General features: G+C 35.6%; 31 protein-coding genes, 2 long non-coding RNA genes, 2 other non-coding genes and 9 pseudogenes across 42 annotated transcripts; 21 read left to right on the top strand and 23 right to left on the bottom strand.

The window, feature by feature from the left end:
• Positions 1-6,260: 6,260 nt before the first annotated feature.
• On the top strand, positions 6,261-6,752 carry LOC148583514 (uncharacterized). Its single transcript, XM_088511446.1, has one exon. It carries the CDS (start codon positions 6,261-6,263, stop codon positions 6,750-6,752), a length of 492 nt encoding a protein of 163 aa, XP_088367572.1.
• A 1,473-nt stretch (positions 6,753-8,225) lies between these two features.
• On the bottom strand, positions 8,226-12,064 carry LOC132161962 (histone-lysine N-methyltransferase ATXR3-like protein). The gene is made up of 5 exons (XM_059572189.2): positions 11,143-12,064; positions 10,445-10,642; positions 9,566-9,848; positions 8,917-9,079; positions 8,226-8,590 (listed from the first exon to the last, which is right to left on the bottom strand). The coding sequence occupies exons 1-5, from the start codon at positions 11,846-11,848 to the stop codon at positions 8,429-8,431; spliced, it is 1,512 nt and encodes a 503-aa protein (XP_059428172.2). The 5' UTR covers positions 11,849-12,064; the 3' UTR covers positions 8,226-8,428.
• A 2,555-nt stretch (positions 12,065-14,619) lies between these two features.
• On the top strand, positions 14,620-17,500 carry LOC132161589 (gamma-interferon-responsive lysosomal thiol protein). Its single transcript, XM_059571743.2, has 5 exons — positions 14,620-15,031; positions 15,646-15,711; positions 16,430-16,567; positions 16,888-16,980; positions 17,106-17,500. Exons 1-5 carry the CDS (start codon positions 14,768-14,770, stop codon positions 17,286-17,288), a joined length of 744 nt encoding a protein of 247 aa, XP_059427726.2. The 5' UTR covers positions 14,620-14,767; the 3' UTR covers positions 17,289-17,500.
• A 1,445-nt stretch (positions 17,501-18,945) lies between these two features.
• On the top strand, positions 18,946-20,815 carry LOC132161705 (gamma-interferon-responsive lysosomal thiol protein). Its single transcript, XM_059571881.2, has 5 exons — positions 18,946-19,298; positions 19,495-19,560; positions 19,940-20,080; positions 20,241-20,333; positions 20,456-20,815. Exons 1-5 carry the CDS (start codon positions 18,951-18,953, stop codon positions 20,546-20,548), a joined length of 741 nt encoding a protein of 246 aa, XP_059427864.2. The 5' UTR covers positions 18,946-18,950; the 3' UTR covers positions 20,549-20,815.
• A 2,198-nt stretch (positions 20,816-23,013) lies between these two features.
• On the top strand, positions 23,014-24,793 carry LOC132161839 (gamma-interferon-responsive lysosomal thiol protein). Its single transcript, XM_059572038.2, has 5 exons — positions 23,014-23,378; positions 23,511-23,576; positions 23,698-23,847; positions 23,960-24,052; positions 24,272-24,793. The coding sequence occupies exons 1-5, from the start codon at positions 23,070-23,072 to the stop codon at positions 24,437-24,439; spliced, it is 786 nt and encodes a 261-aa protein (XP_059428021.2). The 5' UTR covers positions 23,014-23,069; the 3' UTR covers positions 24,440-24,793.
• A 187-nt stretch (positions 24,794-24,980) lies between these two features.
• LOC132191979 (kinetochore protein SPC24 homolog) lies at positions 24,981-28,464 on the bottom strand. Its single transcript, XM_059607147.2, has 5 exons — positions 28,078-28,464; positions 26,707-26,848; positions 26,509-26,610; positions 25,507-25,580; positions 24,981-25,388 (listed from the first exon to the last, which is right to left on the bottom strand). Exons 1-5 carry the CDS (start codon positions 28,253-28,255, stop codon positions 25,282-25,284), a joined length of 603 nt encoding a protein of 200 aa, XP_059463130.2. The 5' UTR covers positions 28,256-28,464; the 3' UTR covers positions 24,981-25,281.
• Positions 28,465-28,555: 91 nt separating this feature from the next.
• Positions 28,556-28,637, top strand: TRNAS-CGA (transfer RNA serine (anticodon CGA)). Its single transcript has one exon. It is a non-coding gene; the product is annotated as a tRNA-Ser (tRNA).
• Positions 28,638-30,742: 2,105 nt separating this feature from the next.
• Positions 30,743-37,781, top strand: LOC132191476 (ubiquitin-activating enzyme E1 2). 2 transcript variants are annotated; one of them, XM_059606505.2, is made up of 7 exons: positions 30,746-30,955; positions 31,074-31,393; positions 31,602-31,819; positions 33,994-34,788; positions 35,036-35,904; positions 36,001-36,433; positions 37,044-37,781. In XM_059606505.2, exons 2-7 carry the CDS (start codon positions 31,087-31,089, stop codon positions 37,638-37,640), a joined length of 3,219 nt encoding a protein of 1,072 aa, XP_059462488.2. In that variant the 5' UTR covers positions 30,746-30,955; positions 31,074-31,086; the 3' UTR covers positions 37,641-37,781. The 2 variants fall into 2 exon arrangements, with proteins under 2 accessions (XP_059462486.2, XP_059462488.2); XM_059606503.2 differs by having other exon boundaries at positions 30,743-30,955; positions 35,036-36,433.
• A 1,012-nt stretch (positions 37,782-38,793) lies between these two features.
• LOC148583513 (protein NODULATION SIGNALING PATHWAY 2-like) lies at positions 38,794-40,458 on the bottom strand. Its single transcript, XM_088511445.1, has one exon. The coding sequence runs from the start codon at positions 40,456-40,458 to the stop codon at positions 38,794-38,796; it is 1,665 nt and encodes a 554-aa protein (XP_088367571.1).
• Positions 40,459-45,406: 4,948 nt separating this feature from the next.
• LOC148583512 (lectin-domain containing receptor kinase VI.3-like) lies at positions 45,407-48,209 on the top strand. Its single transcript, XM_088511455.1, has 3 exons — positions 45,407-46,030; positions 46,183-46,648; positions 47,293-48,209. The coding sequence occupies exons 1-3, from the start codon at positions 45,407-45,409 to the stop codon at positions 48,207-48,209; spliced, it is 2,007 nt and encodes a 668-aa protein (XP_088367581.1).
• Positions 48,210-49,011: 802 nt separating this feature from the next.
• Positions 49,012-50,224, top strand: LOC148583511 (ubiquitin-activating enzyme E1 1 pseudogene; annotated as a pseudogene).
• Positions 50,225-50,475: 251 nt separating this feature from the next.
• On the top strand, positions 50,476-53,272 carry LOC148583510 (ubiquitin-activating enzyme E1 1-like). The gene is made up of 3 exons (XM_088511237.1): positions 50,476-50,595; positions 50,692-51,124; positions 52,398-53,272. Exons 1-3 carry the CDS (start codon positions 50,483-50,485, stop codon positions 52,992-52,994), a joined length of 1,143 nt encoding a protein of 380 aa, XP_088367363.1. The 5' UTR covers positions 50,476-50,482; the 3' UTR covers positions 52,995-53,272.
• An 828-nt stretch (positions 53,273-54,100) lies between these two features.
• LOC148583509 (protein NODULATION SIGNALING PATHWAY 2-like) lies at positions 54,101-55,790 on the bottom strand (annotated as a pseudogene).
• A 10,821-nt stretch (positions 55,791-66,611) lies between these two features.
• Positions 66,612-69,412, top strand: LOC148583508 (lectin-domain containing receptor kinase VI.3-like). The gene is made up of 3 exons (XM_088511454.1): positions 66,612-67,235; positions 67,390-67,852; positions 68,496-69,412. The coding sequence occupies exons 1-3, from the start codon at positions 66,612-66,614 to the stop codon at positions 69,410-69,412; spliced, it is 2,004 nt and encodes a 667-aa protein (XP_088367580.1).
• A 1,272-nt stretch (positions 69,413-70,684) lies between these two features.
• Positions 70,685-73,636, top strand: LOC148583507 (ubiquitin-activating enzyme E1 1-like; annotated as a pseudogene). Its single transcript, XR_015909384.1, has 4 exons — positions 70,685-70,720; positions 70,809-71,677; positions 71,774-72,204; positions 72,803-73,636. The product of XR_015909384.1 is annotated as a ubiquitin-activating enzyme E1 1-like (transcript).
• A 965-nt stretch (positions 73,637-74,601) lies between these two features.
• Positions 74,602-76,201, bottom strand: LOC132162491 (scarecrow-like protein 23; annotated as a pseudogene).
• Positions 76,202-81,502: 5,301 nt separating this feature from the next.
• Positions 81,503-82,770, top strand: LOC148583506 (lectin-domain containing receptor kinase VI.3 pseudogene; annotated as a pseudogene).
• A 5,939-nt stretch (positions 82,771-88,709) lies between these two features.
• On the top strand, positions 88,710-89,991 carry LOC132162490 (lectin-domain containing receptor kinase VI.3 pseudogene; annotated as a pseudogene).
• Positions 89,992-93,450: 3,459 nt separating this feature from the next.
• On the top strand, positions 93,451-96,316 carry LOC132161985 (lectin-domain containing receptor kinase VI.3). The gene is made up of 3 exons (XM_059572223.1): positions 93,451-94,077; positions 94,246-94,708; positions 95,349-96,316. Exons 1-3 carry the CDS (start codon positions 93,451-93,453, stop codon positions 96,263-96,265), a joined length of 2,007 nt encoding a protein of 668 aa, XP_059428206.1. The 3' UTR covers positions 96,266-96,316.
• Positions 96,317-99,728: 3,412 nt separating this feature from the next.
• On the bottom strand, positions 99,729-102,316 carry LOC132191798 (riboflavin synthase). 3 transcript variants are annotated; one of them, XM_059606901.2, is made up of 3 exons: positions 102,067-102,316; positions 100,998-101,901; positions 99,729-100,376 (listed from the first exon to the last, which is right to left on the bottom strand). In XM_059606901.2, the coding sequence occupies exon 2, from the start codon at positions 101,835-101,837 to the stop codon at positions 101,004-101,006; it is 834 nt and encodes a 277-aa protein (XP_059462884.1). In that variant the 5' UTR covers positions 101,838-101,901; positions 102,067-102,316; the 3' UTR covers positions 99,729-100,376; positions 100,998-101,003. The 3 variants fall into 3 exon arrangements, with proteins under 3 accessions (XP_059462884.1, XP_059462883.1, XP_059462882.1); XM_059606900.2 differs by lacking the exon at positions 99,729-100,376 and having other exon boundaries at positions 100,903-101,938; XM_059606899.2 differs by lacking the exon at positions 99,729-100,376 and having other exon boundaries at positions 100,903-101,901; positions 102,067-102,315.
• A 638-nt stretch (positions 102,317-102,954) lies between these two features.
• LOC132191537 (ARM repeat superfamily protein) lies at positions 102,955-107,315 on the bottom strand. The gene is made up of 3 exons (XM_059606611.2): positions 107,033-107,315; positions 103,535-105,963; positions 102,955-103,433 (listed from the first exon to the last, which is right to left on the bottom strand). Exons 2-3 carry the CDS (start codon positions 105,952-105,954, stop codon positions 103,235-103,237), a joined length of 2,619 nt encoding a protein of 872 aa, XP_059462594.1. The 5' UTR covers positions 105,955-105,963; positions 107,033-107,315; the 3' UTR covers positions 102,955-103,234.
• Positions 107,316-108,113: 798 nt separating this feature from the next.
• On the bottom strand, positions 108,114-109,004 carry LOC132162139 (uncharacterized). The gene has a single exon (XM_059572398.2). The coding sequence runs from the start codon at positions 108,978-108,980 to the stop codon at positions 108,177-108,179; it is 804 nt and encodes a 267-aa protein (XP_059428381.2). The 5' UTR covers positions 108,981-109,004; the 3' UTR covers positions 108,114-108,176.
• A 6,248-nt stretch (positions 109,005-115,252) lies between these two features.
• On the bottom strand, positions 115,253-121,787 carry ETO1 (tetratricopeptide repeat (TPR)-containing protein). Its single transcript, XM_059606973.2, has 4 exons — positions 119,015-121,787; positions 117,511-117,802; positions 117,116-117,425; positions 115,253-116,048 (listed from the first exon to the last, which is right to left on the bottom strand). The coding sequence occupies exons 1-4, from the start codon at positions 121,024-121,026 to the stop codon at positions 115,816-115,818; spliced, it is 2,847 nt and encodes a 948-aa protein (XP_059462956.1). The 5' UTR covers positions 121,027-121,787; the 3' UTR covers positions 115,253-115,815.
• Positions 121,788-134,190: 12,403 nt separating this feature from the next.
• On the top strand, positions 134,191-135,961 carry LOC132162512 (myb-like HTH transcriptional regulator family protein). Its single transcript, XM_059572744.2, has 5 exons — positions 134,191-134,631; positions 134,732-134,808; positions 134,921-134,957; positions 135,069-135,177; positions 135,270-135,961. Exons 1-5 carry the CDS (start codon positions 134,382-134,384, stop codon positions 135,793-135,795), a joined length of 999 nt encoding a protein of 332 aa, XP_059428727.2. The 5' UTR covers positions 134,191-134,381; the 3' UTR covers positions 135,796-135,961.
• Positions 135,962-139,595: 3,634 nt separating this feature from the next.
• TRNAK-CUU (transfer RNA lysine (anticodon CUU)) lies at positions 139,596-139,668 on the bottom strand. Its single transcript has one exon. It is a non-coding gene; the product is annotated as a tRNA-Lys (tRNA).
• A 715-nt stretch (positions 139,669-140,383) lies between these two features.
• Positions 140,384-140,900, bottom strand: LOC148583505 (uncharacterized). Its single transcript, XR_015909395.1, has 2 exons — positions 140,709-140,900; positions 140,384-140,605 (listed from the first exon to the last, which is right to left on the bottom strand). It is a non-coding gene; the product is annotated as an uncharacterized LOC148583505 (long non-coding RNA).
• A 4,498-nt stretch (positions 140,901-145,398) lies between these two features.
• LOC132162489 (protein LURP-one-related 10-like) lies at positions 145,399-146,852 on the bottom strand. The gene is made up of 3 exons (XM_059572728.2): positions 146,595-146,852; positions 146,023-146,250; positions 145,399-145,618 (listed from the first exon to the last, which is right to left on the bottom strand). The coding sequence occupies exons 1-3, from the start codon at positions 146,850-146,852 to the stop codon at positions 145,436-145,438; spliced, it is 669 nt and encodes a 222-aa protein (XP_059428711.2). The 3' UTR covers positions 145,399-145,435.
• A 13,420-nt stretch (positions 146,853-160,272) lies between these two features.
• Positions 160,273-164,587, top strand: LOC132161683 (uncharacterized). Of its 3 annotated transcripts, none has more exons than XM_059571858.2 (6): positions 160,273-160,598; positions 161,527-161,682; positions 162,568-162,998; positions 163,087-163,183; positions 163,870-164,102; positions 164,185-164,587. In XM_059571858.2, exons 2-6 carry the CDS (start codon positions 161,598-161,600, stop codon positions 164,407-164,409), a joined length of 1,071 nt encoding a protein of 356 aa, XP_059427841.2. In that variant the 5' UTR covers positions 160,273-160,598; positions 161,527-161,597; the 3' UTR covers positions 164,410-164,587. The 3 variants fall into 3 exon arrangements, with proteins under 3 accessions (XP_059427841.2, XP_059427840.2, XP_059427839.2); XM_059571857.2 differs by having other exon boundaries at positions 163,867-164,102; XM_059571856.2 differs by having other exon boundaries at positions 163,660-164,102.
• Positions 164,588-169,102: 4,515 nt separating this feature from the next.
• On the top strand, positions 169,103-171,804 carry LOC132162488 (nudix hydrolase 15, mitochondrial-like). The gene is made up of 4 exons (XM_059572727.2): positions 169,103-169,375; positions 169,468-169,610; positions 169,731-169,850; positions 171,583-171,804. The coding sequence occupies exons 1-4, from the start codon at positions 169,129-169,131 to the stop codon at positions 171,802-171,804; spliced, it is 732 nt and encodes a 243-aa protein (XP_059428710.1). The 5' UTR covers positions 169,103-169,128.
• A 436-nt stretch (positions 171,805-172,240) lies between these two features.
• On the top strand, positions 172,241-176,652 carry LOC132191590 (ammonium transporter 2). Its single transcript, XM_059606679.2, has 4 exons — positions 172,241-173,056; positions 173,158-173,443; positions 173,543-173,646; positions 176,063-176,652. Exons 1-4 carry the CDS (start codon positions 172,421-172,423, stop codon positions 176,498-176,500), a joined length of 1,464 nt encoding a protein of 487 aa, XP_059462662.2. The 5' UTR covers positions 172,241-172,420; the 3' UTR covers positions 176,501-176,652.
• A 4,950-nt stretch (positions 176,653-181,602) lies between these two features.
• On the top strand, positions 181,603-183,637 carry LOC132191468 (ammonium transporter 3 member 1-like). The gene is made up of 3 exons (XM_059606494.2): positions 181,603-182,672; positions 182,770-183,055; positions 183,133-183,637. Exons 1-3 carry the CDS (start codon positions 182,037-182,039, stop codon positions 183,633-183,635), a joined length of 1,425 nt encoding a protein of 474 aa, XP_059462477.2. The 5' UTR covers positions 181,603-182,036; the 3' UTR covers positions 183,636-183,637.
• Positions 183,638-183,726: 89 nt separating this feature from the next.
• BAG4 (BCL-2-associated athanogene 4) lies at positions 183,727-186,923 on the bottom strand. Its single transcript, XM_059606495.2, has 4 exons — positions 186,596-186,923; positions 185,186-185,442; positions 184,956-185,102; positions 183,727-184,133 (listed from the first exon to the last, which is right to left on the bottom strand). Exons 1-4 carry the CDS (start codon positions 186,819-186,821, stop codon positions 183,933-183,935), a joined length of 831 nt encoding a protein of 276 aa, XP_059462478.2. The 5' UTR covers positions 186,822-186,923; the 3' UTR covers positions 183,727-183,932.
• Positions 186,924-188,396: 1,473 nt separating this feature from the next.
• On the bottom strand, positions 188,397-189,206 carry LOC132162169 (PEBP (phosphatidylethanolamine-binding protein) family protein). The gene is made up of 2 exons (XM_059572433.2): positions 188,776-189,206; positions 188,397-188,664 (listed from the first exon to the last, which is right to left on the bottom strand). The coding sequence occupies exons 1-2, from the start codon at positions 189,199-189,201 to the stop codon at positions 188,590-188,592; spliced, it is 501 nt and encodes a 166-aa protein (XP_059428416.1). The 5' UTR covers positions 189,202-189,206; the 3' UTR covers positions 188,397-188,589.
• A 5,973-nt stretch (positions 189,207-195,179) lies between these two features.
• Positions 195,180-195,686, top strand: LOC132191378 (transcription factor bHLH140-like protein). Its single transcript, XM_059606350.2, has one exon. It carries the CDS (start codon positions 195,180-195,182, stop codon positions 195,684-195,686), a length of 507 nt encoding a protein of 168 aa, XP_059462333.1.
• Positions 195,687-198,264: 2,578 nt separating this feature from the next.
• LOC132191375 (receptor-like protein 7) lies at positions 198,265-202,335 on the bottom strand. The gene is made up of 2 exons (XM_059606346.2): positions 198,879-202,335; positions 198,265-198,743 (listed from the first exon to the last, which is right to left on the bottom strand). The coding sequence occupies exons 1-2, from the start codon at positions 202,213-202,215 to the stop codon at positions 198,697-198,699; spliced, it is 3,384 nt and encodes a 1,127-aa protein (XP_059462329.2). The 5' UTR covers positions 202,216-202,335; the 3' UTR covers positions 198,265-198,696.
• A 4,230-nt stretch (positions 202,336-206,565) lies between these two features.
• On the bottom strand, positions 206,566-210,308 carry LOC132191377 (receptor-like protein 6). The gene has a single exon (XM_088511453.1). The coding sequence runs from the start codon at positions 210,191-210,193 to the stop codon at positions 206,777-206,779; it is 3,417 nt and encodes a 1,138-aa protein (XP_088367579.1). The 5' UTR covers positions 210,194-210,308; the 3' UTR covers positions 206,566-206,776.
• Positions 210,309-216,436: 6,128 nt separating this feature from the next.
• On the bottom strand, positions 216,437-220,498 carry LOC132162486 (receptor like protein 24-like). Its single transcript, XM_088511444.1, has 3 exons — positions 219,450-220,498; positions 217,389-219,386; positions 216,437-216,569 (listed from the first exon to the last, which is right to left on the bottom strand). The coding sequence occupies exons 1-3, from the start codon at positions 220,484-220,486 to the stop codon at positions 216,437-216,439; spliced, it is 3,168 nt and encodes a 1,055-aa protein (XP_088367570.1). The 5' UTR covers positions 220,487-220,498.
• A 2,697-nt stretch (positions 220,499-223,195) lies between these two features.
• Positions 223,196-225,536, bottom strand: LOC148583504 (receptor like protein 27-like; annotated as a pseudogene).
• Positions 225,537-230,644: 5,108 nt separating this feature from the next.
• Positions 230,645-234,151, bottom strand: LOC148583503 (receptor-like protein 7; annotated as a pseudogene). The gene is made up of 2 exons (XR_015909345.1): positions 230,900-234,151; positions 230,645-230,745 (listed from the first exon to the last, which is right to left on the bottom strand). The product of XR_015909345.1 is annotated as a receptor-like protein 7 (transcript).
• A 4,185-nt stretch (positions 234,152-238,336) lies between these two features.
• On the bottom strand, positions 238,337-241,006 carry LOC132162485 (receptor like protein 27-like; annotated as a pseudogene).
• Positions 241,007-243,317: 2,311 nt separating this feature from the next.
• On the bottom strand, positions 243,318-246,651 carry LOC132162482 (receptor-like protein 7). Its single transcript, XM_059572720.2, has one exon. It carries the CDS (start codon positions 246,649-246,651, stop codon positions 243,478-243,480), a length of 3,174 nt encoding a protein of 1,057 aa, XP_059428703.2. The 3' UTR covers positions 243,318-243,477.
• Positions 246,652-250,484: 3,833 nt separating this feature from the next.
• Positions 250,485-251,032, bottom strand: LOC132191379 (uncharacterized). The gene is made up of 2 exons (XR_009441270.2): positions 250,864-251,032; positions 250,485-250,713 (listed from the first exon to the last, which is right to left on the bottom strand). It is a non-coding gene; the product is annotated as an uncharacterized LOC132191379 (long non-coding RNA).
• A 654-nt stretch (positions 251,033-251,686) lies between these two features.
• On the top strand, positions 251,687-256,692 carry APTX (APRATAXIN-like protein). The gene is made up of 5 exons (XM_059606347.2): positions 251,687-251,973; positions 252,485-253,443; positions 254,098-254,770; positions 254,856-255,026; positions 256,149-256,692. The coding sequence occupies exons 1-5, from the start codon at positions 251,818-251,820 to the stop codon at positions 256,488-256,490; spliced, it is 2,301 nt and encodes a 766-aa protein (XP_059462330.2). The 5' UTR covers positions 251,687-251,817; the 3' UTR covers positions 256,491-256,692.
• Positions 256,693-258,982: 2,290 nt separating this feature from the next.
• LOC132191374 (Thiamine pyrophosphate dependent pyruvate decarboxylase family protein) lies at positions 258,983-262,140 on the bottom strand. Its single transcript, XM_059606344.2, has 6 exons — positions 261,279-262,140; positions 261,025-261,188; positions 260,271-260,921; positions 259,905-260,022; positions 259,446-259,634; positions 258,983-259,342 (listed from the first exon to the last, which is right to left on the bottom strand). Exons 1-6 carry the CDS (start codon positions 261,804-261,806, stop codon positions 259,172-259,174), a joined length of 1,821 nt encoding a protein of 606 aa, XP_059462327.1. The 5' UTR covers positions 261,807-262,140; the 3' UTR covers positions 258,983-259,171.
• Between the last annotated feature and the right edge of the window lie 1,058 nt (positions 262,141-263,198).

Genomic DNA, 263,198 nt, shown 5'->3' with positions numbered 1-263,198 from the left:
TTTTGAGGAGCCGCTCCTCGGGCATCACTTGTCTCGCCCTTCTTGATGTTGCGTTTGCGTCGTGTTTTAAAAAAATTACATACTAGAGTAGGCGACTTGTCCCTGAACCGAGTGCTACGTCTGAGGGTAATTAACACCTTTGCCATGCGATGTTGCAACGATTCAATGGTTGATTCTTCATTTGGCTCATTCTCAATATCAGACTCCCCTAGAGTAGGCGCTCCCTGAGCGCAAGCCGAGTGCTGTGTCTGGCGGTAATTGACACCTCCTCCATGGATGTTGCAACGGCTCAATGGCTGATTCTTCATTTGGCTCATTCTCAATTTCAGACTCCCCTCGAGCATGAGGCTCCCTAAGCGCGAACCGAGTGCTGTGTCTGAAGGGAATTGATAGTTCTTCCATGGGATGCTGCTCTGATTGTTCGCCAATAGTAGTGTCATCTATTTCTAACTCACATTCTCGAACCTCGGTCGTTACCACGGGAACATTGGCTGATTGTTCGCCATTGACGACAACTTTTTCAAAAACTGTGAGAACATTTAGAAGATCTTGGTCTCACAGAATTTGAGGAATAATAATAATAATAGCATTTGGATATTATCTACGTTGTAATCAACCGAAATGCCAACCCGGATGCTGTTGTTGTTGGGATGTAATTCGTTGCATGCTGCAACACATTTGTAGTGACAAAGTGAAACGATGGTGGTGCCATTTTTGGCGATCAAACAATCAATTTATTGGTTAAAGTATGTATCTAATTAGTTATCTGAATGATTTTTTATTTTTCCTGTCATTTGTTATTTGATTTTTTGTTTTTTGTTTTAGGACATGTTAAACTCCATGGCACTGTACTTGCAGTTCAATAAAGGAACAAAAGTAATTGACGATGAACTAATTTCCTCTCTCAACAATATTATTCAAAAAAGTTAATTTCAAGGTGAAGGCAATTCATCAACCGAGGTTGACTTAGCTAAAAATATGCTCCAAACTTTTGTGAAGGTATGTATCTAACTATCCAATTTTTCTTTGTTTTATTTTATTTGTGTCATGCATATCATCTTAGATAACGTTCTAAATACCTATTGACTATCTTTATTTTACCATCGATCTGTAGGTGATAAGCGGTACTCATTGATAAATTGCTTCCTTCAAGCTGTTTCTAACGATGATACTGGGTCGGAGGAGCCCAATCCCTGTCGGGTGTTTCTCACGCTAATAATAATAATAATAATAACAATAATAATAATAATAATAATAATAATAATAATTAATTATTATTATTATTATTATTATTATTATTATTATTAACTTTGCATACTTATTACACTCCTAATTCAATTAAATAAATCATATTTTATATTATCACATTTGAAATCTCAATGAGAGCTCATCTTCAACAAGTTTGAGATCTCAATAAGAGCTTATTTCCAATAATATGAGGAAATCAAGCTATGCTTTTTGTATACAGTAACTAGGATGACATTGTCCACATAACTATCAATCTGGTCTTAGATTCTATTCTAAAATAGCTGTAGACTTCTACTATCAATATGGTCTTACATTCTACTCTAAAATAGCTGTAGACTTCTACTATCAATCTAGATTGCCAGGATTGCCGTAATAGGTGATAATACTATATTTGTGACTTCTACTATCAATCTGGTCTTAGATTCTACTCTAAAATAGCTATAGACTTCTAGTATCAATTTGGATTGCCAGGATTGCCGTAATAGGTGATAGTACCATATTTGTGACAATTGTCGTTCTTCAAATGAGACCTATTTCGTCTCTTTTTCCAATAGCCAAGGGTGGATATGTATTTCGTGAAGAAATAGAGTATGTCGCATAGCCTTTTAATTTGGAATTGACTTAAAATCTCTTGGATATTGCAATCAAGTATTTGGAGATTATCTACATTGTAATCAACCGGAATGCCCACCTGGATGCTGTTGCTGTTGGGGATGCAATTCGTTGCATGCTGCAATGCATTTGCAGTGACAAAGTGAAAGCCGATGGCGGTGCCATTTTTGGCGATCAAACAATCAATTTATTGGTTAAAGTATGTATCTAATTAGGTATCTGAATGATTTTTTTTTTTTTTTTTTTTTAGTATTTTATTTTTGCTGTCATTTGTTATTTGATTTTTTGTTTTTTGTTTTAGGACATGTTGAACTCCATGGCACTGTACTTGGAGTTCAATAAAGGAACAGAAGTAATTGACGATGAACTAATTTCCTCTCTCAACAATATTATTCAAAAAAGTTTATTTCAAGGTGAAGGCAATTCGTCAACCAAGGTTGACTTTTCTAAAAATATGCTCCAAACTTTTGTGAAGGTATGTATCTAACTGTCCAATTTTTCTTTGTTTTATTTTATTTGTGTCATGCATATCATCTTAGATAACGTTATAAATACTTATTGACTATCTTTATTTTACCATCGATCTGTGGGTGATAAGCGGTGCTCATTGATAAATTGGTTCCTTCAAGCTGTTTCTAACGATAATACTGGGTTGGAGGAGCCCAACCCCTAGCGGGTGTTTCTCACGCTAATAATAAGAAATATTATTATTATTATTATTAACTTTGCATACTTATTACGCTCCCAATTCAATTAAATAAATCATATTTTATATTATTACATTTGAAATCTCAATAGAGCTCATCTTCAACAAGTTCGAGATCTCAATAAGATCTTATTTCCAATAATATGAGGAAATCAAGCTATGCTTTTTGTATACAGTAACTATGATGACATTGTCCACATAACTATTAATCTGGTCTTAGATTCTACTCTAAAATAGCTGTAGACTTCTACTATCAATCTGGTCTTAGATTCTACTCTAAAATAACTGTAGACTTTTACTATCAATCTGAATTGCTAGGATTGCCGTAATAGGTGATAGTGCCATATTTGTGACTTCTACTATCAATCTGGTCTTAGATTCTACTCTAAAATAGCTGTAGACTTCTATTATCAATCTGGATTGCCAGGATTGTCGTAATAGGTGATAGTACCATATTTGTGGCCATTGTCGTTCTTCAAATGAGACCTATTTCGTCTCTTTTTCCAATAGCTAAAGGTGGATATGTATTTCGTGAAGAAATAGAGTCTTGCATAGCTTTTTAATTTGGAATTGACTCAAAATCTCTTGGATATTGCAATCAAGTATTTGGAGATTATCTACATTGTAATCAACCGGAATGCCAACCTGGATGCTGTTGCTGTTGGGATGCAATTCGTTGCATGCTGCAACGCATTCGTAGTGACAAAGTGAAAGCCAATGGCGGTGTCATTTTTGGCGATCAAACAATCAATTTAATGGTTAAAATATGTATCTAATTAGGTATCTGAATGATTTTATTTTTTTTTAGTATTTTATTTTTGCTATAATTTGTTATTTGATTTTTTGTTTTTGGGAAAATTACAGTTTACTCCCTCAAAGTTGACAGCGTTTTTCAATTCTTGCAATCCACCCCCCAAAGTTCCAAGTTTTTGCAATTTGACAAATTTTATCCAAAACTTCTCATATTGCCCATAATTTTTATTTTTTTATTTTTTATAAAAAAATTTTAAAAAAAATTCGGGGTGGCCGTAGCCAACCCTTTGGTCATCTGGTCATTTTTGCACCAGCAAATTTTTTTTTTGTTTTCATAAAAAATAAAAAAATAAAAAAATAAAAATCATGAGCAATATGGGAATTTTGGGATGATATTGGTTGAATTGAAAAAAAATTGGAACTTTGTGGGGGTGGATTGCAAAAATTTAAACTTTGATGTTCGAATTGAAAAACGTTGTCAACTTTGGAGGGGTAAACTGTAATTTTCTTTTTTGTTTTTGTTTTAGGACATGTTGAACTCCATGGCACTGTACTTGGAGTTCAATAAAGGAACATATGTAATTGACGATGAACTAATTTCCTCTCTCAACAATATTATTCAAAAAAGTTTATTTCAAGGTGAAGGCAATTCGTCAACCGAGGTTGACTTATCTAAAAATATGCTCCAAACTTTTGTGAAGGTATGTATCTAACTGTCCAATTTTTCTTTGTTTTATTTTATTGGGGAAAATGCAGTTTACCCCCCTGAAGTTTCAGGAGTTTTTCAATTTTAACCCCAAAGTTCAAAAATTAGCAATTTACCCCCCTGAAGTTTCAAAAATTGGCAATTTAAACCCTCCGTTTAATTTTTCCGTCTAAATGGACGGAAATCTGTGAAATTACATCAGTACCCTCAGGCTTTTTTAAAAAGATTTCCGTCCAATTTAACGGAAAAATTAAACGGAAGGTTTAAATTGCCAATTTTTGAAACTTCAGGGGAGTAGATTGCCAATTTTTGAACTTTGGGGTTAAAATTGAAAAACTCCTAAAACTTCAGGGGGGGTAAACTGCATTTTCCCCTATTTTATTTGTGTCGTGCATATCATCTTAGATAACGTTCTAAATACTTATTGACTATCTTTATTTTACCATCGATCTGTAGGTGATAAGCGGTGCTCATTGATAAATTGGTTCCTTCAAGCTTGAACAATTCTTGCAAAAAGGAACTAGTGAAGATGGCATCTATGTAATTCACAATTGAAACTGGCATGCCATGTAGCTTGAAAAAATAACGCATAAATTGATCAGCAACCACAATTGCTGTAAAGGTATGCAAAATGGGAATAAAGTGAGCATACTTACTGAGATGTCCACTACCACCATGACTGCATTGTTACCTTGAGATAAAGGTAGCCCTTCAACAAAGTCCATGGAAATCTTGGCCCAAACTCGAGTAGGAATAGGTAGTGGCTGGAGAAGGCCCGCAGGAAGTAAAGTCTCATGCTTATTCCTTTGACAAGACTCACAATGCTTGATGTAGTGCTTAATGTCAGCCCTCATTCTAGGCCAGTAAAAATCATGCTTGGCTCGTTGTAGGGTCTTTTGGTACGTGACCCGCAGTAGGGCTTTTTCATGAACCAAATGTAGTATACGAGTCTTTAGGGCTAGTAAGGGCCGTACATACAACCTACTCTTAGAAAGGAGTAACCCACTCTGAAGACTAAACTTGGGATTAGAGTTAAGACCATTCTCCAAATCCAGGATGAGTTGCTGTAAACTAGAATCTTGTAAATAGCCATCCTTGATGTCCTATACCCAAGTTGGGTTAGGAAATGTAAGGAGTAGCAGTGTACCCTCTGGAATAGATTCAGCCCCAGCCCCTTCTTCCATTTTTCTGGGAGCATCAGCTACTACATTGTCCCACCCCACCTTGTACTCAATTGTAAAATCATAGCCCAACAATTTAGTAATCCATTTCTTCTGAGGAGTACCAATTTTCTGCTCCAGCAAGAATTTCAAACTCTGATGATCAGTTTTGACCTTAAAAGTTTGCCCTAGTAAATAGGGTCTCCACTTTGTAACAGCTGAAACTAAGACCAATAGCTCTTTTTCATAAGTGGAGTAATTAAGAACTTTCCCCTTCAAAGCTTTACTGTAGAAGGCCACAAGCCTAGAGTCCTGCATCAAGACAGTTCCTATTCCTACCCTTGAAGCTTCACATTCAATGGTGAAAACTTTGGAAAAATCCGGTAGAATCAAAACCGGAGGAGTAGTCACTGCTTCCTTGAACTGATTAAATGCAGCAGTAGCCTCATCACTCTACACAACAATCTTTCTTCAACAAAGTAGTCAATGGGGCTGCAATTTGACCATAGGCTCGAACAAATTTCCTATAGTACCATGTATGCCCTAGAAAACCCCTTAGAGACTTGAGGGACTTAGGAATTGGCCAAGATAACATTCCTTCAATCTTGGCTGGATCAACCCTGACACCTTCTGCTGAAATCACATGACCGAGAAATTCAATCTCTCTACAGCCAAATTTACACTTTACAGCCTCAGCAAATAACTGTTGGACTTTTAAAGTCTCCAAAACCAACCTCAAATGCATCAAATGATCCTTCTCATCCTTGTTGTACACTAGGATGTCATCAAAGAACACCAAAACGAACTTTCTTAGATAAGGCCGAAATACATGATTCATAAGACCCTGAAAAGGAGCATTAGTTAACCCTAAGGGCGTAACTAAGAACTCGTAATGGCCCTCATAAGTTCGAAAGGCTGTTTTAGGTATATACTCAAGTCTGACCCTAATCTGGTGATAACCAGATCTGAGATCCAGTTTAGAAAAAATCTGAGCACCGTGGAGTTCATCCAACAATTCATCCACAACTGGGGTGCCGAACCCTCCACTGGGGTTGACCGACATCCTATCAGGTGGATGGCTCCAACAGTGGGCTGGGTGAAGGCAAACTGGGACGCGGGTCTTGACAGCTCACAAGGTCGCACTGGTTTTGGGGCAGTTGTTCGTGATTCCAATGGAGTTCTGGTTGCAGCAAGATGTTCCTTTCATTCTGGGCTGCTTGATCCTTCGGCAGCGGAACTAACAGCGGCACTACTGGCAGTTAAATTTTGTAAAGATTTGGGCTTCACACGAGTTCAGTTCGAGGGGGATGCAAAAGTGGTAATTGATGCCATTAACTCTGGGGGTCCCGATCGCAGCAGGCTGGGTCATGTGATAGAGGATATACGGGTTGAAGCTAGAGCTTTCTCTTCCTGGCAGTTCACATTCGTGAAAAGGGGGGGAAATAGCGCAGCACATGTCTTGTCAAAAAATGCAGCTCAATTTGCTTTGGATCATTTATGGTGTACTGAATTACCTGATTGTATCAGGGATCTCGTTTTGTTAGAGCAGTTTGCTCTGGCCATTTGATGATTCAATAAAAGGTCCACTACTATTTTCAAAAAAAAAAAAAAAAAAAAACAATTCATCCACAACCAGAATAGGAAACTTGTCCTTAGCAGTAGCCTTATTTAAAGCACAATAGTCCATGCACATGCGCCAACTATCATTTGCCTTTTGTACCAATAAAACAGGGGAAGAGAATGGAGATTGACTACGTCTGATTGCTCCTGACTCCAACAAGTCTTGAACAATCTTCCCAATTTCCCCGTTTTGGTAATGAGGGTACCGGTATGGCCTAACACATATCGGTTGAGTATCCTTCTTTAAGACTATCTGATGGTCATGAGATCTCACTGGCGGCAAACCTTTTGGTTCGTCAAACACTGCACTAAACTCTTTTAACAATGCAGCAAAAACTGTATTCACTTCCAGTTTGGGAGAAGAATTGGTAGAGGGCATCAATTGTAATACTAATCCTTTTTGCTTATCATTAGGCAATCTAGAAAAAAGTATTACTATCTTCCAAAGAAGATTCAGTAGGATTTAGGCCCTTCCAAATAACTCTTAGAGATAAAAGAGAACTCCATAGTTAACTTAGCAAAATCCCAAACTATAAGGCCAAGGCAACTCAACCAATAAATTCCCAAAATCATATCACAACCTCCTCATGGTAAAATATAAAAATCAGCAATGATAGTAGTACCTTGCAACTTCACGGATAGAGTTGTGCAGTAACCCTCTGCATGCTCCATTTGGCCATTACCACTTTGATAGCTAATCTCACATCTTTTTGAATCCTCAACTGGATTTTGGAGGTGACAGTAGGGTCTAAGAAATTGTATACTTGATCTCTTTTGTTGAAACTCCGATAGACTTCAATTGTTGTTGGTGAACGGTTGTAATTTACCTAATTAAATTTTCTTTTAAAAAAAAAAAAAATTGAAAAAAAGAGGTGGCGAGCCATCTCTAGCCATTTTGGGGATGGCCGAATCACCCCCAAAGCTGCTAGGGTGGCTTGGCCACCCTCGTTTGGCCTGGGGTGGTTTTGCCCCAAGGGCCAACCTTAAAATTGTTTTGGCGGCTGGCCCTTAGGGGTGGTTTTTGCCGCCACCAATTTGCAAGATTGGGGTGACCGAACCAAGGAAATGAAGAGTTGCGCAACCGACTTATTAGAACAACTTAAAATGTGAAACCTACCTACCTAAAACAAGTGAGCCCGTAACTCACCTTTATTACGATAGCCAAATTTCTATATTATTTGATTAGCTTTTAAAAGATCACATTTTGGGGGATGAAACTAAGAAGTTTTTTTTTTTTTTCTGTTTTCAGACAAAATATACTAAATATATCTCCAGGGAATAAAACATCAGAAAACTGTGTCATGTTCTTACTGTTAAAATCACATTTCAGAAATCAAAATTTTAAAATATATGTATTTTCAAACAAGACCAAGATTTTTCAAACATTTTACATCTGATTTTGCCATCCTCCCATCCCATGTGAACAAAAGAATAGCCTTGAATTTGAATCAGAACAATCCGAGTGCCCTACATGAAGTACATCGAACACTTCCATTTTGAATATACAAACGTTTCAGTTTTACAGCAGAAAGATCATGCATAAGTTGCAACATGAAAGGAAGGGAAGGTAGAACTATGAAATCTCCTGATGCTATTTTGAACTCGACCTTACAAACATTTCTTCTACTCAGCTCTCTTCCTTGCCTCCCTCCTTGCTTTCCTTCTTGCTTGCCTTGCAGTAACATCAGCCTCGACTTTCTCCATTATGGAATTAAAACCCGGAATTGTCTTCTCCAATTTGCTGTAAACTCGGGTGGTAAGGTAGCTGAAAAGATTAAACAACCTCTGCAAGAAAAGAACCCATAGAAGGTTATATAGATTATACAGGCACATGCTTTAATTAGCTCCATATCTTTTAGATAGAGCACTCTAAAGGAGAGGATTCAGGCAAATTCAAAACAGTTTAGCAACAATATGCAAATCTCGAGCAATCTAAAACAACCAATCAAAAACCATAAGTAGGAAGCAACTCTCACCCTTGACTACAATCAATTTAATTAATGACCAAGAACTTTATTTTAAGCTTTGCTATTTTAAAGTTTAACATAACCATAGAGCTCAGGCAGGCTAAAAGAACTAATCAAAAACCTGAAGTAGGAAACAAGTCTCACCTTGACGTCCGTATTCCAATGATTGATGTACGGAGGACCCGTTGTGAATGTACCAAGAGGTTCACGATACCACTCTCCACGATATGTTATCTGATCCATTGCTTGTTCTACGCTTAAAACCTCCCATGGCCTTAATCCAGGGATGATTTTGGCCAATTGGTATCTGCCAGATATACGCAAACAAAACATCAATTTGATGACTAGCTCTAGACATGCAATACTATTTCAAATGAACACCCGAGATAAGGAGGAACAAAATTAACAGCTAGACATGCAATACTATTTCAAATGAACACACGTGATAAGGAGGAACAAAATTAACAGAACACTGATCCTCCGCAATTGAAGGCATCCTTATGATCAAACAACTTATTTCCAATTCTTTTTACTATTTTTTCCTCCAAATAATTGGCTAATTATGACTTACATAAATCCCTAATTAAGAAAAGCAATAACCCCTATGTCTCCAACCTACCTCTCTTTCCTTTAAGTGAAAATAAGAAAATCCTATTCTAGCGGACGGAACGCGAGACATGCAATATAACCTCTTTTTTAGTTGCTTCCTCTGCGGATGGATATACTATCACTCTTACACCAGTTGGATGTAGAAGAGACAAGAAAATGTGAAATATCAACTGCATAGACATACCTAAGTTCTTTCGGTATGTATTTGTTTGGCATGTGGTCCTCACCCAAAAGTGAGGTCAGTTCAGAACCACTAGCCCAAAGGAATAGGGCATGACTAGGAATCTTAACCCCTGGCCAAACACCGCCATTAGCTTCGAGTACTGCTAGATCACGTCTTTTACTCTCTATAGCCTCTTCTTGGAGCTGCTTATAGGTTTTCTTCTCATGTCCCTTGAGAGGAACCCAAGGAGGAATACCTTTTTGTAGTTTGTGTAGAAAAGCTGTTGCAGCAGCACCGAGTCTAACTGAAGATCACCAAATAGTAAGCTAACAATCCATATGCAACAGTATAAAGCTGTAAATTACACATAATCAATGGAAGCATCTTTCAGGGTTGGCCATTCCAAATAACTTTTCATGGCCTATTTCGGTGTCACAACTAAAGAAGTCATAGGTAGTTAAATGTTCTATGTAATTTCACATGATTAGCCTTTTTCTCAACCTCCAAAATTTCTCCATTCAACCTCACAGGAAAAAGAAGGGGGTATATGAATTTTTCTTCTCATTATGACTCAACATTTACTAATCTCATCATGACATCTCCTAAGATAAATCGTAAAGTAACTCGAAGAAATCTGATGGATCTATTAATCGTGGTAGTTTAACCAAAAATAGTTGCTCTCTACAAATCACTTTCTTCCTTCCATGACCATTTGCTATTTCTGGAGATATAGTCTAAGCAAAGGAACAACTGGTCAAGATCATTGCCATTATCAAACATGGGCGCCATCTTTTCTTAATAAATTAGCAAACCATAAGATCATTTCCAGTATCACGTGGGCAGGAAACGACCCATTTCAAAGAGATAAATGAAAAAGAAAAAGTTGGAAGCTTAACAAACCTTCCCAAGTGGCAATTGCAGGTTCCAGGCCATAAACCATGTGTATTGGTGCCCATTCATCCATGTCGTCACCCCAAATGAAAGTGTCCTTATCAATAATCCCACCACCCCAAGCTGTTTTAAGCTGTATTAGCTCAGAAGGTCCCCTAGTTCGACCCATTCGATCCTTGTAGTACCATCCACCACTTCTCATGATAACTTCACCAACAACAACATAAATGAACAAAACATACAAAACAGGAAACCACCCAGAAACCAAAATCGTATGATAACAACATTCTAAGCAAAACTATCACATTTATGCACCAGATCGCCAATGTACATTTATATCATTATGATATAATAGCTTAGGGCCCATTTGGTGTAGCGGTTAATGAAAATGTGATTTTGAAAAAAGCAATTAAACTTTGGTAAGATCGGGTTTGACTTTTACACGTGAATTTATTCATGTTTTCAATCCATCATTCTTATAAAATCATTCCAGTTTTCGACTGATTTTGAAAAGCAATTTTAACCTGCCAATTTTTTATTTTATTTTTTATAAATAATGTAAATTCATTCATAGACCCTAATACAAAGAAAGTAGTACACAGGAATCCACGAAATACGAGACCAATTATGTTTTTTATTTATTTATGGATGAATACAAGACCAATTATGTTATGTTATATCAAATTATCAATAATATACGAACTTACAATCATAGTACCGCTCCTCGAGGCGTTTGTAGCCAATAGCCTGAGCAACATCGATGGGCCGGCCGGGAGGGTAGGGCCTCTGACGAAAACCCCAAAGCCCGAAGAAGAATTGCTTCGTAAAGTCCCAAAACTTGTCGTCTGACTCCTCCTTCGTCTTGATCGCCTTCCTCGGCATAGGCCTGCCGTCCAACCCCGGCACGTGCGGCAGCGCCTGCCACAGCTTCTTGTCCTCCTTGCGGTACGGCGTGTCGTTCTCCTTCAGCTCCAGCTCATTGATCTTATCGGCGATCTCCTCGGCCCGGGCCAGAAACTGCACCACCGGGCTGGCCTGGAACCGGGTCCAGAAGTCCTCGTTCTCTCTAATCTCCTCCGGGGTCGGGTTCTCCTTCTTCTCGACTAACGGGTCCTCGTTCAGGATCTTCTCCACCTCTGGGGTGTGTCGGTAATCGGGGAGGTTCTCGCATTCCCAGAAAAACTGGTCCAGCATTTGGCGGTACGGGCCGGGTTCGTCTGGGTTTGGGTCACCGGGTTTTTTGGGTTTGGGTTTTGCGTTTCTCCGGAAGGGGTTCGAGAGGCTTATTGCGGCGAAACTTGTGTGGGTTTTGGGCGAGAAAGAGTCGTGGAATGAGAGGAGGTTGATTGGTGCGATGGGGTTTGTGGGTTTGTTGAACCAGTGGTCGAAGGGGTTGAAGTTTATTGATGCCATTTGAGAGAGAGAGAGAGAGAGAGAGAGAGAGCTAGGGTTTTAGGAGATGTACAGAGAACCTAGGAAAATGAAGGAAGAGAGCTAGGGTTTTAGGAGATGCACAGAGAGCCTAGGAAAATGAAGGAGGGTTTAGAACTGAGAGACAGAAGGTTTAGAGAAATGGAGGAAGATAGATAGCGCCTAGCGGGTACTGAGCTTACTTGGTGAAGCACTGAAGCAGATGGATAGAGGATATGAGCGAAGACCGAAGATAGAGCTATTGGGCTTTATAGACCACAACCAATGCCTATTGGGCTAAGTCGAGAGGCTTTTCAAAACAATTATATTCCAACTTTTAGAAGGAAAATAAAAAATAAAAAGGGTAAAGTCCACATACCCGGATACCCCTCTCAAACTACCACCCAATTGACAATGTCCCCCCAAACTTTCAATTGTGACAATGTCCCCCCCAAACTACTAAAACATTGTCAATGTCCCCCCCAAGACTAGCCATAGGACAAAAATGCCCCTATAAATTTCTCAATAAGACAAAAATACCCCTGTAAAGTCAAAAAAAAAAATTGATTTTTTAAAAACGAAAAATTTTAATTGAAAGATAATATTTAAAAAAAAAAACAATTTTTTTTAAACAAAATTTTTTAATTTTTTTTTTAAACGGAAATTTTTATTCTTAAAAAAGACTAATTTTTTTATTTAGTTTTAAAAAACAAAAAATTTCATTTTATTAAACGAAAATTTTATTTTTTTAAACGTAAATTTTTATTTAAATAAAATTATAAAACAAAAATTTTTTTTTAAAAGAAAACGAAAATTTTCAATTTTTATAAAAAAAAAAAATCGAAATTTTTTTAATTTTTTTCTTATAAAATTGATTTTTTTAAAAAAAAAAAAAAAAAAAATTGGCCATCGTTTGGATTTTTTTTTCTTTTCTTTTTTGTTAGTTTTAGGTTTTTTCTAGAAGTTTTAGTTTTTTTTTTTTCTTTTCTTTTTTTAATTTTACTAAGGGTAATTTCGTCATTGGGGGGAACATTGACAATTTTTGGTAGTTTGAGGGGGACATTGTCACAATTGAAAGTTTGGGGGGGACATTGTCAATTGAGTGGTAGTTTGAGGGGGTTAAGTGGACTTTCCCCAAATAAAAACAATAAAAACAATAAAAAGAAGGAGAAAAAGATAATTTATAGATTTTGGTGAAAAAAAAAAATTATTACTTTGGCAACACTCGATCCCATATTAAAAAAAAGATGATTTATAGATTTTGATAAAAAAAAAATAATAATTACTTTTATAACGCTCCGAACCCACATTAAAAAAAAAAGAGTAATACATGTAAAGTAGGTGATTAATATAGATGAGCATATATTATGAATTGGTTTAAATTAGTAAATAAATTGAATTACACGAAACAACATCAAACGTGGCAACATTGTCTGCAAAATTTAATCTAATTTACTCTATTTTGGATGGTCCGTTGATTTTAAGAGTAATATTATTTAATGAAATGATATATAATTGATATGATTTGATTATGTGTTAATAAAAATCAGTCATTTAGATTAGTATTTGTAAAAAAAAAATTATTAATTTTTATTATCATGTCATTCCAATTATATGACACTTGTATAACAATCTATTAAATAAATTTATTCTTATTTTAAATAAATAACCGAAATTGATGCAACAAAGCATTTTTCTTCTTTTTTTTTTTCTTTTTTTTTAAATGGCTATTGTGGTGGTGGGGTGGCATTTCACACATCAAATCCCCCGTAATTTTAAAATAAATTATAGATTCTAAAGTTACAGAATTTATGATTGCTGGGACAGTTTCCGGTACGGTGGACTCAAAGGGAATCTAAGCCAATCCTTTCTTTCTCTGATGCTACCTGTCAAACCTACAAAAACTAGAGTACATGTTAAGAGGACGCATCGGGTGTGGTAGGTGGTTCCTCCTTCGATGCTTAAGTCAATATTTATAGGGACTCAGTATAGAGCTTAAAGTTGTGCCCCTGCATACCTCTGAAGTGAGGTCTTTTATAGTTGATTATACGAAGGTGGCTATGATGATCGGGCGGAAGATCCAGGATTTGAGCATAACGGCCGGTAGAGTTAATATTTGTGTCTCCTGTCATTATGATCGGTAAGAGGTCGTTATCTATATTGATCGGATTCCGAGAATGGCGCGTAACTGTCAAGAGTCTTTTATGAATAGATTGTAACCGTTCCAATGATCCTGCCATGTGTGAGCTATCCATACAGCCGAATCGTATCCTGATTATGACGGATGCACCTGGATATTAGGTGAGGGAGATTCGTTGCGACAGAGTAATTGATCCTTGGTCGACTGAAATTTTAACCCAAAATGCTTCTTTTTCACATATATGGATTTTTTTTTTTTTTTCAGAAAAATAAAAGACAGTTTTTAGTTAAAACCCTTCTACAATATAAAAATAAAAAAATCAAATTAAAATATACCAAATTCTTATCAATAACATTATATATATTTATAAGATTTTTCCGAGCCGTTCCATATAAAGAATGGCCTCAACTCCGTAATTTTAAAATCTACCGTTTTTTTTTTTTTTTTTTTTTTTGAGAATAAATCTAAAGTTAAAGTTGAAACCGTGGGAGATCGTTATCCTGACGTCAAATAGTTTGGTGCATCATTAACAGAGTGGAAAAGTCACTGAAAAAGCCAATAAATAAATAAAGGGTATTAAAGTCAATCAGAGAACAAAAGGTTTCATAAAGATAAAAGGAATAGATGTGACGGTCGGTCACTTGCCCACGTTAAAAGCTGCTCATAATTTTTACTAACTGCATCAAAACGCCACTCTACTCGCTCCACATTCAGTCGTTTTCGTTTACAAAGGGAGAGCACTCGAGCAGAGCGTCTCCGACGTACGTTGTCTGTGGACACAAATGGCTGCTTCTCGCCAACTATTCACCACTCTTGTTCTCGCAACTGTTTTGCTTTCCTTCACTACTCGCCCGGCAGCTTCTTCTCCTACCTCCGACAGCGTCACGGTGTCGCTCTACTACGAAACTCTCTGTCCCTATTGTGCCAATTTCATAGTCAACTATCTCCTCAAGATCTTTCAGAACGGGCTCATCTCCGTCGTCAATCTCAGGATGGTCCCCTGGGGCAACGCCTGGATCCAATCCAACGGCACCTTCGTTTGCCAGGTCACATCTTAGTCTTAATCTTCCTCATCATCATTATCTTGTCATGGGTTTGTTTTAGTTATAATTAATTCACTGGTAAAAAAAAAAAAAAAAAAAACAGTAGTGGGAAGTGAAATTTTAAGGTAAAACAAAATAACTATTGAATAATAATAATAATAATATAGTTTAATTTTATAAAAGAATTTTTTTATATATTCATTTTTTTTTTTTATTAATAATCATGCCATCACTAAAATAAAATCATTTTTTTTTTTCATTAATGATAACGTTAATGTGATTTTGGTACATGTGTAATGAGTGCACCACGAGCCCAATCAGAATGGCCTTAAATGTGTCGGGCCCGTTCGTGCCAGTATGGTGGTAGAATGATTTAACGGTTTGTTCTTCTGTACTGACGGATTAAATTTATAGGAGTTTTTTCATATGTGATAACCGAATTATTAGTAATTTAGACAATAAGTTATTAAAATAATTTGAATCCATAATTAGATGCCGATTTAATGATTTATGAAAAGAACAAGATGTTCGTATGTATATGTATGCACTTAAATTATATTTATTGTAACCAAAAAAAAGATTTAATTCAGTTAATTTTCATTTTTACCATATTGCAGCATGGATCAGATGAATGCTTGCTGAACACCATTGAAGCCTGCACCATTACTGTCTATCCTGATGTGGTAAGCCCTCCAATGCCTATTAAAAAAAAAAAAAAAATCAATTTTTAATACTTAAATAGGTTGAAGATATTCCTTTCTTAAAATTTACATTTGTTCTTAAAAATACATATAAAATTTACATGCCGGATCGGTTGAAGTACATGTGAATACATATAAAAACCACATGCTCTAAGCTAGATTTATCCTTAAAAAGAGAATCACATCTTCAATATTTAAATATGGTCATGAAAAATCACTAACCTTATACAGGTGCTAAGTTCTTTGTTTGCAAATCAAAGAAATGGAGTTGGAGTTGTCTTTTGTTTTATGTTCTCAAAACAAAAAATAGTAATAATAAACAACCCATAACATAAAACACTTAAAACTGATTTCATCTTTATCTTTTTCAAAAAAAAAAATCCTCAAAACACATTAACAAACATACTCATAGATTGCATTGGAAGAACATGTATAAAACATGTTACTCACCTAAATACATTTTTACTAAAGTTTACTTTTAAATTGGATAAAAGGAAATTTTTCTAACCCATTTTATTAAGCTGACATGTATAAAACATGTTGGAATTAAAAAAATAAAAAAAAATAAAAAAAAGTGAAAATTACATATTTTTAAGATAGATTTTTAGTTTAATAGACTTAATTAAAATAAATTTATTCTGACCCAATTTGACACAAAACTTTGCCTATATGTTTTGGTATTAATTTGAGTATAATGCAGGTTCGACATTTTAGATTTATCTACTGTGTTGAGCGTTTGGCGTTGAATGACAAGCATAGTGAATGGATCAATTGCTTTGAGAAGACAGGATTGGGTACCGTCCCCATCAATTGCTACAATAGTGGCTACGGCAACAAGGTTAGTTTCACTTGCAAATAGCATATTTGGTCCAAGGACAAAAATTTACAACCGTTGTTCGAATTGTTAGTAATTTGGATGGTAAATGTAAGAAGGTTTATATGAAGCTCACTTGTTCGAGCAAGTCTTCAGCAACTTGTTCTCTTACTTGAGCAAATGGACCCCATAAGAATATTCGTACATTTATTGTCCGGATTATTACATATAGCAAATTGTTGAGGATCCGAATTCTTGGTCCAATGTTGTGCGCCCTTCTTCATGATTTCTTGTGTTTTTTCATATGTTTCACACATATTCATATTCTGATATTGATATCACAGATTGAACAAAAATATGCTAGGGAAACTGCTCAGCTTAATCCACGCCATAGATTTGTACCATGGGTTGTTGTGAATAATCAAGCCCTCCAAGAGGTTGGTCTGTCGACAAAGTTTTGCTTTATATATATTTTGGACACATACCAATTTAATAAACTAAATTTCTTCAACCCAATTTCTTCCTCGTTACACTTTGCTTAACAATATTTTTCTTGGTGTAGGACTATGGAAATTTTATGACCTATATTTGCAAGGCTTACAAAGGCAAGTCTAAACCTGAGGCCTGCAAATCACTATCACCCAAGAGTGAGTCGACTGAGAAAGCAAATTTTGTCCATCCAGTCTGCTATGCAGATGAAGCACGAAATTTGACATCATTAACAGCAGCAGATAAGATCCCATGAAGATGGAGCTTTCAGTAGGGCTTTTCAAATGAATCCTATTTATAGGTCGGTTTGGTTGGTTTTCGGCCCTGATAATCATGCCCAGCCCACATGATTTGTACCCACTAAATTAATACCAAATAATTGATTCACAAAAATATCGAACTTGAGGGTATTTACTCGCCCACGTGCAATAATTGATTCAATAAGTACTTAATTACGGCTGCCATTAATACTAATGAATGAAAAATATTAGGTCAAATTTAAATTTTTTTTTTTTTTTTCGCATAACCAAATTTCCAAATTACATATAAATTTGTTCAAAAAATAAAAAGTATAAATCCATTAGAATTTGCTTTCTAACATTGATAAAAGTGCTCCAAAATTCACATTTTACACCCCCGGTATTTCTTCTGTTATGTGGCTCGATCTCCAGCCGATTTCTTAATAAATACTGTGGAACATATTTTTTCCTTGGTAAGTAGTCTTTCACCATTTTAGAATGATGAAAAAACTTTCTAGGTTGTCAATTGTCATTCTCTGAAAAGGAACTATGACCAGGCTGTGAGTAGTTTGACAGAATCTTAGACTAATGATATCAAGCTTCATTCTCTTCCATGAACCTTACATATATAACAAGGTTAAAATGGGCTTGAGATTTGATATAAAGTTATATAGGTTATTTTAATTTTATTTCTTTAATTAATTAATTGAGTCAAATCCATCACTTTCAATACATTAATTTTGTGTTGAATTTACGTCAAATTATCATAAAGCCTGTGCATATGATCATGTTCGGCGGAGAATGGTTCAATTTAGTTCAATCATTACGAGGGAATTGAAGAGGCTATGGAGGGTGGAGGTTGTGGCATTGATGAGGCCATGTAGAGCTTATCATCACTCATCTTAATTTTAGTATAAGATATGTCAAGTTTCATAAGAAATTGAAATAAACCTTTTTTTATATACAAGAAAAAGTTTCAACTGGTTCTACTAAAAGCTTGTTTGGAATTGCGTTTAAGAAATAGAATTTTTAAGTTAAAAAGAGCTTTTGGGCAAAAACTTTATTTTTAAACTTTTGCAAAAGTGTTTTTTAGCTATTTTTATATTTTTTGAACCCTTAAAAGCGCTTTCAATTTTTTTTACCAAACGAGTACTTTTTTTCAAATGAACTTTTTGAATGTTAAAAACACTTTTAAGCCACTCAAACGCAATTCTAAACCGGCCATAAATTACAACATTAATAGATTTTATCTAACATTTACTTTATGTACGGGGCCTGTAAGCCACTTCTGTCTGCTAGTGCTAGGAATTGAAGTCTGCACCAAAACCTGTAAATCTTTTCATTTTTTCGAAAACATTTGATCTTTTATCAGTCTAGCTATGGAGGATGCATGCTTCCTCACCCCAAACAGTCGTAGAAAGTCTACTCATGTTGGGCTCATTGAAGGAGTTCACATGACTCGTACGAAGATTTTGGACTATTACTTTCATGGTTCACGTGCTGTATTGAATAGACAGAAGATAATAATTTCTTTTCTGATGAGTTTTTTTTTTTTTTTTTTTCGCTTGATTTTAATTTGGTTCTTAGTATTTTATTTATTTATTTATTTTTTTATTGACATGAGGTCATTGATGTCACATTACACATTCAAAAGCACAGATTCCTCAAACCATATATACATGTGTCCTGTTTCTCTACATGGTCTCAAACAAATGGCTTCTCCTAGGCTACTTTTCACATGTTCAACAGTTTTCTTCTTCTTCTTCTTCTTGTCCTTTTTCCAATCCCCTTCTACTGCCTTTTCTTCCTATCCAAACGATGATAATCGCCACAAGATCTCAGCTGTTGGTTTTCAGAAGGTTAATCTGTCTCTCTACTATGACACTCTCTGCCCATCCTGCGCCACTTTCATTGTGAAAAATCTCGCAGGAGTCTTCGACAAAGATCTCATCACTATCACCAATCTCAGGCTGGTTCCCTGGGGCAACTCTTTTGTCAATAAATCTAACAATGCCATTGTTTGTCAGGTCAGATTTTCATCCCCATTTGTTTGTTTGTTTTTTTTTTTCTTTCAATATTTTGTATGAGCAATTTTATTAAGCAGAGGCTGCAGAGCCACCTCTGTCAATCAAAAATTTTCCCAGTTTTCATGCATTAAGGCTTGTTCTATTTTCAACATGATTGTTGCTTGTTTGAATTGAATCTTTTCACACAATTTTGCAGCATGGTTCTGATGAATGCGTACTAAATACTTTGCAAGCCTGCGCCATTGACGTTTTGCGTGATGTGGTAAGCTTTCATCCATCCAGAGAGCCTAAAGCAATGTCTCTCAAAGAATTTTCCTCCTTCCACAGTTGCCTGAATGCTTTCTGTTGTATTTCTGCTCTTTTGTGTACTTTTCTTTCTCTTTTGTGTCTTTGTTTCTTCATACGATAGGATAGTTGTCATATTATGGAACCATATCATATATTCTAACACTATGAATGCACAAGATGAATTATATGATTTTCTTCATTACTGATGAACATATTTACTGGGAAATTTTAATGTTCATATGGAGTATAGGTAGAACAGTTCTCTTTAGAATGAAGCAGACTTAAAAGATGGTAGATTTGGTTTTGAGATCACAGTTTTTTTTTTTTTTTTTTTTGATTAATTACTATTGCAGAACAAGCATTATGCTTTGATCTACTGCTTTGAGTTTCTTGTCATTGAGGGAAGGCACAACGATTGGCAAAGTTGTTTCGACTCTCTGGGGTTGCCTAAGAAACCCGTTTTGGATTGCTATGTCAGTGGAAATGGAACAAAGGTTAACTTCATCTTTTCAAATTCTGATTTTCTCCTTGGGAAATTGATGATATGGTATTCTTATAATTCAATATTGAATTAATTAATATTCACTAGGGCATGAGATATACTGCTTTCCCAACCCATTGAATTGTGATGTCTAAAAGGAAATTGACATGCAGCTTATACAAAAATATGCTGATGAAGCTGCCCATCTCAACCCACCTCATAAATCTGTGCCATGGGTGGTTGTGAATAATCAACCCCTCCAAGAGGTTAGCCCCTAATTAACCTTTCAACGGACTCCGCTCGGGTCCGGGAACTCAACTCGTTGGGATTGGAGCACGTGCTTCATAACCTCTCTCTCATGGATATGTATTGGCTGTGTCTTATGCAGGACTATCAAAATTTTGTAGCCTATGTCTGCAAGGCATACAAAGGGAATGGTGCACCAGAGGCCTGCAAATCAGTTGGACCAAAGATCAACTAGATAATTAGAAGGCATAGGAATCCATTAAACTCTCCATATATGTGAAAACAAGAAGGCTAGATGCCCTCAAGCAGAAGAATATCCAAGGCAACTGAAAACCTCATGGTTGCACCTTGTGGTGGAAGCTTCAGAAGGATTTACAATATGTTTCAGTAACATACATTAGCTTGAATATAGGAAGTAGCTCTGTTTCAGTAACATGTGGTAGAGCAGAAGTCCTAAAGCTTATGTGACTCAGCAACTATGAAGTAGAATTTCCTTATGTGACTGAGATGAGCCATGGCTAATGATAAACCAATTAACTCAAACACTAAAACCTGCTTGAAATGGAGGCATGTAAGGGACAAGATTAAGGTGGTAAATTAAAATGACTCTATCATTAACAAGGGTTCCACACAACTATTGCTTCCATAAGCTTGCCATAAAATACATCTAAATTTCGTATTAACAATCAAGCCTCCGATTGCCTTTCACCACCGATGGACTTAAAAACCAGTATTTATGTTAAATCACTAATTATTTCAAGAGATTAAGATGATAGAACCTTTAATAAGTAAAGATCAAATCGTGGAATATTTAATCAAAATAGGAAGTAAATTACAGAGACATGAGATTCATTAAATTACCAATTATCTTAAACACTTAAATTAATAAAAAAAAAATGATGAATTTAATCAGTTAATTAATATTCCAACAATTTAGATTTAAGGTTCACGCCTGACCTTAAAATGTTTGACCTACAACCTAAATACAAGTGATCAATATCAAAGGTAGCACCTAGAGAAACAAGAAATCTATCTCACTTTAATTGAAATGACAAGCAAAGCAAGTGTCAAGTTTAATTTATAGCTCTGAGTCACTCACCACCACAAAATACTTTTCTTGTTCATATTGGACATCCATTTTTAGAACTACCTGCCCAATAAGTCAATCAAGTTGAGGAATAGACAATGATCCGTGAGAAATTGGGCTTCTTTTAGGGGCCCATCATACTTAGAGATAGTGGGTGAAATAATTAAGCAGTAAAATTTAATAAACAAATTTAATTATTTAGTAACTGATGTTGTAGTTTACATGATTGTGATGTGGAATATCAGTTAAGTTTGTAATTAACTTGTAGTAGATACTGTAATACTCTTAGTAGCATATTTCACCATTATAGTAAATTAAATATTCCATGTATTATGTAAAAAAATTTTGATTTTTTTTTTTTATCTAATTTAAAATAAATAGTGATTTACCATTTATCTTATATAAATATTCTTTTCAATCGATGGATGGAAGAAAGAAATGTTAGAACACTTCATGGAGGAGTTTGTTCTATAGCATTTACTCATGATCACGTGACCATATATTATATACTACCTATACGAAATTAATTATCTACCTATTCAAAGCTGCACCCACATTAATACATTATTATGGAGCCACCCACCATAAAACTCACAAATTACCAATTAAAGCAATAATTTGGGAGCATCACTCACAACATTGATTAGGTCAACAAGTTAGGAGAAAGCGGTAGTCACTTTCACGATCCATCATCCATAAGCCTTTATTATGGTTGAAGAATATTAATTATATGATTTAATTTAAATTTTTTAAGAGTTTAACATTTTGAAGCAAGTGGTGTTTTAATATGGTGTTAAAGTATAAGTTTTGAATTTAAACTCTATTTTTGTAATTTACTTATTATTTTAATTAAATATTTTACCTATTAAGTCTCATGTAAAAAAGAGCACTACGATGATTCAACAATGGTTAAACCTCTACAGTGAAATCACATGTAAGAAAGAGTATTGAAATATTAATTAGGGTTAAATACAAAAGTGGTCCATGTGCTTTTGGCGTGTTTATCAAATCAGTCTTTGGGTTTTCAAAAGTGGTAAAATTAGTCATTAAGCTTTTTGCCAATGTAAAATAAATCATTTTGTTTACTTCCATTAGTGGGCCGTTTGACATGTATAGGAAAAAAAAAAAAAAAGCCAATTGGTCCAATCACGTTGCACCACGTGTACCATTTTCACATAATCATCACATGACAATCTGTTAAATCAATTCTCCATCTGATCCCTGGCTCTGCTTTAGCCCTATCACATCACAAGAAATAAAATCACACCTAACGCCAGTGTTATGACAATATGTTATTCCATCATCAAATCGAGGGGTTTCTTATATGCCTAACCTAACACCGTTGTCCTTACATCTCCATTCTTCATTTATAATCAAGAATTGCCCAGAAAAAACAATATGTTAACAAAAGTAGACAGAATAATTCCTTTTACACTATCAGAAAATACAAAGAATAATTTTATCACTCTTCAAAACTCAAAGTCTGATTTTGATACAACCAAAAGGATAGGGACCCATTTTGTATTTAACCCAATTAATTAAATGATTCAATTAGTACAAATAGTGTTTTAACGTGAAAGAGTAAAACATCAGGGAGCTATATATATGTGTGTGTGCCCATGTTAATTACATGAGAGCTAGATAGGTTGAATGTGCTTGGCTCTCCAAAATGGCTCTTCTTAAATCCTTCTCCTTCATTGTCCTAGCTTCTCTGCTGTTCATGCTCATGTCTCCATCCTGTTCTTCTGCAGAACACCATGGCATCAAGGTCCCATCTCCTCTCAAATCCCAGAAAGCAAACTCATCTCCAGTCACTCTGTCTTTGTATTATGAAACTCTGTGTCCATATTGCCAGGCGTTCATAAAAAATAACCTGCTGAAACTGTTTGTGGAGGATCTCATCGACATTGTCAACCTCCGGTTTGTTCCATGGGGCAATGCTCGTGTCCTAGAACCCAACAAGACAATCATTTGCCAGGTCACATTTTGATGCTCTTCCATGATCATTTTCTTCAATTATATCCTTTAGATTGATGCAGAAAGGAATGTGTTATATATAATCCTTTTGTGTTTCATCTATTTGATTGTTTTTGGTGTTAACTTTTTGCAGCATGGGCCAGATGAATGCTACCTGAACAGCATAGAAGCCTGCGCCATTAACATCTGGCCAGATGTGGTAAAGCCTGCTCTCTTCCTCAATGTTCAGGAATACATCTCACAATCTTTGGCTGCAGAAATATTTATCAAAGTAATTTAGAGTTCTCATATGTTAACTATAATGAGTATCTCTGATGCAGAAGCAACATTTCAAGTTCATTGAGTGTGTTGAGCGTCAAGCCTCTGAACAAAAGCAGCTGGGGGAAAAAACATGGAATTCTTGTTGTCAAAAGCTGGGGTTGAATCCAAAGCCTGTTTCAGAATGCTACAATAGCGGCCATGGGAGAGAAGTAAAGTTTCATCGGGTCATCGCATTATGTTTTTGTCCATTATATTTGCATGTTCAATCAAATTCATTAGTGTGAAACCTCTAATCTTTTTGTATAATGAATCGACATGCAGCTTATTCTTCGTTACGCTGATGAAACGTATCATCTTAATCCAACTCATAAGTATGTACCATGGGTGGTGGTTAATAACGTACCACTTTATGACGTTCGTACCTTCTCTCTCTCCTTTGAAATTGGGATTTCTTGTTATTAAGTAAAAATTTAGAGAGTGGGGGTAGTGGGGGTTGTGGGCATCACCTGTCCAGGACAGGTGGCTCCCACATTTTAGGTTGCTCGGAATAGGTAGATCCTGCAACCCTCTCGCCTAATAACAGGAATCCTCATCCCCCTCGTTCACTCACCAATTCTTGAATTCGGGCTGCAGGAATATGAAAACTTTGTGTCCTATGTGTGCAAGGCGTACAAAGGCCATCTCAAATTAAAGGCTTGTAAATCACTTCCAAACAAGATCAACTTAGCTGGGAAGGCAAATTCAATCCAACCAACACACTGTAATGCAACTGAAGCAAAGAAAATGCCCCGTCGCCGCTAGCTTCATGCCAGCGCCATTATGAACATGGAACTTCCAGCCTAATTCAGATATATATGCCCTTCACGGGTGGTCTGCTACTATGATAATAATAAGTTACCAACTGATTTATATGGTGCTTAGATTGATGACAGTAAGCTCCTAGGAACTACGTTGTTTGAATATCACTGTTTATATATCACGGATGATATACTTCTGGTTTAAGTAACTGGAACCAATATATTATGGATTATGTGGAAATTGAAATCAGATGTCTCCTTCCTAATGAGTGGGAAAAATTTATAAATCATGTCAACTGCAATAGCAAAAGCTGAAGTGCAAGAATTCAGGTCGAGTGCAATTAGCTAAAAATATTGCCTAAGCATTTCATGGGTTTTGAATAGATATTCTCGTGACTCATCTAATCACAATATAAAAGTGGCTGACGGTTATCATGGGATTGTAGTGGTGGTGACTAGGCAGTTGTAGAGATTAGAATTGACAACTTTAAAACTAAGTAGGTGATAATAAAGATCCAACTACTGCTAATAGTGTATTGTCTGTGTAATCTTAATGCTAATTTCAAATCTTATTTACAATGTTAATTAGAATATTACATTCTCCATAAAACGCTTATGTTTCTTGAATATAACAAAAGTGAAAAGAAACTAAAATACCTTCTGCAGGCACCAGCAAAACCCCCACAACTAAACATCAGAAAACATTCCTCTACAGTAACTTATCACAAACACAAACTAAAGGTTACACCTTGAATAAGCGAAAAAGCGAAAACCCTAGAATACCAGACAGGTAATTAGCAAACCATATTACACATGCCATCTGAAAGGAAAAATGTCCAATACCTATCACGAACTTATCATTTTCCAAATGCCATTACAAACATCAAGAGAATCTACCTTCCTTGGGTCAAATTCGAACTTCTCAATTACTTTTTTATCCCTATCCACAATATCTGCAATTCATAAGGATTAAGGAGAGCAGAGTTGTAATGATATTAGGTGACTGTGAATCTGAATATAGCCACGTAAAAGAAAGAATATCAAATATGCGAAAACGCAACAGAAGGATACGGCCTGAAATTCTGGAATTGTCATCCAAGTTTGGAATAATATTTGTGACAGAAGCGTACAATGAAAGCATCCTCCTGCAAGATAACACAGAAATGTATCTTGTTGATATTTATGGAACTTAACTCGGTCTCTTCTTCTCAGAGAGAGGGAGATCATCTAACACTGCAACAAAAGATTCACAAAAGTATATCCACGGGGCAAGATCTTCTAAGAACAATAATATGGTAAGTGTAGCGAAAGACCTCAGTATTCCTCGAAGGAATGCCTGGAAACTTCTAAAGCACACTAGAGCCACCATATACTAAGCAATACCAGGCCAGCTGTTTTCCTGTATTGCCTAACACCAGGGAACATCTAGGCTGTGCTTCGCGTGAGTTACATTGAGAAACATTTTGTGAATCTAAAACATCTCCTAGTGGGATAACTTCTGCCTGTCAAACCCAGCATAAGGAAAAGGTATTGAAAAGATGTTCAAATGACAAATCAACTTTGGATTAAGTAATAGCCTTCTCCATACCAACACAATTGTTCTTCTGCTTGCACTAAACATTCATGCACCAAAATGTTTACTAGAAATAAAAAAAGTTATCACACATAAAAATAAAACCATTACTAACAGGAAGCATCATGAATGAAACACATTAAATACTTGTATTAAATTAATCAGGCTTGGCAAGCTTATTTAGTTAAATTAATCTCTTTGACTTGTTATATAAGACTAATTTACACAAAAATATGTCATATAGAGATTCAGAAAGCTGTAGCCATAACGGCCCACAAAACCTGACACTGATAAAAGAACATAACTGCTTTTTCAAGACATGAATGTAACGCAATAAATAAATAACACAATAAATAAACAACTAAATAACAAGTGCTCAATAACTAATCATCTCAGTTTGTTGTTTTGCCAGATTATCACCAGTTACTTTACAATTGAGGAAGGATATATGCACATATGAAATCTCATGACGATATTAAATGTGAGAAACATATACTTACTGTTCCCTAAGCTCATCCTGCTCAAGTTTCTTCAGAGTCTGCCTTCTTTCTTGAACGGAAATCATTTGTACTTCTAGATCATTAATCTCGTTGCTGATAATTGTGTTGTATAAACAAGAGAGACTCAAATAATCAACACCATTAACATAAAACCAATGATCTGAAAAAGCTCATGTTCAAAGTTGACCAAATACTTATCTAAGCTCATCCATAAGCAAGTGTTCTTTCTTGATTTCCTCTTCCAATTCTTGCTGAAGAAGATCAATTTTTGCATCTGCAGCAGCCTCAGATTTTGCCTCCTCTGTTTTCTTCTTGCATACATCTATGTTTGTGTGATAATCTGCTTCATATAAGAACATGTCAAGTGCATGATATAGCCACAAGATGGTTTGTTCAAAATTGCGTAAAGCAATTGAGATCCTTCCTTCCTGTTGGGTAAAGCATGGGGTCAAAGATATAACTTCTCAACAACCCAGTATCAAGTTAAAATAACCTAACCCAATTTGAACCCCTCATTACTGTTTCCAATATGCAACAGAAATAGAAATCCATGTCTCTGGTGTCAATTTAGTATGGAAATCTTGATCACTAGTATCAAGACTCAACTAAGATACTCAAAACAACATCCCCATTCCTAATGATAAAAAATCGTTACAATCTTTCCAGGTTATGATGATAATTTTTTGTGAAAAAAAAATTATAGAATGGAGTGGAGGGTGGGGTTGTGGTTGTGGGTTCAAGATCCACTGGGTGTATGAGAATTATGATAAAAGGATATAATACTGCATCTTCGCTATAATTTATTCCTTGATGTCTTGATGATGCATATATTTATGAGAAAGTGTTTAACAAGGGCTGTGAGCTTCAAAGACAATCTATAACCCCTAATATAAGAAAAACAGGAAAACAAAATTTCCTAATCTTAAGATGGAGCACTAACTTAATTCTTACTTTAACATTAACCAAGTGAGCTAGTATCCAAAAAGCTTAAGCCGATAGAAGATAATAAATTTAATTATTTAATTAATATTCTAACCATCCCCTCACATGAGTCTGAGTTCAAACTTAGGAACTCTATTATGATACTATGTTAAATTACTGATTATCCCAAAGTTTAAGCTAGTGGGAAATAGTGAATTTAACATTTAATTCATATTCTATTAACAAAATATACACACATGCTTTCCCATGGATATCATTCAGTTTGTTTGCTCCTCTTATTCTCAGCAAATGGGGGATTCCCCATCCACTTTATCTTTCCATTCTTTTTCCCCATTCCAATCTTGGGGCGTGCTCCATGATTCTATTCCCAGGGCGTATATTCCCCCCTTCCCCCTCCCCTCATTCGAGGCTCACACTTCACCTTCTACAGCAATTGGGAGTTCATCAATAGTTCTACACACTGTTGTAATGCATAGTATTACTCGTAGTATTCAACCAAAAAACCCCGATTTCATTCTTCAAAATTTACCACCGAAAGGCACACAGTCTAAACATCAATTAACAAGTAAGCAGCACACTCTCTACTCTTAACACCACAAAAGAATTTCAGAAAGCGAGTAAATGGACCTTGAAGCGAGGTCTGGAGCTCGCTGACATCAGAGTCGCAGGAAGATCGGAGGGCTTTGGAGTGTTCGAGACACTGAGTGATGTTGTTGATGTCTCTCTTGTCCTTCAGGACCCGCACGAGGTCGTCGCTGTACGAGATCAGCCGCTCCACGTCGATGGTTTTAGAGGAATCGACCATTTTCTTGGACTGCTCTGCACCGGATTCGGTCTCTCAGGTTGTCTAGGGTTTCAGAATTTCTCTTTCAACTTAGAATTAGACTCTAGGGTTTGTTGAAAGAATGCCTTTGGCTTCGAATTTTGGGGCAGAAAAATCTTTTTCGTGATAGCGGGAAAACCAAGAGGGGATGAGAGGGAAGGAATTGAGCGATGGGGAAATTTGAATCTGAAAGGAATTAATTGCTAAAATTATGGTTAAAACACAGCCATTTTGTTGATAAATTAGGTTATTAATATGTTTTGTTTAGAGTTTATTGTAAGCGTCGATATGTCCGAGTGGTTAAGGAGACAGACTCGAAATCTGTTGGGCTATGCCTGCGCAGGTTCGAATCCTGCTGTCGACGTAATTTACCTTTCTTTTTCCGAAATGGAAATAACATGCACAAATTTTTAAAAGGTACTTTTTTTTTTTTTTTTTTCTAATTAAATACTCAACGAGTTAATTCATTAATTTATTTATAAAGCCTTTTTTTTTTCTTTTTTTTTTTTTTTAAGTATTATTTAGAAAGTTAATTGTTGATGAATGATGTAATTGGAATATTTGACTGCAAAAACTCAGGATTCAAAATCCCCCAATGATTTCCTTTATTAATCGTAAGCCTATCACTAACAATGTTATGCATTTTAACTATATAAAAAAAATGATTTTCTACCTCTATCTACTATGTTTTCAATACAATTTTAACAAATTTTCTACTCTATTTTTTATTTTTTAAAATACGATTTCTCAGTTTTGTTTTTCTTAAACCACCAATGGGTAATAAGAAAAAACAATATACATAATATAAAACATACATATAAACTCGAGATTGAATTATTTAATATTCAAGTTAATTTATTTAATTAACTAAAATGTTAATAATAGTTAATTAACTAATGAATAATAATGATTTATGAAAAGATAAACAATAATGATATATACTTTATATAAGAAATAAATAAGTTAATTGAACAACTCGTGAACAAGTTATAATTCGTTCGAAAAATAAATTGACCAAACTTGAATAGAATATCTAGCTTGATGATAAGCTTGAACTCAACTTGCCTTTAAAATAAAATAAGATGAGTTAAACTTGAACATTTAATACTAAGGTCGAATGCAACCCTAATTTGAGCCAATGACCACCTAGTGGCTAGTGGAGGTGGGGTGGTTTGTGCTGCAGAGGTGGTTGTGAGGTGGGTTCCTCACAACCCACTAGAATGGAGAGAAGGAGAGACTTGGTTGGAGAGAAGATAATTCTTGGATTTAACCCAAAACAACTAACATTCATCCAACACTAATTGAAAATGAGTAATACAAGAATTAACACTAATTTATCGTGTAATGTGACGTGTAGTAACTTCTTATGCTAGTCACAAAAGATAAATGTTAGAAAATGATACTAGGGGCCGACTGGAGCCTTAGGCGGTCACCCAAGGCCTCTAATTTATAAGGCTCCTAACTAATAAATATTAATGAAGATCGATTCTATAAAAAAGTATTTAAGGCCTTTAATTATAGTCAACATTATTTAATCAAGCCACAAATTACAGTAAATAAGTAATTAAGAAATGCAATAATATCGTTTGACTTTCTTAAATCACCAACATTCAATTATTGAATAAGTTTTTTAAAAAATTGATAGCATTAAATAAGAAAATCAAATAATATATTAATATTAAAGTAATTCTTAAATAAAATTCTCACAGCTAGTCAACAATAAATTATGATTCAAAGTCTCAACTGCTAGCTGAATTTTCATTGATTACTTCTTATATATAGTAGATCAAGCTATTTCTTCAATTCATAGTAGGTTTGAACAATTTCTAATACATGAAAATATTTTTTATTTAATTTTAAGAAATAAAAAAAAAGTCTTAATCTCAAAGGTTTTCTAAAACATAATATCTATTATGATATTGAATTTTATTGACAACACCCGTAATAATTGATTCAGACTACTGACCTATGTTTCATGAGGTGTGATCATCAATAGATTGAGATACTTTTTGGAAACGGAAAATGAGATGTTAGAAAAACTTGAATATAAAAACTTAATAAGTAATTTTGCATATTAAAAAGTGAGAATAAAGATTTTTAAATAAAAATATAATATTATTTAAATTTTTTTAAAAAATGCATCACTTAAACTTTTAATCTTAAGCCTTAAAATGTATCGAGTCGGCCCTAAACAACACCATTATCTTATAATTATCTCACACTACTAACATAACATGGTTTAATAATCATTGAATTTATTTTTTTAACCATGGGCTACTAGACCTTGCCACATTAACAAGTGAAATAGTTATATGCCAGTGTGGTGTAATTTTTAGCATTACACAAACAAAATAAAATAAGATAAAAGTATTTAAAACACGTTAAGTTAAAACAAAGTAATTTTACTCTGCTCGATATTACCTCCATCCACGACAGGATTCCGGCAATTCAAGCACCCAAACAAGCCTTGGTGAACATCATCATCATCACTTAGCCGATCCGAATCCCCACTTTTTCACGCCCCACGCAAACTCTCCCTGGAGTATATATCACTCACTCTCTTATTCACAAGAGAAATGAAACCGACCTGACCACCGTCATCTCAGCTCAGCGCCGTGAAACCCTAACAAAAAGAGAAAATCCCCTCAGGATCGACTCCTTTGCTTCTTCACAGTCCCCTCGGTATCTCTTCCTTTTCTCGCCGTTATATTTGTAGTCGTTTTTTATTTTCTTGTCTCATTAAATTCGTAGTTGCCTGTTGACTGTTGTTATAACGGAAAATGAAATCTCGTCTCAACAGCTCACCTACCTATATGCTTCCTAGAAAGAGAGCGCTCGGAGGCGAGGTTCCAGTAAACGAAGAAAAACAAGAAGAAGAATCGTCGTCCAAGCGGCACTGCTCGGCTGCGAACGACAACGACAACAACAACAACAAAAACGGCAACGACACAATCGAAGACGGAAACGACAACATCATGGCTTTGGGAAACGGGAACTCCCCGGACATCGACGAGGATCTCCACAGCCGCCAGCTCGCGGTGTACGGCCGCGAGACTATGCGGCGGCTCTTCGCCTCCAACGTTCTTGTCTCCGGCATGCAGGGTCTCGGTGCCGAGATCGGTACGTAAATACCAAAATATGTGTGTTTTTAAGGTTCAAGGGTCTTGTACTTTCGTTTTTGTTGGAGTTTCACGTGTGATGGAGTCCCACATCGATTATGAGTAAAACCAGTGATCGGGTAATATAACAGTGTGTTAATCTTAGGCTATTCTGCAATGACACACAAATCACCATGAGGGTTGGGGTTTATATGCCATTTTTCTTGCAGCGAAGAACCTTATTCTTGCTGGCGTGAAGTCGGTGACATTGCATGACGAAGGTGTTGTGGAGCTGTGGGATTTATCGGGGAACTTCGTTTTCTCGGAGGATGATGTGGGAAAGAATCGGGCCCTTGCTTCTGTACAGAAATTGCAGGAATTGAATAACTCTGTGGTCATTTCCACTTTGACGACCGAATTGACTAAGGAACAGCTTTCGGATTTTCAGGTAATGTTTTTGCGTTGTTTGAGATTGTTGATTTAGTTGATTTCACATGAACACAATGCTTAACTTCCATTGTTATTTGTTTGGTAATATGAAGTGATGGGATAAAGAAAATTAAGTTTAAGATGATTTGAGGGGGAAAAAAATCGAATGTAGCATTTGGTTAATCATGCAAAGAGAAATAAGGCTACAAAATAAGCTAAAATCACAGAAGATGAAGTTGTTGGTTTAATTTTGTTCGTCTTTGGGTTGCTAGCAATAAAAACTCAAGTTATTTTTTTCCTGCATACTTGGTTGTGCTCTTCTGATCTTTCTAATGGGATTTAATTACTTATCAAAAAACAATGAAGTTATTTTTTACAAAATTATATGCGCATGTGGATGGTGGATGGTACAAAGAGAGATCAGCTAACATTGGAGGAATTAAACGATTTCATACGTTTCCATCTTTCGTCGTTCACCTATTGTTTGAAACAGAGGCCAACATAAAGCGTCTTGAAAAGAAGGTCAATGAATTCAATGAGGAGTAGAAAGAAAAAACAAAAAAAGAAGAGTTGGTGAGTTAAAAAATGCTGCACAAACTTGCCCAAAATAACTTCTGTAGAAGGACTGTTTCAAGATCTTGCATGGGAGGAGAGAGTATAAACATTGGATGTGACTGCATAAACTGCCAAGTCTTTTTAATGGGTGCAGTCTTTGCTTCATTTACTGTTGAAGATCTCAGCCAACCCAAGATTGCAACTTGCAACTTGCAACCATAACCAAACTTTCTGATTTGTCCAATTTGTCCCAATACTTCATTGTTTCTTCTTTTCTACCAACGTTTGAATGAGATCTTCCAGAGCCCTGTTTTGCTAGAGAAGAGGATGAGTTTGTCATAATGTGGCTTGGGTAAGTTGGGCGGAATGTTTATCCAAGTTGGCAAATATTTTCTTGATGATGTGTTAGAACTTCTTGCCTCCTCTTTAAGTCTTTTTGTATTTGCCCATATTGCAAATCATACACAATAAGATAATGAGCTGATACAAAAATGGAAGAGTATTGTGTGATACAAACTTTTACCCAATCTCCTAATATTTTTGTAGATCTCTCTTTCCAAATTATGTGTTTGTGCGTGTGTGTGATTGCAAACTTTTTCAAAAAATTTATTGCTAGCAATTGAAGTTTGAGTGGGACTAAAAGGAAACAGTCATAACCTTTACTTTGTATATGGTGTGATTTCTCTTAGGTATCATCAGTGGCTTATGGCTATTATTATGCTTTAAAACAATACTTGTTCTTGCATCAAACAATTTCCCTATTTTCTGCTGTTTTCTTTTCCACTTAAAAGCATTGTTTTTAGCATGGGAACAGCGGTCAGGTGGATAAGTGAGGTTAATTGGTTGCTTGAGTGGATTGTTACTTTCGATGGACCCAAATGGATGTTACTATTAAAACCCATTCATATCTAGTTAAAGTGGGACACCGGTTTTACAAAAACAGTTAATTTAATCAGGTTGAAGACTTAAGAGGGGCTCCATCTAGTCTGAGATGCAAACAGCAAGGGTGGGGGAGCTTGAACCAATTACACAAACTTTATCTGTATGAAGTTGTTACCACTAAGCTGCAAGTGGTAATGAGTCCAGGCATGAGTAAATGGTATTTAAAATTTTTCAATGATTAAACGCTGTAGAATAAAATATTTATATATATATGGACCAGTGGCCCAACCATTGACCTGATGGTAGAACTGGTCAACTAGTGCTTTGGTCCTTCTCTGGGGCAATATCTAGTCTGGTTTTACCATGTTTCTCAGAGTCAATTAAATTAAAAAATAGTTGACAACAGCTAAATAGGGGAAAGTTTGGATATATGAAGTAGAGTTGCAGCTCTTTTTTAAAAGGATACTATCAGCCAGAAGGTGCTTTTAGCTTGCAAAAAATTCTGCCCGTTATCTGTGGCATATGAAATTCTTCTTTCATCAGCTCAACCGCTACTTGTAGTAGTTGTGTTTGTTTATGAGTTTTTGAGATGAATTTTTTCTTTGTTCTTGAACTACTCGATGGACATAGTACTTATATGTCCTTTTTAGGAACTTGGTTTCCGCAAAAACATAATTGGAATCTTGAAAAAGATGAATTTGCTTTATTTGGATTACGCTTTTGATTAATTTCTGTGTTTGTTTTCTGTGCTTACAGGTTGTAGTTTTTACTGACATTAGCTTGGAAAAAGCAATTGAATTTGACAATTACTGCCATAATCATCAGCCTCCAATCTCCTTTGTAAAATCTGAAGTACGGGGTCTTTTCGGTAGTGTGTTCTGTGACTTTGGCCCTAAGTTTACAGTTTTTGATGTTGATGGTAAGGATCCACATACAGGCATAATTGCGTCTATTAGCAATGACAACCCTGCTCTTGTAGCCTGCGTTGATGATGAGAGGCTTGAGTTTCAGGATGGGGATCTGGTTGTGTTCTCAGAAGTTAATGGAATGACAGAGCTGAATGATGGAAAGGCAAGGAAGGTTAAGAATGCAAGACCTTACTCATTCAATATTGAGGAGGATACCACAGAGTATGCTGCATATGTGAAAGGTGGTATAGTTACACAGGTGAAGCAACCAAAGGTATTGAACTTTAAGCCATTGCGAGAAGCACTAAGGGACCCTGGTGATTTCCTTCTTAGTGACTTTTCCAAGTTTGATCGTCCACCCCTCCTACACCTGGCATTTCAGGCTCTTGATAAATTTAAATTAGAGTTCGGACGCTTCCCAGTTGCTGGATCCGAGGATGATGCTCAGAAAATAATTTCTTTGGTCATTAGCATCAATGATACCTTATCGGATGGGAGGCTTGAGGTGATTGACCAAAACCTTCTTCGTCATTTTGCATCTGGTGCTAGGGCTGTGCTGAATCCAATGGCTGCCATGTTTGGTGGTATTGTTGGGCAGGAAGTTGTGAAGGCTTGCTCTGGGAAGTTTCATCCTCTTTTCCAGGTTAGTTACATAAGTTGGGTATTGGTTCTGAACGGATCTGGAAACTTGATACATTGATAATTGGGTCTAGCTGAAGCTTTGCTTTGTCCAGACTATGGATTGGGGCTGCTCACCTGATTGAGTAAACTCCAGTTTTTGTCTGCTGTTTTGAGTTTAGCATTGAATTGCATATCAGTTGTAACTCTTAATGTTGTTGAAGTTCTGAATGTTTATATGTTAACCCAATATTTTATGTTTTTTTGCACAGTTTTTCTACTTTGAATCAGTTGAGTCCCTTCCCACAGAACCCTTGCATCCTAGCGATCTGAAACCGTTAAGCAGTCGTTATGATGCACAGATTTCTGTGTTTGGCTCCAAGCTTCAGAAGAACCTGGAGGATGCAAAAGTATTTATTGTAGGATCTGGTGCACTGGGGTGTGAATTTTTGAAGAATTTAGCTTTGATGGGGGTTTCTTGTGGTAAACAAGGGAAGTTAACAATCACAGATGATGATGTAATTGAGAAAAGTAACCTTACCAGGCAGTTTCTCTTCCGGGACTGGAATATTGGGCAGGCTAAGTCAACAGTCGCTGCTTCCGCTGCTGGTTTGATAAACCCTCGTCTCAACATCGAAGCACTGCAGAACCGTGCAAGGCCTGAGACAGAGAATGTATTTGATGATGAATTCTGGGAGAATCTGAGTGTTGTTATCAATGCTCTTGACAATGTGAATGCTAGACTTTACATCGATCAAAGATGCTTATATTTCCAGAAGCCACTTTTGGAATCAGGAACGCTAGGTGCCTGTTGCAACACTCAGATGGTCATTCCTCACCTAACTGAAAATTATGGTGCCTCAAGAGACCCACCTGAAAAGCAAGCACCCATGTGCACGGTTCACTCATTCCCTCACAATATAGACCACTGCTTGACATGGGCTCGATCTGAGTTTGAGGGTTTGCTTGAGAAAACACCAGCTGAAGTAAATTCTTATCTAGCCAACCCGAATGAGTACACATCTGCAATGAAGAATGCCGGTGATGCTCAGGCCAGGGACAACTTGGAACGTATTCTTGAATGCCTTGACAAGGAGAGATGTGAAACATTCCAAGACAGCATAAGCTGGGCTCGTCTGAAGTACTGTTTTTACTTATCAATTGCATTTATTAAGTTCACATTATATAGCATTTGTCTTTTACTTCAGCTTCTGATTGCATGTGTTGATGAAACCAGGTTTGAAGACTACTTTGCTAACCGTGTGAAGCAGTTAACATACACTTTTCCTGAGGATGCCACAACCAGCAATGGAACACCATTCTGGTCTGCTCCCAAGCGTTTCCCTCGCCCACTGCAGTTTTCAGTTGATGATCCCAGTCACCTTTGTTTTATTATGGCAGCATCCATACTACGTGCAGAGACATTTGGCATCCCAATTCCTGATTGGGTGAAGTCTCCTAGAAAGTTGGCTGATGCTGTTAACAAAGTAATGGTCCCTGATTTCCAGCCCAAGAAAGGTGTCAAGATTGTGACCGATGAGAAAGCTAGCAGCCTTTCCACTTCATCAATTGATGATGCTGCTGTTATCAATGAGTTCATCGTGAAGTTAGAACAAAGCCGGAATCAGATGTCGCCAGGTTTCAGGATGAACCCAATACAGTTTGAGAAGGTTAGCATTCCCCTTCTTTCTCTCCTCTCCCCTCCCCTCTTCTCTTTCCCCCTCCCCACTACGAAGAGAATGCAGATTTGTAGTAAATATTTTTGGACTTAATTTTGACGTGTTTCAGTTCTTAGGCTCGACTTAATTGATTTTTATTGTTGACATTTTTTTCTGGAATCTCAGTTTTATGGCTAAGCTTATTTAAAATCTTCCCAAACTTGGCTCGTGTTCTCAAGAAGTGTACCTATGAGTGGCCTAAGAGAAGTATTGCACCCTAGTGCTTGGTGTGCATGATGATAGGGAACCTTTTGCAAAACTATTTCTAAAGTCTCCAGAGGAAGTAAATGGACTTTCTTATATAATATATAACATTGTGAGTAAATGGGCTGCTGTAGTTAGCCTTGTTCATCCCACATTATCGAGCTACTGAAAATATAGTACTTTATTGTTGTTCATTTATAACTCACTCCATAATTTAGCATTTGAACAATGTTATTTCTGTTCATGCGTCTGTTGAAAGCTCAAAACACAGAATTCTGTTTGTTGTTCAGATAGATTTTTTAGGTTAGAATCATACACTTAGTTTTTAATGCACTTCATATATTTTCTTGATGTCCAGGATGATGACACAAACTATCATATGGACCTAATAGCTGGACTTGCAAACATGAGGGCAAGGAACTATGGAATCCCTGAAGTTGACAAACTTAAGGCCAAGTTCATTGCAGGGAGGATCATCCCTGCAATTGCAACCTCCACTGCTATGGCGACAGGTCTTGTCTGCTTGGAGCTGTACAAGATTCTGGGTGGAGGGCACAAATTAGAGGACTACAGAAACACCTTTGCCAACCTAGCACTGCCTCTGTTCTCAATAGCCGAGCCTGTTCCTCCTAAGGTGATCGAGCACAAAGATATGAGCTGGACAGTGTGGGACAGATGGATTTTGAAGGGCAATCCAACTTTGAGAGAGCTTCTTCAATGGCTGAAAGACAAGGGCTTGAATGCGTACAGCATCTCTTATGGGAGTTGCCTACTTTTTAACAGCATGTTCCCAAAGCATAGAGAACGCATGGATAAGAAGTTAGTGGATCTGGTTAGGGAAGTGGCCAAGGCAGTGCTGCCTCCATATCGACGGCACTTTGATGTCGTAGTGGCTTGTGAGGATGACGACGACAACGATGTCGATATCCCGCAGATTTCCGTTTACTTCAGGTAGGCATTTCTTATGCGGTTGGCCCAAAAAAACAGAAAAGAAAAGAAATTTCAGTCTTAGGATGACACCCTAAATCAGAACTTCAGTGATATGTATGGATGTTACCGAGTTATATGTGAAATATCAATATCGGTACTTTGCTTCTTTCAGGTTGAGCCACGATTGTTGTCATTCATTCTTTCCTCCTATCATTGTTCTACGAAAAAGTTTGAAGTCCGAGCCTACAATGAAAATAATGAGATAATTCTGCAGGTGTTGTGTGCCAATTAGGGAATAAGCTCGTGTATTTTTTCTTGCTCATCTCATTTTTTTCTTTTAGTGCAGATTCCTAATTTTCTGCTTCATCTTGGTCTCGACTCATTTTCCATTTTGGTACCAAACCTCTCAACAACTACCTTTTCCAAATTCAAATTACATATCAAAGCACTTGGGACAGTCCTTTCAGCCCATTTTATGGATTTTTTTTGGCTGGAAAAGACATCAATAATAAAGCGAGTAATGTTAGTCTTTACATTTACATATTACACCCATCTCACTTCGGTTGACATGATATGTTTTAATGACATGATATGTTTTAATGCCTGACATAAAAATTTACTTAGAACACGCAATGTCAAGAGTATCATTATCGGTATAACAAAAATCCACCGAACCGCAACATTAACCATTGTTTTTAGGTGGTATGGTCTTTTTCAAACAAGCAATAAAAAGAATTATAATTGTGTATGTGTTGCACCAGCTATTAAGAACAAATTTTTTTTCCAAACTAAATTGAAAGATTATTTATTTATTTATTTGTTTATTTTTAAAAAAATCTATTAAATTGATTTTTATTCTTAAAACATGTGATGTGATTCTTAAGTGTATTTTTCTTGAGAAAACACATTCAAACATGATGGTATGTTTACTTCCCAAAGTTCCTGAATTGCATTTTTGTTATGAGGCCATCGGAATCATGAGAAATTCACGCTTGAAAAATAAAAATTGGACCTATATTACAGTGATTTAACCTTCTAATATTTTTTAGACAATTACATAGGACAATTTTTTGAAAAACCATAAACAGTGATAAACAACTGCTATTGTAAACCTCGAAATGTGGTATATTATTTGTCATTTTAATCAATATTTTCTTTGCTATATTGGCTGAAACAATCTATACAATTAACAAATAAAAAAGTACATCTCTGGATAAAAGACTGTCTACCCTTTTAGATTTGATATTTTGATTTATCCAGACTGAAACTCTCACTATTGAAGTTCCTTTCCACTCCAAGACCATCTCATTTCCAATCTGTCCTTGGATCTTTGCTGCATATGAATTTCCCCCTTCTCTTACCATTTCTTCTGCTTCTGTTAGTATCCCTTTGCTCAGTCTCCTACCCTCCAACCCCTGAAGATGGCAGCCTTCTCTCATCTCCTCCCACTTTTGTAACCAAGCAAGAGGGGAGATGTAAGGTGCCACAAAGAGACACTCCATGGCTACTCTTGCTTCTGCAAGATGCTGTGGGAAATTCACTTCCAATGATTCTAACAAGGCTTGGTAATGCACCAAATGCCCATCAAAGAATGACCCAAAACCTGAGCAATTTTTCAGCTTTTCACAAGCATCTCCATCACCAAAGGTTATAATTCCCCTGTTACCAGCTATCAATTCCTTAGCTACCCTTAGAAACTCCATAACAACCCTTCTGCTTCTCCCCCTCCCCATGTGTGGAAGCCCCACCATGGAGTTGAAAACCAACCATTTTGATCTCCTTCCACCCCTTTTCTTCATTTTCTTCATCTCGCTCACCAAATCCTCAACTCCCATCTCCTCCACCGTAAGCTTTAGGCCGGAAGATCTCGCCTGATCCTTGAGCCGCCTTTTGGTCGCCTCAAACCTCCAGGGTGAAGGAACATAATCAGAATCCTCCTTTTCCCATTTCATTGATGTCAACTTTAATGTTTTGTGCTGGCTTGAAATGGCCTCAATCATTGTGGGCCACTGAACCCCTTCTCCCATGTCAAAGTCTACTATGTTTATCGTCTCTGCATCGTCCGGCATAGGTTCGAGAATCACGGAGTTTGCTGCAAAGTGAGCAAACCTTCCTTCTGGGAAGGTTTGGTAGAATGCCATGAATGCAGCCTCAAAGTTCTTGCAGGACTCTTGTTTCAGATAGTCCCCTTGATTCCCAATTTCCTGGGATAAGTAGAAGGCAACACGCTCCAAGGTTTCGCCAACCGGGCTAACTTTCTCGCCGACAGATCTCAAAATAACCTCTGCAAGCTCTCTCTGTTCCATCTCCAAGGCTTCTCCATAAGCCTTAAGTAGATGATGAACTCTCAATAGGTTATCGATTTCCATGTCTTCTCCTGGAAAGATTAATGATTGCTGAATAGATGCTTCGCCTATTGATGACTCAATTGACGGGCTATGCCTCAAAAAGTCCCCCCCTTCAGTTGACACTTGTTGCTGACGGAAACTTCCCTCACTCTCCCCCAAAACACCATAGCTAAAACCTTCAATCCCAGTATCCCAAATGGGGAAATCTAACCCCTCCATTTCCAACCCCATCGGGACATCTTTCATGGCTAACATGAATTGCTGCTGGGAATCATCAAAGGGTAGATAAGGGAAAAGGTCACCAGGAAACATGGTTGAAGAACAGGGGATTGGACAGAGTTCAGAGGAGTCCTCTGTTGTGGTAAATAATGAAGATAAATCATAGTCATCCACCGGGGAATACTCCATGTTTATGCCATTGTCTGCAAGCTGTTCAAAAGTAGAATCTATGACACTGTAGAGTGGCCAGGAAGTCTGGGGAAACTCAAGCTGCATGTTCTTTTAATGGTTTCTGCAGGGTATAAGGAGAGTTTGTGATGGAGTTTACTTTTCTCATTTTCTGGGAAGCCAAGTATTTATATAATCGGTGGAGAATGTACAGATTAACATATAATAATTAAACAAAAAGATTATAAGCAAATCACAATCACCCACTTTTTCTTCAGAGTTTCATTCCAACAAGGTTCCCATCTGAGTCTTCTTCCTTTTTTTGGCAGCTTCTTGGAGGTTGCATGTAATCAAGAGTTCTATGCGTATCTAATTGAATACTCTCTTTCATGTCTTTTCAATGTAATTACCTTTCAACTCCTAAGAAAATTAGAAATATAACCTTATGTGAAAAGAACATGCCAAATGGACATGCATTGACAGTGACCCCTTAATTAAGCTAATACATCATTTTAAAACACCTTAATTAATCGAGATAGACCTCGAGTTAGACGGCTTTGTGGTCAGCATTATATTATTCTTTTCATTAGAAAAGGACAGGCAGAAGCAGTTTGATTGGCTTGCATGAAAACATTTTATTGGTGAAATCATGTAATCACCATTTAGATCGGGGGTTTACGCTACTCTTTACAACCATCGGCTGACGTTGCGTGTTTCAAGTGACTTTCTTTTTTATTTTTGTAAGCGACTAACATGGGAGGCCACTTAAAATACGCCACATCACTCAATATGAAATTGGTTTTCAAAAGTCTCCAAAATTATACCCTCTTCGATCGGGATAAAGTTTTCTTTCAAATTGTTGAGAAATAATCTCATATGTTCTGTGAACAAGACCTTGAGCATGTTTATAAGGAATAAGCAACTCTCTCCTATAGAATTGGTTTTATGAGGTGAGTTAAGCCCACAAATTTCTTCATGGTATCAGAGCCTACTACAAAACAAATGAGATCCACACTACTTATCCCGTGACAAGGATAAAAAAAAATAGTGGCCTACACGTGAGGAAAAATAATCTCACATATCCTGTGGACAAGACCTTGAGCATGTTTATGAGGAATGGACAACTATCTCTTATAAAATTGGTTTTATGAGATAAGTTAGGCTCACAAATTTTTTCACAAATTGGGCTGACTGAATTTCCTCTAACCCAATCACGTGCTAGTTTAATAACTGAATCCAAGGAATTTTCTTTAACTCAATTTAGAGGGAGAAAAGACAAATGGTTACTTGCCCTTGAGGGTTACCTATAAGAAGATTAGTAGCTGACAAAGTTTAAGCTATTGGAAGCATTTGGGGAGGGGGTCATTAGCAAATAATCATTTGATTATAGAGTCTGAAAGCATAGTTTGAACGCAACTTCATGCAAAAACTTTGTCTTTTCATTGTCAAATAATCATGATTGCAGTATTAAATATTGCTAATTGGATAAGGATTACCGTAATCGAATCTTGAGATTTTGCACGCAAGGTATATTTGGTCAAAAATTCTCCCACCTGCAAAACGGCTTCCTATAATGGACCAATAGCAATGGGACATTTATACATATTAATTACTTTTTGACAAATCTGTGGCCATTAGATCTTTAACTACATATATTATAATATTAATTAAATTCACATTTTTCAACCCATTTGAACATTAATTGAACCAAAGTTTTAGCAATTTTAGGGTCCGAACCCGTAAATCTCCTTACCAAAAAATAAAGGATAAAAAAGGAAATTTAGTCCTAGGTTTTCTTGCAATTTCAATTTAATTTTTAGATTTTTAATTTTGACAATGTTTTCGGGTTTTCCTTTAATTTCAAATAGATTCTTTCGCCAACTTATCATCCAATTAATTAACAATATATCATGTCATACCAATCAATTAATATAACGTAACTCTTGTTTGACATGTCATGTGCCACCTGACAGATTTACTTTAAATTACAAATATACCCTAAACAAAGATTTATTTATTTATTTATTATTTATTTTTTAGAGAAAATTTATAATTTAAAGTAATTATGCCACGTAGCATGTATAATTGGCATATGACATGTCAAACGAGAGCCACGTCGCATTAGGTAGTAGCATAAATGGACAATAAATTAACATAATTATGACCTATTTGAAATAGAGAAAAACCTAAAGATCTAATTGTTGAAATTGAAAACCTAGAATTAAATTGAAATGACATGAAAACCTAAAGACTACATTTGATATATAAAAGGGTACTCATGAATCATGCATGATGTCAAAGTTTGTGTCTGAATTCTGATCATGACATGCATGCATGATGCATGGTAATGAAACATTCATGAAACTAGAGGATATTTTCTGGGAGCAGATCGACATTGAAATTAAGATAGTTGAGACATGAACGTCTCTACCTGCTAATATTTTTGTGGCTTCTAAAATTGTCGCCTATGATACGATATTCGTGACTCATCAGTTTGCCATGAACATGATCATGGATTTTCCTACGTACGTATACTTTCTAGGCCACAAAATGGGATCTGCATTATTATATATATATATATATAACGTAGCTCTCTTTAATCTTTATGATTATCTGCATAAGTTTTTCGACTCCACGTAGGAAAGATTATGCAGACAAATCTATCACTCTATCAGGATGTTGAGAAATATATATATATATATATAACGTAGCTCTCTTTAATCTTTATGATTATCTGCATAAGTTTTTCGACTCCACGTAGGAAAGATTATGCAGACAAATCTATCACTCTATCAGGATGTTGAGAAAGATATAAGCCTTAGGTGTGTTGGCTTTTTGTACCCGGCACCATTATGTTCAAATAATATTGGTGTTTGAGATACCTTAATATTGTCCATATATATATATATATGCACATGCTTAATATTGTCCTAAAAGTTAGCGGTAATTACATTTGTATTGTCACTCTAAAATGATTAGTTAAATTATAATTGGATGGCGTAGTGAAAGATTTCAACACCCATGTTGATAATAAATGAAAACTAAATTGCTATTGAATTGACAAAAGTTTTATTTTTAAGTTTTTGTCAAAAGTACGTTTTGGTCATTTTTTTTTTTTAAAAAAAAAAAAGTGAAAAAAACACACTTCTGAAAATTTTTACCAAACAAACTTTTGTTTGGCACAACTTTTTAAGTATTAAAAGCTCTATGGACAAAGTTTTCCTCCAAACTGGGTTGAAGGAATTTCTTCCAACCTAATTTATAAAAATGACATGTGTCCCATTTTTTTAATAACTTGTGAGATGCACATGAGTTTTAAAAATTATTTATTTCAACTTTGTCCCAATTATTAAAAAAATATGTACATTTCACATGTTCAAATGACACATATCATTTGTATAAATTGAGTTTGAGAAAATTCCTTCAACTTAATTTGGAGAAAAACTCTGTCCAAGCTCTACTATATACAACATTTTTACTATATATATTTAGCCGTGATCTCCACTTTTGTTTCAAAGAAAAGGCCAGCAAAGAATATTAGTTTGGCTGTCAAGGTATCATTTCCATAATTTTCTAACCAAGTTTTCATTTACATTAGGTCGGAGAAATTTTCTCCCAATTTTAGTATATAAAATTGACATTTATTTTAAAAGTACGTGATTTTTACATGCATTTTTAATAGAGCATGAAATTTTTTATAAGTAGTTTTAAAAATGCGTGTGACGGTTTAATAAACTGAATTGAAAGAAATTTTTTCGACCGATCGAGTGTAATCAACCCAAAACACAATTCACTTAAAATTACTCTCACTTTTTATGTTATATCAAAACATGTCTTTTTAACAAAAATCACTCTCTAAAAAACATTAACAAACAGATGTTTTTGTTAGATTTGGATTGAAAATTGAGTCAATGAAAATGTAAAACACACAAAAACTTTATGAAAATTGTCAACCCCACTGCTTTATTCGAAGGGATATGATCTTCATATCTTCCGTCGCATTTACTAAATTGACTTGTCTGCGATTGGGGCACTCATTCAAAAAATGATCAAATTGGTTGCTACAGAAACACTTTTCTTGTTTTGGCAGTGCATATAGATTGTTGTTGACGGACTAAGGTATTCTGTACTCTAATACCATACGAAATCACCATTTATCCTAAAAAGCTTAAACTAATACCAAAATAAACTAATTTATGTAATTAATATTTTCAAAATTATTGCTGGTCAACTATAAGCAGCTTTGGTGCTAGAGTCAAACAGGTTCTGGCAGTGCAATTTGCAAAGTAGTAGAAGTATGAATAATATTATTGCAAGTCGATCCTTTATTATTTAGCCAGCAACAAATCCCTATTAGTGAGAAAAGCAGCGGTCGTACGTATATACACAAGTACTCCTTTTCCAAAACCGGCCGGCCAGAAAAAGAAGAAGATTCTTGGCACACAATGTGGAGGAAACTCTCTCATCATCCCCATCAACGCGATCGATTGGTCAATCATGCACCGTGTCTAGAACACTCAGAAAAATCAAACCCTCTTTCTCGACCACGGCATTAATGTAATAATGAGACAATACACGCACCAAACACGCACCAATTGCTTCTCTCCCATATATATATATATATATATATATATATATATATATATATGTGTGTGTGTGTGTGTGTGTGTGGACGAGCTGTAATGAGTGTGACATGTAAAATAGACATCATTGTGCATGCATGTCACCGGTGTTCATCTTCAACTCCTAAGGGCCAACCATCCGTCTTTTCGATTGACTTTTACTTTTCCAAGTCTCCCCATCTCTTGGAACTTGTTCTTATATATATATATATATATATGTGTGTGTGTGTGTGGACGAGCTGTAATGAGTGTGACATGTAAAATAAACATCATTGTGCATGCATGTCACCGGTGTTCATCTTCAACTCCTAAGGGCCAACCATCCGTCTTCTCGATCGATTTTTACTTTTCCAAGTCTCCCATCTCTCGGAACTTGTTCTTATAAGTTGTGAGATTACTTCTTTTGCTTTTCCTCTTAGAATTATTCGATCCCCATGGCTGCTGCAGTAGCAATATTTTCTTTTGCTTTCCTTCTCCTGTTTCCTCTTGTTGCTCAATCTCAACAAGTTGAATTCAACTATACCGGATTCAACGGCAGTGAAACAACTATTACCACAGAGGAAGCCACAATTATCAAGTCCAGTGGTGCGCTTAGGCTCACCAATTCATCACACAATGTTGTAGGCCATGCATTCTATCACAAAAAAATTCAAATGATTGATCAAAATTTTTCTTTCAACACGTCATTTGTTTTTGCTATAGTCCCCCCAAGCTCCGGCAAAGGTGGCTATGGCCTTGCTTTCATCTTATCTCCCTCCACCAAATTTCCTGGGGCTCAGCCTGGGCATTACCTTGGGATTTTCAACGAGACCAACGATGGTAATGCTTCAAATCATATATTTGCAGTTGAATTTGATACGGTTAAAGGGTTCAAAGAGCCTTCAGACAGTGAAGGAAACCATGTGGGAGTCAACATCAATGGCATGACTTCATATTTTACTAGACCAGCTTTTTACTTTGTCGGCGGTGGTGATTCAAACACGGATGAAATGCAGTTGGAGAGCGGTGATCGAATCCAAGCCTGGATAGAATATGATGGCTTTCAAAAAGTTGTGAAGGTAACGTTAAATCGCTACTTATCCCAAAATGTAAGATATTAAATTAAAATTAGAATGTGTTTGAACTCAGAACTTCTACTTTTATATCATGTTAAATTTTCTTGCACCAATAAAAATGGATGAATTTAATCATTTAATTTATATTCTAGCAGGTAACCATATCTCCTGCATTGAAACCAAAACCAACCAGACCCCTCATTTCCTTTCCCATCGATCTAACCCCATTTCTTAAGGAGATGATGTATGTTGGTTTCTCCGCAGCAACGGGAGAGAAATCAAGCTCTCATTACATTTTAGGATGGAGCTTTTCACAGAAAGGAGAAGCTCCGCCTCTAGATATCTCTCTGCTTCCCCTACCACCTCCAAGGGAGAAAAGTTCATCCTCTTTCAAGCCATTTACAGCAGTCATTGCCTCTTTATCTGTTTTCACCTTCATTTTATTGGGAGTACTTCTCTTCTCTCTTACCCTTTATAGAAAGTTGGCCCATCATGAGAGTCTTGAGGAGTGGGAGTTGGATTGTCCTCATAGGTTCAGATACAGGGATCTTTATGCAGCTACCAAGGGTTTCAAACAGACTGAGGTGATTGGAGTTGGAGGCTTTGGTGCAGTCTACAAAGGTACCTTTTGTTCAAATAAATAAAAATTGTTAAATTTAATCATTTAGGTTCCTTTTGTTTCATCATAAAATGTTTTATGGAAATCGTTTTTCCAATTTTCCCGTGTTTGTCATGACTAAAAACATTTTCGGTTTATCGATCATAAAAAAAACCTTATTTAAATGATTTCTCTTTTTTAAAATTATAAATAATTTTTCGAGTTTGAGCTTTTCCTTCTTGCACACACTTTTTCTCATAGTTCAATCTCCGCTTTCATCGGAGTTCGTTAGAATTTGCCACTGACCACTGGAATTTGCCATCGACCGCCAATCGCCACCATCGGAGGTTGCTAGAATCCACCGGAGTTGCCATCAGTTTTCCACCCTTCGCTTATTTTCCATATATACAAGGCAAATGCCAAAAAACATTTTCAAGAAAATTTTGAAAATTAATTTTGTTGAAAAATATTTTTTAAAGGAAAACCTTTTAGGTCGAAACAATCAAAATTTTAATCAATACCTTCACACTTTTTCTCATATATGAGTCTAACAATTATGATATTTAACTGAAATTATAGTAGATTGACGGAAACAATATTTTAATTCAAGCTTTTACTTCTATATTAAATTACAGTTAATTTAATAATTTAATTTATATTTTTACAGGTATTTTACTCACTACCACCGGAAGTGAAGTTGCTGTGAAGAAGATAATGCGTAGCTCAACGCAAGGAACCAGAGAATTTGCAGCAGAGATTGAAAGCTTGGGAAGGTTAAGACACAAGAACCTGGTGAATCTCCAAGGATGGTGCAAGCACAAAAAGGACCTCCTTATAGTGTATGATTATGTTCCAAACGGCAGCCTTGATTCTCTTATTTTCAAGCCCAAAAACAACCGCGTGATGCCTTGGAACACAAGATTCAACATCCTTAAAGGCGTCGCATGTGGATTACTCTATCTGCACGAAGAATGGGAGCAAGTTGTGATCCACCGAGACGTGAAGTCCAGCAATGTTTTGATAGATGCTGAGATGAATGCACGGCTGGGCGATTTCGGCCTTGCCAGGCTATATGATCACGAGAAACCATCGCACACCACCAATGTTGTCGGCACAATTGGGTACCTTGCACCTGAATTGGCTCGCACCGGCAAGGTTTCGACAAGCTCCGACGTCTTTGCATATGGGATGTTGCTACTTGAAGTGGCTGCCGGGAGAAGACCGATTGACTCGAGCAGTTTCGTTCTCATCGACCATGTAATGGAGTGTCATCAGATGGGTCGGGTCAGGGAAGCGGTTGACCCGAAGTTGAACTCCGTTTACGTGATTGACGAGGTGGAGCTGGTTTTGGAACTGGGTCTTCTCTGTTCTCATCACCGGCCAGAAGCCCGACCGACGATGAGACAAGTGACGCGGTATCTCAGTCGGGATGACCCGCTTCCTACCATTGATGATTGGGGCTCCGTTGACTCTCAAAGCTTCAGCGAAATGAACTCGAGAATGTTGTTAGAAGCAGTTTCTTCTAATACCATCAAGTCTGCCAGTGGCAGGTTCTCCACCACTTCCATAAACACCGGCAGATAGTAGCTAAGAGCTAGCCATATTTTTTTGAGTTACAGTTAAATTACAATTTATTCCAACGACTTAAACTTGTAAAAAATATACATTTAATCATTTAATTATTATTTTAACACTTAATTCAAAAAGTATTTGTTTTTTAGCTTACAAGAAAATGTAACCATAAGATAATATATATATTGTTCATGCATGTATCTATAGTGAGCCATTTGACTGTAATCGGGGAATTTGAAGGCAGAAGAAAAATGGATGAAAAAGACATGAAAATAACTCAACAACCCACTCATCATCAGTCGATATGGATGCATTAGAATTAAAAAAGAATTCAGTACTGCACAGTTGAAGGTGACCTCCAATCTACTGATCTCATGCCCTCAACCTACACTAGAATTTCCCCCACCAAGTGTGGAATACGTTTTGTCTCGCAATTTCCCATGTGTTTCTAAACAAAATCGCAGAAAATGCGTTATTTGAAAATGCGTTTAAAAACAATAGCGATTTGAAAAATGAAAAAGGTCTATCCACAATTTTAAAGTCAAATTGTAATTTTATCAAACGATTAACTACATTTTTTTTTATTAATTATGGTTTGAAATTGTTATTTTTTCAAACACACGTTTTGCAACCGTCACTACGAGAAAAAAAAAATAAAAAAATCCCCTTGGTAGCATAAGCATACGCTGACAAATAGGTGTCAAGAACTGATTTTTCTCGGTGTAAGGACGAACACCGAGAAAGCTTGAAGACCATTTTGGGCGTTGTTTTAAGGGCATTCCTTATAGGTTGAGAAATTTGAAGACAATTTTCGATGTATGCCGAGAAATTTGAATTTAAATATAGCAGCGTTTTCAAGAAAAATGCCGTTAATTGTATTAATAATTAAAAAATTTGGTTATACTGGAATATAACCTGCTAATAAACCCAAATCACTTATACGTCAATTTCACAAGTGAACTCCCCAATAAAGCAATCATGACCAATACATAAAAACAAGACCCAAAACCACATTAATCATATCGAAGCACAAAACTTGAAAGTGGAAAAGACTCTCCCTGTAGCCTTTTTCCTTATTTAATTAGAAAAAAAATAAAAATAAAGCACAAAACTTGAAAGAGCACAATCAACATTTCAACTTAAGATAAATCAATTGCAATGAAGAATAAAAGACCAAATAGGCTCCAAACAAATGCTCAATAATGATAAAAATAAGAGTAACGTTATAAGAAAGACTATAGTCTTTCTTTCTTTGAGTCTTCCCGAATAAACAAACAAATGTGGAAAGAAGAATGCTTATTTCTTAAAAAAAAGAAAAATAGATGAATAGTTATTTCTTGAGGAATTGAATGGTTTTTTTATTTTTTTTATAGAAAAAAAAAAAAAAACCATTTAAAAAAAAAAAAACCAAAACCTTCTATGAATGACCAGCCATGCTGGCAGAACCATAAGGGGGTGATTTGCATATCAATTGTAACTCTTAATGTTGTTGAAGTTCTGAATGTTTATATGTTAACCCAATATTTTATGTTTTTTTGCACAGTTTCAGTTGAGTCCCTTCCCACAGAACCCTTGCATCCTAGCGATCTGAAACCGTTAAGCAGTCGTTATGATGCACAGATTTCTGTGTTTGGCTCCAAGCTTCGGATGAACCTGGAGGATGCAAAAGTATTTATTGTAGGATCTGGTGCACTGGGGTGTGAATTTTTGAAGAATTTAGCTTTGATGGGGGTTTCTTGTGGTAAACAAGGGAAGTTAACAATCACAGATGATGATGTAATTGAGAAAAGTAACCTTACCAGGCAGTTTCTCTTCCGGACTGGAATATTGGGCAGGCTAAGTCAACAGTCGCTGCTTCCGCTGCTGGTTTGATAAACCCTTGTCTCAACATTGAAGCACTGCAGAACCGTGAAAGGCCTGAGACACAGAATGTATTTGATGATGAATTCTGGGAGAATCTGAGTGTTGTTATCAATGCTCTTGACAATGTGAATGCTAGACTTTACATCGATCAAAGATGCTTATAATTCCAGAAGCCACTTTTGGAATCAGGAACGCTAGGTGCCTGTTGCAACACTCAGATGGTCATTCCTCACCTAACTGAAAATTATGGTGCCTCAAGAGACCCACCTGAAAAGCAAGCACCCGTGTGCACGGTTCACTCATTCCCTCACAATATAGACCACTGCTTGACATGGGCTCGATCTGAGTTTGAGGGTTTGCTTGAGAAAACACCAGCTGAAGTAAACTCTTATCTAGCCAACCCGAATGAGTACACATCTGCAATGAAGAATCCCGGTGATGCTCAGGCCAGGGACAACTTGGAACGTATTCTTGAATGCCTTGACAAGGAGAGATGTGAAACATTCCAAGACAGCATAAGCTGGGCTCGTCTGAAGTACTGTTTTTACTTATCGATTGCATTTATTAAGTTCACATTATATAGCATTTGTCTTTTACTTCAGCTTCTGATGGCATGTGTTGATGAAACCAGGTTTGAAGACTACTTTGCTAACCGTGTGAAGCAGTTAACATACACTTTTCCTGAGGATGCCACAACCAGCAATGGAACACCATTCTGGTCTGCTCCCAAGCGTTTCCCTCGCCCACTGCAGTTTTCAGTTGATGATCCCAGTCACCTTTGTTTTATTATGGCTGCATCCATACTACGTGCAGAGACATTTGGCATCGCAATTCCTGATTGGGTGAAGTCTCCTAGAAAGTTGGCTGATGCTGTTAACAAAGTGATGGTCCCTGATTTCCAGCCCAAGAAAGGTGTCAAGATTGTGACGGATGAGAAAGCTAGCAGCCTTTCCACTTCATCAATTGATGATGCTGCTGTTATCAATGAGTTCATCGTGAAGTTAGAACAGAGCCGGAATCAGATGTCGCCAGGTTTCAGGATGAACCCAATACAGTTTGAGAAGGTTAGCATTCCCCTTCTTTCTCTCCTCCCCCTTCCCCCTCTTCTCTTTCCCCCTCCCCACTACGAGGAGAATGCTGATTTGTAGTAAATATTTTTGGACTTAATTTCACGTGTTTCAGTTCTTAGGCTCGACTTAATTGATTTTTATTGTTGAGATTTTTTTCTGGAATCTCAGTTTTATGGCTAAGCTTATTTAAAATCTTCCCAAACTTGGCTCGTGTTCTCAAGAAGTGTACCTATGAGTGGCCTAAGAGAAGTATCGCACCCTAGTGCTTGGTGCGCATGATGAGAGGGAACCTTTTGCAAAACTATTTCTAAAGTCTCCAGAGGAAGTAAATGGACTTTCTTATATATGTTGGGAAAATTGATAATTAATTGGCAACCAATTTCCCACCAGCCCTTTATGCGAAAGACAAGTTTGAAAAGAAAACGCACGAGAACACACATCAATCACACACATACACAAAGAGTTTACGTGGTTCGGCAATATGCCTATGTCCACGGGGCGTGATCCGGTCTCCTTCTTTACTATTGAGAAATATTGAGTATAATAGTACAAGCCTGAACCGCTCAAGTTTAATATCCCAAACCCAAGCCCTTAACCCCTTGTACACCTCACTCAATTGTCCATCTCAAATACCCAGTAAAGAAAAGTCACAAAGTGTTTTCACCAATTTGGATTTTCCGGATCCCCACTTAACCAAGGATTGCATGTCCTTTTATAGTGGCTAATCACGAAAAATAGGAGAACAATTTTAATCCAATTGCTACTGGGAAAACGAAACCATCATGAATACAAAGTATTTTTCATGATGAAGATAAGCATTGCAACCCACATGTTTATCCACACACGTTTTCTCCAAAAAATTAAATTCCAAGTTGTTCTTGGACTCTTTTTAAAACTAACCTTATCCTCTTATAGATAAATATGATTTGAGCCCACCAACTTGAATATTGATATTTTTCAGCAATTATCTTCACACTTGTTGACAATTTGAGCCATTATCAACAATATAATATATAACATTGTGAGTAAATGGGCTGCTGTAGTTAGCCTTGTTCATCCCACATTATCGAGCTACTAAAAATATAGTACTCTATTGTTGTTCATTTATAACTCACTCCATAATTTGGCATTTGAACAATGTTATTTCTGTTCATGTGTCTGTTGAAAGCTCAAAACACAGAATTTTGTTTGTAGCTCAGATAGATTTTTTAGGTTAGAATCATGCACTTAGTTTTTAATGCACTTCATATATTTTCTTGATGTCCAGGATGATGACACAAAGTATCATATGGACCTAATAGCTGGACTTGCAAACACGAGGGCAAGGAATTATGGAATCCCTGAAGTTGACAAACTGAAGGCCAAGTTCATTGCAGGGAGGATTATCCCTGCAATTGCAACCTCCACTGCTATGGCGACAGGTCATGTCTGCTTGGAGCTATACAAGATTTTGGGTGGAGGGCACAAATTAGAGGACTACAGAAACACCTTTGCCAACCTAGCACTCCCTCTGTTCTCAATAGCCGAGCCTGTTCCTCCTAAGGTGATGGAGCACAAAGACATGAGCTGGACAGTGTGGGACAGATGGATTTTGAAGGGCAATCCAACCTTGAGAGAGCTTCTTCAATGGCTGAAAGACAAGGACTTGAATGCGTACAGCATCTCTTATGGGAGTTGCCTACTTCTTAACAGCATGTTCCCAAAGCATAGAGAACGCATGGATAAGAAGTTAGTGGATCTGGTTAGGGAAGTGGCTAAGGCAGTACTGCCTCCATATCGGCGGCACTTTGATGTCGTAGTGGCTTGTGAGGATGACGATGACAACGACGTCGATATCCCGCAGATTTCCGTTTACTTCAGGTAGGTATTTCTTACGCGGTTGGCCCAAAAAACAGAAAAGAAAAGAAATTTAAGTCTTAGGATGACACCCTAAATCAGAACTTCAGTGATATGTATGGATGGTACCGAGTTATAAGTGATTGTGAAATATCAATATCGGTACTTTGCTTCTTTGAGGTTGAGCCACGATTGTTGTCATTCATTCTTTCCTCCTGTCATTTATCTACGAAAAAGTTTGAAGTCCGAGCCTATAATGAAAATAATGGGATGAGTCTGCAGGTGTTGTGTGCCAATTAGGGAATGAGCTCGTGTATTTTTTCTTGCTCATCACATTTTTTTTTTTCTTAGTGCAGATTCCTAATTTTCTGCTTCATCTTGGTCTCGACTCATTTTCCATTTTGGTACCAAACCTTTCAACAACTACCTTTTCCAAATTCTAATTACATATCAAAGCACTCAGGACAGTCCTTTCAGCCCATTTTATGGATTTTTTTGTTTTTTGCTAGAAAAGACATCAATAATAAAGCGAGTAATGTTACTCTTTACATGTACTTATTACACCCATCTCACTTTGGTTGACATAGTGTGTTTTAATGGCCGACATAAAAAATTACTTAGAACAGGCAATGCCAAGAGTATCATTATGGGTATAACAAAACTCTACCGGAGCTGCAACGTTAACCATTTTTTTTGGTGGTATGGTCTTTTTCAAACAAGCAATAAAAAGAATTATAATTGTGTATGTGTTGCACCAGCTATTAAGAACAATTTTTTTTTCCAAACTAAATTGAAAGATTATTTATTTATTTATTTGTTTATTTTTTAAAATATCTATTAAATTAATTTTTATTCTTAAAACATGTGATGTGATTCTTAAGTGTATTTTTCTTGAGAAAACACATTCAAACATGATGGTATGTTTACTTCCCAAAGTTCCTGAACTGCATTTTTGTTATGAGACCATCGGAATCATGAGATATTCACGCTTGAAAAATAAAAATTGGACCTATATTACAGTGATTTAACCTTCTAATATTTTTTAGACAATTACGTAGGACAATTTGAAAAAGCATAAACAATGATAAACAACTGCTATTGTAAACCTCGAAATGTGGTATATTATTTGTCATTTTAATCAATATTTTCTTTGCTGTATTGGCTGAAACAATCTATACAATTAACAAATAAAAAGTACATCTCTGGATATAAGGACTGTCTACCCTTTTCGATTTGATTTATCCAGACTGAAACTCTCACTATTGAAGTTCCTATCCATTCCAAGACCATCTCATTTCCAATCTGTCCTTGGATCCTTGCTGCATATGAATTTCCCCCTTCTCTTACCGTTTCTTCTGCTTCTGTTAGTATCCCTTTGCTCAGTCTCCTACCCTCCAACCCCTGAAGATGGCAGCCTTCTCTCATCTCCTCCCACTTTTGGAACCAGGCAAGAGAGGAGATGTAAGGTGCCACAAAGAGACACTCCATGGCTACTCTTGCCTCTGCAAGATGCTGTGGGAAATTCACTTCCAATGATTCTAACAAGGCTTGGTAATGCACCAAATGCCCATCAAAGAATGACCCAAAACTTGAGCAATTTTTCAGCTTTTCACAAGCATCTCCATCACCGAAGGATATAATTCCCCTGTTACCAGCTATCATTTCCTTAGCTACTCTTAGAAACTCCATAACAAGCCTTCTGCTTCTCCCCCTTCCCATGTGTGGAAGCCCCACCATGGAGTTGAAAACCAACCATTCTGATCTCCTTCCACCCCTTTTCTTCATTTTCTTCATCTCACTCACCAAATTCTCAATTCCCATCTCCTCCACCGTCAGCTTTAGGCCGGAAGATCTCGCCTGATCCTCGAGCCGCCTTTTTGTCGCCTCAAACCTCCAGGGTGAAGGAACATAATCAGAATCCTCCTCTTCCCATTTCATTGACGTCAACTTTAATGTTTTGTGCTGGCTTGAAATGGCCTCAATCATTGTAGGCCACTGAACCCCTTCTCCCATGTCAAAGTCTACTATGTGTATCGTCTCTGCATCATCCGGCATAGCTTCGAGAATCGCCGAGTTTGCTGCAAAGTGAGCAAACCTTCCTTCTGGGAAGGTTTGGTAGAATGCCATGAATGCAGCCTCAAAGTTCTTGCAGGACTCTTGTTTCATCCTCTTGATTCCCAATTTCCTGGGATAAGTAGAAGGCAACACGCTCCAAGCTTTCACCTACAGGGCTAACTTTCTCGCCGACCGATCTCAAAATAACCTCTGCAAGCTCTCTCTGTTCCATCTCCAAGGCTTCTCCATAAGCCTTAAGTAGATGATGAACTCTCAATAGGTTATCGATTTCCATGTCTTCTCCTGGAAAGATTAATGATTGTTGAATAGATGCTTCGTCTATTGATGACTCAATTGACGGGCTACGACTCAAAAAGTCTCTCCCTTCAGTTGACACTTGTTGCTGAGGGAAACTTCCATCACTCTCCCCCAAAACACCATAGCTAAAACCTTCAATCCCAGTATCCCAAATGGGGAAATCTAACCCCTCCATTTCCAACCCCATCGGGACATCTTTCATGGCTAACATGAATTGCTGCTGGGAATCATCGAAGGGTAGCTAATGGAAAAAGTCACCAGGAAACATGGTTGAAGAACAGGGGTTTGGACAGAGTTCAGAGGAGTCCTCTGTTGTGGTAAATAATGAAGATAAATCATAGTCATCCACCGGGGAATACTCCATGTTTAGGCCATGGTCTGCAAGCTGTTCAAAAGTTGAATCTATGACACTGTAGAATGGCCAGGAAGTCTGGGGAAACTCAAGCTGCATCTTCTTTTAATGGTTTCTGCAGGGTGGGTATAAGGAGAGTTTGTGATGGAGTTTACTTTTCTCATTTTCTGGGAAGCCAAGTATTTATATAATCGGTGGAGAATGAACAGACAGATTAACATATAATATTTAAACAAAAAGATTATAAGCAAATCACAATCACCCACTTTTTCTGCAGAGTTTCATTCCAACAAGGTTCCCATCTGAGTCTTCTTCCTTTCTTTGGCAGCTTCTTGGAGGTTGCATGTAATCAAGAGTTTTATGCATATCTTTTCAGATATATGCACGCATGTTAAACAAACTTATTCTTTTCTCATTCTGTTTTTCTGTTGTTGGTTAGTTAAGTTAGTTTGTTTAGATAAGTTCTGATTTCATGTATATAAACTGATTCTCTTCATTGTAACAGTTTAAGATCAAATATTACAGAATACAAGTTTCTGATTTTCTCTCTATTCTTTCTTCCCTTCTCCTCATTTGATCTTCATTACTCTGTTTCTCCATTGATGCAACAAAGCTTTGCTTTGCTTGACATGGTATCAAAGCCCTTCACTTTGTGAAGTTTATTCCTATTCCTTCAATGGCACAATCTCTCAATCCTTCAATGGCACAATCTCTCAATCCTTCATCTTCCGCTTCTATAAACACTGGTTTCAATAATCAGTTCATCGATCCTTCGAGCCCTCTGTTTCTTAGCAATGGAGAAAATCCAGCACTTAATCTGGTTGGCAGTGCACTTTCAGAGGATAACTACAACACATGGAGTCGATCCATGCTTGTTTCCCTGAGTGCGAAGAACAAGTTATGTTTTGTTGATGGTTCAATGCCAAAACCAGCTGTTGGTGACAGTCTTCTTCCAGCATGGACCCGATGCAATGACATGGTGGTCTCTTGGATTCTGCATTCAGTTTCGAAGGACATTGCTTCCACCATAATCTACATCAAGTCTGCTCAGGATATGTGGGATGAGCTCAAGGCAAGCTATTCCCAAAGAAATGGTCCTCGGATTTTCCAACTACAGAAGGCCATTGCAGCCATTACTCAAGACAATTCCTCTGTAAGTCATTACTATACTCGGCTTAAAATTCTATGGGAGGAACTTAATAACTATAGACCCATGTCTGCATGCAACTGCTGCAATTGTGGTAGAGTTCAATCAATTCTTGAAATTCATAGTCAAGAAAAAGTCTATCAGTTTTTAATGGGGCTGAATGACTCGTTTGCTGCTGTTAGAGCTCAAATCCTTTTAACTGACCCTTTGTCTTCTTTACATAAAGTTTTTTCTCTTATAATTCAAGAGGAAAAACAAAGAGAAATCACAATCACTTCTCTAAGCCATGAATCCTCTGCCCTAATGACCAATTCCAACCCTACTCCTATTTCTTCTCCTACTGTCAATCATGAGCCTATTGCTTTTATGACAAAATCTACCTCAGGGAATAGGTTTGTCAAACAAAACACTTATAGGAAAGATAAACCTATTTGCTCTCATTGTGGATTTGTTGGCCATACTGTGGAGAAATGCTATAAATTGCATGGTTATACTCCTGGTTTCAAATCTACCCGAGGCAAACCAATTCAGCATTCAGCAAACCAGGTGCAGGATTCTGGTTTACATGCTCAACAAATGTTTTCTCCTCATCTGTCTATGATCTCTGAGCAATACAAGAACATCATGGATATGATGAAACAGTATTCATTGTCATCACCACAGTCCCCTGCACAGCCCCCTGCACACTTTGCTCATTCTGCTGTTGGTGCATCAGGTTATCACTCATCTCTTAATCCAAGATATTCTGTGTTTTCTGCAACTTTTGTTAATATGGTTCCATCTTCAAAACAACATAAACACTCTTGGATAATAGATACTGGTGCAACCGACCATATGGTTAGTTCTCCATCCTTTTTCACTTCCATTACTGCTGTAGTTTCAACTTGTGTAAATTTACCTAATGGTTCCATAGCAGCTGTCACACACATTGGTACTGTTAAACTCTCAGAAAATCTTACATTGACTGAAGTTTTGTGTGTTCCCTCTTTTGCCTTCAATCTCATTTCAGCTAGCAAACTTATTAAACATCTAAGATGTTGTCTCATCTTCTTTGCTGGATATTGTTTTATACAGAGTTTGCACCATTGGAGAGTGATTGGGGTGGGTAAGGAAGAAGCTGGATTGTTCTACTTGCTGCAAGACATCAAGGTTCCAGCATCAGTTTCTCTTCCTCCTTTTGAGCAGCATGTTTCTTTCACTTCCATCAAAAAGCCATCACTTGATGTTTGGCATTATAGATTAGGTCATCCTTCTCTTGCTAGAATAAAGCTTTTAGATAAGCATGTTTCTGAAATATCTTGTAATTCAGAGAGTGTTTGCCCAATCTGTCCAATGGCAAAACAACACAAACTCTCTTTTCCTGTTAGTACTTCAATTTCCAAGTTTCCATTTGATCTAGTTCATTGTGACATCTGGGGGCCTTTGGCTACTAAATCAATAAATGGATCAGTTTATTTTCTTACTATTGTAGATGATTTCAGTCGATTCACTTGGGTGCATTTGATGCAACATAAGTCTCAAACCAAGTCTTTTATCCAAGCATTCTTTAATTTTGTTCAAACTCAATTCAAATCAAAGGTCAAGTGTCTAAGGTCTGATAATGGACTTGAATTCCAAATGAATGATTTTTTTTCTGCTCAAGGCACTATCCATCAGCTTAGTTGTGTTGAGACCCCACAACAAAATGCTATAGTTGAAAGGAAACATCAACACTTGTTAAATGTTGCAAGGTCCATTCGGTTTCAGTCACATCTTCCTTTGAAATTCTGGGGAGATTGTATTCTTACTGCAGCTCACCTTATAAACCGAATTCCCACACCTTTACTTTCCAATAAATCTCCACATGAGTTACTCTATTCTGTTGTGCCTTCCTATTCTCATCTTAAGGTCTTTGGTTGTGCCTTTACTCTGATTTTCTCTCTATTCTTTCTTCCCTTCTCCTCATTTGATCTTCATTACTCTGTTTCTCCATTGATGCAACAAAGCTTTGCTTTGCTTGACATATCTAATTGAATACTCTCTTTCATGTCTTTTCAATGTAATTACCTTTCAACTCCTAAGAAAATTAGAAATATAACCTTATATGAAAAGAACATGCCAAATGGACATGCATTGACAGTGACCCTTAATTAAGCTAATACATCATTTTAAAACACCTTAATTAATCGAGATAGACCTAGAGTTAGACGGCTTTGTGGTCAGCATTAGCTTGCATGAAAACATTTTATTGGTGAAATCATGTAATCCCCATTTAGGTTGGGGGTTTACACTACTCTTTACACCCATCGGTTGACGTTGCGTGTTTCAAGTGACTTTCCTTTTGATTTTTGTAAGCGACTAACATGGGAGGCAACTTAGAATACGCCACGTCACTCGATACGAAATTGGTTTTCAAAAGTCTTATTTCCTACGTATTAAAGGTCAAACCTGTCTCCAAGATTATACCCTCGTCGATCGGGATAAAGTTTTCTTTCAAATTGTTGAAAAATAATCTCACATGTTCTGTGGACTAGACCTTGAGCATGTTTATAAATAATGAGCAACCTTTTCCTATAGAACCGGTTTCATGAGGTGAGTTAAGCCCACGAATTTCTTCATGATATCAGAGCCTGTCACAAGACAAATGAGATCCATACTACTTACCCTGTGATAAGGACCAAGAAAAATAGTGGCCTACATGTGAGGAAAAATAATCCCACATGTCCTGTGGACAAGATCTTGAGTATGTTTATGAGGAATGGACAACCATCTCTTATAAAATTGGTTTTATGAGATAAGTTAGGCTCACAAATTTTTTCACAAATTGGGCTGACTGAATTTCCTCTAACCCAATCACGTGCTAGTTTAATAACTGAATCCAAGGAATTTTCTTTAACTCAATTTAGAGGGAGAAAAGACAAATGGTTACTTGCCCTTGAGGATTACCTATAAGAAGATTAGTAGCTGACAAAGTTTAAGCTATTGGAAGCATTTGGGGAGGGGGTCATTAGCAAATAATCATTTGATTATAGAGTCTGAAAGCATAGTTTGACGCAACTTCATGCAAAAACTTTGTCTTTTCATTGTCAAATAATCATGATTGCAGTATTAAATATTGCTAATTGGATAAGGATTACCGTAATCGAATCTTGAGATTTTGCACGCAAGGTATATTTGGTCAAAAATTCTCCCACCTGCAAAACGGCTTCCTATAATGGACCAATAGCAATGGGACATTTATACATATTAATTACTTTTTGACAAATCTGTGGCCATTAGATCTTTAACTACATATATTATAATATTAATTAAATTCACATTTTTCAACCCATTTGAACATTAATTGAACCAAAGTTATAGCAATTTTAAATGATAAAAAAAAAAAAAAAAAAAGGAGGAAATTTAGTCCTAGGTTTTCTTTCAATTTCAATTTAATTCTTAGATTTTCAATTTTGATAGTTAAGTTCTCGGGTTTTCCTTTAATTTCAAATAGGTTCTTTCACCAACTTATCATCCAATTAATTCACAATCTATGATCATGTCATACTAATCAATTAATATAACGTAACTCTTGTTTGACATGTCTTGTGCTACCTAATAAATTTACTTTAAATTACAAATATACCCTCAATAAAGATTTTTTTTTTTTTTTTTTTTTTTAGAGAAAATTTATAATTTAAAGTAATTATGCCACGTAGCATGCATAATTGGCACATGACATGTCAAACGAGAGCCACATTGCATTACGTAGTAGCATAAATGGACAGTAAATTAACATAATTATGACCTATTTGAAATAGAGAAAAACCTAAAGATCTAATTAATTGTTGAAATTGAAAACCTAGAATTAAATTGAAACGACATGAAAACCTAAAGAGTACTGCATTCGATATATAAAAGGGTACTCATGAATCGTGCATGATGTCAAAATTTGTGTCTGAATTCTGATCATGACATGCATGCGTGATGCATGGTAATGAAACATTCATGAAACTAGAGGATATTTTCTGGGAGCGGATCGACATGGAAATTAAGATAGTTGAGGCATGAACGTCTCTACCTGCTAATATTTTTGTGGCTTCTAAAATTGTCGCCTATGATACGATATTCGTGACTCATCAGTTTGCCATGAACATGGTCATGGATTTTCCTACTTTCTTGGCCACAAAATGGGGTCTGCATTATATATATATATAAACGTTGCTCTCTTTAATCTTTATGATTATCTGCATAAGTTTTTCGACTCCACGTAGGAAAGATTTTGCAGACAAATCTATCACTCTATCAGGATGTTGAGAAAGATATAAGCCTTAGGTGTGTTGGCTTTTTGTACCCGGCACCATTATGTTCAAATAATATTGGTGTTTGAGATACCTTAATATTGTCCATACATGCACATGTTTAATATTGTCCTAAAGAAAGCTAGCGGTAATTACATTTACATTATCACTCTAAAATGATTAGTTAAATTATAATTGGATGGCGTAGTGAAAGATTTCAACACCCATGTTGATAATAAATGAAAACTGAATTGTTATTGAATTCAAAAGCAAGAAACTAATAGTAGCACTAAAACGGACCAAATCGCGTAAAGATGAAAAATCATGAAAATTAAGGAAACTCTAATTGTCAAAAAGTGAACCAAACCAAATCAAGAAATAACTCAAAAGGGTGGATTGAGTTGATTTGTTGCCGAAATTAGAAGATCACTCAAATTATTCTACATCGGATGGATCCGCTAGAGCCAACTTTGAGCAGATTTCTAGCAGAGCATTCTGTCTGAACTTGACCAAAGTAAACTTCTAGCGGAGTGACCTCCACTCTCATTTTGTCCTACATCATTAGAGCTTCTTAAAATTATTTATAAAGTACAGTCTCACACTCACACCTAATAATAAATTAATGAAATACTCAGCATGCCTTATAAACGTCTTTATAATCCACCATTTCAACGTGAACAATTCATCTTTTCGATCTAAAAACTAACTTTTTAGAGCGCCACACCATACATGTTATAATTGTTTCAATTGTGAAACAAAGGGAGCTAGGCAGAAGCATGATGGATTTGATATTAACGTATGATTGATCTTTATATTTGTCCTTTGTATTGTCAGGTAGTCCTTCGATTGGTGCCTGGAATATATATAGATTTCAAGAAAAAGATGCTTTCTTTATTCTCTTGTCCATAAAATGTGTCAATGAATCAAACAAATTTAACTTTCAGGAAACCGTGGCTTAAGGGGTAAACAGTTGCCACGTACTTCCCATCCAATAGGGTTAGGAAATATCTTGAATCAACTTGTATTAGGTTGCGTCAAGCTTTCAACCAATCAACTTTTTCCCTTGTCCTCTTCTTCCTCCTTGTAGGTTTCTTTTGAAGGGCCTAAAGACTTGTTTGAGATTGCGTTTGAGAAGTTTAAAAGTGCTTTTAACAGTCAAAAAATCTGTTTGAAGAAGAAAATACTTGTTTGGTAAAAAAATTAATTGACAAAAGTTTTATTTTTAAGTTTTTGTCAAAAATACATTTTGGTCTTTTTTTTTTTTTTTTAAAAAAAAAAACACTTCTAAAAATTTTTACCAAACAAATTTTTGTTTGGCACAACTTTTTAAGTATTGAAAGTTCTACGGATAAAGTTTTCCTCCAAACTGGGTTGAAGGAATTTTTTCCAACCTAATTTATAAAAATGACATGTGTCTTATTTTTTAATAACTTGTAAGATGCACATGAGTTTTAAAAATTATTTATTTCAACTTTGTCCCAACTATTAAAAAAAACATGTGCATTTCACATGTTCAAATGACACATATCATTTATATAGACTGAGTTGGAGAAAATTCCTTCAACCCAATTTGGAGAAAAACTCTGTCCAAGCTCTACTATATACAACATTTTTACTATATATATTTAGCTGTGATCTCTACTTTTGCTTCAAAGAAAAGGCCAGCAAAGAATATTAGTTTGGCTGTCAAGGTATCATTTCCATAATTTTCTAGTTTTCATTTAAATTAGGTCAAAGAAATTTTCTCTCAATTTTAGTATATAAAATTGACATTTATTTTAAAAATGCGTGATTTTTACATGCATTTTTAATAGAGCGTAAGATATTTTATAAGTAGTTTTAAAAATGCATGTGACGGTTTAATAAACTGAATTGAAAGAAATTTTTTCGACCGACAGAGTATAAACAACCCAAAACACAAATTACTTAAAATTACTCTCACTTTTTATGTTATATCAAAACATGTCTTTTTAACAAAAACCACTCTCTAAAAAACATTAACAAACGATGTTTATGTTGGATCTGAATTGAAAATTGAGACAATGAAAATGTAAAACACACAAAAACTTTATGAAAATGAAGATAAAAAAATAATTTAGAGAATCCGAAGATATGGTTCAATTGATTATAGGCAATAATTTGAACTTACTAGATGGGCCCTATGTTTGGGCCTTCTATAATACCCTACACGCTCAAGTTCTTAAGCCCAGTCCTAGTTGACTGTGTCGCGTCGCTGGGACAAAAGTCATAAATGGATGGAGCATCTTAAAATTCGATGATAATGCTAGTTAAATTATTATTTATTTTAAATATATATATTTTTAAAAAAATATGGATTCAAACTCTCCTCATTTTATTTGGTGACGTTTATCACATAAAATATTTAATTAAAACGGACTTAATTATAGAGTCAAAATGCAAACTCCCATATTATATTAAATTATCACTTATATTAAAAACTTAAATTAATAAAACATTTAAATTAATAATCTAAAGCTCTATCATTCTGTCACAAGTTCTTTTTTGGGGATTGGTTTTTCTTTTAAGTCAAGTTTCTCATCTTTTTTCTATGTATATAAAGTATTCTAACTTTATCCATACTATTAAAAAAACATGTGCATCTAACGTGTTATTAAAAAGATGAACACATGTCACTTTTATAGACTAGGTTGAAGGAAATTTATCCACCAGAATTTGAAGGAAAACGTTGTCATATATTTATTATTTAATTCTTTGTCAATTCTTTTTGCTAGATTTTTCTTCTTTTTATTTTTTATTTTTATTTTTTTTAAAATTTTGTATTTTGGTCAAGTGGCTAATGCATTGTAAGGATATGAATCTTCCACGTCATTCCTTCGTGGTGCTAAAATGCTGCACATATATATAGATTTATCATTGTCAATGTGTTATTTAATTTAATTTATATATTAAGAGATAATACCCTACTGAGAAATCTAATATATATTGTTGATTGGGAATATAGAGGGGGGGGGGGGGAGGGGGGGGGGGGGGGGGGGGGTATAGGCATGAAAAAGAAAGGAGAAGTAATGACAATGCAAGGGATATTTTATCCTCTTCTTTTAGTGTATAGAAGACAAACTAGAGGAAACGAAAAGCAACTTATTTGATTTGTTATTTTCCACGGTGTTTGACAATTTTAATGGTGCATTTAATTGGGGTGAATCTTGAAATTACAATTTCAATAATAATAATAATAATAATAATAATAATAATAATTTTTTGGAACTTTCCGTATGCCTCCATATCATTTTCTCTCCTTACTATTAGTCTCTCTCACAAAGGTTTCTTCTCTATCCATTCTCCATTTTTTCAATCTTTTCTTTAAACCCTTCCGATGTTAGAAAATATATTTTATTTCATAATAATTGACATGATAATTCCAAGTAAATGTCGGATTTTGTTTTTAATAAGGGATTAATTAGTCTAAGAGTTGGTTGAGACTACCATATTAACATAAAATGGTTTATTTATCAATCCTTTTAGTTTTAATAATGACCATTGTTAAATTATCACTTATCCTAAAATTAAAAATTTAACATAAAATATTTAATTAAAATATAAAGTAAAAGAGGCACCTATATGTATATATAAAGGACGAAGATGTGAGTCTTCAATCCTAGATTCCAACAAACTATGAAAAAGGGCTTGTAAAAGAGATGAAAATTCGAAATTTAATTATTCTTCAAAAGTTTGTTTTCTTAGTACATCCATTGTAATCTTTTACAATGGATAAACCGGAAGTCTATTAAGTCAATAAAATATTGTAAAGATGGAATCGAAGAATACCTATTGATTGAAAACTAAACAAATATGTTTAAAACAAAAAAAACAAAAACAAATATAGAAAGTCTTATGACTCTTATTGCTCCAAAAAGGTAATAAAATAATATTCCTAAGATGGGGCATCAATGAAAGATAGAAAATTGCAGAATAATTTAGAAACTAATAATGCTAAATAATATTAAGAATGAAGTTTAACAAATGTAAAATATTTTTCATTAAAAAATGTTTTGAAGGAAATTATTATTATTATTATTATTTTTTCATTCAATTATATTAAACTTTAAATTACGATAATGTCCTAATGAAGTCTTGACAGTGGCCCAACAGAGTCTCGATGGCATCTTGTTCGGGTTCTGAATAGGTCTTGACCGGGTCTCAACAACGGCTCGGTGGTGTCTTGACCAGGTCACAGTGGGTAGTCTTGGCGAGGTCCTGACCAAGTATCAACGGTGGCCCAACCGCATCCCAGTGAGTCCCGACAGGTCTCGATTGGGTTCCGTTGTGTTCCAACTGTGTTCCGACGAATCCCAGTTGGATTTCGTTGTCAACCCCACTGCTTTATTCGAAGGGATATGATCTTCATATCTTCCGTCGCATTTACTAAATTGACTTGTCTGTGATTGGGGCACTCATTCGAACAATGATCAAATTGGTTGCAACAGAAACACTTTTCCTGTTTTGGCAGTGCATATAGATTGTTATTGACGGACTGAGGTATTCTGTACTCTAATACCATACGAAATCACTATTTATCCTAAAAAGCCTAAACTAATACCAAAATAAACTAATTTATGTAATTAATATTTTCAAAATTATTGCTGGTCAACTATAAGCAGCTTTGGTGCTAGAGTCAAACAGGTTCTGGCAGTGCAATTTGCAAAGTAGTAGAATTTTGAATAATATTATTGCAAGTCGACCCTTTATTATTTAGCCAGCAACAAATCCCTATCGGTGAGAAAAGTAGCGGTCGTACGTGTATACACAAGTACTCCTTTTCCACAACCGGCCGGCCAGACGAAGAAGAAGATTCTTGGCACACAATGTGGAGGAAACTCTCTCATCATCCCCATCAACGCGATCGATTGGTCAATCATGCACCGTGTCTAGAACACTGAGAAAAATCAAGCCCTTCTCGATCACTGCATTAATGTAATAATGAGACAATACACGCACCAATTGCTTCTCATATGTGTGTGTGTGTGTGTGTGGCCAACCCAACCATCCGTCTTTTCGATCGACTTTTACTTTTCCAAGTCTCCCCATCTCTTGGAACTTGTTCTTATATATATATATATATATATATGTGTGTGTGTGTGTGTGTGGGTGGGCGAGCTATAATGAGTGTGACATGTAAAATGGACATCATTTTGCATGTATGTCACCGGTGTTCATCTTCAACTCCTAAGGGCCAACCATCCGTCTTTTCGATCGACTTTTACTTTTCCAAGTCTCCCCATCTCTTGGAACTTGTTCTTATATATATATATATGTGTGTGTGTGTGTGTGTGGACGAGCTGTAATGAGTGCGACATGTAAAATAGACATCATTGTGCATGCATGTCACCGGTGTTCATCTTCAACTCCTAAGGGCCAACCATCCGTCTTTTCAATCGACTTTTACTTTTCCAAGTCTCCCCATCTCTTGGAACTTGTTCTTATAAGTTGTGAGATTACTTCTTTTGCTTTTCCTCTTACAATCATTCGATCCCTATGGCTGCTGCAGTAGCAATATTTTCTTTTGCTTTCCTTCTCCTGTTTCCTCTTGTTGCTCAATCTCAACAAGTTGAATTCATCTATACCGGATTCAACGGCAGTGAAACAAATATTACCACAGAGGAAGCCACATTTATCAAGCCCAGTGGTGCGCTTAGGCTCACGAATTCATCACACAGTGTTGCAGGCCATGCATTCTATCACAAAAAAATTCAAATGAATGATCAAAATTTTTCTTTCAACACATCATTTGTTTTTGCTATAGTCCCCCCAAGCTCCGGCAAAGGTGGCTATGGCCTTGCTTTCATCTTATCTCCCTCCACCAAATTTCCTGGAGCTCAACCTGGGCATTACCTTGGGATTTTCAACGAGACCAACGATGGTGATGCTTCAAATCATATATTTGCAGTTGAATTTGATACGGTTAAAGGGTTCAAAGAGCCTTCAGACAGTGAAGGAAACCATGTGGGAGTCAACATCAATGGCATGACTTCAAATTTTACTAGACCAGCTTTTTACTTTGTCGACGGCGGTGAATCAAACACGGATGAAATTTTGCTGGAGAGCAGTGATCGAATCCAAGCCTGGATAGAATATGATGGCTTACAAAAAGTTGTGAAGGTAACGTTAAATTGCCACTTATCCCAAAACGTAAAATATTAAATTAAAATTAGAATATGTTTAAACTCAGAATTTCTACTTTTATATCATGTTAAATTTTCTTGCACCAATAGAAATGAATGAAAATTTAATCATTTAATTTATATTCTAACAGGTAACCATATCTCCTGCATTGAAACCAAAACCAACCAGACCCCTCATTTCCTTTCCCATCAATCTAACCCCATTTCTTAAGGAGATGATGTATGTTGGTTTCTCTGCAGCAACAGGAGAGAAATCAAGCTCTCATTACATTTTAGGATGGAGCTTTTCACAGAAAGGAGAAGCTCCGCCTCTAGATATCTCTCTGCTTCCCCTACCACCTCCAAGGGAGAAAAGTCCATCCTCTTTCAAGCCATTTACAATAGTCATTGCCTCTTTATCTGTTTTCACCTTCATTTTATTGGGACTTCTCTTCTCTCTTACCCTTTATAGAAAGTTGGCCCATCGTGAGAATCTTGAGGAGTGGGAGTTGGATTGCCCTCACAGGTTCATATACAGGGATCTTTATGCAGCTACCAAGGGTTTCAAACAGACTGAGGTGATTGGAGTTGGAGGCTTTGGTGCAGTCTACAAAGGTACCTTTTGTTTAAATAAATAAAAATTGTTAAATTTAATCATTTAAGTTCCTTTTGTTTCATCATAAAATGTTTTATGGAAATCGTTTTTCCAATTTTCCCGTGTTTGTCATGACTGAAAACATTTTCGGTTTATCGATCATAAAAAAAACCTTATTTAAATGATTTCTCTTTTTTAAAACTATAAATAATTTTTCGAGTTTGAGCTTTTTCTTCTTGCACACACTTTTTCTCATAGTTCAATCTCCGCTTTCATTGGAGTTCGTTAGAATTTGCCACTGACCACTGGAATTCGCCATCGACCGCGAATCGCCACCATCGGAGGTTGCTAGAATCCACCGGAGTTGCCATCAGTTTTCCACCCTTCGCTTATTTTCCGTATATACAAGGCAAATGCCGAAAAACATTTTCAAGAAAATTTTGAAAATTATTTTGTTGAAAAATATTTTTTAAAGGAAAACCTTTTACATCGAAACAATCAAAATTTTAATCAATACCTTCACACTTTTTCTCATATATGAGTCTAACAATTATGATATTTAACTGAAATTATAATAGATTGACGGAAACAGTATTTTAATTCAAGCTTTTACTTCTATATTAAATTACAGTTAATTTAATAATTTAATTTATATTTTTACAGGTATTTTACTCACTACCACCGGAAGTGAAGTTGCTGTGAAGAAGATAATGCGTAGCTCAACGCAAGGAACCAGAGAATTTGCAGCAGAGATTGAAAGCTTGGGAAGGTTAAGACACAAGAACCTGGTGAATCTCCAAGGATGGTGCAAGCACAAAAACGACCTCCTTATAGTGTATGATTATGTTCCAAACGGCAGCCTTGATTCTCTTATTTTCAAGCCCAAAAACAACCGCGTGATGCCTTGGAACACAAGATTCAACATCCTTAAAGGCGTCGCATGCGGATTACTCTATCTGCACGAAGAATGGGAGCAAGTTGTGATCCACCGAGACGTGAAGTCCAGCAATGTTTTGATAGATGCTGAGATGAATGCACGGCTAGGCGATTTCGGCCTTGCCAGGCTATATGATCACGAGAAACCATCGCACACCACCAATGTCGTCGGCACAATTGGGTACCTTGCGCCGGAATTGGCTCGCACCGGCAAGGCTTCGACAAGCTCCGATGTCTTTGCATATGGGATGTTGCTACTTGAAGTGGCTGCCGGGAGAAGACCGATTGACTCGAGCAGTTTCGTTCTCATCGACCATGTAATGGAGTGTCATCAGATGGGTCGGGTCGGGGAAGCGGTTGACCCGAAGTTGAACTCCGTTTATGTGATTGACGAGGTGGAGCTGGTTTTGGAACTGGGTCTTCTCTGTTCTCATTACCGGCCAGAAGCCCGACCGACGATGAGACAAGTGACGCGGTATCTCAGTCGGGATGACCCGCTTCCTACCATTGATGATTGGGGCTCCGTTGACTCTCAAAGCTTCAGCGAAATAAACTCGAGAATGTTGTTAGAAGCAGTTTCTTCTAATACCATCAAGTCTGCCAGTGGCAGCTTCTCCACCACTTCCATAAACACCGGCAGATAGTAGCTAAGAGCTAGCCATATTTTTTTGAGTTACAGTTAAATTACAATTTATTCCAACGACTTAAACTTGTAAAAAATATACATTTAATCATTTAATTATTATTTTAACACTTAATTCAAAAAGTATTTGTTTTTTAGCTTACAAGAAAATGTAACCATAAGATAATATATATATTGTTCATGCATGTATCTATAGTGAGCCATTTGACTGTAATCGGGGAATTTGAAGGCAGAAGAAAAATGGATGAAAAAGACATGAAAATAACTCAACAACCCACTCATCATCAGTCGATATGGATGCATTAGAATTAAAAAAGAATTCAGTACTGCACAGTTGAAGGTGACCTCCAATCTACTGATCTCATGCCCTCAACCGACACTAGAATTTCCCCCACTAAGTGTGGAATACGTTTAGTCTCGCAATCCACAATTTTAAAGTCGAATTGTAATTTTATCAAACGATTAACTACATTTTTTTTATTAATTATGGTTTGAAATTGTTATTTTTTCAAACACACGTTTTGCAACCGTCACTACGAAAAAAAAAAAAATCCCCTTGGTAGCATATAGCATACGCTGACAAATAGGTGTCAAGAACTGATTTTTCACGGTGTAAGGACGAACACCGAGAAAGCTTGAAGACCATTTTGGGCGTTGTTTTAAGGGCATTCCTTATAGGCTGAGAAATTTGAAGACAATTTTCGATGTATGCCGAGAAATTTGAATTTAAATATAGCAGCGTTTTCAAGAAAAATGCCGTTAATTGTATTAATAATTACAAAATTTGGTTATACTGGAATATAACCTGCTAATAAACCCAAATCACTTATACATCAATTTCACAAGTGAACTCCCCAATAAAGCAATCATGACCAATACATAAAAACAAGACCCAAAACCACATTAATCATATCGAAGCACAAAACTTGAAAGTGGAAAAGACTCTCCCCGTAGACTTTTCCCTTATTTAATTAGAAAAAAAATAAAAATAAAAAATAAAAATAAAGCACAAAACTTGAAAGAGTAAGCACAATCAACATTTCAACTTAAGATAAATCAATTGCAATGAAGAATAAAAGACCAAATAGGCTCCAAACAAATGCTCAATAATGATAAAAATAAGAGTCTTCCCGAATAAACAAACAAATGTGGAAAGAAGAATACTTATTTCTTAAAAAAAAGAAAAATAGATGAATAGTTATTTCTTGAGGAATTGAATGGTTTTTTTTATTTTTTTTATAGAAAAAAAACAAAAAAAAAAACAAAACCTTCTATGAATGACCAGCCATCCTGGCAGAACCATAAGGGGGTGATTTGCATATCAATTGTAACTCTTAATGTTGTTGAAGTTCTGAATGTTTATATGTTAACCCAATATTTTATGTTTTTTGGCACAGTTTTTCTACTTTGAATCAGTTGAGTCCCTTCCCACAGAACCCTTGCATCCTAGCGATCTGAAACCGTTAAGCAGTCGTTATGATGCACAGATTTCTGTGTTTGGCTCCAAGCTTCAGATGAACCTGGAGGATGCAAAAGTATTTATTGTAGGATTTGGTGCACTGGGGTGTGAATTTTTGAAGAATTTAGCTTTGATGGGGGTTTCTTGTGGTAAACAAGGGAAGTTAACAATCACAGATGATGATGTAATTGAGAAAAGTAACCTTACCAGGCAGTTTCTCTTCCGGGAATGGAATATTGGGCAGGCTAAGTCAACAGTCGCTGCTTCCGCTGCTGGTTTGATAAACCCTTGTCTCAACATTGAAGCACTGCAGAACCGTGAAAGGCCTGAGACACAGAATGTATTTGATGATGAATTCTGGGAGAATCTGAGTGTTGTTATCAATGCTCTTGACAATGTGACTGCTAGACTTTACATCGATCAAAGATGCTTATAATTTCAGAAGCCACTTTTGGAATCAGGAACGCTAGGTGCCTGTTGCAACACTCAGATGGTCATTCCTCACCTAACTGAAAATTATGGTGCCTCAAGAGACCCACCTGAAAAGCAAGCACCCGTGTGCACGGTTCACTCATTCCCTCACAATATAGACCACTGCTTGACATGGGCTCGATCTGAGTTTGAGGGTTTGCTTGAGAAAACACCAGCTGAAGTAAACTCTTATCTAGCCAACCCGAATGAGTACACATCTGCAATGAAGAATCCCGGTGATGCTCAGGCCAGGGACAACTTGGAACGTATTCTTGAATGCCTTGACAAGGAGAGATGTGAAACATTCCAAGACAGCATAAGCTGGGCTCGTCTGAAGTACTGTTTTTACTTATCGATTGCATTTATTAAGTTCACATTATATAGCATTTGTATTTTACTTCAGCTTCTGATGGCATGTGTTGATGAAACCAGGTTTGAAGACTACTTTGCTAACCGTGTGAAGCAGTGTTAACATACACTTTTCCTGAGGATGCCACAACCAGCAATGGAACACCATTCTGGTCTGCTCCCAAGCGTTTCCCTCGCCCACTGCGGTTTTCAGTTGATGATCCCAGTCACCTTTGTTTTATTATGGCAGCATACTACGTGCAGAGACATTTGGCATCGCAATTCCTGATTGGGTGAAGTCTCCTAGAAAGTTGGCTGATGCTGTTAACAAAGTGATGGTCCCTGATTTCCAGCCCAAGAAAGGTGTCAAGATTGTGACCGATGAGAAAGCTAGCAGCCTTTCCACTTCATCAATTGATGATGCTGCTGTTATTAATGAGTTCATCGTGAAGTTAGAACAGAGCCGGAATCAGATGTCGCCAGGTTTCAGGATGAACCCAATACAGTTTGAGAAGGTTAGCATTCCCCTTCTTTCTCTCCTCCCCCCTCCCCCTCTTCTCTTTCCCCCTCCCCACTACGAGGAGAATGCAGATTTGTAGTAAATATTTTTGGACTTAATTTCACGTGTTTCAGTTCTTAGGCTCGACTTAATTGATTTTTATTGATGAGATTTTTTTCTGGAATCTCAGTTTTATGGCTAAGCTTATTTAAAATCTTCCCAAACTTGGCTCGTGTTCTCAAGAAGTGTACCTATGAGTGGCCTAAGAGAAGTATTGCACCCTAGTGCTTGGTGCGCATGATGATAGGGAACCTTTTGCAAAACTATTTCTAAAGTCTCCAGAGGAAGTAAATGGACTTTCTTATATAGTGAGTAAATGGGCTGCTGTAGTTAGCCATGTTCATCCCACATTATCGAGCTACTGAAAATATAGTACTCTATTGTTGTTCATTTATAACTCACTCCATAATTTAGCATTTGAACAATGTTATTTCTGTTCATGTGTCTGTTGAAAGCTCAAAACACAGAATTTTGTTTGTAGGTCAGATAGATTTTTTAGGTTAGAATCATGCACTTAGTTTTTAATGCACTTCATATATTTTCTTGATGTCCAGGATGATGACACAAACTATCATATGGACCTAATAGCTGGACTTGCAAACATGAGGGCAAGGAACTATGGAATCCCTGAAGTTGACAAACTGAAGGCCAAGTTCATTGCAGGGAGGATCATCCCTGCAATTGCAACCTCCACTGCTATGGCGACAGGTCATGTCTGCTTGGAGCTATACAAAATTCTGGGTGGAGGGCACAAATTAGAGGACTACAGAAACACCTTTGCCAACCTAGCACTCCCTCTGTTCTCAATAGCCGAGCCTGTTCCTCCTAAGGTGATGGAGCACAAAGACATGAGCTGGACAGTGTGGGACAGATGGATTTTGAAGGGCAATCCAACTTTGAGAGAGCTTCTTCAATGGCTGAAAGACAAGGGCTTGAATGCGTACATCATCTCTTATGGGAGTTGCCTACTTTTTAACAGCATGTTCCCAAAGCATAGAGAACGCATGGATAAGAAGTTAGTGGATCTGGTTAGGGAAGTGGCCAAGGCAGTACTGCCTCCATATCGGCGGCACTTTGATGTCGTAGTGGCTTGTGAGGATGACGATGACAACGACGTCGATATCCCGCAGATTTCCGTTTACTTCAGGTAGGCATTTCTTACGCGGTTGGCCCAAAAAAACAGAAAAGAAAAGAAATTTAAGTCTTAGGATGACACCCTAAATCAGAACTTCAGTGATATGTATGGATGGTACCGAGTTATAAGTGATTGTGAAATATCAATATCGGTACTTTGCTTCTTTGAGGTTGAGCCACGATTGTTGTCATTCATTCTTTCCTCCTGTCATTGATCTACGAAAAAGTTTGAAGTCCGAGCCTATAATGAAAATAATGGGATGAGTCTGCAGGTGTTGTGTGCCAATTAGGGAATGAGCTCGTGTATTTTTCTTGCTCATCACATTTTTTTTTTGTTTTAGTGCAGATTCCTAATTTTCTGCTTCATCTTGGTCTCGACTCATTTTCCATTTTGGTACCAAACCTTTCAACAACTACCTTTTCCAAATTCTAATTACATATCAAAGCACTCAGGACAGTCCTTTCAGCCCATTTTATGGATTTTTTTGTTTTTTTGCTAAAAAAGACATCAATAATAAAGCGAGTAATGTTACTCTTTACATTTACTTATTACACCCATCTTACTTCAGTTGAAGTAGCGTGTTTTAATGGCCGACATAAAAAATTACTTAGAACAAGCAATGCCAAGAGTATCATTATATGTATAACAAAACTCCACCGGAGCTGCAACGTTAACCATTTTTTTTGGTGGTATGATCTTTTTTCGAACAAGCAATAAAAAGAATTATAATTGTGTATGTGTTGCACCAGCTATTAAGAACAAATTTTTTTTTCAAACTAAATTGAAAGATTATTTATTTATTTCTTTGTTTATTTTAAAAAAAATCTATTAAATTGATTTTTATTCTTAAAACATGTGATGTGATTCTTAAGTGTATTTTTCTTGAGAAAACACATTCAAACATGATGGTATGTTTACTTCCCAAAGTTCCTGAGCTGCATTTTTGTTATGAGGCCATCGGAATCATGAGATATTCACGCTTGAAAAATAAAAATTGGACCTATATTACAGTGATTTAACCTTCTAATATTTTTTAGATAATTACGTAGGGCAATTTGAAAAAGCATAAACAATGATAAACAACTGCTATTGTAAACCTCGAAATGTGGTATATTATTTGTCATTTTAATCAATATTTTCTTTGCTGTATTGGCTGAAACAATCTATACAATTAACAAATAAAAAAGTACATCTCTGGATAAAAGACTGTCTACCCTTTTAGATTTGATTTATCCAGACTGAAACTCTCACTATTGAAGTTCCTTTCCACTCCAAGACCATCTCATTTCCAATCTGTCCTTGGATCCTTGCTGCATATGAATTTCCCGCTTCTCTTACCATTTCTTCTGCTTCTTTTAGTATCTCTTTGCTCAGTCTCCTACCCTCCAACCCCTGAAGATGGCAGCCTTCTCTCATCTCCTCCCACTTTTGGAACCAAGCAAGAGCGGAGATGTAAGGTGCCACAAAGAGACACTCCATGGCTACTCTTGCCTCTGCAAGATGCTGTGGGAAATTCACTTCCAATGATTCTAACAAGGCTTGGTAATGCACCAAATGCCCATCAAAGAATGACCCAAAACTTGAGCAATTTTTCAGCTTTTCACAAGCATCTCCATCACCGAAGGATATAAGTCCCCTGTTACCAGCTATCATTTCCTTAGCTACTCTTAGAAACTCCATAACAAGCCTTCTGCTTCTCCCCCTTCCCATGTGTGGAAGCCCCACCATGGAGTTGAAAACCAACCATTCTGATCTCCTTCCATCCCTTTTCTTCATTTTCTTCATCTCACTCACCAAATTCTCAATTCCCATCTCCTCCACCGTCAGCTTTAGGCCGGAAGATCTCGCCTGATCCTCGAGCCGCCTTTTTGTCGCCTCAAACCTCCAGGGTGAAGGAACATAATCAGAATCCTCCTCTTCCCATTTCATTGACGTCAACTTTAATGTTTTGTGCTGGCTTTGAAATGGCCTCAATTGTAGGCCACTGAACCCCTTCTCCCATGTCAAAGTCTACTATGTGTATCGTCTCTGCATCATCCGGCATAGCTTCGAGAATCGCCGAGTTTGCTGCAAAGTGAGCAAACCTTCCTTCTGGGAAGGTTTGGTAGAATGCCATGAATGCAGCCTCAAAGTTCTTGCAGGACTCTTGTTTCAGATAGTCCTCTTGATTCCCAATTTCCTGGGATAAGTAGAAGGCAACACGCTCCAAGCTTTCACCTACCGGGCTAACTTTCTCGCCGACCGATCTCAAAATAACCTCTGCAAGCTCTCTCTGTTCCATCTCCAAGGCTTCTCCATAAGCCTTAAGTAGATGATGAACTCTCAATAGGTTATCGATTTCCATGTCTTCTCCTGGAAAGATTAATGATTGTTGAATAGATGCTTCGTCTATTGATGATTCAATTGACGGGCTACGACTCAAAAAGTCTCTCCCTTCAGTTGACACTTGTTGCTGAGGGAAACTTCCATCACTCTCCCCCAAAACACCATAGCTAAAACCTTCAATCCCAGTTTCCCAAATGGGGAAATCTAACCCCTCCATTTCCAACCGCATCGGGACATCTTTCATGGCTAACATGAATTGCTGCTGGGAATCATCGAAGGGTAGATAATGGAAAAAGTCACCAGGAAACATGGTTGAAGAACAGGGGTTTGGACAGAGTTCAGAGGAGTCCTCTGTTGTGGTAAATAATGAAGATAAATCATAGTCATCCACCGGGGAATACTCCATGTTTAGGCCATGGTCTGCAAGCTGTTCAAAAGTTGAATCTATGACACTGTAGAATGGCCAGGAAGTCTGGGGAAACTCAAGCTGCATCTTCTTTTAATGGTTTCTGCAGGGTGGGTATAAGGAGAGTTTGTGATGGAGTTTACTTTTCTCATTTTCTGGGAAGCCAAGTATTTATATAATCGGTGGAGAATGAACAGACAGATTAACATATAATATTTAAACAAAAAGATTATAAGCAAATCACAATCACCCACTTTTTCTGCAGAGTTTCATTCCAACAAGGTTCCCATCTGAGTCTTCTTCCTTTCTTTGGCAGCTTCTTGGAGGTTGCATGTAATCAAGAGTTTTATGCATATCTAATTGAATACTCTCTTTCATGTCTTTTCAATGTAATTACCTTTCAACTCCTAAGAAAATTAGAAATATAACCTTATATGAAAAGAACATGCCAAATGGACATGCATTGACAGTGACCCCTTAATTAAGCTAATACATCATTTTAAAACACCTTAATTAATCGAGATAGACCTAGAGTTAGACGGCTTTGTGGTCAGCATTAGCTTGCATGAAAACATTTTTTTGGTGAAATCATGTAATCACCATTTAGGTTGGGGGTTTACACTACTCTTTACACCCATCGGTTGACGTTGCATGTTTCAAGTGACTTTCCTTTTGATTTTTGTAAGCGACTAACATGGGAGGCAACTTAAAATATGCCACGTCACTTGATACGAAATTGGTTTTCAAAAGTCTTATTTGCTGCGTATTAAAGGTCAAACCTGTCTCCAAGACTATACCCTCTTCGATCGGGATAAAGTTTTGTTTGAAATTGTTGAAAAATAATCTCACATGTTCTGTGGACAAGACCTTGGACATGTTTATAAATAATGAGCAACCCTCTCTTATAGAACCGGTTTTATGAGGTGAGTTAGGCCCACGAATTTCTTCATGGTATCAGAGCTTAGCACAAGACAAATGAGACCCATACTACTTACCCCGTGATAAGGACCAAGAAAAATAGTGGCCTACACATGAGGAAAAATAATCTCACATGTCCTGTGGACAAGACCTTGAGTATGTTTATGAGGAATGGGCAACCATTTCTTATAAAATTGGTTTTATGAGATAAGTTAGGCTCACAAATTTTTTCACAAATTGGACTGACTGAATTTCCTCTAACCCAATCACGTGCTAGTTTAATAAACTGAATCCAAGAAATTTTCTTTAACTCAGTTTAGAGGGAGAAAAGACAAATGGTTACTTGCCCTTGAGGGTTACCTATAAGAAGATTAGTAGCTGACAAAGTTTAAGCTATTGGAAGCATTTGGGGACGGGGTCATTAGCAAATAATCATTTGATTATAGAGTCTGAAAGCATAGTTTGACGCAACTTCATGCAAAAACTTTGTCTTTTCATTGTCAAATAATCATGATTGCAGTATTAAATATTGCTAATTGGATAAGGATTACCGTAATCGAATCTTGAGATTTTGCACGCAAGGTATATTTGGTCAAAAATTCTCCCACCTGCAAAACGGCTTCCTATAATGGACCAATAGCAATGGGACATTTATACATATTAATTACTTTTTGACAAATCTGCGGCCATTAGATCTTTAACTACATATATTATAATATTAATTAAATTCACATTTTTCAACCCATTTGAACATTAATTGAACCAAAGTTTTAGCAATTTTAAAGGATAAAAAAAAATAATAATAAAAAAGAAAAAAAAAAAAGAAAAAAAAAAAAGAAGGAGGAAATTAATTTAGTCCTAGGTTTTCTTTCAATTTCAATTTAATTCTTAGATTTTCAATTTTGATAGTTAAGTTCTCGGGTTTTCCTTTAATTTCAAATAGGTTCTTTCACCAACTTATCATCCAATTAATTAACAATATATGATCATGTCATACTAATCAATTAATGTAATGTGACTCTTGTTTGACATGTCTTGTGCCACCTAACAAAATTACTTTAAATTACAAATATACCCTAAATAAAGATTTATTATTATTATTATTATTGATTTAGAGAAAATTTATAATTTAAAGTAATTATGTCACGTTGCATGCATAATTGGCACATGACATGTCAAACGAGAGCCACACTGCATTACGTAGTAGCATAAATGGACAGTAAATTAACATAATTATGACCTATTTGAAACAGGGAAAAACCTAAAGATCTAATTGTTGAAATTGAAAACCCAGAATTAAATTGAAATGACATAAAAGCCTAAAGAGTACTGCATTCGATATATAAAAGGGTACTCATGAATCGTGCATGATGTCAAAGTTTGTGTCTGAATTCTGATCATGACATGCATGCGTGATGCATGGTAATGAAACATTCATGAAACTAGAGGATATTTTCTGGGAGCAGATCGACATGGAAATTAAGATAGTTGAGACATGAACGTCTCTACCTGCTAATATTTTTGTGGCTTCTAAAATTGTCGCCTATGATACGATATTCGTGACTCATCAGTTTGCCATGAACATGGTCATGGATTTTCCTACTTTCTTGGCCACAAAATGGGGTCTGCATTATATATATATATAAACGTTGCTCTCTTTAATCTTTATGATTATCTGCATAAGTTTTTCGACTCCACGTAGGAAAGATAATGCAGACAAATCTATCACTCTATCAGGATTTTGAGAAAGATATAAGCCTTAGGTGTGTTGGCTTTTTGTACCCGGCACCATTATGTTCAAATAATATTGGTGTTTGAGATACCTTAATATTGTCCATATATGCACATGTTTAATATTGTCCTAAAGAAAGCTAGCGGTAATTACATTTACATTATCACTCTAAAATGATTAGTTAAATTATAATTGGATGGCATAGTGAAAGAGTTCAACACCCATGTTGATAATAAATGAAAATTGAATTGCTATTGAATTCAAAAGCAAGAAACTAATAGTAGCACTAAAACGGACCAAATCGCGTAAAGATGAAAAATCATGAAAATTGAGGAAACTCTAATTGTCAAAAAGTGAACCAAACCAAATCAAGAAATAACTCAAAAGGGTGGATTGAGTTGATTTGTTGCCGAAATTAGAAGATCACTCAAATTATTCTACATCGGATGGATCCGCTAGAGCCAACTTTGAGCAGATTTCTAGCAGAGCATTTTGTCTGAACTTGACCCAAGTAGACTTCTAGCGGAGTGACCTCCACTCTCATTTTGTCCTACATCATTAGAGCTTCTTAAAATCATTTATAAAGTACAGTCTCACACTCTCACCTATAAATTAATGAAATACTCAGCACGCCTTATAAACGTCTTTATAATCCACCATTTCAACATGAACAATTCATCTTTTCGATCTAAAAACTAACTTTTTAGAGCGCCACACCATACATGTTATAATTGTTTCAATTGTGAAACAAAGGGAGCTAGGCAGAAGCATGATGGATTTGAAATTAACGTATGATTGATCTTTATATTTGTCCTTTGCATTGTCAGGTAGTCTTTCGATTGATGCCTGGAATATATATAGATTTCAAGAAAAAGATGCTTTCTTTAATCTCTTGTCCATAAAATGTGTCAATGAATCAAACAAATTTAACTTTCGGAAAACCGTGGCTTAAGGGGTCAACAGCTGCCACGTACTTCCCATCCAATAGGGTTAGGAAATATCTTGAATCAACTTGATAAATTACCGGAAGTCTATAAAGTCAATAAAATATTGTAAAGATGGAATCGAAGAATACCAATTGATTGAAAACTAAACAAATATGTTTAAAAACAAAAACAAAATCATAAACAATTATAGAAAGCCTTATTGCTCCAAAAAGGTAATAAAATAATATTCCTAAGATGGGGCATCAATAAAAGATAGAAAATTGCAGAATAATTTAGAAACTAATAATGCTAAATAATATTAAGACTGAAGTTTCATTTGTTTCAATGTAAAATATTTTTCATTAAAAAACGTTTTGAAGGAAATTATTATTATTATTATTTTATTCAATCATATTAAACTTTAAATTACGATAATGTACTAATGAAGTCTAGACGGTGGCCCAACAGAGTCTCGATGGCATCCTGTTCGGGTTCTGAATAGGTCTTGACCGAGTCTCAACAACGGCTCGTTGGTGTCTTGACCAGGTCACAGTGGGTAGTCCCGGCGAGGTCCTGACCAAGTATTAGTGGTGGCCCAACCGCGTCCCAGTGAGTCCCAGCAGGTCTCGATTGGGTTCCGTTGCATCCCGACCGTGTTCTGACGAATCCCAATTGGATTTCATTGTCAACCCCACTGCTTTATTCGAAGGGATATGATCTTCATATCTTCCGTCGCATTTACTAAATTGACTTGTCTGCGATTGGGGCACTCATTCAAACAATGATCAAATTGGTTGCAACAGAAACACTTTTCCTATTTTGGCAGTGCATATAGATTGTTGTTGACGAATTGAGGTATTCTATACTCTAATACCATACGAAATCACCATTTATCCTAAAAAGCTTAAACTAATACCAAAATAAACTAATTTATGTAATTAATATTTTCAAAATTATTGCTGGTCAACTATAAGCAGCTTTGGTGCCAGAGTCAAAACAGGTTCTGGCAGTGCAATTTGCAAAGTAGTAGAAGTTTGAATAATATTATTGCAAGTCCACCCTTTATTATTTAGCCAGCAACAACTCCCTATAGGTGAGAAAAGCAGCGGTCGTACGTGTATACACAAGTACTCCTTTTTCACAACCGGCCGGCCAGAAGAAGAAGAAGATTCTTGGCACACAATGTAGAGGAAACTCTCTCATCATCCCCATCAACGCGATCGATTGGTCAATCATGCACCGTGTCTAGAACACTGAGAAAAATCAAACCCTTCTCGACCACGGCATTAATGTAATAATGAGACAATACACGCACCAATTGCTTCTCTCCCATATATATATATATATATATATATATATATATATATATATATATATATGTGTGTGTGTGTGTGGGCGAGCTGTAATGAGTGTGACATGTAAAATGGACATCATTTTGCATGTATGTCACCGGTGTTCATCTTCAACTCCTAAGGGCCAAGCATCCGTCTTTTCGATCGACTTTTATTTTTCCAAGTCTCCCCATCTCTTGGAACTTGTTCTTATATATATATATATATATATATATATATATGTATATATATATATATATATATGTGTGTGTGTGTGTGGACGAGCTGTAATGAGTGTGACATGTAAAATAGACATCATTGTGAATGCATGTCACCGGTGTTCATCTTCAACTCCTAAGGGCCAACCATCCGTCTTTTCGATCGACTTTTACTTTTCCAAGTCTCCCCATCTCTTGGAACTTGTTCTTATAAGTTGTGAGATTACTTCTTTTGCTTTTCCTCTTACAATCATTCGATCCCCATGGCTGCTGCAGTAGCAATATTTTCTTTTGCTTTCCTTCTCCTGTTTCCTCTTGTTGCTCAATCTCAACAAGTTGAATTCATCTATACCGGATTCAACGGCAGTGAAACAAATATTACCACAGAGGAAGCCACAATTATCAAGCCCAGTGGTGCGCTTAGGCTCACGAATTCATCACACAATGTTGTAGGCCATGCATTCTATCACAAAAAAATTCAAATGATTGATCAAAATTTTTCTTTCAACACATCATTTGTTTTTGCTATAGTCCCCCCAAGCTCCGGCAAAGGTGGCTATGGCCTTGCTTTCATCTTATCTCCCTCCACCAAATTTCCTGGGGCTCAGCCTGGGCATTACCTTGGGATTTTCAACGAGACCAACGATGGTGATGCTTCAAATCATATATTTGCAGTTGAATTTGATACGGTTAAAGGGTTCAAAGAGCCTTCAGACAGTGAAGGAAACCATGTGGGAGTCAACATCAATGGCATGACTTCAAATTTTACTAGACCAGCTTTTTACTTTGTCGACGGCGGTGAATCAAACACGGATGAAATTTTGCTGGAGAGCGGTGATCGAATCCAAGCCTGGATAGAATATGATGGCTTACAAAAAGTTGTGAAGGTAACGTTAAATTGCCACTTATCCTAAAACGTAAAATATTAAATTAAAATTAGAATATGTTTAAACTCAGAATTTCTACTTTTATATCATGTTAAATTTTCTTGCACCAATAGAAATGAATGAATTTAATCATTTAATTTATATTCTAACAGGTAACCATATCTCCTGCGTTGAAACCAAAACCAACCAAACCTCTCATTTCCTTCAACATCGATCTAACCCCAGTTCTTAAGGAGATGATGTATGTTGGTTTCTCTGCAGCAACAGGAGAGAAATCAAGCTCTCATTACATTTTAGGATGGAGCTTTTCACAGAAAGGAGAAGCTCCGCCTCTAAATATCTCTTTGCTTCCCCTACCACCTCCAAGGGAGTAAAGTCCATCCTCTTTCAAGCCATTTACGGCAGTCATTGCCTCTTTATCTGTTTTCACCTTCATTTTATTGGGACTTCTCTTCTCTCTTACCCTTTATAGAAAGTTGGCCCATCGTGAGAGTCTTGAGGAGTGGGAGTTGGATTGTCCTCACAGGTTCAGATACAGGGATCTTTATGCAGCTACCAAGGGTTTCAAATAGACTGAGGTGATTGGAGTTGGAGGCTTTGGTGCAGTCAGCATGAACAATTCGTCTTTTCGATCTAAAACCTAACTTTTTAGAGCACCATACCATACATGTTATAATTGTTTCAATTGTGAAACAAAGGGAGCTAGACAGAAGCATGATGTGTTTGATATTAACGTATGATTGATCTTTATATTTGTCCTTTGTATTGTCAGGTAGTCTTTCAATTGATGCCTAGAATATATATAGATTTCAAGAAAAAGATGCTTTCTTTAATCTCTTGTCCATAAAAGGAGTCAATGAATCAAACAAATTTAACTTTCGGAAAACCGTGGCTTAAGGGGTCAATAGCTGCCACGTACTTCCCATCCAATAGGGTTAGAAAATATCTTGAATCAACTTGTATTAGGTAGGGGTGTCAATGCGAGGGGTTAAAAACCGTCGGCTAACCGCTAACCGCTATAATCGTTAACCGCTAACCGCTAACCGCTTAGCCGCTTAAGTGTATTAACCGCTAACCGCCTAACCGTTATAACCGTCTAGCGGTTATTTGGTTTACTAACCATAACCACTAACCTCTAACCGCCTTTTTATATAATATATTTTTATAATTATAATTATAAAAATATTTATACATATAACATAATCACTTAATCATTAAATCATAATTTTTTTTTTAAAAAAAATAATTAAATCACAATTTGAGTATTAATATATTATCACTATAATTTATATGATTATATCATATAATCACTTGATCATTAAATCACAATTTTTTTTTTTAAAAAAAAATAATTAAATCACAATTTGAGTATTAATATATTATTACTATAATTTACATGATTAAATCACATGATCAATTGATTATTAAATCATTTGATTATATAATAACAAATTATACATATATAATATGACATAACTCATAAGTATACCAATTCATTCTAATACAACAATTAAATATCTAGAGACTTATTTTCAATGTATGTTATAAACTTATAAGTCTATATATGTTATAAGTCTATATAAGTCTACATATGCATATGAATAATATAAATGTATAATATCAATACTTAATCATATGATTCAATGACAATTCAAATATTTTATTCAAGACTTCAAGTGAATCGTATTATTAATGTACAATGATAATATGATTCGTATAATATCAAATTAAGTAATTGACATTGAATTAAACAATGATCAATGTGTTACTTGTAAACACTATTTAAGTATTAATGTATTATCATTACATGTTGTGATAGTTGTCTGAATTCTAAACTTTTTTTTATATGTTATGTTGATTTTTTTTTTTAAAAAAAGTTAACCGGTTATGATTTAATATTTTAGGAAATTTTTTTAAAGTACAAGTAAATGTAAATTTTGGGTTAAATATTTTTTATTTTCAATTTGGGCTCTTTTTATAGCAATTGGGCCTAAGAAGACACTAAAAAAAAAAAAAAAAAAAAAAGAGCCCGAAAACATCCAAAAAGGCCTGAAAAGCCCTAAAGAAAGCCCAAAAAGCCCAAAAACAGCCCAATTTTGTAAAAGCGGTTAGCGGACGGTTATCTATTTCACTAACCACTAACTGGCGGTTAACCACTAACTGTTAACCACTAGGCGGTTAGTAGTTGCGGTTAGTAAAATCTACTAACCGCTAAGGCGGTTACAGTTAGCGGTTACTGCCAATAACCGCTAACCGTAACCGCTTGCGTCAAGCTTTCAACCAATCAACCATTTCCCTTGTCCTCTTCTTCCTCCTTATTGGTTTCTTTTGAGGTTCCTAAGGCCTGTTTATGATTGCGTTTGAGGGGTCTAAAAATGCTTTTAACATGCAAAAAGTCCGTTTGAAGAAAAAAAAAAATACTTGTTTGCTAAAAAAAATTAATTGACAAAAGTTTTATTTTTAAGTTTTTGTCAAAAATACATTTTGGTTATTTTTAGAATAAAAAAGTTTTTTTTTTAAAAAAAAAAACACTTTTGTAAATTTTTACCAAACAAACTTTTGCTTGGCGCAACTTTTTAAGTATTAAAAGTTCTATGGACAAAGTTTTCTTCTAAACTGGGTTGAAGGAATTTCTTCAAACCTAGTCTATAAAAATGACACGTGTCCCATTTTTTAATAACTTATGAGATGCACATGAGTTTTAAAAATTATTTATTTCAATATTATCCCAACTATTAAAAAAATATGTGTACTCACATGTTCAAATGACACATGTCATTTGTATAGACTGGGTTGGAGGAAATTCCTTCAACCCAATTTGGAAGAAAACTTTGTCCAAGCTCTACTATGTACAACATTTTTACTATATATATATTTAGCCGTGATCTCTACTTTTGTTTCAAAGAAAAGGCCAGCGAAGAATATTAGTTTAGCTGTGAAGTTATCATTTCCATAATTTTCTGACCAAGTTTTCATTTAAATTAGATCGGAGAAATTTCCTCTCTATTTTAGTCTATAAAATTGACATTTATTTTAAAAGTACATAATTTTTACATGCATTTTTAATAGAGCATGAGATTTTTTATAAGTAGTTTTAAAAATGCGTGTGACGGTTTAATAAATTGAATTGAAAGAAATTTTTTCGACTGATCGAGTGTAATCAACCCAAAACACAATTCACTTAAAATTACTCTCACTTTTTATGTTATATCAAAACATGTCTTTTTAACAAAAATCACTCTCTAAAAAACATTAACAAACGGATGTTTTTGTTAGATCTGGATTGAAAATTGAGTCAATGAAAATGTAAAACACACAAAAACTTTATGAAAATGAAGATAAAAAAATAATTTAGAGAATCCGAAGATATGGTTGAATTGATTATAGGCAATAATTTGAACTTACTAGATGGGCCCTATGTTTGGGCCTTCTATAATACCCTTCACGCTCAAGTTCTTAAGCCCAGTCCTAGTTGACTGTGTCGCATCGCTGGGACAAAAGTCATAAATGGATGGAGCATCTTAAAATTCGATGATAATGCTAGTTAAATTATTATTTATTTTAAATATATATATATATTTTTTAAAAAATATGGATTCAAACTCTCCTCATTTTATTTGGTGACGTTTATCACATAAAATATTTAATTAAAACGGACTTAATTATAGAGTCAAAATGCAAACTCCCATATTATATTAAATTATCACTTATATTAAAAACTTAAATTAATAAAACATTTAAATTAATAATCTAAAGCTCTATCATTCTGTCACAAATTCTTTTTTGGGGGATTGGGTTTTTCTTTTAAGTTAAGTTTCTCATCTTTTTTCTATGTATATAAAGTATTCTAACTTTATCCATACTATTAAAAAAATATGTGCATCTAACGTGTTATTAAAAAGATGAACACATGTCATTTTTATAGACTAGGTTGAAGGAAATTTCTCCACCAGAATTTGAAGGAAAACGTTGTCATATATTTATTATTTAATTCTTTGTCAATTCTTTTTGCTAGATTTTTCTTCTTTTTATTTTTAATTATTTTTAATTTTGTATTTTGGTCAAGTGGCTAATAATGCATTGTAAGGATATGAATCTTCCACGTCATTCCTTCGTGGTGCTAAAATGCTGCACATATATATAGATTTATCATTGTCAATGTGTTATTTAATTTAATTTATATATTAAGAGATAATACCCTAATGAGAAATCTAATATATATTGTTGATTGGGAATATCATGAAAAAGAAAGGAGAAGAAATGACAATGCAAGGGATATTTTATCCTCTTCTTTTAGTGTATAGAAGACAAACTAGAGGAAACGAAAAGCAACTTATTTGATTTGTTATTTTCCACGGTGTTTGACAATTTTAATGGTGCATTTAATTGGGGTGAATCTTGAAATTACAATTTCAATGATAATAATAATAATAATAATAATTTTTTGGAACTTTCCGTATGCCTCCATATCATTTTCTCTCCTTACTATTAGTCTCTCTCACAAAGGTTTCTTCTCTATCCATTCTCCATTTTTTCAATCTTTTCTTTAAACCCTTCCGATGTTAGAAATTATATTTTATTTCATAATAATTGACATGATAATTCCAAGTAAATGTCGGATTTTGTTTTTAATAAGGGATTAATTAGTCTAAGAGTTGGTTGAGACTACCATATTAACATAAAATGGTTTATTTATCAATCCTTTTAGTTTTAATAATGACCATTGTTAAATTATCACTTATCCTAAAATTAAAAATTTAACATAAAATATTTAATTAAAATATAAAGTAAAAGAGGCACCTATATGTATATATAAAGGACGAAGATGTGAGTCTTCAATCCTAGATTCCAACAAACTATGAAAAAGGGCTTGTAAAAGAGATGAAAATTCGAAATTTAATTATTCTTCAAAAGTTTGTTTTCTTAGTACATCCATTGTAATCTTTTACAATGGATAAACCGGAAGTCTATTAAGTCAATAAAATATTGTAAAGATGGAATCGAAGAATACCTATTGATTGAAAACTAAACAAATATGTTTAAAACAAAAAAAACAAAAACAAATATAGAAAGTCTTATGACTCTTATTGCTCCAAAAAGGTAATAAAATAATATTCCTAAGATGGGGCATCAATGAAAGATAGAAAATTGCAGAATAATTTAGAAACTAATAATGCTAAATAATATTAAGAATGAAGTTTAACAAATGTAAAATATTTTTCATTAAAAAATGTTTTGAAGGAAATTATTATTATTATTATTTTTTCATTCAATTATATTAAACTTTAAATTACGATAATGTCCTAATGAAGTCTCGACAGTGGCCCAACAGAGTCTCGACGGCATCTTGTTCGGGTTCTGAATAGGTCTTGACCGGGTCTCAACAACGGCTCGGTGGTGTCTTGACCAGGTCACAGTGGGTAGTCCTGGCGAGGTCCTGACCAAGTATCAGCGGTGGCCCAACCGCATCCCAATGAGTCCCGACAGGTCTCGACTGGGTTCCGTTGTGTCCCAACTGTGTTCCGACGAATCCCAGTTGGATTTCGTTGTCAACCCCACTGCTTTATTCGAAGGGATATGATCTTCATATCTTCCGTCGCATTTACTAAATTGACCTGTCTCTGATTGGAGCACTCATTCGAACAATGATCAAATTGGTTGCAACAGAAACACTTTTCCTGTTTTGGCAGTGCATATAGATTGTTATTGACAGACTGAGGTATTCTGTACTCTAATACCATACGAAATCACTATTTATCCTAAAAAGCCTAAACTAATACCAAAATAAACTAATTTATGTAATTAATATTTTCAAAATTATTGCTGGTCAACTATAAGCAGCTTTGGTGCTAGAGTCAAACAGGTTCTGGCAGTGCAATTTGCAAAGCAGTAGAATTTTGAATAATATTATTGCAAGTCGACCCTTTATTATTTAGCCAGCAACAAATCCCTATCGGTGAGAAAAGTAGCGGTCGTACGTGTATACACAAGTACTCCTTTTCCACAACCGGCCGGCCAGACGAAGAAGAAGATTCTTGGCACACAATGTGGAGGAAACTCTCTCATCATCCCCATCAACGCGATCGATTGGTCAATCATGCACCGTGTCTAGAACACTGAGAAAAATCAAGCCCTTCTCGATCACTGCATTAATGTAATAATGAGACAATACACGCACCAATTGCTTCTCTCCCATATATATATATATATATATATATATATGTGTGTGTGTGTGTGGACGAGCTGTAATGAGTGTGACATGTAAAATAGACATCATTGTACATGCATGTCACCGGTGTTCATCTTCAACTCCTAAGGGCCAACCATCCGTCTTTTCGATCGACTTTTACATTTCCAAGTCTCCCCATCTCTTGGAACTTGTTCTTATATGTGTGTGTGTGACATGTAAAATAGACATCATTGTGCATGCATGTCACCGGTGTTCATCTTCAGCTCCTAAGGGCCAACCATCCGTCTTTTCGATCGACTATTACTTTTCTAAGTCTCCCCATCTCTTGTAACTTGTTCTTATAAGTTGTGAGATTACTTCTTTTGCTTTTCCTCTTACAATCATTCGATCCCCATGGCTGCTGCAGTAGTAATATTTTCTTTTGCTTTCCTTCTCCTGTTTCCTCTTGTTGCTCAATCTCAACAAGTTGAATTCATCTATACCGGATTCAACGGCAGTGAAACAAATATTACCACAGAGGAAGCCACAATTATCAAGCCCAGTGGTGCGCTTAGGCTCACCAATTCATCACACAATGTTGCAGGCCATGCATTCTATCACAAAAAAATTCAAATGATTGATCAAAATTCTTCTTTCAACACATCATTTGTTTTTGCTATAGTCCCCCCAAGCTCCGGCAAAGGTGGCTATGGCCTTGCTTTCATCTTATCTCCCTCCACCAAATTTCCTGGAGCTCAGCCTGGGCATTACCTTGGGATTTTCAACGAGGCCAACGATGGTGATGCTTCAAATCATATATTTGCAGTAGAATTTGATACGGTTAAAGGGTTCAAAGAGCCTTCAGACAGTGAAGGAAACCATGTGGGAGTCAACATCAATGGCATGACTTCAAAATTTACTAGACCAGCTTTTTACTTTGTTAACGGCAGCGAATCAAACACGGACGAAATTTTGTTGGAGAGCGGTGATCGAATCCAAGCCTAGATAGAATATGATGGCTTACAAAAAGTTGTGAAAGTAACATTAAATTGTCACTTATCTCAAAATGTAAAATATTAAATTAAAATTAGAATATGTTTAAACTCAAAATTTCTACTTTTATATCATGTTAAATTTTCTTGCACCAATAGAAATAGATGAATTTAATCATTTAATTTACATTTTAACAAGTAACCATATCTCCTGCGTTGAAACCAAAACCAACCAGACCCCTCATTTCCTTCGGCATCGATCTAACCCCAGTTCTTAAAGAGATGATGTATGTTGGTTTCTCTACAGCAACAGGAGACAAATCAAGCTCTCATTACATTTTAGGATGGAGCTTTTCACAGAAAGGAGAAGTTCCGCCTCTAAATATCTCTTTGCTTCCCCTACTACCTCCAAGGGAGTAAAGTCCATCCTCTTTCAAGCCATTTACGGCAGTCATTGCCTCTTTATCATTGCCTCTTTATCTGTTTTCACCTTCATTTTATTGGGACTTCTCTTCTCTCTTACCCTTTATAGAAAGTTGGCCCATCGTGAGAGTCTTGAGGAGTGGGAGTTGGATTGTCCTCACAGGTTCAGATACAGGGATCTTTATGCAGCTACCAAGGGTTTCAAATAGACTAAGGTGATTGGAGTTGGAGGCTTTGTTGCAGTCACCGTGAACAATTCGTCTTTTCGATCTAAAACCTAACTTTTTAGAGCGCCACACCATACATGTTATAATTGTTTCAATTGTGAAACGAAGGGAGCTAGGCAGAAGCATGATATATTTGATATTAACGTATGATTGATCTTTATATTTGTCCTTTGTATTGTCAGGTAGTCTTTCGATTGATGCCTGTAATATATATAGATTTCAAGAAAAATATGCTTTCTTTAATCTCTTGTCCATAAAATGAGTCAATGAATCAAACAAATTTAACTTTCGGAAAACCGTGGCTTAAGGGGTCAATAGCTGCCACGTACTTCCCATCCAATAGGGTTAGGAAATATCTTGAATCAACTTGTATTAGGTTGCGTCAAGCTTTCAACCAATCAACTTTTTCCCTTGTCCTCTTCTTCTTCCTTATTGGTTTCTTTTGAGGTTCCTAAGGCCTCTTTAGGATTGCATTTGAGGGGCTTAAAAGTATTTTTAACATTCAAAAAGTTTGTTTGAAGAAAAAAAAATACTTGTTTGCTAAAAAATATTAATTGACAAAAGTTTTATTTTTAAGTTTTTGTCAAAAATATGTTTTGGTCATTTTTAGAATAAAAAAGTAAAAAAAAAAAAAACACTTTTGAAAACTTTTACCAAACAAACTTTTGTTTGGCACAACTTTTTAAGTATTAAATGTTCTATGGACAAAGTTTTCCTCCAAACTGAAGGAATTTCTTCCAACCTAGTCTATAAAAATGACATATATCCCATTTTTTAATAATTTGTGAAATGCATATGAGTTTTAAAAATTATTTATTTCAACTTTGTCTCTACTATTAAAAAAATATGTGCATCTCACATGTTCAAATGATACATGTCATATGTATAGACTGAGTTAGAAGAAATTCCTTCAAGCTCTACTATATACAACATTTTTACTATATATATTTAGCCGTGATCTCTACTTTTGTTTCAAAGAAAAGGCTAGCGAAGAATATTAGTTTGGCTGTCAAGGTATCATTTCCATAATTTTCTGACCAAGTTCTCATTTAAATTAGGATGGAGAAATTTCCTCCCAATTTAAGCCTATAAAATTAACATTTATTTTAAAAGTACGTGATTCTTACATGCATTTTTAATAGAGCATGAGATTTTTTATAAGTAGTTTTAAAAATGCATGTGACGGTTTAATAAACCAAATTGAAAGAAATTTTTTCGACCGAAAGAGTGTAAACAACCCAAAACACAAATTATTTAAAATTACTCTCACTTTTTATGTTATATCAAAAAGTGTTTTTTTAACAAAAAACAAAAAAAAACAAAAACAAAAATCACTCTCTAAAAAACATTAACAAACGGATGTTTTTGTTAGATCTGGATTGAAAATTGAGACAATGAAAATGTAAAACACACAAAAACTTTATGAAAATGAAGAGAAAAATAATTTAGAGAATCCGAAGATATGGTTGAATTGAATATAGGCAATAATTTGAACTTACTAGATGGGCCCTATGTTTGGGCCTTCTATAATACCCTTGTCTACGTACACACTCAAGTTCTTAAGCCCAATCCTAGTTGACCGTGTCGCTGGGATAAAAGTCAGAAATGGATGGAGCATCTTAAAATTCAATGATAATGCTAGTGAAATTATTATATATATATATATATATATATATATATATACATATATATAAATATGGATTCAAACTCTCCTCATTTATTTGGTGAGGTTTATCATATGAAATATTTAATTAAAACAGATTTAATTATAGAGTCAAAATTCAAACTCCCATATTATATTAAATTATCACTTATATTAAAAACTTAAATGAATAAAACATTTAAATTAATAACCTAAAGCTCTATCATTCTGTCACAAAATTCTTTTTTGGGGGCGTGGGTTTTTCTTTAAGTCAAGTTTCTCATCTTTTCTCTATGTATATATATTTATTATTTAATTCTTTGTCAATTCTTTTTGCCAGATTTTTTTTTTTTTTTAATTTTGTATTTTGGTCAAGTGGCTAATAATGCATTGTAAGGATAGGAATCTTCCACGTCATTCCTTCGTGGTGCTGAAATGCTGCACATATATATAGATTTATCATTGTCAATGTGTTATTTAATTTAATTTATATATTAAGAGATAATACCCTACTGAGAAATCTAATATATATTGTTGATTGGGAATATAGAGAAGGAAGGGGGGGGGGGGGGGGGGGGGGGGGAAGGAGGAGGAGAATATAGGCATGAAAAAGAAAGGAGAAGAAATGACAATGCAAGGGATATTTTCTCCTCTTCTTTAGTGTATAGAAGGCAAAATAGAGGAAACGATCGATCGAGAAGCAACTTATTTGATTTGTTATTTTCCACGGCGTTTGAAAAGTTTAATGGTGCATTTAATTGGGGTTAATCTTGAAATTGCAATAATAACAAGAATAATAACAATAACAATAATAATAATAATTTTTTGGGACTTTCCGTCTCCCTGCATATCATTTTCTCTCCTTGCTATTAGTCTCTCTCACAAAGGTTTCTTCTCTATCCATTCTCCATTTTCTCTTTTCTTTAAACCCTTCCAATGTTAGAAATTATATTTTATTTCATAATAATTGACGTGATAATTCCAAGTAAAGGTCGGATTTTGTTTTTAATAAGGGATTGGTCTAAGAGTTGGCTAAGACTACCACGTTAACATAAAATTGTGTATTTATCAATCCTTTTAGTTTTAATAATGAGTATTGTTAAATTATTACTTATCCCAAAATTAAAATTTTCACATAAAATATTTAATTAAAATATAAAGTAAAAGAGGCAGCTATATGTATATATAAAGGAAGAAGATGTGAGTCTTCAATCCTAGATTCCAACAAACTATGAAAAAAGCCTGTAAAAGAGATGAAAATTCGAAATTTAAAATATTTTCACAATTATTGTTGGTCAACTATAAGCAGCTTTGGTGGTAGAGTCAAACAGGTTCTGGCAGTGCAATTTGCAAAGTAGTAGAAGTTTAAATAATATTATTGCAAGTCCACCCTTTATTATTTAGCCAGCAACAAATCCCTATTGGTGGGAAAAGCAGCGGTCGTACGTGTATACACAAGCCCTTTTCCACAACCGGCCAGAAGAAAGAAGAAGATTCTTGGCACACGGTGTGGAGGAAACTCTCTCATCATCCCCATCAACGCGATCGATTGGTCAATCATGCACCGTGTCGAGAACACTCAGAAAAATCAAACCCTTCTCGACCACGGCGTTAATGTAATAATGAGACAATACACGCACGACTTGCTTCTTGTGTGTGTGTATGGACGAGCTGTACGTAATGAGTGTGACATGTAAAATGGACATCACTGTGCCTGCATGTCACCGGTATTCATCTTCAATTCCTAAGGGCCAACCATCCGTCTTTTCGATCGACTTTTACTTTTCCAAGTCTCCCCATCTCTCGGAACTTGTTCTTATAAGTTGTGAGATTACTTCTTTTGCTTTTCCTCTTACAATCATTCGATCCCCATGGCTGCTGCAGTAGCAATATTTTCTTTTGCTTTCGTTCTTCTGTTTCCTCTCGTTGCTCAATCTCAACAAGTTGAATTCATCTATACTGGATTCAACGGAAGTGAAACAAATATTATTACCACAGAGGGAGCCACAATTATCAAGCCCAGTGGTGCGCTTAGGCTCACCAATTTATCGCACAATGTTGCAGGCCATGCATTCTATCACAAACCAATTCAAATGATTGACACAAATTATTCTTTCAACACATCATTTGTTTTTGCTATAGTCCCCCCAAGCTCCGGCGAAGGTGGCTATGGCCTTGCTTTCATCTTATCTCCCTCCACCAAATTTCCTGGAGCTCAGCCTGGGCATTACCTTGGGATTTTCAACGAGGCCAACAATGGTAATGCTTCAAATCATATATTTGCAGTTGAATTTGATACGGTTAAAGGGTTCAAAGAGCCTTCAGACAGTGAAGGAAACCATGTGGGAGTCAACATCAATGGCATGACTTCAAAATATACTAGACCAGCTTCTTACTTTGTCGGCAGCGACGAATCAAACGCGGATGAAATGCAGTTGGAGAGCGTTGATCGAATCCAAGCCTGGATAGAATATGATGGCTTACAAAAAGTTGTGAAGGTAATGTTAAATCGCCACTTATCTCAAAATGTAAAATATTAAATTAAAATGAAATAATGATAAAAGACATTAATGTTCGAACTCATAACTTCTACTTTTATATCATGATAAATTTTCTTGCACCGATAGAAATTGATGAATTTAATCATTTAATTTATATTCTAACAGGTAACCATATCTCCTGCATCGAAACCAAAACCAACCATACCCCTCATTTCCAAAAACATCAATCTAACCCCAGTTCTTGAGGAGATGATGTATGTTGGTTTCTCCGCAGCAACAGGAAATAAATCAAGCTCTCATTACATTTTAGGATGGAGCTTTTCACAGAAAGGAGAAGCTCCGCCTCTAAATATCTCTCTGCTTCCCCTACCACTTCCAAGGGAGAAAAATCCATCCTCTTTCAAGCCATTTACGGCAGTCATTGCTTCTTTATCTGTTTTCACCTTCATTTTATTGGGACTTCTCTTCTTTCTTACTCTTTATAGAAAGTTGGCCCATCATGAGAGTCTTGAGGAGTGGGAGTTGGATTGTCCTCACAGGTTCAGATACAGGGATCTTTATGCAGCTACCAAGGGCTTCAAACAGAGTGAGGTGATTGGAGTTGGAGGCTTTGGTGCAGTCTACAAAGGTACCTTTTGTTTAAATAAATAAAAATTGTTAAATTTAATCATTTAGGTTCCTTTTGTTTCATCATAAAATGTTTTCTGGAAATCGTTTTTCCAATTTTCCCGTGTTTGTCACGACTGAAAACATTTTCGGTTTATCGATCATAAAAAAACCTTATTTAAATGATTTCTCTTTTTTAAAACTACAAATAATTTTTCGAGTTTGAGCTTTTCCTTCTTGCACACTCTCTCTCACAGTTCAATCTCCGCTTTTATTGGAGTTCGCTAGAATCTGCCACTGACCACTGGAATTCGCCATCGGCTGCCAATCACCACCACCGAAGGTTGCCAGAATCCACTGGAGTCGCCATCTGTTTTCCACCTTCACTTATTTTCCGTATATACAAGCCAAATGGCCAAAAACATTTTTAGGAAAATTTTGAAAATTAATTTTGTTGAAAAATATTTTTTAAAGAAAACCAAAAACGTTGAAAAAAATCAAAATTTTAATCAATATTTTAATACTTTCCCTCCTATATGAGTCTAACAATTAGAATATATGACTAAAATTATAGTAAATTGACGAAACCAATATTTGAATTTAAGCTTTTACTTCTATGTTAAATTACATGTAATTTAATAATTTAATTTATATTCTTACAGGTATTTTACTCACCACCACAGGAAGTGAACTTGCTGTGAAGAAGATAATGCGTAGCTCAACACAAGGAACCAGAGAATTTGCAGCAGAGATTGAAAGCTTGGGAAGGTTAAGACACAAGAACCTGGTGAATCTCCAAGGATGGTGCAAGCACAAAAACGACCTCCTTATAGTGTATGATTATGTTCCAAACGGCAGCCTTGATTCTCTTATTTTCAAGCCCAAAAACAACCGCGTGTTGCCTTGGGACACAAGATTCAATATCCTTAAAGGCGTCGCATGCGGATTACTCTATCTGCACGAAGAATGGGAGCAAGTTGTGATCCACCGAGACGTGAAGTCCAGCAATGTTTTGATAGATGCTGAGATGAATGCACGGCTGGGCGATTTCGGCCTTGCCAGGCTATATGATCACGAGAAGCCATCGCACACCACCAATGTCGTCGGCACAATTGGGTACATTGCGCCGGAATTGGCTCGCACCGGCAAGGTTTCGACAAGCTCCGACGTCTTTGCATATGGGATGTTGCTACTTGAAGTTGCTGCCGGAAGAAGACCGATTGACTCGAGCAGTTTCGTTCTCATCGACCATGTAATGGAGTGTCATCAGATGGGTACAGTCAGGGAAGCGGTTGACCCGAAGTTGAACTCCATTTACGTGATTGACGAGGTGGAGTTGGTTTTGGAACTGGGTCTTCTCTGTTCTCATCACCGGCCAGAAGCCCGGCCGACGATGAGACAAGTGACACGGTATCTCAGTCGGGATGACCCGCTTCCTGCCATTAATGATTGGGGCTCCGTTGACTCTCAAAGCTTCAGCGAAATGAACTCGAGAATGTTGTTAGAAGCAGTTTCTTCTAATACCATCACGTCGGCCAGTGGCAACTTCTCCACCACTTCCATAGACACCGGCAGATAATAGCTAAGAGCTAGCCAAATTTTTTTTGAGTTACAGATAAATTACATTTTATTCCTACGACTAAAAGTTGTAAAAACTATATATTTAATCATTTAATTAATATTTTAACATTTAGTTCAAAAATTATTTGTTTTTTAGGTCACAAGAAAATGTAACCATAAGATGATATATATATACACATGTCGTAAAGTTCTGCATGTATCTATAGTGAGCCATTTGACTGTAATGGGGGAATTTGAAGGCAGAAGAAAACTGGATGAAAAAGATATGAAATTACTCAACAGCCCACTCATCATCAGTCGATATGGATGCATTAGAATTAAAAATAAATAAATAAAGAATTCAGTACTGTACAGTTGAAGGTGACCTCCAATCTACTGATCTCATGCCCTCAACCGACACTAGAATTTGCCCCACCAAGTGTGGAATACGTTACGTCTTGCAATTTCCGATGTGTTTCTAAACAAAGTCGCGGAAAATACACTATTGAAAAATGCGTTTAAAAACAATAGTAATTTGAAAAATAAAAAAGGTTTATGCACAATTTTAAAGTTGAATCATAATTTTATCAAACGATTAACTACATTTTTTTTTTAATTATTAATTATGGTTTGAAATTGTTATTTTTTCAAACACATAATTCCCTTGATAGCATATAGCATACGCTGACAAATAGGTGTTAGGAATTGATTTTTCTCGGCGTAAGGACGAACACCGAGAAAGCTTCAAGACCATTTTGGGCGTTGTTTTAAGGGCATTCCTTATAGGCCGAGAAATTTGAATTTAAATATAGCGGCGTTTTCAAGAAAAATGCCGTTAATTGTATTAAGGGTAAAGTCCACATATCCCCCTCAAACTACCACCCAATTGACAATGTCCCCCCCAAACTTTCAATTGTGACAATGTCCCCTCCAAACTACCAAAATATTGTCAATGTCCCCCCCAAGACTAGCAATAAGACAAAAATACCCCTATAGATTTCTCAATAAGACAAAAATACTCATATAAATTCAAAAAAAAAAAAATGATTTAAAAAAAAAAACGAAAAATTTTAATTTAAAAATAATATTTTTTAGAAAAAAAAATATTTTAAACAAAAAATTTTAATATTTTTTTTTAAAAAAAAAGGGAAATTTTTATTTTTTTTTTAAAAAAAAAACTATTTTTTATTTAGTTTTTTTAAAAAAAATTCATTTTATTAAACGAAAATTTTATTATTTTTTTAAACATAAATTTTTATTTAAATAAAATTATAAAACAAAAATAAAAATAAAAATAAAAAAAAAAATGAAAATTTTCAATTTTTATAAAAAAAAAAATCGAAATTTTTTAAAAAAATTTCTTATAAAATTGATTTTTTTTTTTTAAAAAAAAAAATCCAACGTTTGGATTTTTTTTTTTTTTTTTGTTAGTTTTAGGTTTTTTCTAGAAGTTTTAGTTTTTTTTTTTTGTAATTTTACTAAGGGTAATTTCGTCATTGTGGGGAACATTGACAACTTTTGGTAGTTTAGGGGGGGACATTGTCACAATTGAAAGTTTGGGGGGGACATTGTCAATTGAGTGGTAGTTTGAGGGGGTTATGTGGACTTTCCCCTTGTATTAATAATTAAAAATTTGGTTATACTGGAATATAACCTGTTAATAAACCCAAATCACTTATACATCAATTTCACAAGTGAACTCCCCAAAAAAGCAATCCTAACCAACACATAAAACAAGACCCAAAACCACATTAATCATATCGAAGCACAAAACTTGAAAGAGTAAGCACAATCAACATTTTAACTTAAGATAAATCAATTGCAATGAAGAATAAATGACCAAATAGGCTCCAAACAAATGCTCAATAATGATAAAAATAAGAGTAATGTTATAAGAAAGACTAGCGTCTTTCTTTCTTTGAGTCTTCCCAAATAAACAAACAAATGTGGAAAGAAGAATACTTATTTCTTAAAAAAAAAAAATACAAAACCTTCTATGAATGACCAGCCATGCTGGCAGAACCTTAAGGGGGTGATTTTGCAATTTTTCCAATTTTTTTTGTTAGCATTTCACTACTTGTTAGCATTGCATATACGTACGTAGAAAAAACATTTTATTAACTAACACCCTTCTTTCCCACCACATTTCCTCAACTTTTTTCCTGGATCTCCTCCCTCTCTCTCTCTAACAAAATTAAATCTCCCCCAAAAGAAAAACCCATTGAAGGGAAAAAGTTTTGTCATGCAACGAACTGTGGGAAGGAGAAGATTGACGGCTCCACAGCCGCGTCTCCGAAGAAACCATCGCAAAAGATGGCTTCTTTGGGTCGTTTTCTCTTCTCCTCCTTTCTTCTAACATGCTTGGCCTCCTCTTCCACCATCGTTTCAAGTAATTTTTTTTTTCTTTTTTTCTTTTTTGAAGTTCCAAAGAATTTTTTGGCATATTGTTTATGAATTCCTGAATAACATTAATTGGCCATTATTTTATTTTATTTTCTCTTATTTACTGTTGCAGATGAAATATTGCTGCCCTATTACAGTAAGAAAATTTCATTGCATGGAATTTAAATCCTTTACTCATTGAACGAGATATATATATATATATATATATTTTTCTATTAAATGTATCACATTGAAGGTTAATATGTGAAATTTGTAATGGTCATACTCATCATTCCCTTATTCATCTTCTGTGAATCCGTATTTTTTTTTTTTTTTTGCAAATTTATTATTGAATTTGTCCATCTACGGTATGAAGATGTATGAGAGATGAACAAGAGCATGATTTCTATCATTTTTCCATAATGACATTGGTAATATCGTAGAATAATTAATTTAGATGTGTAATTTTTTTAAAAAAATTCATTTCTCTTTGTTTTTCCTCTTATATGGTTTTAGGCTACTTTTGCTTAATTTTACATAAAACGTTTTCTAATTTAATCATTTCTACTTGAAAATACTTGGGAAACTTCACTTAGAACCCTCATGCATTTTGAGAAGACTCCTCCAAATTTCAAAAACTCTCAATTTCACTCTCACAAACTTTCAATTTGATACAATCTACTACCTCCATCAATTTTTGACGTTAAACCCCAAACAAATTACCCTTCAATTTTTTTAATTTTAATTTGAAATTATATATATATATATATATATATATATATATATATATATATATAAAGTCAGGGTATAAAGGTCATTTTATCACTTTTAACGTTCAAAAACTAACGGAGTGGGTAGATTGCATTAAATTGAAAGTTCAGGAAATAAAATTGAGAAGTTTCGAAATTTGGGGAGTCTTTTCAAATCGTGTAATAGTTCAAGGGGTCCTTAGTGAAGTTTTCCCAAAAATATTTTTTTTGGGAAAACTTGACAATTTTCAGGTGTTTGGCTATCATCTTGGTGTTTGGTTCACATTGTAAATAAGATTGTACGAAAAATAAAAGAAAAGAAAAATCTGAATTTCATATTTCATATTTCATTATGTGCAGCATGCAGTGTAGACTTTGAGTCAAAGAACTATACAATCCTCACAAGCCGGTGCAAAGGACCCAGATTCCCACCACTAGCTTGTTGTAATGCTTTGAAGGACTTTGCTTGCACTTATGCAGATGCTATTAATGACATGACAGCTGATTGCGCCGCAATCATGTTCAGCTACATGAATCTCTATGGGGGTTACCCGCCAGGCCTGCTTGCCAACATGTGTAGCGAAGGAAAGCCTGGTCTTAATTGTACCAATGTAAAGGAGGAAGCCGATGAGAAGACTCAGCCGAGTAACAGGGTGAATATAGCTGCTACACAATCCACTTTGCTAATGATCTCTGCTACTCTCCTAATCTTATTATTTCATTGGTTATGAAGGGTGGATAACCACTCTACTTAAATATAGTTCCTTCCAATCTGGCTTTCCCATAGAGTTTTCTCCGCCCCGCCCGGGTAGGTGGAAGCTATAGGAGTTCTCTCACACTCGCATACCCGGATTGCAAGCAATCTGGGCAGGCAAGCAAGTACACCGGATCTCAATCCTTTAGTGTCGCATGAGAGTACTTTTTCAAATAAAAAATAACTGTTCTTCGCAAATTTTCCAATCCGAGTTGTCTTCTTGATGAGTTGAAGAATGCAGAACGCTAAAACATTTACAATGATGTTAGTTTGGAAATTGAAGTGATATGGAAATCATGTACTCTTAAGATCTTTGATTTATAAGCGATAGCTAAAGGACAATTCAGCATAACGAAGCTTAATATCAAAACCTACATAAGACATCTTTGATCATAATTACTAATAATCGTATATTCAACTCTCCCATCTAGGGCCATTTACTTCTCTCATTCTGGAGAGTATGGCTTTGCTATACCACAAGACCAGCTTCAAGGGTTGATCATGCCTAGAAGTTCCAGAAAGGAACGTCTGTGACAGCATGGCCTCGTTTTATGACGCTTTTTGCTCAAATACTTTTTAACAAAAAACCAAAAAGCACCATCTAGAAAGTTTTATCAAACAATCCCTACATTACACATGATCATGCTAGGCGAGTCGAAAATAAACCTCTTTCCCTACAAGACAGCCAAAGCATCTTCCCAGGAATATCTCTAAAAGTAAGAATAGCAAACATCTACAAATCTCAGAATCAACCAAAATGAAACAAACAGCTCTCAAAATTCAGTCTTTCTTATTCAAGCAATAACAAAATACATTGCAGGAGCAAACAGTGATACATTAACAGAAACAGAACCACAGTAAAGTACCTTTTGTCATGAAGATTTAATAGAGTCAACAAACCCACTACTAAGCAGCCTCTCCACATACTTCCCCAATATATCCACCTCCAAGTTCACCTTCTGCCCAACTTTCTTTGAAGGAATCACCACATTCTGCTGAGTATAAGCCACCAACATGAAATTAAAGCACTCCTCCTCATCAAACACATCCACCACCGTCAAACTAGTCCCATCCACCGCTATAAACCCTTTTGGCACTATATACCTCAACAAATCTTTCCCTGCCTTTACCTTAACCCACAAGGAATCCCCCTCAGGCTCCTTGGCCACTATCTCCCCCGTCCCATCCACATGTCCCTGCACGAAATGCCCACCCATTCGGCTCGTGGGCTGCACCGCCCGCTCCAAGTTCACCACCGAGCCCGGTTCGAGCTCTACCAACGATGTCTTTCGCAGCGTTTCGGGTGACAAACCGACCGTGAATTCAGACAATTGGGTATCGAATTCTGTCACCGTAAGGCACGTACCGTTGACGGCAATGCTATCGCCGAGGTTTACGCCTTCAAGAACGGTCTTTGCGCCGATTCTCATGTCAAATCCGCCGTGTTCGGCGATACCCAGCTGCTTGATTTCGCCCATTTCTTCGACAATGCCGGTGAAGAGGCAGCAGATATGGGACTTGAAGTGGGTTTTGTTATTGGGTTTCTGGATTGGGAGGAAGAGGGTGAGAGTGGAGGGTCTGAAAATGGGGTTGAATTTGAGGTGGGAATTGGTTGAGACAGTCGGGGGAGTGAAAATTAGGGTCTTGGGAAGAGAAGGTTTGCGGGTTTTTGAGAAAAAGCCGAGAGAGAAAGAAGAAACTGCCATTTTTAAAAAATTTATGTTCGGTTCTTGGGAAACTTCCTCCTCTTGTGCTGTATATCGCCCACACCTACATTTCCATCACAAAGTTCACGTCCGCATCATTCCTTGAAATTTCGAAGATAGAAAAGGGATAAAAGAAAATCTCAGATTATAAAGCTAAACTTAGATCTGTCCGATAGATAAGAAGACTCTACGTCCTTGGGGGTTTCTATTATGGGTTTTGAGATCTCACCAGGCCTATCCTCGACGGCGAAGACAACGCTAGAGACCAACTCCTTTTGCTTCTCTCTCAGGCCGTCATCGACAGCAAGGCAAACGACGACGCTTAGACCCCTACGGTGAAGTAGCCTCTGGGAAGCTCCGAATGCCAACCTCGCTCTGCTGCAGGTAGAGAAGTTGGGTGCTCCGAGAACCAACAAATTTACCGTGCGAATGTCCCGTTCGTCTTGTCAGGTGATAATTTTGCAGACCTGCAGACCTTATATTTGATGAAATCGACGGCTCGTATTAAAACAGCACAAGCGTGATATGCCCGCGCGTGGGTTTGGTGGTTTGATTAGTGCTTGAATTTTAGGTTTTATAAGCTTGAAAATTGATTTGGTAAGAACCATATGGCATAGTGAGAAAAGTTGATAATTAGTTAGTAACAGTTTGGAAGTGTTTTATTACAATTAAAAATTGAGAAAAATTATCAGTTTTTTTTTTAAAATAAAATAAATCCAAAATTGGCGTACTACAATGTAAGAGTTCTGTGATTTGATTTGAAAATGTGTTAAAGAGGTAAAAGTCACATCTAATAATTTGCTTGGTTAACCAATTTTAAGAAGAGTTTTCAATATTTGAAAAAATAAAAAGTTATAGAGCATTTTACCAAACACTACACAAGTATTTGATTCTCAAATTCACCAAATTACATTATCAATTCCTCATGGTCCATAAAAGACCGAGGGATTAGATTAAAATGTTATAAAAGTGGGGTGTTGAAATGAATCCATTAGTTTAGCATTAAGTAGGGCAAAAATTCAAACAACGATGCGGGCTTGGGTTATTTTTTGAAACTTGTTTGAGAAGCCCACACTCGAACTGAATTCTCAAAACCAAACCCCAAAAGAAAAACAAGTTAAGCGGGACGAACATTCACCATTGAATGGGTTTTTTGGAAAACCCGAAATAAAACAAAAAAACAAATATCGTGGGCGTTTCTGAAAATCCAAAAACTCACCCCCAGTACACAAGGAACATGGATGAACTCAATTTTTTCAAGTTCACGACACCCTTAGGCCTTAGCTTTACTTAAGACTAGTAAAAATGAGGCTTGTTTAAAAGGACAAAGATTAAAAAAGAAAAAGAAAAAGACCAGACATCACTGTTGTTGTACTCACAAACTAGCTAGCTTCATCTCATGAAACCATGACACGTCCAATCATCCCCTGGGTCCAAGTTGCAGTTTCCTTGATCGATTCATCATCAGATTGCAGGCACTCGCCCAAAAATTCGATATAGAATGCACGGTCTCTAAACAGGAGCTTTGTGTTCGGGCCAAGTGCATCTGCAAGATCACCCATCACAGCAACTGCAGCTTTTGTCACAGACTCATCCCTGCAAAGTATGGAAGCCAACCCATCAGACGCAAAGAAACCAAAAGATAAGAGAGCAACAAATAGAAGGGAAAGGAAAGAAAAAGAAAAGAAAGCAAATACCTCTGCCTGTCCAAGAAAACCACTTCTATAAACTGCAGGAGATGTGAAGCATATGGCAGCATCACCTCAGGCTTTGAATCCTTAAAACCCTGGAGAATACCGGAATAAGCTTCAAAGATGCTACGCCTGAGCTGGTTGCCGTACTCCATCAATTCTTCATCGTTGGCATCAAGCTGTGCGCAGACCGCTGCAGCTTGCTGCATTGCTTGCACTACATAGAGGACATACCTCTCGAAATGCTCTCCTATTGCAAGAGCAATGTCCCCAAAGCAAGAAAATATGTGAGGCTTGACAGACCGGTGGAGTTCATTACTGCCAAGATCATTGAGAAGGTGTTTCATGATCCCATCACAGAATTGTAAGACCTTGTCATCCAAGGCACGGGAAATGTCACCAACCACCCCAACTGTGATGGAACAAACCTGGTATTCCTCAAAATTCTGCAACCCCATCTCCAAATAGCGGTAGAATTCACCCATATAGTTCTCAAACTTTGGTCCACAGGCATAAGCCAGCGAACCAATAGCAAGCATTGCTTCCTCATGCACCGTAGAGCTACGACAAGCAAACACTCTAAGGAACAATGCCATAATTTGATCTGAAGCTCGGAGTATTATGGGCCTCGTTTCGTCCGTACTGCTTAGTTTCTGGATAATAACCTGAATAACACCACATAGAGAAGCTTGCAAGTCACCTTGTTTTTCCCTATCATCTGAAGATACAATCTGAAGCTCTAGTGTCTGCCCTAATTTATTCATAATGACAGGGAGCAGCTGTTCTATAATGGGAGACGTATCCACAATATAGGAACACCTGACCACCTCATTCAAGGTTTCATATGCGGAAGACCTTAGCTTAGAGTCACCACCATCTGTACGATCGGCAGTCCTAATAAGTTGAGTGATGATGTCTGTGAGGAAAGGCGTGAGGACAGAGGAGGCCTGTCCTGCTTCAAAATATCCCTGGCAAAGGTAATAGATTGCCCCACAGATCTTCTCTGCAACATTTGGAGTGTCGTTTATGCTTTCCAACAATACTCCTAAAATCTGTTGAATGTTCTCAGAAGATATCACAGAAATTCCACCAGCTGGACTGTGCAATAACTCGAAAATACGACTAAGAGTCCAAGCAGTTGTGTCCCTGACATGGTTGTTTTCATCCTTCATTGCCTTAAGCAGAAAGTCCAGACCTGCATGGACCAAGGGAGAGAGCTTATCAATGCTCGGGCCTTCAAGGATTGAGCCAAATGCATATGTAGCTGCCTCACGACAACGCCACTCTGGCTTCAATATGTTAGCTTCGACAAAAGGCATCACAAGGGGCACAATAGCATCCCCAACAGTTCTGGAAACAAGACCAAGACAGGTCCCACCAGCCATGGACAAATTCCAAATGCTGTCATCCTGGTCCTGGTCTTCTTCCTGCTTCAGCAGAGTTTCTAGCAGCATAGGAACCAGAGATGACAAAGCCTTCTCAATGAAACGGGAATGGGGAGGCTCAGAGTCCCCACTCTCAGTACTCTCATACTCCTGAAGCTCTATCTCTTCATCACAGATTGAGCTCCAGAACTCAATTGCTTGGAGGGAAACAGCCTCTTCATCTCCTTTTACTGCATTGGACGTAAGCTCAAAGAGAGCTTGCATGTAAGGCTCAAGCTTCTCATAGTACGTTGATGCTATCGAAACAAGACACTCAAAAGCAGCTTGTCGGATCTCTACCTCCTTGGAAATGGCTGTCTCACAGACCATTTTCATAATGTAATTCCGCTCCATCTCATTTTCAAAGTTGGTTTGGGCAAAATCCAAAGCATTATATAAAGCCCTTGCTGCTGCAAGACGAACTTCAGAACTGTGTTCAGCAAGGTTCATGCCTTGCACTACAGCAGTGAGAACAGCATTTACTTCATCTTGCACAAGATCCTCATGAGAGATCTCCTCGCACACATATCCAAGAGTTTCCAGGGTAGCTTGCTTCAGACCGGCAGGTTTATCTTGCTGAGTCATATTGTTAAGCAAACATCCAATTAGCTCAGGCCACTGCTTCTTTGGAATCTCAATAGAAGCAATTTTGGCAATCACTTGTGCAGAAGTATGCCTTGCCTCTGTTGCAACCGATCCAAGAGTCCTTAAGAGCAAATCTTTGATTTGAGATTTAATGGAAATGTCAATTGCCATCCACTGTTGAACAAGATGCTCCTTTCTAGCAGCATCTTTAGCATCTAATGAGTTCTTAAGCACAATACCAGCAAGCCTACGGGATTCAATTGGTTTCTCATTGTGTGCAAGCTCAACTGACAAGGAGAGAAGAAATGAAGGAAGGTTTTGCTCTTGAAATCGTGTGAGATTGGTCTCCGCTTCAGTACGGACATTTGCATCAGGCGACTGAGCAGACAATAGGAACTGGGTGATCTCCATAGCCATTCTTCCACACTACAATCGAAAAAACCATGAAATTATTATTATTTTTTTAAAAAAAAAAAAAGGTAACTAGGAAACTGTTAACCTTTATGAATCAACGGTACACCAAATTATAATTAGACAAGGCCATCGGAAACTTAATAAACAAGAGAATCGTTAGCTAATGCAATATATGAATAACAACACTAAATGCTTAATATATGTTTCATACTGATATTGAACCATGTATAACAACATAGCATGCCCAAATTTTATTTCATTATCTAAATGTTAGGGTTTATATCTATAATTATACCACCAAGTCACATACAGGAATTTGATCCAACACCTCATCTGCTAAAGAACGACAATAAAACGCAGCATGAAAACATGACTAGCTTATCAAAGTCAGCAATTGTAGAAGCAAACTGCAATTCCCACCAAAATTTAGCACAAATCATTACTCCAAAAAGAAATGTATGCCCTTTGACATGCAGAAAGGTTTAGTGTGACAGGCAGTAAATTTTCAAAAATGCTCAGAAAAGAAATGAAATAAAATTTGAATCTCTTTTAATTCATGTTGTTTCACCCTTAATATGATTTAAACTCGTGATCAATCCAAACAGTCTTATTGAATTCAACCAAGCAGATATCTTTAATTTTCTTTTTTTCATATACCTTTAGAGAATTTAAAAGCTCATTTTCTCAACTTGAGTGTCCCTGCCATAATCTAAGTGACCATACAAACAATTTCTTATACTGCGATATACCGGTATGTCAGGGATAGTCAACTTGTTCACTTTCAATTACTAGATTTCCAACTGGTCCAAAATGAGGAAAGAAGAAAAAAACGAATAAGCCGAGAAAAACAAACACAGAAGCTTAAACCCCGAAAAACTCTAATATACCACACGATCCGTAAGAGATGCACATATCCAATTGAAAAAATACAAAGCCAGATCCCATATTCAACCCACAAGAGTACAGTATCAGCAAAAACGAAAACCCTAAAACGCCCAAAAAAGAAGAAGCAAAAACAGGCCAGAAAGCAATAGATCCACTAGCAGCACAGGAATCAGAAAGTCTAGAAAGAGAGAAGTACCTCGAATCAAAAGGCAATCGACCAGCGAAAGAAGACGAAGGCGAAGCTAGGGTTTCCCTCTCTCTCGAACTCGAACTCAAAGAGTCGTCGCTTTCTCTGTCTCTGAACTTTTTCCTCGTCGCCGATGCCAAGGTCGAGAGAGAGAGGAAATGAGACTGCACAGAGTGGATTGGGCTCTGAATCGGCGAGTTGGGTGATTTATATATAAAATGCTCTGTGCATTTCGAATGCTTAGTAGAAGCGGGAGAGAGAGGGAGAGACACTAAAATTTGTGTGCAAAACGAACGGGCAGGACCTGTGGCTGCCCGATCCTGCCCGGGATCACTGCCCTCGAAAAACCCTAGTTGGATTTTTTGAAATCTCGCACACGCGAGCGTGCGAAGTAGACCGTTTGGGTTTATTGGGCCTCAGCCCAATAACGAACATATTTTACCGTACACAAATTTCTTGTGTTGTGTAGCATTGGACGACTTATTACGTCAATTATTAAATAATTAAATTTATTAGTTAAGCTTTGTTCTTTAATTTTTTCACTAATAAAATATTATAACAGAAGATTATTAAAAAAAAAAAAAAAAATTGTAGTAGAGGTTGTACTATCCAAACATTTTCCTTAATTTGCCTCAAATTACTACAATGATATAATGCAATGTTATGTTTTGTTACCATTTACCAACATTTAGATGGCTTGTACTGTTTTGATTGTAGCATCTATCATAGAATTTTGACTATGAGACATTTTTTTTATTTTACAACATGTTCATAACTAGGATTGGAATTGGTTGCAATTGTCTGTTCAGATTGCAGTCTACTCAATCTCTGCATGAAAGAGGCTCGCGATGAAATCCTCTCTCATTTACCTACTTGATTGCAGTGTAATCAGAGCAGATAATTACAGGGAATTCTGGTCTACATAGCCAAACATGGAAAAATATGATACTAGGAACACTTGATTATAAGTGAAACAGCAATTTAAGTCTGATTTAAAACATTTGTGGGATGTTCTGTAACATAAATTGCAGCATCATCAATCAACGGTCAAAACATCCACAATGGTTATGAGCAATATCAGACTATATTTGGAGTACTGGTATTTGCTTAAAGAAGTTCAAGCTAGAAAAAGGAAAGGCAAAAAAAGTCTTCATTAGTCTCTAGTATCTTTATCTACATTATTGCTAAAGACATTAGCGGATGAACAATAATGTTTCTTTTGTTTTGCCCTCCACTGAGGCTGCACATTTAGAGAGTCTTGCCGGATGGGGCTCTTTATGCCACAAAGCTTGTGCTTGATGCGCCAGGGGAAGAGAATTTCCAGGCCACAACCTTTTGGTGAAGCAGAGGATTCAGGGTAGTTGCAGGGCTTAGGAAATTTCTTGTTGAAGCTCTTGGAGAAAGTTAAAGCAGATGATTCAGCCAATGCAGTGGCATCAGGAAGAAAACGCTTGATTATGAAATTTGGTGACTCATTGCCTCTAGACTCTGCAAGCTTCAACTTTAAGCCATTGAACTCCTCAACTTTCTCTGCTTTTGTCACAATGTCTATTGCCTCTGACAAGGAGAACACGTCCATGGCATCCGAGAAAGCGGCGTCGTCGTCATCAACATCAACATCAACATCAACATCACCATCACCATCACAACCATCATCATCATGATCACTAATAACTGCTTGATGATCATCATGATTGTTTGTTGCATCTATGGATGGATGCCAACGACATGGCGGGAGCCTTGGACGAGGTGTATCATCCCCATCATGGATGTCACCTCTCTCTGATTCCTTGGGCTTGCCTGGAGCTTGCTCCCATGAAAATGGAATGCTATGATCACTTGCAGCCTGCTGCAACACACCTTGTGAATTCACTTCTTCGCCCGAGTAGCCACCAATACGCCTAGTCGACAAGAGCGGTGCATTAAAGTTGAGCTTTCTGGGATATCTCGACTTCATAGCTACTTCATTTACTTCTTTTTCTTCTTCTTCCATATACGCTATTTCTATTTGCTGTTAAATGGAGATGATCACGTAAAGAAGTGGAAAAGGAGTTGATCAACTTTAGGTGAGTGATAAGGGTGGAAATGTTAGGGGCAGTTGGGTGAAATGATAACATAAACAGCTGGATATATGGGTTTCTCGTGAGACAGATTTTTTGCTTTAAAATGGTCACAGGTGAGGTGAAAAGACACTTCTCTATGGGATTGAGGAAAGCTCAACGATGGTGGAGTTATATATCTCACCATGCATTTAGAAAACAAGTGGTGCACCGAACTCACTGCTTTTTTGGATTTTCCCCTTTGACTCGCATTAAGATAAGGAAATCTAAGATGACCTTGAATGATGCAGTTTTAAAAGGCTAGGTATGACTATTGTGATTGATTGCAAGGTCAGCTGTCAATTTTTGATACAACTCATAACTTGACACTAAATTAACATGTTATAGTTGAGTGATTTTACTCATTTAATGAAATAGGTCAAATTATGGTTAATTACTTAATTTATACCTCGACACAACTTGAACTTGGCATGCAACATTTAGGACAAGGAATTTAGATACGCCCCACGAACCTAACATGAAATTATCGGTTTATGGTTGAGGGATCTAATACGATTAATCAAATTGATTGAGTTAAAATTAACCTATATAGCCTATATAATCTTATACTCATATCTTAACAAGATCCATTGTTTGGCTTTGCTGCTTGCATTTTTCTCTATGACTTTAATTCCTTTCCAGAATTATCGACCTACTACTGTCTTTTAAGTGACTAATCATTTACGCGAGATACATGTGGCACATTTGTTTAGAGGATCAAGCATATTCTTTTTTATTTTATTTGTTTTTCTTTTTTTCTAAGCAGGATCAAGCATATTCGATAATGTGTTTTCTATCTCCTCGACAGAATGCAGTAGGCTTGCTAGTTTGCTAGATGCATTCTTGCATTTCTTGGATTCCCTTGCCTAAACCAAGCTTCAAATTAATCATTATATATATAAGCTGAGTTTTGGCTTAGAGAGTGCATAGAATTGCGACACGTGGCGTTTTAGATGTTAGCCTTTTAGTGAGACAATTAAAGCATAGGGGTTTTATTTGTAATGCATTGAATTGTCTAAATGAAGAAAACTAAAGGTTTTCAAATTCTCACTTTCTCTCTCTTTATCTAATTTTCTTTTCATCTTCTCTTACTTTATGTTTATATTTCAATGTGAGACAATTAAAACATATAGGTTTTATTTGTAATATATTTAATTGTCTTAACGAAGAAAACAAAAGGTTCACAAATTCTCTCTTTCCCTCTCTTTATTTATTATTATTATTTTTTTAACATGTCTGCACAAGAGGGGGGATGAGGATTTGAACTAGTGACCTTCACTTCATTAAGTGTGATCCTAGCCAATTGAGCTACCTCATGGGGATTTTATTTTTCTTTTTATCATCTCTTGCTTTCTCTTTATATTATTTGGAATGCATTTAATTGATATCTTAATGATATCTTAATGAAGAAAACAAAAGGTTTTCTTTATTTAATTTTCTTTTTATCTTCTCTTCTTTTATATTTGTATCTTAATGTAAGACAATTAAATGTATGAGTTTTATTGTAATATATTTAACTGTCTTAATAAAAAAAACAAAAGATTTACAAATTCTCTCTCTCTCTCTCTCTCTCTCTCTCTCTCTTTCTTTATTTTTTCTTTTATCTTCTCTTGATTTCTCTTTATATGTCAATGTGAGACAATTAAAATGTAGGAGTTTTATTTGAAATGCATTTAATTGATATCTTAATGAATAAAATAAAAGGTTCTCAAATTTTCTCTTTCTCTCTTTTTATTTTTCTCTTACTTTCTATTTATATCTCATTGTTCCTTTGTAAATTTAACACTTAATTCAGGAAAAAGATGAGAGAGAGAGGGAGAGAGAGAGTTTCCAATAGTTGTTTCTCAATGAAAAATTATAATATAGTTCTTTTCTTTCTTTCTTTTTTTTTTTTTTTTTTTTGCAAGACATTTATTTTCCATCATATTAGCATTGTCATTTTATATGTTTATTTTCGGTTCTTATGTTCTTCCATTTTTGTTTTTGTCCCCTATATATTTTTTTCTACTTTTTTATTTATTTATTTTTTCTACTTTTACTTTCTATTTATATCAACCAAATCCAGAAAAAGACGAGAGAGAGAGAGAGAGAGAGAGAGAGAGAATTTCTATTCTTTTTTTCTCAATGAAAAATTATACTATAGTTTTTTTTCTTTGTTTTTTTTGTTTCGTTTTGCTAGAATAGTTATTTTCAATTATATTAATTTTTTCATTTTTTCATTTTTTTTTATCTTTATTTCCGGTGCTTATGTTCTTCCATTTTTTTTTTTTTTTTACCCTTATTTTTCTTTCTAATTTATATATTATTTTTTATTCAAATGATTAATTTTCTTTTGTAAATTTTACATTGAATTCAGGAAATATTAATAGTAAGAGAGTTTCTTTTTATAGAAACTCAATTTTTCCAATATATTTCACTCTCAATTTTCCAATCGTAGAATTTTATTTTATTTTATCTTTTTGTCTTTGTTTTCCTATATGTCTTAAAATTAGTTTCTTTTACTTTTATATATGTGAAGGATGGTTGAAAAAAAAATTTATTTTTCATTATATTAGCATTGTCATTATATATATATATCTTTATTTTCGTGCTTCTGTCGTTCTTCCATTTTTGTTTTTGTCCATTATATATATTTTTTTCTTTTTTTTTTTAATTTTTTCTTCTTTTACTTTCTATTTATATCAATCAATTTCGGAAAAAGATAAGAGAGAGAGAAAGAGAATTTCTATTCGTTGTTTCTCAATGAAAAATTATACTACCATTATTTTCTTTCTTTATATTTTTTTTTTCCTATATCAGTTCTTTTCAATTTTTCAATCGTTATTTCTCAATGAAAAATTATACGACAATTTTTTTTTTCCCTAGAATAGTTATTTTCAATTATATTAATATTTTCATTTTTTTCGTTTTTTTATCTTTATTTCCGGTGCTTATGTTCTTCCATTTTTTTTTTGGCTCTTTTTTTTTTCTTTCTAATTTATATATTATTTTTTATTCAAATGATTACTTTTTTTTTGTAAATTTTACATTGAATTCATGAAATAATAGTGAGAAAGTTTCTTTTCGTAGAAACTCAATTTTCCGATCGTAGATATTTTTTGTCTTTGTTTTCCCATGTCTTAAAATTAGTTTCATTTAATTTTATATAAGTGAAGGATGGTTGAAAAAAAAAAAAAAAAATCTATTTGACAAAACCTTTTCTAATATTTGTGGATTTCATTGCAACTGAGAAAAATATAGAAAAATGAGTTCTTTTTTTATTATATTAGTATTTTTAATTTGTTCATATATATATATATATATATTGTCCTTAATTTCTATTCTAATTTATATATTATTTTTCATTCAAAGTTTATTAATTTTATTTAATACAAGTTACAAATTTTGTTTTGTAAATTTAATTGACTTTTGTTGTTCATTTTTGTTTTTGGGTGTTCCAATATTCCTGCCTCTGTTTGTTATCTCTTTCTTTTTTAAAAGAAAAATTAAACTACCAACATTCTTTTGTTTACACAATTAGTAAATATAATTGTAATCGTATATCAACATGCTCATTTATTTTAAAACACTTCTTTATTTTTTTTCAGTGGTATCATTATTGGAATATAATGATTAATCAATCATTTTCTATAATTGATCAATCTAGGTTTTTATTTTGAATTTTTTTTCCTTTATATTTCATCTTAAACTACATATATGAGAACAAATATTTAACACGTTTCAATTTATAAGAACTAAAATTTATGAATTTTTAAATTTATTGGATATGTGGGTTTATGCTATTAAGTAAAACTATGGTTTAAAATGATCTTATGAACATTTGTCATTTTTGGTAGCTAATTTTTTAATTAAGAGTAGAAAATAAAATTTGTTGTTGATAATCTTTTAAAGACTTTTTGACTTAATTACATATATTAAAAAAAAATTAAAAAAAAAATTAAAAAAAACCCCAACGCGTAGCACGGGCTCTAAGCTAGTATATATATAATAGGAAAATTTTAGACAGGAGAGGCTAACATCATGTGGCGTTCTATTTAATTGTCAAATTAGTATATTAAATGAAATTGTGCGTTTGAGTTTTTTTGAGTTTTAAGTAAAAGAGGCTAATATCACGACATGTGGCATTCCATTTATCTGACAAGTAATAATTATTAAAAAAAAAACTGTGCTTTACATTTTTAAAATCATGTTTTTTTTCGAACAGCTCTCTTTCTCAATTTCAACTGCTATCAAATATTGTTATTATCACTTTATCCCCACATTATCTAATATCTAATCTAATATCTAATGTAATCTATATGATGGAGGAGTTCTCAAAATAAAATACTTGAGATGAAAGTGAAACATTGTTAGTTTAATTAACCGTCTTCTTAGTTTTATTTTATACGGGTGTAAACATTGGAAACTTCAAATCACCGTCCAATTAAACTATGTGATCACAAACGTTCAAGTTTTCTATCCTGCCACATTCTTCGAACACCCCAAATACCAAATAAGAATCCATCGTCTCTCTATTCCTCTCTTCATCCCCACTATTTATCAATCTCCATATAACTTACCACCTTCTACAGCAAGTAAGATTAGTGACTGCAACCAAAAGCATGGCTACGGAAGAAAAAGCTCTTGAGTCTTGATGATTACACCAAGGATGGGACAGTAGATTTGAGAAGGAATCTGGTCCATAGATCCAAGCGCAGTGGATGGACTTCTTGCTTCTTTATTGTTAGTAATCTAATTTTTATCTGCCTCCTCCTCCGTATAATCTGCCTCCTTCTCTGTCCATTCAGCCTTAAGGATTTGGTTACCCACAACCTACTTGATTCGTGTATCCCTTTTAGTATCATACACGTGTTGGGCTCCTCGAAACTTAGAAGCCAATTAATTTGCTCCATTAATTATATTGTTATAGTAACTGTCCTTAATAATGTTCTATAATCACTATGTAAATGTTTCAATGAAAATTTTTATTTAGTTTCGTTTTTCTTCTTCTTTTTTTTTTTTTTTTTTAAAGCATTCATTTCATACTGTTGTGAGTGTAGTATTTTTTTTTAATAGATTTTGTTGGTTATGTAATTATACTCTTTACTATTGCATTCTTTGATCATACTCTTTAGTTAATTACACAACAAAATTGTACATAGTATCATGTAGTTAAGCAAATTCAGCAAATGCACTCCTACGTTAATGTGAATAACATATTTTAGGGCTTTTCCTGTGTTCATTTTTTTTAAAAAAATTATTTATTTATTTTAAGTCTTAAAAAAAAACACCTCATTTACCTAAAAAAATTATATAGACTATTTCAAAACAATGTCACTAAAACTATAGCTATAATCCTTATTAATCATGTTTGTAAAGATTGAATATAGGTAATTACTTACCATTATCTAAAGTGCTTTTTACTATTTGTTCTTTGTTTTTTTTTTTTGGGATTACAACGTTATTTTTATATTCACTTGAATTAATGTTTTAAAATATTAAATACATGTGATTTCTTTTGCTTCAGTGAGAATTCAATTAATTGCAACACGCGTAGATATATTTTTATAATTTGAAAGACATGTATTTAGTTGAAATATGATGTTAACAATATATTATGCTAATATTTCACTTTTTGCTTAACATAATATTATATGTTCTATTTGAATTGAATATAGAAATTTGTTGTTAAATTTTTTCGGTCTTTAGAGCAACACAAAACTATCATCACTTTAATCTTTTACACTCTTTTGATATTTTTTTCCCATAATAATAATAATAATAATTATTATTATTATTATTATTATTGTGTCACAGTCTCTTTTTAATACGAGTTTGTTATATTTTTCATATGTAATACAACTTGAGCATTTGTGTTGTTGTAAAGGGTGTCTCAATGCTTTTCTTTTTCTTTAAAGCTTTACAGAACGCCTTTTTTTTTTTTCTTCCTGCTTCCTACTTGAAACTTTTTTTTTTCTTCCTGTCATTTATACATCCACTAATTATTATTTTTTTTTTTCCTTCCTGTTATTTTTAAAAACAATTCGTGGGTTTCAAGCTCGTTTTATTGAAAAGAAAAGACAAGTAGAAAGGGAATAAACTTGAATGTAAAAAGTAATGAATCAAAAAAAATATAGAGCTGGGTCAGAATTTGCTCCCATTAAAGAGAAGTTTTTAAGAAAACAAATCATTTCCTGTTTGCCACAAGGGAAAACTGTGAAGTTCATACAACAATTAAGAGAACAATCAGACAAGCTTAATTAATGCGCTGTGAATTGCTCAACAAAAAACAATGAATGTATGCCTCTAAACTGGGCAAACTTACATCACAAGCTGCCATTTCATATACATATTTCTTTCCACCGTGGCTAATTTTACTACCATCTCAACCAAAATTAGTATAGTTGACAGCAGCAGTGGCAGTCTGCATTACAGGTATCACCAATTGATAATCCATAACCCAGTTGACATATTTACATAGTATCTTGCTCTACATTCCCTTCTTTTCAAAACAAAAATCTCCTTTTACTCCTGAATTCCTTCTCTATCAAGGGCCATACCAAATCCGATATTCGAGTGTTTCTAGAGACTAATCCAAAAAATCCATCTTGAGCTGACAGCGGTGGCCTTGAATTAGACAAGAGTCGATGGCAACACATGATTGCACCCATAAATAAAATGAAGAAAAGAAACAGAATCAGGGACTTCTGATCTTCACTTTTGTTGTTCATTAACCCGCTCCCTTGCTTTGTTATAGAGCTCAAGAGTATCAGCATGGCTGGGATCGAGACATAGGGCTGCTTCACAGTCTCGAACGGTAGAGACATAGTCCCCCATTGATTCGTGAAATGCTGCTCGAAGATGTAGCAGCTGCAGGTCCGGCTTGAAAGCTATGGCCCTTGTAAGCTCTGCTATGGCCTCAGTTTCTTTGTGGTCATCCATTAAAACTGGTTGGGCATAATTCCCATGTTAGCAGTTCACAAAATGTTCCACACATTCACACACTTATATTTATATAAATATGAAGTTCATAACCAATGAAAATAGGATAAATTCCACGACAATATCAAATATGGGGGGAAGGGTGGGGATACTGAACCATCAACTTCTTTCATTATTAATTTTTTATTAATTTTTTTATTTTTGGTAAGTACTTTCTTTCATTATTGATGTAACTATGAGCTCATAACCAACGGCAATATAAAAAAAAAATCCACCGGGATACCAAAGTATAGGGGAAAGGGAAGCAGGAGTCTGAACTATCTACTTCCTTCTGTCAACTATAAGATCGGTCACTTTTGTCATGAACTACAATCACAGTGTTATCTTTCCTCTTATTTTTATGTCTCGCCAATATTCTGTACTGTCCCGACCCTGATGATCGTAAAAGTCACATATACAAGCCATGGAGATCAAAGATGAGGCCAGTAAATTGGGTAACAGTAGAAACGTGTGCTGCTTAAGTTTTTTAGTTGTGATCTATACAAGCATCTATACATAAAAGTGTTGGCAGGGACGATGATACAACAGGCAGAAACAATAAGGTCTGAGCAGAGAGAAATAGTTTTGATACAATAAATTAGTATAACAAAGAAAAGAAGAAGGCCTCCTAATCTTCCTACATCTGGATGTCCTGGTCATAAGAGCAATAGATCATCCTTTTGACCATAAGACAATCTTTTCCTCCTAAAAAAGGAGAGACTCTGCAATTAAGAAAACTTCTTCCTATTATTCCTTGAATCTGGCAAACTGGGTACCAAGGTCTTTCTTTGAGAAACATGCTCAAGTTGTTTTTTGGAGTAAATACATGCCCTATTGACTAGAAAACTTCAGAGATTTTCTACGACCAAAGACAGATAGCTTGAACAAGAAGCTAGTTGATCCCATTGACTCGAGTTGAAACGCTAAATTTGTAGATCTAAGCATGGGGCTGAACAAAAGTAACACTTGACAAATGACTTCCAAATGTAAACAAAGTATACTGACAAACTAGAAACATCATTATGAAACTTACCCGCGGCCCTATATCTGTAAGGGTATGTCCTCAGGGGATCTAATTGTGTTGCCATGCTAAGATCACTCTTTGCCATGTCACGGTCACAGTATTCTGAACGTTTCTCATAAGCTGATGCATTGTTTTGGGCCTTCTCTATAAGCTTTGTCATCTCATCATATGCATTTTTACGTAGATTTTTAAGATGATATACACGTGCCAGACCCTGATGTGCTCGTGTATGCTTGATGTTAAGTGCATTCATGTAGCAGTCAGCAGCACAATCCAGCTTATCACAGTCCACATAGACACTCCCAAGATTATTTAGTGCCTGCAAAATAGCAACCACGCGATGTTAATACATGAATTTGGCGCATTAAACAACATATTAGAATTATTCTAAAGATGAAACTTACTTGTCCTTTCCGAAGGCCATCTGAAGGGCATCTAAGAGCTTCCTCCAGAAGCTGGATGACGTACGCTGAAGACTCAGGCTCGAGACTAGAGTCTGCTAAAGCATATGCTTTAAGAAAGAAAGCTTCAAATGATCTCTGTATGGAAATGGACTCCTCAGCCCTAGCTAATGCTTCTTCACGGTGGCCAGTGTCATACAATATCCATCCTTCATAGACAAGCCTTTCATGCTCAGAAGTAGAGTGATTTCTAGCCAACCTGAGGCTACGCATAGCAGCCTTTTGACAATTTAACCTAAAATGTTCAAAAACATAAAAACAACTGTGAAATCAGACGAATAAAACAACTAAGAGCCACCAAAAAGTAAAATAACTGTAATAGGTGGATAATCTTCTTATTTATGACCTGACACTTGAAGCATGTTGCAAAATTAGCATTTTATCACATTGAGAATCTAATAGATACCGCAACTTATGATAACAAATAATGTTAATGTTGACCAACATTAAATAGTAACTAACACTATCTTGTGCATCCAGAGTAATACTAAATGCTCTAATATGCCAATAAAGTGGAACAAATTTCCATCAATTACTAGAGCTTATCAAGGTTACTTCTGTTGCAAACCATTCACCAACTGATCAAAGACAGAATTGTTTGTTCGGAAATTGTCGCATGTTGGGTTCTAAACCCCTTGCAGAGAAGAAAGTCAGTTGGGTAGTTGAAGTGTCACTTAATTTTTAATTGAATTAAGGACAAACATAGATTTACATGTTATTAAATAATCACACACTGACTATGTTAAGCCGAGAGATCTAAGCAGCAATACAATCTCATCACCTCTCTCTCTAAAGTCAGTTATCGACTCAAAGACAAATGGAGATTTTCACGTTATTAAATAATCAAACAGAGACTATGTTAAATCAAAAGCTCTAAGCAGTGATCATAATTTCATCACCTACCTCTTTCGTGTTTTTGAAAGTCAGTGTGTGTAAGCAAAAGAGAGAAGTTTGATACCAAGAAAATTATTTTCCTCTGGTAAGTATCACAAGTCTGATGGCTAGTTCAATTCAATGGAGTATGCAAGCAATTATCAAGCTGTCCAGGCTAGTTTACTTCAATGAAGATGCATACTACACCACCTTAACAGTAATAACTACTGTAGCATAAAGGTAATTGACTCAACTTCTATGAACTAGGATTACAAGACCCCGTAAGAGTCACAATCAATAACCATTGGGGGACAGTTCACCGTTTAAATAAAGACAGAAACCAACATATCTAGGCGTGGCAAGATTGCAGTGTCAGCTGCTAGAGTTCCACAGCAAATGGATAGAGTTAATAGAGCAGAAAGTTAACGATTGAACACAAACATTATAAAATCAGTTAACTACTCATAGTTCTAGAAATAAGTTAATCGGATAGATATATCCAGTATTAAAACAAAGCTATTAAGCAAAGCGGTATAAAAGTGATGAAACATAGCTAGCACTTTTTCATGCTTACCGGAGTAGAAGAAGAGACTGCCGAAAGCGTAGGAGACTCTTTCCGGGGTCATTTGCCAACATATGGTGTACAACAGCTAGAGAGCCGATATCATCAACAGAGGACCATCGATCATAGAGTTGCATCCAGCATTCAGCCTGACACCACTGTTGAACATGAGGGCGGACGAGCTCTACTAAGTGGTCACCATGCATTTTCCCATGAAACATCATATAATTTGGGTCCAATGTCAAAAGTGCCCGGACATCTCTTAGACCTCCTTCATAATCTTCTAGAGCAATGGAAAACCAGGCGCGCAGTTCAAGGCAGTCAGGTGAGACCTTGAATCCAATGATTTTATTGATCTCTGAGATTGCTGCTCCAATCTTGCTCTCCTCCAATAGGGAAACAGCCCGATACTTGTATGGAAAAGAGAGAGTTGGATCCAACTCAGTTGCAGTGTTCAAATCAGCCATCCTCTCCTTCCCCACACAATACATAGATCGCTCCTGATACATCCAGCCAGCTGGTGTATAATCTGAAATGAGCGAGTTCATCTGCTTGTATGCTGAATACTTGTGCCCACGCTTATACTTGGTCCTTGCAGCACCCGCTAACGAATAAAAATGACCCACCTCAGCTGCTGCCTCAAACCAACGTTGTGCATCTTTAAATTCTTTCCTCTCAAGCATCACAACACCCAACTGGTGAAATGCAAGTTGTTTCTCCCAAACTTCAATTGCACTCTCCTGCAACCTCTCCAGAAGCATCACCGTAATGTTTGATTTCATGTCTTCCTCCATGGCAATCTGGCTCAAGAAATAATACAAAACAAAAGAAGCATGCCCAACCATATCCAATCTTTCCCTAGCCTCTGAACTACAAAAAAATCTCATAACATTGGGATTGTGAATCGAACTTGGGAGCTCTCTCAAGAACACCTGCAAACTAGCAGCCACTAGAAGATATGCAGTCTCCTCCAAACCGTACTCAACTAGTGACAATGCGTCCTCCATGTCACAAACCAGAGATGCTAAATGAGCATCACAAGCAGACTTCATCTCCTCGCAACAAAACTTGTTTGCCAAAGAGAGTAGCTCCAAGACAATATGCAAGTCAAAAGAACCTATTCTTTTCGTCCTACTAAATACCTCCACAGCTCTCATCCCCTCTGCAGAAATCCCATTCTGTGAAAAATTTATCTTCTCCCTTCGTGACTCTGTAAAGCCACCATACAACATTGCTCTAAATGGTCTCGATAGAGAGGCAATGTCGTATCTTGTACACCTAATTTCAAGACCCCCAATGCAAAATGACATATCACCATCTTCCTCCGAAGTTGAACATTTCTCATCCCCCATCAAAATGTCATCATCAACTTCCTCCCTATGGGTCCGGGAACACGCACAAGGATCATATACCGATTCCGGATCGTACCCGGATACCAAACTTGCCTTTGGACATTCAAGATTCCGTCCACAACAATCCATTGCTGAATATCCAACAAGCTCATCCTCTCTCCTCTCGAACCGCAGCCACGCAGCAAGCACAACCTTCATGTGCACATCAACGGCGTGCTGTCTAGCCGACCTAAGGCTCCGCCTGAACAATTTTGGATCGGATAGACCCCGGAACACCGCGCATTGTTCTAGATACACCTTAAATTTCTCGAACTGAGAACAACTCTCAATCCTACGATACACATCGGCTAAGGTTCCAACGAAATCAACGGATTTGAGGCACGGTTCAATCTGGGGCTCAAGGAGATCGGTCACGGGGAGTCCATACGGTAGAAGATTCTCAGGTGCAATCTTAACGGTCGCGTTAGGGGTTGCTTGGAAAGTCCGATTCGATTTGGATCGAATCGAATTGGCCCGGAAATCTTGAAGATGGTGTAGAAGCTTGTCTCCTACACCACCACCACCACCGGTACCGGTGGTGGGTCCGGATGGGTTAAGGGCATAGACCTGCGTGCCTTTACACCCGTCCATGATCTTCAAACTACGCATTGTGGTGAATATATTGTGCTGCATCTCTTTTTTGTCGTACTATATTACAAATTTAACTCTCCGAATTCAATAAAAAAACTCTCCCAAATGAGCCAAAACCCAAAAAAGATGTTATTACATATAGCTTCAGACAAGCAAAAAGATGTAAAATTTAGGACAAATGAGAGAATGGGTAGTGAGGAAATTGAATAAAATTTAGGACAAATGAGAAAACGGGTAGTGAAGAAATTGAATGAATTTACCTTATTACGCCCAGCAAACACCACCGTTTGGGGAATGGGAAAAGGATAGACTGTAAAACAAAGGAAAAAAGAAAAGAAAAAAGAAAGAAAAAAAAAAAAGACGATGGTGAAGCAGGCCAATGAAGGATATTTGAAATTGGTGAATTTTCTGAGATTTTTCCTTTCCCTTTTCCCGAGAAAATTGGAAAGTGGACGAAGTTTCTTTCGGGAAAGAATAATCACGTTGGTCGCCAACCAGACGTTGAGGTGGAGGTGGCCGTTTCAACGGCCACTCTCTCTCTCTTTCTCTCTTTCTCTCTCTGTGTCTGGTGTATATCTGTGTTTCTCTGTCACACACACACACGATACACCCTCCCTCTGTCTCTCTCTCTCTCTCTCTCCAATTTTGATGTTTTGTTTTCTTAAGTGTCTCTCTCTCCTTTCATCGTTGTACGTGTTTTTGGCGTGTTTTTCTATCTGTGGTAAAAGGTTAGAGAGCCTCGGAGGATGTCTCTCTTCTTGTGTATTGTGTGCGCGCGTGTGAGAATCCATAGGAGAGGAGAGCCGCTAAAGTCGCCCTGTCTCTCACGCCATGTCCTCCAATCTTAGAAGCCCCATTATTTCTTTTTCTAATTATCAATCCCGCATCTCCCGGACCTGTCAGAGACGATGAGTGCCTTCCCTTCCCAGCTGCCCACCAAGCGCGTGGAATGGACAGCCAACAACATTAGGTGGCTCATGCCTCATTTTTATCATATACGGTTTTAGAAACTCTGGACGCCCTCACAATGGCTAATGATTATCATATCCAGATTTATTCCTAACCTTTTGGGTAAGAATGTTGATGTTTATCTTATACAAATTAAGATTTTTTATTTTTATTTTTATTTTTTATTGATTTGTAGTAAATCGTTAAGAGTTCATAACATCAATATTTATTATGTTCAAAGGGCAAAAAAAAAATTCCAATTAGGTCAGAAAAATTCATTTAACCCAGTTTATAAAATTACCAAATATGCTTAAAGAATGTGATTCTCATAATCTTATTAAAAATAGAAATGAGAATCGTATGTTTTAAGAAAAAATGTTAATTTAATAAACTATCATTTAACTTAGTTTGAAGGAAAATTTTCTCAATTTTTAAGATATAATAAGTACGGAGATGACAATCATTTGGTTAATAAAAATGGGAAAAATGCTTTATAGGTCCATGAAGTAGGACTTTTTATTAAATTACTTCCTAAGGTTTAAATTTTTTATTGTTACTTTCTAAAGTTTTAATTTTTATCAAATAGATCATTTTACCTACCTTTTATTAAATTTATAACTGTGTTTCGTCATACCCAATCAAAATATATATATATATATATATATATATATATATATATATATATATATATCTCTCTTTTAAAAAATAAAAATCATAGGTCGGTTGGTTGCCTAGGTCGTCCCCTCCTCTCGGGCACCCCAAGTGTTTGAGTGACTAGTGCAACCACCACCCCAAATAGGGTGGCACTTTTGGTGTTTTTATTTTTTTTATTTACATTTAAATTTATAATTATTTTATTAAAGGGAGCGCTATTAAAAACTTAACAAAAGGCAGACATGTTTGGGATTTTTAAAGCTTTTTTTTAACAAAAATAATAAATATTGATGCAACAAAATATTATCAATTTAATATGAAATATTAAAAAAATCATATAAAATAAAATATCTTAAGAATTTTAGAAAATCATGATCTTTCTTCCACATTATTTATAAAATCTAAGCTAAAACCTTGTGACAAATTTTAATGCTCTAATCAACGCTTCTTTTTTTTGTCAAGTATTTATGTTTTATGGCTGTCTATTTTATAAAACTAGCAATTATTAGTTTTATGTTGCACATTCGATCATATTTCTTGTAGATTTCATCATAAATCTATTTAGACGAAAGTAAATAAAAGGCTTGTCTTGTTCTGAGGGGTAATAATGTAATATGAGAATGTTACTCATAGCGCGTAACAATATTTACTGACACCAGAGACTATCTGGTGCTGTACTTGTATATGTACAAGTATGCATATATATGTATGGTAGATTTTGACAGATGGTATGAGTAGTCGGTTATGTGGGCCATACTCGTCAGTTTCATCTACGGTCCAACAAGCTTCAAGATTCCATCACCCGTGAAAGCCATATTTGGGCCAGAATTACAGGCTCAATTTGGCAATACCTACTTGGGGTACGTAAAGATTCCCATTTTTCTTTTCTTTTTATTTTTTTTTTATTTTATTTTTATTTTTTATGTTCTTGTTTCTTTCTTTACCCCATTTTAGAATCCCTCAATAAACTTCATGTAATGGGGTGTGGCCTACTTCTTTAATGGTCAATGCACCATGTTATAATGGGAGAATAGTTTCGATATTTGAGTCAGTGTGAATCGAATAAAATAATTTTGAAAAAAGCAAGGGTCGTGTAAAGAAATGAGACAAAAGTTTTTTTTTTTTTTTAATCTAATGTTTACCACTTTTTATAACATATTTTGTTGTTACTGTTGGTCACATATTACGCATTCATTGAAAATTTTTCTTATTGTAAATATTTCCTACATCCCACGGCCTCTATCATGCAATTCCGTCATGCCAAAAAATTATAGGAATTGTTATTGACATGGCAAAAGGATGAGATCTAGTGTGGTATCATACAACTATTCTTGAGTTAGCTAGTTGATTGACTGAGCATCGAAAGTCTAGAAACCCAACACACCATATCTTTTAGATCTACACCTTAGTTTATACCTTTGGTGTTTGGCCAATAATTCTTAAGATTGTTTTCCGTTCACTTCTTGAAAAATCTACTTGTGATGTTAGATAATAATAGCAAGGATAAAGTCCAACTTGAAAGAAATTTTTTCTATTCAATCTATTAAGTTAACATATATCTTCAAAGCATATAGTTCTCACATGAATTTTTAATAGGATCAACATTACATATGATTTTCACATGTATTTTAAAAATACTAATTCTATAGGCATTCACATTTCACTCTCTCTTCTCTACTCATTGACCTGGCACCTCTACATTAAACAAAACAAAAAATTGTCCCCAATCTCATAGTCAATGCCACCACAAACCACCACACAAGAGTGGTGAGGACCACTCAATCTGGTGGTTGAGACCAACCGATCACTCCCCTATAAGTATAAGTTTGGTTGGGGAAATTTTTTGGGATGAAGTGGCAGTGTCACGTCACACTACCATGTCTGAGTATAGCAAGTAGGAAAAAAAATGAGTGTCTCCAACATTTTCCTTTAAAAAAAAAAAAAAATGAATATGAGAAATACGTGCTCTAAGAATATATATAAATTTAATACACCAAATTATTTTTAAAATTATTTCAAACCCAACAAGTTCCTATGCGAGTAGGTTTTGTTGCAAATATAGAATTTGAATTTTATGGTCTTGGTTTGAACGTATGAACAATTATGACTAGTTCCCTCATAGGATATGGCCTAACTTGGTCAGGCAAAGACCTTACAATTCCAGCCGTTGATATGGACTGAAGGGGTGCTTGATTGATAACTCTCATAGACTTTTTGACTTTTAGGTAAGAGATAAATAAAATAATGGAATATTAAAAACATAATTTGTTCCCATCATGATCTCTCATATCATGCCCACCTTACGTATTGACATTTGACAACAATGGGTGCTAGCTGAATCTTACCAATTATTTTATTCATTATAAATCTTTTTTTTTTTAGGCATGAGAATGAATATATCTTGCACTAGATGCTGTCTCTCTATATCATTATTCTTATTTGGCATAAAGTGTCAACTCTTAAAATGTCCATCAATTTTGTTGTCTTGTCTTACATTCAATTATATCAAATAAAGGTCACGCTGTGTACAACAAACAATGATTATAATTAAAAGTAGCCAAGATAATTAAATGGAAATACTGTTCGTGTGGTGCCAGTTGGTCCATTCCAAATGTGGCCCTCAAGGGAAAATTACTAGAATAATCATATGCTAATTTGGCGGTGTCAAATTTTAGAGCCAAGTGGAACACGTTATGTCTATTATAATAGAGATATGTTAAAATTTAATAAAATTTTCATATTTTACCCATCGAAATCCTTGATGGCAAAGTGTTATTTGTGATCAACTTGGGCCATGTGTCTTTTTACATCAACTTAGACCATGTTCATTTTACCACTCAGGATTTTGATGGGCAAAATATGAGAGTTTTATTAGATTCTAGCATTTCTTATTATAATAAATGCACAACTTTAGCCTAACTTTTCTCTTATTATTTTTTTTTTTTTAAACAAAATAAAAAATAAATTTTTTTTGAAGCAATATCATCAAATGTGACCATTTTTTTTATTTGGTATTTTTTTTTTTATATAAAAAAAATTGTATTTTTCTTCATAAAAATAGTCATTTAAAAAAATGGTCATTATTATGAAGAAAAAGACCATTCAAAAAAAATACCAAATAAAAAAATGACCACATAGGATGTTATTGCTTAAGAATTTTTTTTTAAAAATTTTTAATTTTGTTTTAAAAAAAAATGACCACATAAAGAAAAAGTTGGGCCAAAAAGTAGTGCCTTTATCATTTCTCTTATAATAATACATTAAATTACCTTTTATTTCAAATGTTTAAATCCATAAAAAAAAAAGTGTAATTTTGTTTGTTAATACTTTATTTTTTTGGTTAAATGTTATTAAATAAAGCTTATAATTCTAATCATTTAGTTATATTCTATAAAACTTAGAAAGAAAATGCTGCCATTGACATAAATTATCGTCTTGAACGTTGAATTTCAAGGTGTATGAAAAAAATAATAATAATAATTCAATGCATGCCAATAAAATTATATAGTATTAAGACATTTTGGTAGACTTGTACACAAGACATGGAAATACTTTGTGTTTTTTACTATAATAATTGTAACGAGATAAAAGTATAGTTTATAGTATTATTTATTATTATTATTTTTTTAATACTTAAAAGAGATAAACATTAGACCTTTCTTGAAAGAGTTGTTACCTAAAAAATAAGGTGGGGGTGGTTAGGACCATAAAATTCAAAAGATCCAATGGCCATGATCACCCTAAGAGAAATTAAATAATTTTTTTAAAATATGTTATAATGCAATAACAAGACTATATTTTGTCCATAAAAATTTTAGGTGGCAATATGCTATAGGCCAATCAGTGAGTAGGACCACAACAACTACGAATAGGACCTATAACCTAGTGATACCTTGGACTTATAGGTCAAAAATAATATTTGTATTACACTAAAGTATTTTTCAATTTTTTTTTTTTTTTTTTTTTATAATTAGTTCCACATCATTGTATTGCCACATCAGCTTAAGGTATGGGAAGCATCACTCTCCCTGTAACCTGCAAGGCTGCAACCCGTGGGCAGTCCATATCATAATGGAGGTGTAGTTGAGGTGCCAGCTGTCAAAAAAGCAATAAACTTTTTTCCAAAAGAATAGCATCCTCAATAAACAAATAAAATATATATATATATATATATATAGAAAATGAGAGGCATTATCCAATTCAGACATTATGCTTTGATGTAACGTTATTCTCAATAATTTAATCACAATGGGCCTCACTTCTTCCTTGTGAACCGGACAGCCAGCACTAGGCTCTTCGCGAGCCACGTCGACAGCCACATTCTTTTTGCACATGGATCCCATTTCTGATGTGGAAACAGGACAAATGCTTCTATGATCTCACTACTTTTTAGGGATTATGGACATTACTTCCCGTCTGCCTGCTTTTATGGACCTTAACACTTCCAACCCATTCAAGTGAGGCCCAAATCTACACCCCTGATTATATTACTTAAAAATGCCAACCCATCAAGTTGGGCTTCAGATTGGCTAGAACCAATGTGGCCCATGATTTTACTGCTGTGAGCCTGTGATGTCCAACTCTTAAACATGGGCCTTCTCCATCCCACTAATCTTTAGAGAGCTAGTTAATTTGGATTGAGAGATCAGAGATGGGTACCTAATACAAACGAGTCAAGCCGAGTTGAGTTTGGGCATTCCGGGACTGGCTTGTTTAAGGGATCTTTAAAACCTTTGTCCGAACTTGGCCCGTCATACACAACAGGTTCGATTTTTTTTTTCTTTTCTTTTTTATTATTTTTTAAGAAAATGATGAGAACCATCCTAGTTGTCAAAGAGGTATCTGGACACTTCAACAGCCACTCTTCATTCTTTTCTTACTTGCGGCCACAATTTAGGTCATACTTAGCTACAAATTTCGACATGAATACCCATTATGAATCCCACCATATCTTTATCATTTTTGACTTTGGCTCGACTCTAATGAAAAAATTACTAAAAAAATTTTATGCAAAAATAAACTGTCAAAATTACAAGATTAAAGGGTAATTCTAGATATTTTTCACTTGAGACAATCTTGACCATTTATTTTTTAGCAAAAAAACTTCTAATGATGTTTTCAATGCAGGAGACAATTTCAATTAGGGGATGATGCACTCATGCACACATTAGGTTAGGGCTTAGGGGTACCCTCCTATCTCTGAACCCCTTTCTCTCTCCCTCTCCCTCTCTCTCTCTCTCTCTCTCACAGATAAGCAGTGCTTTCCTCGAATGGCACGCTTGTGTGGAAAAGTGGACTCCTCTGAGGCTCTAACAACTAGCAAATTGATGGGGTGTCCTTTTTTATTTATTTAGTTATTTGTTAATTAATAAATAGGAGAGGGTAGGATAAATTTAGCATTAAAAAATGGTGAGACTAGGATATCTACCCGTCTAAATCATAAGAAAGAAAAAAGAAAAAAAAAAAGAAAAGAAAAGAAAAAAAAGAACAAGTATTATCTAATTAAAAGAGGTTGAGGACATTTGACTTACGAGAAAGCTATGGTGCAATGACCATGGAATTATAATTATATTTTAGATAGATTAATAATATATAACAAACTACGATGTTGTAGGGGTATGGGGAAGGAATCCTACAATAGAAAAAAACAATAAAAACAAAATTAGTAACACTAACATAAAGCAGCCAATATTGATTAAATCGTTCTATATATGAATTTGACTCCAGACCCCATAATTTTCCAATTCTATATATTTTGGGTGACAATAAGAGATGTGTCAGATTAAGGTGTTGGAGCCAACTTTATGTCAAACCATGCCTAATTCCCGAACCAAAATGATTGGCCCGATTGGGTACTACGTATAGTCTATACAACTTTTATTGCAATTTTCTTATAAATTCATGTGTTAGAGGTGAAAATTTGAACAATAAAGTTTGACAAAACAGTTTACATGAGTACTACGTAGACTGTCATCTCAATTTATGAGAGAATTATAATAAAAATTGTACTACTTCTAATAGCACTCATTCACGAAACCCTATTTAATTTGAAATCTCATTAATTTCCTCCTTTGGGTCAACAATTTTGATTTGTAATCTTAGCTATAGTATCGATAAAACAGTGCTATCAAGAACGTACATGTTATTCACGAGATTAATTAGCTGCCCACTGAATAATTATTAGCTTTTAAATATAGATATATTTGCCCTGGACTGTTTAAGATAGTAACTAGGAAAATATTTGGGGTACTATCTACACTCCAAAACCTTTACAAAAATTAAGTACTAGGCAATCCACATGACTCTGGTGAAAATATTATGTAACAAAATTTGATAAATTAATTAATTTAATTATCTAGTGCATGATGTGATAAATATAAAGTGGATAATTATGTTAATTTATAAGAAATTTGTCGTAAAAACTATAATAAAGATTGATATGAGCGTAAACAGAATATATATCAATGAAATTAACAAATGTTTAGCAAATGATAGTAACGATAATAATTATAATAATAGTTGGAAGAATTTGTAAAGAATTTTGGAATTTAAATGAAAGGAGATAGGAATAATAGGTAAGATGTAACATTATAAGCTGGGACCCGATAGATGCATATTGTATCAAAATAAGACAACTTTCACCTTTGACGTGAATTAAATATTTAATGATTTACTAATAATTAATATTACCCTGCCAACCATGCATACGTCTTGAAGTGAACACTCTGCTTGAATATAAGAATATTATATATAAGCGAAGAAATTCGGCATGACCCCCCATGCATTTGCTGACACAATAAGCATAAGATATGTATGAATGCACTATATTTAATTAATTTATACGAATGCAAACGCCGGTAGGTATATTGTTTTGTTCTTTTTTTTTTTTTTTAAAAAAAAAAATTAATTGATTTGGATGCGAAGAAAATAAATCATTACAAGAGCAGTAGATATATATTCTGCTTCTCATTTATATGCATATGAGGTGTACGTGATGAATCATGCACGTTACATTTAAAAAAAAAAAAAAAAAAAAAAAAAAAAAAAAAAAAAAAAACCTCCGAGACCCAACTAGAAAGCGATTAACGGAAGAATTTCTGACTCGTTCACTCTGGATTTTACCCGAAACGTAATTTCCGGAACATGAATGAGGGAAAAGGGAACAAATTAATTAACAGGTTCTTTGCTTCTCAACTCACTAATTTGTTGGCCGTTTCCAATTTTTAAATGCGTTGGACACATGATTCAGTGCTCATGAGTGAAAACGCATGGACTTTCACGAAAGGATGTCTGTCTACAATATTATTCTAAGCTTCCGGCCGTTTCCTTTGTTTATAAAATTTGCATGGCATATTGTCGATCCTTTGTACTAATATAGTATATATATATATAGCGTAGATGGGAATACATTTAATTAATTTATCTACCAAATTAATTAAGAAGCATTGGAGCTTGGAGGCATATGGAGCAGTGGCCGTGAAGCTTCTTCGAGATCATTATGGTGCATGCCATGCATGCATGACATGACATGTTATGGCAATGGCATGATGTTAATAATATTAGAAAGCACGACTCTCTGGGGAATAGTTAATGGTAAATATGAGAGGAAGTTGTATAAGACGACAGACATCCTCATTCTCAAATAATGCGTAAGATCCGCATTAATAGGTTCACGTATTCTCATGCAGCTTAAAATAATGGGATAAAAATATATAAATGTAAAGAAAAAGGGAGCAGAAGTACTGTTGGGCGTTGACCTCACAGGTTAGGTGTTGGAGTGAATCTTTTCAGACCATCCTCTGTTTTTAATGGGGCAAATTTTTGTATCTTTCCTGAGCTCTCCACGCCATCCATTTGGTGTTGCTCTAGCCTCTATCAATTTCTTTATTCATCAACAAAAGTTCTCTCCAGTCTCCAGAAACTTGTGTTTGGAAGCTAGCCTAGTGTAGGCAGAATTAAAAGGAAGAAACTGTAATAAACTTATGGGAAAACTCAAAGTTAGTGTAGTTTAGGTTTTCTTGTTATTATTTTAATTTAATCCTGGAAATTGTAATATATATAGTTGTGGAGTTGTGGTGCTTCCATTTTTGAGAAATGAGATGGACATGGAAGCACAGCATGCAACTATAGGCAGCTCTCAAGAACTTCGTGATCATAAAAAGGAAAAGACATCCTCTACATTATCATGATGACATCAATCACGGTTTGTTGAGACCAGGCCAATACACGTGGGAGGAAGGAAAAAAAGTTTCTCTTCCAAAAGTTGCAGCTTAAAAGTATGACTCGATGGTCGTATATTACTTTCAAAGCTGGTGAATCTGCAGGTTGATTATGCACGAGGGAAGGGGACTTTTTCGTGGAACAGGATGCTCTCCATTGAATGATATATTTCATTGCATGTTTCGATTAGATTTTATAGCATGTAACTGTGTATATAGTATTATGTACATACGTATAATATATTATTTAAAAATTTTAAATGACGTGACAACATATACATTAATGTTAAATACTATAAAATATAATCTAAATCTTGAAATAGTTCATATTCTCTATTGCACTTGAAATGAAAATGATGATGTTTCAAACTTTGTAGCGGCATCGTGGGACGCTTGACACCCATGACCTTGGCTCAATCGGTGGAACCAAGATGTCGCCAACAAGTTTGTTACTAAGGATACAATAACATTTATCATAAATCTCTTACAAACTGCTAGTTGATCATTAAACAAGAAAATTAACTTGATAATTTTTTTATTATTTTTTTTTTTTGGCACTCAAGTAGTGCCAATCCACGACATTGATCATGTACATGAATTTGTAAGAAATTATAGTACCCAAATATTTTTCCGAGTAAGCTCCCACATTAGGTCAAATTTCTTTAATTATCATTTTTTTTTCTTCCAAATTTACATCCAAATGATGAGAAGATTTTCGAAATTCTCCATATTGAAACCCCTGAATGGCTTGTTTCTACTTTGGGTAATACATGAGTCTGCGGGTGCCACATCCTTTAGTTTTTGCTAATCAACAGCAGTGAGAATAATGAAAGTTAACTGAGGATTGTGATCAACGCGCTATATACTCACCTAAGTATATATATTCTTCTTTATCAAAAATTAACATAAGCAAGTTTGTTTGATTGCGAGTTTCGAATTCGCTCTTATACCATAATATGAGAAATGACTGATTTAATTATTTAAATAATATTATAATAATTTTTTTGTGACGATTATCTTTTCCCCGTTTAATTTAGTAAATAACATTAATCTGCTATTGTTGACTAAAAACCCATGGTTGATGAGGCAATTTTCTTCTTCTCCTTTTTATTTTTTTTTATTGTCTTTCACCCCCCCCCCCCCCCCCTATATATAACAAAGAATTCCCAACTTCAATACTGCAATTTTTTTTTTTCCTATTCAAAGTGGGGGGAAGGAGATGGGGAATTATATGAACACAAACAAAAACGACAGAAAAATTCTAATAACAATCGGGAATGAGTCAAATAAATGACTTGGCCCATCAAGTGAACCGAAATGGTCAAAAAAGGCTGTAATAAACGACAAAATTTCATCAATGGAACAACACCCGTAGCCGACTCGACCTTTAGTGGTCAGAAAAGGACAACAAAGCCGACCATCAGTAGTCAGAAAGGAGAGGAAGATCTCTGTCAAAAATACAAAACCGACACGACCTCTTCAATACTGCAACTTGGTTATAAGTAAAGATGAAACCAGAGGGTGGCCCTTTGATTTTGAAATTTTTGGATAGATTGAGAGGGAACTTAGTATTATTCAACAATAGTCAATCCCTTATATATGATTGTTAATGTTTTTAGTCGTTTTTTTAATTTTTTTTTTTTAATGAAAAAGTGTTTGTTAATATTTTAAAAAATATATAAATAAAGGAGGACAAAGTTTTATCATACGAAAACGTACACATTCCCAGCCAACTATAAATTTCGAGTGTTTTATTTTTTCCTTTTTATGAAAAACAAAAAAAGCAAAAAAAAGTTTGGCAATTAGCCTAGAAAGGTGACAAGGGGTGAAGAAGCCCCAGCTCACAAAAATCCTCGAGGAGGAACAAACCCCGTGATTCCCGACGAAAGGCAAATCTCATTCTTATTTTTAAAGTTTGGGTCTGAATCAGAAACAACAGAGCATCACACAACCACACATGCCTCGATCAACCACCAACCAGCCAGATATTGAGTCCTACTACACTACTTCCGTCTTTCAACAGACCTACAAATTAACTCTTAGTTAATATTCTAACACTCTTCTTTATGTGTTAGATCAAATTTTGTCATATACTAAGAGATGCTTAACACGTGCATAAAATATTTAATTGAAATATGAGAATCTAACACATGAATGATGAATTAGACAAGATTTTAATTTATAATTTTTACTGTGATATTATGTTAAGCCTTTGAAATAAGTACTGATGATCATAGGTATACGTATTTTGGAAGTCCCAACTTATTTTAGAATCCTCCAAAAAGGGGAGTCTTCTAAGAAGACAGATTTGGGAGCTTCTCATTTAATTGAAAAGTATTAATCATTGAGTAAAAGTAAAGATAAAAGCCTTCAAATTTTTTTAATGTTTACAATTCTTTCTAAAAGTATTTTGCTCCAAAAGTTGTGTTAAGCAAGCTAAGGATTGCTTTTCTTCCATGGAGTCTATTAAATTAAGATGTGTCTAAAATACATGTGATTCTTATATACATTTTTAAAAATGCATATAAAAATTAAAAACACATGTATGTAATATATAGCTTTGCTTATTGGATTTCATTGATCTAGATAATATTTTAAAATGAGATTCTTGAAAATTGTTTATATATACATGCAAGATATAATATTTGAGTTGTCTTGTCATGTATATAGCCCACAATTTTCACACACACACACACACACACACACACACACACATATATATATATATATATATATATATATATTGGTGTAAACAATATCCTTTATTTTGAATCACTTACCTATGCAACATTCCATTGTGTGTTTAATTATCTCGATTATATTGATGGAATTAAATTGGTTGGGTAAATAGCAAATAAAACAAGACAAGGGTACTGTTAAAAGACTAGTTTCACCAAGTTAATGAAGATATTGTAATTAATCTTAATCCTTAATGAGGAAAGTAAAACGTACTTAATTGTCTGATAAATACTCTTTCATTTATTTAACTATGACTTGGCAAATAGTACAAGGTGGGGATTGGTTCCCACCAATCCACCCCTATTATTGTTTTTCCTGGTCAAGGAGTTTGGTCTACAAGAGAGATGCCTTCTACTCTTGTTGGCACGTAAAAGATTTGGACTCACACGAGCCAAACTATATATATATCTTCCATCATTATGACATCCATGCATACGCACACATACATACATACATGAATGTACATCTCATATATGCATGTGTATGTATCATCTATGAGCATTCACACAATGTGTAAATAGAGAGAGAGAGAGAGAGAGAGAGAGAGAGTTGTAGGGTCAAGATATAGGGTTTGCATTCCCATCTGGGTAGATAGAAGTGTAGCTAAGTTTGTATTGAGAAGAAAGATAAGTAAATTATTTCTTGCTAAGATCTATCAAGTCCCAGCATGGGGGAGGAGAAAAGAAGAGAGAAGGTAGATGACAAAGTTCATCTCTTAGCAAGCTACCAAAGGGCCCTAATCCCTAATTATTCCTTCATGTGTTAGCTTTGTCTCATCTGCCACAAATCCTCTACTTGGAGAAATCAAGCAAAAGGAAGAAGAAGAAACTAGAAAGAATGATGGAGGAATGCTCAAAGATAAGCCTCTCAAGCCAAAATGATAATCAGGAGGGGAGCGAGAGCGGGGAGAATGATGATGAAAGCAAGGCTAAAAATGGAGGGAGCTCAAGCAACAGCACGGTGGAAGAGAGCGAGAAGAAGTCATCGGTGCGTCCTTATGTTAGATCCAAGATGCCTAGGCTCCGGTGGACTCCTGATCTTCATCTTCGTTTTGTTCATTCTGTTGAAAAACTTGGTGGACATGATAGTGAGTTCAATTAATTTCTACCCAAGAAATTATCTAAATTGTATGGAGATTAATTTGAAGCCTTAATTTGCATCATATGTTGTTAATTGTTTCGGTGCAGGAGCCACACCAAAGATGGTTCTTCAGCTGATGAACATCAAAGGACTAAGTATTGCACATGTCAAGAGCCATTTACAGGTATATATATATATATATATCATATCTACCCATAATTTATGAACATGGGATGCCATAATTCTCTCTTTCTAATATAATTTTCCATGTATTTTCACTTGGGTATTTTCACTAGATGTACAGAAGCAAGAAGGTTGATGATCCAGGCCAAGGTACACCAAATTAAATTTCCATTTTTTTTTTCCTGAATTTCAGCACATAAAAAAAGGTAGGGTTTCTTTATCAGTTCATGATGCAAAAAAAAATCGTTCTTCACATGACAGTATTAGCCGATCATAGGCATCTTGTGGAAAGTGGAGATCGCAATATTTATAACCTCAGCCAACTTCCCATGCTTCAAGGGTATAACCCCACCCACAATTCCAATTTCCGGTACGAGAGTTTGTTCAAGAAAAAGTTTTTTGTTTTTCTACCTTAATTAATTTTGATCTCTTTAATGAATTTGATTTTATAACTTTTCCTAGATATAGATTTGGAGATGCTTCTTGGACTAGTGCTTATGAAAACTTGTTGGGTTGTCCTGCCGGCCGTAGCTCAACCTCCGGTGGTGGATTTTATGGCACGGTGGGTGAGAAGTTCTTTGGTAGCAACTTTAGCAATAGGGTTAATTGCAATTTCCGTACCACTTTCGGTGATCAACAATCATCAGCTTGGAGAAACACCCATGAAGTGAAACATGAATCTTTGCAAACTCAACCCAGATTGAGTACTCCTACGACTGATCATCATCTGCAACCTCAAGTACAAGATTTCAACAAAACAAGTAATATTCTACCAGAGTGGAAGACGTTCAAAAGGAAGGCCTTGGATTGCGAGCAGCTGGATTTGGATCTCTCTCTTAGGCTAACTTCAAGGAATCATGAAGTTGATAGTAATCTCTCCCTGTCATTGTACTCACAATCATCCTCGAGTCTTACCAGTTTGAAGGAAGGCCCCGTCGATGCTAAGAAGCAAGAAAAAAGGACAAGTACTCTGGATCTGACTATATGAATGAGACAATTCTAAGTGAGATCTTGAGGTACTTGTCCCAAATAATGCTGCATTTTATGATTGTCTTGTAAGTTGTACCACCATACAAATTAGTAGCCGCCACTTTTTTTATTTTTTTGTTAATTACTTGTTTCTTAGCTCAATGATCAATCTGCCCTGAACAGTATATATCAACAGATGTCCCTTACATCCATCTCATGATGCTTCGTTTTTCCTACATGGGTAAAAGGTTAAGCATCTGGTTTTTCTTGGTGAGCATCAAATGATGCTCCGTGTTGCTACATGGGTGAAAGGTTGAATATCTGGTTCCTGTCAGCAAGCAGGCGTCAGGTATAAGAACCTAGCTAGCTAGTTGTTTGGTCTTGTTGAAGCAGATTTAGTTTGGATGGCCGGACTAGCAGCTGGCTGTTTGAAGCAGATTTTTGGACGGCCAGACTTGTGATGGGTCACCAGGACAGCCAGACTTGTGACGGGTCACCAGCAAAACAAAGAAAAAAACTACCAAAGTGACACGGCCGGAAGGGGCGGGGCTGATAGAAAACCTCCCATAGTACTTGAGTCAGTAGGGTATTTTATGAGAGAAAACTTAACAAAAAGTTTAAGATGGTCTAGAGAGTGTTTTTCTTCTTTTTTGCAGGTGATCTTCCGCTAGTTTGACCGTCTAAAAATATGCTTCAACTGTCCTTCACTAAATTGACCGTCCAAAAATCTGCTTCGACGGTTCTCAACTTGGCCAGCAGGTGTAGCAAAGTGCAAATTGGGGATAGAGCAATGGGTCTTAACGAGGCTAAAAAACAATGTACGTAAAGTTTGCTTATTTGAGATCCATACTTACATTATGTTCTTGAAGAAAGATTAGCGACAAAGCTATTAATAATGATCACTACCTCAAAATCCTGTTATTATTCTTAATAAATATTGTTCCCTTTGTAAACATGTTTAAACCTGTTCAATGGTGGACGAAAATTGTTTAGAGATGAATCAGTTTCGCAAGACCTATCTGATATATAAGGCTTAATCAAGCCACTGATATGGAGCTTTGCTTGTAATTTTCCACAATAAATATGGTGAGCTAGGCTTGGACTAGTTTATGATCATATACATAGCAATTTGAATACATTGAATGCTTCGAATCATTTTGAAGTGCGGAAGAAGAGTAATGTTATTTTTCACACCTATTTTACACTGATTGACGTAGTGTGTTTTGAGTGGTCTTCCATGTCAACCACTTAAAAAAAACAAAAGAAAGAATATTAAAATATACTACTTCAACTGGTGTAAAATAAGTGTAATAAATAAATGCAAAAAATAATATTACTTTCTATTGATATTCAACTATCATAGTGATAGTACAGGATTCACGGTAGTACCACTCTGCAATGAAAAACTTCATATGCACGGTTCTAGTTATTTCTAAAGTCGGTGTGCAAAGTTATGTTATGACTATAGAGAAATACTATACGAACTACCACTACTTTTACATTTCTAAGTGGTTACTCTCTAAGGTAGAAGTCGTCATGTCAACTTTCCACTACAAAAACTCTTAATTACATCTGCTCATTCTCTCTCTACAGTTGCCACCTTAAGAAGTAAGCGCTCATAAGTGTAAAAGTTAGAGTTCCTATAGCATTTTTCTATGGCAATAACATATTCATAGCAAAGAAATTTAATTTCTTTTATATGGTTTGTTAATGAACCTATCGGCTCTAGAAGAGGATGGATTACATGAATTTCATAAATCTCTCAATTTGTGGGAAGGCTGGATTTGATCATAGCCTTCTTATATTACAATAAGATATCTAGCTTAACTGCCATAGTATCAAAATTGGAATATGATTGAAGTAATATATCTTTTACTATAACTTCTGTCAAATTAACGTGACTGTCAACATGGCATTGTCACATCAATCATAATTAAATTTAATTGTTTAATGATTAATTGACGTGGTAAGTGTTATGTAGTGATAGTTCACGTCATTCTGTCTCGTTAACCACAATCAAATTAAATTGTTCAGTGGTTGACATAATAAGTGTCACATGAACTATCACGTTAATTAGTTTGTAAGAGACTTATAGTAAAAATTATAATAATCCTAACCGCACTCATAAATATTTGGTAAATTAATAACCTCTGAAGCTGAATTTTTGATTCAACATTCTTTCTTTCAACGAAAAAAGAATTTGATTGTTGTTGAGATAAGTTGCTTGGACAAGAGTAGTCACTTTGACTTAATATTTCAATGGAAAGAAGAGGCAGGCGTCAATAACAGCTGCTGCTTTATTTGACCAAGTCCTCCCTTCATATAGTTTACTTCTTAGATATTGCAAATAGCATCATTCCCTGGAATCTAGCTGATGAAGATATATAATCTCATTTCATTATTATTTTTTATATATATAAATTATTCGCTCAGAGACATTATAAAACACTTTGTCAGAGAGATTAACAAATTGCATTAGAGTTCCTTAATTAAACCAAACAAGCACATTAATTATCTTTTAATTTTCACATAAGTCATGCAAATTTTTTAAAAAGTCACAAGTACTTAATATAACCCAAGACGGAAGTGAACAAATTTCTCGCCTGGGATATCAAAAAGTAAACATACAAGAGAGAGAGAGAGAGAGAGAGGAGAGACCTTTTATTAGGTCTCACGGGCCTCTCTTGGGTCTTCTGATTATGGGCCTCATATTGGGCTTTCCGGGCCTTGGTAGCCATTCGACTGGGTTTTCGGTCTGGTTTATATTGAATTAATCTGGTATCTATCAACTATGTCATCTACTAAACAACTAAATTTATTAGTTAAATTTTGAGAAATGCTATAATGCAATAAAATAATCATTTTTGGCACATAAAAGTGTTAGGTGGCAGAGATCATAGGCTCCATCTATAGTTGTTGTAGCCCCCACCCACTGATAAGCCTATGACCTCTTGCCACCTAGTATTTTTATGGGTCAAATTGCACTATAGCATATCTCTTAAATTTTATTGCTTAATTTTTTCGCACATGTGGACAACATGGCACTCATGTCGATTACCACATGAGTTTGAAAAAAATTGTAGGAAAAAGTTTACATACCCTCCTCAAGCTACCACCCAATTGACAACACTTTTTAAACTTTTAATTGCTATAATGTCCCCTTCAAATTGCCAAAAATTGTCAATCTCCCCTTAATAACAAAAATACCCTTAATACATTTTTTTTAAAAAAATGAAAGAAAAGGAAGAGGATATATATATATATATATATATATATATATAATATTAGTTTTTTTTGAATTTATAAAAGTATTTTTGTTTTATTGACAAAAATTAACGATCCACAATTTTTCGTAATTTGAAGAGAATATTATCAATTGTGTGATGATAATTTAAATGAAGTATGTGAAGTTTTTTCAAAATTATATTACCCGGACCATTGTTTACATATGATGTGACATAATTTTGGCGCATCCAATGATCATATCTAGCTAGCCTACAATTCTTCTAGTGACGGATCAAATCATGGAATATAAACTAAAATCCGACCTTTGATGTGATATAATTTTGGCACAACCAATGATCACGTGTAGCCCACACATCTTCTAGTGAACGGATCAAATCATGATATATAAATTAACTAAAATTCGATTATGCAATTTTTGGATAATAAAGGAAACACTCTGAAAATCTGAAGGCCTTAATAATAAGTCATCCACGTCGTAAGTAAATGCTCGTTATTACATCCGTTTATTGAGACGAAAATGTCTGTTTTGTAGCGTGTTTATATATATAGGACACCAATAAAAAAAAAAAAAAACGCCCACCGTGGGGCTCGAACCCACGACCACAAGGTTAAGAGCCTTGCGCTCTACCAACTGAGCTAGACGGGCTTATGTTTGATTGTTCACTTATTCTATTATAGTACAAATAAATCAATCATTAAGAGTGATTTTGCAGATACAAGCTAAAGAAAAGAAAACTGTGCTTGATTTTGGACATCCACAATGGCAAGTCTTTGACAACGGTGAGTTGTTGATCAGAATCCATCTAAAGGTCGCTTGATGAGACAATAAGCGGTTGATCCCCAACAAGAAGTCATCATTCAATTCGAATAAATATCTAACTAGTCTCGCAACAGGATAAATTGTTAGGAGGATTAGAGTTTTTCTTGTGCCCTTCTAAATGTGCTATAATTTTTTAAATCACCATTAAATTTGAAAAAATTATTATTAAATTTGAATTTATTTGTAATTTTTTAAAGACACGTCACATTTGATAGAATGGGATGAGTTGATGATAATAGATCCACTGTTAATCATCCTCAATTATTGCGTAAATGTTTTAAAACGCTGGTTAAATCGTACATTTTAAAATCACTAAATCAAACCGGCTCTGAACCAATTTAAATTAAGTGTCTATTACTCTTTTACCAAAACCCTCTCGAACTATTTTTATGAATGTGAAATCTACCGGATCACATTTACAATTTTTTGTAAGAGAAATTATTCTTTTTTTTTTAAAAAAAAAAAAAAATGGTGAGCACCAGATGAATGATTGATCACATAATCAGTATACTACTTTCTCGCATCTCATAAGGAATCAATATATATGATTGACATGATGGGAATAATATATATATAGCAGCAACCTCAAATATATATTACACAGGGCCTAAGCAATGAAACGGCAAGACTAGTAGTGATCAACCATACGCAATTGCTATAAATCAGACGGCTGTGGCTAAGTTCTCCAACAGGCAACAGCCCTCAGATGGATGTTGCAACTCATGGATATGCCGATCGATCAAGGTCTGAGTGATCTAGCTTGCTGGGGAGGTCATGATGATGAGAGCGCTTTATATACAGAAACACGACAAGAAAGACGATGAACGCTGTGAAAAACAGTAGTAGAATGATCATCATTATCTCACCGTGGAGAAAGAATTTGGGGTCACCGGAGAAGAGAAGCTCCTCCTTTTGATAATAGCTAGGCGCCATGAATGGTGATGATTGAGCTCTGCCCGCCATAGAAATGGTGGAGGAGGAGTACTGGATCGAGCCTGCGTATTTGCTTTGCTGGATGTGGGGGTGGTTTTGTTAGGCTTGCGACGACACGTGCTTGAATCGGCCATGTACGAGAACGCGCAGTTGTCGGGGAATATGTCAAGTGAGTAGGACAATGAGCTAGGGACCTTTTGTGTCTTTATGCATGATCAATAAAAGATTGAAAAGGATATCCCATCCGTCATTTGTTATATATTTATTTATTTTTATTTTTTTAGAAAAGTGTTTTTGTGAAAATAGTTTTAAATATTTTGTAAATATTTTATGTTTTTAATTGTTTATTTAATGCTTTTTTTTAAAAAAAAAATAAATAAAACGAAAGGAAAAAGAAAATAAAGTGTTTTGAAATGAGGAACAGCCCTCTAGCCATGGGGATAAGCATCCAATGTATTTGGTATGGGCATTTAGTTTTATCCCCTTTCCCTTGCCGCAAGACCATACTATGTATAATGAAGTGTTGAGGTTTTTAATATGCAGTATTATACGACAAAATTTGGATTATTCATTTAAAACCTAGTGTTTTTTATTTTTTGGGTGTTCTCCACGTCCTTATATATTATTTTCTAAAATCATATACCTTGCCACATGCATTAAAGGTTAAAATTAAATTAAACCAGACAGACCACTAGCACTTCAATTTGAAGCTTCTTTAAAATTCATTATAAAGCATAGTTTTACTTAGTAACTAGGTAATGTGGGACTTAGCACTCATGACTATCTTTATAAACTACTCACTCTATGTGAGTTTCTTCTCATCTTTTCAATATAGAACTGGGGTGTTACACACGGAGTCTGAAGCTCAACCGGTTTAGGTAATACAAAAAGCAGCAACACAACAATAGAACATAAAAGAAATATTTTTTTAAGCCTTTATAAATTAATGTCATAGTTCACATGATAATTCTATGAGTATCGTTACTTATTCTAAAAGTTTAAATTGATAGAAGAAAAAAAATGGGAAAAGTCCACACACTCCATTAAACTACCACCAAATTTATAATATCTCCCAAAACTTGCAATTCGGTACCCTCAAACTACTACCCAATTGACAATGTACTCCCAGTGATAAAAATACCATTAATAAAAAAAATCTAAAAAAAAAAAAACTAAAGTAACTTTAATTAAAAAATAAATAAAAAATCATTGGCCATGGCCTATGGGGTGGTTCGGCTACCTACATGAATCAATCACCAGGTTTGCTACAACATTTTTGAGATACTTGAGAGTGAAGAACTTCATCAGAAAACGTTTGGAACCGATGAGATACGTCGGCAGTTCCTGAGATGGAGGTGCCAGTTGATGGAGAAGGGCATTTGAAAGCTTGATTTGAAGTTCGGTGATGCCTCTTCCTTTATCCAAACCAATGATCTGAACAAGTCCCCTTAATTTTTTGTTGCAGTTACCATGTTTAGAAACACCATTTTTCTTGGGTTCTATTTGGTTTTCTTCTGGAACCTAGCAAACATTAAGCTTGAAGCAAATCCCTGTTAAGCTTGAAGAGGATGAACAATTTGCTGGTTTTTTCGTTTTTCATTTTTAATTATTATTATTATTATTATTATTTCAGTTTATTTTTTATTTTTTATTTTTTTATTTTTTTTGAATTTAAATAGATATTTTTGTCTTATTAGAAAAATTTTAGGGTTATTATTTTATTTTTGCTGGTCTTGGAGGACACATTGTCAATTGAACAATAATTTAGAAGTTACATTGTCAGTTAAGTAATAATTTGAGGAAAGTACATGAACATTATCAATTGAATAATCATTTAATTTATATTCTAACATTTTTCATTATGTGTGGATTCAATATATATATATAATTTATATTCTAACATTTTTCATTATGTGGATTCAATATATATATATATATATATATATATATATATATATAAATATAATTTAGCTTGCTAGATTCTAGTACCCATTCCAATTAGTCTACAATTGTTTCGAAAAATGTTTTTAGCAAGGAGTTGTATTATATCGTCATCCCTTGCCTGACCGAAAAAGAACGTAATATTGTATTTCTTTTGGGCTTTAAGTAATTAAAAGCAAGGACTGCATGTTCAGTTAGGCCTACATCCAATTTCATAGAGGACTGGGCTGTTTTTGATACTGAGCCCAGAAAGGATAAAAATTGCAATATTATTATTACCCGAATCATTTTCCTTTCTTCAAAGCGAAATTGTATTAGAGAAATGATATATTTTTCGATTTTATTTTTATTTTTATTTTTATTTTTTTTTAAGTTGGTTTTCAAATAATATGTCACAATTTCATGAGATTTATTATTTTGGAAAAGGGAAATGATGAGTTTTTTCTAGCATTTTCCTGTTGTCCTCCTAATTGTGATGTGACTTTTAAAATTATTGTTAAATTTGAGATCATCATTATTGACTTTTAATCTATTGGTGATTTTAAAAGTCACGTCACAATTGAAAGAACACCAGGAGAACACTAGAAGAATACCTAGCTAGTGTTCTCCTAGTGTCCTCCAACTGTAATATGACTTTTAAAATTATGATTAAATTTGAGATTATCATTATTAACTTTTAATCTATTGGTGATTTTAAAAATCACAATACCATTGGGAGGACACTAGAAGAACACTAAAATAACACTTAACACTTCCCTTTAAAAAATGTGTCACCAACTCTTAAGGCAATGACACATCATTTGAGAACCAATTTTTTTTTTAAAAAAAAATAAAAATAAAAATTTAGAAGTATAGCATTCTTCGTTTTATTGTAAAGTATAGTTGCTCATGGCTGGCTGTGAGTTAGGGTGTGATTCCGAATTCAGGATTGAAAGAATATAGAGGAATGTTGACATGTTGAACGGATAGAAGAGAAAAGGCAATTGTACAATTGCCTTATCCATCTTATCCATGTTGACATGTATTGCGATTGACCAAACATCTTATCCATTAATTCATTAGGAAAAAAAAAAAAAAAATCTTATCCATTAGCTTAAACTCTAACATATTCTTTAAGTCTTATAGTATGTCCTTATGGACCATGGTTATGGAATAAGGATGCTTATATATCAATTTTTTTTTTTTTTTAATTGATTAGGGATGCTTATAATCAATAGATTTCGCCTTTAGTACTTTTTGGGTAGATCTATTCATAATTAACACCAAGTTATTGCAGTCTTCCACATTATATATGCCATATATAATTGACAATTTGAAATGGAGAGCATCCTCGTATCCTAGGATATATGAGGAATGCTATGCTTAAAAACAAATTTTACAAAAAAAAAAATTTCAACATGGCGTGGCACAATATGATTGAAAATGAGATATATTTAACTTTTGAGAAACCCAATCATATTGTGCCACATCATGTTGTACGTAAAAGTTTTTTGTAAATTTTATTTGTAAGCTAAGCATTTTTCAAGATATATAGGGCGGCAAAAAGAAAAAAAATTCTTGTAACCCCATAGTTGCATTATAAAATCCTTCAGAAAGAATTATTATTTAGGAAAAATTACATTTTACCCCCCCCCCTCCAAAGTTTCAATTTTGGCAATCCATCTCCCAAAGTTTCAAATTTTTGCAATTCGACCAATACTATCCCAAAATTCCCATATTGCCCCTATTTTTTATTTTTTTATTTTTTATAAAAAAAAATAAAAAATTGAAGGTGCAAAAATGGCCAGATGGTCATTTTTTAAATTTTTTTTATAAAAAATAAAAAAATAAAAAATTATGGGCAATATGAGAAGTTTTTGATACAATTGGTAAAATTGCAAAAATTTGAAACTTTTGGAGGGTGGATTGTCAACATTGAAACTTTAGAGGTCGAATTGTAAATCACCCCAAACTTTGAGAGGGTAAAATATAATTTTACCCTATTATTTACAACTAATCCTTTATTATTGATCCCTACCCTTTGTTCTTTATATATATATAGATCAGGCAGTAGCTTTGACGCCAATTGATGCATGACAAGATAGAACAACAAAAAATAAATTAAGAAAAGATCACAGAAATACTTCAAGTAGCTAAAGAAATCTCATGTCAAAATAGCCTAGAGCTTTCATAAAATACTTCATTCATTTCCATACAAGTACTACAAGTGTTTCGATGATAATGATAAACATAAAGGATTACAAGAAAATGATAAAGATAACATTGAAGGATATTAATTGATGAAATCTCCATGCATGTTTGTAATTATCAGCTACAGTCATTTGATAACATAATACTGCAGATCATACTTTTTTTTTTTTTTCCTAATCAAACAAGGGAAAGATAATTACATGGGATCAAACAACATAGAAAGGGTAGGTACCCCAACACCAAAGCCCAAATGAAAAATACAGCAAAGATACAGAGAAAGATACAGGAATAGTCCAAAAGGACCAAGCAATAGGTAATGGTTTTATCCATGGTCCCAGAGAAACCATAAACAAGCCAAGCCTTTTCTTAGGCTGCACAAAGAAGTACTAAAATGCATAAAAACTCAGTGAAGAGGCTTATGCTTTAAAGTCAACATACTTATCTTGCAAGAAACAAATTAATCTGAATACTGAATACGTGAACGTAGGTAGACATAATAGAGATAACGACAACGACATTAAAAACAGACTCAAGTCAGGAAATATATTGTCGTATTTTTAACTGCATCACTCAAGCTGGATCCGATGCTCTTAACCCCGTCAAGAATCACTATAAGCGCGACTATGAAGGCATAATCAATGTTAGGATCAATCATCACGTTGAAGTTGTCTTTTCCGGTCAAAACACTTTTGATAGTTGTCTTCTTGTACATCTGCAATTTTCACATTAACGAACATCATTAGTCTAAGGGTTTCCCTATTTAAGACAGCTAATTAATAAATTAATCACCTTATTATCGCATATTTCAATTAATAATTTAATATTCTACCTTATTTTCCTTTCTTCAATTATTAATTATTAATAATTTAATTATTATCATATCTAGTTATTTCAAGTGAAATAGAGCCATTTCATGGTTAGAATTTAATATCATTATATCTAATGGTATAAATTTATACCATTGAATAATGTTACATTATTTCAATTTTTTGAATAACACGTGACATGATCTATACTATTAGATACAACAACGTGAAGAACTTGTTTGAAATTGTGTTATAAAATAAAGCTTTTATATCCAAAAATAGCTTTCAAAAAAAAAAAAAAAAGCCATACCTTGGCAATTTTTGAGGAAGATTCTCCTTCATAAACTACACAAGATCTTTCAGTCCAACTTCCTTCAACCCTAAAGTCACAAACATCTTCCTTTTTGTTATTGGCCAAGAACACCTGCAACTTGGCCTCTAGTTGGAGCATTGAAGAGCGCCTAACGCTAAAAATGAGATCACTTTCCTCCGCGCTTTCACCCTTGAAAACTTGCCATCTATCATGGGCACTCATAATCTACACAAACCAAACAATGGGCACTCATTGAAGAGCGCATTTGCATGACCGGACGTGGAAACATATATACAACAACATTATGTTTGTAATTAACTTATAATCTTGTTAAAAAAAAAAAAAACTAATAATCTTGTTAAATCGCTATTTATATTAAAAAGTTTACTTAACCAAAAAGAAAATGAATAGTTAAAGTTGAGAACGTTATTTAATAAACTGTAGATAAGTGCGTGCTGATCAGGATAATCGGATAACAAATTCAATTATTTAATTAATATTATTGATTATCTAGTTTTATGTTGATAGAATTGATGTATACTTATTTCTGCCAACAAAATGATCCAAACCTTCTGTCGAAGAGTGAGAATGGGATTTCCGGCAGCATCAAGCACAACTCGACGATCATGCATGGTAAGAAATTTTCCTCGGACTTTGAAAATGACGTTGCCTTGGACGTCTATGACATCAAAGTCGCCCGTGGTCATGAACTTTCTAACAATTGCAAGATCTACCGGGTAACCAACACAATACTGAGAGCCGATGATCGGAACAGGAAAGGCAAATTGTTTGCTACTTGGGGCTGGAACAAAAGTGGAAAGAGCCATAATTACGAGGGATAAGAGGATTAAATCAAAGAAAAAGGAGAGAATTGAAGAAAGAGGTGTACACGAGGAGTGATCTATCATCTAAATTTATAACAAGTAGCTAGTTGTAATAAAAGTTGTGTATTATCCCAAACAATATCCGTTGTTTTGAAAAGAAAAGAAAAGAAAAAAAAAAAAAAAAAGTTAAAGTAGTTTTATCTTGAAAAGATTATTAAGAAAGATGCAGATTCCTTATGTGATCACATGCTTAAATTCCAACTTGCACAAGATTCCAAGTCAATATTCTCGTGGGTATAAAGTAACATTCTCGTATTCATAATGTTCTTATGAATATGCTTCGGTGATAGGAAGAAGGCAATTTATCCACGTATTTTCAAGATAAATGAGGAATAGGTCTTGCCCATAAATCAAGTCAAAGTTATTCAATATTGCGATGATTGATTTTTTTTTTTTTGGTTAAAATATCATCGATCTCAAAATCTTAAACAAGTAAAAAATTAATTAATTTAATCTTTTAATTAATATTTTTATAATCCCTTACGTGAAGACTCAAACTTTCTTTTAATAAATGAGACATAACATGTAGAATATTTAATTAACATGTAAGGTGAATTATGAAAAACATGGTCTAAACTTAGGATTTCTGCTCTGATACCATGTTAAGGGTACGTTTGGGATTTTGATTTCGCAAAATAATTTGCGTTTTTAAAACATATCACAAAATGTAAAATGTTTGGCATTGCAATTTAAAAAACACTTAATTTAAAATAGGAAGAAAAAAAATCTGTCATTTCTAAAAGCAAGCTAAGAGGTACTTATTTGAAAAAGTGTGAATTTAAATCAAAATCACGATTTCAAATAACAAATATTTGATAAAAAAAAAAAACCTTTTAACATGTTTTACCAAATGCCTTTGTGATTTCAAAAGCTCAATTTTTAAAATTGCAATTATTGAAACCGCAATCCCAAACGTACCCTAAATCACCCGTTATTTCTAAACATTTAATTATTTAATTAATAATCTAAACATTTTAGTAAGAACACCAAATTAATATGATATTGTATGGGGCGAGGCTTAGGTATAGTCCATCCAAACTACCGCAATCTGGATAGGTATAGTCCTTCCATCCAAACTAATTTGAATGGAAGGCTGAGATCTTTTCATACAATAATTTTTTTTTTTAAAAGAAATAATTTAAAATTCATTAATTATTAAAAAAAATCAATAATTAAAACAATAAAAATATTTAAAAACTAAAACTATTAATAAAATATAAAAGAAAAAGAAACCCCTTAGCAAACATGGGGTGGCCAGACCACCCCATTTTGTCCAAGGGGGTGGCTCCATGGCCGGTCTGGGGGTGGACGAACCCCCCATGGTCAAGGGGGTCGTCCGACCACCCCCAAATGGCCAAAAAGCACAAAGAAAAAGAAAAAAAAAAAAGAGCTGGGCCTGGGGTGGTTTTGGCCACCCCCAAAACCCTCTTTTTTTTTTAAAAAAAAAAAAGAAGTATTTTTTATTCTTTTGGCCTTTTGGGGGCGGCCGAACCACCCCCTTGGCCATGGGGGTGGCCGAAACCACCTCTAGACCCTTGGGAGTGGTCTAGCCACCCCCAAAGCCTTTTTTTTTTTTTAAAAAAAAAGCTTTTTGTCCTTTTGGGGGTTGCCGGACCACCCCCTTGGCCATGGGGGTGGCCGAGCCACCTCCATATCGGTGGTATGGGGGTGGTTTCGGCCACCCCCAAAACCCTTTTTTTTTTTAAGCTTTTTTTTTTTTTTTTGGATTTTTGGCCTTTTGGTGGTCATGGGGTGGTTCGTCCACCCCAGATTAGCCATCGGGGTAGCTCCAGCAACCCCCTAGCTTGGCCAAAAATGGGGTGGTCCGGCTACCCATGTTGGCCAAGGCGGACCACCCCATTTTGGCCTAGGGGTGGCTTTTTTTAAGCCACCCCTTTCATTTATTATTTTCTTTTTCTTTTATTTTTTGAATAATTTTAGTTTTTTAATAATTTTATTTTTTTTAATTATTGATTTTGTTTTAAGAATTAATAAATTTTATATTATTTCTTAGAAAAAATTAATTTTTTATTGTCTGAGAAGATCTCAGCCTTCCATCCAAATTGGACGAACCGTACCTAAGCCTCGCCCTATCTTATGATGAACACATAAAGTCATAATACGAGAAATGTTTAACTAAATTGATGATGTAATATAATCAATAGATTTCACCTTCAATAATTTTTGAATAGATCTATTCATAATTATGCCTCTAACCTCAATTTATTGCAGTCTTCCATACTATATGCCATATATAACTAACAATTTGGAATGGAGAGTATCCTATTAATTCTAGTATTAAATTAAGGTCACATTCTATTTTTATCGGGGTAATTAATTTCAGTGACTCCACCGGGGTAATGAAGTAGCAAATGTTAATGTCATTAAAGTGAGTTTTCTTCGGTAGCAGCTAGGACCTATGAGTAGGAGGCTAAAACTGTAGGACAGAAAAACCTAACGTCCACAATTGATTGTTCATGGAATAGCGGCTCCACGCTACATGTGCATGGAGCCCAAACTAAAACGCTCTCAGCCTCTCACAACCCAAACTAAAGTTCTTTTTTTTTTTTTTTTTGGGGGACCGTCCTCTAACTTTTTCATCCTTAATTACTTCAATTTTTTTTAAAATCCTTTAGAAATTGATGTCACTTGATATTTGTTATGCTGTTTCTTTAAAATTGCATCTTTAATCCCTCTCTACCATCCAAACAAACACTACGCCTCCTGAGCCAGATCAAATCGATCAGTGTTGTTTAAAAATGCATCTTTATTTTATTTTTTGTTTTAGAAAAGTGTTCTCATGAAAATAATTTCGAATATTTTGCAAGTATTTTATGTTTTTAGTTGTTTATTTATTTATTTTTTAAAAAACAAAAACGAAAGGAAAAAGAAAGGGAAAATGCAAAATTAGTCCTTATGGTATCAAAAAGAACTCAAAGTTCTCTGAGGTATACCACAAAAATAATTTAGTCTCTGCAGTCAAATTTCGTCCGCTAATTTAATAAATTCCGTTAGTGTGGCATTGACCAAAATAGGACAAGTATTACAATTTTATTGGCTCTAACGTTTTACCCTATCAGAATTTGTTAAGTCGATGAACATAATTTGATTGTAAGGACTAAATTATTATTTTTGGCATATCTTAAAGACCTTTGAATTCATTTTGATACCATATGAAGTTAATTACAAATCAGATAAATTACAATGACTAATTTTATATTTTTTTCCAAAAAGAAAATAAAGTGTTCTGAAATGAGAAACAGCGCCCTCTAGCGATGGGGATAAGCATCCAAATTATCCAATGCATGTATTTGTTTTGGGTATTTAGTTTATCCGGTCATTTCCCTTTCCAAAAGACCATACTACGCAAATCAAATACTTTATCCTGATTTTGATATAATGAAGTGTTGAGGTTTTTAATATGCAATATTTACGACAAAATTTGGATTGTTCATTTAAAACTAACGATCCATATTAATGTTATGAGAAATCCTACATACCTGTCTTATTCTGATCTCATGTGGATATTGTTTTTTTTTAAAAAATAAAACAGTACCTCATAATTTTTTTTTTTTTTTTAAAAAAAAAATAATATACACGTAAGATCAAGAAAACACTAAAAAAACACCAAACGAAGTGTCATTTCTCTAATGTTATTGTACCATTTGCAATATCCTAGATATCTCACGTAATCTCAATCCATATATAATACACTTCAATAATCATTATGACCTGTTGAGGTTATATATATCCTTTTATTAGTTAAGGTCCCAAGGATTCTCTCCAAAATAAATCTTTTTTTTAGTTTAATATTTCTCTATTTTATTTTGTTATATTTATTGATATTTCTGATATCAAGTGATCATTTAAAATTTTATTTTTTTAAAATAAAGTAATAACATATTCACATGTTTACACTAAATATGAGCCACAGAAGCCTCAAAATCAGAGTTGTTTGGTGAGACAATGGTTAAGAAAGATCAGCCATGCACCGACGCCCGAAATCAAATCTGTGTTGTGCAGAGAAAGCCTACAACTAGAAAACAGTGAAGAACGGACCCGATTCACTTTCGAGAGCCACTATTGAAACCCTAGTGTGGGGACCTCAGAGTTTGTGACGTCCTAGCTTGGGGACCTCAGAATTGTGACGTTATATATATATATATATTGCAAACGAAATAAAAAGGGCTCATGGAGGTAAGATTAAGAGTTTGAGAAGGCTAATTTGGTAGATTTTTTTTTTTACTTAGCCTCTTAGGCGACTGATTTGTGTGTCCTCACTCCGATCCCCAGTCTCTATTGGCTGTGGAAAAGAAATTCTAAAAATGTTTTTCAAAAACATATACAAAAATTTAATAGTTGTTGTTCCTCGACTCTTGGTTTGACTGCTTTTCTATTTGCAACTTGAGAATCTATGATTTGGGTCAGGATGATCAAACTCAAATCGCGAGACTTAACCATTCCACGAAGGCTAATGTGAGGAAATAAAGCATAGCATAAATAATAACAAGACCCAACTTAAAAAGGGAACCTAGATATCTTGACTAGTCGTGTTAGCATATATAATGGTTGTGTGGAGAATTATGTCGAGATTGTGGCACATAGAATGACCACTCCATGATATCATATCTCAACTGCACCGTGATTTCAAGCGAAGAATTTGGCTATGACCATAACCTGTTAGCAAGTGTAGAATATGTCATGAAATCTGACTACAACCATAATTTGCCAGTAAGCGAAGCACGACATTTGGCTAAGGTTGCACCCCTTCAATTTCTTTTTATATTTTATATTTACTTATTTTAGGGGACACATGTTATAATATAATTAGTGTTGATGTGACATTCTGATTGTTTTCATCTTAAAATTTTGGATGGAAGTTGATTATATGAACCTATTCGTTAATTTTGCTTGCCGTGTGAAATTTTTGATAACTTTTTGTACCCAAAAGCTAGAGCTTTTTCGAACTCAATAAAAATAATTTAGTGAATGATTTTTCATTTCTTTTTTTTTCATTGGCTGTTGTAAAATCATATGCCTTGTAGCATGCAATATTAAAGGTTAAAATTACATTACGGTCACGTTCTATTTTTATCGAGTGTAATTAATTTTAGTGGCTCCACCACAAATAATGGAGTAGCAAATGTAAATGTCATTAAAGTGAGTTCCTTCGACGCCAACTAAGGCTTAGGGATTCCCAAAAAATAGCTCAATCGGCTGTGAACCACGCTTAATAAAGCGAAAGTCACTAGTTTGAATCCTCTATTTCCTTTCCCTTGTGTGGACACGTCAAAAAAAATAAATAAAAATAAAATAAAAATCTAGGGCCTAAGGGATATAAGTAAGAGATTAGGACCGAGGACCGAAGAAGTTCATGCCCACAATTGATTTTTCATGGAGTAGTGGCTCCACGTTGCATCTCAAACTAAAGTTTTTCTTTTTCGACCCATCTTCTAGGGGAGGCTTAAAGTTTTATTTAAGCCTCTATAAATTGATGTCACAGTTCACATGATAATTCAATGAGCATATATTATCACTTATACTAAAAGTTTAAGTTGATAGAAAAAAAAAATATATATATATATATATATATATATATATATATATATAATTTAATTTAATTTATATTCTAATACTTTACCTCACATGTTGATTAGCTTGCTAGATTCCAGGACCCATTCCAACTAGTCTACAATTGTTTCGAAAAGAAATTTAGCAAGGAGTTGTATTATCGTCATCCCTAACCTAACCGAAAAAGAACATATGATTGTATTTCTTTTGGGCTTTAAGTAATTAAAAGCTGGGACTGCATGTTCAGCTGGGACTTTTCACCTAACCAGAAAGGTGTCCAGCAAGTTCAATTTCATAGTGGGCTGGGCTTTTTTTGATACTGAGCCCATAAAGGATAAAAATTGCAATATTATCCGAATAATTTTCCTTTCTTCAAAGCGTAATTGTATTATATATTTATATATCAATTGAAGCATATAATCTATAGTTGTCCAAAGATGCCTCGGAATTTCAAATATAATCTTTAAAGAGAAGAAAGCCGTGATATTAAAAAATGAGGTGGATGCAGGGGTAGAGAAAGTAGTGGTAGCAGGGCTAATTTCAATATATATATAAGCAAATGAAAAAAAGGTTACAAAGAGGGTGAATTTCATCATCTATTAGAAATAAGTAGGTACGTTCCTTATGCGATGGCATGCATGCATTCCAACTTGCACAGGATTCCAAGTCATTTTTGTGGGTCTAAAGACTAAAGTAACATTCTCGTATTATTAATGTTCTTAAGAATATGCTTCAGTGATGGCAAGAAGACAATTATCCACATATTTTCAAGAGAAATGAGGAGAAGTTCTTGCTAGTGGACCATAAATCAAGTCAAAGTTATTGAATATATATTGCGACTATTTTTTTTTTTTTTTTTTAATTTAAACTGATAGAAAAAAAATTAATTTAATAATTTAATTAATATTTGTACACTCCTTTACATAAAGGTTCAAACTCTACCTATATAAATGAGACATAACATGTATAATATTTAATTGAAATGTGAGGTGAATTATAAAAAACATGGTTCAAATTTAGGATATCTGTTCTGATATTATGTTAAATTATTCATTATATCTAAAAATGTAATTATTTAATTGATACACATGCGAGAGAGACAGAGGTAGACTTGAGGAGCATCAGGGCATTCAAGGCATGTAGGAACCTGGCGTTGAGATCTTTGCAGTAGGTCATGCGAGAGCGTGATACCACTAGGGGCAGTTAGACCGATGAGGTAGCTAATTCGCCTCTTCTCCTTATGAATTTTTTTTTTTTTTTTTTCAAAGTGATTTAAAAAAAAAAAAAAAAAATTGTATTAAAATATGATTTTTTTTTTTAAAAAAAAAAAAATTAAACGAAAATTTTTAATTTTTTTAAAATGGAAATTTTTATTTTAAAAAATTATAAACAAAAATTAAAAATGAAAATTTATATAGGAAAAATAGAAATGTTTTTTTAATTTTTTTTGTATAAGTTTAGTTTTAGGTTTCTTGTATAAGTTTTAGCTAAATTTTTTGTTTTTATTTTACTAAGGGTAGTTTTGTCGTTAGGGGAACATTGATAATGTTTTGGTAGTTCTGGATGACATTTTCACAATTAAAAATTTGAGAGGACATTGTCAAGAGTGAAGTTTAAAGGGGTATGTAGACTTTTCCTTTTCTTTTTTTTTCTTGGTCTTTCGCCAAACTATAAAACCTAAAAACCCTAATCTAAATCAATATTTGTTTAAGACTCAAATATAAAGATGAGCTCTTATTAAGATCTTGATAGTGATGAGATCTCGATATAGATCTCAAATACAAATCATAAATCAGACCGCATAACTAAGTTACATACCAAAAACTAAAATTCCCAATGACTTCAAGCAACAAAAAAAAACTTGTTTCACCTATATTTTTAAACTTTGAGTAAAAAAAAAAAAAAAAGCTTTGAGTCGGGTTTGAAATGGAAAAAATAAAGTATTCAAAATAGGTTGGATAAAGCCTGAATACATTTGAGAACTAAAAACTCGACCAAACATGTTTTTTAAAAATAATAAAAAATAGTTGAAAATAAACATACACCCAAAGAAGCCCTAATTGTAACCTCCCCTCTTTCCCGCTACCTTCCCTATTACACCAAAGTTGCTACACCAAAAAGCTGTTGTTATGACGGATGAGTTAGTAAATGGTGTTATATTTGGTCCTTCGGATGAAATCATAATCGGATCTTATATACAAAAGAAAATTCGAAATTAAAGATTCTAACCTGCTAAAGCCAATTTTTTTTTATAATATTAATACCATTCAATTACTTGATTTCTACGTCGAAGAGATCTTGCATCAATACCCGATTAAAAGGTTGTGCGACAGGTTATGCTTCTTCACTAAAGATATAACATCACTTCTCAATAATTGGAGACAAAAACAACATCGTTCTCATCTAAAGAATGATGAAGGCCACAAATATGGTGTCGTTACCTCTTACGACACCATATTTGCAGACAATCCTTGGAAGATATTTGAAGCAACTCGGAGACGGGGTCGACCGGCAACAGCTTTTGTTTTTCCTGGAAGTTGGTAACCATATATGATTCTTCAACCATAAATGTGTTTAGGTTAAAATTATCATTATTTTTTTTTCCAAAATAATCACCACCACTTTCTCCCTTTCCCTCTAGCCAGAACAAAAAATCTCGCCATCGTCACTATCGGGACACCGAAGAATTGACGAATACATGAAAAGTAACCCAAAACTTCTTCTTACAGAGTCAATTTCACTCATGCTCCTGATGTAGAACACCTTTGATTTAGTTTGCATTTAGGATCCTGCTATCCCGATTCATTTATATCGGATATGAAGTACTTAACTCAAAACTGAAACTTCTACATTTTTTATTTATTTATGGAGTTTCTTAGTAATTAATGCTTAAAGGTCCCTATATTTCAGATTTCTTATCATCAATCCTTCATTGTAAAGTCGTTCAAGTACAGTTCATTTCTTGCATGTATTTGTCAATTATCCGGTGGCCTAATAGTGACGACGGTGAGATTTTTCGTTCTGGCGAGAGGGAAAGAGAGAGAGAGAGTGACTGTGATTATTTTGGAAAAAAATTAAACCAATCTATTGAGAATCGGTTTTCCAAAATAAACCCGTGGTGGGGATACTTTAGTTTAGTTTAGTTTTTTTTTTTTTTTTTTTTTTTTTTTTTTTTTTTTTTTTTTTTTTTTAAATAATTTACACCTAAGACTAGAAGGACACACACTAGAAGAGCACCTAACATTTGCCGAATATTATTATGTGTGTTCCACTGAGTCGGCTTCTTCTTCCGCCACAGACCACACAAGGTGGCCTTTCCACCATAGGAGTTGGGGCTGGAGAAGCACACGTTAGCCATAGGAGGTGAGTCAACTTCTTCTTCCACCACAACAGGAGGTGAGTCGGCCTCTTCCCCAGCAAAACAGGAGGTGGGCCAGATTCTTCTTCCACAACGGGAGGTGGCCCTTCCACCACAAGAGGTGGGTCCAAAGAAGCACGTTAGCCACAGGAGGTGGGTTGGCTTCCTCTTCCATCACAGGAGGTGGGTTCCACCACAGAGTTTCTTCTTCCAGGAGTGCGTGTGCTATTGGTGCTAGTAACAGGTTGTATATAAACACATTTGTGGTTGAAGAATCATATATGGTTACCAACCTACAGGAAAAATCAAAAGTTGTTGCAGGTCAACCCTGTCTCCGAGTTGCTTCAAATATCTTCCAAGGATCGTCTGCAAATATGGAGTCGTAAGAGGTAACAATACCATATTTGCGGCCTTCACCATTCTTCAGATGAGAACGATGTTGTCTCTGTCTCCAATTGTTGAGAACAGGGGTTATATCTTTCGTCGAAAAGTATACCCTGCGCACATCCTTTTAATGGGGTACTGATGCAAAATTTCTTCGACGTAAAAAATTGACTTCTGCAGGTGAGAATATTTGATTTTTAACTTTTTTTTTGTGGAGATAAAATTCAATTAGGATTTCATCTGGAGGGCCAAACATAAGACCATTTACTGGTTGATCGGCCATAAGGAGAGTTTTCTGATGTTTGGTGTAGCAGCTTTGATGAACAGGGGGAAGGAGATGATTTGGGCGGCAAAGAGGGGGAAGTAGAACAGTAGGGCTTCAATGGGTTTCAACTATTTTTTACTTTTTTGGCTACGGTGAAATCGTTAAATGTGAGTGGGAGAACGGCGTCATTCGTCACTCGTATGACATCATACTCAATCGAAACGGTTGATCTTGATTAAGTAGATGAGGAGAGGCTGAGCTCAGCTTGTTCTCAGTGGCCCAACCTTTTAATCAGGTATTGATGCAAGATCTCTTCGACGTGGAAATTAAGTAATTGAATGGTATCGATATTGTAAAAAAAAAAAAAATTGGCTTCGGCAGGTGAGAGTATTTGACTTCGAATTTTCTTTTGTAAATAAAATATGATTAGGATTTCATCCGAAAGGCCAAATATAGCACCATTTACTAGCTCATCCGCCATAAATATAACACCATTTGACAGCTTTTTGGTGTAGCAGCTTTGGTGTAACAGGGAAGGGAGCGGCAAAGAGGGGGAAGAGACAATTAGGGCTTCTGTGGGTGTTTGTTTATTTTCAACTATTTTTTATTATTTTTAAATAACATGTTTGGGTCGAGTTTTTTATTCTATTTTGACTACCATATTTTTTCCAATTCAAACCCGACTCAAAGCTTTTGTTTTTGTTTTTTTTTACTAAGGGTAGTTTCGTCGTTAGGAGAACCTTGATAATGTTTTGGTAATTTTGGGGGACATTTTCACAATTAAAAGTTTGGGAGGATATTATCAATTGAGTGGTAGTTTAAAGGGGTATGTGGATTTTCCTTTCCCTTTTTTTTTTCCTTGGTCTTTCGCTAAACTATAAAACCTAAAAAGCCTAATCTAAATCAATATTTGTTTAAGACTCAAATATAAAGATGAGCTCTTATTAAGATCTTGATAGTGATGAGGTCTTGATAGAGATCTCAAACACAAATCATAAATCAGACCACATAACTAAATCACATACCAAAAACTAAAATTCCCAATGACTTCAAGCAATAAAAAAAACTTGTTTCACCTATTTTTTAAAACTTTGAGTAAAAAAAAAAAACTTTGAGTCGGGTTTGAATTGGAAAAAATTTGGTATTCAAAATAGGTTGGCTAAAGCCTGAATACATTCGAGAATAAAAAACTCGACTAAACATGTTTTTTAAAAATAATAAAAAATAGTTGAAAATAAACAGACACCCAAACAAACCCTAATTGTCTCCTCCCCTCTTTCCCGTTAGCTTCCCTGTTACTCCAAAGCTGCTACACCAAAAAGTTGTCGTTATGGTGGATGAGCCAGTAAATGGTGTTATATTTGGCCCTTTGGATGAAATCATAATCGGATTTTATCTACGGAAGAAAATTCGAAATCAAATACTCTCACCTAATAAAGCCAATTTTTTTTTACAATACCATTTAATTACTTGATTTCTGCGTTGAAGAGATCTTGCATCAATACCCGATTAAAAGGTTGTGCGACAAGCTATACTTCTTCCCTAAAGATATAACATCACTTCTCAATAATTGGAGACAGAGACAGCATCGTTCTCATATGAAGAATGATGAAGGTTGCAAATATAGTGTCATTACCTCTTACAACACCATATTCACAGACAATCCTCGGAAGATATTTGAAGCAACTCAGAGAGGGGTTGACTTGCAACAGCTTTTGATTTTTCCTAGAGGTTGGTAACCATATATGATTCTTCAACCACAAATGTGTTGATTTTTCAAACAATATTGTTTCTTGTACATAAGCATTCGCATGCATGACGTGCTTTGAAACATATATATAACAACATTATGTTTTGTAATTAACTAATAATCTTGGTAAATCGCTACTTATATTAAAAAAGTTTACTTAACCAAAAAGGAAATGAGTTAAAGTTGAGAATGTTATTTAATAAACTATATATAGATGAGTGCTCAGAATAATCGGATAACAAATTTAATTATTTAATTAATATGATGTACGTAAAATGTGATGTTTATGCCGGCAAAATGATCCAAACCTTATGTCGAAGAGTGAGAATGGGATTTCCGGCAGCATCAAGCAGGACTCGACGATCATGCATGGTTAGAAATTTTCCTCTCGGGCTTTGAAAATGATGTTGCCTTGGACGTCTATGACATCAAAGTCGCCGGTGGTCATGAATTTTCTGACAATTGCAAGATCTACCGGGGTTACACAATACTGAGAGCCGATGATCGAAACAGGGAAGGCAAATTGTTTGCCACTTGGGGCTGGAACAAAAGTGAAAAGAGCCATGGTTACGAGGGATAAGAGGAGAGAATTGAAGAAAGAGGCGTACTCGAGGAGTGATCTATCATCTAAATTTATAACAAGTTGTTGTAATAAAAGTTGTGTATTCCAAACAATATCAGTTGTTTGGAAAAAAATTAAAAAGAAAAAAGAAGAAGTTAAAAGTAGTTTTATCTTGAAAAGATTATTAAGAAAGATGCAGGTTCCATATGCGATATCATGCTTAAATTCCAACTTGCACAGGATTCCATGGATTCCAAGTCACTCTCGTGGGTATAAAGTAACATTCTCGTATTCATAATGCATGTTCTTATGAATATGCTTTGGTGATGCGAAGAAGGCAATTTATCCACATATTTTAAAGAGATCGTATCATTTATCTAATGTTATTGTACTGTGCAATATCCTCTCGATCTCAATCCATACAATAAACTTCAATAATCAGAACGGTTGAGGTTATATATATATATATATTGCAAAGGAAATAAAAAGTAAAACTTGGAAGGGCTCGTAGAGGTAAGATTAAATATTTGAGAAGGCTAATTTGGTAGATTTACTTTTACCCAGCGTCTCCATTCCCCAGTCTCTATAGGCGGTGGAAAAAGAAATTCTAAAAATGTTTTTCAAAAACATACATAAATTTATGAATAGTTCTTGTTCCTCGACTCTTGGTATCGATATTGGGAGGCTTAAAGTTTTTCTTAAGCCTTTATAAATTGATGTCATATTCTACATGATAATTCAATGAGTATATATTATCACTTATTTTAAAAGTTTAAGTTGATAGAAAAAAAAAAAATTAATCATTTAATTTATATTCTAATACTTTACCTCACATGTAGATTAGCTTGCTAGATTCAGTACCCAACTAGTCTACAATTATTTCGAAAAAAAAATAAATAAATAAAATTAGCAAGGAGTTGTATTATCGTTCATCACTTCCCTGACCAACAAAGAACATATTATTGTATTTCTTTTGGGCTTTAAGTAATTAAAAGCTGGGACTGCACGTTCAGCTGGACCTTTTTTCACCTAACCAGAAAGGTAGTCCAATTTCATAGTGGGCTGGGCTGTTTTTGATACTGAGCCCATAAAGGATAAAAATTGCAATATTATCCGAATAATTTCCCTTTCTTCAAACCGTAATTGTATTATATATCAATTGAAGCGTATAAATTATGATAATCTTCTTCAAATTAGGTTTAAAGAATTTTTTTTAACTTAGTTTATAAAAATGACATATGTCATTTAAATATGTAAGATGCATATATTTTTTTATAGTTGGAATAAAGTTGAAATAAATAATTAAATTAAATATAAATCTTAAATTTTAAAATTGAAAAATTAGAGACAAAATGACACGAAAACTTATTAACGACTAAATTTGCTTTTTTGCTATATTATATTTTTATCATTAAAAATAAAATCTCTAAGAATCGAAGAGAAAAAAAAAAAAACCCCGCCCAGCCTCTCAATCAAAATATTTCCCTCTCTGTCCCTCTCTCTCACTTTCACTTTCACCTTCGCCTTCCACTCTTCCCTCGCCGTGAAGACCGAAGCCCACGACCGTTGTCTAGCGTTTCTCTAGGCGCACTCGTCACCGGCGCCACCTCAATTTGATTTTTGTCTGGTTTGTAGTTTTGGTGATTGGGTGGGATTTGGTGCTTCTAGATCTAAGTTTGGTTGACACTGCGTTGCTGCTCTGCACATCAAGCTCCGAACTACTGTGGGAACAAGACAAAAACACCTGGGCGTGGGGCACCGTCTGCAAAGTCTAGGGCTTTTCATCCGAATCATTTCAGGTTTTCTTTTTATCCAATTCTTTCCTTTGCTTTTCATCTAAAATCTCCCTCTCTTTGTAGGGGTTAGTCTTATGCAACCTCTGCTAGAACCAGATAACATATTCCGACGTTGTTAACGTTGATAACTTTTTCCCCTATGAATGTTTGGTACTATAATTTTACTCTGTATTGGTATTGGTGATGTCTTTTCATTTCTGGGTTCAGGGTAGTTACTGGTTTTGGTTAGTCATATTGTTTGTTTAGTGAATAACAGTTGGGTTATGAGTGTCCAGTTTAAAGAAATCCTGGGATTCTGTTTCTTTGCTGGGAAAATGCAGGAAAGGAATTTGAATGAAGTTTTGACTGTTTAGCTATCACTTGTCAGCATGTGGGGCTTGAGAAAACAAAAGCTCCGCTAAAATGATCATAATAAGACAATTTTGTTGAATTTTGCATTTCCCTTTTCTTTTCCATGTTTTTCTCTGCAACCAGACAAAAGGGTATAGTTATGTCGGTGCTGGTCCGTATTTATGCATCTATGGTATTGAAATGATTGGTTTTCGTAAATGGGTAGCCATAAGTAAGTTAATGGGATATTTGGTAAATGCGTAGCCATAAGTAGTTTTGTTGTCTTCATGGGATATTCGTGGACAATTTCCTATGTATGTTAATTTGAGATGAATTCTAGTTATATTCGCATGGGGCATTTTATTTGTGTAATTCTGGACATAAAGAGAGTAAAATTCAGACAAATTGGAAGAAATGTTATATTGTTGAATTGGTTGTGGGTTTTTTGAAGATGTATATTCAGTAAGGTTTTGAAAAAGAAGATTCCAGAGATTCGCTGATCAAATTCTAGTATTTTGGCCATGTCTTTTTTGATGCGCATGCTAGGAACATTTGTTGTTGTCAAAACGATATTGATGTATAATACTATTTTGCTACACAGGCCATTGAAGCGGCGGGTCTGTATGATCATCAAGGTAAGTGCAACCTTGATGTGAAATTTGCAAGATACTCATGGAGATCAAAGTCAATAGATTATTACAGCCTACAGGGTTTGCAAAAGACCACAATCCAACAGATTTGGCAGCATTTGAAAGAGGTATGTTTTATTGAATAATAATACTTGGCTTTTGGGAGTATTTTACATTCTTAAGATGGAGATTTCTCTCTGACTTCTTCTTTTATATTTTTATAAAATTTGTTTTGGAGGTTTTGCGTGGAAGTGAAGGGGTTATGTCGGGAATGTACTCTAATAGAATAGCTATCTGTTTCATTTTAACCTAATCCAAAATAGAGAGGGAAATTTGCTTGCTCTTTTTCATAATTGCTTACTCTTGGATTTCTTATATATGTTTATTTATTAATGGTAGCTGTGTTTTTAGCACCTTAAGCAATAAAACGAAAAATGCTTTATTAAGTAATGGTTGTGTAGGCTAGGATTAAAAAACGTTTATGATAACAGTGTTTCACTTATTAGAAAGAAAGTTTTCATTGAAGAGCTTTAGCTACAAAAATAACAATAATAATTGAAATACATAAACCTTCCAACAACAATGATCGTCACATTTCTTCATCACAAGTTCCTATGCCTCGCTGTGTGGTTGCTATAAGTGCTTGACGAGGTTCAATTTGAGTTGAGAATGAGTTTTCCTATGAACTCACTAAATTTAGTTCATTGAGACTTTTTATTTTTTTTTATTTTTTTTTATTTTTAATTATTGTTGATTTTGTAGGCATGAAAGGCTTTCTTCCTAGGGATGCTTATAAGTTTGAATAGACTTGTCCATTTAGGTTTTTGGTGAGAACCATAATCTAAATTTACAATATATGCTAGGGCAGCTATATATATGGCCGGATTTTTCTAGCGCTGAATTTTATGGAGTAATTTTTGTTTAATTTTATTTTAGTTACTTATCATGTTATTTTTGTTTGATGATATCCATGAACTTGTCTTATTCTCGGTTAATTATTGTTATTTTTTTAGGTATCTACACTTTTCTGCCGTCAAATGCTTGTCTTCTCCGAGATTATGTATACCCATTGGTTCGTCGTGAACCAAATTTATTTCCTCATCCATTTGTTCACCTATTACATGATCGAAGCGAACTGCCCCTCGATATAAATGAGATAAGAAGTAGATTTCCAAGGTTGGACAAGCAGTACTACTTTGTGATGTTAGAAGGGCCTACAGTTGGTAGAGAGAATGCAATTGAGATCAGAGGAAGTAAAACGTTTTGGAGTCAAGTAGGTGATGAAGTCCATGTCGATGAATGGGGATATTCATATGGGGATGCTACTTTGTATGATTACATACATGGAGAAAGTGCCATCAGTTGGAATATGGCTGTATATCAGGTAGATCCACAGGGAGTGCTGAAATGTGGTCCGGTTGAATTGGGATTGCATCAAGTTGAGGTACAAATTGTTTGAGTTAATTATTAATAAATAAGATAATTGTTCTTTATGGGTATATTTGTTTTTAAATTTAATTTTTTATATATAGTTGCGGTGGAAAGCTATCAAGATTTTTCCAAAATATTCAAATATAGATTTCCGTCCGGACACCCTACCAACTCCAGTACCACGGTTAGTAATGTCAGGTAATAAGGCACCACTGCATTGTTGGCCCGGGAGTGATTGATTTAGTTCATAGCAGCAACTGTATAATTTTTGCAAAAATTGTGGTTGGAAGTTAATTAATCATAGTTTTAAATTTGTAGTTTATGCTAGTGTTCCGTATATAAAGTTCAAACTTTTCTCTTAAGGATTTATTTTCCCGTGGTAGTTTTTGTTAGATTTTAGAAACAAAGATGTTTGGTTTGCACCTGCATTTTGTTTAGTTGCTATTCGTTGAGATTTTTTTTTTCCCCACGGTTAATTATTGTTGATTTTGTAGGCATGAAAGGCTTTGTGCATAGAGATGCTGTCCACATGGTCTGGTTTTTTTTTTTCTATGGCTGAATTTTATGGAGTAATTTTGTTTAGTTTTATCTTGGTCGCTTTTCATTTAATTTTTTTCCTAGTAGCCATGAACTTGTCCTCCTTTCAATTAATTATTGTTAATTTTTCTTTTTAGGTATGTATGTTTTTTTGCCTTCAGATATTAACCTTCTTCGAGATTTTGTATACCCCTTGGTTCGTCATGAACCAAATTTATTTCCTCATCCATTTGTTCACCAATTACACGATCGAAGCGAATTGCCAGTTGATATATATGAGATGAAAAGGAGATTCCAAATTTGGGACTCAAGTTTCATTGATAAGTACTACTTTGTGATGCTAGAAGGGCCTCCAACTGGTGAAGAGAATGCCATAGAGATTGGAGGAACTAAAGTGTTTTGGAAAAAAATAGGTGAAAAAAGGACTATCTATGAAGGTGGATTTGCATATGGTGATGCTACAAAGTATACATACATACGCGGAGAAAGGGACATCGGTTGGTATATGATTATATATCACGTAAATCTTTTACAAGTGCGAGTATGTGGCCCAGTGCTATTGGGATTGAATCAAATTGAGGTATAAAATTTGTTGAGTTAATTAATTAAGATCACTATCATTATAAGCATATTTGTAATTACGTTTGATTCTTTTTATATAGTCTCGTTGGACAGCTATTAAGATTTATCCAAAATGTGGATCTATGCTGGTTTACGATCCTATTCCTGGGCCCCTCCCTGTACTGGTACCACCAGCACCACTAAGTGATGAGTCACCACCACCACCACCACTGTCACCACCAGCATCAATAGGTAGTAAGCTCAACTGTCGCCACCCACTAGCATTATCAGGCAATAAGCGCAATCGGTTCCGTCAACCAGCATAATCAGTCAATAAGGCACCACTATCATTGTCGCCATCACTATCACCAGCAAAGGATAGACACAACTATATGAGGCATCATGGTTAAGATTGCATTTCTTGCTATTAAAAGAATTTACTTTTAGTAACTCCTTGTTCATTAAGGTTTTATGAGTTTTTATGTGTTATTAAGAATCCTTGTTTATTAAGGATTATGAGTCTTTATTTAATTTTATTAGAATTTTTTACTAATCTTAACAATTAAGATATGGAATTTTCTTCTATTTCTAAGATTAGTTCTTCACGCTACGTTATACTCTTCTCTTTGCCTTCCCTAGACTCTTTCTTGGAGCTTCCTTGTACGGATTGTGCTGCTTTCTTCTTGGGGGTTTTTACTTGCTCGTCCGTGGCTTCTCTTAATACTCGAACAATTTCATCAGCTTTATCCATGAACTCCTGGAGCTAGCAAGGTTGGCATTCTTCGTGCCAGCTCCGATGTTAGTTGTCCTTCGGGGAGTAGATCGAGCGCTTCTTCCTCCATTCTCTCCTTGCTGAACCTCTCGATGTAGTCCTGAGGGACTCAAACTCTTCCTATTTCAAAGACATCAGCATTGTGTTCCAATTTGTAGCCTTGCACCAACCATCTATTGGACCATGGACTAAATGGCCACTGCCGAAAAGGACTATAAGTTGCTGGCTATCTATCTCTCTCTCTCTTTTTTTTTTTTTTTTTTTTTTTTTTTTTTTTTTTTTAATATGAATGCGTAATTCAATAAGCACGTACACAAAGAATAAACTCTCCAGCAAAATAGCTAGCTTAGTGTATTCCCAATAATACTTATTTCTATTTCTAAGAAAGTATTTAAGTTTATTCTAGTGTACCAATCATGTTATCTACTCTCAAAGTCTAAAAGATGGAAGTTTGACATATTAATACTTAGGGTGGGGTGTTACATTCCTCTCCAATGTAGTTTGTGGTACCTAACTATGTGAATTGAGATTCTAAGTTATACGACAATAAGCAAGCATGTAAGCTCTTCCAAATCCAAGAATCTATTATTTTTTCCAACCTCTAATTCAAAACATTTTATTAGTTTTGTGAATTTTTATTTTCTTTTATTTAGCTAAAAAAAAAAAAAAAAAAAAACTAGGTGAGATCATCATTTTCTATCAAGGCATCCAGATTTAATGTAGAATATTGGGAATTTCAAAAATTGATGTTTATTCGTCATATATTTTTTTGAAGTGTTTATTCGACATTTGAAGAGGGTAATAATTTATTGCAGCTGCTAGACAATATTCTCAAGCATGCCACAAAATTGGAGAAGATACGACATCGTTTGTCCACCTTCTTGGCATTCATATGTCACGAAGACAATTAATCATAGGGCGGCTTCATCGGTTAGAATTTTGTTTCCTTAAGTAAGAATTTCAATATTTATAATAGTTATTAATTATTGTACGTGGAAATTCTTACTTTGGGAAGAGCATTAAAACTTGAGTTGTGTTTGTTAATGTGTTTTTGGGTTTTAAAAAATCACAATACTTTTTTACAGATTTCTCGTGTTTGATAAGTATGCCATACAATTTGATGATGTGGAACTCGTAGCACACATGCAAGAAAAAGCCTATTGTGGATTGGTCTTATAAAAAATGCTTTATTCTTTTTAACAGATGGAAGTTACTATGACGGTGGTGATGCATTCTCTTTGTGTTAGAAGTAGATATTTAATTTAGGTGAAACTACTTATGGCTACCCATTTACCAAATATCCCATTAACTTACTTATGGCTACCCATTTACCAAATCCAATAATTTCAATACCATAGATGCATAAACACGGACCAGCACCGACAAAACAATACCTTTTTGTTTGTTTGCTGAGAAAAAAAAATGGAAAAGAAAAAGGAAATGCAAAATTCAACAAAATTGTCTTATTATATTCATTTTAGCGGAGGTTTTTTGTTTTCTCAAGTCCCACATGCTGACAAGTGATAATAAACATTCAAAATTTCATCTCAATTCCTTTCCTGCATTTTCCCAGCAAAGAAACAGAATGCCAAGATTTCTTTGAACTGAACACTCATACCCCAACTGTAATTCTCTAAACAAACAATATTACGAATCAAAATCAGTAACTACCCTGAACCCAGAAATGAAAAGACATAACCAATACAGAGTAAAATTGGATAAAAAGAAAACCTCAAATGATTCGGATGAAAAGCCCTAGATTCTGCAGACGGGGCCCCCGGACCAGGTGTTTTGGTCTTGTTCCCACCGGTAGCACGGAGCTTGATGTGCACAGCAGCAATGCAGTGTCAGCCAAACTTAGATCTAGAAGCACCAGCCAAACGAAGGTGAAAGTGAGAGAGAGGGAGAGGAGGTTTTGAAAGACTCGAATTGATTCAGCGGCGTGAGCGGGATTTTTTTGAAATTTTGGCGGGAATGTTAAATTTTCTCGATTGATTTCCTTTTTTTTTTTTTTTTTTTTTGTATATATTAGACTTGGCTTCTATGCTGTAGTGCAAATTTGCTTAGGGGAATTGATATTAGTCTCCTGTTTGGAGTGCGCTGTTTGTTTTTGAGTTAAAAACTGTTAGAGAATATTAGGAGATACGATTTTATTATAATCGATTGTAATCTCTTATCATCAGATTTGATGATAATCAAATCTAATTGATTTAATTGTAATTAGATTTAATGATAATCAAATTATTTTGGTTTGATTACTAAATATATCTACCTCAATTCTCCTATATATAAATAGGAGTATCTTGTATTTTAAAATATATTGGCTTTTGTTTGTTTAGGGCAGCAGTTTTCTTTCTTTCTTTTTTTTCTTCCCTCTTCCCCAAAACTTTTCCCTCCTCCACCCACCACTAACCCGTGCCGGCAACCTCCAATCTAGCGCCGGCTGCGACCATCCAGTAATGAATTGTTATTCCCCTCATTAGTACCAACAGAATGTCAAATTCAACCAATATTTTTCAACGCCAAACATATATAATGGTTAAATAATAGTTGATTGATTTATAAGATGAGATGGGTTAAATATGAAAAAATTATTGACCCATAACATTTATCTTTTATTTATATATCTATGTGGTCTTTTCTTTATTTATATGTATCTTCCTTTATTTGTATGGTCTTTTCTTTTATTTATATGATAAGGTGTGTATACTCCCACCTTATCTTTACCAAATTTTACAGCATTGTATATGGATCTTCCTTGTTCATTATTTTTGTTTTATGTCACATTATAAATTCACCTAAAGAGTACTAGTGATAACGTGGTTCCAGCATGTTTTTGTTTAATGGCTTAAGCTGAGGATGAGATGCTGGATCAACTGAATGCTCAACTAAGAGTTGCATTTTTTTTTAGACGGGAAACCTCGACAAGGCATGGCTCTTCGGACCCATCCTTGCAGAGTAACCCTTAAAATCTGGGTTCTCTAGGATCAAGTGGCAACCTCTACACCATAAGGCCATGCATTTCCTTAATTATGTTGCAATGTTTAAATTTTATTTCCTTTATATTATTCTGAATCAATAATTATTTGATGCCTGTTTAAATCTCATGTGATTCTTTATTTTTGTTGAGCATAAACATTTTATTGAAATGTTATGGTATATATGGGATAGTTTGTGATTGAAGTTTTATGATGCCATTATAAAGTAGTACTGAATATTAAAATGAAGGAATGGTTATGAAAAAATAGAAAGTAGTTTTATCTTGGAAAGATATATATATATGCCTTGCATGGAACTTTTCTTTTTATGTGAGGCAAAGGAATCAAATCCGAGGTGCATGGGTAGAGAAAGTAGTGGGTAGCACCGCGAAGCAGGGCTAATTTCATCCTCTGTTAAGAAAGAAGCAGGTTCCTTATGCGATCATGGCATGCTTGCTTTCCAACTTGCACAGGATTAATTCCAAGTCATTCTCGTGGGTCTAAAGTAACATTATCGTATTAATGTTCTAATGAATATGTTCAGTGGTGATCGGGAGAAGTCAGTTAGCCACAAATTTTCAAGATAAATTAGGAAACGGTCTTGCTAGTGGATCACGACTCAAGTCAAAGTTATTCAATATTTTTTTGTTTGTTAAAATATCATTTAATAGAAAAAAAATAAATAAATTTAATCATTTAATTAATATTTTTATCCTCACTTACGTGAATGCTCAAATTCTCCCTTAATAAATGAGATATAATATATGAGAAACGAGGTTCAAACTTAAGATCTTTGCTCTGATACAATTTTAATAAGAACGCCAAATTAATTATATGAAATCTTATGAACACAGAAAGTTAATCAAGGTGATGAGAAATGTTTTACTAAATTGATGATGTAATATAATCAATAAATTTCACCTATAATATTTTTTGGGTAGATATAGTCATAATTATGCCTCTAAACCCAAGTTATTAGAGTCTTCCGTATTATATATCATATATAATGGACAATTTGAAATGGAGAGCATCCTATTAATTCTAGCATTATTCAATGTCTAGGGATACAAATGTTATATACGAGGCAAAAAGAAAAAAAGATTCTTGTAACCCCATAGTGGCACAATAAAATCCGTCAGAAAGATTCCCATAGAATTATATTTTACAACTACTAGTTATCCTTTATTGATCCCTACACTTGTGCTCTATATATATGTGTGTTATAGAACATGTGACTAGCTTGCCAAGATTTGCATCATTAGATTTGCCTCTAAGAAGAGGTTTAGGGAAGCCAAATGTTCCAAAGACTTGGCAAGCAACTTGAATTATCTAGAGGGCATGAAGAAGTAGAGAAGGATTCTTGTGGTGTTGGCTCAGATTTTGAAGCTGTCGAGTCTGTGGCGGTCAAAAATGATGATCAGTCTTCTTGTGTCAATTGGAGGGAGGGAAGAGCAGCGGTTCTGATATGCATCTTTGAAGGCCAAGAAGGTGAATTGCGAGTTATTCTCACAAAGAGATCCATGAAAATGTCATCTCACCCAGGTATTGATGATCATCTACGGTGCATGTTGGCTGCAGTTTGAGTGAAGATTAATGATGTTGTTGTCTTGTTGATGATGTGTTTGTTTAAACAGGGGATGTAGCATTGCCTGGTGGGAAAGTGGAGGAAGGAGATGCAGATGACTCTGCTGCTGCTTTGAGAGAAGCCATGGAAGAGATTGGGTTGGAGCCCAATCTGGTTCAAGTTGTTGCCACTTTAGAGCCTTTTATTTCCCAGGTGTTGTGATCGATAAATTGCCATTAATCTTTCTAGCTTCTATGCCTTGTTTTGTGTATTTCTCAAGTTCAAAACTGGCTGATTCTTTCTTTGTTTCTGCAATATGGCTTCATGATGCAGCACTTACTCAAGGTTGTCCCTGTGGTAGGCCTACTTGCTCGGAAAGGAGATTTCAGGCCTTCACTTAATACTGACGAAGTTGATGCTATTTTTGATGTTCCTTTGGAGATGTTTCTCAAGGTTTTTGCTCCTAATTAACCCCAGAAATTCTTAAACTCACTTCCTACTGGCAGTGGCGGACGCAGGATTTTTCCTAGGGGGCATTTTTTTAATGAATAAAATAATTAAAATAATTAAAAAATAATTAAATATAAAAAATAATTTTTTGGTCTTCCTTTTGTGCATTGCTGTATTTTTTTTAATGAATACAAAAATAAAGTTAAACAAAAATATAACAAACCGAATAAGTGAATAATTCAACAAAATTTTTAATTATGTTTTAAAACATATAAATAGAACTTACAATTTGTTTTGTCACTACTAGTGCTAATTTAATTGTCCTATTTGTAGATATGCTCTTCGAATTTGGTCTCTATCACTAGGATGATAATCACACTTTTTTTTTTTTTTAGCAAGGATCTCCGGACAGATTTACTAAATCTACTTCAACACGAAGTCGTTTAGAATTTGATTGGAGGTCAATAGAATCATTATTTTTCTCTATAATATCAGACAAATACAATTATATATTTATACAATTAAAATATGAAACAAAAAACTATATAAATTCATAAATAATTAAATATTAAAACAATTAGCAAAAATAGGCTTAATAGCAATATAATTATATAAATATTAAGACAATTCATTTAAAAGAACAATTATTTTTACAAGGCTGGCAAGCACGCGTGTTTTATTTTTACAAAGTCTTTTATTTTGTTTTTAATTTACACAGCCGCTGTTCCCCACTTTGGGCTTGGCTTCTTATTTTTTTTATTTTTAACTTACACGGCTGCTGTTCCCCATTGGCCATTAGTACATTCTTTAATTTTTTTTATTGTTTTGTTTATATTTGTTGCAGGCTTGCAGCACGCTTGTCTCCCATTTAGGCATATTTTCAAAGTTTTTTTTTTGTTTTTTTTTTTTTTTATCTATTTGCCTTGCTTGTCCAGCCTGTCCCCACTCCCCAGTCAATATTCCCAAAAAAGAAAACGCACCGTTTAGAGTACTATTCATCGTCTTCCTCCTTCCATTCATCTGAAACACTAAGTTTCTAATTTTTTCAAATTTCATTTTACTAAGGGGCATAATATATGGCTGAAGCATGAGGGAGAGGGCATAATCATGGCTGAAGGGCATATTTATTCCTGAGAGAGGGCATAATCATGGCTGAGGGGCATAAAAAAAAAAATTTATACCCCCCTTGGATCCGCCCCTGCCTATTGGGCCATTGTTAATCGTTGGATCATATAAACGGTGATAGATTTCCTATGCATGGGAGATGTTTGTTCATCATAAATAGACACAACCCTCTCAACGATTATATCCATTTAACGGATACTTTTGCCAAGAGACACCATTTCATCTATAACAATGATGGTGAGTGATCGCACCATAACCTTACTTGGTGATAGGTTTTCCAAGAGAGGTTATAGTATTTGAGGGAGCATATGATTATGGTGTATTATGGTGTGATCGATCACCCGGCCATCATATTCCTTCAATAATTGTGTCACATAAGTCCAAAAATATTAAAGCGGTAGTTTCAACTAATTCTTGAGTTTTTTTAACAATAATTTATTTAAGAGTTTGTTGGGACTGTCACGTCGGCATTAAATGATAAAAATATAGTTTCTAACATTACTCTATTGCAAAAATAGATTGATAAATCGATATATTATGCTCTATATATATCTTTTGTAGTAAGTTGAACTGTGATTTATTTATGATGCTATACTCTTAAATTCTGTAGGAAGATAATTATAGATGTGAAGAGAGGGAGTGGATGGGTCAGAAGTACATTATTCATCTTTTTGATTTCGAATGTGAGAAAGGTGTCTTCGTCATATGGGGTTTAACGGCAGGCATTCTGATTCGTGCAGCATCTGTTATCTACCGGTGTTCTCCATGCTTCAAGGGGGATCTTCCTGACTTTCAACAGCTACAAAGATCCTTGCTTAATATTCTAGCATAACGTGCACGTGCAAATGTTGCACCAATTCATCAAATCGTGTGATATATACCTTGTACCTTAAAAAGGGACATAGTGAAAACTCTTGCTACTTCCCAAATACGTACATTGATAATATATAGATCACTCCATTTATATATATAGAAGTTGAATTAATTAATGTTGAAATTTGTGACCTTTCAACAACTCTTTGTTGAATTAATGGAAGGCGTGGGACGATATACTTTTTTTACCTAAAATATCAGAGACCATTATCTTGTGCGCAGTCAAAAAGCATTAGCCCCATGGGCCATGGATAACACGCCCGGCCGTACCTTTACGGCTTGACCCGTATACCGACCCAAGTGTGGAACAATAATCCAAAATGTTCAACGCGTCTCAAGTCCGATTTATTCACAGATTATTCTCATGAATCATGATATGTATTGTATAGGCCTCTTTTTTCTGCCATGTTTTTCGCTGTAGCCGCAATCTGCCGAAAATCATTGAATTTTCACACGAAGCTTCCAAGAATTAATTCTGAGGTCGCCGAAAAAAGACGATGACTTTAAAGGTATATATTGGGCGAAGAGGGTAGAGATCCGGGACTCAGAAGAACCGCCGAGAGGAGAGGAGCCTCATGGCAACGACGATGGCCTACGGAGCAGTCAGCCCAGTCGCGCCAGCGTGGCTAAACAAAGGCGACAACGCGTGGCAGATGACGGCGTCGACTCTCGTCGGCATCCAGAGCATGCCGGGGCTTGTGATCCTCTACGCCAGCATCGTCAAAAAGAAATGGGCCGTCAACTCGGCCTTCATGGCCCTCTACGCCTTCGCCGCGGTGCTCATCTGCTGGGTTCTCCTCTGCTACCGGATGGCCTTCGGCGACGAACTCCTCCCCTTCTGGGGCAAGGGCGCGCCGGCTCTCGGCCAAAAGTTCCTCACCCACCGAGCCAAAGTCCCCGAGAGTAATCACACTACTGAGAACGGTGGCTACGAGGTTATTGAGCCTTTTTATCCCATGGCTACGCTCGTCTACTTCCAATTCACTTTCGCCGCCATTACCATGATTTTACTAGCTGGCTCTGTTCTCGGGCGCATGAACATCAAGGCCTGGATGGCTTTCGTCCCTCTTTGGCTTGTCTTCTCCTACACTGTCGGCGCCTTCAGTCTCTGGGGCGGCGGCTTTCTGTACCACTGGGGTGTCATCGATTACTCCGGCGGCTACGTCATCCACCTTTCTTCAGGAATCGCCGGTTTCACTGCCGCTTATTGGGTACTGTATTTCACAGCCCTTTCACGAAATTAACCAAATTTCAAAAACATTTTTCTCGTAATGCATTAAACTGGGCTTGCTTGCAATATGTTTGTTTATAGGTTGGGCCGAGGCTAAAGAGTGATAGGGAGAGGTTTCCTCCGAACAACGTCTTACTCATGCTCGCCGGCGCCGGGCTCCTGTGGATGGGCTGGTCGGGTTTCAATGGCGGGGCGCCATACGCCGCCAATATTGACGCTTCAATAGCAGTACTAAACACGAACATATGTGCGGCGACGAGTCTTCTCGTCTGGACGTCTCTTGACGTCGTTTTCTTCGGGAAGCCTTCAGTGATAGGAGCCGTTCAGGGGATGATGACCGGACTTGTTTGCATCACTCCGGGAGCAGGTAACGCGCGCACGTGTGTGAGATCTTTGATCAGTACGGCATCGTTTTGGTTGTATGCATTTATATATAATATATATATTGTGGGCGGTGGTTTTGCAGGGTTGGTGCAGTCGTGGGCGGCCATAGTGATGGGAATGCTTTCTGGAAGCATTCCATGGGTGTCCATGATGGTCCTTCACAAAAAGTCTAGTCTTCTGCAAAAGGTCAGGTTTTGTGACATTGCTTTTATCTTTGCTTTTCTCCATCTCTGTCATTATAGGAGTAGGTGTTAGAGGAGAGTTGACATAATTGCATACTAGCTTGTTCCCACCACTTTTGGCATTTACTAATTTAGGGTTCCACCATTCCTATGTGAATGCGTATAAGATTATATGTGAATTAATTTTAAATCAGTTTTTTTAATTAAATTGATAAACTCCTCAACTTTAACACACTATTTCAACTTTAACACACTATTTTATGTTGGGCTTGTCGTTGAGCAGGCTATATTAAAAAATTGCTAGCCCTTTATATTATGTTTTGAATTTAGGTTATGTTGAAGCATGGATATTATAAAAGTACTATATATGTCAATTATAATTCGGTCTTTTAATTTTAATTCATTAATTTTGTGTTGAGTTTGTGGGTTACGCTAAAAATTACCAACTCTACTCTAGCCACATAGATAGGCATGATTCGAATGAGAATTTTTCATTCAATTAATGGTTTCTAGAACCATATATATAGTTATAATGCCCTAAGTTACCCGAAATGATTTTGAAATATGAGAAACTCAACCAAAGGCCTTCTAGGTTTACAAGCTATGACTACTAATTAAGAAAGGATATCTATGAAAACATGGCGAGGAATGATAAAGACACAACTTTTTGACATAATTATGGCCCAATTTTTCTCTTATGTGATTATTTGAAAAAAAAAAATTAAAAATTAAAAAAAATTCTGAAGTAATAACATCTTATGTGATCCTTTTTTTTATTTGGTAAAAAAATGGTATTTTTCTTCATTTTTTTTTTTAAAAAAAAATACTAAATAAAAAAAAGGACCACATAGAATGTTATTACTTCAGAAAGTTTTTTAATTTTTAATTTTGTTTTTTTAAAAAATGTTCACATAAGATAAAAGTTTGGTCAAAGTTGTGTCAAAAAGTTGTGTTTCTATCATTTCTTAAACATGACGACCAAAATCCATGTATTAAAACTGAAGAAACGTTTTCCTCTTTAGAAAAATTAACACATGATGGTGAAGTAATATCCGTGGGCTCATAGAACATTCCTTGAAACTGATTTTTTCAATGGTAGAAAAATCATCCAAGCACTCGTGCCTTGACTCTCCGGGTACCCTCTCACGTGGGGTATGCGATGGGCGATTTAATTTGCCAACCACTTTTAGGCCACCCTGAAACATCATAATATTTATTATTGACATATATATAAACCTGCTCCATTTACTAATATGAGGAAAAATTTGTGAATAAACTGAGTAGACACTATGAGAATATCTAAAAATTTAAACGTTGACAACCTATTTATCACGTGGCAATATATACGCTGTTAAATCTGTCAAATCTAAACCATAAAATAGCTTGTTTCTCTTGACTTTTCTTGAAAATTGAAATGAAGAAGATCATGATCCGAGATAGAACGCATGCATCAAAAATTCTAGTATACGTACTTGGCCTTTTGAATTTGAGTAATGCAATAATGCAATATATTATATTTTTATCTTACAATACTAACGTGGTAGTCTTAACTAGTTTTTAATTTTTTTAAAATTGCCATTAGCATTATAAGATAATTATAAAATAAAAATGTAATTCTTAGTTTTACTTCAAATTTTCAAAAATTATATTCTTTCTCTTTTATAATTTGGAAAGTTCTTCGTTGAAAGGCCAGCTCCAAATAAACCCTAGCGCTGGCTTTTCAAACTTGGACTTTTCAAGTTTCATAGTCTTCGCGGCGTGTCATATACTTTTCTCCCTATTTTCACTCTTTTCCACTGAAATACTAATAACATTCCAAATATCCACAACAGTCAGCATTGTAATTATTGCAACAATCTTTTTCAGCAAGAAAATAATTGATAACCACATCTACTTTCTATCCTCTTATCCTATGAACCACTTCGATTAGGAAATGAAAACGACCCTAATGGTATCATGGCATGCTTCAACCTTCAAGTGCTTGTTTAACAAAACTTTTCTTTTTGGGAAATGACCTTAAATATCTTTTTCCTTTGACAAACAATGGCAGGAAATGCCTTTAAATTAAAAGAAAAATGTTAATCAGAGGCCCCATAAGTCAAAAAGTAGCACCCAATGTTAATCCTTTCAAATTGGTGGTGGCCGAGTGTAAATATCATGTTGTAATCTTTAGTAAATTTAACAGTACATTGTGAGGGAGTACATTTGAAATTCATTATTTAAAATAAATTTTGGACCGTACTGGTAGATCACATGTGAGTCCTCTCATATTTACTGTTTAAATTATAAGAAATTCCAAGAGATTGGGATCCAAATATCAAGATATCGGTCCAACCCTTCTACATTATTGCATCAAATGGTTAGAGTTTTGTTTTGGATGTCACTAATATTGCTCTTCTATTATAATTGTATGATTATAGGTGGACGACACCTTAGGTGCGTTTCACACGCACGCAGTGGCGGGCCTGTTAGGCGGGCTCCTCACCGGACTTTTCGCAGAGCCGGAGCTTTGTGATTTGATACTCCCAGTGCCCAACACGAGGGGTGCATTCTATGGTGGAAATGGAGGGAAGCAATTATTGAAACAACTGGTTGCGGCAGCGTTTGTGGCAGGTTGGAACTTGGTGTCGACGACAATAATACTTCTAGGTATAAGGTTGTTTATTCCGTTAAGGATGCCAGACGAGCAGCTGGCGATCGGAGACGATGCTGTGCATGGAGAGGAGGCTTATGCTCTTTGGGGCGATGGGGAAAAGTATGACCCAACAAAGCATGGTTGGAATACATCATTGTACTCGCAGGACATAGCACCATCGCCATACATTAATGGTGCAAGAGGTGTGACCATCAACTTGTAGACATCAGTTTTTTTGTGTAATACGGTGAGTTAATGTGATTAATTTGTATAATATTACAAGTTATACAATGGTTTTGTATAATATTTCATATACACCGTCGTACTGTAATCTTTATACAAATCTTTTAATGGATATATATGTTGTAATAACAATTGCAAAGGAATGTGACTATGAATGCTCAAGCGCCAACTTTTATTTGAAAAAATTGCTAAATTGATCCATGTGACTTGAGGTAATTGTGACAAATAAATAACCCTTTAGAAATTCAAAAGGGCCTAGCCATTAATTTCTGAATTTGACCGTTGGACGTGGAATTAATAGATACTGCTATGTCAGTCTACTGAGATGTACTGCTATGGACCCTTTTTTGAGTCTCTTTTAATGTGTTGATTACAATTCTACAACCATATATACTGTCTTTGCTTTGCCTTCTGGATTGTTACTACCAATCACTCTCTTGCTATATTAATGGAAGCAAACGACATGGACTCCATCAAAGTCATACAAAACTCTGAACATTCAAAGGTCATCTGAACAAACTTCCGAGCAAGAAATAAAAAGCAAAATAACAAAAGGCATCAACATTGTCCCCCACCGACAGAAACGGATCCTCTCAATTTCAAGTGAAATTGAGAGGGTATAGTGACAATTATACCTTTCTAAATACACTAAATAGAACCTCTCCCCACCGACAAGTTATCAATTCTCATTTGAAAAACATCATGATAAATACACAAGGGTTAATTATGGCCACAAAAGGGCAGACTCAGCCGCCAAGACTGCAAAGTTTTTTTTTTTTTTTTTTGGTAACAACAAAGATTTTCTTTGAGTGCCTTATGCATTTACAACTTTTATCATGAGTTACAATTACTAACATTACCCGCACCTTTTTTTTTTTTTTTTATGAAAAAATATAAAAAAAGCTCTACAAACGAACAGTCATTTGCGATAAAGCTCCACAATGTTCAAAAGGTATTAAAGTAGTCCATTAAACTACTAAAGTGTATCAAAAAGACCACATATTTTATTATATTCCTATAATACCCATATTCTTTTAAAAACTAAATAAAATAAAAATTAAACTAAATTATTTTTTAAACAAAAAAAAAAACCAAAGGGGGGAATAAAATTTTTTTTGTTTTGAATAAATAAAATATTAGTCACTGTAATTGGCTTAAATTATAAATCGCTTATACAGTATAAAAAAATATAGATAAATACAAAATCAAACTATGTGGTTGGCTCAATTGGCAATCACTCCTTTCATTTTTATTTTTATTTTTCATTTTATATATATATTTTTTATTTAAAAATTTTAATTTTATTACTTTATTATTTTTTTAAGTTTTTAAAAGAATAGGGGTAGAGTGATGATAAAGACAACGCCGGGCATGGCACGTCCAGCTAATTTAATATTTTAAAATAATAAAATATTATATTATATTATATTATTTTAATTATATAAAAATAAAAATAAAAATTACGCCAGGCGTGCATGAACATTCATGCACGCCTGGCGACTGGCGTTCTCTAGATCATCACTCATAGGGGTATTATAGGAATATAATAAAATATGTGGCATTTTTTACACACTTTGATAGTTTGATGGGCTACTTTAGTATCTTTTAAACTATTAGTTTGGAAGACTCTTTTATATTTTTTCTATTTTTTTTTTTAGAGGATCGAGCTGTGGAATGAATTGGTATAATAGATAATGTTACTTTTTTAGCCTTTATTTTGATTTTCAATAATTTTTTTTTTCTTTTGTGTCGGGTTGTTGTTGTAATAGTTTCACTCATCTAAAAAAAAAATGTTTAAGGCCCATAAATTATAACATTGCAACTGTCTAAAAATAAAGTTTTATTATTATTATTATTATTATTATTATAATAAGTAACACGAGTCATATAATTAGTGCGCGCTGATGTTTAGTCTTTTAAAATTATATAAAATAATTTGTCAAATTCTCAAATTACAAAGACAATTTATTGTTTATCACTTAATTCTTTGCTTTTCTTGTCAATAGATCGTCTAAAAGACTAAAACTCTTGCTGATTGGCTGATTGCCATTACCTTGCTTTTTTAACTTTAACCCTTTTTTTCTTTTCTTTTTTTTCTTTTTTTTAACATAATTGCGTGAGCATGAGGCACCTAATACACCACTATCCACGAAACTTACAAAAGGGTTACGGGCCACAAGGGGGGTGGATGCAGCCACCGTCTAAGGCCCACAAACTACAATATCATAGTCTTACAGCTGTCACCAAAACTACAAGACAATAGGCTTATTGCGGTCACCAAAACAACAACATTATAGGCTTATAGCGGTCACCAAAATTTATATTTTTAAGGACAGCGTTTTTTTTAAATTGGGTTGAATGAACTTTATTTAATTCTGTTTATAAAAATGATATGTGTCATTTTTTTAATAACATGTGAGATGCACATAAATTTTTAATAGTAGGGACAAAATTGAAATAAATAATATTAAAAACTCATGTGCATCTCACATGTTATTAAAAAAAATGATAAATGTCATTTTCATAGACTGAGTTAAAGAAAGTTCATCCAACCCAATTTAGAGGAAAACTCGGTCTTTTTTTAAGGAGGAAACTAAAATTTTAAATTTGACTAAAAAAATACTTTTTAAAAGGTAAAAAGTTAATTTTAGAAAAAAGTGTATAAATTTTTTCAAAAATTTTTATGGGATTGAGCATTCTCGCCCCGCTCTCTAAAATTACTTCATATTTTTTAGAGAAAAAAAAAAATCACATTTTCTTACTTTATCTAACCACCTTTTTAAAGCACCTAAATCCAGCTTTCCAACCTAAAGATTTACGTTTACAACATCTATATATATATATATATATATATATATATATATATTTGTATTTTCTTAATAGAGCCGGGGCTAGAGCTGGAATGTAGTTTTTTTTGTGGGTTTGGGGAGAGCAGGCGTGAGAAAGAATGAAAGAGATAAAAGAGAAGAATAATGTTAATCATATCCCATGTACCTTTCTTTTTTATTAAAAAAAAATTCTAACCTCAAAAATTCAAATGTGGATAGATAGAAGGTTAATGGCTTATATTAGACCACACAATGTGTACACTCGAGCATGGTGGAGCAATATGTACTATCAATAATAATTAATTCTTGTCCACTAATTCTAAGGGTTTTCCATGTGGCCACGACCCACCCACGAGGTCGTTGCCTGTAGCTTAAAGTTATGTTTGCTAACAGTTTTGTTTTCTTTGTTTTATTTTTTTTTAAAAGTCAAATATATTAATATATAATTAAAAATACAAAATGTCAATATATCACATCAAAATACCTATTTAAATAAATAAATAAACACTCGTACAACAGATTAACAAACATATAGAAATTAGGTTGCTGTCCACTTCGATAATTAAAATTAATTTAGAATTTTCTAATCATAGATTACGGTAGTCCGTACTCTTCGCCTAAGTCCTTTGAACCGAAGTATTGGCAGATAAATATAATATATTCAAAGCATTAATTATAGGAATCACATGAATCTCGCTTCTTCTTTTTTATTCTCATTTTGGTTTTATTTTAACATAAAATCCAAATCCAGAAGATGAAGCTTTTCAATCATTAACTCAAGCTTATTATTGAACCCACAAGGGAGTTGAGTTATGGCAGAACGAAAAAAATATGGTGTTTCACAATAAAGGGATAGATGAAACTGACTGTTAATCTATTAAGACCATATTCAACGATAAGAGTTATTTTAGCTACTTAAAAACTCATCCCTTTTATTTTATTTACTCATTTTTCAATATAAAGTTGAGCAGTTGGCAAGCTATTCTCTTTAAATAATATTTTTTTAATAAAGAGAAACAAGAAAGAAAATAATAAAAAAATCCTACAAGCTGCTACAGTAGACTTTCATATTTGAAAGTTCAATGTAGTAAATTGTTGAAAAAATTTCATTTTAAAGGTCAACTAAATGATGAAAACAACACATAAACTAAATTTAGCTTAAAACACCTGTTTGAAGGCCATGTTGGAATGCCATATATATAGATCACATCTATTTTGATTAAGAAGACTTTTGTAAGGTCATACTGAACGGTGGGTACTTGCAAAATAAGAAGAAAATTATCGAAATGACAACACCCTTGCGAATTGAAACGACTTTGATGCTTAAGTAAATAATAAATTCTTAAGAATAAAATTCAATAGATAGTTTTTAAAGTTGAAGAGGTCATACCTTTCTTTTGGAGTTTGTGACCCTTCTTATATAAGATTTTGTTTTGAAATGAGTACTGCATCATTTACCACGTAGTGTTTGAAGAGCATGTGGTTCTTAAGCTTTTCAGCCCTTTTTTTAGTGGAACCCGAAATTGATTATCTTTTAACAATACCTTCAATGTACCTCCATATTCAGCTAGATCTATTTATTTATGAATTCTTAAATTTGTAATAGAGATACTCATAAAATGCTGGAGAAAGATGAATATTTACCAGGATTTTCTCTAGTTCTTTTAAACCGGAGATGAACGGATTCCTTATAACATGAGCCATTTTACCCTCATAATATTATAAGGCTCCCTAGTTCGATGAATATTGGATTCACTATCAGAGGTCTACATTATTTAATAGTCCAACCATCTTAATTTCATCATGAAAAAAAAAAAAAAAAAAAAGAGATGTCAGTGGGTGGCATGTTTTTATCACCTCTTGTAGTCAAAATTCAAATGACAGCAATCACTTGCATATAATATAAGAGACAAGTGGGTTAAAGAGCCGAGAAAACAGACCCTTATTAATGGAGACGTAGAGATGGTCCAGATGGAAAATGGAGGTAAAGAAAGAAAACAAAAGCGTCACATCAGACCATTCCGAGCCTTCCGATAAAGAATCCAATTTTAGAGTAGGAAAGACACAAGGATCCAATTGTTTCACGCGCAAAATTTCCACGTTCACACTCCAGGAAAGACACAAGGATCCAAAGACTTGGACCATGTTGATGTTGTTAAAGAAGCCTTGGGTCGAGAAGCCCACCGTCATTTATGGCTCCTGTCGTTTTGAATTCGTGGCTTCGGATCTTGACTTTAGCCCGAGAATCTCGTGGAATCTTCCGTCGCTTGCGGGATAAGATTCGGTGCAATGGACCTTATGATGCTCCATCGATATTCATGGATCAACATTTACTTCAGACTCCGATCTAGATTACAGTCTGTCCGACTGTAATTATAAGAGAAACTAACTCAACTGTTTCAACGAATCTCGTATTTTTCAAACACTAATTTTAGACAGGTAAAAGTCTAATTAAAAACAAAAAACATCTCACAACAACAGTGGTCCTATGGCTTAAAACAACATGCCAAAGGGAGCTTTTATTTGACCATCATACTCCAGATTCTTACATGAATCACCCAACCACGTTTCCGAAGGCATATGTATTTGTTGACTATATAACTGGGTGTGCTGCGATTTCTAGCCTTTTGTGAAGGTTGTTGGGGTTAGTCAAGAGCTGAAAGCTTGAAGCTTGAAACCCAACCAACAATGGCAAATGCTTCAGTTGTTCCGTCGGGATACCAGCAAGGCACTGCCGCCTCGCCGGAGTGGCTGAACAAGGGTGACAACGCATGGCAGATGATATCCGCCACGCTAGTGGGCATGCAGGGCATGCCCGGGCTAGTGATCCTTTATGCAGGCCTTGTCAAGAAGAAATGGGCGCTCAACTCAGCTTTCATGGCACTATTTGCCTTTGCAGCCGTCATGCCTTGCTGGGTGCTGTGGGCTTACAAGATGTCGTTTGGCCATAAGCTTCTTCCGTTTTGGGGGAAAGCTGGCCTTGCCGTTTCCCAGGACTTCTTGATCCCACAAGCCGTCCTCCCCTCCACAAGCTACAAAAATATAACTGCCGCTAAACTTTTGTACCCCACAGCCACCATGGTCTTCTTCCAGTATGCCTTTGCAGCTGTGACTGTTATACTACTTGCTGGCTCGGTTCTTGCTCGGATGAGCATCAAAGCATGGATGGTCTTTGTACCGCTATGGATCACTTTCTCCTACAGCGTCGGAGCATTCAGCGTATGGGGCGGCGGCTTCCTCTTCCAATGGGGTGTCATGGATTATTCCGGTGGTTATGTTGTGCATTTAGCTTCCGGCGCAGCCGGATTCACAGCAGCTTATTGGGTAAGTAGTGGTTGAATTTCCCTGCATTTCCTGTATAAAATATTGATGATGATTTAAGCAATCTCCAAATATTTGACTTTCCTGGTCTTCCCTGTAGGTTGGACCAAGATTGAGGGAAGACCGAGAAGAATTCCCACCTAACAATCTCTTGCTAGCAATAGCTGGGGCTGGAATTCTTTGGATGGGGTGGAGTGGTTTTAATGGCGGAGATCCTTTCACCGCCAATGTGGATTCCTCCATGGCTGTTCTCAACACCCACATCTGTGCATCCACTAGTCTCCTGGTATGGACATGCTGGGATGTCATCTTCTTCAAGAAGCCCTCTGTGATTGGGGCCATCCAGGGAATGATAACAGGGTTGGTCTGTATTACTCCTGGTGCAGGTGAGAACATCTCATAACACTCTCTGAATATCTCATTCAGTTCCTCCTCATTCCTCAACATTTTTCCGTGTCTACAGGTCTCGTTCAGGGCTGGGCTGCACTGGTAATGGGCATAGTTTCCGGGACCATCCCCTGGTACACCATGATGGTTTTGGGGAAGAAGCTGTGGTTTCTGCAGGCGGTTGACGACACCCTTGGTGTCTTCCATACTCATGCTGTCGCCGGAACTTTGGGTGGAGCTCTAACAGGACTCTTCGCTCACCCTGACCTCTGTAACCTGTTCCTGGTGATCCCAAATTTAAAAGGGGCTTTCTATGGCGGTCGAGGTGGAGTCCAATTTTGGAAGCAGTTGGTGGGAGCATGTTTTATAATAGGTTGGAATGTAGTCGCTACATCCATCATTCTGTGTCTTATTAAACTTGTACTACCCCTTCGGATGACTGAGCCAGAGCTCAAGATTGGGGACGATGCAGCTCACGGAGAAGAAGCCTATGCACTTATTGGCCAAGGACAAAGGGAAATATATATACAAAACGGTGGAAATAATGACTTCGTCCAGCGCGAAGAACACAGAGTCTGATGTTGAATGAAAGGAAATGTACAAACATCAATTGGCAATCACATAAACCACAGAAGAGACTGAAAATTGTTGGCTAACGCACACAAAAGAATTGAATATGAAGCTTTGGTGGAGAAATTCCTATTGTTCTTCTAAAAATTTTAGTTACTTTTACACGCACGAGTTCTTAATACAATGACAAAGGTGAACTTCAATGAAGCACAAAAAAGAAAATTTATCTTCTGCATGCTTTAAATTTTATGTTCCATAACTCGTTCTATGAACTATTGCAACAATGCCAACAAAGCAAATTCTATACTAATCAAACTGTTCCCAGTCCTGAGTTACATTTGCCGAAGATGACGAGGGTGGGGCACTCAAGCTTCCCACTCCAGAGTCGAAGGTCTCCCATTTGGTTGTTACAGAGACAGCATTGCTACTGTTGCTGTTGCTATTTGGATTAGCGTTTCTCCCCTTCAGGTTGTCCAATTTCTCCACGAAATTCTGGACACGGCGTACCTGTGCAAGGAAGTTATAAGATGATGCAGCAGCCTTCAGATAATTAAGTCCAAGTATATTAATGCAACTTCATTTTTTCATAATAACAAACAAGGGAAAAATGCTCCTTTTGATAACAGAAGGGTATATCGTGGTGAACGGAAAAATCTATTTGATAATGGTTCTAACCTTAGAGATTAAATTGATAAAATTTAAACCATAGAGAGTAATTTGACAAAAAGTGATACCACGTGGACCTCTGGAGCATTTTTCCCTAACTTGAAACCTAGCCACTACCGTTTTAGATCCCAGTCCACCAGTTGCAGGAAACAAACTTTGTAAGCACAAACTGGTAGATGTGCAGACATAGAGGAAATATACGTACTCTTTGGTTTACAGGAACAAACTCCACTCAAAGAAAGAAAATGTTTTTCCCCATTTATTCCTCCAGGACATAATTGAACCATAAGAGGCGGAGCCTCTTTCTGAAGCTAATAACGTTATCATCAACTAATCTATCAGAAAATACGTAAGTAATACAACCATGTGCACTAACCATACCAGAACTTGAAGACAGGTAGCCACAAATATAGCAGCATCTAAATCTCTTGCAGGATTGTTATGATGCAAAAGTGCAAAGAAGTACAGCATCACACATATAAATATGCACAGAATTTAGCTCAGTTTATATACAGCATACGAGGATCACATAGTGCATAGTTTTTATCTTGAGTTGCAATAAAATTGAGAAATAGTATCATCCACAATAATTTCTATATCCATGAGTAAAAGGTAACATTTCCACACCAGAGAGCAGATAAAATGACGGCATAGAACACTAACCTCAGCCTTTCTTTGCAGTTTCGCTTCTCCTTCAGCCTCAATGCTATCCAGCTTCAGTAACTGCTTCATGAGCAACTCCGTTGAAACTAGAAATTCCTTCTCTGCGACCTTGGTCCCACCATCCACAGCCACTTCCAGGGCAGCCACCTACAAAAATAAAATAACCAAATTGAGTCTCCATAGGATGAAGCCTTCACTGATAAGTTGTTTCATAGTAGATATAAATTTACCCTTTCTGCGAGCTTATCAACCTCTGCTCTAACTCCTGCAACTGCTTCAAATGCTTTTGTCATCTCATTGTTTTTTCTTATCTCCTCAAGCTTTCTCTCTTTGCTCACAGGATTCTCCAAAAGCAAAATCTTCGACCTATCCTTCACACCTACCATGTGCAGATGCTCCTCATCCTCTTTTTCTTTTCCCCTGAACAAGAGTCTCTGGTCTTTAGGCTCCAAACCAGTTTTTTGCGCAAGAGCATTCTTTATATCCCCTGTCATTAATGAACCACTTAAAGCAAACATATATAATCTACAATCTATTCTGATTGAAGTTGAATAGATTGTAGTTCACACCGGTGGCCTAGAAGGTTCAAGTAATGGCTCTACACAAATATACACTAGTGTACTAGCAGAAAACATCTGCACCAAGCAAACAATGGCATGATATAAGAGAAAACCATAATTAAATTTAATAAAAATACAGATTAGCAATCAAAATTTAGGACAACCAAAACGTTTTTCACAGGTCAAAAGCTCTCCCTGAAAACAATACATGGGGATGGGTCAAAGCGTACATCAAACCAATTAATTTGTGGATAATTAACAGAGACATGAATTTTTCACAGAAGTTGGATATTACATACAATTGTTAGTACATCAACCAAAAAAACCCTCATATGTTCCACCATTGAGCGAAAAACATAAGAGAGAGTACAATAATACCATTTAAACTGACCATATGAAAGCAGAGAATTCATTATGCAAAAACGTTTTCTATAAGTAATCAAAATTGATTAAAAGGCAAGAGAGAACAATGAAGTATACAATAGAAACACTTGAACAGAAAAAGAAAAAAATCAATAAAATCAAGAAAGCTAGATATGTGAAGACGCATATAGGCAGCTGCCCAATGGTAAAGAGTTTTGAAGAAGAAGGCCTGTAGCTCTACCACTGTCCTCTCGCAATCTTCAAAACTTCGATTAATTCTTTCTCTCCATTTACACCAAATTAAGGAGGGTGGCATCATCTTCCATTCGAGAAAATTAGAATTCCCTCTGGCATCCCAAGAATCACTAACAAGAAATGCAATTTCTCGTCCTTCTTAGCTTCACAAGTTTCCACAAATTAACAATGCATGTTAATAATAGTACAAAAGCTTTCTTCTTATTTTAATCAATACACAGTCCCTAATTCTTAAACGACACTAAAATTGACCGTACATAACACTATTTTGATCAAAATACAGTTCTTCAAAAACCAGAACTACAACAATGACCAATTTCAACAGTTCCAATTCCCGTAGGATCACAGAATTTATAAAAACACATTGGGAAGCATACGAGGAACATCAAAAACACCTAAATCTCACAACAAACCCACACAAACCGAGTTGAAGCCCATAACCAAAAGTAGTAGAAGATTTACCAAAAGTAGATTGGGCCGGGACATGGAGCTCGTGGCGGTCCGAACCATGGGAGACGGTGATCTTGATAGTGGGCCCGCGAGACCCAGCTCCGCCTTCGTCATCGTCGGCTAGGACGTCGTCACGCTTCTGGACCAGCATGCCGCCTGGCCTCACCTCGCACGCGATCTCGTCGTTCATGTGGTCAGGCGACGACACCGCCGCGTGCTGATCAGAGTCGTTCTTCATCGCACTGGAAAATAGCTCGAGGCCTCTGTATCGATTGAGGACTGTGCTTGACTGGTGAAAAAACAATGGGATCGTGTATTGGCACAGGGGATAGAGCGAAACCCGTTTTATAAGGAACGGTTTGACCGCTCCGACCCGCCATGTCCCGGACCAGTGACTAACGTGGTCCGCTCTCACCCATAAATTATCATTCCCACTAGAATCTTCTAAATTTTAAAGTTAAATGATTAAAACTTTTATCACATTAATATTTATTATATTTAAAATAAAAATAAAATATCGTAAATACTGAAGTTCCCAAACAATAATCATTGCACTCAAAATCTTGCTATGGGAATTATATAAAAATAATAATAATAACAATAATAATAAAATAAAAAATTCTTGCTATGGTAAATACTGAAGTACCATTTGTTTATATATAATTAGCGTTAAATCAGTAGTTAAACTGATTAAAAAAAAACTTTTTGAATATCGTTGAATTTAGAACCTAATTAAAGACTCGACACATACTTAATTTAGATATTCATTAATTAAAATGAAAGCATAATCAGGAAAACAAAATTCAAATTTATAATTTTTTATTTAACATTATGTTAAATTACGTTTATTTTAAAATTTGAAGTTAATAAAAACTAAATTTCATTCTTCAATTAATGATTATTTAAAACATTTTTTTAATAGATAATTACACCAATGAATCAAATCCGTGATTAAAGTCCAGTCACTTGCAACGGGCCTACCATCCTCTCTATTTAGTTTAAAATGAAAGATGAAAGATAATATTGTCTTGATCAATGAATCACAAACTCGATCGGAAACGGATTCTCGAGTATATATATCCATTTACAAGCTAATTAATCAAGATTTTCAGGGTGTCAAAATCCCATTAATTAATTTAAACATGCATATTGAAATAAATTAACATAAAACAACAGTAGTATCTATATGTTTAATCATCATTTTTGTTTTTCTAAGCAATACGGGACATTAATTACAAGGGTGGGTGGGTCATTTCCATTTCCGGAAATTAATTGGAAAAACTTCCAAAAATGCTATGAGAAGCTATGGAGTTCTTCAAAACAGTCCCAACTTTTAAACAATTGAAGCTGTTAAATTTCTCCAACAATGGACACAAAGTTCTAATCCCCGAAATAATAATCCTAACTTTATTAATGACCAAAATTTTGACGAGAGATTTTTTTTTTTCTAAGCAAGCAAGGGAAAGGGGTTACTTAAAACAAACACAAAAAGAGAGAGATTTTTTTTTTTCTAAGCAAGCAAGGGAAAGGGGTTACTTAAAACAAACACAAAAAGAGAGGGCATGCCAACAACAGAGCCCAAATGGTAAATAATCACGACTGCAAATGAAACTAGAAGACTGCGAATGAAACCAGAAGAACCATAAGCAAGTCAAGCCTACTGCAGGGCCACTCGGAGCAGTACAGAAAATCTGCTCATAAACAAAGAAAAATACAGCAAAACTAGTCGCCCGCCTCGTTGCCATTTTATTTCAACATTTATATGCATTTGCACTCGTTTTTGATTTATGTCTAATAATGTTTAATTTGCTCAGAACACATCAAATATTTAAATTATATTGAGGGATACATTACAAAACTAAGGTTAAAACACTCTGCTATAATATTTATGTTAAATAAGCTATAAATCAACACTTAAATTCAAGAAATTAACACTGAAAACGGAATTAACGATAAAGACGTGAAGAGTACATAAGTCAAAAGATATTGCATCCAAGTGATATATATTAGAAAATGGCCATCAAGACCGCTTCTCCCAGCACATGCCCTTCAATTGCCTCCAACAGCTTCTCCTTGGTCACCTACAACGTTAATTACCAAACATTAAATCAACAAAAAATCACAACATTTTGAATATGAATTAATATTTCAGATTTACTCAAATTAATATATATGGATTAATGTCGACGTACCTTGTTACCAAGGTGCATCTCATCGTCCAATGCATAGAGTTTGAACTCGAAGCGATGGCCATGGGAGGGCAACTTGGGCCCACGCCACCCTGGGACTTTCCAGTCAGTGTGCCCTTCTTTAATCCCAGCATATTCACCACCCAATTCCTCTTCCTTCCCGGAGAACCCCTCAGGCAGCCTCTTCAACGTCGGAGGAATGTTCACGACCACCCAGATGGTCCACGGCACGATTGGGCCACTAGGGTCCGGTGCATCGATATCCTGAACCACAAGGGCCAAGGTCTTCGTCCCGTCGGGCACGTTGTACCATTCCAGCGGCGGTGACAGGTTCTTCAGTGCACCCTGGCCTTCCCACGTGTACTTCCTAGGCAACCTTCCTTCGTGGTTTATTGCAGGTGATACCAGCCTGAACTCATCGCTTGCCATCTTCTTCCGATCGATCGATCGATCTTGCTGAAATTCGCTGACCGGTTTTTTAAGGTCTAAAACGGGCGTTTTTGGGTGACACTTGGCGCGACAAGTTTCGTGTTGGCGAGAGAAGGAGCAAGGAGCATGGGATGGCGACACGTAGTGTGCAACGTGGAGGTACCAGGCAGCATAGGGTAGTTGATGGTGATAATAGTAATTCTAAATGGGACAGAAATTTCCTCCTCCATACAAAATATCATCAAACTCATTTAAAATAATAACAAATATTTATAAACATTTAAAATATTAATTTAAGTTAGTAAACTGTTATTAATGAGCTTAAGAATTTAATGTGTATTTTAAATGTTTATAGATATTTAACACTATTTTAAATGAGTTTGAAGATATTTATAAAAAAGTTGAACAAAAGATTAGCAAAAGATAAGGAAAAATACTAGGCTTATAAATAAATTTTACAAACAAAAAAAAAAAAAATTACAACATGATGTGGCACAATACGATTGAGTTTCTCAAAAGTTGAATTTATCTTATTTCTAATCATGTTGTGCCATATCATGTTATAAAAATATGTTTGTAAAATCTTGTTTATAAATTTAGCATTCCTCAATTTTCTTAGAGTCTGCATCTTGCTCTTATTGGTTTTATTATTGTTTACAATAAAAACAGTGGAATATTGTGAGAAAATAGAAATATTGTTTATTACAATCAAACAAGAAGCATAGCCGACCTAATATGGAAAACATATATTCTAACGTGTACCAAACAGGCTAACATTTTTAATAAGATGGACAAGATTTGGGCGAGAATAATTAATTAACTCTTAACACAGAATCAAGCATTTGTAAATCTTGCATGTCCATTTGCACTTAGGTTAGGTTTAGTTTTGCAATTTTTATGTGATTTTTAAAAACGTAACTAAGCGTTTGACAAAATTCCAGTTTTAACCTTTAAAATCACACTTTATAGTCTTTAAAATTCCAAAAAATCCACCTAATTAATTACTATTTGAAAATGCAAAAAAAAATTGTATTTTTAAAACGCAATATTTTTAAAACACAAACTCAAACAATTTATTTTATGTAATTTAGTTTAAAATTGCATTTTTTGCTATGAAATCACAATACCAAACACATCTACAACACTAATTTCTTATCGAACTTGATAAAGAATTGAGCTTTTACGTTGAATTTATTTATTTATAAATTGTATTCATCTAACTCAGGGGTTGCATCGTTATTTTATGTGAACATATATATATAGTAAGCCCAACTTGTACTTGTAAACACAGAAGTTAAGAAAAACAATGTCATCCTCACAAAAGCTTTAACATATAAAAAAAAAAAGGTGATTGTAGAGATTCCAGAGACGACGTGACATTTTGGAATCGTCAAGAGGCTACACATAGTCGATAATTACCCACGAATTCAAAGTTACTTACCGGTAATTTTCACATTTAGCTGGTTTAAGGAGTTTCTGTTTGTAACTATATTGTATAGGGTGTTTTTTTTTTTTGGAAAAAAATGTTTTGATGCGATATAAAGATGAAGTTATATTTGTGTTCTAATTATTTGTTAATATTTTTGTTTAAAAAAAACAAAATAAAATAAAAATTTAACAAAGGAGAATTTAATTTGTAACCAAAATGACATGATCCCATTGGTAATGAAGTTTAATACATAGTAAATGATCTCATTAATCATACAACCTTAACGTGCATTCCTATCTGATGGGATTGCTTGATTGGTCACAGTGATTTTCACAGCAATTTGATTTAACACAAGTACAAGCAACTTCGTTATCTACAAACCAATTTCAGCTACCACCATTCACGTGTGTACTCTGAAGTCTGAAATACTTTCTATTTCATTTTTCATTTATTTATTATTTTTTTAAATTTTTATTTTTTATATTGAGCAAGTAAATTTATAATTAAATTTGTGTGAGATTTATATGAACCTACCGATTCAACGAAAAAATAATTAAAATAATGATGTATAACATACTTCTAATTAAGATACAGCTTAACGTCTCTCTTATGTTTCTTAATTAGTATAGTATGACCTAATCGGCGCAAGTCAAACTAAATATTAAATATTTAAATGGTTAAGTTTGATTTGTTTAATTTTTTTAAATAGTAGTCAACTTCTTAGTGAACTAAATTCAAATTATGTTTATTAATTTTTTGAACTAATTCGAATTTGTTTAAGAATTATTTAATTAACTTATTTATTACATAGGTATACAATAAATATCTGTTTCTTTTTTCTTTTCTTTTTTTTAAAGAAGAAAAGTGCTAATTATAAATTAATTATTGTTGAGATTAAATTAATTAAATATAATTTTAAACGGTCAAAATTTTTTTCTAAACTAGTTTGAATGAAATATCCTCAAATCCATTTAAAATAGTGGTAAGTATCTATAAACATTTAAAACATACATTAAATTTAGTCTAAGTTAATAAACTGTTATTAATGATGTTAATAATTTAATGTGAGTTTTAAATATTTATAGACACTTGATACTATTTTAAATGAGTTGGAGAATGTTTCCTTAAAACTGGTTTAAATGAAATTTATGTCCATTTTAAACAATATAACTAGAGAATGTTCAACAAGTTTATTATTATTATTATTATTTGTTTATTAAAGAACATCCATTCAATAAAAAAGATTACAATGAAAACTAAAAACAGAAGACAAATATAAGTTAATCCTGAAAAATTCAATCAAAAAAGATTACGAGCACCTCAATAAACTAGAAGGAGATTAGAAAAGTGGAAGGCACTAGTAAATGCAGGCTGGCTGCAGCCGTTATGCTTTATGATGAATAAAATCATATAGAGTAAAAAACTCCCTAAAAACTTAAATCTTGACAATTTTTAAAAAAAACCAAAGCAACCGTGAAGATTAATTAAGCAGAAAAAAAAACAATGAAAAAAAAGTTTTCTTTGCAAACACAAAAGTTCGAATTATTTTTAAAAATTCAATCCAAACATACCACTAACCAGTAACAACTCAATGAATCGCAAAGAAACCAAACATGTGGCAGTTGTCGAAGTTGGATTTATACAAATTCGATCATTCAATAAACTACCCTAAAAATTTGTTCAATCTCTATCAGTTGAGTAAATGGATCAATCCCAATCCACCTAATTCGAACTAAAGTCCACGTCTACTAAATGAGGAGAGAGAGAGAGAGAGAGGGATTCTGGGTGGAGAAAGTTTGGGAAGAGCTGGGGCGCTACACTGATGTTTCGTTAACGTTTCTGTTACTCAAAGAGAAGCCTGCAAAAACAGTCACCCCTGTGTTCACTAGGAAAAAAGAGTCGAAGATATCACTCGAAGTTGTCTTGTGTCTCCTGGAAAACTAATGATCATACCTTGTTATAGCCATGTTTGATGTTTCCAAAACACCACACCACACCACACCGGGCCCCTCCTGAATTCTTCAATGAAATGGCTAATCCAAAAGGATTACCTACTCCTGTCCCCGCCCCATAGACCTGTCGCGGTTTTTATCTTCTTTTGATATTGTTTTGTTTACTGGTCTTGTCAAAAACCCTAATAAAAACTCTGCAATTTATATGTTTAATAAAATATTCCGTCATTTCCATTATCAAAGCTACCTGTGACTGATGTACATGTGTACATGTGTGGGTGTTTGTGATTTTTTTTTTTAAAATATATATAGTTTTTTTTTTTTGGGACAGAGACTGATGTGGGTTGATGAAACTAGATTTGAGAAGACAGGTAAAAAGCAGGCAATTTTGATGAGGTGAACAAGTAAAAATAATTAGGGTTCTACCCACCCCCAACGTGAAAACCGGAGACACATGTGCTCTTGCTCTTGCTTGTCTCTGTGTCTTTTCTCTCTCTCTCTCTCTCTCTCTCTCTGTCTCAGTTACTACTGTTTCCAGCTTTACTCTTTCTTCCCAGGAAATTTCTATTTCATCGTAATGTTGCTGAATAAAGAATAAAATCTGCTCAGTATGACAAAATCTCTTCTGGAAATAGAGAAGTTTGCATCAGAATGAACTATTTACATCTTCGTGCTGTCCTTGTTTGCCCCAATCAAGTAGCTAGGCCTAGGAGAAAGGACTTTCATTTGCCAAACAAGTATTTAGCCTTTAGGTATATTCTGTCATTGCTAAAACTGTTCAAACGGTAATTAATTAATCTTTTTTCATCACCTTAAACTTTCTGAATAACTTAAAGTATAATATGGCATGAGAGACTTTAAAACGATTAAATATTTGAAGTGTTTGTCAAGCTTTCTATCTACTTGAAGAGTATTTGTGTTTTGATTTACTCTTCGTTGTAAATTAATTAAGTGATCGTAGAAACCTAAAGCAACAATCTATGATAACAAAAAAAAATATTTTTCCATTGATTCGTAATGCACCTTGACTTCATAATTAAATATGATCATTCATAAATACAGGAAGGAAAATATAAATAATTTGAACATTGCAAGTACTAAATCTAAAACTAAAACTAAAACTAAAGACTAAAATAACAAATTTGAATTTATTGACGTACAGATTCCTTTCATGTAAATAAATTCTCCTTTTAAAAAATAATTATATATAATACCATGTATCGTACAACTCTATACTTACTGAATAACAACGTTGGAAACCGTTTTCTTAATCTGATGGCCGTCCGTGTGAGCCAAGTACGATCGATATCCTACCATTCATCTTGATGCTATATCGTAATCTCAAGTTTGAATCACAACGTATCAACGCTTATTTAAGCATGTAATGAACTTTACCTAAAGGCTAAAGCGTCTCTTGCGTGCATTAATATGCTAAAAAGCCATCTCTTTAATATATATCCTTGACCACATTAGCATTTGTGATACCCTTTTAGGATTGGAAATGGCTTTTAATTAACTGTATATATCTAAATCACCAATTACGTAAAAGTTTGAGCTAATAGAAAAGAAAGAAAGTTTGTGATATATATCCTTGACCACATGATCAGAACCGTCCGTACGGTGTTAAATATTTTAAGAAAGAGTTCGTATAATGAGTAATCCTTAGAGTTATGAAGAACACTTTATACTATTGAGCTTGGTGAATTTGTCCGAGTTGGTACTGAAGCTCAAGGCTTCTTTAAAGAGTAGTGGGGTTTTTCAGCGATACTTTGTAGTGGATCTAGCTTGAATCTAGCGATGGTGGAAGCAACTTTGCTCCCAAATTCCCCTTGAAAAGAAGAGCTGACGAGACACTAAGCTCTTTTCTTTTCCTCTTAAAGAGAGGTAACGAGATGAAACATCAACAGTGTTTCTCTTTCACCAAACAGTGCGTAACCTTAGGTTAAAAAGCTTGATATCGTACAACTTCAAAAGCCCCGCAACGACTTACTTGGTCCTTGGATTTAGGCACACACCTGCGACAATGACACATCCACTTCGATTTCAGAGGTAGAAGGACCCCCCCCCCTCCCTCCCTTCTCCCTTCTCCTCTCTTCTTTCACTTCATGCCCCACCTCAATTACAAAAATCTCTCCCCCTCTCCCCCCCTCTCTCTCTCTCTCTCTCTCCCTTTTGCCGACTAGTCAGACCATTCACATTCATCTAGTTTGTAGTAAATTCTTAATTTATATTAATAAAAAATAATCTTCATAAAAATAATAAAAATAAATGGGATGTGAATGTTGTATCAATGTGGGGTCCTGGCTAGCTAGATTGATAAGGAATTAATTATGTAGAAGAATATCCAGGCTAAAGTTAAGCAAACAAGGCAAAGCGAAAACCTTTGCGTATGCTAAAGAGACCTGCCGGGGGGTAGGGCCCCTACGGTAGACACCCGTATCCTGCGCCAAAGATTGGCTGACTCACATGACGACATCTTATCAATTCATTCAAAAATTATAATTTTCGTATCAACAACGTTCGTTCCACATTGCCTTCCCTATAAATATGTTCCCATAAAACCACCGCCCATAGTAGTAACTTGAAAGGTTTTGCTAATGGACTACTTTTCCACTACCACGACTAACAACCCTAGCGCTAGCTCATCAGCTGGGTTTTCTTCGGCGCCAAACGGCAGCAAAGAGAAGAAGAAGAGTGGGAAGAGAAGCAAAGGAGTGAAGCTTTCGACCGACCCACAAAGCGTGGCGGCGAGGGAAAGGCGACACCGGATCAGTGACCGGTTCAAGATCTTGCAGAGCTTGGTTCCCGGCGGGAGTAAGATGGACACGGTGTCCATGTTGGAAGAGGCCATCCACTACGTTAAGTTTCTCAAGACTCAGATTTGGCTTCATCAAACCATGATCAACGTTGTGGATGATCAGGACCCTTCATCTTCCTTTCTTGCTGCTGCTGCTGCTGATCCTGCTAATTCTTTTCCTCTTCCTCCCCAACAGCCCTTTTATGCTGATAACTGTTTAGTGGACACGTCACCGCCGGTTCCATTGCCGAATTCTTGCTTCCAATCTGAAGAAACCGTGTCTTTTGACCCTTTTGTCAAATACTAGCTTTCTGTAACTGTGTTTGATTGTGTCGGTGTTTAGTGTTCTCTCTCTCTCTCTCTCTCTCTCTCTCTCTCTATATATATATATATATAAATATATGCTGTTGCAGAAAAATGATAGTGTTCGATCTTAAGAGTATGTGTGATAATGGAATATCGTGATGGCTAATTTCGGTGTACGTAGCTAGCTTCTAATTTATGCATGGAAGATTGAAGATATTTGAGCTTTCAAATATAAGAGCAAGCTAGGTTGACAACTATCTCCCTTTTCCTGCAATATTTAAAACTCTTCTTCCCCCTCGCATGAACAAAACCCTGCGAACATTTATAGTCGGTCGGTATACAAGTACTGCTCCAGCCAAGACATCGTTTTGGTGGGCGAGATGGCCTGAAGACATTTTAGTTTGTTGTGCTTGATTGACTAAGATGTCGTTGGACGACACCGTTCTGGTCCCGTAGCTCAGTTGGTTCTAGCGTTGGTCTTATGAGCCGAATTAAGGTCGCGAGTTCCGGGACCAGTTTCTATAAATTTTCATCTCTTTTCTGTATCATAAAGCAATTGTTTTATTATTCACCTAGAAAAGCTTAATTTTAATGCCACTATTTACGCATATTTATCATAGAGATATGCTCCTTTGCATTCTCTGCACCATCTACTCACCATCTATGCGTCTTAAATTTTTTTTTTTTTTTGAAAAGTCAAGGATGCACTCACATGAGATGTTGAGTAGATGGTCTTGGGAATGAAGAGAAGCATTTCTGTTTGTCATATTCATGTTATATTAGTTAATATAATATATTTTAAATGGTAAGTATTATTATTTTTTAAAATAATTGGTATTTTAACTTATTTAAAAGAGAAATGTTAAGGGTCAATAGTTTCTTATATCTGGTCAATATTTTCATATAAATTTTATAAATTAATCATTAAATTTGTGAAGCTTACCATTAATTTTTATGTAAGTCTACAAATTAAATAATTAATTTGTAAGATGAGATAAGCCAAATATAAAAAAAATATTCACTCTTAAACATTTCTTTATTTAAAATGTCTCAGATTAGCTAGTATAGTAATAAATGGACTTGAAAAGTATCATAATTAAATAAATAAATAAAAAGCCCTTGCCAAGTTAATAGCCTGCAAAATTTGGTTGTGATGCTATAACTGTTATAACATTTATTAGGTCAATCACAAGATAATTAAATTCGTTAACTAATTTTTTTTACAATTAAAATACTGTAATATAGATTTGTAAAAAAATTATAATAATAATAACGTTAATAATACCTTTAGCATTGTCAGTTCAAAATTTGTGTAAAAGTCCATCGCAAGTGGCTAAGCTGTTAACTCGAGAGATTCACTATATATTTCTACCCATCTTTTCTGGTGGGGTAGTGGGTGTTGGTCATGCGAGTCTCAATGTCAGTTTTATCTTTTTGACCGTTAAAAAGAAAGTAAAAACAATCTATCACAGTCGGAATAATTGGGCCACATGGCTTTTTTTACCACCACTTGGAAGGTCATCGATGTTTGTTGATGTGAAAGAATTTCACCCCCCCCCCCCCTATCTACGTCGCTAAAGCCCATTTCATTGCCTCCCAAAGGCCCAATATCGGTGTTGCATTTGCTCAGTCAAATGTGGAAAATAAATTCCCACTCTTTTATATATATATATATATATATATTATTAAAAATGCATGAAAAAATCACTTATTATAAAAGATAAATGTCAGTTTAATAAATTGGATTCGAAGAATTTTTTACAACTCAATTTGAAAAAACTTTATCCCTCTTTAAATCATACTCGAACAAAATATTTAAATTAATAAAAAACCTAATATTCTAACAAATCTAATGACTTAACCACCATTTGGATATCATCATGCTTGTGTATCCTAACTGCTAAGCCTAAGATAAGTTGCTTGTTTCCATTGTGCTGCTTCTCATTGCCTAGTTGCTTGAAAAGCATACTTGGTGTATGATTCTTCATAAGTTTGTTTTTATTTTTTTAAAACAAACAATGTTTTATTTGTACTTTGGTGTTCATTTTGATAGTTGCTTTTATTATTTGTGTTTAGAGTAACCCAAAAACAAAAAAACAAAAAAAATTGTTACCACCCACCATTTTGCTGGTCTAAGTGGGTATAACTATCAGCATTCAACCATTGTATTTGTCCATATCATTAGTATAAATAAATTGAGACTGCTACCTCGGTGGTGGCGGTAGTAAGAGATTGGTAGTAACAGTGTGGTGGTGGGATTGGGATCCTCTCCCGTCCATTTGGACTGGAGGGGATCTGATCCTTGTTAATGCAGGGGCATAATTGTTCAAAAAAAATTTTGGGAACAATTATGCCCAAGCAATAACAAGGACTGGATCACCCCGGTTCAAACGGGCTGAAAATGATCCAAATGCGCGACGGTGAAGGCCGTTGGTGGAAACAAAGAAGGTTTAAAATTTTGAATGATGTGGCAAAATCTGGACCATTCATTTTAGAGCTATGCACAAGATGCGATCTCAATTCGGTAATTTACCTTTTAGACTCGATCTTCTCAATCAAGTTAACGACAGACATTTTGCTTAAAGCGACGGATTGCTTTCGGCATATTATCAACGGCAGACCGTTCAGCTAGCAACCTCGATTCAACGAAAAGCAGTTCTCGTAGAACAGGGAAGGGAGAGACTCCAAGTCCAAGTTATTGAGGACTTTCATCAGAGTCACGTATGAGCAAAAGCATTTTCTCTGTTTATTGGAAAATCAGTTCTTGTGTGTGCTCAGGCATTGATGCTGTAAATTCTTGATTTCTCTTTAGAAATTCCTTGTTCAGGTATATGCATGTTTTCATCAAGAAGTATGACCAGTAGCTCACCTGTTTGATGAAATTCCTGAATGAGTAATGGCACTGCTCTGCCACGCTCTCTTTCCCCATAATGCCAGAACAGATACACCCAAGTCCGATGTTAGGCAAAAACGAGATTATTTCTAAACCAAAAGGCTACTCAATTACATGTTCAGCTTATGTTCTCATCCCGCCTCTCTTGGGTTGATGATCCTGTACCTATATATAACAAGAAGGAGTCCAAAATATAATGAAATATAAGAGGGAAGAAAGCTTTACTTTGTAGATGTAACTATGAAGAAGATAAGGATGTGGAGGAAGAAGAAGAAATGCGGGGTGAGTTATAGCATGTACAATGGGGGTCGTGGATGGCCCTCTTCCTACTAATGTCCAGTTTGGAACAAAAAACACAGTACCGCCCTCGAAATTCTTCATCTTCCATTTCATCTTCATCATCATCATAGTCTTCTGTGTTCTCATCTTCAACATCTTCCTCTGCCTCAGTCCTATTGTTGCAGCCTGTGTAAGACAATCCCATCATGGGAAGAACCACCAACAGAATTTTATCAGTGCTTTCATCGTACCATCTTCTCCCCTTCTCCCAAAACATCAGGGAGGCAACAACCGCAGCTGCTCCTCCGCCAAAACCAAGTCCAGTCACTATGAACTGCCAATCAAATCCAATCAGCATAGTTGAAGCACTGTCTCGAGATTTTGGTGCTGCTGCTGGTGGTGAAGTTGGTTCTGCATATGTGCATTTTGCTTTCAAAGGGAAGCCACATAATCCACTATTTCCTGCATATGAAGCTTCAGAAAAAGTAGCAAATTGTTTGATCAGTGGAATTTGCCCCACCAATTGATTGAACGAAAGGTTTAAGACAGAAAGAAAAATCAGATCATCTGCGAGTTGCACTGGAATCTTCCCTGTAATCTTGTTGCTTGACAAGTCTAATGACTCTAGGCTAGTCAAGTTTCCCAAAGATGGTGGAATTTGGCCCGTAAGAGCATTGTGTGACAAGTTGAGTACATATAGCGATCTAAGTCCCCCAAATACTCCGGGTATTGGCCCCTCAAGATTGTTGCAGGATACGTCAATTGAGGTGAAGAGAGTTAGGATCTTCACCAACTCCAAGTTTAGACCTTTGAGGGTGACTGTTATTGTATCTTGATAGTAAAATGGATTGAATTGCAAGACTTCAAATTGGAGGTGCTTGAGCTCTGATTTGGCCTCGTTTTCATCATTCATCATTGCTGTCCAGGTAGAAATTTTTGGAAGTGTACCGTTAAAATTGTTTGAAGCTATGTCTAGAATTTGAAGCATTGGCCAGGTAGCATTAGACTCTGAACAACCAATGCGCCCGACAAACTTGTTAGATCGCAAAACAAGGACGCGCAACATGGATGTGTTCTTCAAGTAACATGGGAAGATATCCTCAATGAGATTGTTCCCAATATCCATGACCTCCAACTTTCTGCAATTTGCCAGTGACTTTGGTAACTGTCCTTCTATTTTGTTTCCTTTGAGATTCAAAGTTTGTAAACTACAATTGCCTGGAAAGGAATCAGGAATTGGGCCATTGAGTTCGTTTCTCCTTAGATTCAGTACCCCAAGAGTCCCACTCATTTCAATCAAGCATTGGGGTATTTTTCCACTTAAGGGATTATTAGACAGATCTAGAACTTGAAGATATGCTGCATTGCATATTGAATCAGGGATACTCCCATGGAACTTGTTGCTAGAAAGAGAGAAGAAATAAGCATAAGTAAGGGAGTGACCAATATTAGCTGGTAATTTAGAGCTGAAATTATTCCTCGAGAAATCCAAGTAAGTCGCAAACCGTGGTAGAGCTGGGAGTCGTCCCAGGAGCCTGTTTGAGCGAAGGTCCAGGACATTCAACAAAGAAAGATTGGAGAGAGGTCCGTCCAGAGTCACCAGTCGGTTAAAAGAGAGATTTAAGTACATAAGATTACGAAGTTCCCCGAGCCAGTTTGGTATATCTCTGTCAATCTCGTTATCCGAAAGGTCTAGATAGGATAATCTGTATTGGTTTCTCAAGAAATCAGGAAACTTTTTCAACTTGCTAGAAGCCAATTTTAATGTGGTAAAATTGGGAAAGGAGGACAAAGATGAATTAGTTCCATTATATTCTATCAGTAACCTGTTGTACGAAAGATCAAGATTTGAAAGATTTCTCAACTGCTGAATCACAGTAAGCTGCAAGGAGCCATTGAATTTGTTTGAAGAAAGTAAGAGGATCTTAAGACCTTGGAGTTCAAAGACAGGCATGGGTATTGGCCCCTCCAAGTTGTTGCTACTCAAATCAAGGGTGTCCAGTAGGTGAGAAGAAATGTTGGATTGGTTGAGTTGACCAGAAAATTGGTTGTTGGAAAGTTGTAATTTTTGCATTAATGGATGGGAAAACAGAGAAGCTGGAATACTCCCATTCAGTGAATTGAAACGCAGGTCAAGGCTTACCAGATACCGAAGCTCTTCCCAGCGAGTGGAAGTAATCTGACCACTTAGATCATTATGAGCAAGGTTTATTTGGGTCAGTTTCTTGGCCGTGCTGAATGATGGAATTGGTCCGATGAAATTGTTGAATGACATGTCCAAATAGAGCAATTGGGTAAGCTTTGCCAATGAATGTGGCACTGATCCGCTGAACTTGCAGTTTGAAAGATCTATTCTAGACAACTTTGTAAGGTTACCGATAGAATCTGATAATGTCCCTGAAAAGTTTGTATTGCTAAGAACCAGAGAGCGAAGAGATCCATTCTGAGGAAAATCTGGCAAGGGACCATGAAGTAATCGATTATTAGACAAGTCAAGAATCTCTAGTGTTGGTACCTGGAAGATCTTTGTTGGAAATGTGCCTCTCAACCCAGAAGAAGTGAGACGCAACGACGTCAAATTTGTGAAATTTGCGAAGAACTCTGGAACTGGAGTAGACAAATTGTTATTATCCAGACGAATAATCGAGAGGGACTGAAGCCTCAGTAAGGTGGAATCAATTGGGCCTGAAAGATAACAATTTGATAAACTCAACAGTCTCAGATTTGGCAGTGAAGATGATAAGGCCTGGCACCACTGATTCCCTTGTGCTGATATGTTTACACCATCAAGAATAAGTTCTACAAGCTCCGTAAGGTTCTGAACCAGCACATTGAGACTTGAATTCTCAAGTTTCAGAGTAGTAGTGTCGGGGAAGTAAACGGCAGATAAATCAAGAGAAACCAACCTTGTCAAGCGCGAAATTTCAATTGGTATCTGCCCTGCAAAGCCAGCATTTGATAGGTTTAAATAACTCAAATTCGTCATCTTCTCAAACTCCGATGGAATTTGAGAACCGTTGAAGTTGTTGTGAGCCAAACTCAGGTTCTGGAGATTCTGAAGATTGAAGAGGCTGCTTAAGTTGTCACGTCCACCGGAGATGGCTTCGTTCGTCAGATCGAGACCAATAACACTTCCCTCCGAGCAGTTTACACCTTCCCAAGAACAGCAATCGGCACTTTGATTCCACCGAACAAGTTTTTTGGACATGGCAGTGTTGAATGTAAGGTTGTTCTTCAATTGGAGCAACAAGGACCTCTGACTGTCCAAACATTGGCCAGCCACCACAAAGATACAAAAGCTGAGGAAAATTGAGCAAATGGGTATCAGGAAAACCCATGAAGTGAACGGAATTCTCATTGGAAGCTGTAACGAGAGACACCCATACAAGAAAGAATTGAAGAATCGATGAAATCAATTGTGGTTTCAAGAGGGTAAAGTCTCGTGAACTTGACCCTTTTTTCTGCGGCTCTGAGCCGTGGCCGACCAAAAACCACTCGGTTTTGGCACGGGACAGCAACCGAAAGTGTAAAATGGGGAGACAGAGGAAGAAGAAGAAAAAGACAGAGCAAAGCCAATCCAGGAGCGGAGAGAGGGATTGAATGAGAATGGAATGGTCAACGGAGCAGCGCCGTTGAAGTGTCCGTTTGTTGAACTGTCGTGGAGCAGACGCGTTTGCTTCAGTTTTTTATTTATTCGAATGACGACTTTTGAGACTTTTCATCTGGAACCCCTCACAGCGCCGGCTGAATGAGGCAAATTAGGCAATGCCCCTAAAGTCCTAACAAAAAAAAAAAAAAAAAAGTTTAAATCTATTGTGAAAATAATGAAATTTTGACATTGTTTTGGGTACCTTTTTAAACCAAATTATGTCATTTTGGTGAAATCTAGGATCTCAATGAAGCAAATGTCTAAAGCAAATATTTTCTTCCTTAGGGCGTTTAAGGAGTTAGTGAGAAAGTCCTTTTAATCTCCCTCTCTAACCCTTCACTCTTTAGATTCTCTCTTTCACTCAATGTCTCTAAAGAATAGCAACGGGTGTGGCGGAGAGACCCACAATCCAGTTGTCAAACATCCCTCGAACTGCAACAGTCCCCCTTTTTCACAAAAATGGGGCTGTAATTATCTCTCTTGATTATGCTGCCATTACCATGTATTTGCCGTCCATGATTGTTGCCTCAGCCATCTACGATGTGTGATACTGCACACTAAACAAAAGTCATGGTTGGGTCAAAACTCTTTAGAAGAAGACTGGTTATTCCAAACGAGAACTCACTTCTTGAGTTCAAATTCTTGTACAATTAGCTAAGATGACTGCACATAGAATGCCCAAAATTTTTTTTAGAGAAATACTCAGATTTTGCATGGGAAGTAGTTGCTGTAATATCTTAAGAAGAGTAGCTTGTTTTTGTTTATCAAAAATCTTGTTCGTTCCTTTTTTGAGGACTTTACCATGTACAAATTTTGTTCAATGTTGCTATTTGATGCATATTGGTTACATAGTGATGTTTTTCTTTTGTCAGATCTTGTCTCCAAGATATATGCAATATCTATTACTAGTTGTTTTGCAAAGACTCTAATAATCTTGCATTATTTTGTTCTTTTTCCTTGAAAAATATTTCATGAACAACACATATCCATGCCACTACATCTAAGCAACAACCTGCTTTGCTCTTAATCCTCTGTTCAACTTTGTTTTACTCAATTGAAACAGAGACCATCTGGCACGTCCTCATCGATTTCTTCATGTTCTAGTCCTGCGGTTTCCTCATGCTTCACTTTGATTAGTTGATCCAGATATTTCGGATTGTGTATCCTTGCCCTGAGGACTATATCAGGAAATTGCTATCTTCGTTTAGAAATAATATTGAATCAATTATGATGATATGGTAGTGAAAATCAATCACTAGATCAATGAGGGCTTATAACAAGAAAAAACTAATGACGATTTTTATTTTCACATCACCATAATTGTATATGAGAGTCTACTTAATATCACTTGCTCATGACCCATAATAAGTTGCTGCTAGCTTGCCTTAGGGCCCATGTTGTTTATGTGAGGAAGTTGGGTTGTTGCGGTTTGAGGGATGTCTGACACTCAAACTGTGAGTCACTCTGCCACACACCAATTGTTATTATTAAGATAGAAAGAGAGAGAGAAGATCTAAAAGAGTGAAAAGTTCACAGAGAGAGAGATTAAATAGGCGTTCCCACTTCCCCCTTAAACGGTGTAAGAAAGAAAATGTTTGATTCATACATTTGGTTCATGAGTTCCTTAAATTTCACAAAAACGATATAGTTTGGTTTAAAAGAACACCCAAAACAATCTCAACCCTCCATTATTTTTTACGGCAGATGTGCGGTAGTTTTAAACCACCACAAGCCATATCCTTTAATTAAGTCCTCAATTATGGTAAAAATAATACTATGACAAAAAAGTTAGTCATTGCTCTTTAATTAAGGCCCAATTACAGTAATGAGTGGATGTTACTAGTTTGAATTCTCATCCCCTCTATTGTACCGACATGTAAAAAAAAAAAGAGCCCAATTACGGTAAACATAATACAAATAATTAAATTCCAAGATATTAAGACTTCAAATGAAAAAAGAAAAGGAAAAGGAAAGTCACATTAATTGCACTCCTAAAGCAGTTACTAAACTCATAATTTCACTTGAACTTAAAACCAACATATTGGCTAAGTTCATTCATTAAACTAATTTTCAGAATAAAGTAAATTTCGTTTTTGCAACTTAAATTCTACATAAAAAAGAATTATATATAGCTCAACACAAAATATGACATTTGATGAAATTAAATGTCTCTTAACAAAAATATAGTCATATATTTACAAGTTATTTTGAAGACGCTTACAAAAAAAATTAATGACGTGGCAATATCTGGACTATTCATTTTAGAGCTATGCACAAGATGCAAACTAGCATTTCTTAAAGCTCAATTTCTTTCGACCTAAAATGGTTTCCGTTGGAAAATATTTTCAGGGAAGTCATTTTTCCTGAAAATATTTTATACCAAAAACATTTTTACAGGGTTTAGCGTGCGCACGGAATTTTTTTTTTTTTTTTTTTATAAATATTTTTTCATTAAATCATATTAAACTCTAAATTACAAAAATGTCCCGATAAAGTCTTAGAGGTATCCGAACCGAGTCTCGCAAGGACCCAACTGGACCCGTCCAGACCTCGCCTAGATCCTAGCAGCACCCCGTCAGGATTAGATTGAGACCCTAACAGGACCCGCCCAAGATCCGATAGAGACATTTTCGTAATTTAGTGTTTAATATGATTTTGCGTGCACACCAAACTCCAGAAAATGTTTTACAAGAAAATGTTTTTTCAGGAAAATGTTTTTTGCTGAAAACATTTTCCGACATCGGGGACTTGCCTGATTTTCCATGCCAAATACCGGAAAATGTTTTCCGCTGAAAATATTTTATGCCGAAAATATTTTAGGGGAAAATATTTTCCAACGAGTCCCGGGCGGGTCCTAGGCAAGTCCTAGGCAAGTCCCTGGCGGGTCTCGGTCAAGTCTCAAGCAAGTACCGACAGACTCCGGGTAACCCTGGGCAGGTTCAGGCGGGTCCCGGGCAAGTCCCGTTGGGGTCCAAAGCAAGTCTCGGGCGGGTGCCAAGCAAGTCCCAGGCGAGTCCCGATCAACTCTCGGGTGGGTCCCGGTGGGGTCTGGTTGGGTCTCAGTCAAGTCTCGGGAGAGTCCCAGTCAAGTCTAGAGCGGGTCCTAGGTAGGTCCGAGAGAGTCCCGTTCAGGTCCAGTCGGGTCTCGGGCAGGTCCCGAAGGGGGTATCGAACAGGTCCTGGGCGAGTTCTGATCAAGTCCTAGGCAGGTCTCGATGGAGTCTCGGGCGGGTCCCGCTCAAGTCCCGACGGAGTCCTAGGCGGTTCTTGGCAAGATCAGTCGATTTAAAAATGAGATGCTCAAACTCGAAAAATAGTTTACGGTTTTGAAAACCGTAAACCATTTTTCGAAAATTATAGAAGAATTTTCGGTCAAAAATAAAATGTTTTCCATTGACAACTATTTTACGTCGAAATAAACACCATAAAATGCATTCCCTTTCATTTGATGCATTCCTTTTATTTTTTGTTTATCTTCTCTGATGAGAATGTTTTAAGGCTTATTGTTGGGTTGCCCAGCTCATTGATTTTTTCTCCTTCCCCTGTTTCCTCGTATTTGCTCAGAAAAGAAAAAGAAAAAAAGAAGAAGAAGAAAAAATTTTGGAAACCATTTTACGTTCTGGAAATCATTTTCTAAAACTAAGACTCAATCTTCCCAATCGAGTTAACGACAGGCATTTTGTTTAAAGCGATGGTTGCTTTCGGCATATTATCAACGGCAAACCGTTCATCTAGATAAACCGCGATTCAACGAAAAGCAGTTCTCGTAGAGTAGGAAAGGAAGAGACTCTAAGTCCAATTAATTAAGGACTTCATCAGAGTCATGTATGAGCAAAAGCATTGTCTCCGTATATTGCAAAATCAGTTCTTGTGTGTGCCCAGGCATTGATGCTGTAAATGCTTGATTTCTCTTTATAAATTCCTTGTTTAGGTATGTGCATGTTTTCATCAAAAAGTATGACCAGTCGCTCACCTGTTTGATGAAATTCCTGAATGAGTAATGGCACAGCTCTGCCACGCTCTCCTGAATGAGTAATGGCACAGCTCTGCCACGCTCTCTTTCCACATGATACCAGAACAGACACACCCAATTCAGATGTTAGGCAAAAAGGAGATTATTTCTAAACCAAAAGGCTACTCAATTACAAGTTCAGCATATGTTCTCATCCCGCCTCTCTTGGGTTGATGATCCTGTACCTATATACAACAAGAAGGAGTCCAAAATATAATGAAATATAAGAGGGAAGAAAGCTTTACTTTGTCGATGTAACTATGAAGAAGATGAGGATGTAGAGGAAGAAGAAGAAATGGGGGGTGAGTTATAGCATGTACAATGGGGGTCGTGGATGGCCCTCTTCCTACTAATGTCCAGTTTGGAACAAAAAACACAGTACCGCCCTCGAAATTCTTCATCTTCCGTTTCATCTTCATCATCATCATCGTAGTCCTCTGTGTTCTCATCTTCAGCATCTTCCTCTGCCTCAGCCCTATTGTTGCAGCCTGTGTAAGACAATCCCATCATGGGAAGAACCACGAGCAGAATTTTATCAATGCTTTCATCGTACCATCTTCTCCCTTTCTCCCAAAACATCAGGAGAGCAACAACCACAGCCGCTCCTACGCCAAAACCAAGTCCAGTCACTATGAACTGCCAATCAAATCCAATCAGCATAGTTGAAGCAGTGTCTAGAGATTTTGGTGCTGGTGCTGGTGGAGAAGTTGGCTCTGCATGTGTGCATTTTGCTTTCAAAGGGAAGCCACATAATCCACTATTTCCTGCATAGGAAGCTTCAGAAAATGTAGAAAATTGCTTTATTACTGGAATTTGCCCCACCAATTGATTGAACGAAAGGTCTAGAACAGAAAGGAAAATCAGACCAGCTGCAAGTTCGACTGGGATTTCCCCTGTAAGCTTGTTCTTTGACAAGTCTAATGACTCCAATCTAGTCAAGTTTCCCAAAGATGGTGGAATTTGGCCTGTAAGAGTATTGTGCGACAAGTTGAGCATATGGAGTGATCTAAGTCCCCCAAATTCTTCTGGTATTGGCCCCTCAATGTTGTTGCAGGAAACGTCAATCGTGGTGAAGAGAGTTAGAATCTTCACCAACTCCACATCTAGACCTTTGATAGTAACTGTTATGGTATCTTGATAGTAAAATTGATTCAAACTCAAGAATTCATATTGGAGGTATTGGAGGTGATTGAGCTCTGATTGGGCCTCATTTTCATCATCCATCATTGCCATCCAGTTAGAAATTTTTGAAAGTTTACCAGTAAAATTGTTTGAAGCTACGTCTACAATTTGAAGCATTGGCCACGTGGCATTAGATTCTGAACAACTAACAGACCCACCAAAGTTGTTAGATCGCAAAACAAGGACACGCAACATGAACACGTTCTTCAAGTAACATGGGAAGGTATCCTCGATGCGATTGTTCCCAATGTTCAAGACCTCCAACTTTGTACAACTGGCAAGAGACTTCGGTAAACTTCCACCTATTAGGTTTCCACTGAAATCTAAAGTTTGTAAGCTACAATTGCCTTGAAACGAATTAGGAATTGAGCCAGTGAGATTGTTTCTCCTTAGATTCAGCACCCCAAGAGTTCCACTCATCTCAATCAAGCATTGGGGTATTTTTCCACTGAAGAGATTATTAGACAGATCTAGTACTTGAAGATATGCAGCATTGCATATTGATTCAGGGATACTCCCACTGAACTTGTTGCTAGAAAGAGAGAAGAAATAAGCCAAATTAAGGGAGCCACCAATACTAGCTGGTATTGCAGAGCTGAAATTATTCCTCGAGAAATCCAAGTACGTGGCAGACTGTGGTAGAACTGGGAGTTGTCCCTGGAGCTGGTTTGAACTAAGGTCCAGGACATTCAAAAAAGAAAGACTGGAGAAAGGTCGTTCCAGAGTTACCAGTCGGTTAAAAGAGATATTTATGTACGTAAGATTACGAAGTTCTCCGAGCCAGTTTGGTATATTTCCGTCAATCTGGTTGTATGAAAGGTCTAGATAGGTTAATTTGGATTGGTTTTTCAAGAAATCAGGAAACTTTTTCAACTTGCTAGAAGCCAATTTTAATGTGGTAATATTGGGAAAGGAGGACAAAGATGAATTAATTCCATCATTTCCATTATATTCAACCAATAAACTGTTGTACGAAAGATCAAGACTGGAAAGATTTCTCAACCGCTGAATCACATTAAGCTGCAAGGAGCCATTGAAGTTGTTTGAAGAAAGTGAGAGGAGCTTAAGACCTTGGAGTTCAAATACAGGCGTGGGTATTGGCCCATCCAAGTTGTTGCTACTCAAATCAAGGGTGTCCAGGAGGTAAGAAGAAATGTTGGAAAGATTGAGTTGACCAGAAAACTGGTTGTTGGAAAGTTGTAATTTTTGCAATTTTGGAAGGGAAAACAGAGAAACTGGAATACTTCCATTCAGTGAATTGTAATGCAGCTCAAGGCTTACCAGATACCGAAGCTCTTCCCAGTGAGTGGAATTAATCTGACCAATTAGATCATTATGAGAAAGGTTAATTTGGATCAGTTTCCTGGCCATGCTGAATGATGGAATTGGTCCCGTGAAACTGTTGGATGACATGTCCAAATAAAGCAATTGGGTAAGCTTTGCCAATGAGTGTGGCAGTGATCCGCTGAAATTGCAGTTTGAAAGATCTATTCTGGACAACTTTATAAGATTACTGATAGAATCTGATAATGTCCCTGAAAAATTTGTATTGCTAAGAACCAGAGTGCGAAGAGACCCATTCTGAGGAAAATCAGGCAAACGACCATGAAGTAGTACGTTATTAGACAAGTCAAGAATCTCTAGTGTTTGTACCTGGAAGATCTTTCCTGGAAATGTGCCAGTCAACCCAGAAAAACTGAGACGCAAGGACGTCAATTGTCTAAAATTTGCAAAGAAATCTGGAACTGGAGTAGACAACTTGTTATTATCCAGACGAATAATCGAGAGGTTCTGAAGCTTCAGTAAGCTGGAATTAATGGGGCCCGAAAGATAACAATTTGACAAACTCAATACTCTCAGATTTTGCAGTGAAGATGATAAGGCCTGGCACCACTCATTCCCTCTTGCTGATATGTTTACCCCATCAAGATGAAGTTCTATAAGCTCAGGAAGGTTCTGAACCAACATCTTTAAGTTTGGATTCTCAAGTTTCAGAGGAATAGTTTCGGGGAAGTAAACGGCTGATAAATCAAGAGAAACCAACCTTGTCAAGCGAGAAATCTCAATTGGTATCTGCCCTGCAAAGCCAGCATTTGATAGGTTTAAATAACTCAAATTCGTCAGCTTCTGAAGCTCCGATGGAATTGTACCATTGAATCTGTTGTAAGCCAAACTCAGGTTTTGGAGATTCTGAAGATTGAAGAGGCTGCTTAAGTTGTCACGTCCACCGGAGATGGCTTCGTTGGTCAGATCGAGACCAATAACACTTTCCTCCGAGCAGTTTACACCTTCCCAAGAACAGCAATCCGCACTTTGATTCCACCGAGCAAGTTTTTTGGACATGGCAGTGTTGAATGTAAGGTTGTTCTTCAATTGGAGCAACAAGGACCTCTGACTGTCCAAACATTGGCCAGCCACCACAAAGATACAGAAGCTGAGGAAAATTGAGCAAATGGGTATCAAGAAAACCCGTGAAGTGAACGGAATTCTCATTGGAAGCTGTAACGAGAGACACCCATACAAGAAAGAAGTGAAGAATCGATGAAATCAATTGTGGGTTCAAGAGGGTAAAGTCTCGTGAACTTGACCCTTTTATCTGCGGCTCTGAGCCGTGGCCGACCAAAAACCACTCGGTTTTGGCACGGGACAGAAACCGAAAGTGTAAAATGGGGAGACAGAAGAGAAGAAGAAGAAGAAAAAGACACAGCAGAGCCAAGCCGGGAGCAGATAGAGGGATTGAATGAGAATGGAATGGTCAACGGAGAAGCGCCATTGAAGCATATCGCGTGTCCGTTTGTTGAACTGTGTTTTTTATTTTTTCAATCAATGATGAAGACTTTTGAGACTTTTCTTCTGGAACCCGTCTCTGTCTTAGAAAAACCAAGCACCAATGCCATGGCTGTCAGAAAATAGGGGGTGTGTTTGGCCAAAAATTAAAAAAAAGAAAAAAAAAAAGAAAAAAGGAGTAGGTAAAAATTGTAACAAATTTGATTAATGTGAAAATATATATATATATATATATATATATATATATATATATTTTTTATATGAAAAAGTGAAAATATATATATATTTTATATGAATTTTTTTATTTAAATAATAATAAAAAGTGATTGATGTGATGCAAAAAGTAAAAATATTAGAATTAATTTTGAGATAAATTTTTGACGTCTTTGGGTCGGGTCCATTCCAATCCTTTGGCAAACATACCCAGGGTGATTAGTGAAATTTAGACGATCATTTCTCAATGTTTATAATGTGTTTCAGGATACTTGTGTTTTTGAGAAAAAAGGGTTTTTGACATGATATAAAGGATAATAAAAATTATTTTTGCGTTTTAAGAAATTTTTTTTTTTATGTTTTTGATTGTATGTTAATGTTTTTATTTTAAATACAAAACAAAGATTTTAACAAAAATATATTTACAAGTTATTTTGAAGACTAATACGAAAATAAATAGCAAAGAACTCACTCAATTAAAGAGCTCTAAATCTCTAAAATTAAAGAGTTATAATAAAAGTATAATTGAGAATTGAGATTCCTACTCTTACAATGTTTGTTAATGATTGCATGACTAGTTTGTTAAAGTTTTTTGTTTAAATAAAAATATTAATAAATAACCTTAAATATAAAATATTTATAAAATACAAAGCATTCAAAATTACTCTTACGATTATGTCATATTATTATATTGTTTTTCATAAAAAATAAAAAAAATAAAAAAATCTAAAAAGTATTAACAATTTTTTTTTTTTTTTTTTTTATAACAATATATTTACAAGTCACTTTTGAAGACTAATACAGAAATAAATAGCAACGAACTCAAATAAAAGAACTACAAAAGTATAGAGACCAAAGAGGGCTCTATTATTATTATTATTTTTTATTTTTTGTGGACAGAAGAGGGCTTTATATTGTTTGATCCTTCATATAAAAGTATAGAAATACGCACTACATGGCAAAAAATTTTTTTTTAAAAAAAAACACTATTCAATTATCACTTTCAAAAAATCTTGCATATAAGAAGAGTAAAATCAACGCTAAAAATGTATGACTATCAAATATCCCAAAAAATCAATCAAGGTTCTCTCTATAAAAATAAATTATTTGATTTAATTATTGGACCGAGCGAAAATCAACATCAAACAAAGACCATATAACACACTTTTGAAGACCATACAGAGCTCCATTATTTGATCTTACAAGTCTTAATTTCTTCCCTTTTTTTTTCTTTCTTTTTTCCTAGGTTTACTCACTCACGGCCATAGTTTTAGAATCAATGATTTGAAATTACCAGCAAAGTTCACATTCTCACATACATTTTTCACACTTTTAAAAGGTGACTTTTTGTATTTGAGATAAATAGATTTTAATTTAATAATAATTTTAAAAAATTACCTAAAATACTATAAAAATAAGTGTAAAAATATAAAAGTGTGGTATTATTTATAGTTCCCTCAAAACAAATCCATATTACCAGGTCAATGATTTTGGCCTTATTGATTAGACAAGTGTTGCGTGCGAGCTGTGGGGCATTTTTGGGGAAAATGATCCTTTTCATTTTAAATTTTTTTAATTTCTTTTATTTAGTTTATTTTAAAAAGTAATGTTGTTCAAAAATTTTAATGATAGTACACAACCCTTCAAAATGGAACAAGATAGAAAATATCAAGTTCATAGTTGAGATTTCTTTTTAGAAATCTTAGAGCTTCAAATAGGACACCCTATCCCACTACAAATTTTTTTTTTTTTTTTAAAAAAAAGTTCAGACTTAAAAAAAATAAGAGGTGGCTGGCCACCCCATCTTGGCCCTAGGGGACCAACCCATTTTAGCTGGGGGTGACTTGAGAGCCACCCCAATGGCCGGCCAAGGGTGGCTTCGGCCACCCCTTAATTTTTTATAACTTTTTATAATTTTGTTTTATAATTTTTTAATATATATATAAATTATTTTTTTTTTATTTTTTTATTAATGGGACGGATGTCCTATTAATGGCCTCGGGATCTCTTTAAATATATTCTGACCATTAACTAGATATTCTCCAGTCCAAAATGGACTAGAGATAATCCTGTTTCCTTCAAAATATACTAAATAAAAGAAATTGAAGAAATTTGAAATGAAGAGGATATTTTCCATTTTTTGTTTGTTTTAGCATTTACTATTTATCGCCTGATTTTCTTTTGTTCTGTTCGATTGGCGGCCCATTTGTCCTCAGCAGCTCAGTGGAAAATTTCCTTGAAGCTTCGTGATTGGAATGCTAAACTTATTTCACATGCTTCGTCTATAAACTCTTATAAAATATGTTCCCCTTTTTTTTTTATACTCTTTCTTGCTTAAAAGTCCTTGAGAAACTTTTTGGGTCTCAAGAAGAGTCATTTGCTCTTAAATTGGCATCTTATGAGAGCAATTTGGTTTAATTATGATAGTATAGTTTACTGCATGTCGGTAGTCCAGTTAAAAAAATTCGTAAGAATAAGAAACAGACAAAACTAACTCATCAGTCAACAAACGCAACCCGACTCGAAGGGTAAATGAACCTCGTTGGACGACTTGACGTATACCGAGGTCCAAGTCGGCCATTAGTAAATGGTATCACCAAATTCTAAGCTTACAATTTGGGTCTTACATATTCTTTGTCACCCTATCAAAGGGTGATTGATTTGTTGCTTAATAATGGTCTTCTGGATTAGAGGTTTAAGATTTTTTTTTTTTTTTTGAAAAATCATTTAGGTCATAGGTTTATGCCCTATTTAAATTTAGTTGTTGAGAATTTAATTTTGACCCATAACATATTAAACGAAAAGCCATATGATATTACTGTATTGGTTTGTTAATACACTGTTAATTAATTGGATGATAAGTAAATGAAGAGAATTATTCAAAATTAGAAGAAACCTCTTACTTAATTATCAAAATTAAAAACCCAAAAAACTAAATTAAAATCACAAGAAAATTTAGTGACTAAATTTATTTATTTATTTATTTTGTTATTCTAATACCCACATAATATTATATTTGGATCTTGGGCAATAAAGCTGTCATGGACAAAACCAATATGGATGATTACCAATTCTTTAACATTAATTTGGTAATCTGGTTTGCTTTTGTTAGCCTCAGTATGGAAGAGTTGAATGTCCAATCAATTTATTGGTCTTTTAATTCTAGAAATCATTGCTCTATGAATATGACAGAGTTAAAAAGCTATTAAATTAGTTATTGTTAAAAATAATTAATTAATGATTAATTGATACTGCTATATAGCAGCGTAGGATAACAACGTAATAAAAATGTGATTTACAACATTATTCTTTTGGTTATATTCAGACAAAATAAAAATAAAAAGGGTTAAATTCACTTTATTTATGAAGTTTCAGGGGTTTTTAAATTCAAACTCCGATATTTAAAAATTGGCAATATACCTTTCTAATGTTTTAAAAATTTTTAATTCAGACTCTCTGTTACTAATTTTCGTCTAATTGGATGGAAATCATTCAATGTGCGTCTGACGTGGGATTTTGATGCCCTCTATTCTAATTTTGCTCTCATTAAAACTTATAAAATTACGTAATTACCCTCAATTTAAAAGTTTGGAAGGTCAAGTGTCACTTTTTAAACATTAGAGATTAAAATGTAAATGAATGGATAATTCAGAAGAAAAAATGTATTTTTTCCTTTATTTATGAATTATTTTTGACAATTTTCAAAAAAATGCACCACAATACAAATTGAAATCAAACAAATCAGCCGTCGCACCCACCGCCGCCCCCCTTTAATTATTAGAAAGTGATCTCAGAAATTAATATGCCTAAAATGGCCCCACTCGTCGTTCTAGGCCCACTAATAAACAATTTGTTCCTGTTTCCGTCCGTTTTAGGTGGGCAATATAGCCGTTGCTCATTTCCTAGAGTTCAGAGAAATTGAAGCGATAGATGCTGTGGACCTACCTCAGCTGCAGCTCATGTCATCTCAACCATTCGATCAATGGCACTCCAAGCAGGGCCATCGCCACCGTTAGAGATAGCAATAATTATCTCCTAATTTTTCTAAAGACTAATTCTAAATATTTATCTAAAGAGTAATTTAAAATATTTATCTCCAATTTTACTCTCATATTACTGGGTTAATTAATAGTACCCATTAACTATTGAACTTTTTTTAAAAAAATTTAATTTTTAATTTTAAATAAAGGCTAATTCAGATTAATAAATACTGAGACATCAGGTCAATTGTGTGAATGTTGTATAAAAGATAAGTATGCAACATTATTCTTGTCTAAATCATAGAAACCGTAAGTGAGAGTGTCAATTTATGTTCGCGTGTCGGATTTAGATCGTATCGAATTATGTTTATAAAATTATATACCTTAATCATAACCTGGTTTATTAAATTAAACATGTCAAATCCCTTAGCCCTAATTCTCTAATTTTGTATTGAGTTTGTATCGAGTTCATGGATTATGTCAAAAATTGCTTATCATTATGTTATATGTCAGGTTGTGATCGTGTCGAAGTATGAATATAAGACTATATAGGTCAATTATAACCATAACATTTTAATTTTGTATAAAGTTCGTATCAGATTTAAAAGTCGTATTAAAAATTATCAACCTTACCAATAAGCCAATATTTTTGAATTTATTTCTGAATTCTGTGACCATTCACTAAAAAGAACTTTTATAGGATATTATTTTAAAGCATGGTCTAGTTAGGGTCCGGTTTTAGTATATTGATATTGGAACACGTTCCCTTAAAAAAAAAAAAAAAAAATGTGTCCTAATCTTAAAGGATTTTTTATTTTTCTTTTTGACAATTTTCACAAAAAAAAAAAAAATGCACAACATACAATAATGGAATCAAACAAATCGGCCGTCGCTCGATCATAGTGGCCCCACTCCTTCAATTATTAGAAAGTGATCTCAGAAATTAATCTGCCTAAAATGGCCGCACTCGTCCCCTAAACATGTTCTAGACCACTAATAAACAATTTGTTCCTGTCTCCGTCCGTTTTAGGTGGGCGATATAGCCGTCGCTCATTTCCTACAGTTGAGAGAAATTGAAGCGATAGATGACGTGGACCTACCTCAGCTGCAGCTTTGTCAACTATATCATGTTATCTCAACCATTCGATTAATAGCACTCCAAGCAGGGCCATCGCCACCGTTAGAGATAGCAATAATTTTCTTTTTCACAAAAGTTTTATTGTCAATATGTCCATAGGCATTGATAAGAAAAGCCTTGGCAACAAGGATTATTGATCTCCATATTAATAGGGTGGTAATTTGTGATTGTGTGGGTTGTCTTAAAGTATGAGTATAAGATTATACAAGCTTTAATTCGATTCATTTAATTAAATGAGTCAAACTCTTTAACTCTAACTGTTTAATTTTGTATTGGGTTTGTGTTGAATTCGTAAGTCATGTAAAAAATTGCAGTCATTATGTCATGTGTTGGGTTCGTGTCGTGTCGATACATGAGTATAAAACTATTTAAATTAATTTTAGTTCAACCCATTTAATTAAAAATGTCAAGTTCTCCAATTATAACCCTTTAATTTCGTATTAAATTTATGTTAAGCTCGTGAATCGTGACAAAAATTGCCAACCTTACATGAGAGTCATTTTTTCATCATTCCCTATGTAACGTCATGTCATCGATGAATAATTCAATAATAATCTAAAAGTCACGTTAATTTTAGAAAAGCACAACCAATAAACACGGAGTGGACGTTTATCACTGCTAGTCATCAACACTTCCAAAAGCATTGACGAGAAAATCTTCGTCTAAAACCAAGGGTATGGAGACGAGATAGGCATGGTCCAACAACATTGTTTGAAACTTCAAAAGAACAAAAAGTATTTCAATAATGCAACTTACAACAATACAACTTACAACAATACAAACATCATATCCTAAGACAACATTTTACATGGATATTTATTATTATTATTATTTTTAATTTAAATTTTGCTTTATATTGAAACCGAAAAAATCAGAGTTAAGCCTAGTTTTATTACCCCCTCGTAACAATTACTAATGCCTCCAACCTTGTTTCTGTGCTTGTCTTCTATGGAAAATTTTTCCCCAAGATATAGCTAAGAGATGATCCTGAAAAACAAAAATATATATATCATCAATATGTTTGTAATGTCATGGTTATGCCTAATAAATTTAGGTAAGTGTAATGTGTTTTTTTATTTGAAAAAGTGTTTTGACGTGACATAAAGATAAATATAATTTTTAAAAGTATATTCACATTTGAAAATGTATTTTCTATAGAATACACCTGATTATTATTATTTTTTTTAAAAAAAACTCAAATAGATTTAGAGTCATCTTAATTTAAAAAGAAAAAGAAAAAGGGCAAAAAAAAAAAGAGAGAAGTGGCTGTAAGGCCTCCCCAACTAGGACAAGGTGGTAGTGCAATCACCCCTCCTAGGTGACTACATGGGCACCCTATGTGTTTTTCTTTTTTAATTTTTATTAAGAAAATAATAAGATAGCTTCTATCCCTCAAAAATTAAGGGTATGCTTTGTTAAAATATTTCTACAACAAAGTAACATTACAATTTTAAAAGTGTTTTGTATTTTAAGTTTGTTAATTTATTTGTTTTGAGTGGGTGAATTCAAGAACGTAATATAAATAAAGATAGCAATAAAAAAAAATAAAAAAAATAAAAAAAAACTCCACCTCTTCCAGAACACAAGGGGCACAACAACAAACCCTAAGCCAAAAACAAATCCTAGTCCAACACTTAGATAGTTCTGATCAATCACAATTCCAGAATCCGAATGAATTTCTTCAGTTGTTGGAGGTGGCAATCTTGGCTCTGCATATGTGCATATTTCTTTCAAAGGGAAGTCACATAATCCTTTATTCCCTTCATAGGAATTTTCTTGAAATGTAGCGAATTGCTTTATAAATGGAATATGCCCCACCAATTGATTGAATGAAAGGTTGAGAACTGCCAGAAAAATAAGACCATCCGCAAGTTGTACAGGGATCTCACCAGTAATCTCATTGCTTGATAGATCTAATGACTCAAGATTACTCAATTTTCCCAAAGATTGTGGAATTCCGCCAACAAAAGCATTATGAGACAAATTGAGAATATATAACAATGTGAGTTCGCCTATTTCTTCATATATAGGCCCATCAAAATTGTTGCATGAAAAGTCAAGGGAAGTGACGATAGTCAAGATCTTCACCAGCGGCATCGTTAGACCTTTGCTGGAAATAGTTACCGCATTTTGGTAATAAAATTCATTGAATCCCAGGAAATCAAATTGAAGGTAATTGGGCTTTGACTGGGGCTTATCTTCTCCAACCGTCAATGCTCTCCAGGCATTGAAGAAATTTTTGGGTAGCTTACCACTAAAATTGTTTGAAGCTAGGTCTAGAATTTGAAGCATTGACCAGTTGACATCATGCCCTAGACAACTAATGGACCCGTACAATTTATTAGATCGTAAAACAAGGACACGCAACATGAATATGTTCTTCAAGTAACACGGGAAGGTATCGTCAAAGTGATTGTTCCCAATGCTTAAGATCTCCAACTTTGTGCAATTGGCCAGAGACTTTGGTAGTACTCCTTTCAGTAGGTTTCCACTAAGATCTAGGGTTTGTAAACCGCAGTTGTGAGGAAATGTATCAAAAATGATGCCAATGAAGTTGTTTCTCCCTAGATTCAGCACCCCTAAAGTCCTACTCATCTCAATCAGGCATTGGAGAATTGTGCCACTCAAGGAATTATTAGACAAATCTAGAACTTGAAGATATGAAGCATTGCATATTGATTCTGGGACATTCCCATGGAAGTTATTGCTTGAAAGAGAGAAGAAATGAGTGAAATTCAGGGAATTGCCAATACTAGTTGGAATAGCAAAGCTCAAATCATTCCTTGAGAAATCCAAATAAGTGGCAAATGGTGGCAGAACTGGGAGTTGACCTTGGAGTTGGTTAGAGTGAAGGTCTAGGACACTCAAAGAAGAAAGATTGAGCAAAGGTCCTTCCAACCTCACAAGGCTATTATGAGAGAGATTTAAGTGAACAAGCTTACGATTTTTCCAAATCCAATCGGGTATCTCTCCCATAATTTGGTTGTCTGAAAGGTCTAGATGTCTTAATTTGGATTGGTTTTTCAAGAAACCAGGAAATGTTTTCAACTTGGTAGAACTCAATTTTAATGTGGTGATTTGGGGAAAGGAGGATAACAAAGACTTAGTTCCATTATATTCAATCGACAAGCTATTTTGTGAAAGATCAAGATTTGAAAGATCTTTTAGCCGCTGAATCACACTAAACTGTAAGGAGCCATTAAACTTGTTTGAAGAAAGTGAGAGGAACTTAATACCTCGGAGTTCAAAGACAGACATAGGTATTGGACCTTCCAAGTGGTTGCTACTCAAATCAAGGGTGCCTAGCACATGAGAAGAAATGTTGGGAAATTCATCGAGTTTACCAGAAAATTGGTTATTAGAAAGTTGTAATTTATGCAATGATGGAAGAGAAAAGAGAGACACTGGAATATTCCCTTCTAACAAATTGTAACGTAAGTCAAGATCCACCAGATTCAAAAGCTCTTCCCAGCGGGTGGAAGTTATTTGACCAGTTAAATTGTTATAAGAAAGGTTTATTTGGGTCAGATTTTTGGCCATGCTGAAGACAGGAATTGGTCCATTGAAACTATTGTATGACATGTCCAAATAAACCAATTGTGTGAGGCTTGCCATTGAGTATGGGACTGACCCATCAAAATTGCAGAAGGAAAGATCCATCTTTGACAACATTTTGAGATTACCAGTAGAATCTGGCAGTTTCCCCGCAAATCTTGTATTGCTAAGCACCAGGGTCCGAAGAGATCCATTATGAGGAAAATCTGGCAAAGAACCATTAAGTAATTGATTATAAGACAAGTCAAGAATCTCTAGTGTTGGTACCTGGAAGATCTTTCTTGGAAATGTGCCAATCAACCCACAAAAACTGAGACGCAATGACATCAATTTTGTGAAATTTGCGAAGAACTCTGGAATTGGAGTAAACAAATTGTTATTATCCAAACAAATAATTGAGAGGGACTGAAGCTTCAATAAGGTGGAATCAATAGGGCCTGAAAGGTAACTATTTGACAAACTCAACACTCTCAAATTTAGCAGTGAAGATGATAAGGCCCGACACCACTCATTCCCCTGTGCTGATATTTTTACCCCATCAAGAAGAAGCTCTATAAGCTTAGAAAGGTTCTGAACGAGCGTATTTAAATTTGGATTCTCAAGTTTCAGTGGAGTTTTGAAAAAGTAACTGGTAGATAAATCAAGAGAAACCAAACTCCTCAAGTGGGAAATTGCAATTGGAATTTGTCCTGCAAAGCCAGCATTTGATAGGTTCAAAAACCTCAAATTCATGAGCTTGTCAAACTCTGATGGAATTTGAGACTTGTTGAAGTTGTTGTAACCCAAGCTCAAGTTTTGGAGATGCTGTAGACTGAAGAGACTGCTTGAATTCTCGAGCCCACCTGAGATGGATTCATTGGTCAGGTCGAGACCAATAACACGTCCCTCCTCGCAGGTTACGCCTTCCCAAGAACAACAATCGGCGCTTTGGTTCCAATGCACCAGTTTCGCGGACAAAGCACTGTCGAATATGAGGTTGTTCTTCAACTGGAGCAACAAAGACTGCTGATTGCCAAAACATTGGCCAGACACCACAATGGTACAGAAGCTGAGGAAAAGTGGGCATATGGTCATCAAGAAAAAGGACGACATTCTCACTGGAGGCTGTAACATGAGGTGACAATATGATAAAAAACTGAAGAGGTGACGGAATTTATAGTGTGGAATGGGAGATAGAGAAAGATATGAAGAAGAAGAAGAAGATCAGAGAGGGATATAAAGAGAATGGGATGGCTAGCATTAAGTTGAAGGAAACACACGCCTGTTTGTTAGGAAAATCAAACCAAATGCCATGACTTCGCCAGCTTTGAATGTTGATTCCATGGATTGAGATTCACGGTGAGGAATCATATATTTACCCCTTGGAATATATTATATATGGAGTTTTTCTTTTTAATGACGGGGAATCTTCTAAGGTAATGTCGTTTCGTAAGACTCCAACTTTACTGGTGGGTGTGACTCTAAAAATTGTTTGAACTCAAGAAAATTCGAGCATTGTTTTATGTTATCTTACTATGCTTAATTTCTTTTCATTTTCGAGTATTTGGTGAGGATTACTTAACAATTCTGGTCTTCTTTTTTGAATGATTGGTCTTACTTTATAAACTTAGATCACGTTAGCTTGGAAGCAGCCAACCCCACCATAGAAAAACTGTGGAACCAGCCAATAGGCCAATGCACGAATAAATTTGAGGCTCTGAGTCTCCTGACCAAGCTATTCAAAAAGTCATTAATTTGATATGCATAGGGTCGTCACTAGTGTTTATTTATCACCTAATTATTTTTTTGTCTGATTATAGATATAAAGTAAGCTTAAAATACTATTTGGTTGTTGAAGTATATATATAGGAAACGGGTGAATTAAGCTTAAAATACTATTTGGTTGTTGAAGTATATATATAGGAAAAGGGTGAATTTAATAATATTTCAAGGGGTTGGTTGAATGAAGCCAAACTTCTTTAACTTTCACAAAGTCATACATACATATTAGCTGCATGTGGGCAAGTGTGAACAAAAATAATTTGAGGGAAAAATAAAAAATAAAAAATTTGAGGGGGAGGATATATATTTGAGATGCCTTCTAGAATTACTCCTTCTACAATCGCTTATTCAAAGTTTGCTTGTTATTATATTTTGTTTTGTTGCCTTTTGTCTAACCCCTATATTTGTACCATGACTTAAAATTTTATCTATTTCATTAATGCTACTTCTACTAATAATACTAAGGGAAAAAAAAAATGTATATTAATCTGGTCTTGTTATTTGAATTTATAAAAAGTTAATTCATGAGATTTCAAAATGAGAATTTAACTCCATTTGGCATGCCATTGTAACAAAATGATATCTCTTGACAAATTTAGGGCATTTTTGGGATATAACTGCAATGAAACTGCAATTTTACTTTCAAATAAAAAAAAAAAAAAATTATTATTATTATTATTATTAGCTTAAAGCTCATCAAACTTTATAGGCCCTTGGGGTGGTTGGCCACCCTCTCTAACCAATCTAGGGGCTGGTTCGAAGTTCGAACACCCTAAACCCAACCGTTGGGGTTGACTAAAGCATCCTCAAGGAAGATAAGATTGGTCGACCACCTCCAGAATAGGTAAAATGGGTGGCCAAACCATCTCAAAAATCCTTATGGATGGTCAACCACCCTAAGAATTGGCCAGAGGGGATGACCCACTACCTCCAAAAGCCTATAAGGTGGTTTGGCAATCGCTAAATTTGATTTTTTTTTTTTTTTTAATTATTTGAAGGTAAAATTGTTATTCATAAAGGTTCTATTGAAAAAATTTACTCAAATTTGTGTGATGGAACATTTTGTTATAGAGGCATATTACAAGGTTTTATAAGCTCTGTTTGAAATCACATACATGGACTAATGAGCAATTCGCCCTAATAGTAATAGTAATAATAATAAGGATAATAATAGTAATTAAAATTCTCCAAAATAGTGATTCTATCACCATCTGAGACCTTAATTTCCCTACTAAATATAGTCTGTCTTTACCCTAAGGCCAGCATCACAATTCCATTTTGGTGGACTTTCAAATGCGGGTAAATTTTGGTTAGCTATTCTTTCTGGACCGTGGCTTAGGCCGAATTGACGTGAAAAAAGGCCTTTCTTTATGGAATCTCTCGACCATTTCCTTGCCTTCAGTCTTCCCTGTATTCACAGTTTCACACCACGCAAACGAAATTCTCATTCACTCTAGTACAACAACGTTAAACCTTAAATCTTTTCATTTCACAACCATTTAATGGTTCAGATTAAATTTTACAGCATCTAACGATGTACATAGCGTTATATTTTTTAAAAATTTTAAATGACGTGACAATTTAGGCAACATATACACAAGGCCGACTCGATACATTTTGAGGCTTGTCACGAGTTTAAGTGAGACCGTTTTCTTATATTTAAATAATATATATTTTAATCTTTTTTTCTTTTTTTTTGCATGGAATTATTCTCTGTTCTAATTTTATGAACACGTTAACTTTCAAAAAATTTGACCATAGTTTTATGCTCCAAAATCAGGTCTCCCTCTCTACCCCAACAACCATATTGAAAAGGAATTATTGGCAAACAATTATAGAAGAATGAGAAAAGAAAAGAAGAAGAAGAAAAAAAAAAAAAAAAAGAGTGAATGGGAAATAAGTCACACGCAAATCTAATATCACAAAAGTATTTTAATAATACAACTTGGTAGTTACAAACAACATACCTAAAAGACAACACTCGCATCCAATTGCAAGGACAAACTTTTTATTTTTTCCTTTTATTGAAACAAAAAGAAACAAAAGCTAAGCTTAGGTGCATTACTTTTCATAAATTATCATTAATGCCCCCACCCCTGATTTCAGTGCATTCATCCTCCATCTCTTCAAAAATATAAGAAGCCAATTACAATTCCAAAACCAAAAATAAGTCCAGTTCAACTCTCATAAAGTCCCAATCATTCACAATCTCCGAATTTGAATGACTTCTTTCAAATGTTGGAGGTGACGCTGGCTCTGCATATGGGCATTCTGTTTGCAAAGGGAAGCCACACAATCCTTTATTTCCAGCAAATGAAGCTTCAGAAAATGTAGTAAATTGCTTAATCTGTGGAATTCGCCCTACCAATTGATTGAAAGAAAGGTCTAAGAAAGAAAGAAAAGTAAGACCATCTGCAAGTTGCATTGGAATCTCCCCTGTAAGATTGTTCCTGGACAAGTCTAATGACTCTAGTAGAGTCAAGTTTGCTAGAGATGGTGGAATTTGGCCTGTAAAAGCATTATGCGACAAGTTGAGAACATATAATGATTTAAGTCCTCCAAATTCTTCTGGTATTGGCCCCTCAAGATTGTTGCTGGAAAAGTCAATCACAGTGAAAACATTTCGAATCTTCACCAACTCCATAGTAAAATTGAAGGTAATTGTTATGGAATCTTGATAGTAATATTGTCTCAGGACTTCAAATTGGAGGTGCGTATGCTCTGATTGGGCCTCAATTTCATCATCCATCATTGCCTTCCAGCCATAAATTTTTGGAAGCTTACCGGTAAAATTATTTGAAGCTATATCTACAATTTGAAGCATCGGCCAAGTGACATTAGGCTCTGAACAACCAACAGGCCCGGTAAAGTTGTTAGATCGCAAAACAAGGATGCGCAACATGGATGTGTTCTTCAAGTAACATGGAAAGGCATCCTCGATGAGATTGTTCCCGATGTTCAAGACCTCCAACTTTGTGCAATTGGCTAAAGACTTCGGTAACAGTCCTCTAATTAGGTTTTCACTGAAATCCAAAGTTCGTAAACTACAATTGCCTTCAAAGGAATTAGGAATTGAACCAATGAGCTTGTTTCTCCTTAGATTTAGCACCAGAAGAGTCCGATACATCTCACTCAAGCACTGGGGTATTTTTCCATTGAAGAGATTATAAGACAAATCTAGAACTTGAAGATATGTTGCATTGCATATTGATTCAGGGATACTCCCATGGACCTTATTGCTAGAAAGAGAGAAGAAATAAGCAGAAGTAAGGGAGTCAATAGTACTAACTGGTATTACAGAGCTGAAATTATTGCTCGAGAAATCCACGTACGTGACAAATGGTGGTAGATTTGGGAGTTGTCCTTGGAGTTGGTTTGAACTAAGGTCCAGAACACTCAAAGAAGAAAGATTAGAGAGTGGTCCATCCAGAGTCACCAGGTGATTAAAAGAGAGATTTAAGCCAATAAGATTACGATGTTTCAAGAGCCAGTTTGGTATATCTCCTTCAATCTGGTTGTCTGAAAGGTCTAGATAAGTTAGTTTGGATTGGTTTCTCAAGAAATCAGGAATTTTTTTCAACTTGCTAGAAGCCAATATTAATGTGGCAATTTGGGGAAAGGAGGAGAATGACGAATTAGTTCCATTATATTCAATCAATAACCTATTGTATGAAAGATCAAGATGCAAAAGATTGCTCAACTGTTGAATCACATTAAGCTGCAAGGATCCATTGAAGTTGTTTGAAGAAAGTGAGAGGATCTTAAGCCGTTGGAGTTCAAAGACAGACATGGGTATTGGCCCTTCCAAGTTGTTGCTACTCAAATCAAGGGTGTCCAGGAGGTGAGAAGAAACATTGAGAATTTCATTGAGTTGACCAGAAAATTGGTTGTTGGAAAGTTGTAATGTTTGCAATAATGGAAGGGAAAACAAGGAAATTGGAATACTCCCATTCAGTGAGTTGTAATGCAGGTCAAGAGTAACCAACCTTGTCAAGCGTGAAATCGCCATTGGTATCTGCCCATCAAAGCCCGCATTTGATAGGTTTAAATAATTCAAATTTGCCAGCTTGTCAAACTCTAATGGAATTTGAGAGCCGTTGAAGTTGTTGAAAGCCAAATTCAAGCTCTGGAGTCCACCCGAGATGGATTCGTTGGTCAGATCGAGACCAATAACACGTCCTTCCGCGCAGTTTACACCTTCCCACAAACAGCAATCTGCACTTTGATTCCAGTAGACCAGTTTTGTGGACAAATCACTGCTGAATACGAGGTTGTTCTTCATTTGCAATAATAAGGATTGCTGATTGCCAAGACATTGTCCAGACGCCACAAAGATACAGAAGGTGAGCTGAAGTGAACAAAGAAGCATCAAGAAATGCCATGAAAAGAGTGGATTTCTCATTGGAGGCTGTAATGAGAGACACCCACACAATAAAGAAATGAAAAGTTGATGAAATTAATGGTGGGTTCAGAAGGGTGAGGACCAAAAACCACTGGTGGATAAGAAGTATAAAAGGATTTGCTTCAATAAATGTAGAGGAAGATAGAGAGAATAGCAATCAGGAAAAGTCTAAGGAGTAGCAAAATCTGTGGGCAGTCCACGAAGCTCAATCAATATTGTCCCAATCCGCTTTGCTTTGAAAATCTCCCAGACTCTCTTTCTAGCACCAGAAAAATTGAACCTCCTCAGAAATTTCTTTCAGACAAATTTCATGGTCAAACATGGTGGCTCAAAAAGCTCGTAGGATGCCCCCTAAGGCTTGACCGTTGGGCTTACGGTTTGCATGGCTTTTCAACCATCAGTACATGTGTATCACTTGCTGTGTTATTGCCTGCTTGACTTCAAAAGTCTTTGAAAAACCTCTACAGGTAAGGAGAAAAATTGGAGAATCCCCTCAACATTGCTCCAATGAATCCGATCAGCACCCACGCGCCACCAAGCAGGCTTGATGCAAAGTTCTCTCTAAAACTGTGGCCATTTCGTGTAATTTGAAATCTCAATCCAAATAAAGCATTGATAGGGCTGGCATCTTGGACCATGGACCTCATTAAGAGCATACAAGTCTTGTTTCTATCATTATTAGAATTGTTCCTTATTTGAAGACGGAAAAGACAATGATTTTTATTAACCTGTACGAGTGATGAAGGAAATTAAGGCAGAACAAGCAAAACAATATCATTTCGTGTAAGTTAACGATATTTTAATGTCTAAGTAGTCTCATTTTTATATTCAAAATCTCAATAATCCATTCCTTTTTTTTTTCTTCTTTTTTTTTTTAATATTTTAAATGAATTTAATATCTTTATATACATAATTATTATATATAAAAATAAAAAAAAATAAAAAAAACATACATGTTGCTTCATTTCTAGCACCATCTCTCTCATCCCTGTTATCTCTCTTTGGAACGCTTGAATAACAGAATAGGCAAAATAATTTTTTTTCTTCTTGTGTAAACAATTCAATTCACACTAGAAGTAGTTTTTTACCCTCCGGCCCCCTCTCTACACGCCATGGCTTCAGCTTCCAACCACCAAAATCCCACAAACCTCGGAAAACCACATTCACTCTCAAGAGCCAAGACCCACTACTAGTAGTTGGCTGAAGCAATATTGGAATGGCCATGAAGAAATATTCCATTTGGACATTTGAAATGTTTATTCGACTTGTTTATGTGGGCTCGTTTGTTTTGTGTAAAGGACAGGAAGACATGACTTCAGTAGCTCGGATGAAGAAACTAGAGCAAGAAAACCCATTAACCCTCTCTTCCTCTCTCTCTCTCTCTCTTTCTCTCTCTCTACACACCAGCACCTTATGGCGCTACTGGAACTCTTGAAGACTATCACTCTCAGTGATAATTTTCTTCTTGAAATCCATAATGTGCTTTAAAGGGAGTCCGCCACAATGGAGGCCATGTACGTGTTTTCTTAAGAGAGCTCGGTTTTATAATTGGTTTGTTTGGGTTTCAGACTCCTCATATAGGAAAGTAGCTAAAAATATAGCCACTTGATGGTCGAGAGCTTTTCTCACTAAAGAAAGAGAGATCACAAAATCACAATTGTAGAAGATATTTGTTAGTTAGCGGAATAATTGGACATGCTCAAGCCTAAACCTATAGCTCTTGGCAATAATGACATCAAGATCATACATAAATTAATATCAGCTTGGGCAAGTGTGTGGAAGCAGAAATAATTTAAGGGGAGGATCCTTGGAATGCTATCTAGCCTCTCTGATTCATATTTTGTTTTGTTGCCTTTTGTCTAACCCCTATCTTGTTATGTACTAAAGACATGCGAAGTATAGATCAACGCCGGCATTCTCAACCGAGACTTAGGTTAAGCTCCATCTTGTAACCTTGTGGGGTTAGGACTAAAGCATTAAAAATTAAGCATCCAAACTCCAAAGATTTTTTTTAAAAAAAATAAAAAAATAAAAATAAAAATTGAATAAGGAAATGGAGTACTGGAAATGATCCTTATCACTTTTGATCTAAAAGGAAGAGAGAGTGAGGAAAATTCAAAGTCCAAAAATTGATGCACTGCTACTATTGATAATTACAGTGGAAGCTATCCTTAATTTGGATTCTTATTTGCCTTTGTCAATAAGTGAGAAAGAGTTTAACTTATAATTTTTTTTTGAAAGAAATACATTCCAATTTCATTAAAAATAATCACGAGCATAAAATTCTTACATTACAGGAATATAAAGCCCTGAAAATGCAAATTATAGCCGAAGCTATTAGGATACAACATCACCTAAAACCTTCGCTAACTTATAACTAGTTTTCAGTTGAAATAACAGATCTGCACAAGACAAACGCAATCCAGTGCATAGGTAGCGCACATTCCTCATCGACCTAAAAGCCAGAATGAAGTTCACGTCCACAACTCAAAAGTCTGGATTAAAAATCACATCCACAACCCAAAGACCTGGAAAAAGTTCAGTTCACATCCAAGCAGGCAAATCGAGGGGTAAAGCCTTATTGCAAACAGAAGCAAGAAAACCAAAATAAAATGTGGGCAAACCAAAGAGGTAGGGCCTTGTTACAAGCAAATAACAGGAATAAAATCCATACAGGGAAAAAAAATGAACAAAAACAATACAAGGAAAATAAAACAAACGGGAACAGGTACACGCAGCGTGGATGCTGATTGTGCACTCGCCGGAAACCGACACCAGAAGGGAACGATGGAAGCTCGACGCAGAAAAAGGCCCAAAATAAGAATACTAAGCATTAATTATCCTTAACCCCCTCAATTAATACAACTCATGTACACGGGTTGGCCAATGGAAGCGATGTGACTCAATTTTGATTGGATCATTAAATTACTGTTTATCCCAAAAGCTTAAGCTAGTTAGTAGAATATTTAATAAGTGAAACCTAACACGTTGAATATTTAATTAAAATAGAAGGTGAATAACATAGATAAAGTTTGAATTCAAGACATTTGCTCTCATACAATGTTAAATCACCATTTATTACAAAAGCTTAACTAATAAAATATGATTATTTTAATCATATAACTTATATTCTAACAAAGGAATATGCCCATAAAAATTATTTGCAAGAAAAATTAACCGTGATGAAGATAGTTAAGATCTTCGCCAATTCCATACCTCTAAACGTTTGATGGTAATTAACTGTTGTCGCATTTTGAAAATAAGTTCCATTAGATGTAGATTGAGCTTTAGATTGGACCTCATTTTCATTATCCCTCATTGCCTTCTATGTAGAAAAGGATTTCATTTTTTTTTTCTAATTAGAAAAGGATTCCATTGGAAGCGTATAGTTGAGCTACATTTGCAATTAGGCCCATGACACCCGATTGCCCATAGAAGTTAAATCGAAGAACAAGGACATGTAACATGAATATTTTCTTCAAGTATCCTCCAACTTAATTGGCCAAAAACTTTGACAACTTTCCTTCTAGTTGGTTTCTGTTGAGATGTAAAGTTTGCAAACGACAATTGGTTGAAAATGGATCGATCAGAATTGTGCCACTGATATTGTTTTCTTTAGATTCAGCATCCAAGAGTCTCACTCATCTCAATCCAGTATTGGAGAATTGTTAGGAAAGGAAACAAAATAATTATCCCAAGAAACCAGAGAACACAAATAATAATCACAAGCACACACACAGATACGTCTGCTTGATTAGTATTAATCACATTTGTAATTGATACCCTGATGGAGTTGACTCAAGTTATGGTTCAATTGAACTTGTGAGAGCACATATGATTCTCATAATCTAGGCCCTTTATATGCGACTCCTAGTAGATAGATGTTATTATGATTACACCCAGATAAAATAGTCACAGTTTGTCTTCTCGGCCCACCTGCATTTACGCTTTGAAAAAAAAAAACACACACACACACAAAGAACACCAAAATTTAACGTGGTTCACCCAAACTTTGGGCTACGTCCACATAGCTGCATTAATATTTCACAATGATGAAAGAATACAAGAATATAGGTTTCTTGAATCTCACGAGCTCTCAAATTTTTATTTTATGCTCACAATTGCTCACACTGAGAGTTTACAGCAATATGGTGAATTTAGACTCCGTAGGCCAAATGACAAAACTATCCTTCTCTAAAACAATTAACACAATTTCGTTTGAGCCAACTTCGCGCGAGTATCTTGTGAAGTTTCTGTCACATGCTTTGCCGCAATCATGCTCGAGCAAAATTTCTGCCACTATATATCTTGCTCAAGTAATTTCGATCGAGAATCGAGCGAAATTCTATTTCTTGCAGACTACTTCCTCAGACTCCTTGTAGTCTTGTAGAGATCAGGCTCCACATAACTCAATAGGAATTTTGCCTTAGAAATTATTTGTTAGAGTATTGGCTAAATAATTAAATTTATCGTTTTTTATCGGTTTAAGCTTTTTGAACAAATGATAATTTGACATGGTATTAGAGTCAAAGGTCATGGGTTCTCAAACCTTGACTCTGTCAGTTTCGCCCCTATTTAAATTAAAGTATTGATTAAGTGATTAAATTTACCTTTTCAGCTTAAATTTTTGGGACAAGTGAAAAGTTGACACTATTAATTTTATAGTTGAATTGTTATATAGCATTGCATATTGATCCAAGAATACTCCCACAAAGTTCATTGCTTCAAAAATAGAAGAAATAAGTGAAAATAAGAAAGTTAACAACGCTAGCTGGTAGAATAGAGTTGAAATTATTCCGTAAATACAAATACAGGGCAAATGATGGGTGAACTAGGAGTTGCCCTGAAGTTGGTTGGAGCGAAGGTCTAGGACTTTAGCAGAAGAACCATACCATTAAAAAAAAAAAAATGTAACGTCCTTCTAACGAAGGCTGTGGAAATAGTTCAATGGAAACTTCAGGAGAACGACAATGATTAATAGAATTTAAACCTAGTTGTATATAAAAACACGTTTATTTAATGCAAATCTTACAATAAGTCCTTATATTGAAACCAACAAAAAAAAAAAAAAAAAATGGTTGAACCTTACCTGACTGAATTGCTCGTCATAAGTATCACTAGTGTCTCAACCCATGATTTCTATGCATTTGTCTTTGATGGTACTCTTTTCCAGGATATAACTTAGGGCAGATATGGTGAAGAAGGCCATCTGCAGTTTGTAGTTCAATGGAAACTTCAGGAGAACGACAATGATTAATAGAATTTAAACCTAGTTGTATATAAAAACAAGTTTATTTAATGCAAATCTTACAATAAGTCCTTTATATTGAAACCAAACAAAAAAAAAAAAGGTTGAACCTTACCTGACTGAATTGCTCCTCATAAGTATCACTAATGTCTCAACCCATGATTTCTATGCCTTTGTCTTTGATGGTACTCTTTTCCAGGATATAACTTAGGGCAGATACGGTGAAGAAGGCCATCTGCATGTTTGTAGTACCATATTCTCCACTTCTTCCAAAACATAAGGGGTCCAATGACAATCCCAAAGCCAAAAATAAATCCCAGTTCAACACTTAGGTAGTTCCAATCAATTGCAATCCCAGAATTTGAATGTAATTCTTCCAATGTTGGAGATGATGATCCTGACTTTTCATGTATGCATTTTTCTTTCAAAGGAAAACCACATAATTTTGTGTTCCCTTCATAAGAAGTTTATGAGAATGTAGCAAATTGATTAGTTCGAGGAATCTGTCCCACCAATTGATTGAATGAAAGGTCGAAGACTGCCAGGAAAATAAGACCATCTGCGAGTTGAATAGGAATCTCACCGGTAAGCTTGTTTCTTGATAAATCTAGTGATTCAAGATTACTCAGTTTCCCTAAAGATAGCGGGATTTGACCAGTGAAGTCATTATACGACAAGTTGAGAAAATATAGTAATTTGAGTTCTCCTATTTCTTCAGGTATAAAACCATCAAAATTGTTACATGAAAAGTCAAGGGAGGTAAAGATAGTTAGGATCTTCACTAGCTCCATCCTTGTACCTTTGAGAGTTATTGTTACCGCATCTTGATAATAAACACCCATTGCCACATCTTCATATCGAAGGTGATTGAGCTGAGACTCAGACTCATTTTCATAATCCATCATTGCCTTCCAATTAGAAAAGTATTTTATTGGAAGCTTACCAATAAAATTGTTCAAAGATAGATCTACAATTTGAAGCATCGGCCAGGTAGCATTAAGCCCTTGACAACAAATAGACCCGTAAAATTTATTAGATCTCAAAATAAGGACACCCAACATGGATATATTCCTCAAGTAACATGGGAAGGCATCCTCAATGCGGTTGTACCCAACGTCCAATACCTTTAGCTTTGTGCACTTGGCCAGAGATTTTGGTAACTTTCCCTCTAGTTGGTTTCCATTGAGATCTAAAGTTTGAAAACCACAATTGCCTTGAAATGTATCAGAAATTGCACCAGTAAGGTTATTTCTCCTTAGATCTAGAACCCCTAGAGTTAGATTCCACTCCCATCGTTTCTCACTCATCTCAATTAAGCATCGGGGAATTGTGCCATTCAAGGAATTATCAGATAGATCAAGAACTTGAAGAACAAAAGCATTGCATATTGATATAGGGATACTCCCAAATAATTTATTGCTTGAAAGAGAGAGGAAATAAGCTTCAGTAAGGGAGTTACCAATGCTAGTAGGAATGATAGAGTGAAAATTATTCCTTGAGAAATCCAAAAATTTTGCATATGATGAAACTGGGAGTTGCCCTTGGAGCTGGTTGGAGTGAAGGTCTAAGACACGCAAAGAAGAAAGATTGAGTAAAGAGAAATCTAGAGTCGTTAGATAGTTATAAGATAGATTTAATGTGCTAAGATACTGATGTTTCGAGATCCAGTTGGGTATCTCTCCATGAATCTTGTTGTCTGAAAGGTCTAGATGCTGTAATTCGGATTGGTTTCTCAAGAAATGAGGAAATGATTTTAACTTGCTAGAAGCCAATTTTAGTGTGGTAATTTGGGGAAAGGAAGATAACGAAGAATTAGTTCCATCAAATTCAATCAACAACTTATTGTATGAAAGATCAAGGTTTGAAAGATCTCTCATATGTTGAATTACATTAAGCTGCAATGAGTCGCTAAAGTTGTTGAAAGAAAGTAAAAGTGAATTTAGACTTTGGAGTTCAAAGACAGACCTGGGTATTGGCCCTTCCAAGTTGTTACGACTCAAATCAAGGTATTCTAATTGGTAAGAAGAATTTGGAAATTCATTAAGTCGGCCAGAAAATCGATTGTTGTGAAGTTCTAATTCTTGCAATAATGGAAGGGAAAAAAGAGAAACTGGAATACTCCCTTCCAATGAATTGTAGCTCAACTCAAGAACCGCTAGATTCAAAAGTTCTTCCCACTGAGTGGAAGCAATCTGACCTGTTAAATCATTATTGGAAAGAATTATGTTTGTCAGATTCTTGCTCATGCTGAATGGTGGAATTGATCCATTGAAACTGTTGAATGACATGTCCAAATAAAGTAGTTGGGTGAGGTTTGCCATTGACTTTGGAATTTCTCCTCTGAAATTGCAAGAAGAAATATCGACTTTGGACAACATTTTAAGGTTTCCAATAGAATATGGCATTGTCCCCGCAAAATTTGTGTGACTCAACACCAGGGTTTGAAGAAATCCATTTAGAGGAAATTCTGGCAAAGAACCTTGCAGTAGTTCATTATCTGTCAAGTCAATCCATTGCAAGGTCGGAATCTGAAAAATCTTTTTTGGAAATTTTCCATTCAACCCAGAAGAATAGAAACACAAGGATGTCAAATTTTTGAAATCTGCAAAAAATTCTGGAACTGGACTAGAAAAATTGTTATAAGCCAGATCAACAATTGAGAGGGACTGAAGTTTCGACAGAGAGGAATCAAGAGGCCCTGAAAGATAGCATCGTGACATGCTCAACACTCTTAGATTTGGTAGTGAAGATGATAAGGCCCGGCACCACTCATACCCTTGCATTGATATATTTACCCCATCAAGAGAAAGTTCCATAAGCTCCGAAAGATTATGAATAAGCATATTTAAATTTGGATTCTCAAGTTGCAGAGAAGTGCTTTCAGGTTCAAAATCAGATAAACGAAGAATAACCAACCTCGTCAAGCGCGAAATGGCAATTGGAATCTGTCCCTGAAAGCCGGCATATGATAGGTCCAAATAACTCAAATTCGTCAGCCTGTCAAACTTCGATGGAATCTCACAATCGAATTTGTTACCAGCCAAATTCAGATGCTGGAGATACTGAAGATCGAAGAGGCTGCTTGAATTGTCAAGCCCCCCAAAATGTATTCATCACTCAGGTCGAGACCAATAACACGCCCCTCACTACACGTTACACCTTCCCACAAACAGCAATCGGCACTTTGATTCCAGTGCACCAGTTTTGTGGACAAATCATTGTCGAATAGGAGGCTGTTCTTCAGCTGGAGCAACAAGGATTGCTGGTCGCCAAGACATTGATCATCAGACGCCACAAAGATACCGAAGCTGAGGAAAAGCGAGCCTATTGGCATCAAGAGAAGCCATAAAAAGAATGGGATTTTCATTGGAGACTGCAACAAGAGACACCCAAGAAATAGCGATGATAGAAAGAAAGAAAAGAGAGCGTGTGGGGAGTTGCTGATGGGTGTGGAGGCTTATAAAACGTATGGGGAGGCTTCACAGTGGGTTTAAAGTTTGCTGGAATTTTTTCAACACGCAATAGAGGCGATCGCTTCGAACCTGCGCGTGCAATATGGTTTACTTGACTTCAGAAGTCTTCGAAATATTATTAATAGGAATAGTGATTTTTGGCCCACTAACCTGCTTAAACAGTAAGCACGTGGATGTTAAAATATTATAAAATATTATTAAAATAATATTTGAACAATAAAAAAATAAAATAAATAGTATTTTAACACCAACGTGCTCGGTGTGTCAAAAATCACTACTTTATTATTAGTGCAACTTTTTTCTACCGGGAACGAGAAATTGAACCTATTATTAATTAGGTTGTTGAAATTTTATTTTAAAAGAGGGGGTTGTTGGATTAACTTGTCTTGAGCCTCACAACTTCCCTCTTAATTTACTTAAAAGTTCTGTAAAATTTCAACAACCTAAAAAAAAAAAAAATTCCAATCCTTTTAATTTGGACTCACCTCGAATCTTCTGGGAATGTTCTGCATAGTATTTTGTCTTCGTGCCTACTGCTCAAGTCTCTGCTCTTTTTTCTTTTATTTTTTCTATGCTGGCCAAGTCTGAACTTATGCATATAGTTTTGTTGGCTTGCTCTTTTGTATTACTTCTCACTCTACCTTAGTCTATCTTGGACTTATTTGGAATAATTACATACTATGAATCGTCATTTTTTACACAATTTATAAATTCAACACAAGTCTAATACAAAATTAACGGGTTCGGATTAAAGAATTTGACATATTTAATTAAATAAGTCAAGTTAAAGTTAACTTATATAGTCTTATACATATGTCACAGCACGATCCAAACCCGACATAAAAGCTGAAATTTTTTACCAAACACGAAATTTAACTTAAGAGAACCCGTAGGTGGGGCTGTCCGGTCTGCAATAGAAGAATTAGGATGAGAATATCCAGTTACTTATAGTGGATGGGTATTTTTATCCATTAAAAGGTGAAAAGACAAAAATACTCATTCACTATAACTAACTGAACTGTTCAGCAATAGAAGGGGTGGAAGTCTTCCAAGCAAAAAGATGGGCATTAATTGAGGAGTTAATTAGCTCCCATCCATATCTCAATTGGATGGGAGCTAACTACTGAGGTATTTTGGAGCTACTTGGTATTGCGCCAAATTGTTCTAGCAAAAGGGGCAATCCAGGAAGATATGTTGAAGGTATTCCGGAGGTGCCAGACGAAAAGGATGTTCTAGGTAATTTTCCACAAAAAGTGTTTCAATCTATGTTGCATTTTAAGGTTCCACAAGGCTTTCCAATCGGCAAGTATAAGGGGGGAGGGGTTGGAGAGAACTTTAATTGTTCACTTCATGGGCAAATTTCACGGAGAAATACCTAGAAGAGAAGGAATCCAAGTCCATTTATTAGTTAAGTTGGATTGGGGAAGGTGAATGCTAAAGGATCTGTTTGGGTTTGTGATTTCAAAATGTGCGTTTTAAAAAAGTAACTTTAAAATGTGCGATTTGAAAATTTGATTTTTAAAAACGTAGTTAAGCGTTTGGCAAAATCGTAGTTTACCCTTTAAAATTATGAGTATTAAAAAAAAAAACACACACACACACACACCAATTTTCCTGCAATTTCATGAAAATATAGATTTTTTAAGTTTTCAAATCGTGACTTTTTAAAAATGCAATCCCAAACAATTCATTTTTTGCCATTTGGTTAAAAATCGTATTTTTTATTTACAAAATCGCAATGCAAAATACACTTTTTAAGTATATGTTGGATAGAGGGAGGGTCGAAAAGGTTGTGAAGTTGGGGAATATTCCAGGATCTATAGGAGGGATTTGAGAATGTCTTTACACAGAAGACTTCTAATTATGCAAACATTGGGTATAACTTACCCTTAAAAATTTGCTTGTAAGTAGAGGGTGTCATATACGCTTGGTTAAGACTGTACTTAAGTCATGTAGGATACTTAGGATCGTAACATACCACCACACTCCGCAATTAATGTCCATAGCAACCCAATCTATTAACTTGCAAGAGGAGAGTGCCAAATAACTTATATATGTAAAGTTTTTTTTTTTTTTTTGGACATGTTGACATGTTCACACAAGGGAAAAATGAGGGAGGATTTAAACTAATGACCTTCGCTTTATTAAACGTGGTTTACAGCTGATTGAGCTACCCCTTGGAGACACTTATATACATAAAGTTAAGATTATACTTAAGTCATGTTGGACACTTAGGATCGTAACATCCTCCCCTTCCGATGTGCATTAAGACTCCTTATAATCTCTTGCTCAAAGTGTAGGGATAGCAATAGAGAATTGTGAGACGCTCCCAATGAGACTTTTTTGTCTAAACAACCTACTCAGACGGCGGGCAAGGGTCTCTCGCAACCAACTGCCCAATTGTAGGGAGCAAGGAGAATTGTGAGAAGTCCACGAAGCTCAACTATTTCATTAATGCTACTTCTACTAATAATACTAAGGAAAAAAAAATATATATTAATCTGGTCTTGTTATTTGAACTTATAAAAAGTTAATTCATGAGATTTCAAAATGAGAATTTAACTCCATTTGGTATGCCATTGTAACAAAATGATATCTCTTTACAAATTTAGGGCATTTTTCAGATATAACTGCAATTTTCCTCTCAAATAAAAAAAAAATATTATTATTATTATTATATATTAGTTTAAAGCTGATCAAACTATATAGGCCCTTGGGGTGGTCGGCCACCCTCTCTAGCCAATTCTAGGGGGTGGTTTTAACACCTTAAACCCAACCGTTGGGGTTGACTAAACCATCCTCAAGGGAGATAAGATTGGCCGACCACCTCCAGAATAGGTAAAATGGGTGGCCGAACCATCTCAAAGATCTTTGTGGATGGTCAACCACCCTAAGAATTGGCTAGAGGGGATGACCCACTACCTCCAAAAGCCTATAATGTGGTTTGGCAATCGCTAAATTTGATTTTTTTTTTCTTTTTTTAAATTATTTGAAGGTTAAATTGTTATTCATAAAGGTTCTATTGAAAAAATTTACTCAAATTTGTGTGAGGGAACATTTTGTTATAGAGGCATATTACAAGGATTTATAAGCTCTGTTTGAAATCACATACATGGACTAATTAGCAATTCGCCCTAATAGTAATAGTAATAATAATAATGATAATAATAGCAATTAAAATTCTCCAAAATAGTGATTCTATCACCATCTAAGACCTTAATTTCCCTACTAAATATAGTATGTCTTTACCCTAAGGCAAGCATCACAATTCCATTTTGGTGGACTTTCAAATGTACATGTGGGTAAATTTTGGTTAGCTATTCTTTCTGGACCGTGCCTTAGGCCAGATTGACGTGAAAAAAGGCCTTTCTTTATGGAATCTCTTGACCATTTCCTTGCCGTCAGTCTTCCTTGTATTTACAGTTTCACACCACACAAATGAAATTCCTCATTCACTCGGGTACAACAACCTTAAACCTTAAATCTCTCCATTTCACAACCATTTAATGGTTCAGATTAAATTTTACAGCATCTAACGATGTACATAGCATTATATTTTTAAAAAATTTTAAATAACGTGACAATTTAGGCAACATATACACAAGGCCAACTCGATACATTTTGAGGCTTGTCACAAGTTTAAGTGAGACCATTTTCTTATATTTAAATAATATATATTTTAATTTTTTTTTTTTGCATGGAATTATTCTCTGTTCTAATTTTATGAACACGTTTATTTCAAAAAATTTGACCATAGTTTTATGCTCCAAAATCAAGTCTCCCTCTCTACCCCAACAACCATTTTGAAAAGGAATTATTGGCAAACAATTATAGAAGAATGAGAAAAGAAAAGAAAAGAAGAAGAAGAAGAAGAAAAAAAGAGTGAATGGGAAATAAGTCACACGCAAATCTAATATCACAAAAGTATTTTAATAAAACAACTTGGCAGTTACAAACAACATACCTAAAAGACAACACTCGCATCCAATTGCAAGGACAACATTTTTATTTTTTAATTTTATTGAAACAAAAAGAAACAAAAGCTAAGCTTAGGTGCATTACTTTTCATAAATTATCATTCATGCCTCCACCCCTGATTTCAGTGCATTCATCCTCCATCTCTTCAAAAATATAAGAAGCCAATTACAATTCCAAAACCAAAAATAAGTCCTAGTTCAACTCTCATAAAGTCCCAATCAGTCACAATCTCAGAATTCTAATGACTTCTTTCAAATGTTGGAGCTGGCGCTGGCTATGCATATGGGCATTCTGCTTTCAAAGGAAAGCCACACAATCCTTTATTTCCAGCAAATGAAGCTTCGGAAAATGTAGTAAATTGCTTAATCTGTGGAATTCGCCCCACCAATTGATTGAAAGAAAGGTCTAAGAAAGAAAGGAAAGTAAGACCATCTGCAAGTTGCATTGGAATCTCCCCTGTAAGATTGTTCCTGGACAAGTCTAATGACTCTAGTAGAGTCAAGTTTGCTAGAGATGGTGGAATTTGGCCTGTAAGAGCATTATGCGACAAGTTGAGAACATATAATGATTTAAGTCCTCCAAATTCTTCTAGTATTGGCCCCTCAAGATTGTTGCTGGAAAAGTCAGTCACAGTGAAAACATTTCGAATCTTCACCAACTCCATAGTAAAGTTGAAGGTAATTGTTATGGAATCTTGATAGTAATATTGTCTCAAGACTTCAAATTGGAAGTGCGTATGCTCTGATTGGGCCTCAATTTCATCATCCATCATTGCCTTCCAGCCATAAATTTTTGGAAGCTTACCGGTAAAATTATTTGAAGCTATATCTACAATTTGAAGCATTGGCCAAGTGACATTAGGCTCTGAACAACCAACAGGCCCGGTAAAGTTGTTAGATCGCAAAACAAGGATGCGCAACATGGATGCGTTCTTCAAGTAACATGGAAAGGCATCCTCGATGAGATTGTTCCCGATGTTCAAGACCTCCAACTTTGTGCAATTGGCTAGAGACTTCGGTAATAGTCCTCTGATTAGGTTTTCACTGAAATCCAAAGTTCATAAACTACAATTGCCTTCAAAGGAATCAGGAATTGAGCCAATGAGCTCGTTTCTCCTTAGATTTAGCACCAGAAGAGTCTGATACATCTCACTCAAGCATTGGGGTATTTTTCCATTGAAGAGATTATAAGACAAATCTAGAACTTGAAGATATGTTGCATTGCATATTGATTCAGGGATACTCCCATGGACCTTATTGCTAGAAAGAGAGAAGAAATAAGCAGAAGTAAGGGAGTCAATAGTACTAGCTGGTATTACAGAGCTGAAATTATTGCTCGAGAAATCCACGTACGTGACAAATGGTGGTAGATTTGGGTAGGGGTGTCAAAAATAACCGGGAAACCGGAACCGGGACCGGAAAACCGGGAAACCGGGAAACCGGAAACCGGAAAACCGGGACCCGGTTCCGGTTCCGGTTCCAAAAAAAAAAAAAACCGGGACCCCGGTTCCGGTCCCGGTTTTTGGCACCCGGTCAAAACCGGGAAAACCGGAACCGGGTATTATTTTATTAAATTATATATATATATATATATATATATATATATATATATATATTTTTAATTCTTTTATTTTTTTGGGTTTTGAATTGTTATAGTAAGGGGTATTTATTTCTTGTACATGTTGGTTTGTTTACATACTTGTTTTTATTTTTTATTGTTTTAATGTTTTCTTTATGTATCTAATTTAAAATTATGTTTAGGGTATTTTAAAAAATTTGAATTTTTATTTCTAAGGCTCATATAGGCAAAAACATTGATTATTTAGGATTTTTATGCTTTTTTAGGTTTATTTTTTAATTATTTGAAACAATCACAATCAAGCCTCTTTAATTTAGACAAAAAGATTAATAGTTTTTTTTTTTTTTTTTTTTTAATTTAGGCCCAATACCTAAAATAAGCCCCAAACACTAATTATTTTCAAAAACCGGGTACCGGACCGGGTAAAACCGGAACCGGCCGGGAACCGGGACCCCGGTTAACCGGGGTCCCGGTTCCGGTTCCGGTTTCCCAAAACCAAGAACCGGGGTACCCCGGTTCCGGTTCCGGTTTTGGCCAAAAACCGGGAAACCGGACCGGGTTGACACCCCTAGATTTGGGAGTTGTCCTTGGAGTTGGTTTGAACTAAGGTCCAGAACACTCAAAGAAGAAAGATTAGAGAGAGGTCCATCCAGAGTCACCAGGTGATTAAAAGAGAGATTTAAGCCAATAAGATTACGATGTTTCAAGAGCCAGTTTGGTATATCTCCTTCAATCTGGTTGTCTGAAAGGTCTAGATAAGTTAGTTTGGATTGGTTTCTCAAGAAATCAGGAAATTTTTTCAACTTGTTAGAAGCCAATATTAATGTGGCAATCTGGGGAAAGGAGGAGAATGACGAATTAGTTCCATTATATTCAATCAATAACCTATTGTATGAAAGATCAAGATGCAAAAGATTGCTCAACCGTTGAATCACATTAAGCTGCAAGGATCCATTGAAGTTGTTTGAAGAAAGTGAGAGGATCTTAAGCCGTTGGAGTTCAAAGACAGACATGGGTATTGGCCCTTCCAAGTTGTTGCTACTCAAATCAAGGGTGTCCAGGAGGTGAGAAGAAACATTGAGAATTTCATTGAGTTGACCAGAAAATTGGTTGTTGGAAAGTTGTAATGTTTGCAATAATGGAAGGGAAAACAAGGAAATTGGAATACTCCCATTCAGTGAGTTGTAATGCAGGTCAATAGTAACCAACCTTGTCAAGCGTGAAATCGCCATTGGTATCTGCCCATCTAAGCACGCATTTGATAGGTTTAAATAATTCAAATTTGCCAGCTTGTCAAACTCTGATGGAATTTGAGAGCCGTTGAAGTTGTTGAAAGCCAAATTCAAGCTCTGGAGATACGAAAGATTGAAGAGGCTGCTTAAGTTATCAAGTCCACCCGAGATGGATTCGTTGGTCAGATCGAGACCAATAACACGTCCTTCCGCGCAATTTACACCTTCCTACAAACAGCAATCTGCACTTTGATTCCAATAGACTAGTTTTGTGGACAAATCACTGCTGAATACGAGGCTGTTCTTCATTTGCAATAATAAGGATTGCTAATCGCCAAGACATTGTCCAGACGCCACAAAGATACAGAAGGTGAGCTGAAGTGAACAAAGAAGCATCAAGAAATGCCATGAAAAGAGTGGATTTCTCATTGGAGGTTGTAATGAGAGACACCCACACAATAAAGAAATGAAAAGTTGATGAAATTAATGGTGGGTTCAAAAGAGTGAGGACCAAAAACCACTGGTGGATAAGAAGTAAAAGGATTTGCTTCAATAAATGTAGAAGAAGATGGAGAGAATAGCAATCAGGAAAAGTCTAAGGAGTAGCAAAATCTGTGGGCAGTCCACGAAGCTCAATCAATATTGTCCCAATCCGCTTTGCTTTGAAAATCTCCTAGACTCTCTTTCCAGCACTAGAAAAATTGAACCTCCTCAGAAATTTCTTTCAGACAAATTTCATGGTCAAACATGGTGGCTCAAAAAGCTCGTAGGATGCCCCCTAAGGCTTGACCGTTAGGCTTACGGTTTGCATGGCTTTTCAACCATCAATACATGTGTATCACTTGCTGTGTTATTGCCTGCTTGACTTCAGATGTCTTTGAAAAACCACTACAGGTAAGGAGAAAAATTGGAGAATCCCCTCAACATTGCTCCAATGAATCCGATCAGCCCCACGCGCCACCAAGCAGGCTTGATGCAAAGTTCTCTCTAAAAACTGTGGGAATTTCGTGTAATTTGAAACCTCAATCCAAATAAAGCATTGATAGGGCTGGCATCTTGGACCATGGAACTCATTAAGAGCATACAAGGTCTTGTTTCTATCATTATTAGAATTGTTCCTTATTTGAAGACTGAAAAGACAATAATTTTTATTAACCTGTACGAGTGATGAAGGAAATTAAGGCAGAACAAGCAAAACAATATCATTTCGTGTAAGTTAATGATATTTTAATGTCTAAGTAATCTCATTTTTATATTCAAAATCTCGATAATCCTTTTTTTAAAAAAAAATAATAATTTAAATGAGTTTAATATTTTTATACGTAATTATTATTAAAAAAGGATAAAAAAAAAAAAACACACACACACATGTTGCTTCATTTCTAGCACCATCTCTCTCATCCTTGTTGTCTTTCTTTGGAACGCTCGAAAAGTTCAAAAAAATGCTAATTTCTGCGTCTACCGTATGATTTATTAGGCCGCAACTAGAGTTTCATTCTAGAGGTATTCAGTTCACTCTAGGTGTTTTTGTTTTCTGTCTTTTTGGATTCTAAGTATAAATAAAAAAATTAAAAAAAAAATAAAAAATTAAAAAAAGAATAAAAATTGGTCATTGCTTAAGCCATTAGATTAAACCCATGTATTCGTTTCCAATCTACATTGTGTGGGGTTACAATAGAAAAATTAGTACGTGAAGTGCACAAAAAAAATCTAGAAAAAAAAAAAAAAAAAAAAAAAAAAAGAGGAATGGAAAAATAAATGGAGCTGGGCAAATCCCACCTGGCATCCCACCATAATTTGTCGAATCCAATTTTATTCAAATTACAGATGTTTGTACTGGGTGAGAATTTATATATAAACATGTCTTCATGCAGATCATGAGAGTGCATCCTCTCCAAATATGATTCAAAAATGCAGTAATTAAGTACAGAAAATATGTACAAAAAACAAGTATCGAAAAATAACCCGATACAGAACTTGAGGGACAAAAACACGATGAATACCTATTTGAGCATTTTTACAAACACCTTCTTGGTACATTTAACTCCACCAACCAACAAAACCCATGGATAAAGCCAGACCAAGGCTTGGGAGGGGGGGGGGGGGGAAGCTAGCATGGCGGATAGAAAGTGAAAAGAGGTTGGCCAAGTATGGGGCAAACTAAATGAACCGGTTCGCAATAGAATCAAGTAAGGCTTGAGCATCTTCCACGAAATTCATCAAAAACAAAGAAACAAAAGCTAAGTATTTCAAAATACAGCTTGGTAGTTACAAACATCATACCTTAAAGACAACACTCGCATCCAATTACATAGATACAATTTTTATTTTTCCTTTTATTGAAACAGAAAGAAATAAAAGCTAAGCTTAGTTACATTACTTCTCATAAATTATCACTTATGCCTCCTCCTTTCATTCCTGTGTATTCGCCTTCAACGATATTTTTTTCGGAGATATAATTGAGGGAAAATCTTGAAAAGAATGTCATCAATGTGTTTGGAATACCATATTCTCCATCTCTTCAAAAACATAAGGGGCCAAATTACAATTCCAAAGCCAAAAACAAATCCCAGTTCAACACTTATAAATTTCCAATGAATCACTTTCTCAGAAGTCGGAGGACCTTCTTCAAATGTTGGAGGTGAAATTGGCTTTGCATGTGTGCATTTTACCTTCACAAGGAAGCCACATAATCCTTTATTTCCTACATAGGAAGCTTCAGAAAATGTCGCAAATTGCTTGATCATTGGGATTGGCCCCACCAATTGATTGAATGAAAGGTTTAGAACAGAAAGGAAAATCAGACGAGCTGCAAGTTGCACTGGAATCTCCCCTGTAAACTTGTTTCTTGACAAGTCTAATGACTCCAAGCTAGTCAAGTTTGCCAGAGATGGTGGAATTTGGCCAGTAAGAGCATTGTGCGACAAGTTGAGAACATATAGTGATCTAAATGCTCCAAATTCTTCCGGTATTGGCCCCTCAAAATTGTTGCAGGAAAAGTCAAACAAGGTGAATACAGTTAGAATCTTCACCAACTCCATATCTAAACCTTTGAAGGTAATTGGCATGGAGGCTTGGAAGTAAATATGATTCAATCTCAAGACTTCAAATTGGAGGTGATCGAGCTCTGATTTTTCATCATCCATCATTGCCTTCCAAGTAGAAATTTTTGGAAGTTTACCAGTAAAATTGTTTGAAGCTATGTCTACAATTTGAAGCATATGCCAAGTGAAATTAGGCTCTAAACAACCAATGGGCCCGCTAAAGTTGTTAGATCGCAAAACAAGGATGCGCAACATGGATGTGTTCTTCAAGTAACATGGGAAGACATCCTTGATGAGATTGTTCCCAATGTTCAAGACCTCCAACTGTGAGCACTTGGCCAGAGACTTTGGTAGCGGTCCTCCTATTAGGTTTTCATTGAAATCTAAAGTTTGTAAACTACAATAGTCTTGAAAGAAATTGGGAATTGAGCCGGTGAGTCTGTTTCTCCTTAGATTCAACACCCCAAGAGTCGCACTCATCTCAATCAAGCACTGGGGTATATTTTCACTGAAGGAATTATTAGACAAATCTAGAACTCGAAGAGTTGTCGCATTGCATATTGATTTTGGAATACTCCCATTGAATTTATTGCTAGAAAGAGAGAATAAATAAGCATTAGTAAGGGAGACACCAATAGTAGTTGGTATTATAGAGCTGAAACAATTCCTCGAGAAATCCAAGTACGTGGCAAACGGTGGTAGAACTGGGAGTTGTCCTTGGAGCTTGTTTGAGTGAAGGTCTAGGACAGTCAAAAAAGAAAGATTGGAGAGAGGTCCGTCCAGAGTCTCCAGTCGGTTAAAAGAAAGATTTAAGTATAGAAGATTACGAAGTTCTCCGAGCCAATTTGGTATATCTTCGTCAATCTGGTTGTCTGAAAGGTCTAGATAGGCTAATCTGGATTGGTATCTCAAGAAATCAGGAAACTTTTTCAACTTGCAAGAAGCCAAATTTAATGTGTTAATATGGGGAATGGAAGAGGACAAAGTTGAATTAATTCCATCAGTTCCATTATATTCAATCAATAACCTGTTGTACGAAAGATCAAGACTTGAAAGATTTCTCAAATGCTGAATCACATTTAGAAGCTGCAAGGAGCCATTGAAGTTGTTTGAAGAAAGTGAGAGGAGCTTAAGACCTTGGAGTTCAAATACAGGCGCGGGTATTGGCCCATCCAAGTTGTTGCTACTCAAATCAAGGGTGTCCAGGAGGTTAGAAGAAATGTTGGAAAGATTGAGTTGACCAGAAAACTGGTTGTTGGAAAGTTGTAATTTTTGCAATAATGGATGGGAAAACAGAGAAGCTGGAATACTCCCATTCAGTGAATTGAAACGCAGGTCAAGGCTTACCAGATACCGAAGCTCTTCCCAGCGAATGGAAGTAATCTGACCACTTAGATCATTACGAGAAAGGTTTATTTGGGTCAGTTTCTTGGCCGTGCTGAATGATGGAATTGGTCCAGTGAAACTATTGGATGACATGTCCAAATAAAGCAATTGGGTAAGCTTTGCCAATGAGTGTGGCAGTGATCCGCTGAAATTGCAGTTTGAAAGATCTATTCTGGACAACTTTATAAGATTACTGATAGAATCTGATAATGTCCCTGAAAAATTTGTATTGCTAAGAAACAGAGTGCGAAGAGACCCATTCTGAGGAAAATCAGGCAAACGACCATGAAGTAGTACGTTATTAGACAAGTCAAGAATCTCTAGTGTTTGTACCTGGAAGATCTTTCCTGGAAATGTGCCAGTCAACCCAGAAAAACTGAGACGCAAGGACGTCAATTGTCTGAAATTTGCAAAGAAATCTGGAACTGGAGTAGACAACTTGTTATTATCCAGACGAATAATCGAGAGGTACTGAAGCTTCAGTAAGCTGGAATCAATGGGGCCCGAAAGATAACAATTTGACAAACTCAACACACTCAGATTTTGCAGTGAAGATGATAAGGCCTGGCACCACTCATTCCCTCTTGCTGATATGTTTATCCCATCAAGATGAAGTTCTATAAGCTCAGGAAGGTTCTGAACCAACATCTTTAAGTTTGGATTCTCAAGTTTCAGAGGAATAGTTTCGGGGAAGTAAACGGCAGATAAATCAAGAGAAACTAACCTTGTCAAGCGCGAAATTTCAATTGGTATCTGCCCTGCAAAGCCAGCATTTGATAGGTTTAAATAACTCAAATTCGTCATCTTCTCAAACTCCGATGGAATTTGAGAACCGTTGAAGTTGTTGTGAGCCAAACTCAGGTTCTGGAGATTCTGAAGATTGACGAGGCTGCTTAAGTTGTCACATACACCGGAGATGGCTTCGTTCGTCAGATCGAGACCAATAACACTTCCCTCCGAGCAGCTTACACCTTCCCAAGAACAGCAATCGGCACTTTGATTCCACCGAACAAGTTTTTTGGACATGGCAGTGTTGAATGTAAGGTTGTTCTTCAATTGGAGCAACAAGGACCTCTGACTGTCCAAACATTGGCCCGCCACCACAAAGATACTGAAGCTGAGTTGAAGTGAGCAAAGAAGCATCAAGAAAAGCCATGAAGAGAGTGGATTTCTCATTGGAGGCTATAATGAGAGACAGCCACGCAATAAAGAATTGAAAAGTTATGAAACTAATGGTGGGTTCAAGAGGGTGAGGACCGATGAACGTGACCTTTTCGGCCTGTGACTCAAGTCTTGGCCGACCAAAAATCACTGGGATTTGTCACGGGACGGAAACCAAAAGCGTAGAATAGGAAGTAGAAGAAGTAGCAAAGGATTTGCTTCAATTGGAATGATGAAAGTGCAATCTACGAGTAACTGATGTAAACTGGAATGAAATTTATGTAGTGGAAGATGGAGAGAATAGCAATCAGGAACAGTCTAAGGGGTAGCAAAAGTTGTGGGCTTTCCACGAAACTCAATCATTGGGTTCATTGTTTGCTTTACTTTCCACTAGCTGCGTCATTTGTCCCAATCTGCTTGACTTCGAAAGTCTCCCAAGTCCTAAAATCTCTTTCCACACAAGAAAATTTGAACCTCCTCATAAATTCCTTTCAGCCAAAATTCATGGTCAAACATGGTTGCTCGGAAAGCTCGTGGGAACCTCCTCATAAATTCCTTTAAGCCAAAATTCATGGTCAAACATGGTGGCTCGGAAAGCTCGTGGGAACCTCCTCATAAATTCCTTTCAGCCAAAATTCATGGTCAAACATGGTGGCTCGGAAAGCTCGTGGGAACCTCCTCATAAATTCCTTTAAGCCAAAATTCATGGTCAAACATGGTGGCTCGGAAAGCTCGTGGGAACCTCCTCATAAATTCCTTTAAGCCAAAATTCATGGTCAAACATGGTGGCTCGGAAAGCTCGTGGGAACCTCCTCATAAATTCCTTTCAGCCAAAATTCATGGTCAAACATGGTGGCTCGGAAAGCTCGTGGGAACCCCTCATAAATTCCTTTCAGCCAAAATTCATGGTCAAACATGGTGGCTCGGAAAGCTCGTGGGAACCTCCTCAAAAATTCCTTGCAGCCAGCAGTCGATGTGTATCACTGCTGCGTCATTGCCCCCAAGCGCAACGATGGCCCGCTTGACTTTAGAAGTCTTTGAGACTTCTGTACATGGGAGAAAAATTGCATCTACACGGGGGAAAAATTGGATCTACTCTTAAATGTTAACCAAACCGACAATGAAGGGTCGCATCAGATACAACCAGATAAGATTGATCGAGATAAAGAGGAGCAACAACGTATTCCAGATGACCACAAACTGAAGGATCAAGATAGTCACTTGTATATTTCTGTTACGTAGAAGTTGGATTGATAAATTGATCAAAGTTGTTCGTGAAAAGTTTGAATGGTAACTCACAAAAAAAAAAAAAGTTCGAATGGTATTGTTTTTGTTGTAATGTTTCTTAGCTTAGGTTGTTAGTAATTGTAATCGTAATATGCCGCATGTGTAACATGGTAATAAATTGAGTTAATCAAAATAGTTTTGGTATCGTTTCAACCAAACCTTTCCCTAAATTTTCAATAAATCCGATGCATGAGGAAGGGAGGAGTTCAAGGCCACAACCCTAGTGTCCACCTACCCGGGGCAAGTAGGCCTCACACCCTTTTACTTTGGGACTGCTCTTACATGGGAGGGTGCGAGGCTCACTTGTCCCACACAAGTGATGCAAGGTCCACCTATCTGGGATAAGTAGGTTCCGTGCCTCCTCTTTAAGACCTTCCAAATTCCGTAAAATTTTTAAAATTTTAAAAAACTAGACCTTTTAAAAATGGACATTCCCAACCCATATGGTTAGCCCAAGCATGCCTATTTCTGATATGCCTTAGCCCTTATGGACTGACTGAATCTACCGAGCACAGATGGACAAGCATACAAGCAATAAAGATTAAAGAGATGTCATGCCCATAGTATTTGAACTGTTGTCACCTGAATTTTTAACACCCTCTTATTTTTGTTGGCTAAAGGAACCCATGAGGGTATTCTTAACCAACAAATCGGGAGAAAAACACTACAAAATAAAATAAAAATAATTTACTTTGTAAATACCATTCTAACCAAACGATTTGTTTTACAATTTTGTTTAGTTCACTAGCTTCTTCAATCTATACTAATCATGACAAAACACCCCTATAGAAAATTATTATAATTTTGACGTGTGTTAATCTTATTGTCAATAGATTATGGTTGGTGAAAAGTGAAAACAGATACTACTAAATAATTTATAATATCAATAAATTGACTTTATTTTTGGTTCAAAATAAATAATTTAATATTCTGTAATTCCCATTACCGGGGACTCTTGTGGTTTCTAAAACCAGCGGATTGTTTTCTTTGTGGCTCTGGCTTCAGTGGATTCCACACTCCAAAACCTTGCTCACGGTTTTAGTCGGTCAAGACTCCTCCACTTAAGAGGGAAAACAAGTGATTTAAGGCCACGCGCTAACGTCAACTACGAAAGGATAAAGGTTTTTTTTTTTTTTTTTTTTTTTTTTTTTTTTTGACAAAATTTTCCTTCAAACTATGTTAAAAGAGTTTTCTTCAACCTAGTCCATAAAAATAACATGTGCCCTTTAAACATGTGAGATGTATATATTTTTTTAATAGTAGGAACAAAGTTAGAATAAATTTTATTAAAAACTCATGTGAATCTCGCATGCTATTAAAAAAAGGAACACGTGTCACTTTTATAGACTAAGTTGAAGAAAATTCTTCCAATCTAGTTTGAAGAAAATTTGGCCCTTGCCGCTGCCCATACTAATTTCTGCCTCCATCCAAGGAGAGAAAGAAAAATAGATGAAATGACAAATGCGAGAGAAAACTCTTACTAATTACTTACGGAAAATGTTATGTGCACACCATTATCCTACCACTTTCCTGCATTGAGCAATCCACAATTGGATTGTTTTCTTTTTCTTTCTTTTAACAAGAACTGATCTAAGAGTAAAATGAAAAATGCCACATCAACATAGTAGGATAGTGTTGAAAAAGTAGTATAAAATATAACATTATTCATTACTTAATAAAGGAAAATATTCCAGAGTACTACAACTTTTGCTACTCCTTTATAAATTCATATTCATGTGGGGTGCATGTGATACTTTTCACATCAACCACCAGTCCATGGGGCACTATCAAGCCATTCAGTCTATGAGCACTACCAGATCAAACCACCAGTCCATGTGGCACTATCAAGCCATTCAGTCTACGAGCACTACCAGATCAGTTAGTACATGGTAGGGGTGACAATGCACGTTCGCATATCGAGTTCAAATTGTGTCAAGGCGTGAGTATAAGACAATATGGCAAACCTTACCCATACCATTTAATTAACCGAGCCATACCCCTCAACCTTGACCCATTTAATTAAATGAGTTCGGCCTCTCAATCCTAACTTGCTAATTTCATGTTAAATAATTTCGAGTTTAAAACTATGTTAAAAATTGCAAGCCCTATTCTGCATGAAGTAACAAATCAGTCAGTCCATGCAGCACCGTCAGGTGAGATGTGAGGTGACCCCGACCCGAGAACAAATCAGAGTTTTTACATTTCCAAAGACGCGACAATTAAACCGATGTAATCCCTAATGTGCAAGTGCGTACTCAAATCAACCAACACAAAATTCAGTAAAAAGATTCAGACCAATCAGTTTTAAATTCTAAAAGAATCACACACTCCTGATGATCTTGTCAAATTCTTTTAGTATTCCAAGTTTCAATCTATGGGCAGGGAAGTATTTATCTTAGATGAAAGGTTTTGTCACTCCGATCGAAACAAACAATCGATGACAATGGATATGAGAAAATAAGCTCAATAAGTACTCATGGCTCTGTCAATTGATACCATAATCCTCCAATTTGAGATCAACATTCATTGCCAAAATTACTCAGAATAGAACAAAAAGAATCAAGATCCAAACTAATAATCATTAAATAGATTTCAGTCAAAACATTACAGGAACAGCGAAATCCAGTGTTTGTTTCGCAGACTCAAGACATAAATACGACATTGAAAAGGGAAAAACGACCTAATGGCAATAGGGAAAACCTAAGAAGGCGACTTTGTCTTGTTCTACTTGGATCTCTGCCTCATCTTTCGGCGCTTCCTCTTCAGCCTCCTCATGCGCTTCTTCTTCCACTAAAGAAATTCCCAAAGAAAAAGAAAAAGGAAAATATGAGCGAGCGAAATTAAAATCGGACCCAATCGTACTAAACTTGAAGTCATAATCCGAGAAACGGATCGACCTAAATTAGAAGTGACAATTGATTGTAGAGATTCACATCTTACCTTGGCTCTCATGGTGTTTGGCCTGAGGAAAACCGACGCTCTGTCTCGACTCTCGAAACTCTAAATTCTCCGAGGCGAAATGAGAATACGGTGAAGGGGGTTTGGATTTATATAACTAAACCCTAATGCTAGCCCGGAGTGACTCGATACGGTTCAACCATAATTTCTCGGGCCGGTTCACTGACCCTTTGTTAGTATTTGGTTTTTTCTTTTTCTTTTTTCCTGTTAAATACAATTTTTCTATTAAAAATACTATTTTACGGCTAAATGGTAAAAAATTTTCTAAGAAATATTTATTTATTTATTATCATTTTTAATTAAAATATTTAACTTGTTAAAAAAATGAATAAAATTTTCGACTTACCAATGCATTTTATCTTTAGATCCGTAATTCTGAGTAATTTTAAAAGTTTCTATTGTACAATTTTTATATCACTCCAAAAATTATGTGACTTTTAACATTATTATTTAATTAAAATTTAATAATAATCAATTACAAATTTAATAGTAATTAAAAAAACCACATTATTTTTAGAATTACACAAGAGAAACACAAAATAAACTTCTAACATTACTTATAATTCTCCATGTAATTTTAATAAAAAAATTTACTTTGGCAGTTGTTTGTTGTCCTTATTGTATTAGTCTTCTTAATTTGAGAGTAAAAATTAGTATTTAGTTTTTTTTAAAAATGCTAATATAGAAGCTTATTTTTACTCTCACCTAATCAAAATTATAGCATAACTCTTTAATCAGGATATAACAATTAAAACAAATGATATATTAAGAAATCTATTTTACTTTTTTTCTGAGGAAATAAGGATACAAAAGCTGAGGTAGAATCTGATTACCTTGCCAACCATAAACCGTAACCAAACACTGCCGCAGCAAGCAATTGAAACTGTAGGAGCTCGGAGCTCTAGAAGGGTGGCTGATCGAAATTTGAATGTGGAAATGGACATCGATGATGCTCCTCATCAAGGCAAAGGCGAAGAAACAAAGGCAAAGCCTATCGTGGTGATATTGGTGGGTGCACCAGGGAGCGGCAAGTCCACCTTCGGTGAACAAGTCATGCGCTCCTCTACCCGACCCTGGGTTCGCATTTGCCAGGTATGTTTATCATATGTTCGATGAAATGCTTGAATGGGTTTCCAGTTCACAATTGAGGGAATTGTTTTTATTTGCACGTTCGTGTGTGAATTTCGCGATGAGTGTCACCAAGTGGTAAGCTTTTCTAGGAAAGAACTAAAAAGCGAAATTTAATAGCAAATACAGAACAGCATCCTAAAAGGCGATAACCAACTGGGCCACCAGGCAAATGATCTATTACAATTGCTTTATCACTAAGAGTTTCTTATGTTATGGTTATCCATGACCCATTTCTCAGAATGCAATGTAGCTGCTGTTATTATTGCTTGTTTGTTCATGGTACTAATATTATTCAAATCATTTCTGATGTGTATCAATGTCTGAACCGCTTCTTGTGAATGAGGTTCCCTCGTATATTCTGATGATCATCACTGTTCTGGTCTTTCTGATAATATGTCTATTCTCAGTCATTTTAATTGTTCAGAATCTTTTTTCATGCTAGTCAGATGGGCTTTTTCAATTTCTACTGCAGGACACCATTGGGGGTGGTAAATCCGGAACAAAAGCCCAGTGTCTGAAGAGTGCAGCTAGTGCACTGAAGGATGGAAAAAGTGTATTTATTGACAGATGCAATCTAGACCGAGAACAGCGTGCGGAATTTGTGAAGCTCGGTGGTCCCAATGTAGATGTGCATGGCGTTGTGCTTGATCTTCCAGCTAAGCTATCTATATCTCGGTCAGTTAAAAGATCAGGGCACGAAGGAAACTTGCAAGGTGGAAAAGCTGCTGCAGTGGTGAACAGAATGCTACAAAAGAAAGAATTGCCTAAATTGAGTGAAGGGTTTACTCGGATCACAGTTTGCCAGAGTGAGAGTGATGTTGAAGCTTCTCTTAATACATACAGTGCACTTGGTCCATTGGATACTCTTCCAAATGGATATTTTGGTCAGAAGAACCCGGATGCCAAAATTCAACTTGGTATAATGAAGTTCTTAAAGAAAGCAGAGGTTCCTGCTGCTAATGCAGTATCTGAAGCAAAGAGCATTCAGAGTTCTTTTTCTCCTCAGAGTATTAAGGAAATGGATTCTGGCTCCAATGAACCAGTAAATGCTTCTTCATTTCCAGAAAATGCTGATAAGGACTTGATGAAGGGTGAAGACCTGGCAGTTCGCTCTGCTGGCAGTCTTGTTTCTTTGAACGATCCTCCCACTCTGGCATTTCCATCTATTTCAACATCAGATTTTCAATTCGACCATGAGAAGGCCTCTGATATTATCGTTGAGAAAGTTGATGAATTCGTAGATAAGCCTGGGAATGCCAGGCTTGTGTTGGTGGACTTGTCGCCTAGATCAAAGATTTTGTCTTTGGTCAAGGCAAAAGCTGCTAAAAAAAACATTGATCCCAATAAGTTTTTCACATTTGTAGGAGATATTACACGACTTTATTCAGGAGGAGGTTTACGCTGCAATGTAATTGCTAATGCTGCAAACTGGTAAGTTTTATATCATTTCCTTATGTTTACTTTTTGTTAAGTGCATGGCTCTTCCAGTGGCTTGAAATGGAATGATTCTGTTTGTTCAGAAAGCCTTCATGGGAAAACAGAAGGGGGAAGGGTTGGGGGAGGGGAGGAGAGGGCCACATGTTAAAGCAGGAATACTCAGTTAAACTCCCTATTTCAACTTTTTGAAATTCCTGAGTTCTCTTTGGTATCTGAACCATATGAGGCTAACTCTAAAGGTTGATTGTTCATCTTCAAATATGCATTGCCTGAATTTAAGCCATGACTCATAACATTGTTCCAACATGTTGTCTAGAAGCTGCTAGATTAACAAACCTTTAGTCATTCCTTGGTTTGACCACTTGGAATCAATGATGTTTTGCTTATTATGGAATCTCATAACTTGTCCTATGAGGTTCAACCAGTAGCTTTTATTACAATATGCTGAGTGCTCACCGCATGTTTCCCAGGCAAAAAGTTGATTGTTTATCTTCAAATAACTGCTTTAATCCACTGATATTCTGTGTGTGAAAATGACTGCAATGCAATAAGCTTATGATTATATGTTCAGTTTTACTTATCAAAAGAAAATGATTATATGTTCAGTTTGCATGTCAAGAAGATCAAATAAGTAATTATCCTTTTCAGGCGACTGAAACCTGGAGGTGGAGGTGTGAATGCCGCAATTTTTAATGCTGGTGGTCCAGTGCTTGAAGTTGCAACCAAAGAACGAGCTAAATCCCTTCAACCTGGAAGAGCTGTGGTTGTTCCTCTCCCTTCGAATTCTCCCTTGTTTAGTAGGGAAGGGATTACCCATGTAATACATGTTCTTGGACCAAATATGAACCCACAAAGACCAAATTGTTTGGACAATGACTATATTACAGGCTGCAAAGTTCTCCGTGATACTTACACTTCATTATTTGAAGGTTTTGCATCTGTAGCTAGAAGCCAAGAAAAATTGGCCAAGGGAAGCAATGAAAACCATGGGCCAAACCCTTCAGAGCTACAAGACCACACTGAGGGTGTAAATATGAAGCATTCTCCAAATAATGATCAAAAGAGTAAGAGAGATGGTGACCATGACAATGATAGAAGCAAAAAGTGCAAAGGATCCCAGGATGAAGTTGGAGCTGATATCCCTGGTTCTAGAACTGGAAAGTTAGAGAAGAACAACGACAAGATTGATGGAAGCATGACGAAGGTCTGGGGATCATGGGCTCAAACTATTTACCATATTGCCATGCATCCTGAGAGGCATATGGATGTTGTTCTAGAGATCTCTGATAATGTTGTCATACTGAATGATCTTTATCCCAAGGTAAATTTAAACTGCTAACTTTTTCCCCTTTTCTTATGCTCAAGTTGCATATATCACTATCGCAATCTTTATAATCCTTTTGCAGGCAAAAAGGCATCTTTTGGTGTTGGCGCGATATGAAGGTCTTGATTGCCTTGCAGATGTACGTAAAGAACACCTTTATTTGTTAAGGGCGATGCATGATGTGGGTTTGAGATTGGCTGAGAAGTTCTTGCAAGAAGATGCATCACTGATCTTCCGCCTTGGATATCACTCGGTATGCAAGTTATAGTATTTGTTGAAGTTTTCCTCTTTTCTGCTTCTTTTTATGCCTATGAGCCGAGCCACTCAGGTTCTGTTGGGTGAGGGTCTGAGTGGGTTTTGTGTTCGACACTTGCCAAAAATAGGAATAAGAAACTATTATGTATTATTAAGTCTATGCCTTAAGCCCATAGATAAAGCTTGGTGGAAAGGATGCATTTACAAACGAATTAGTTTAAAGTTGAAAATACCAATTAGAGGCTAAATTTGAGGCTCAGCTAGCTGGGTTTGGTTTAGAGCAATATCAAGTCACTTTAGCAATACACAATGAAGAAATACCATATACTATACCCTCATCATACTTTCATTTCATTAGACTGATGTGACAGTGCTCATTAGCCTTTGGATCTTTTTTTTTTTTAAACAAGGGTTGATCCAATAATTGATGGCACTGCCACATCCACTCGGTGGAATTAAGGTGTAGTATGTAGCATTATTCATACATAATAATATGAGCCAAAGTGATGAACTATGATGAGAAGAGGAAAAGACAACCATTTATTTGGGGTCTGAAAAACAAGATGATAGTATGCTTTAAATACAAGTATTTAAAATTATTGCGTACTATAGTGTGAACTGATTTAGTGGAAATAATTAAGTACTACAGAAAGAATTAAAGAATGGAGTATCATAGAGATGCATTTTTTATGATCCATTGTGCCATTGTATTTAGATCCATTTGGGTTTGAGATTTCAAAACGCGTGATTTAAAAATAGCGCTCTTTAAAAATGCGGTTAAGCGTTTGGTAAAATTGTAATTTAGCCTTTAAAATCGTACGTTTTTAAAAACGCATATTTTTCTATGTTTTCAAATCGCAATTTTTAAAAATATGTACCCTCAAACGATATATTTTCTGCGACTTTGTTTAAAATCGCATTTTTTGACTAAGAAATCGCAGTACCAAACACTCTTAGTTGCAGTTTTTGTTGTGTGCATGTTTATGTTCCTTTGCCAATTTCTAGTGTTATTTGTAGTGTCATGCACAAACATCATGCTGATTAATTATGAGAGATACATAATGGAAACTGAAAATTGAGTTTCTTACAATGCATTTATGACTGTCTCTCCTCTTTGCAGGCCCCATCAATGCGACAACTTCACCTACACGTTATTAGCCAAGATTTTGATTCAAAACATTTGAAGAATAAGAAGCACTGGAACTCATTCAACACTGCTTTCTTTTTCGATTCAGTGGATGCAATTGAAGAAGTCAGCAGTAATGGTAAAGCAACACCAAGAGATGATGATGAAAGTCAGTTATCTATGGAGTTGCGTTGCCATCGATGTAGAAGTGCACACCCCAACATACCTCGGCTAAAATCACACATTAGCAACTGCCGAGCCCCATTTCCACCTGCTTTGCTTCAAAGTGGCCGACTCGTGCTAGCACCATGTAATGCTTCTGACGTTGGTCCTTAGGTGTATTTCCGTCATTCATCATCAAATTTTGTTGTAAATAGTGTAAACCACCCTGGTTCAAGTCATAGATTTTAGCTGGTCCGTCTTGGCAATGGTAATGAAATCCTTGTGTAATATTTACAATTTACCTTACGATTTCTGTCTTCTCACAATGGATCTTTGTTTGTGGATTGATTTACAGGATGTATAAGGTTAGTATCCACGTTCGGCTCAGCAAATTTTTTCTCCATTTAGCCAAAAAAAAAAAAAAAAAAAAAAAATTATTTTTTGTTAATTTTATTTTAACTAATCACTTTTCAAAGCACCATTTCACCGATTCAGCTCTACACAAATTACTCAACTGGAAAATATTTTTTTGCATTCTACTTACCATCTCTTCTCTCTTTATTTTTATTTTTTGAAAAAAAATCAAAATGATGAAGTGAAGATGGTGGGAAGATGTGGGTAGAATGAAGTGAAGCATTTCTCTTACTCAATTTTAGGGTTCCTATCACGCACATCGATTCATCGTCGTATCCCACAGACCCATGACATGACGACATGTCATCTCAAATACTAAGAGTCAAAGACCACCTAAAATCAGAGCCAAATTTTGACAGAGAAAAGCAAAGATCTCGTATGATATTTTTACTCCTGGAGGACAACTTTGATTACGAGCCACTCAATGTATTTGTAACCTCGTAGGATCTCAAGCTTAAAAAATATCTTCTTGCTGAGGGGAGAGCCAGTACTTTCCCCAGTATAATGAAGGTTTTTCTACAAGTTGAAAGCGTGGCTACTGCATGATGGAGATTTGGACAAAAAAATAGGCTCAAAACTTCCATGGACATTGGCAAGTGGCGAGGATGTGGCGGGTCCTCACACTTGTGTAAGAGTTTTGAACATTTTGTGATAATGATTCTGCCTTACCATCATTATTGGTAAAGGCTTTTCTATTTTTACAACGTAATTTGCTGCAAGAGATATTTAGTTGAGTACAGTTTGTATTAGTGATGAACACTAAAGGATGGAAGCCAATACAAGTTTTCTCAACTGACTTCAAAATTTGAGTGATCCTTCTTATTTTGATTATTATCTTGGGCTGCAGTGTCTTTACATCATGAGTTGTATTAATTGTTGATGTTAATATCTCTCACGAGTAATATTAAAAATCACATTCTTGATTCAAAATAAATCTCTTTCTTGGTTTTTTTAGGTGAAAAAGTGGCCCAATTCGTACCTGACCGAAAAATGATCCAACACTATTTATAAAGTAATTATTTTCAAGAGTTAACTATTTGTATTTGTGACAAACACTTAAAATAATGAAAGCTATGCATGCTTTTCTGGATTAAGATTCTCTTATAAATTCTCAAATTATATAATTTATGCTTTAAGCATCAAATTGTTTAGAAAATACCATCTATTAAAAAAAGTAACATATTATCGAGGCGGTCAGAAAAACTTTCCTCCCAAAAGACTCCTTCACGCTTTTTTAAAAAAAATAGGGAAAATTACAGTTTACCCCCTCAAAGTTGACAGCGTTTTTCAATTCGAAAACCAAAGTTTCAATTTTTGCAATTCACCCCCCCAAAGTTCCAAATTTTTGCAATTTGACCAATTTTATCCAAAACTTCCCATATTGCCCCTAATTTTTATTTTTTTATTTTTTATAAAAAAAATTTAAAAAAATTCGTGGTGGCCATAGCCACCCCTTTGGTCATCTGGTCATTTTTGCACCCCCAAATTTGTTTTCGTTTTCATAAAAAATAAAAAAATAAAAAAAAAATCATGGGCAATATGGGAATTTTGGGATGATATTGGTCGAATTGAAAAAAATTGAAACTTTGTGGGGGTAGATTGCAAAAATTGAAACTTTGATGTTCGAATTGAAAAACGCTGTCAACTTTAGGGGGGTAAACTGTAATTTTCCCAAAAAAATAATAATAATAACTTTTTGCTCAAAATTTGTGTACAACATAAAAGAAGAAGAACATGATGAAAACAGAAGAAATAGACAATTATCTTGATTGGATTCTTCTTTATCATGAGTTGTATCGTTTGAGGTGGATATATCACACTACTTTCAAAAGTAGACTGGAAAAAAAGAAAAATCAAGCACTCGTCCCTGCATGTCTTTTTCAGCTAACTTGTACCTCTCTTTACGCGTCAACTTAGCTCCCTGTGCATACGGATCTGAGATTCGAATTTTTTCACTTCTCTGTGCCTACCTGTCTGAGATTGAGGTTGGAATTTTCAAAAAAGCTAGTTGAAGGCTACTAATCACCAAATAAGTAAGCCCCACATCTTTACAAGTAAATTCCGCAACCTTTCTCCCAAATTTCCTAATTTTCAGCTGCATCTTAAATTATCTGGGACAAGTAAACTCAACAATCTTTTTCTTTTAGACTACCCAAATTTCCTCATCTTAAGCCGTCAAAATTTCTGTAAAATTTGATCATCCACCGGTCTCACCCACAAAGAGAATCCCATCCATAAAAAGAGTAGAAAAATGAAGAGCAAAGATTTTTTTAGTAGGGTAATCAAAGTCAAAGGGAATAATCACACAAATCCGCTAAACTCTCATGTCGAATACACAACATTTCGGGAAACAAACTTCATTATTCACACTACTGTGGTAACACACCAAAAAAAGCTCAAACATTTTTGAGCTGACAGCACTTGATTGACGTGGGTCAAGTTTACTGAGGGTTGGGTGGGCGACCATTGGCAGCAGCAACCCTGGAGCCCCATTCAAGCAGCTCTTTGCTGGTGTCATCCTTGTGAGCAATCACCTCAATGAAGCACAAGCAGTCCTTCTTAGGCCCTGTTGCTGTCTCAATTGCTTCAACAAGCTCCTCCTCACAACGGACCTGAAAACAAATGTAAGTGCAAAACAAGAAATATTAAGTAAGCGTTTCCCCTGCTTTCGCATTTCATTGATTGAAGTGGGATGCACCATGTAAAACAACTCACTTTGGTTGTCCAGCACTTGCCCTCGCCATTGTGTATTGCATCAACCAACCCAGTGTAGTTCCAGTTCTTAATCACGTTGTAAGGCCCATCATGGATTTCAACTTCAATGGTGTATCCACCATTGTTTATCAGGAAGATGATGGTCCTCTGCCCACATCGAAGCATTGTTGATACATCCTGTGCAGTCACCTGCGGGGCAAAATCACCATGAAATGTTTTAAAAATACTTCAAAATTTCAGGAGTCAATTAGGAGTTTTATTATATTGGGAAGTATAATAATTTTGATTTAGCTAAGAGAAAGCAATCCATGTATGACATTTGAAACATATTATGGAATTTTGTAGAATTTCTATGAAATCACCAAGTCCCACAATCATTTGCACGCGTGTTCCACAAGGTTCTTGTCAACATTCTAAGCAGAAAACGATTAGGAGAGACAAATAGGAACAAGACAATACCTGGAAGCTCCCATCACCAATGCACGCTATCACTCGCTTCTCTGGCACAGCCTGTGCATACCCAAGAGTTGCACCAACTGACCAACCGATTGATCCATATTGCATTTGGAACTCATATCTGCAACCCAATTTTCAAAACTTTTAGAAACTACAACTCAGAAACAAATATCAACAATATATGCTATTAAAATATAAATCTAATGATTAAATTAACTAGCTTTTGGAATTAATTCAATTAAATATTCTAGCCAAACTAATTAAAGGAGAACTAAAGTCCACAGAGAATGTCAAAACAAAATTAGATGATTAAATTAATAATTTTCTATGAGCTTAAGCTACATATGCCTTATGCTCTCCGTCACTTACCCGCAAGCAGGCGGCAATTTCAGTTTCTGACAGTTGAACCAAGAGTCCCCTGTTTCAGCAATCACAGCCGTCTCACTAGACAGCATTTGCTGTATGTGCTGGAACAGAACATTAACCCTCAAAGGTTCTTTTGGCGCAGCCTTGAGAGGATGCCCCTCGGGAACAAAGATCCTGTGGTAGTTCTCAAAAGCAGTGGGGTTCTTCTTGAGCCTCTTGGCAAGTGCTCTGAGGAAATCCTTCATCAAAACGCAGCCAAACGCAGGCCCATTTCCGATCACGACGCGATCGGGCTGCACGACGATGGCCTTCTCCTTCTTGAGAAGGAGCGAGTACCCAACAGAGCTATAGTCATTGAAAATAGGCCCGGCGAACAAATAGGCATCAGCGGACTCCACAATCTCGGAACAGAAGGCAGTGCTCACAGCACCCCAGTAGGTTCCGATGAAATGCGGATGGTGCTCCGGCACAAGGCCTTTCGCCGATGGCATCACCGCAAGGGCGTAACCACAACCATCGGCGAGCTCAACAAAGGCATCGCATGCCTTTGCAACGCGCAGTTTGGGCCCGCCCACCAGAACTGGTTTCACGGCCTTGTTCAAGAACTCCGCGGCTGCCTCCACTGCAGCCTCTAAACCCATCTGATTAGTCAATCTGTATCACAACAAAAATACAAAAAGAAGCACCAATAAATCTCATAATACGCCATAAAAATGATCGGATTATATGGGTCATCAGGAAGAAGCGCAAAAATTACCTGGGAGACAGTGAAAATGGAACGGGTTCACGGCTGAAAGTTGGATGAGGAATCCCTGGCAAGTTACAGCTTATGCTAATGTACACAGGCTTGCTTTCTTTCAAAGAAGTTGAAATCGCTGTATCAATCATCTCATGCGCATCTTCCAAGTTATTCACCACAGCCTATAGCAAGTATATCAAATTTGCATTTTTATACCACAAGACAGCAAAACAAAGCAAACCGAGTATGCCAAAACCTTAAAAGCCCATTACCTGAAAGCAAGTGACTGTCTGAAAGCACCTGAGCTCTTGGCTAAAGTCAGGCAAACCAATGGTGTGATGAAGAATTCGGTTGGTCCCATAGTCATTGGAGTTGGGACCACCTACTACGCAAATGAGTGGCAAGTTCTCGCTGTACGCGCCTGCGATCGCGTTGATAACGCTGAGGCCACCAACGGTGAAGGTCACGACGCACGCGCCGACGCCGCGGGAGCGGGCGTAGCCGTCAGCGGCGTACCCGGCGTTGAGCTCGTTGCAGCAGCCGATGTTGTTGAGGCCCGGCTCGGCGATGAGGTGGTCGAGGAGTGTCAGGTTGAAGTCACCGGGGACGGTGAACACGTCCGTCACGCCGATCTGGACGAGCCGGCGAGCCAGGTGGCGGCCCAGGGTGGCCTCTGAGGAGTTCACGAAAGTGGAGGGGACCGTGCTCTGGATGGTCGACACGGCGCCATTTGACGGTGGGCTGCCCATGTCGTTGCAAGAGGGCATACACGTGTCGACCGCCCCGATCTTGGAGTCCATCGAGAACGGGATCACACTACTAATCGCTGAAGGAACAGTTGTTGCTTTGCACGACAAAATCTAGAAAGAGAGCTGTGGCTCTTTTGGGCTTTTGGGTGATTTGTTTTTTCGTTTCTTGGGTGAATGGTGAGAGTGACGAGGTTTGGAAAGGAATTTATAATGGTGAGTGACGAGTGTTGTGGGGTGGTGGATTTCTAGGGGCGGTTTTGGGGAAAGGGGTTCATTTGTCTGTGGACTCTTGTGCGATGTTGAGAATCCTCTAGTTTCGAAGGGAAAGGCCTAGGAAGTAAGAACTATGAATGAAATGTGTGCTGTGGAACTGTGGAAGGAATATAATTCACGCGCCTTAAATCAATTTGGTCTTTTGCTTCTTTCTCATCCTCTTCTTTTTTTGTTTTTCTAGAATGAAAGATAGAATTGTATTTCCCTTCCCCTATTTGTTTTGGAAAAGGATCCTCTCCACAAGTTACGGCGAAAGATTAAACATTTGACTAATTCTTTGAAATCTTATTTCATTTTTAGGTTGATACAAAAAGTTTAAATATATATTTATATAAATTTTAATTAATATTCTAACATAAAATTTATAAAAAAAAATTGAACTTTCATAATTAGGGGCATCACTAGAACTTGAAGGTAGGAGGACAAAACGAGTAATTCTAAGTGGCCTACTTGTATTTTATTTGTGTCCTACTAAAAATGATGTGGCTATTAAAATTACAATTGAGTTTGTAATTGATCATTATTGAATTTTAATCAAAGGGTAATTTTATTAGCCACATCATTTTTAGTAAAACACAAGCAAACCACATAAAATTACTCGGGACAAAACTTCAAAACCAAAAATAAAAAACTATTGGTGGGTGGCTAAAAATTAATTTTTTTAAGGAGGATATTCGTGTGTGTGTGTGTGTATAAATAATGGAGATGTTTTAAAATTTTTGGTAAAGCCTCCCCCATTAAATGTGGTTACAGTTACACCCTTTTCATAATATTAGTTAATTGGGATTTGGGAGCGAAGCAACTCTAATTCACTTTACTTTTATATTTTTTTTTTACCATGGAGAGATCGATGGTAAGTATAACATTCCGATTTTACATTGTTTATGTATTATGTGAAATTGAGTTTTAAAAGTTATTATAATAAAGTTTTAAATTGATTAGTATTAACAAAAAATTATTAAAAAAAAAAACATAGATGTGATTAGCACTTTCCTTAATTAAGATCAATATTTGCTAGTTAATAATTGGTGTAGTTAATAATCAGTTTTCTAGCTTGTTGAACTTGAAAACATGCATTAGAATTAATAATATTGTACCATTTTGTTATTATTCTGATAAGAGCTTATTCAATGCCACCCTTCTATGATTGGATGGTTGGTCAGGGTCTTG

This window comes from Corylus avellana, chromosome 10, assembly GCF_965113065.1.
Source record: "Corylus avellana chromosome 10, dhCorAvel1.hap1.2, whole genome shotgun sequence".
In the NCBI taxonomy this organism is placed as follows: domain Eukaryota; kingdom Viridiplantae; phylum Streptophyta; class Magnoliopsida; order Fagales; family Betulaceae; genus Corylus; species Corylus avellana.
Note: the sequence above shows the minus strand (reverse complement) of the source record. Positions and strands in the feature narration are given on the sequence as shown.

Excerpts from the sequence above, each read along its gene's own strand:
- LOC132161962 (XM_059572189.2), bottom strand. The coding sequence starts at position 11,848 with ATGGCATCAATAAACTTCAACCCCTTCGACCACTGGTTCAACAAACCC. Across the intron at positions 10,643-11,142 it reads CGAGGAGCGGTACTATGATT|TTATCATGAGAAGTGGTGGA; the intron begins GTAAGTTCGTAT and ends TTGTTGGTGAAG. Across the intron at positions 8,591-8,916 it reads ATTGGAATACGGACGTCAAG|AGGTTGTTTAATCTTTTCAG; the intron begins GTGAGACTTGTT and ends CTTTTCTTGCAG.
- LOC132162486 (XM_088511444.1), bottom strand. The coding sequence starts at position 220,486 with ATGTTACAGCCTCCAGTGAGAATGTCGTCCTTTTTCTTGATGACCATA. Across the intron at positions 219,387-219,449 it reads TCCTTCTGCAATTTTGATGG|TTTCAATGGACCAATTCCTG; the intron begins GTCAGTCCCATA and ends GTCATACAATAG. Across the intron at positions 216,570-217,388 it reads CCCCTTGTGTTCTGGAAGAG|TTGCATTATTGAAATACTTT; the intron begins GTGGAGTTTTTT and ends TATTGTTGTAAG.
- LOC148583512 (XM_088511455.1), top strand. The coding sequence starts at position 45,407 with ATGGCTGCTGCAGTAGCAATATTTTCTTTTGCTTTCCTTCTCCTGTTT. Across the intron at positions 46,031-46,182 it reads GCTTTCAAAAAGTTGTGAAG|GTAACCATATCTCCTGCATT; the intron begins GTAACGTTAAAT and ends ATATTCTAGCAG. Across the intron at positions 46,649-47,292 it reads CTTTGGTGCAGTCTACAAAG|GTATTTTACTCACTACCACC; the intron begins GTACCTTTTGTT and ends ATATTTTTACAG.
- LOC132161589 (XM_059571743.2), top strand. The coding sequence starts at position 14,768 with ATGGCTGCTTCTCGCCAACTATTCACCACTCTTGTTCTCGCAACTGTT. Across the intron at positions 15,712-16,429 it reads TTACTGTCTATCCTGATGTG|GTTCGACATTTTAGATTTAT; the intron begins GTAAGCCCTCCA and ends AGTATAATGCAG. Across the intron at positions 16,568-16,887 it reads ATAGTGGCTACGGCAACAAG|ATTGAACAAAAATATGCTAG; the intron begins GTTAGTTTCACT and ends TTGATATCACAG.
- LOC132191377 (XM_088511453.1), bottom strand. The coding sequence starts at position 210,193 with ATGAGAATTCCGTTCACTTCACGGGTTTTCTTGATACCCATTTGCTCA.
- ETO1 (XM_059606973.2), bottom strand. The coding sequence starts at position 121,026 with ATGCAGCACAATATATTCACCACAATGCGTAGTTTGAAGATCATGGAC. Across the intron at positions 117,426-117,510 it reads ATGGCCTTCGGAAAGGACAA|GCACTAAATAATCTTGGGAG; the intron begins GTAAGTTTCATC and ends GCTATTTTGCAG. Across the intron at positions 116,049-117,115 it reads TTACAGATATAGGGCCGCGG|TTTTAATGGATGACCACAAA; the intron begins GTAAGTTTCATA and ends ATGCCCAACCAG.
- LOC132162482 (XM_059572720.2), bottom strand. The coding sequence starts at position 246,651 with ATGAGAAATCCACTCTCTTCATGGCTTTTCTTGATGCTTCTTTGCTCA.
- LOC132191468 (XM_059606494.2), top strand. The coding sequence starts at position 182,037 with ATGGCAAATGCTTCAGTTGTTCCGTCGGGATACCAGCAAGGCACTGCC. Across the intron at positions 182,673-182,769 it reads GATTCACAGCAGCTTATTGG|GTTGGACCAAGATTGAGGGA; the intron begins GTAAGTAGTGGT and ends TCTTCCCTGTAG. Across the intron at positions 183,056-183,132 it reads CTGTATTACTCCTGGTGCAG|GTCTCGTTCAGGGCTGGGCT; the intron begins GTGAGAACATCT and ends CCGTGTCTACAG.
- LOC132191374 (XM_059606344.2), bottom strand. The coding sequence starts at position 261,806 with ATGGACTCCAAGATCGGGGCGGTCGACACGTGTATGCCCTCTTGCAAC. Across the intron at positions 260,023-260,270 it reads AAATTGCCGCCTGCTTGCGG|ATATGAGTTCCAAATGCAAT; the intron begins GTAAGTGACGGA and ends ATTGGGTTGCAG. Across the intron at positions 259,635-259,904 it reads TTGGTGATGGGAGCTTCCAG|GTGACTGCACAGGATGTATC; the intron begins GTATTGTCTTGT and ends TTTGCCCCGCAG.
- LOC132162139 (XM_059572398.2), bottom strand. The coding sequence starts at position 108,980 with ATGAAGTCGAGATATCCCAGAAAGCTCAACTTTAATGCACCGCTCTTG.
- LOC148583510 (XM_088511237.1), top strand. The coding sequence starts at position 50,483 with ATGAAGAATCCCGGTGATGCTCAGGCCAGGGACAACTTGGAACGTATT. Across the intron at positions 50,596-50,691 it reads ATAAGCTGGGCTCGTCTGAA|GTTTGAAGACTACTTTGCTA; the intron begins GTACTGTTTTTA and ends TGATGAAACCAG. Across the intron at positions 51,125-52,397 it reads ACCCAATACAGTTTGAGAAG|GATGATGACACAAAGTATCA; the intron begins GTTAGCATTCCC and ends CTTGATGTCCAG.
- LOC132191979 (XM_059607147.2), bottom strand. The coding sequence starts at position 28,255 with ATGGTCGATTCCTCTAAAACCATCGACGTGGAGCGGCTGATCTCGTAC. Across the intron at positions 26,611-26,706 it reads TTGCTTATGGATGAGCTTAG|AATTATCAGCAACGAGATTA; the intron begins ATAAGTATTTGG and ends TTTATACAACAC. Across the intron at positions 25,389-25,506 it reads CAATTCCAGAATTTCAGGCC|ATATTGTGGATAGGGATAAA; the intron begins GTATCCTTCTGT and ends TATGAATTGCAG.
- LOC132191537 (XM_059606611.2), bottom strand. The coding sequence starts at position 105,954 with ATGGCTATGGAGATCACCCAGTTCCTATTGTCTGCTCAGTCGCCTGAT. Across the intron at positions 103,434-103,534 it reads GTTTTCTTGGACAGGCAGAG|GGATGAGTCTGTGACAAAAG; the intron begins GTATTTGCTTTC and ends CATACTTTGCAG.
- LOC132191798 (XM_059606901.2), bottom strand. The coding sequence starts at position 101,837 with ATGGCAGTTTCTTCTTTCTCTCTCGGCTTTTTCTCAAAAACCCGCAAA.
- LOC132162488 (XM_059572727.2), top strand. The coding sequence starts at position 169,129 with ATGTTCCAAAGACTTGGCAAGCAACTTGAATTATCTAGAGGGCATGAA. Across the intron at positions 169,611-169,730 it reads TAGAGCCTTTTATTTCCCAG|CACTTACTCAAGGTTGTCCC; the intron begins GTGTTGTGATCG and ends TTCATGATGCAG. Across the intron at positions 169,851-171,582 it reads CTTTGGAGATGTTTCTCAAG|GAAGATAATTATAGATGTGA; the intron begins GTTTTTGCTCCT and ends TAAATTCTGTAG.
- LOC132191375 (XM_059606346.2), bottom strand. The coding sequence starts at position 202,215 with ATGAGAATTCCGTTCACTTCATGGGTTTTCCTGATACCCATTTGCTCA. Across the intron at positions 198,744-198,878 it reads GGCCATCCACGACCCCCATT|GTACAGGATCATCAACCCAA; the intron begins GTACATGCTATA and ends TGTTATATATAG.
- LOC132191590 (XM_059606679.2), top strand. The coding sequence starts at position 172,421 with ATGGCAACGACGATGGCCTACGGAGCAGTCAGCCCAGTCGCGCCAGCG. Across the intron at positions 173,057-173,157 it reads GTTTCACTGCCGCTTATTGG|GTTGGGCCGAGGCTAAAGAG; the intron begins GTACTGTATTTC and ends GTTTGTTTATAG. Across the intron at positions 173,647-176,062 it reads AGTCTAGTCTTCTGCAAAAG|GTGGACGACACCTTAGGTGC; the intron begins GTCAGGTTTTGT and ends GTATGATTATAG.
- LOC148583514 (XM_088511446.1), top strand. The coding sequence starts at position 6,261 with ATGGCTCCAACAGTGGGCTGGGTGAAGGCAAACTGGGACGCGGGTCTT.
- LOC132161683 (XM_059571856.2), top strand. The coding sequence starts at position 161,598 with ATGGAGATCAAAGTCAATAGATTATTACAGCCTACAGGGTTTGCAAAA. Across the intron at positions 161,683-162,567 it reads TTTGGCAGCATTTGAAAGAG|GTATCTACACTTTTCTGCCG; the intron begins GTATGTTTTATT and ends TTATTTTTTTAG. Across the intron at positions 164,103-164,184 it reads TGGGATTGAATCAAATTGAG|TCTCGTTGGACAGCTATTAA; the intron begins GTATAAAATTTG and ends CTTTTTATATAG.
- LOC132161985 (XM_059572223.1), top strand. The coding sequence starts at position 93,451 with ATGGCTGCTGCAGTAGCAATATTTTCTTTTGCTTTCGTTCTTCTGTTT. Across the intron at positions 94,078-94,245 it reads GCTTACAAAAAGTTGTGAAG|GTAACCATATCTCCTGCATC; the intron begins GTAATGTTAAAT and ends ATATTCTAACAG. Across the intron at positions 94,709-95,348 it reads CTTTGGTGCAGTCTACAAAG|GTATTTTACTCACCACCACA; the intron begins GTACCTTTTGTT and ends ATATTCTTACAG.
- LOC148583508 (XM_088511454.1), top strand. The coding sequence starts at position 66,612 with ATGGCTGCTGCAGTAGCAATATTTTCTTTTGCTTTCCTTCTCCTGTTT. Across the intron at positions 67,236-67,389 it reads GCTTACAAAAAGTTGTGAAG|GTAACCATATCTCCTGCATT; the intron begins GTAACGTTAAAT and ends ATATTCTAACAG. Across the intron at positions 67,853-68,495 it reads CTTTGGTGCAGTCTACAAAG|GTATTTTACTCACTACCACC; the intron begins GTACCTTTTGTT and ends ATATTTTTACAG.
- BAG4 (XM_059606495.2), bottom strand. The coding sequence starts at position 186,821 with ATGAAGAACGACTCTGATCAGCACGCGGCGGTGTCGTCGCCTGACCAC. Across the intron at positions 185,103-185,185 it reads TTGATAAGCTCGCAGAAAGG|GTGGCTGCCCTGGAAGTGGC; the intron begins GTAAATTTATAT and ends TTATTTTTGTAG. Across the intron at positions 184,134-184,955 it reads AACTGCAAAGAAAGGCTGAG|GTACGCCGTGTCCAGAATTT; the intron begins GTTAGTGTTCTA and ends TTCCTTGCACAG.
- LOC132191476 (XM_059606503.2), top strand. The coding sequence starts at position 31,087 with ATGCTTCCTAGAAAGAGAGCGCTCGGAGGCGAGGTTCCAGTAAACGAA. Across the intron at positions 31,394-31,601 it reads GGGTCTCGGTGCCGAGATCG|CGAAGAACCTTATTCTTGCT; the intron begins GTACGTAAATAC and ends TTTTTCTTGCAG. Across the intron at positions 31,820-33,993 it reads AACAGCTTTCGGATTTTCAG|GTTGTAGTTTTTACTGACAT; the intron begins GTAATGTTTTTG and ends CTGTGCTTACAG.
- LOC132191378 (XM_059606350.2), top strand. The coding sequence starts at position 195,180 with ATGGACTACTTTTCCACTACCACGACTAACAACCCTAGCGCTAGCTCA.
- APTX (XM_059606347.2), top strand. The coding sequence starts at position 251,818 with ATGGACATCGATGATGCTCCTCATCAAGGCAAAGGCGAAGAAACAAAG. Across the intron at positions 254,771-254,855 it reads TGAATGATCTTTATCCCAAG|GCAAAAAGGCATCTTTTGGT; the intron begins GTAAATTTAAAC and ends ATCCTTTTGCAG. Across the intron at positions 255,027-256,148 it reads TCCGCCTTGGATATCACTCG|GCCCCATCAATGCGACAACT; the intron begins GTATGCAAGTTA and ends TCCTCTTTGCAG.
- LOC132161839 (XM_059572038.2), top strand. The coding sequence starts at position 23,070 with ATGGCTCTTCTTAAATCCTTCTCCTTCATTGTCCTAGCTTCTCTGCTG. Across the intron at positions 23,379-23,510 it reads ACAAGACAATCATTTGCCAG|CATGGGCCAGATGAATGCTA; the intron begins GTCACATTTTGA and ends AACTTTTTGCAG. Across the intron at positions 23,848-23,959 it reads ATAGCGGCCATGGGAGAGAA|CTTATTCTTCGTTACGCTGA; the intron begins GTAAAGTTTCAT and ends ATCGACATGCAG.
- LOC132162489 (XM_059572728.2), bottom strand. The coding sequence starts at position 146,852 with ATGGCTCTTTCCACTTTTGTTCCAGCCCCAAGTAGCAAACAATTTGCC. Across the intron at positions 146,251-146,594 it reads TTCTCACTCTTCGACAGAAG|ATTATGAGTGCCCATGATAG; the intron begins GTTTGGATCATT and ends TGGTTTGTGTAG. Across the intron at positions 145,619-146,022 it reads CTTCCTCAAAAATTGCCAAG|ATGTACAAGAAGACAACTAT; the intron begins GTATGGCTTTTT and ends TGAAAATTGCAG.
- LOC132162169 (XM_059572433.2), bottom strand. The coding sequence starts at position 189,201 with ATGGCAAGCGATGAGTTCAGGCTGGTATCACCTGCAATAAACCACGAA. Across the intron at positions 188,665-188,775 it reads AGATGCACCTTGGTAACAAG|GTGACCAAGGAGAAGCTGTT; the intron begins GTACGTCGACAT and ends TTAACGTTGTAG.
- LOC132161705 (XM_059571881.2), top strand. The coding sequence starts at position 18,951 with ATGTGTCCTGTTTCTCTACATGGTCTCAAACAAATGGCTTCTCCTAGG. Across the intron at positions 20,081-20,240 it reads TCAGTGGAAATGGAACAAAG|CTTATACAAAAATATGCTGA; the intron begins GTTAACTTCATC and ends ATTGACATGCAG. Across the intron at positions 20,334-20,455 it reads ATAATCAACCCCTCCAAGAG|GACTATCAAAATTTTGTAGC; the intron begins GTTAGCCCCTAA and ends TGTCTTATGCAG.
- LOC132162512 (XM_059572744.2), top strand. The coding sequence starts at position 134,382 with ATGATGGAGGAATGCTCAAAGATAAGCCTCTCAAGCCAAAATGATAAT. Across the intron at positions 134,632-134,731 it reads AAAACTTGGTGGACATGATA|GAGCCACACCAAAGATGGTT; the intron begins GTGAGTTCAATT and ends GTTTCGGTGCAG. Across the intron at positions 135,178-135,269 it reads ACCCACAATTCCAATTTCCG|ATATAGATTTGGAGATGCTT; the intron begins GTACGAGAGTTT and ends AACTTTTCCTAG.
- LOC148583513 (XM_088511445.1), bottom strand. The coding sequence starts at position 40,458 with ATGCAGCTTGAGTTTCCCCAGACTTCCTGGCCACTCTACAGTGTCATA.